The sequence below is a fragment of the Theobroma cacao genome, chromosome 10 (assembly GCF_053813885.1).
Source record: "Theobroma cacao isolate CCN51 chromosome 10, ASM5381388v1, whole genome shotgun sequence".
NCBI lineage: Eukaryota > Viridiplantae > Streptophyta > Magnoliopsida > Malvales > Malvaceae > Theobroma > Theobroma cacao.
Window position 1 is genome coordinate 3,050,300 of NC_142648.1, and position 277,364 is coordinate 3,327,663.

General features: G+C 34.2%; 37 protein-coding genes, 3 long non-coding RNA genes, 6 other non-coding genes and 6 pseudogenes across 57 annotated transcripts; 31 read left to right on the forward strand and 21 right to left on the reverse strand.

Annotated features, from left to right (window-relative positions):
- Positions 1-5,937: 5,937 nt before the first annotated feature.
- LOC18586225 (ankyrin repeat-containing protein BDA1-like) lies at positions 5,938-7,843 on the forward strand. Its single transcript, XM_018129258.2, has 2 exons — positions 5,938-6,742; positions 6,834-7,843. Exons 1-2 carry the CDS (start codon positions 6,146-6,148, stop codon positions 7,704-7,706), a joined length of 1,470 nt encoding a protein of 489 aa, XP_017984747.2. The 5' UTR covers positions 5,938-6,145; the 3' UTR covers positions 7,707-7,843.
- A 10,817-nt stretch (positions 7,844-18,660) lies between these two features.
- On the forward strand, positions 18,661-29,862 carry LOC18586224 (uncharacterized). Its single transcript, XM_018129262.2, has 7 exons — positions 18,661-19,844; positions 19,975-20,766; positions 22,079-22,279; positions 22,375-22,745; positions 22,875-22,953; positions 28,148-28,783; positions 29,236-29,862. Exons 1-7 carry the CDS (start codon positions 19,263-19,265, stop codon positions 29,845-29,847), a joined length of 3,273 nt encoding a protein of 1,090 aa, XP_017984751.2. The 5' UTR covers positions 18,661-19,262; the 3' UTR covers positions 29,848-29,862.
- An 885-nt stretch (positions 29,863-30,747) lies between these two features.
- LOC18586229 (uncharacterized) lies at positions 30,748-38,274 on the forward strand. Its single transcript, XM_007009467.3, has 5 exons — positions 30,748-31,293; positions 31,395-31,640; positions 34,852-35,430; positions 35,522-36,067; positions 38,035-38,274. Exons 1-5 carry the CDS (start codon positions 30,748-30,750, stop codon positions 38,272-38,274), a joined length of 2,157 nt encoding a protein of 718 aa, XP_007009529.3.
- Positions 38,275-39,390: 1,116 nt separating this feature from the next.
- Positions 39,391-40,489, forward strand: LOC108663807 (uncharacterized). The gene is made up of 2 exons (XR_016023230.1): positions 39,391-39,565; positions 39,791-40,489. It is a non-coding gene; the product is annotated as an uncharacterized LOC108663807 (long non-coding RNA).
- A 1,807-nt stretch (positions 40,490-42,296) lies between these two features.
- On the forward strand, positions 42,297-44,654 carry LOC108663806 (ankyrin repeat-containing protein BDA1-like). The gene is made up of 2 exons (XM_018129367.2): positions 42,297-43,024; positions 43,751-44,654. The coding sequence occupies exons 1-2, from the start codon at positions 42,449-42,451 to the stop codon at positions 44,354-44,356; spliced, it is 1,182 nt and encodes a 393-aa protein (XP_017984856.1). The 5' UTR covers positions 42,297-42,448; the 3' UTR covers positions 44,357-44,654.
- Positions 44,655-52,978: 8,324 nt separating this feature from the next.
- LOC18507147 (ankyrin repeat-containing protein BDA1-like) lies at positions 52,979-59,142 on the forward strand. The gene is made up of 4 exons (XM_088802523.1): positions 52,979-53,205; positions 56,155-56,565; positions 57,293-57,835; positions 58,816-59,142. Exons 1-4 carry the CDS (start codon positions 53,041-53,043, stop codon positions 59,140-59,142), a joined length of 1,446 nt encoding a protein of 481 aa, XP_088658649.1. The 5' UTR covers positions 52,979-53,040.
- A 2,620-nt stretch (positions 59,143-61,762) lies between these two features.
- On the forward strand, positions 61,763-63,200 carry LOC18586226 (ankyrin repeat-containing protein BDA1-like). Its single transcript, XM_018129369.2, has 2 exons — positions 61,763-62,485; positions 62,578-63,200. The coding sequence occupies exons 1-2, from the start codon at positions 61,892-61,894 to the stop codon at positions 63,163-63,165; spliced, it is 1,182 nt and encodes a 393-aa protein (XP_017984858.2). The 5' UTR covers positions 61,763-61,891; the 3' UTR covers positions 63,166-63,200.
- A 1,136-nt stretch (positions 63,201-64,336) lies between these two features.
- Positions 64,337-66,096, forward strand: LOC18586231 (ankyrin repeat-containing protein BDA1-like). The gene is made up of 2 exons (XM_007009469.3): positions 64,337-65,026; positions 65,120-66,096. Exons 1-2 carry the CDS (start codon positions 64,382-64,384, stop codon positions 65,843-65,845), a joined length of 1,371 nt encoding a protein of 456 aa, XP_007009531.3. The 5' UTR covers positions 64,337-64,381; the 3' UTR covers positions 65,846-66,096.
- A 2,572-nt stretch (positions 66,097-68,668) lies between these two features.
- Positions 68,669-70,299, forward strand: LOC18586232 (ankyrin repeat-containing protein BDA1-like). The gene is made up of 2 exons (XM_018129371.2): positions 68,669-69,352; positions 69,462-70,299. Exons 1-2 carry the CDS (start codon positions 68,717-68,719, stop codon positions 70,188-70,190), a joined length of 1,365 nt encoding a protein of 454 aa, XP_017984860.2. The 5' UTR covers positions 68,669-68,716; the 3' UTR covers positions 70,191-70,299.
- A 303-nt stretch (positions 70,300-70,602) lies between these two features.
- Positions 70,603-72,980, reverse strand: LOC18586233 (large ribosomal subunit protein uL23). Its single transcript, XM_007009471.3, has 4 exons — positions 72,911-72,980; positions 72,785-72,823; positions 71,372-71,735; positions 70,603-70,920 (listed from the first exon to the last, which is right to left on the reverse strand). The coding sequence occupies exons 2-4, from the start codon at positions 72,798-72,800 to the stop codon at positions 70,836-70,838; spliced, it is 465 nt and encodes a 154-aa protein (XP_007009533.1). The 5' UTR covers positions 72,801-72,823; positions 72,911-72,980; the 3' UTR covers positions 70,603-70,835.
- Positions 72,981-77,477: 4,497 nt separating this feature from the next.
- LOC18586234 (3-ketoacyl-CoA synthase 19 pseudogene) lies at positions 77,478-79,151 on the reverse strand (annotated as a pseudogene).
- Positions 79,152-83,019: 3,868 nt separating this feature from the next.
- LOC18586235 (uncharacterized) lies at positions 83,020-84,470 on the reverse strand (annotated as a pseudogene). Its single transcript, XR_016028831.1, has 2 exons — positions 83,728-84,470; positions 83,020-83,403 (listed from the first exon to the last, which is right to left on the reverse strand). The product of XR_016028831.1 is annotated as an uncharacterized LOC18586235 (transcript).
- A 4,436-nt stretch (positions 84,471-88,906) lies between these two features.
- Positions 88,907-89,022, reverse strand: LOC148760276 (U5 spliceosomal RNA). The gene has a single exon (XR_016023282.1). It is a non-coding gene; the product is annotated as a U5 spliceosomal RNA (small nuclear RNA).
- Positions 89,023-89,380: 358 nt separating this feature from the next.
- LOC18586237 (uncharacterized) lies at positions 89,381-90,509 on the reverse strand. The gene is made up of 2 exons (XM_018129007.2): positions 89,847-90,509; positions 89,381-89,745 (listed from the first exon to the last, which is right to left on the reverse strand). Exons 1-2 carry the CDS (start codon positions 90,507-90,509, stop codon positions 89,653-89,655), a joined length of 756 nt encoding a protein of 251 aa, XP_017984496.2. The 3' UTR covers positions 89,381-89,652.
- On the forward strand, positions 90,169-90,905 carry LOC148760277 (uncharacterized). Its single transcript, XR_016023232.1, has 2 exons — positions 90,169-90,246; positions 90,392-90,905. It is a non-coding gene; the product is annotated as an uncharacterized LOC148760277 (long non-coding RNA).
- Positions 90,906-93,003: 2,098 nt separating this feature from the next.
- Positions 93,004-94,223, reverse strand: LOC18586238 (uncharacterized). The gene is made up of 2 exons (XM_007009477.3): positions 93,504-94,223; positions 93,004-93,365 (listed from the first exon to the last, which is right to left on the reverse strand). The coding sequence occupies exons 1-2, from the start codon at positions 94,128-94,130 to the stop codon at positions 93,228-93,230; spliced, it is 765 nt and encodes a 254-aa protein (XP_007009539.3). The 5' UTR covers positions 94,131-94,223; the 3' UTR covers positions 93,004-93,227.
- A 1,237-nt stretch (positions 94,224-95,460) lies between these two features.
- On the reverse strand, positions 95,461-96,369 carry LOC148760278 (uncharacterized; annotated as a pseudogene).
- Positions 96,370-97,886: 1,517 nt separating this feature from the next.
- LOC18586239 (uncharacterized) lies at positions 97,887-98,457 on the reverse strand. The gene is made up of 2 exons (XM_088802767.1): positions 98,291-98,457; positions 97,887-98,139 (listed from the first exon to the last, which is right to left on the reverse strand). The coding sequence occupies exons 1-2, from the start codon at positions 98,414-98,416 to the stop codon at positions 98,053-98,055; spliced, it is 213 nt and encodes a 70-aa protein (XP_088658893.1). The 5' UTR covers positions 98,417-98,457; the 3' UTR covers positions 97,887-98,052.
- A 940-nt stretch (positions 98,458-99,397) lies between these two features.
- On the reverse strand, positions 99,398-99,516 carry LOC148760279 (U5 spliceosomal RNA). The gene has a single exon (XR_016023280.1). It is a non-coding gene; the product is annotated as a U5 spliceosomal RNA (small nuclear RNA).
- An 864-nt stretch (positions 99,517-100,380) lies between these two features.
- On the reverse strand, positions 100,381-105,956 carry MKP1 (mitogen-activated protein kinase phosphatase 1). Of its 2 annotated transcripts, XM_018129443.2 has the most exons (4): positions 105,805-105,956; positions 102,714-105,569; positions 101,900-102,082; positions 100,381-100,661 (listed from the first exon to the last, which is right to left on the reverse strand). In XM_018129443.2, exons 2-3 carry the CDS (start codon positions 105,204-105,206, stop codon positions 102,026-102,028), a joined length of 2,550 nt encoding a protein of 849 aa, XP_017984932.2. In that variant the 5' UTR covers positions 105,207-105,569; positions 105,805-105,956; the 3' UTR covers positions 100,381-100,661; positions 101,900-102,025. The 2 variants fall into 2 exon arrangements, with proteins under 2 accessions (XP_017984932.2, XP_088658624.1); XM_088802498.1 differs by lacking the exons at positions 100,381-100,661; positions 101,900-102,082 and having other exon boundaries at positions 102,951-103,061; positions 103,148-105,569.
- Positions 105,957-108,535: 2,579 nt separating this feature from the next.
- On the reverse strand, positions 108,536-115,681 carry HEXO1 (beta-hexosaminidase 1). Its single transcript, XM_018129436.2, has 15 exons — positions 115,185-115,681; positions 115,007-115,090; positions 114,451-114,486; positions 114,075-114,186; positions 113,904-113,974; positions 113,627-113,757; positions 113,269-113,285; positions 112,987-113,035; positions 112,494-112,594; positions 111,685-111,744; positions 111,000-111,033; positions 110,718-110,816; positions 110,312-110,371; positions 109,974-110,224; positions 108,536-108,953 (listed from the first exon to the last, which is right to left on the reverse strand). The coding sequence occupies exons 1-15, from the start codon at positions 115,542-115,544 to the stop codon at positions 108,778-108,780; spliced, it is 1,641 nt and encodes a 546-aa protein (XP_017984925.2). The 5' UTR covers positions 115,545-115,681; the 3' UTR covers positions 108,536-108,777.
- Positions 115,682-116,894: 1,213 nt separating this feature from the next.
- Positions 116,895-116,966, forward strand: TRNAH-GUG (transfer RNA histidin (anticodon GUG)). Its single transcript has one exon. It is a non-coding gene; the product is annotated as a tRNA-His (tRNA).
- A 2,742-nt stretch (positions 116,967-119,708) lies between these two features.
- MTP11 (Cation efflux family protein) lies at positions 119,709-124,772 on the forward strand. Of its 2 annotated transcripts, none has more exons than XM_007009483.3 (6): positions 119,709-120,163; positions 121,875-121,984; positions 122,078-122,323; positions 123,279-123,359; positions 123,480-123,713; positions 124,217-124,772. In XM_007009483.3, exons 1-6 carry the CDS (start codon positions 119,998-120,000, stop codon positions 124,565-124,567), a joined length of 1,188 nt encoding a protein of 395 aa, XP_007009545.1. In that variant the 5' UTR covers positions 119,709-119,997; the 3' UTR covers positions 124,568-124,772. The 2 variants fall into 2 exon arrangements, with proteins under 2 accessions (XP_007009545.1, XP_007009546.1); XM_007009484.3 differs by lacking the exon at positions 119,709-120,163 and adding an exon at positions 120,571-120,715.
- Positions 124,773-127,016: 2,244 nt separating this feature from the next.
- On the forward strand, positions 127,017-135,421 carry LOC18586243 (sulfate transporter 4.1, chloroplastic-like). Of its 3 annotated transcripts, XM_018129505.2 has the most exons (18): positions 127,427-127,568; positions 127,949-128,060; positions 128,738-128,786; positions 129,226-129,427; positions 130,017-130,185; positions 130,720-130,785; positions 130,908-131,015; positions 131,193-131,300; positions 131,396-131,461; positions 132,058-132,118; positions 132,265-132,392; positions 132,681-132,722; positions 132,935-133,051; positions 133,331-133,382; positions 133,997-134,135; positions 134,277-134,365; positions 134,626-134,702; positions 134,789-135,421. In XM_018129505.2, the coding sequence occupies exons 3-18, from the start codon at positions 128,741-128,743 to the stop codon at positions 135,104-135,106; spliced, it is 1,788 nt and encodes a 595-aa protein (XP_017984994.2). In that variant the 5' UTR covers positions 127,427-127,568; positions 127,949-128,060; positions 128,738-128,740; the 3' UTR covers positions 135,107-135,421. The 3 variants fall into 3 exon arrangements, with proteins under 3 accessions (XP_007009548.3, XP_088658676.1, XP_017984994.2); XM_007009486.3 differs by lacking the exon at positions 127,949-128,060 and having other exon boundaries at positions 127,017-127,568; XM_088802550.1 differs by lacking the exons at positions 127,949-128,060; positions 134,277-134,365; positions 134,626-134,702; positions 134,789-135,421 and having other exon boundaries at positions 127,082-127,568; positions 133,997-134,139.
- Positions 135,422-135,808: 387 nt separating this feature from the next.
- Positions 135,809-135,966, forward strand: LOC148760280 (U12 minor spliceosomal RNA). Its single transcript, XR_016023288.1, has one exon. It is a non-coding gene; the product is annotated as a U12 minor spliceosomal RNA (small nuclear RNA).
- Positions 135,967-141,358: 5,392 nt separating this feature from the next.
- On the forward strand, positions 141,359-143,151 carry LOC18586244 (uncharacterized). Of its 2 annotated transcripts, none has more exons than XM_088810630.1 (3): positions 141,359-141,532; positions 141,640-141,739; positions 142,440-143,151. In XM_088810630.1, the coding sequence occupies exons 1-3, from the start codon at positions 141,500-141,502 to the stop codon at positions 142,583-142,585; spliced, it is 279 nt and encodes a 92-aa protein (XP_088666756.1). In that variant the 5' UTR covers positions 141,359-141,499; the 3' UTR covers positions 142,586-143,151. The 2 variants fall into 2 exon arrangements, with proteins under 2 accessions (XP_088666756.1, XP_007009551.1); XM_007009489.3 differs by having other exon boundaries at positions 141,362-141,532; positions 141,634-141,739.
- Positions 143,152-143,974: 823 nt separating this feature from the next.
- On the reverse strand, positions 143,975-147,283 carry LOC18586245 (glutathione S-transferase DHAR2). Its single transcript, XM_007009491.3, has 6 exons — positions 147,128-147,283; positions 146,945-147,035; positions 146,492-146,635; positions 145,899-146,016; positions 145,671-145,811; positions 143,975-144,232 (listed from the first exon to the last, which is right to left on the reverse strand). Exons 1-6 carry the CDS (start codon positions 147,183-147,185, stop codon positions 144,146-144,148), a joined length of 639 nt encoding a protein of 212 aa, XP_007009553.2. The 5' UTR covers positions 147,186-147,283; the 3' UTR covers positions 143,975-144,145.
- Positions 147,284-149,119: 1,836 nt separating this feature from the next.
- LOC18586247 (uncharacterized) lies at positions 149,120-150,282 on the forward strand. The gene is made up of 3 exons (XM_007009493.3): positions 149,120-149,285; positions 149,391-149,496; positions 149,753-150,282. The coding sequence occupies exons 1-3, from the start codon at positions 149,253-149,255 to the stop codon at positions 149,896-149,898; spliced, it is 285 nt and encodes a 94-aa protein (XP_007009555.1). The 5' UTR covers positions 149,120-149,252; the 3' UTR covers positions 149,899-150,282.
- Positions 149,449-152,431, reverse strand: LOC18586248 (uncharacterized). Of its 2 annotated transcripts, XR_016028833.1 has the most exons (3): positions 152,105-152,431; positions 151,526-151,659; positions 149,449-149,535 (listed from the first exon to the last, which is right to left on the reverse strand). It is a non-coding gene; the product is annotated as an uncharacterized LOC18586248 (long non-coding RNA). The 2 variants fall into 2 exon arrangements; XR_016028832.1 differs by lacking the exon at positions 149,449-149,535 and having other exon boundaries at positions 151,450-151,659.
- A 1,390-nt stretch (positions 152,432-153,821) lies between these two features.
- Positions 153,822-154,943, forward strand: LOC18586249 (uncharacterized; annotated as a pseudogene).
- A 2,364-nt stretch (positions 154,944-157,307) lies between these two features.
- LOC18586250 (uncharacterized) lies at positions 157,308-162,569 on the forward strand. 3 transcript variants are annotated; one of them, XM_007009498.3, is made up of 5 exons: positions 157,309-157,644; positions 158,535-158,611; positions 158,761-160,817; positions 161,250-161,418; positions 161,504-162,569. In XM_007009498.3, the coding sequence occupies exons 3-5, from the start codon at positions 158,832-158,834 to the stop codon at positions 162,154-162,156; spliced, it is 2,808 nt and encodes a 935-aa protein (XP_007009560.3). In that variant the 5' UTR covers positions 157,309-157,644; positions 158,535-158,611; positions 158,761-158,831; the 3' UTR covers positions 162,157-162,569. The 3 variants fall into 3 exon arrangements, with proteins under 3 accessions (XP_017985045.2, XP_007009560.3, XP_017985046.2); XM_018129557.2 differs by lacking the exon at positions 157,309-157,644 and having other exon boundaries at positions 157,713-158,611; positions 158,761-160,518; positions 160,618-160,817; XM_018129556.2 differs by lacking the exon at positions 158,535-158,611 and having other exon boundaries at positions 157,308-157,644.
- A 1,007-nt stretch (positions 162,570-163,576) lies between these two features.
- LOC18586251 (dirigent protein 25-like) lies at positions 163,577-164,677 on the forward strand. The gene has a single exon (XM_007009500.3). It carries the CDS (start codon positions 163,630-163,632, stop codon positions 164,530-164,532), a length of 903 nt encoding a protein of 300 aa, XP_007009562.3. The 5' UTR covers positions 163,577-163,629; the 3' UTR covers positions 164,533-164,677.
- An 89-nt stretch (positions 164,678-164,766) lies between these two features.
- TRNAP-AGG (transfer RNA proline (anticodon AGG)) lies at positions 164,767-164,838 on the forward strand. The gene has a single exon. It is a non-coding gene; the product is annotated as a tRNA-Pro (tRNA).
- Positions 164,839-165,601: 763 nt separating this feature from the next.
- On the reverse strand, positions 165,602-166,994 carry LOC18586252 (dirigent protein 9-like). The gene has a single exon (XM_007009501.3). The coding sequence runs from the start codon at positions 166,893-166,895 to the stop codon at positions 165,741-165,743; it is 1,155 nt and encodes a 384-aa protein (XP_007009563.3). The 5' UTR covers positions 166,896-166,994; the 3' UTR covers positions 165,602-165,740.
- Positions 166,995-167,776: 782 nt separating this feature from the next.
- On the reverse strand, positions 167,777-169,099 carry LOC18586253 (dirigent protein 25-like). The gene is made up of 2 exons (XM_088802650.1): positions 168,845-169,099; positions 167,777-168,751 (listed from the first exon to the last, which is right to left on the reverse strand). Exons 1-2 carry the CDS (start codon positions 169,086-169,088, stop codon positions 168,378-168,380), a joined length of 618 nt encoding a protein of 205 aa, XP_088658776.1. The 5' UTR covers positions 169,089-169,099; the 3' UTR covers positions 167,777-168,377.
- A 661-nt stretch (positions 169,100-169,760) lies between these two features.
- Positions 169,761-174,837, forward strand: LOC18586254 (spliceosome-associated protein 130 A). Its single transcript, XM_007009503.3, has 4 exons — positions 169,761-172,887; positions 173,174-173,665; positions 174,072-174,234; positions 174,556-174,837. Exons 1-3 carry the CDS (start codon positions 169,873-169,875, stop codon positions 174,207-174,209), a joined length of 3,645 nt encoding a protein of 1,214 aa, XP_007009565.1. The 5' UTR covers positions 169,761-169,872; the 3' UTR covers positions 174,210-174,234; positions 174,556-174,837.
- A 329-nt stretch (positions 174,838-175,166) lies between these two features.
- PDF2 (prefoldin 2) lies at positions 175,167-177,193 on the forward strand. 2 transcript variants are annotated; one of them, XM_007009506.3, is made up of 2 exons: positions 175,167-175,325; positions 176,537-177,193. In XM_007009506.3, exons 1-2 carry the CDS (start codon positions 175,179-175,181, stop codon positions 176,981-176,983), a joined length of 594 nt encoding a protein of 197 aa, XP_007009568.1. In that variant the 5' UTR covers positions 175,167-175,178; the 3' UTR covers positions 176,984-177,193. The 2 variants fall into 2 exon arrangements, with proteins under 2 accessions (XP_007009568.1, XP_007009569.2); XM_007009507.3 differs by having other exon boundaries at positions 175,193-175,325; positions 176,527-177,193.
- Positions 177,194-177,453: 260 nt separating this feature from the next.
- Positions 177,454-179,402, reverse strand: LOC18586256 (caffeoylshikimate esterase-like). The gene is made up of 8 exons (XM_007009508.3): positions 179,394-179,402; positions 179,273-179,305; positions 179,065-179,191; positions 178,832-178,978; positions 178,619-178,749; positions 178,028-178,165; positions 177,831-177,929; positions 177,454-177,741 (listed from the first exon to the last, which is right to left on the reverse strand). Exons 1-8 carry the CDS (start codon positions 179,400-179,402, stop codon positions 177,454-177,456), a joined length of 972 nt encoding a protein of 323 aa, XP_007009570.1.
- A 2,467-nt stretch (positions 179,403-181,869) lies between these two features.
- LOC18586257 (ankyrin repeat-containing protein At5g02620-like) lies at positions 181,870-182,319 on the forward strand. Its single transcript, XM_088802524.1, has one exon. It carries the CDS (start codon positions 181,870-181,872, stop codon positions 182,317-182,319), a length of 450 nt encoding a protein of 149 aa, XP_088658650.1.
- A 6,469-nt stretch (positions 182,320-188,788) lies between these two features.
- Positions 188,789-192,117, reverse strand: LOC18586259 (caffeoylshikimate esterase-like). Its single transcript, XM_007009511.3, has 8 exons — positions 191,978-192,117; positions 191,783-191,815; positions 191,560-191,686; positions 191,240-191,386; positions 190,937-191,067; positions 189,684-189,821; positions 189,428-189,526; positions 188,789-189,314 (listed from the first exon to the last, which is right to left on the reverse strand). Exons 1-8 carry the CDS (start codon positions 191,978-191,980, stop codon positions 189,018-189,020), a joined length of 975 nt encoding a protein of 324 aa, XP_007009573.3. The 5' UTR covers positions 191,981-192,117; the 3' UTR covers positions 188,789-189,017.
- A 10,221-nt stretch (positions 192,118-202,338) lies between these two features.
- On the forward strand, positions 202,339-204,569 carry LOC18586260 (large ribosomal subunit protein uL29). The gene is made up of 4 exons (XM_007009512.3): positions 202,339-202,464; positions 202,608-202,743; positions 203,495-203,651; positions 204,256-204,569. The coding sequence occupies exons 1-4, from the start codon at positions 202,461-202,463 to the stop codon at positions 204,328-204,330; spliced, it is 372 nt and encodes a 123-aa protein (XP_007009574.1). The 5' UTR covers positions 202,339-202,460; the 3' UTR covers positions 204,331-204,569.
- A 4,510-nt stretch (positions 204,570-209,079) lies between these two features.
- EXO70H2 (exocyst subunit exo70 family protein H2) lies at positions 209,080-211,432 on the forward strand. Its single transcript, XM_007009513.3, has one exon. The coding sequence runs from the start codon at positions 209,331-209,333 to the stop codon at positions 211,248-211,250; it is 1,920 nt and encodes a 639-aa protein (XP_007009575.2). The 5' UTR covers positions 209,080-209,330; the 3' UTR covers positions 211,251-211,432.
- Positions 211,433-211,709: 277 nt separating this feature from the next.
- On the reverse strand, positions 211,710-214,763 carry LOC18586262 (Pectin lyase-like superfamily protein). The gene is made up of 5 exons (XM_007009515.3): positions 214,546-214,763; positions 214,110-214,449; positions 213,542-213,752; positions 213,365-213,433; positions 211,710-212,110 (listed from the first exon to the last, which is right to left on the reverse strand). Exons 1-5 carry the CDS (start codon positions 214,670-214,672, stop codon positions 211,892-211,894), a joined length of 966 nt encoding a protein of 321 aa, XP_007009577.3. The 5' UTR covers positions 214,673-214,763; the 3' UTR covers positions 211,710-211,891.
- Positions 214,764-218,995: 4,232 nt separating this feature from the next.
- Positions 218,996-220,991, forward strand: LOC18586263 (3-ketoacyl-CoA synthase 19 pseudogene; annotated as a pseudogene).
- Positions 220,992-223,408: 2,417 nt separating this feature from the next.
- LOC18586264 (3-ketoacyl-CoA synthase 19-like) lies at positions 223,409-225,123 on the forward strand. The gene has a single exon (XM_018128614.2). The coding sequence runs from the start codon at positions 223,443-223,445 to the stop codon at positions 224,823-224,825; it is 1,383 nt and encodes a 460-aa protein (XP_017984103.2). The 5' UTR covers positions 223,409-223,442; the 3' UTR covers positions 224,826-225,123.
- A 2,029-nt stretch (positions 225,124-227,152) lies between these two features.
- LOC148760281 (U5 spliceosomal RNA) lies at positions 227,153-227,268 on the forward strand. Its single transcript, XR_016023281.1, has one exon. It is a non-coding gene; the product is annotated as a U5 spliceosomal RNA (small nuclear RNA).
- A 2,795-nt stretch (positions 227,269-230,063) lies between these two features.
- On the forward strand, positions 230,064-234,859 carry ITN1 (Ankyrin repeat family protein). Its single transcript, XM_007009519.3, has 4 exons — positions 230,064-230,261; positions 230,802-231,539; positions 232,374-232,783; positions 233,374-234,859. Exons 1-4 carry the CDS (start codon positions 230,237-230,239, stop codon positions 234,202-234,204), a joined length of 2,004 nt encoding a protein of 667 aa, XP_007009581.3. The 5' UTR covers positions 230,064-230,236; the 3' UTR covers positions 234,205-234,859.
- A 3,980-nt stretch (positions 234,860-238,839) lies between these two features.
- Positions 238,840-240,295, reverse strand: MAKR4 (membrane-associated kinase regulator). The gene has a single exon (XM_007009521.3). It carries the CDS (start codon positions 240,133-240,135, stop codon positions 239,044-239,046), a length of 1,092 nt encoding a protein of 363 aa, XP_007009583.3. The 5' UTR covers positions 240,136-240,295; the 3' UTR covers positions 238,840-239,043.
- Positions 240,296-243,759: 3,464 nt separating this feature from the next.
- LOC18586267 (structural maintenance of chromosomes protein) lies at positions 243,760-253,259 on the reverse strand. Of its 2 annotated transcripts, none has more exons than XM_018129502.2 (18): positions 252,954-253,259; positions 252,084-252,305; positions 251,598-251,693; positions 250,534-250,586; positions 250,214-250,310; positions 250,020-250,093; positions 249,621-249,738; positions 248,426-248,536; positions 248,107-248,186; positions 247,315-247,381; positions 246,459-246,524; positions 245,782-245,889; positions 245,520-245,650; positions 245,257-245,323; positions 245,082-245,149; positions 244,914-245,007; positions 244,473-244,543; positions 243,760-244,353 (listed from the first exon to the last, which is right to left on the reverse strand). In XM_018129502.2, exons 1-18 carry the CDS (start codon positions 253,101-253,103, stop codon positions 243,999-244,001), a joined length of 2,028 nt encoding a protein of 675 aa, XP_017984991.2. In that variant the 5' UTR covers positions 253,104-253,259; the 3' UTR covers positions 243,760-243,998. The 2 variants fall into 2 exon arrangements, with proteins under 2 accessions (XP_017984991.2, XP_017984992.2); XM_018129503.2 differs by having other exon boundaries at positions 248,107-248,183; positions 252,954-253,257.
- A 3,950-nt stretch (positions 253,260-257,209) lies between these two features.
- On the forward strand, positions 257,210-261,702 carry LOC18586269 (chalcone--flavanone isomerase-like). The gene is made up of 4 exons (XM_018129717.2): positions 257,210-257,443; positions 257,552-257,710; positions 260,774-260,997; positions 261,136-261,702. Exons 1-4 carry the CDS (start codon positions 257,338-257,340, stop codon positions 261,340-261,342), a joined length of 696 nt encoding a protein of 231 aa, XP_017985206.2. The 5' UTR covers positions 257,210-257,337; the 3' UTR covers positions 261,343-261,702.
- Positions 261,703-265,457: 3,755 nt separating this feature from the next.
- Positions 265,458-267,628, forward strand: LOC108663591 (chalcone--flavanone isomerase-like; annotated as a pseudogene).
- A 423-nt stretch (positions 267,629-268,051) lies between these two features.
- On the reverse strand, positions 268,052-269,468 carry LOC18586270 (transcription factor bHLH167-like). The gene is made up of 3 exons (XM_007009528.3): positions 269,293-269,468; positions 268,832-269,152; positions 268,052-268,495 (listed from the first exon to the last, which is right to left on the reverse strand). The coding sequence occupies exons 1-3, from the start codon at positions 269,383-269,385 to the stop codon at positions 268,418-268,420; spliced, it is 492 nt and encodes a 163-aa protein (XP_007009590.1). The 5' UTR covers positions 269,386-269,468; the 3' UTR covers positions 268,052-268,417.
- Positions 269,469-277,364: the final 7,896 nt, after the last annotated feature.

Genomic DNA, 277,364 nt, shown 5'->3' on the forward strand with positions numbered 1-277,364 from the left:
TTTCTTTCTTTTTTTTTTCTATTGATTGGGTTAGATCTTGGGCAATTCTTTAGAGACAATTCTATAATTTCCCAACAAAATGGTATCAGAGCTTCAAGGTCTTAAGTCAATTTGAATCTCGCTATGACAACTTTGTCGACCAAGTATGAGATTGAAAAGTTTAATGGAAGAAACGATTTCAGCCTGTGGCATGTTAAAATGCGTGCATTGCTAGTGCAACAAGGACTGTTGAAGGCACTGAAGGGAAAAGAGCATCTTCCCTCGAATTTATCTGATGGTGAGAAAGATAACCTTATGGAAAAAGCACATATTGTTATTCTCTTAGTTTTATCTGATAAAGTGCTAAGAGAAGTCACGGATGAAGAATCTGCTGCTGCAGTGTGGCTTAAACTCGAAAGTATTTATATGATCAAATTCCTGACGAATCGGCTTTATATGAAGCAACGATTATATACTCTCAAGATGAGTGAAGGTATGTCCGTTAATATCACATTTATGAATTTGATAGAGTTATTCTTGATTTAAAGAATATCAATGTTAAAATTGAGAATAAAGACCTAGCCTAATTCTTTTATGGTCTTTGCCTCCATCGTATGAAAACTTCGTGGATACTATGTTATATGATCGAGACACTCTCACTTTCGAGGATGTAAGAGCATCTTTAAATTCCAAAGAATTGAAGAAGAAAGTTGGTGGTATCCAGAATGAAAATCAAGCAGAAGGTTTGGTTGTGAATAGAGGAAAAAATAGAGAGAAGGGTATAGACAGAAAAGGTAAATCTAAAGCAAAAGGGAAAACTTGCTAGAATTGTGGTCAGAAAGGGCACTTTCATCAAGACTATACCAAATTCAAGGATGATGAAAAGATCAACAAATCTGTGAATACTGCAAATGTGGTTGGAGATGACTTTGATACTTTTGAAGAAATTGATAATATTCTTGCAATTACCAACGATAACTTGATGGATATATGGATCTTGGATTTGGCTTGTTGCTTTCATATATGTCCTAGGCGTGATTCGTTTACAACTTATCAATCTGTTGATATGGGCACTGTACAATTAGGAGATGATTTCTCTCTCTCAATTGTTGGGATTGGCACAATTCGAATCAAGATGTTTGATGGTATGGTAAGAACACTTGAGGTAAAACATGTCCCTGACATGAAAAAAAATTTGATATCCTTGATTTTGTTAGATAAGAAGGGCTACAAATATAGTGGCCAAGATGGTGTCTTGAATGTATCTAAATGAGCCTTAACTATCATGAAGGGCAAGTTATCCGGTGACCTTTATTGTCTAATGAGAAACACGTTCATTGAAACTGTTTCTGTGGTCTCATCTAATGATCCTGAAGATGATGTAACACATTTATGGCATATGAGATTGGGTCATATGAGCAAGAGAGGGATTAAAAAACTGAGTAAGCGCAGTTTGCTGTGTGGTCAAAAGATTGAAAAGCTAGATTTCTATGAGCAACATATAGTGAAATTTAGCACTATAACTCATCAAACCAAGAGTGCAGTGAACTACATCCATTCATATTTGTGGGGTCCTTCTTCAGTGGCATCAAAAGGTGGATCATTATACATGTGGACCTTTATTGATTATTTTTCAGGAAAAGTGTGGACGTATCTTCTGAAGGCTATGAGTGAAGTGTTAACCACCTTTTTGCATTGGAAGGTATTGATCGAGAAGCAAACTAAGAAAAGGATCGAAAGCTTTCGAACAAACAAAAGTTTAGAATTTTGCAAAGGTGAGTTTGGTCTATTCTACAAGAATGAAAAAAATCGTTAGACATTGCATTGTCATTAAAACACCACATCAAAACGGTATCGTAGAATGGATGAAGAAAACACTTTTGGAGAGAGCAAAATATGTGTTCTCTAATATTGGCCTAACCAAATTATTAACCTTTCCCAGTTTACAATTCAAAAAGCTTTGCTTCCAACAATCTCTTAACCTTGAAGCACCAATCACTAAGAAGGAACTCAAAGCCACTGTCTGTAGTTGTGATGGTTTTAAAGCCCCAGGACCTAATGGTTTTAACTTCAACTTCATTAAGAGTAGTTGGACTTTTATCAAGAAAGATCTTTTCGACTTTATCTCTGACTTCATGTTCACTGGTAAATTGGAAAAAGGTTTTAACTCCTCTTTTATCGCATTGATTCCCAAAGTCTAGAGTCCTTCGTCACTCAGTGAATATCGGCCCACCAGTCTTGTTAATTCTCTCTACAAAATTCTCACCAAGCTTCTCGCCAATAGGCTTAAGGCAGTTATATCCTCGGTAGTCAGTGATAATCAAAGTGCCTTTATTAGCAGCTATCAAATCACTGACGGGATCATGCTAGCCAATGAAGTTATCCATAGTATGCGCAAAAATCTTCACAATGAGGGTGTATTGTTCTTAAACTCGACTTTGAGAAGGCTTTTGACCATGTGGATTGGGGGTACATTTCTCTTGTCATGCAGGCTACAGGCTTTGGTCATCAATGGTGTAGCTGGTTTTATGAGTGCATTTCAATGGTCTGAGTTTCCATTCTTGTCAATGGTTCAGCCACGCCCGAATTTCCCATGAAGCACGGCCTTCGACAAGGGGATCCACTCTCTCCTTTTTTGTTTATCATGGTAATGGAAACTCTTCATCTCTTTCTAGTAAAGGCTGAAGCGTTGAACTTTATCGGAGGCATCACCCTCACTTCTTTCAAAATTTTTATCTCTCACCTATAGTTCGCGGACGATACCATTCTGTTCTTGCGTCCTAATATTCAGGACGCAATCAACATTAGACGCATTCTGCAGTGCTTTGAGCTAGCCTCTGGTCTCCGTATTAACTTTCACAAATCTTGTGTTTATCTAGTGGGAATAACGTCTTTTATGGGTGAAGAATTCTCTACTGTTCTCCAGTGTCGGACAGGCTCTCTGCCCTTCACGTATCTTGGTATTCCCCTTGGTGCTAACCCAAGAAGCATCTCCACATGGGATCCTGTTGTTTCTAACTTTAAAAGGCAACTTGCATTTTGGCAAAGAAAGTATCTCTTTCTTGCTAGCAGGATCACACTAATCAATTCAGTCTTAAATTCACTACCTCTTTATTATATCTCTGTCTTTCACCCATCTAAAGGTGTCATACACAAGCTCAAGCAACTACGATGCTCCTTCTTATGGGGTGGATCTACGGATAAGCGCAAGATGTCCAAAGTCAATTGGTCCACTATTTGTAAGCCCAAAAGATTTGGTGGGTTAGGAATCTCTAGCCTTTCTCATAGGAATCTCGCCTTTCTAGCCAAATGGTGGTGGCGTTATGGAACTGATAAGGAAGCTTTATGAAGACGTTTGATTGTTGGTAAATACGGGATTGGTGACAGTCATTGGACTACTTTTGTTTCTAACATGTCGAGAATGTCATCGATTTGGAAAAGCATCATCAAGCTCCCATCCAATGAAGGGGTTCATAACCTGATTGGTTTTCATGCTTGGCACTGGATCATAGGGGATGGTACCACTATCCTCCTATGGCTTGATAAATGGCTTAAGGACCTGCCCCTTTCATCCAAGTATCCTCGCCTTTTCTCGTTGGCTACAGATAAGGACATTCGAGTCGCTAATGCCAAGTCTAATGGGTCCTGGTCTCTTATTTTCAGACAGGCATTTTTTTCTTGGGCAAAGTCAAACTATGAGGAACTTTTGCGTAAACTTTATTCTATTTTTCTTGTGCTGGGCAAGAAGGAGAAACTTGTATGGAAGCATGACTCTCAAGGGAACTTCTCCGTGAAAACTTTCTGTTCTAGGCTAAATACCTCTGATGATGATCATATGGTATGGTTTCAATCTTTATGGAATCTATCTATCCCTCCTAAACTTTAGTGCTTCCTATGGCTTGCAGTCCTTAACGCAATTCCTACAAAGACTTTTCTCTTCTCTCGTGGTGTTCATTTTAATTTTGATCAGCTGTAGTGCATTTGGTGCAGTCTTGATAAAAGGACTTGCTTGCACATCTTTCTCACATGCAACTTCAGTTGGCTTATCTGGGGTTTTGTTTTTCGATGGTGGGGTGTTGATTGGTGTGTCCCTTCCACCATTCCCAATTTTATTCAAGCTTGGTCCCTTTGTTCATTCGATGGTGATGTTTCTAAAAGATGGATGATCGTTTGTGGCGCTACTTTATGGTCATTATGGCTTGCACGTAATGAATCCGTCTTCAATTCCAAGATTTAGGATGGTCTCCAAATCATTTTTCTTATTAAGTTGCACTCTATGTTTTGGATTAAAGCATGTGAAGGCAATGATGCCATTGATGAAATTGGTTGGTGGTCTGATCCACAAAATTGCTCGTGTCAGAGAACCCCCTTCCACCTTCGACTTGGCATTTCATGGTCACCACCTCCCATTAACATGTTCAAATTTCATGTTGACGGCTCAACCAAAGGTCAGTTAGGACCTGCTGGTTGTGGTGGGGTTTTGCACAACTCGGACGATTTTGTGCTAGGATTGTTCTTTACTCCACTCGATTTACGTGACTCCAATTATGCGGAATTGATGGGTATCTTGCATGCTTTTCACCTCGTTTCTGTCTCCACTTACTCCTATTCCCATTTAATTGTTGAATTGTATTCAAGGGTTGCTCTATCCTGGATTAATTGTGTCGAACGAAGACCTTGGGATAAATGCACATCTTCAACGAAATCAACTCACTACTGCTTTCCGTCGGTAATGTGTCCTTCACTCATGTCTTTAGAGAAGGCACTTCATTCGTTGACTCCTTAGCCAGGTATGGTACTAATGTTTCTACTCCCTTCTCTGCTTAGTGGTGAACCTGTAAGTTGCTGTATGACTCTTATGCTGTAGTCTTTCTTTATGCTCCATTGTTAGTCTTATTTTTATGTTGCTTTGAGCTCCCTCTTTATGTTGATGTTCTCCTCTTTTTGATGCTTCTTGTTAGTCTTTTTGTCACAACAACTTGCCAACTGTTGCTTGTAGATGCTTGTACTTATTGGCCTTTTGGCTTGCATTCACTGTAGTCTAAGTGATCTTAATGAATATTTATTTTGGCTGAGCAAAAAAAAAAATTTAAGTGTTAACCTTTTAAGTCAAATCGATTTGGATTTAAATGAATTGTTTGAATTCGAATAATTTTGAGTTGGTTATTCGGGTTGTTTGGGTTCAAGTAGTTTTGAGTTCAGATCAATTTAAATTCAAATTATTTTGAATTCAAGTCCTTTTCAACTTTGCATCTTGCAAGTTCAGATTGTTGATTTTATTTTTGTCAAAATTAATTTTATCGGGTTTGAGTTTGAGGTCAAGATTAGCTATGCCAATTTTAGTTAAAATTGTTTGTAGTGCAAGGAAATATGTATTTTTTGGGAAAATTTAAGGAAAGAAATTTGAAATAAATACATTGTCTCCTCTAAAGTTTAATGCAAATAGTGCATTAAATGTAAAAACACATTCTAAAGTAATATTTTTAACTATCTTGTTTTTTTTAATGAAGATAGTTTTATTGGCCTCTCCAACCAGCATGCCATTGTAAGTCTCTAACCAAAGCGGAGAAGACTTGCTATGGCATAACTATTTCATGGTTAATTTGGGCAAAATATAGCCTGTGCAGTTACAAAATGATCCTACGACTCAAAAAACAACATGGGCATATACCCACAGATTTATAAAAACCGCTATCAATAATCAAAGCTCAACTAATCCAAGTACCTAACATTTGCCATCTATCTTTTCAACATAAATTTTAATCGATGCCTATTTAACAATTCCACTGGCCCTTGTAGCGAGGGCTTTTCACCTACCCCCTTTATATCTTTTAGTTTACAATTTTACAATTTACAAATTTAATTATTTAGAGATATTATTAATTTTTACAACGTAAAAGGGTTCTCATACCCCGAGGAATAGTTTAGTAAGAGCAATTTTGTTTTTCCTAAAAAAAATTGTAGGAGAAGAAGATGTTTGGTAACAACGACTTGCTGCCTCTTACCAACCTTGTTGCTGCCGTGATTAGGACCAAGAAGTCTTGTTGCTAGTTGTTGTATACATAGGAACAAGCCATTACCATTTCCTTCATATCCTTTCCACTCTAACTGCAATATATTGGTGATCAATTCCTGAATCTAACTAATTATTTCCATTCTCCACGATATGGATCCGAGGTTGAGGGAGGCTGCTCAAACAGGAGATTTTAACTACTTCTACTCACTAATCGAGGAAAACGCAAGCGTTTTGGAGGACATTGATACAGAGTCTTTTGCTGAGACTCCATTACATGTAGCGGCTTCTGCAGGGCAAATTGCTTTCGCCGTAGAGATGATGAATTTAAAGCCGTCGTTTGCGAGGACGCTGAACCAAGCTGGGCTTAGCCCCATGCACGTAGCTTTACAAAACGAAAAAACCCTTTTTGTACATCGACTCCTAGAGATGGATAAAGATCTCGTTCGCGTCAAAGGCAGGGAGGGTAAGACTCCTTTTCATTACGCTGCTGAACTAGGAGAGGAAAAACTTTTGAACGAGTTTCTTGAAGCTTGCCCTGAATGCATTCAAGATGTAACTGTTCATCGTGAAACTGCTCTGCACATCTCATTAAAACATAACAAGCTTAACGAGTTTAAATCCTTGGTGCGATGGATTCGAGAGAGCTGTCATAAGGATGCCAAAGTCTGGGAAGAACGAATCCTCAACTGGAAGGACGAACAAGGCAACACTGTTCTGCACATTGCAGCCATGGAATACCAACCAGAGGTTTGCTTTTACATTTATCAGACTCCCAATTGACTCGTAATCAAAAAAAAAAACTAACTAGTTATTAGTACATCTTCTATGATTTGCACAGGCCGTAGGACTGCTGGTAAAGTATCGTGACGTGGTTGATGTGAACGCCAAGAATTCGGAAGATTTGACAGCACTGGAATATATCTCAAAATGCGATGAAAACGATGAAAGCACTGAAAACCAAGAGCCAGTGCAAGATAGATCAGAGATTACTAAAATGTTGCAAGCTGCTACACGTCGAATGCATCCCTTCATGGCAATGCTCTATTTCGACGAGGAGTTAATGTTTTCTTATCTTAAAAGGATAATCACACATATTTCTCGGAGAAGGAAGAACATTTCAAATGACATGCGCAACGCATTGCTGGTAGTCATTACGCTGATTATAACAGCCACTTACCAATCCTCTTTAAGTCCACCTGGTGGTGTTTGGCAGGGAGATAACAGCAATAGTTCATCTAAATCAAACGATGCTAGCATAAATACCAGTAATAGTAGCACCCTTGGCGGAAAGCTGCACGATCCGGGGACAACCGTTATGCCAAAAAGTACTTTTTCTGTGTTCTGGACTTACAACACATTAACCCTATTGACAACCCTTGGGCTAACAGCATTTCTCCTCCCAGGTGGTTCTATTGCTATACTACTGCTCGTGCCACTTTCACTTTTGTGCTCGAGCTACATGCTCTCCATGAGCATCTTATCCCCGACTCCGTTTTGGTCAAAAGTGAATACAATTCTGTCAATAGTCTTTATTATGTTGCTGTTATTACCGTATCCTAGATTGTTCAACGAGAGACTGCGAGCCCAAATGAAGAGTGATATATCTACACGTGCGGTGCTAAAGTCGAAGAAATTTTATATCAAAATATTCTTTTGTTTGGTTGCTGCAATGTGCTTTACTGTAATCATGCTGCAAAATTGGTTACATTAGAAGTATTTAGGACCCCAACCCTTTCTGAAGTCTAATCTTAGCGTTGTGTTGTTTCTTATCTATTTAATAAAAGAAGTTGGTATTGTAATTCTTGACTCTTCTAAGTACTATAAATGCAAGTGTCTCTGCCTTTCTGATGTTTGTTGTTTTTTGATGCGTTTTCTCCTGCCGTCTTTTGGTTAGGGCAGGCTTGCTCTTCCGTTTTAAATGTTTGCTGCTGTGATAACTGCCACTTCTTTTTTGTGCAGTTAAACCTTTATGTATCATGATTTGTTATCTCGATTTTCATGTCAATGGGAATCTTAGGTAATTTCAACTTGAAATTAATATTGGCATATGGGATGTATGACTAATAAAATTCCCTTAAAAAGAAAAGTTGGTTTTGAGAATTAAAGTTTTCTTCTTGAGTGTAGCATTTTTTATTTGCCCAAAGTCTTTACTCGTAAAACCGTGGGGCAGGCTGAAACCCCAAAAGTCCACTGAAAACACTTTTGGGGTTGAAAACGGGACCCTTTTCTCCAGCAAACTTTACAATTATACCAACCCACCTAGCAAGGCTATTACTCTATTTAATTTAGTGTATTAATTGAGTACAAATTTGTACTCTATCATGTATTGACAAAACCTTAAGTAACGAAAATTAGAATATTATTTTACTGCTTATGGTATCATATTGCCAATCAATAAAGAAAATAGAGATAAATATTTCAAAACTTTCAGCATAGTTTACTGCAATGTTTAATGATAGCATTCTATTTTAATTAGGTGCAAGGTCAACATTTTCATCTAATTTTCGATGGGATATCACCAAACCATTACGCCCAACTTCAATGCCCCTAAACCATCCACTAGTGGTATCCTTGTTCATAAGAACACTTATGGCCTCCACAAGAATATTAAACTGCATCGCTGACAAAGAGCATCCTAGAAGCTGTGGGTTTGGCAACCACACAATCTCCTCAATGGCAATATTTACTTCAAATGCTTTAATCCAGGACAAGTATTGCATTTTAATCACAAGAAACTAGTTCCAATTTATCCCTGTTTTTCCATAAAATATATTGTAATTCCAAAAACTACTAACCGTCTCTTTTAGCAGCACCATTGATCATATTGTCTTGACTTGATAAAAGATTCAACGGAGTTTGGTATCTCGCATTGGAATCCCCACCACTCAAAAATACAGCTCCATATAATCCAAGAATAGTGGCACGAGATTGAAATATGAACACGGCCCTAATTCAAAGCCACATGAACATAAGTCATTATCATTTTCAAAGTAAATATCTGTAGCTCTCAAAAAGCTTGTGGCTGGAATGTAGTTTAGGAGAGCTAACCATAAATTTTGGAGAGGATAACGTTTTTCCAAACACATAAACCATACGTTTTTTTGTCTCCATAGTTGACTGGCTTCCCAAGACAGCTGTGGCTTTCTCTACAGAAAATGTTGTTATCGCATAAAGACATAAGCTTCAACTTCAGAGGTCGAAAAAACCTCTCATATTCAGATGGATACAGCAGAATTTAAGAGTGATATCATTTTCGTATAACATAATTAATATATTATAAGAGTAGAAAAACCCTATAATTTATGTATTAACTTATGTATTTATTGTTCTAGGTTGAAAAGTGAGTATGTTCATCTAATTATTCTCTATGGACGTTGTTATGATATTTAGTAGGATGCTGTTCAGGAATATCGTCAAATTTCTTTTTGAGCGATGACTAATTTTTTTTCTTTTTGTAAATGAGCAGGTTTTTTTTTTTTTTTTGCCCAGACTAGATATTATATACTCCAAACAATCTTTTGCAAATCAGCTAGAGACTTGCTGATGGAATATTGGCAACGGTAATAAAATTATTTTTACAATAATTGTCAACTCAACCAAACATAAATAGGAATACAGAAAAAGTAACTTGGTGGTGCATGTAGGGATTTAACAGTTATGACTTGCAAAAAAAAAAAAAGAATAACTTTGATTAACTTCGATCATAGTGGATTAGATCTGACAATTCGTGTTTTTGTATTTTAATTATGTTGTGTTAATATAGGGTATTAATGATTGTATCAGTAAATACAAACACGATATGAATAATTATTCATATCAGCATCTGAAACACATACATGATACGTTTAAAAACCAGGTAACGCAACACAACACGACTAACATATTTGTTAAATATGTTAAGATTTTTATACGACATAATATGATTAATAAACACGATTAAACGATTAACATATATAAAATTCATCATACTCAGGGGCAGACCTACCTTGTAACTAACAATGTCATCATTCCAAAAATTACTACTTAGTTATATTAGTTAAGCTAGAATTTTATATAATTAATGATACTAATGAACCTACTAATTTTTTTGCATTTTAATAAGAGAAGGTCAAAAACTCCAAGTCAAAGTAAATTTATCAAAAAGTAATTTATATACTAATATTTAAATACTAAAAGATAAAAAAAATTTCTTTCCATAATTTAAGATTTTATTAAAAAAGTTAAAACCTAAACTACTATCCCTCGTCCTCTCCCTCTCCAAAAATTCAAATCCTAGTTTTGAGACCTGTAGTGATGCTTCCTCTTCTCGATCCTTAACTGCGTTTTTCATTTTTTGAAAATAACTCATCTAGACTTCAATTGTAAGTAATTTTTAATTCAAATTAAGTTTTTAAATGCTTCATGTCTAAATATTTTTTGATTAATTTGATAATTTGGGACTCAAACAGAATTTAATTAATAGAAAATAGTATTGTATGTCAAATAATATCTTGAAATTATGATTCTTTGTTTTTTTATTTATTTTGTAGATATATTGTTTGATTATTTGATTTTTTGTATTTAATTTTATATGGTTTATTGATGCTTATACTTAGTTTTGATCAATGAATAAAAATTTGTCAAATTGTTAATTGTTGAACCTGATAATTTGCTATACAAGATCATATTTTATTTAATTCTAATGTTTTAGTTTATGTTAATGAGAAATGAGTAGTAACTTTTAACAGGTTTTTGGATAAATAAGTCATAAAAAGATAATTTAAAATACAAAAAATTATCTCACAAGACTAAGGTCATGGGCAACAATAATATAATTCTATTAATGATGATACTCAACAATCTTCTAAGCAAAATCGTGTTGAATTTAATCTAAGTATTGTCCTGGTAGATCTTGGAATGAGGAAACAAAATTTTAATTATTATTATTATTTTAGCTAAGACACTACTTAGCAAAATTTCTATGTCCACCCTTGATCATACTAATAACATCTAAAATCATTCATAATTTTCAACCATAATTAAATACATATCATTAACTACATCACAAATCATGAACAATTCCAAACACCCAAACCAAAATCGAAAACTCACTCGCCAATGTCGCATCATTCCGGTGTCAAAACCTTTTAAAATAATTGTTAAAAAATTATTTAAATAAGGCTAAAATAGTATTTGACTACTAATTTTAATGGGTTGACATACGTGTCACTTATACTCGTTTAAACATAATAACATGATTAACATAATTAATTAAACGTGTTAACCGTATCAACACAATTAAGACATAAAACATTATAAGGCTAAATCCAAACTTGTTTAACGCCATGTCTTCTAGTGTTGTGCCCAAAATTGCAAAATCTAGCATGGATCCAAGGTTGAGGGAGGTAGCTCAAACCGGAAATATATATGTTAATTTCTTAAGATTAAAAATTTTAATAATAACTATGTTATAAAGAAATAATAACAAAATATTAATAGTTTGGATATTGACCTCTTACAAAGAAATTAAAATCATAATTTTTTTTAAAAAATAACAGCATTTAAGTACCTAAATTTTAACTAACATTATATTATCAAATTTTTAATTGGAAAAATGAGAGATTTGAATTTAACTCTTTACATAAGGGATACATACACTTTCCATTAAATGTTCATATGTTATATCAATTTCTAATTATAAAAAAATTATGTTTTTTTAATTTTCTTGAAAATTAAATAAAAATAAAGAAAATAAGATGAAAAGAGTATTAGTTTAATTGGATTAAATCTATGCAATTAACAATAATCATGAAAATCATGTGTTATTATATTTCACAGTATATACTTTATTTGAAATCCAAATCCTCTCGTTTAAGTATTTAACTTTCCAAATATAACCTTAGAGAACATTGTTAGAAATTTGGCAAGCTAGCAAAATAAATATATTTGTAATTTATTAAATGAAAACATAATACTACTAAAATATAATCAAAATAACATAAGCTTAAAAACCTATCCATGATGTCATGTCTATCATCATCATCGGTGGTCATTCTATTGCTTCATTAACTCCATTGATTCTGCCAACGGTACGTAAGTTAGTCAATGTGGAATTTTCTTTTTTCAAATTTTCACTCACATCTTTTCTTCTATTCTTTTAACTTCTTTGTTAATGTTATTAATTTCATGATAATGATTGTCTCTTTTCCTAATGTTAAATGGAGCAAACTTATATAATTTAGTTATATAAGTGTAAGACAAAGTTAGATATTGACTTCATTATATCCATAATGTTATTGCCATTATTTCTCTTTACACACCAAGTGGTGGGAGCGAAATAAATCTAAAAAATAATGTTTATTAAAACGTTCATTTTTAAATCAATTTTATCGATTCTTTGAATTTCATCTAAATTCCATTTTCACACCAACAGTTTGGTATCTCCCATTAGAATCCCCACCACTCAAAAATGTGTTCCGTATAATCTAAGAATAGTGACATAAGATTAAAATAGGAACACAGTCCTCATTCAAATCACACCATGAACATAAGTCATTATCATTTTCAAAGTAAATATCTGTAGCTCTCAAGAAGCTTGTGGCTGCAATGCAATTTAGGAGAGCTAACCATTAAAGAAATTGAATTTTTGAGAGGATAACACATTTCCAAATAGATAAATCATACTTTTTTGTCTTCATAGTTGACTGACTTCCCAACCACTCATGAATTTAATGTTGATGTTGAAGAAAGTGCTAAGCAGATCTAGAAGCTCCATGAAGAAATTCGAGAGAAGATTATTCCTTAAACTGTTGGATACCAAAAGCAAGTCAACAAACACAAAAAGTTAGCTAATTTTAAAGAAGGAGATTTTGTGTGAATTCACTTAAGGAAAGAATGTTTTCCTAAGTGTCGTGCCAAATTATCTCCTCAAGTTGATGGACCATTTTAAGTCTTAGAACATATTAATAAGAATGCTTACAAGATTTGAGCTTCTTGGAGATTATAAAATTTCTTCTACCTTCGATATAGTTGATATCTCTCCTTACTATGAAAGACATGAAGAAGACATAGATTTTGAAAGCGATTCTTCTCCAATTTAGGGAGAATGATAAAAGAGTATGTTATTATTATATTATTATCCAGGTCCAACATAAGAATTATAGGATAAATTAAGAGTTTTAGTTTATTTAAGAATTATAGGATAAAATAATAATCCCACATAAGAAAATAAGAAAATTCTCTTTCTTAGGAATAGTTATATAAAGCCTTAATTGTTACGCATATTCAAGTTGAGATTAGATAAAAAAAATATTTTCTTGAATAAGTAGTGATTATTTTCTCTATATAGATTAAGAGGTTCTAATATCTTTAGTTTGGCTTAAGAGTTTAGCTATTTTTTACTTTAATGGGGTTTTTAAAAGTGAAAATTTGTCTATTTTTTTACCTTAATGGGGTTTTCAATGTTCATTGTTGTTCACTTAATGAATGACAACTAATTTGATGTCAACTGTTGCATTGCAGGGTCAGAGCTAGTCAATTTTTATTAAGGGGACCCAAAACGAAAAGAAATAAAAAGCTCAAAATTTTTAAAACTAATATGTTAAACTTTAGCAACAATCAAAATATTCATAATAGACAATAATTTTATATAACATGTAAATCTAAAGAATTAAAAAAAAGACTTATCATAGTCCTCTAGCTAAGTTTTGTTTGACGATGGCAATTTCTTTCTCAATATAAACAACTAAATTATCTACAAAAAACTCATCATCCATTTTATTCCGGAGTCTTGTCTTTCTCAATATAAATAATTAAAAAATTAATGCAGTGAACATCCAATATTCTTATTTTATTACTATTTAAACTTAAATTACTAAATATGAAACTATATTGTATTAAATATAAATAGTTAAATATGATATACAAGATTAATAATTTCCTCTTATATAATCAGGATTGTTTAAAAACTAAATACTTAAGATAATTTCCTTTCAACTAAAAATAAAATGTAAAGCACATTAAAAAGATATATTATCAAGATAATTTCTTCTTTTATAATTAAAATTAATAAAAAAATTACATATTAGTGAAATTTTAAGCAACAACCAATAATGCAATGCTAGAACTTATATATGAGAATCACATAATAATTTTTTAATTTTTAAAGACTAAAATCATTGAAAATAATATCTACATAACAGAAAAAAAGAATGTTGAGTTTTAGGTTGACTAGAATTCTAGATCTTATTTGATTAGGATTTTTTGTTTGTATACAATATTAAGTAGTTGTATGATTTTAAACTTTTTATTCCACATCGAATCCTAATCACATTCTACTTTGGACTTTTATACTATAAAAGTGAATTTCTAGGCTTTAGAATTAAAAGTAGTGCTTTGAGAGCTCTAGAGAGGGAACATTTTGTAACTCTATCTTTTACTCTAGGTAGAGCTAGAGTGGTTTGAGTGAATGTTCTTGGGAGGTTATTGAGGAAGAGTGTGCAAGGGATCTTGGGTTGTTTTGGAAAACCATAAAGGTCAATTTATTGTACTTTAAATTCTCAATAATAGAAGAACAGTTTCACTCCGTGGACGTAGACAAGAGGCCGAACCACGTAAATTCTTGTGTTTTTCTATTTGCTTATTTTCTCTGGATTTTATCTTTATTGATTCTTGGGCAATTTCCACAACAAACTGGTATCAAAGCTTCGGGTTCGGTAAATTCAAGATTCAACAAGGATGTCGAAAGTTACTAGTTCTACGAATTTTTCAATTGAGAAGTTTGATGGGAAGACTAGTTTCACGCAGTGGCAGAGAAGGATGAAAGATCTCCTTGTGCAGCAAGGTTTAATGCGCCCCTTATTAGGAAAGGAGGAAGGGCAACCAAATAACATGAAGGATGTTGAATGGGTAGAGTTAGAGCAAAGGTGTGTGAGCACTATTCGGCTTTGCATTGGAGATAATGTGTTTAATCATGTTATTGATGAGGATTATGCTCTAAGATTATGGGCAAAGTTAGAGAAAATTTACTTGGCGAAAAGTCTTTCTAACAAGTTGCAGCTTAGGCGAAAGTTGTATTACTTAAAGATGGAGGAGAATGGAGACCTCATGAAGCATATGAATGAATTCGATGGAATCATTGATCAGTTGAAGAAGGTTGATGTCAAGGTGGAGGAAGAGGAAAAGGCACTATTGTTCCTGGCTTCGCTTCCAGACTCCTATGAGGTATTTGTGGAATCTCTTATATGTGGAATGGATACAATAACGTTAGAACAAGCACAAGCAACGTTAATATCTCGTGAAGTCCGAAAGAAAAGTAAAGAAGGAGATAGAGATCCAAATGGCTTGGCATTAGTAATTGAGGCTAATAGGAGAAAGTCAACTAGTAAAGGATCTAAGGGTGGCAAGTCTAGATTCAACAATGTTCAATGCTTTAAATGCAAAGGGTATGGGCATATTAAAAGGGATTGTCCTACAAAAGGGGATGAAAGTAACGAGAACAAAAGTGAGTGTGCTTTCGTTGCTGAAGGTGATGATTGTGATGTCCTTACAATTTCAGAAAATATGGATGCAAATTATGATTGGTATTTAGATTCTGCTTCTACTACTCACATATATTATCAAAAGGATTGTTTTGATTTACTTCAAGAAGGGGTGGCTGGGAATTTGACTTTGGGTAATAAGTCAATAGTGAAGGTCATGGGTATTGGAGTGGTGAAAATCAAAATATTTGATGGGGTTATGCGCTCTTTGGGTGGTGTGGCCTATATCCCAAAGATGCATAAGAATCTAATATCATTGAGCCTGTTAGACTCCAAAGGGTATGGATATTTTGCTTGTGATGGAGTAGTAAAAGTCACACAAGGCGACATGATCCTGATGAGGGGAAATTTGCATAATGGCTTGTATCGTCTAGAATGTGAGGCCTCGAAAGGATGGGAACAGTGCACAGGGGATGGTAGCTACCAAAGTGAGATTTCATTTGCCGAGGAGGTGATGAAAGGTTCCCATGGTGTAGACGATGGTGAAAGGATGAAAACTCTTGCCAGTAGTGAATTGGAAGGGTCGTCGAGGTCCCTTTTCGAAGTCAATTAGTGCCATTGACTTGACAGCTACACAGGTGCATTGGCCGTTTTGTGGAATCAAGTGTTGGACCATGCTTGATTCGGTATGTGTAGTCGTGGTAATTATAAAGGCCAATGATTTAGAAAGTCTTGTGCTTGGAGAGTTGTTCAAGGTGTTGGAAAGTAGGTGGAGTTAGGAAGTTGCAATTAGGTGCGACTAGTGGAAGAGGTTTAAGGAGTTTGAATTCAAGTCAAAGGTGGACATTTGTTGAGTTTTAGGTTGACTAGAATTCTAGATCTTATTTGATTATGATTTTTTGTTTGTATACAATATTAAGTAGTTGTATGATTTTAAACTTTTTATTCCACATCGAATCCTAATCACATTCTACTTTGGACTTTTATACTATAAAAGTGAATTTCTAGGCTTTAGAATTAAAAGTAGTGCTTTGAGAGCTCTAGAGAGGGAACATCTTGTAACTCTATCTTTTGCTCTAGGTGGAGCTAGAGTGGTTTGAGTGAATGTTCTTGGGAGGTTATTGAGGAAGAGTGTGCAAGGGATCTTTGGTTGTTTTGGGGAACCATAAAGGTCAATTTATTGTACTTTAAATTCTCAATAATAGAAGAACAGTTTCACTCCGTGGACGTAGGCAAGAGGCCGAACCACGTAAATTCTTGTGTTTTTCTGTTTGCTTATTTTCTCTGGATTTTATCTTTGTTGATTCTTGGGCAATTTCCACAACAAAGAAGAACATAACAAGTAGTAACAAAAATGAAAAAAAGAAGAATATAATTTATGGTTCGTTGAAAATTGAAAAAGAAAATCAATAGAAACTTAGAATATATGAACAAATAGAATAGAATTGAAAAATATAAATTAAAAAATAAAAAAAAATTTACCTCATTGTAATTTTATAATGAAAGGACAAAAAAAGAGAGAGAGGGAAAAGGGCGTGGAGAAATTTAAAGAGTAAATTTGAATAAGGATGGTAGGATCATTTTATTGTCTTTTATTTTTCTTAATTATTTAATAAAAAATTATTTTAAAGAAGTCATTAAAAAAATATATAATATATAAAAATTTTTAAAATTTTTGGACCATAAGATAGGGACGCTGAACTTTATAACATGAACACAGTCCTCACTCAAAAGCTTGTGGCTGGAATGCAGTTTAGGAGAGGATAACATTTTCCAAATGGATAAACCTTACTTTTTTTTGTCTCCATAGTTGTTTTCGCATAAAGACATGAGCTTCAACTTCAAAGGTCGAAAAACCTCTCATATTCAGATGGAGAAAGCACAATTTAAGAGTCATTATTTTCATATAGCATATCTTGTATGTTATAATTGATGTAGTAATTGACAGCTCAACCAAACGTAAATAGGAACATGAAAAAAGTAGCTTGACGGTTGCATGCAGGGATTTAACAGGTATGACTTGCCCCAAAAAAGAATCACTTCGATCAGCGTGGACCCAAGGTTGAGGGAGGCAGCTCGAAACAGGAAATACATGTTAATTTCGAAAGATTAAACATTTTAATAATAACTTTGTTATAAATAAATATTAAAAGTTTGGATATTGACTTGATCTTACAAAGAAATTAAAATCATAATTTTTTTTAAAAAAAAGAATAAACAACATTTAATCACCAAAATTATATTAAAATATTAACTAACATTATATTATCATTTTTTCAATTGAGAAAATGAGGGATTTGAATTTCATTCTTTAAATAAGGGATATATACACCTTCCATTAAATGCTTGGATGTTACATCAATTTTTGAATATAATAATATTTTTTTTAATTTAAAATAAAATATGCTAAAATCAAAGATTTTTTAAAATTTTCTTGAAAACTAAATAAAAATAAAGAAAATAAGATGAAAAGAGTATTGGTTTAATTGGATTAAATCTATGCAATTAAAAATAACCATGAAAATCATGTGTTATCTATTACACAATGTATATATATATATACTTTGTTTGAAATCCAAATCCTCTCTTTCAAGTATTTAAATTTCCAAATGGAACTTAAAAGAACGTAGTTAGAAATTTGGCAAGCAAAATAAATATATGTTGTAATTTATTAAATAAATACATAATTATACTACTATATATAAGCAAAATAACATAAGCTCAAAAACTTATCCATGATGTCATGTCCTTCATCATCGTCAATGGTCATTCTCTTGCTTCATTAACTCCATTGAATCTGCCAACGGTACCTAAGTTAGTCAATGTGGCATTTTCTTTTTCCAAATTTTCACTTGCATCTTTTCTTCTATTCTATCAACGTCTTTGTTAATGTTATTAATTTCATGGTAATATTTGTCTCTTTTCCTTATGTTAAATGAAGCAGACTTATATATCAGTCATAATTTAGTTATATTTTCAAGTAAAATTAATCACAAATAATTTCAAATCACAAAAAAAATATGTGATTCAACTGCCATTTAATTAATTTTAATTTGGTGGATACCTACTTCTTTCTCAACCACAGAAAATATGTACTGCTACAAGTGGACTCAACCCTTCCAATTATTTTCCTGTAATTATTATTAAATCTTATCGATGGATGAAAGGTTGAGAAGTGCAACACAATCAGAAAATATAGATGTGATTATTAGATTATAAATTTTTTTTCTTATTCATAAAGTAATATGATAGAAAACACCTCTAATTCAAAAGATCCCTTGAAGATGGGAGACTCCGGGAGGGAAGAATCTTTCATCCTTATCAGTTTGAGTTTTGCCCAGGGCATTCAATGGAACTTTTGAATATTTTACAGCCACAAGTGCTATCCAGCCTCCAATATAAATTTTAAAACCAGAATAAAGTAAAGAGAGAGAGAGTTGTCATCTTAGAAGATTTTTTTATGTACGAGTACTTTTTTCCCACGAAAACTCCTTTATTCTGCCTTTTCTGTTTTTTAATCTTTCCTGATTCACTGAAATTGACTACACAGCACAAAGGTTTTTCCTTGTGAGTTCGTCAATTGCTGTGCACCATCTCTTTACTCTTTCAATTGCTGTTTTAGCTACATTCTAGTAAGACTAAGCCCTTACTACCTATCAATTTATCATTGTTCTAAGCCTTCTCATCGCACTTTGTTTACCGGAAGGATGGGAGGTGCTCAACTATTTATTTTTAAGTGAATTTCTTCCATGCTCTCTTAGTTACTCTTTTCTATTTTCCGCTTGTCATTGTCATTTCGCGCTCTTGACATGTATGAAAGTTTGAGTAGAGCTGCTCACGAAGGAAATATTGTTGAATTGTATGCATCAATCCGAAGAGATGGAGATGTTTTAAGGAAAATTGATGAGATGCAGTTCATTGACACTCCATTACACATAGCTGCAGCTGAAGGGTGCATTGATTTTGCAATGGAGATAATGATCTTAATGCCGTCATTCGCTAGGAAGCTAAACCAAGAAGGCTTTAGTCCCATTCACGTCGCAGTGGAAAAGGGGCATAAAGAGCTGGCGCTACATCTCATAGAAAATGATAAAAATCTTGTTCGTGTCAAAGGGAAGCAGGGTGAGACTCCTTTGCACTATGCAATACCTAGAGAACAAAATTTTGATCTCTTGGCCAGATTTCTTGAGGCTTGTCCTGAAAGCATCCGGGATATGACAACTACAAACCAAACTGCTTTGCATATTGCAACGAGACACGATAGATTGGAGGCTCTTGACCTCCTATGCCAGATGCTTAGGAGGAGTGACTATTGTGAGGATGTGGTGAACCAGAAAGACAGGAATGGTGACACTGTCTTGCACATAGCTGTGCGCAATAATCAACCCAAGGTCCGATCTCTTCTCCTCTAACTAATTTTACTTTTACGAAAAAAAAAGAATGCATTCTTTAATTTGGGATTGTATTTCTAGGTCAATTGATTTTGGCTTTTATTTATGTCTTAAACTCTCAATAAAACAGATGCTCAGAGTGTTATTAAAATGCAAGGCTGATACGCTTGCTACCAATCCTGCTGTTTTGACGGCACTGGACGTTGCGCACGAACTTAATAACAGAGAGAGCATTAATATTCTACGTGGTTGGTCAAATGCAGGAGGTTTAAACTTTCAATATAAAATGCGAAAGCAAATTTTCAAGCTTGTGACAAAGGCATCAGAAGTAATTTTTCAGGGTATGGACAATGTATCAAGCGAGGATCGGAATGCCTTACTAGTAGTTTTAGGATTGCTTCTAACAGCTACCTACCAAGCCAGTATTAGCCCGCCAGGTAGTGTTTGGCAGGGTGGTGTTTGCTCAAACTCCAATTCCACAGTACATGAAAAAATTCCGGGCACATGGATCCCATGGGATGTTAATTTCCTTCTTTTCTATATTCCAGCCTATACTGTCTTCATAGTAGCGTTCTTCCTAACATTGGGCCTCCTTAAACCTTTTCCCCATGGTTTCAGGACTGCCCTTCAAGTACTACTTGCATTTCTTGCTATATCTTTCGACGAAGCAGTATGTTTAATAGTACCAACGTCATTAGCATTTCGAGTTATGAGTATGTTTTCAGTGGTGCTTTTTATTTTAATGATGTTCATGTGTATTGCTTATCGGGTATCAAAACTTAGCGTTTTAATTTTAGGATGTTGGTTATCCCCTAGTGTGTTTAACATATTATACCAAGGAACCTTTAACTTTCATTACGTTTGGATTATAGTAGTTATAATGTCAGCATCCATGGTTTTACTTGTATTGTTTCTACTGTGGATGGATTAGGACGATGAGAACGTCGGTTGACATGGCAACCCCTCAGGATATATGGATGTTTTTGGTTGTAAAGTTTGCTCAAGTTGTTGTTTTGTGTGTTTTTTACGTGAGGAGAGCACTACGCGTACTGTTCTTGGTTGTATGTTGTTTCCAATTTTATATATCTATTTGTTGTACCATCAATAAATTCAATGCCTCTTATTTAAACCCTTCTCATCATTTCACTTTATCTTTTGTTCTATTTTCTTTTGCTTATAATTTGTGTTGATGTATTATTATTATTATGAAATTAATACTTTTATCTCAAATTTATTGACACGTACATAAATTAAAAAAAATTGACTTATTGTAAATTATTTTATATTTAGTATTGATAAACTATATAATTTTTAACATTAAGTATTTAGCTTATTGATTGATGTATAAATTATAGATACGCAAGATTCAATTTCTTTCACAAAAGCATATTATTGCTTAGTTACGTAAACAAATAAATAATCATTGTGTATGAGAATTTCTATGACAATGTTATTAATTTCATGTTATTAATCAAATATATGATTGATATATCATATTTTCACTCGCGTCTTTTCTTCTATTCTATCAACATCTTTGTTAATGTTATTAATTTCATGATAATGATTGTATTTTTTCCTAATGTTAAATGAAACAGACTGATATATCAGTCATAATTTAGTTATATTTTTAAGTAAATTAATCACAAATAATTTCAAATCATAAAAAAAATATGTGATTCAACTGCCATTTAATCAATTTTAATTTGGTGGACACCTACTTCTTTCTCAACCACAGAAAATATGTACTACTACAAGTAGACTAAACCCTTCCACTTATTTTCCTGTGATTATTATTAAATCTTGTCGATGGATGAAAGGTTGAGAAGTGCTGCACAATCAGAAAATATAAATGCTTTGTATGCATTAATCCAAGATGACGCAGATGTTTTACAACGCATCGATGAGATGGAGTTTGTTGATACTCCACTGCACATAGTTGCAACTGCAAGGGCACACTGATTTTGCAATGAAGATAACATAACTTTATAAACATTCATCGATAGTTTGACCAACATTACATATAAGCAACAACATAAAAAAAACTCGTATTATTGATGTATTTTCAAAATAAAAGATTGTCTCTTCATATGAAAAGTTATCTTAACTTAAAGATTATATCACATAGTGCGATTATTGGATTATAAGTGTATTTTTCATTCGAATAGTTTTGTCTTTTAGTGAAGAGTTTGAATACTCTCTTGAATGATTTCTTCAATTAATATTCATCTATTTATATCTTAGATTTGACTATTCGAAAAGAGACTGCTCTGCATATTGCAGCACAAAATGATAAGTTAGAAGCTTTCGAAATCATACTGCTCTGGATTCAGGGGAGTGGCCAATACGTCGACTTGGAGAAAAGAAGAATTCTAAACTTACAGGACAAGGGTGGAAACACTGTGTTGCACATAGCCGCATCAAAAAGGCAACACCAGGTACCATTTATCTCATTATCCTAAGAGAAAATAGAATTAAGTTTTCATTGTATTATATATTATTTGTCAATTAATTGTGGATTTTATGCAAGCAGATGATCAAACTGTTAATAGAAAGCAAGAAGGTTGATAGGAATACGGTTAATCAGACAGGTTTTACAGCTTTGCATGTCTTACAAGTACAAGCTCCAGTTGACAGCGAGAGTGTCAACACTCTGAATCGTGCTGAAGAGGAAGTACAAGCTCCCTCAAAGTTCCGTAGGGTGCGATACTTTGCCAAATTCGAACGTGAGATTGAGGAGATGAAACCTGATACGATCAATGCGTTGCTAGTCGTATTTGCACTGATTCTAGGGATGAGTTACCAAGCTGTTTTCAGCCCGCCAGGTGGTGTTTTGAAGGCCGATGCCGGTTCCAGTACTAAAGATGCGGGGAAAGCAGTCATCAGTCCTTCTGTGTTTGTTTTGTTCTATACTTAAAATAGTGCAGTTTTTATGATGGCGTGGGTCGTAACAGTTCTCCTCCTCAGGGTCGTTGGCAAGAGTATCGTGCCTATCGTGTACTTACTATACTTTTTGACGTGTGGTTGCTTCAGTGGTGCACTGGGTATCGTAGGGCGAGCGGCAAACCGTTGGATGATTTGGGTTGCTGCTAGCATCATTAGTGCGTTATTTGTTTTCTTTTTTGAAAGGCGAAGGAATTTTTACTAAGAAATGGTAAATAAATGAGAGGTTGTTTTGGCCAAAGCTAAGCTAAGAAGACACAGAGAAAGAAACAAGAAACAATAAGTCAGGAAGAAGGAAGAGAGATTGACCCATAAAAAGGTCATTGACTAAAATATCCCTAGTACGTAGAATCCTTGTTTTGGCTAATCCATTGACAATGGTGTTACTCTCAATATTTATGATTCAAGATATGTTTCAACAGGAAGAGTGGAAAGATAATTTGCAGTGGCTATCATAGAGGCCAAAGCGATTTACCGCTTAGGCTGCTGCTTCTCTATCATTGTTGTCTTATTTTATGGTGTATGTTTACTTCGTTCCAATACAATTGAGATGTGTAGATTTAATTTGTCTCTTAACTTTATAACAAGGCTTAGAGAGAGACAGATTGTAGCACATTGATTGAGAATATTACCTCTAGAACAAACAGTTGGTCAGCAAGGCATTTATCTGTCTTAAATAAGTTGGCATCGGAATGAAAATTTTAATATTAAACATATTGGAAAGGCAGTTGGGTTTTTTAATCGACCGAAATTTTATAATAATAGTCCTCCATAAATAGGAAATTCCTAAAAAGAAAATAAAAATTCTAGAAATTATTAAACAAGTATGTTGTAACATAGTGAATTCGAAAACTCAATCACTCAATGTAAGTAAGAGTCATCATCAATCTTCTTTTTTATTTAAATATGATTCGTTACTTAATTAAATCTATACTTTCTAATTAAAATTTAAATTCATTAAAAAGCATAATTTCTTATTCACAAATTCAAGAGTACGGTTCCCTACACCTCGTGACGCTTGTTCAAAGAACAATACCAATTAATCATGTATTATCTGATTTTTATCCTTGAAGAATAGTCCTTGAACTCAGATTTAATTTTATTTTCCTTAATTACCATGTATTCTCTTTTTTGTTTCTATTTTTTTTAGCTAAATAATCAAGTAAGCCCCCGAACTATACTAAGAAAGTCAATTTAGTCTTTATCTTTTTATTGCGTACAAATAAACCCCTAAACTTTTATTTTGAGTTAAATAAACCCCTCACACTAACTGTTAACTAACTTCCATTGATCAATGGTACAATTAGAAATTTTTTATACCACGTCATCTATCATGTGGCATGTTGACATGTCATCTTGATCACATCAATGCCACATGGCATCAAAAATTACTGACTAGGAATTGGGTTTTTTCCTTTTTACTCATCCAAATGTTTAAAAATTATGGATTAGGAATTTGAAAAAAAAAATTTAAAAAAACTAACTGCTTTAAACTGACTATTGTCATTTCTTAGTTGATTATTATCTTCTTGAAGCCATCCTTCCTTACAAAAAAAAAAAACTTTTACTTTTTTCAACATTCTCTAATTTCAACATACCTTATAATCATAATATCTTTTTCCTGTCTGCAATTCTTATTCCTCTTCTAAAAATCATTTTTTGGATAGTTTTAAGTTTTCAAAAATCATAAAAGATGTGGAGGTAGAATTTATTATTGTTAATAAATAAAATTCAACACCATCAAAATTCCCTTATAGATTCTAGGAAAGAGAAGAGAAGGATTTGACTTTCTTCGATTAGGGAACAATGTTGCGTGTTTTGGCTAGTTTTATTATTATAAATGTTATGTATCCTACCTTTACTCTTCCTCTTTTCAAAATAGATTTTGAATATTCTCAAATTTTTCTACACCAACTTCCAATTAAGCAACAATGGCTTTAATCAAATTGAAAAAATTGGATTAGGTTTTTTTATTAAGAAGAATAACTTCAATTAAGAAGGTGGTAATTAGTTAAAAAACATGGTAATTAATTTGAAACAATTAGTTTTTTTTTTATTTTTTGTTTCAAATCCTCAACTAATAATTTTTGAACATTTAAAAGATAAAAACCCAATTCATAATTAGTAATTTTTTATGTTACGTCATTTGTCATGTAACATTGACGCCATCAAGATGACACGTCAACATACCATGTGGTAGATGACGTGATATCAAAATTGCTAACTGTACTATTGATTAGCGAAAGTTAAACAACAGTTAGCGCGAAGGGTTTATTTAACTCAAAATAAAATTTCAGAGATTTATTTGAACACAATAAAATAATAGAGACTAAATTGACTTTCTTGATATGGTTTGAGGGTTTATTTGAATATTTAACCTTTCTTTTTTTATCTTATTTTTCTTTCTTAGTACCTGACTAAGAAGATGGGCTCTAAGAAAAGGGTATGGGACTTAGGCCCAATCCAAAGAAGAAAATTTTAAATTTTGAAAATTTTATAAAACAGCCCAATATAATTGAGGACAAAAGAAGATACAATTAGATCCAAAATGAGAATCCTTTTGAGCCCAAATAAATTAAAAGATGTGATCTAAATTAAAAAAATAAAATTAATTAGGTTTAAAGACAAATTAATTTAGTCCAAAAATGAACTAAAATTAAAAAATAATAACAAATTCACCTGGATAAAAGGGAGTGTCTACAAAGACAAAGACATTTCTATCAGGTTAGTTGTATATCCTTAATAACATTAAAAGTTATACAACACATAATTAAAAGTTAAGCACATGAGCATACAGGAGTCTATCGTTAAGAACAATTGTTATGTGACATTAATGAAAAGAAAGGACTCATTAATACACTCACATATCAATTTTGATTGCATTCTGAATTATGAGATATTATAATTGATGTGGTAAAAAGTGATGCATCTGATAATTTCTCTCCAACTTTACCTTTTTATTTAGCCCTTTCTGATTTTTTATGTTATTTTTAATATAAATAATGACTAAATAGACCACCAAGGAGTTTTATTACTTGCAAGTTCCTCAAGGATGAATACAACACCTTATAGCCTTGCCCCTATCAAGTATTAGATAATTGCGTAGTTTTAATTAATTAGATTTAACAATTTGTATTCATGTCTTTTAATAATATAAATATAATAACTGAAATATAAATATGACATGATTAATTAAACATGTCAAGATTCTAAATACGAATATGGATATCTTTATTAAACATGTAACACAACACGATACACCTAACACATTTATCAGATGACCTGGGTTAAATTTTACATGATATGACACAATTTAAAATCTATTTAAGCAATTAACATGATTAAAATTTTAAACACAATCAACACAAAAAACATGATTAAAAAAATGCATACAATTACAAATAAAATATAATTTTATTATTTAAATTTAAAACTAATAATCATGACAGCAATTATAACAAAACAATAATGCCCATCAAGTATTATAAAATCCACCACCATTATCATCAATCATAATACAAAAAAGTATTTATATGAGGGTTTAAAAAGGTCATAATTGAGCTATAAACATGTTGAGTAAATACATTTACACGATTAATTAAACAAGTATAAACAGATCACGGACTTTGTACTTGACTTCATCCTCACCTGCTCCAATAATTTCCTTTTTTAGCAAAAATAATGTTGGTGTGAAAAGGAAAGGAGGGGGGCTGCAAATTCATTTTCCTCTTCCATGTAATTAAGTCATGATTCTTTGCAAAAATATTATCAATGTTTGGATTGAATAATTAAGCAATTTCTTGATAAATAAGAATTGAAGCATATATGTTGATTCAAAATTAAATAAAGGGTGTCATTTTCGATTGTTAGAATTGTACATTCCAATTGAGCCCAAATAAATATACGTGGAAACTTTTTGCAGTGATGGAGAATTCAAACTCGATACTAAATTGGAAGCCTCAAGTTAAACATTGGAGTGTTCGCTTCATAATACCAATTGTAATTTGATGGTTTAATTAGACTTAATCTTTTTTGCTTTGCATTGTTCTCTGTGGACCTGGTGGTCTGCTTCGATTCTTTTCGATTGCTCTGGAGGGTTGTCCTTTTGTTTTTGCTGATGATTTCTGTTAGTTGATGACTCTTGCTTTTCTGGCTCCATGTCTCTCAAGCATTGACTGCTTTTTTTTATTTCTGTCGGTGTGTTATGTTTCTGTTGCTGTAGGGACGTGCTCTTTTTGTATCTTTCCCTGTTTGCCAATTGCTTCTCGTTGCCTGCAGCTTTTCTTTCCCTGAGTGGATTTTGGAAATCTGCTGCTCTTCTGACCTTTTTCTTTCTGATCAGACTCCTTCTGATCTTTATCTTTCAAAAAAAAGAAGATCATGGTGGGTCAGTTCCACATTCAAGCTTTTTCTTCGAGGACATTTTTTTTTCTTTTTGTGGAGTGTAGATGGGGACTAATGCCTTCCATATCTTTTCCTATTAGTTAAGCAAAACCTGTGTGAAGCAACTTTTACAAGCAAGATCATCTCGATCAAATTTCTTTTCAGGACATAATGTTCTGGATTATGCGATAGTACAAGAACAATAGCTAGACCAATTTAAGATTGTCTCTATGAATGTCGTGTTCTATCTATAATCACTTTGAATCATTCTCTTACTCAAAGCAAAGCAACCAATGAAGAGGTCATAAGAGTATGAAATATGTCCTCATGAAGGATTTTGATACATGTTTATAACTTATATATGCCATTATTTTCCCTCCAAATTGTTCAATTTTCCAAGTTTATGGCAACCCATGTAGGTGTAGATTATTAAGATGGATAGGTTTATGACCTCTATAGAAAATTGGACAAATTGTTATAAGGGAAAAAACGGTTTCTGAAGAAATAGAATAATCATATTTATCTGAACGAGGAAATTAAATTCAAATGTTGAATTGAAGAGAAATTGATGAGTAGATTGCAACAAGCTAACAATATAATGATTAAAAGAAGAACAGTACTGGAAGCATGACCAAAATTGAACCAGTGCTTGGTTTTTTGAGTTTAGCTATCTCTTCTCTCAATCTCTGTGTATTAGGAATAAACTCATTCTATTTTGTGTAGGCAAAAAGGAAAAAAGGAAAAAAAAATGGAGGGAGAGCTCAGAGATTCTCTCTCTCCCACGTTTTACACTAAAGTGGACGATAGATGCAAATTCAGGAGGGTTAACTAAGAATGAAGCGTGACTGACAAAAATCAACCATTTCCGAGGCCAATTGTTTGCTATATAAATGGAACCATTATCCTCTTTCCTTCTCACTCTTGTTTACTTCATTTTCTCTTTCTACTCTTATCTGCCACAAATCGACTAACCCTTTCAGTTATTTTCCAAAGATTATTATTTAATCTTATCGGTGGATGAAATTCCAATCTTATCATCGATGGATGAAAGTTTGAGAAGTGCAGCTCTGTCAGGAAATATAGATGCCTTGTACGCATTAATTGAAGAAGACGCGGATGTTTTACGACGCATCGATGAGATGGAGTTTGTTGATACTCCACTACACATCGCTGCAGCTGCAGGGCACACTGAGTTTGCAAGGGAGTTGATGAACTTAAAGCCATCATTCGCCAGGAAGCTCAACCAAAGCGGCTCTAGCCCCCTTCACCTAGCCTTGCAAAATAAACAAGAAAAGATGGTGGATGATCTCCTATCAATTGATAAAAATCTTGTTCGTGTCAAAGGGAGGGAGGGCTACACTCCTCTTCATCATGCAGCCAGAGAAGGAAATGATTCTCTTCTGACTAAATTTCTGGAGAAATGCCCCTCTTCTATCTTAGATGTGACTGTTCGGAATGAGACTGCTCTGCATATTGCAGCAAAATATAATAAGTTAGAAGCTTTAAAAGCCATACTGGAATGGCTTCCCATTTCATTCCACGGATCAATCATAAACTCGGAGGACAAGGATGGAAACACTGTGCTGCACATAGCCGCATCAAATAACCAAACCCAGGTACCATTTATCTCATCCTAAGAGAAAATAGAATTAATTTGACATTGCATTATATTGTTGGAATTTTAAGCTTTACAGATTTACAGAGAGAAAAGAAAAATAGAATAATGAACCAGTGGAGAGGGAGTGAATAAAACTTAGCGTGTTCATTCTGCTTTCAAAATCCCTTTCTAATAGAGAAACCCGATTAGAGGAAGGGGAAAAACAATTAAAACAAAACAGCCAATTGTCACAGGGACATGGCATTGCTATGCTTCCAACTACTCGGCTGGTACCTTGTACTGCCAGCCGATTACCAACCAACGCGTGGTGCCTATGGTAGAGACACGTGAGGTAGAGTACGTGATGTCTTCTTCTCCAAAGTTTAAACCAATTGACGCGAACCTCCGTCAACTTGCACAGATGGAACATATATATTATTTGTCAATTAACAGTGGATTTTATATATGCAGATGATCAAACTGTTAATACAAAGCAAGAGAGTTTTGAAGGGTAAGGTTAACCAGAGTGGTTCTACAGCTTTGCAAGTCTTAGAGGCACAAGCTCGAGATGACAGCAGAGAGAGTGTGAACATTCTGAAACGTGCCAAAGTTCCGGCCTATATTATTATAGAGAAGATGTTCTCTCCAAAAATTCGGGGTTATATCGAAATAATGACTGAAATTCGGGAGATGAAAACTGAAACGGTCAATACGTTGCTAGTCGTATTGTCACTGATTCTAACGATGACTTACCAAGCTGTTCTCAGCCCACCGATTGGTTCGTATTGGCGGAAATCACTCTTCAAGCATTTTCTGTTTATTTTGTTCTATAGCTTTAATTCCACAGCTTTTGTGATTGCTTTGATCTTAACATTTATGCTTGTCGCAGTCGTTGCCAAGAGAATCATAATCCTTCTGGTTCCTCTATACGTCATTATGGCTTGTTGCTACTCTGTTGCACATGCTATCATAGCTCCAAACCCCTATGTCTATTTTGGTGCTTCTGCTGTTTGCGGGATCATTCTTAGCTTTTCTATTTTTTACTATTTGGTACCTCCGTATCAAAAATTACGAGTATTATAAAATGGTGGCATCTGTGTTATGTGGCCATAGGTATGTTGGCATTTTCTTTTACTGCTTGTAATAATCGGAATTTGTAGCAGTTTTGATACTAATAAAATCTATTACTGACTGAGTAAAAATAAATAAATGTAATGATAGCATTATATTTTAATGAGGTTTAATTTTGTCATCTAATCTTTATTTTGATTCAAACTTGGTATAAATTTATATATTTATGAATAATAGACACTTTCATAATTTTTTTATTGTTAAATATTTTAATAGTATTATAAAAAGAATTGTAAGTGATATATTCTCGTTGACGATCCACAAAGTGTGCTCAAATGCACAAAGACGAGCATTGGTATTTTGTCCTTTGTGTCGATTGATCCCTTGAAGATGAGAAACGCTGGAAGGGAAGAAGTGCTAACGAGTTCAAGCAGAAGAAAATATATCCTAATCCTGATCAATTGATTTTTCTACTATCGTTTTATTGTTAGCTTACATTTTTTCTCAGCCATTAATTTATTGATGTGTTCAATAATGAATATGTGAGATGAGAAGACACAGCCAGAGCAATAATAATACCAACATTAAGCCCTCCCACCCCACATTAAGCCTTTCATTGATACTCCTGCACGAAGCTGCAGCGACAGGGCAAGTTGATTTTGCAGTGGAGATTGATGAACTTGAAGCCCTCGTTTGCCTCAAAGATTAATCCAGATGGTTTTACCCCATTGCACCTTGCTTTACAGAAGGCCAAACTCAGTTACTATATGAGCTCCTGAAAATCAACAAGGACCTGGTTCGAGTCAAGGGGAAAAACTTATGTCTCAAGATAGTGTCATTATTCTGGTTTATGCAGTGCTTTGAGGATGGCAGGGCGTGAAGGCGAATCTGATTCCATTTCATGCTAAAGGAATGGAGGATGGTTTCTTGAGGGACATCGATCAAATGGAGTTTGTTGATACTCCGTTACACGTAGCTGCAGCTGCAGGACGCGCTGAGTTTGCATTGGAGTTGTTGGACTTAAAGCCATCACTTGCTACGAAGCTGAACCAGGAAGGTTTGGGCCCCATGCACCTTGCGTTGCAGAATGAGCATGCAGAGACGGTGCTCTCACTCCTGAGATTCGATAAGAATCTCGTTCGCGTCGAAGGAAAGAACGGCTACACTCCTTTCCTTTACGCAGTAACGAAAGGAGACAGTCCTGTAATGAAAGGAGACCGTCCTGTTTTGAATGAATTTCTCAAGGATTGCCCTCAATGTTTCCATGATGTGACAAATCGAAATGAAACTGACCTGCATGTTGCAGTGCAGAACAACAGCTTCGAAGCTTTTCAAGTTCTAAAGCTCTGGCTTTGGAGACTTGATTGTTCTGTGAGGCAGATTAAAAGAATTCTGAACTTCAAGAACAGGGATGGCGACACTGCGTTGCACATAGCAGCATCCAAAAACCAACCAAAGGTATAATTTGATCCCACCCAATCTTTTCTTTTTTTAAATTGTATTTAACTGTTACGATCGTTTGTCAACTTGTATGTTACTTTATTTTTCAATGCATGCAGATTGTCAGGTTATTAACTGATTATGGGATAATGAACATGAAAGCTACCAATTCGAAGAATTTAACAGCTTTGGGTATCTTACAAGGCCAAAATCAAGAAGACAGCGGAAAATGCAAGGAAATTCTACTCTCTGCTAACCGTGCCATTTTCTTCGGAGCAATTGCTCTTATTCAGCTAATTAGTCAACTTAAATATAATATTAAAACCATGTCAGGTGACAAGAACAATGCTTTGCTAGTAGTAACAGTACTTATTCTAACAGCCACTTACCAAGCCGCCCTAAGTCCCCCCGGAGGTGTTTTTCAGGCTAACTCTGAACCCAAAAACACCACCTCCCAATTCCAAATCCCCCATAGTTTCCACAACATAAGTAGTTCCATAACGAACAAAATATTCAAAATGGATCGCTCTGCTGCGGGATCATCCGTACTGCATACAGCACCTTTTCTTTTCTTCTTTATTCCAAACATTATGGCTTTCGGTATTTCTTTCCTCCAAACATGTGTCGTCCTTATCAGTATCCTTCCTGCTGTCTTATCAAATGCTCTCGTCCTATCCCTGTCAATGCTAGTTGTTTGCCTTCTAATATCTTCAGTGCGTATCATATCGCCAAATTCACTGTCCGTCGTTGTTATGTATGAAACTGTCGACCTCCTTGTCGGATTACCTGTCCTGGTCATGTTCCTGACAATTTTTCTACGACTAGTCATAAGCCTAGTCATAAGCCGACTTTGGAGGATGGCTTGGAAAGAAAATTAATTTGTGCTTGTGTTAGTGGTTTTGGGTGGCCTATCTCTCCTGACGAGGCCCAAAGCTTTGTTTTCAGTTTATATTGGAGTATTTTTAGGTTATCTATTGGCTGTTCTTCCAATATGTTATAAACATATCCTTTATGATGGGTAATTGTTCTGCATAGGTGTAATTGTGATAGTTAATGAATATTTTATTCTTTAATTGAACCTTCATATTATTAGAGATCATGAAAAATGAGGCTAGCAAAAGTATTGAGACCAATAACTTCAACAATTATACTTTATTTTAAATTTTAGAGTAATTTTATACATAATTTGGGCTTGGTATCGGAGGTTCTTCAAATAAAGGTTCTTCACTGAACTTAAGGGCAGAGCATTAGCATTACTATCAGACAAATAATCTTTGATCAACAAGAACTAAGAAAATTACTCCATAAATTTTGATGGATAAGGAGCTGTGCAGCTGAATTAAGCATGATAATGAAATGTAAAATCCTAATCCAAATTCCCATGCAGAATTTAATTGTAAACATAATTCTTGATACATATAATGCCAAAATGAGAACAAGGTCCTAACATAGTGAATCACTCCTAACAAAACTGTTGAAAGAGTTGAAGACATCGCTTGACAGCCCAGATGTCTTAGATAATCCCAATCTTGTTTGCCACATCCAAGGCATCAAAATCTGGATTCAACCTAACATATGCCTTCTTAGTTCCATCAGGCCTGCGTAAGTTTATAAACAAGTTAACTCAAGATTCATAACAATTATGTATATGTTCAGTTTCAGACAATTGTCTAAAGCAAGAGTGTAACCACATAGCGGATATGACAAGCACACACAAATAGAAGTGAAAGAACCCAAAAGCTGTGATGCATCAAATTCCCACCCACATTCTAAATTGAAAAGTTTGAAATGGTTCACTAGATTGCAATACTCCTTCATTCTTCTCTAGTTATGAATATATGAATTTTATGCATCTACTTTTACTTAGAAATTCAGGTAAGAGTGCTCTCTTCTTCAAATCATATAATTATAACTTAGAATTGAAAAAAAAAAGAAATTGTGAAAAATAATATTCTTCATAAGCTCAATTCAAAATTATCATTTTTTATAATTTTAACTATTTTTGATTAATTTTTTGTATGACTTAACAATAATACCCTTTAAATAATTCTAAACAAATTAAAATGGTTTCAGTTTTCTCTCTCCCGCCATCCAGATAAAAATTTAAAAATTAAATTTTAATTTCTCTTTCTGCTCAAATATGTCTATTTTGTCATCTAATTCGTAAATATGACATCAAATTATTTCTTATTTTGTTTTATTTTTTTAGACAGTGGATTTTGAGATTTTCAAAAATGATGAACAGTAATTTTACTTTTTACAAATAATGATTTTATTCAAAAAAAATAACTAAAATATATTTGATAAATTTTATGGTGATTCACGGCTTGCCCCGTGCTTATCCTTTCTCCTTGTTTTTCTCTTCTTTTCATTCTTTCTTTCATCTCAATGCCCGGCCTCTCTTTCTTTAGCTTAAAGTGCTGTTCCATCACAAGAAGAAAAGAGATAGAAAATTTAAATATCATTTAATATGTCTTGTCCATTTCCTTTTTATCTTCTCGTCGGGTTTCGAACTCTCCAAGACCTCTCTGTTCCTTTTCCTTCTTCAAATGGACGCCCTTGGCTCTTACTAAAGCCTATTTCTCATGTTTTTGTAGTTTTTAATTTCTTTATTGCATTGCCACTCATGTAACCCGATCACATCTCATGTTTTTTTTTACCTATCTTGTCTTTTCTCTCATCTTTTATCTTATTTTACTTCTTTTTTTACTTTTCTTCATTTCCATCTGCTATCTCTCAATTTTTTTATTTCTTTATTTATTTTTTATATTATTTATTTATTTTATTTCCTTCAAATATTAAAATTTACATATACATCTTCAAACTTTTTTCTCTTATATTTTGACTCTTTTGACATATTTAAAAATTTTAATTTTTTCTATCTTTTTTTTTTACACATGTACAACCAGAATATCAAAATTTTATTTCAACACAATATCATCATAATATTAAAATATTTACTTACTCGTATTAACGTAATTAAATAAAATTATGCGATACAATTATCATTGTTTTCTCTCCAAAATTCTTCCTTACTTCTTTTCTCCCATTTAAATTAGTCATATACCTTTTATCCGAACTAATTTTGGTAGTTAATAAAATTTTAATATTTTAATATTATTTTATTAAATAAAATATTATTTTGTCCTAAAATTTTTCACTTATCTCCTTTTATTCCGAAACATCTTATTATATATCAATTCACTTTCAAATCATCTTTTAGCTTACTAATTCGTTCTTAATAAAAATATTATTATTTAATTATTATTTACGAGCATATAGAATATTTCACTCTTAAATATTCTTTTTACCTTTTATCACTCTTTAACATATAAATTCATATTAATTAACCCTTCATCTTACCGAGATGGTTCCCTTAACTATTATACAAAAATACGGGATGTTACAAACCATTTCTAAGGCCAATTGTTTTATAAACGGAACTATTCTCCTCTTTCCTTCTCACTCTTGTTTACTTTATTTTCTCTTTCTACTCTATATCTGCTATAAATAGACTAACCATTTCAGTTATTTTCTAAAGATTATTATTCAATCTTATCGATGGATGAAAGGTAGAGTGGTGCAGCTCTATCAGGAAATATAGATGCCTTGTATGATTTAATCAAAGATGATGCGGATGTTTTACGACGCATCGATGAGATGGAGTTCGTTGATACTCCACTGCACATAGCTGCAGCTGCAGGGCACACCGAGTTTGCAATGGAGTTGATGAACTTAAAGCCATCATTCGCTAGGAAGCTCAACCAATGCGGCTTTAGCCCCATTTACCTAGCCTTGCAAGAGAAACAAGAAAAGATGGTGGATGATCTCCTATCAATTGATAAAGATCTCGTTCGCGTCGAAGGGAGGGAGGGTTACACTCCTCTTCATCATGCAGTCAGAGAAGGAAATGTTCCGCTTCTGTCTAAATTTCTGGAGAATTGCCCCAATTCTATCTTTGATTTGACTATTCGAAAAGAGACTGCTCTGCATATTGCAGCACAAAATAATAATTTAGAAGCTTTCGAAGCCATACTGTTTTGGATTCACAAGACCCACGAATACGACTACATGGAGAAAAGAAGAATCCTAAACTTACAGGACAAGGATGGAAACACTGTGCTGCACATGGCCGCATCAAATAACCAAACCCAGGTACCATTTATCTCATCCAAAGCGAAAATAGAATTTATCGGCATTGTATTATTTATCATTTGTCAATTAATTGTGGATTTTATATAAGCAGATGATGAAACTGTTAATGGAAAGCAGGATGGTTAAGGGGGATAAGGTTAATCAAAGTGGTTTTACAGCTTTGCGTGTCTTACAAGAACAAGCTCGAGTTGACAGCGCAGAGAGTGTGAACATTCTGAAACCGCCTAAAGAGTACCGGATGGATTTTGGCCAAGTGTCATATGATATTTCGAAGATGAATCTTGATACAATCAATGCGTTGCTAGTCGTATTTGCTCTGATTGTAACGATGACTTACCAAGCTCTTCTCAGCCCGCCGGGTGGAATTGAAGCTGCGGGGAAGTCAGTCATCAAGCCTAACGTGTTTATTTTGTTCTATACTTTAAATATCGCAGCTTTTGGAATTGCGTGGTTTTCAGCAGTGTTCATCATCAAGACAGTTGCCAACAAAATCGCAGGTTATGTGGTTATACTGTTCTCATTGATCTGCTTGTGCTACATTGTTGCACATTTTATCATAGCGCCAACGCTACATGTCGGTGGGGTTGCTTTTGCTGCTGCTTTCATAATTGGCAGCATCCTTGCTATAATGGTTCATGTATCCATCGCATAAGAAATTAATTTCTTACTTTATAAATATTGAATTTAATATCCTTTTTATAATTTATATAAATCAAATTGTTTTGACACTTTAAAACTAAATGGAATTGTAGAAAGAAAGCACCAACACATCCTAGTAGTGGCAAGGTTCTTTATGCATCAGCCAAAGCTCCCAATTCACTTTTGGGTAGAGTCGGTGCTTATTGCCATTCATATCATTAATAGCATACCAACCAAGGTCCTCAAAAACAAGCCACCATATCAGTTACTGCACAAAAAGCGACCAGCCTATGACTACTTTAGAGTTTTTGGATGTTTGTGCTTTGTTTTCACACTAGCACATAACAGAAAAAAATTTGACAGGAGAGCCAATAAATGTATTTTTGCAGAATATTTAAACTAAGTAAAAATGTATAAAGTCTATGATCTGGATTCACAGAAAGTCATAACATCAAGGAATGTAGTTTTCAATGAGAATGTATTCCCTTTCAACATTTCACATCATGATTCACAATATTCTGCTTTTTATCAAACACATGGTATGCATTGTACTTCCATGAATGATTTTGACTTTGACCTAACAAGCTCTCCTTTACATGAGCACATATCAACTAAATTATATGTAAATGACCTCTCATCGAATGCAGAACATGCTAGCACATCAGAAAATGATAGCCATTCATATATTCTATCACCTATACATAGTATGCACATCGATGATCCTAAAACAGAAAACAATGTTGACCTTGTTAAACCAATCCAACCACTTAGGAGAAGCTCTAGACATAGACAGACTCCTAAATACCTGGATGCATACTACACTGAACTACCACTTCATACAAATTCAACCACACCATGCCCTATAACCAATTACCTATCATGTCAAAAACTGTCACCAACACATAGAGCCTTCACTATGTCCATGTCATATATCCATGAACCAAGTTCTTACCAAGAAGTTGTGAGCCATTCACATTAGAGAGATGCTATAGAAGTTTAGCTGAGGGCTTTGGAGGATAATCAAACATGGATTATAATACCATTGCCTTAAGACTCCCATACAATTGGATGCAAATGGGTATACAAAGTCAAGCTGGGAGTCAATGGAGATATAGAAAGATACAAAACTCGCCTGGTAGCTAAGGGATACAACCAAGTTGAAGGTTTTGATTATCAAGAAACCTTCGGTCCCATGGCAAAACAAACCACAATCAGAGTATTCCTTGCCTTAGCAACAGCAAACAAATGGACATTATCTCAACTTGACATAAACAATGCATTCTTGAATGGAGACTTGGAGGAGAAAATGTATATGGAACTCCTACAAGGATGATGTTGGATCAAAATTAGTTTGCAAGCTGCACAAGGATGTGTAGGAGAGGGGGGGGAGGGGGGGAACTTTTTATATTTAAATCCCTATTCCTATTCATTATTATTAGATTATAGATAACTTCTTTTCAAGAAAAAAAAAAAGGTTTCTGAAGCATGAAATTAAATTCAAATGTTGAATTGATGAAAACTTGACCAGGAGATGGCAACAAGACAATGATATGTTGAGGAGAACAAGAACATTGTAATCCTCACCTATGTTAAAGCAATGCTTAACTAATTTCTAAAGTTTTCATTTCAATCTATTTCTCTTGGTGATAAAACTCAATCTGAGGAAAGGAAAGATAGATGGGGATATAGAATCTCAGTCACGTTTTACACGCCAGTGTACAATAGACGCAAATTCTTGAGGGTCTTAACTAAGAATGAAGAAAAGCACCTTAATGCTTGACTGACAAATATCAACCATTTCCATGGCTAACGCTTTTAAATAGGGAACCATTCTCCTCTTTCTTTCTCACTCCCTGTCTACCACTTTAAACTCAAGCTAAACCCTTCCAAACTTCCCGGTTTTATACCATTATCATGACTGAAGAGAGTTTTAGCATCACAATTGGTCGTCCTTTTTCAATGCAGGAGAGGGTGAGGAATGCTGCTAAAGAAGGTGATGTTGAGGCGTTGTATGAGCTTATCCGGGAGAAGGCTGATTTTTTGAAGGACATCGATCAAATGGAGTTTGTTGATACTCCATTACACGTAGCTGCAGCTGCAGGACGCACTGGGTTTTGCATTGGAGTTGATGGACTTAAAGCCATCACTTGCTACGAAGCTGAACCACGACGGGTTGAGCCCCATGCGCCTTGCGTTGCAGAATGAGCATGCAGAGACGGTGCTCTCACTCCTGAGATTCGATAAGAATATCGTTCGTGTCAAAGGGAAGAACGGCTACACTCGTTTCCATTAATCAGCAATGAAAGGAGACCGACCGTCGGGTTTTGAATGAATTTCTCAAGGATTGCCCTCAATGTAATCATGATGTGACAAATAGAAATGAAAATGCCCTGCATCTTGCAGTGCGGAAAAACAATTTCGAAGCTTTACAAGTTCTAATGCTCTGGCTGTGGAGCTCTGATTGTAATATGAGGCAGATTAAAAGAATTCTGAACTTCAAGAACAGGGATGGCGACACTGTGTTGCACATAGCACCATCCAATAACCAACCAAAGGTATGAATTTGATCTCACCCAAGCTTTCTTTTTTTAAATTGTATTTAACTGTTACGAATTTACGATCGTTTGTCAACATGTATGTTACTTTATTTTTCAATGCATGCAGATTGTCAGGTTATTAACTTATTATGGGATAATGAACATGAAAGCTACCAATTCGAAGAATTTAACAGCTTTGGGTATCTTACAAGGCCAAAATCAAGAAGACAGCGGAAAGTGCAAGCAAATTTTACTCTCTGCTTACCGTGCCATTTTCGTCGGAGCAATTGCTCTTATTCAACGAATTAGTCAACTTAAATATAATATTAAAACCATGTCAGGTGACAAGAACAATGCTTTGCTGGTAGTAACAGTACTTATTCTAGCAGCCACTTGCCAAGCCAGAGACAATCAGGTCAATAATATCTACCTTCATTTGAAGAGAGTTCACTTGGTATTAACTTTTTAAAAGATATTGAAAAAAACACAACGAATAGAATCTTAAAATAAATCGATTTAGTGGAACGATTTTAAATGCTACCAGATTTTTGCATTAAGAATCCAATGAATTGCAATGATTGAATCTAATTCAATAATTAAGGACCTCTTTCCGAACCACCGTGAGTGATAAAAAATTTGAAGAGCCATCTCTCGCTTTCTTGACTTCACCTAAACCTAAAGTGTTGTCGTCACGTTGATGTTTTACTCTTATGAGCCGTCCATAAGTTTTGAATATAACATAGCCACGTTTGCTAACCCGCCTTGAATATATTTAAAACCAGATTCGAGTAGAGAGAGAGAGAGAGAGTTGTCATCATAGTGGTCTAAATTATTGAAAATTTTATAATATATACTACCGTTTTACCACGAAAACTCCTTTATTCTGGCTTTTCTGTTCGCGGTTGACTAAAATGGATTGACTAAACGGCACCGAGGCTTTTCCTTGTAAGTTCGTCAAGGTACTCCTCTGCATCCTCTTGATAGATGTTAATTCAGGGGCGTCTTAGCTAAGAATGAAGACAAGCACCTTAAAGCGTGATTGACAAAAATCAACCATTTCCAAGCCCAATTGTTAGATAAACGGAACCATTCTCCTCTTTCCTTCTCACTCTTGTTTACTTCATTTTCTCTTTCTACTCTATATCTGCTATAAATAGACTAACCCTTTCAGTTATTTTCCAAAGATTGTTATTCAATCTTATCGATGGATGAAAGGTTGATGCGTGCAGCTCAATCCGGAAATATAGATGCCTTGTATGATTTAATCCAAGATGACGCGGATGTTTTACGACGCATCGATGAGATGCAGTTCGTTGATACTCCACTGCACATAGCTGCAGCTGCAGGGCACACTGAGTTTGCAATGGAGTTGATGAACTTAAAGCCATCATTCGCTAGGAAGCTCAACCAATGCGGATTTAGCCCTCTTCACCTAGCCTTGCAAAATAAACAAGAAAAGATGGAGGATTATCTGGACCATATGAGGATTCAAAATGGACAAGACAACTCAGCTTGATATTCAAAACTCCTTGCTTACGTGCACATGTTTACATGCTGATACGGTTGTGGTTTGGTAATAAGATTTGGCATTGCAATTGTAGCTGCATCTGATGACAATTGCAAAACCAAACATCATAAAAATAGCAATAAAAAAATCTCAATCGCGGTGAGTTTTTTCTCAATCGCAATTGCAGCTTTGTGTAGTGTGAATATAAATGTAGCTTGTTGGTATCTAAGACGAGAGCTTAGCTGCTTGTGAAAGGTTTCTACCAGAAAAATAAGTTGGGTCTCAATAATTAATGGCTTGTTTGATCATGTCTTGCACTGTACTTTGTATTAAACTTTATTGAAATCAATCGAAAGAGTGAGTTTTAGTCTTAAAAGTTTTTTGGGGTTTCTGCTATTGAGTTCTTCAAGTGATAAGAATGGTATAGATTTTGATAGAACTTTTAGATTTGGGACTGTATCAAACAAAAGTTTATTCTCAGTGGCCCTCGACTCTACTTCAATCCAAAGGATCCCAAAACGCAATGATTAATTAATTAGAAGATGAAGATGAAGATGAAAATGAAAATGAAAAGCAGACAGGGTTGAAGTCATTCGTACAGGAGCGATGATTCCTGGCTATGGCTCGCATCATCTGTCAATGCTAACCACACCTTCTTCTTGATTCCTGATCAATACAAACTTCCACTGTCCTAAGCCCTAACCAAACCATGAAGTTTATCTTTTGTTCCCCACTCCGATTCTCTATGCATTTAAAAGCTAAGGCATCGTAGAAATGTTAGCAGTGCTGTAATAAGAGGCCAAATGGTTAAGAAATCAAACCAAGAGATTGGACCAATTGATAACAATTTTCTCAATAATATTGAAATTATTTTATTTGAGAGAGGCATTTACATAATTTATTTTAGTATATAATAATTAGATCACAGAGGTGGTGGAGTCATATTTGATGTTTATGTCGTGAAGTGAATTTCAACGTTAATATAAGCTCATGATATAAGGGATTGGTGTCGGGACCAAAAGATCAATGTTAAAAGCTGAGTAAATTATGGATAAGTAATCCATAACATTAAATGTATGTCAAGATATTTTAATTGATTTTTCTTCAACTGCTTTTTTGATAACACAATCTAATCAAAGCTCGATTTTTATGACAAATGCCGTCGTGCTACAGTAATAGCTACCATATGTTGGTCTTTCAGCATTAATCCTGCAGGGACATGAGGTGGTAACTATTCATTTTTATTTTAGTAAAAAAAATATAAAATATGAAATAATCCGGAAAAAAAATTCAAACCTAAATAATAAAGGCAATCATTCCAAACCCATAATGAATCCAATTTAACTCAACCGGTCTCGGCCCATTGCATCCCTATCCCTAGGCAACTCTTCCCGGTGGTACGTGCGGTCAACCGGTAGGCATGCTTCCCCTAAAATCAAGAAGCCCAATTAAAATGGGGCCGAGTGAAATAACCTGATACACTCAAGAGCTCACCCACCAACCACTTAAAATGCTAAAGTGATTTTTGCATTAAGAATCCAATGAATCTCAATCATTGAATCTAATTCAATAATTAAGGACCTCTTTCCCCTGATGAGTGATAAAAAATTTCAAGAGCCATCTCTCCCTTTCTTGACTTCACCGAATCCTAATTTGTCGTCACGTTGATTTTTAACTCTTATGAGCCGTCCATAAGTTTTGAATATTAATTACATAGCCGCAAGTGCTATCCACCTTGAATATATTTAAAACCAGATTCAAGTAGAAAGACAGAGTTGTCATCATAGTGATCTAAATTATCGAAAATTTTATAATATATACTACTGTTTTACCACGAAACTCCTTTATTCGGCCTTTTCTGTTTTTTAATCTTTCCCGGTTGACTAAACAGCACCGAGGCTTTTCCTTGTAAGTTCGTCAAGGTACTCCTCTGCATCCTCATGATAGATGTTAATTCAGGAGGGTCTTAACTAAGAATGAAGACAAGCACCTTAAAGCGTGATTGACAAAAATCAACCATTTCCAAGCCCAATTGTTACATAAACGGAACCATTTCCAAGCCCAATTTTTACATTTTAAAATATAGTCAGTAGAGAATTTTCGTCAAAACCGAGTATCGTTTACATTTTTGCTAGGAAGTTTCTTTAACAGAATACTCCTTGAGCCGTGAGCACTCCTTGTATATTATTATTCAACCCCAATTGCTATATAAACGGAACCATTCTCCTCTTTCCTTCTCACTCTTGTTTACTTCATTTTCTCTTTCTACTCTTATCTGCCACAAATCGACTAACCCTTCCAGTTATTTTCCAAAGATTATTATTCAATCTTATCGATGGATGAAAGGTTGAGGCATGCAGCTCAATCAGGAAATATAGATGCCTTGTATGATTTAATCGAAGATGACGCGGATGTTTTACGCCGCATCGATGAGATGGAGTTCGTTGATACTCCACTGCACATAGCTGCAGCTCAAGGGCACACTGAGTTTGCAATGGAGTTGATGAACTTAAAGCCATCATTCGCCAGGAAGCTCAACCAACGCGGCTTGAGCCCCATTCACCTAGCCTTGCAAAAGAAACAAGAAAAGATGGTGGATGATCTCCTATCAATTGATAAAGATCTTGTTCGTGTCAAAGGGAGGGAGGGTTACACTCCTCTTCATCATGCAGTCAGGGAAGGAAATGTTCCTCTTCTGTCTAAATTTCTGGAGCATTGCCCCAATTGTATCTTAGATTTGACTATTCGAAAAGAGACAGCTCTGCATATTGCAGCACAAAATAATCATTTAGAAGCTTTCAAAGCCATACTGAGACGGCTTCCCACTGTATACGAAGCAGCAATCCTAAACTTAGAGGACAAGGATGGAAACACTGTGTTGCACATAGCAGCATCAAATAACCAACACCAGGTACAATCTATCCCATCCTAAGAGAAAATAGAATTAATCTGGCGTTGTATTATATTGTTGAAATTTTAAGCTTTAGAGATTTACAGAGAGAACAAAGAACCAGTGGAGAGAGTGAATAAAACTTAGCATGCTCATTCCGCTTTCAAAATCCCTTTTTAATAGACAAACCCGATTTGTTCCTTTTAGTTTATGGTCTGTTTGTTTTTGCTTTGATGCTGTCACAACACAGAGGATAGAGGCATCCTTTCATCTTTGATCATTTTTTCTATCTCAATTTACTCTACTTATTTTCTGTTTCATGACGTGGGGACTTTTTTGACAAGAGTTATCTTGTTTTAGTCAGTTTAACAGACCGCATCATTGCTCTCCTTGAATAGCAGTTACTATCTTTTGTAATTATTTTTACTATCAATGAAATCTTTGATTGGCTGAGAAAAAAAAATAGATAAACCCGATTAGAGGAAGGGGAAAAACAATTAAAACAAAACAGCCAATTGTCACAGGAGACATGGCATTGCTTTGCTTCCCACTACTCGGCTGGTACCTTACCTCGTACTACCAGCCGATTACCAACCAACGCGTGGTGCCTATGGTAGAGACACGTGAGGTAGAGCACGTGATGTCTTCTTCTCCAAAGTTTAAACCAATTGACGCGAACCCCCGTTAACTTGCACAGATAGAACATATATATTATTTGTCAATTAATGGTGGGTTCTGTAAATGCAGATGATCAAACTGTTAATAAAAAGCCAGAAGATTGATTGGAATAAGGTTAATCAGAGTGGTTTTACAGCTTTGCATGTCTTGGAAGCACAAGCTGGAGATGACAGGAGAGAGAATGTGAACATGCTGAAACGTGCCAAAGTTCCACCCTCAATTTTTTTAGCGAAGATGGTTCTTCAAAGTCGGCGTTTTACCGAAATAATAACTGATATTCTGGAAATGAAAACTGATACGATCAATACGTTGCTAGTCGTATTGGCACTGATTCTATCGATGACTTACCAAGCTGTTCTCAGCCCACCGGCTGGTGCTCGAGATGCGGGGAAATCATTCATCAAGCATTTGGTGTTTTTTTCGTTCTATGCTTTTAATTCCGCAGCTTTCAGCCTTGCGTGGCTCTTAACACTTATGCTTGTCACTGTCGTTGCCAAGAGTATCATAATTCTTCTGTTGCTACTATACCTGATGATGGCTTGTTGCTACGCTGTTGCATATTATACCATATCTCCAAACCTGTATGTCAGTTTCGGTGCTGATGCTGTTGCTGTTGGTGCCATCATTGCTGTCTTATTTTATTGTTACTTTTATTTCCGTCCCAAAAATTTATAAAATGGATATGTTTGCTCTTAATTTTATAAGAAGGCTTACAGAGAGAAATCATAGCACATTGATTGAGGAGATTACCTCTTGAACAAATATTACAGTTGTTCAATCAAATTTGTTCAGCTTGCACATTTTAATATTCTAGTGTTGGATATGGGAAGCCGGTGTGAGGTGTTTTTTCCTTTGTTTCCACTCTGTTTATAGTTTTCTGGGCTGTTGGCATTTCCTTTCACTGCTTGTAATAATCAGACTTTGTATCAGTTTTGATACTAATAAAATCTCTTTTTGACTGAGTAATAATAAATACATGTAATGATAGCATTATATTTTAATGAGGTTTAATTTTTTTCATCTCATTTTTATTTTGATTCAAACTTGGTATAAAATTTATATATTTATAAATAATAGACACTTTCATAAGTTTTTTTTTTTATAGTTAAATATTTTAATATTATTACAAAAAGAATTGTAAGTGATATGTTCTCGTTGAGGATCCTCAAAGTATGCTAAAATGCATAGAGACAAGCATATGTACTTTGTCCTTTGTATCGATTGATCCCTTGAAGATGAGAGACGCTGGGAGGGAAGAAGTACTAATGAGTTCAAGCAGAAGAAAATTTATCCTAATCCTGATCAATTGATTTTTCTACCTTAGTTTTATTGTTAGCTTACATTTTTTTTCTCAGCCATCATTTAATTGATGTGTTCAATAATGAACATCTGAGATAAGAAGACAGAGCCAGAGCATTAATAATACAAACTTTAAGCCCTAAGCCCTCCCATCCATTAAGCTTTTCATTGATACTCCTGTGCAAAGCTGCAGCGGCAGGGCCAGTTGATTTTGCGGTGGAGATGATGAACTGGAAGCTATCGTTTGCCTCAACGATCAATCCAGATGGTTTTACCCCATTGCACCTTGCTTTGCAAAAAGGCCAAACTCAGTTTCTATATGAGCTCCTGAAAATCAACAATGACCTGGTTCGAGTCAAGGGGAAAAATTAAAGGTGCGACACTTCTGCATTACGCAGATGAACTGGAAGACATTGATCTTTTGGCTATGTTTCTTGTAGCTTGCCCTGAATGCATCAAAGATGTGACTGTTGGAGGTAAAACTGCTGTGCATATTGCGGCAGAAAACAACAATATTGAAGCTCTTGAAGTCCTGACACGTTGGCTACGAAGGACTCACAACAAAGATGGTGGATTCTGGGAAATTGAAGTCATGAACTGGAAAGACAAGGATGGCAACACACAGTGGCGGAGTCAGGTTTTTTTGTTTAGAAGGGCGAATAGTCAAAGATAATATAAAATAATTTATATGAAAAAAAATTATATAAAAATATACTAATAAATTCTAAAAATTATTAAAAGAATCAATCTTAAAAATTTAGTTAGAAGAATTAACTAGTATAATCATAAATAATTTAATAATGATCATAATCTCAATTTCTAGATAAAATTAACAACAAACAAAAATTAATAAATATAATAACAAAAATTTCAAAGAAAAGTAATTCATTAAAAAAATTAATGGTTATCAATAAACAATTCAATGAGAAGCAATTCCATAAATTTAATCACAAAAATTAAATATAATATCAATAAACAATTCAATGAGAAAGTAATATCGAATAAAAAACTTAATTGTTCACAAGAATATAAGCAAATAAAAAAAACACAAATACTTTGTAAGAAAACGATAAAACAATCTCTAAATAAATAAGTAATAACTAACATTAAGAACTTAATCAAATTCTAGCAATCAAAAAGGTGTAAAAAAGATTTTTTGTTTCTATAGTATTTAGTAAAAAGAAAAATGAACAGTAGGGAGTGATTGTGAAGTTTTAAAAAATTAAAGTTTGAGAATAATTCTATTACAATATATTTTATTTTAATTTTATTAAAATTGATTATTAACTAATTGTTATGGAACATCTCACCAAATAAAATATTATTGTAGGGACAAAATTATAAATTTAAAAAAAATGTTAAAAATTTTTAAAATTTTTGTAAGAGTGAAATTATTAAATTTTGAAATTGTAAGAGTGAAATTTTGAAATTTTGAAATTTTGAAATTATTAAATTATTAAATTGTAAGAGTTAAACCAATCCAACCACTTAGGAGAAGCTCTAGACATAGACAGACACCTAAATACCTGGATGCATACTACACTGAACTACCACTTCATACAAATTCAACCACACCATGCCCTATAACCAATTACCTATCATGTCAAAAACTGTCACCAACACATAGAGCCTTCACTATGTCCATGTCATATATCCATGAACCAAGTTCTTGCCAAGAAGTTGTGAGCCATTCACATTAGAGAGATGCTATAGAAGTTTAGCTGAGGGCTTTGGAGGATAATCAAACATGGATTATAATACCATTGCCTTAAGACTCCCATACAATTGAATGCAAATGGGTATACAAAGTCAAGCTGGGAGTCAATGGAGATATAGAAAGATACAAAACTCGCCTGGTAGCTAAGGGATACAACCATGTTGAAGGTTTTGATTATCAAGAAACCCTCGGTCCCATGGCAAAACAAACCACAATCAGAGTATTCCTTGCCTTAGCAACAGCAAACAAATGGACATTATCTCAACTTGACATAAACAATGCATTCTTGAATGGAGACTTGGAGGAGAAAATGTATATGGAACTCCTACAAGGATGATGTTGGATCAAAATTAGTTTGCAAGCTGCACAAGGATGTGTAGGAGGGGGGGGGGGGGGGGGGGGGGGAACTTTTTATATTTAAATCCCTATTCCTATTCATTATTTTTAGATTATAGATAACTTCTTTTCAAGAAAAAAAAAAAGGTTTCTGAAGCATGAAATTAAATTCAAATGTTGAATTGATGAAAACTTGACCAGGAGATGGCAACAAGACAATGATATGTTGAGGAGAACAAGAACATTGGAATCCTCACCTATGTTAAAGCAATGCTTAACTAATTTCTGAAGTTTTCATTTCAATCTATTTCTCTTGGTGATAAAACTCAATCTGAGGAAAGGAAAGATAGATGGGGATATAGAATCTCAGTCACGTTTTACACGCCAGTGTACAATAGACGCAAATTCTTGAGGGTCTTAACTAAGAATGAAGAAAAGCACCTTAATGCTTGACTGACAAATATCAACCATTTCCATGGCTAACGCTTTTAAATAGGGAACCATTCTCCTCTTTCTTTCTCACTCCCTGTCTACCACTTTAAACTCAAGCTAAACCCTTCCAAACTTCCCGGTTTTATACCATTATCATGACTGAAGAGAGTTTTAGCATCACAATTGGTCGTCCTTTCTCAATGCAGGAGAGAGTGAGGAATGCTGCTAAAGAAGGTCATGTTGAGGCGTTGTATGAGCTTATCCGGGAGAAGGTAGATTTTTTGAAGGACATCGATCAAATGGAGTTTGTTGATACTCCATTACACGTAGCTGCAGCTGCAGGACGCACTGGGTTTTGCATTGGAGTTGATGGACTTAAAGCCATCACTTGCTACGAAGCTGAACCACGACGGGTTGAGCGCCATGCGCCTTGCGTTGCAGTATGAGCATGCAGAGACGGTGCTCTCACTCCTGAGATTCGATAAGAATATCGTTCGTGTCAAAGGGAAGAACGGCTACACTCGTTTCCATTAATCAGCAATGAAAGGAGACCGACGTCGGGTTTTGAATGAATCTCTCAAGGATTGCCCTCAATGTAATCATGATGTGACAAATAGAAATGAAAATGCCCTGCATCTTGCAGTGCGGAAAAACAATTTCGAAGCTTTACAAGTTCTAATGCTCTGGCTGTGGAGCTCTGATTGTAATATGAGGCAGATTAAAAGAATTCTGATCTTCAAGAACAGGGATGGCGACACTGTGTTGCACATAGCACCATCCAATAACCAACCAAAGGTATGAATTTGATCTCACCCAAGCTTTCTTTTTTAAAATTGTATTTAACTGTTACGAATTTATGATCGTTTGTCAACATGTATGTAACTTTATTTTTCAATGCATGCAGATTGTCAGGTTTTTAACTGATTATGGGATAATGAACATGAAAGCTACCAATTCGAAGAATTTAACAGCTTTGGGTATCTTACAAGGCCAAAATCAAGAAGACAGCGGAAAGTGCAAGCAAATTCTACTCTCGCCTTACCGTGCCATTTTCGTCGGAGCAATTGCTCTTATTCAACGAATTAGTCAACTTAAATATAATATTAAAACCATGTCAGGTGACAAGAACAATGCTTTGCTGGTAGTAACAGTACTTATTCTAGCAGCCACTTGCCAAGCCAGAGACAAACAGGTCAATTGAAATACCCCATACTTTGATATAGTGATAAATAAAGTTGATCGAATGCAAATTGAGGTCAATTAAAATGTTTAAAAGTGATAAAAGACGAAAAGAGTAGTTTAGAATAAAATATTTCACAAGTGAGAAAATAACAATAAAATAATAATAATTTTATCAGAGGAGAATTTGTGAGATAAAAGGCAATTCAGAAGTCAAGTGAGGCATAATAAAGTATTTCAGGTACTAAGGAGACAAGATAAAATTTTTAAAATATTAATATTTAGCCGGATGTCGAAATCAGTCAAAAAGAAAGATCATATGGTTGATTCAAGTGGGGGAGAAGATGACAAGCCCGACTCTATAAAAATAATTGTCATGACATACATGTGATGGATAGCATGTTTGCATGCTAAGAGAGTCCCGAAAAAAATTTACAAAAGTCGGTATTATACTTAGACGTACAACAAAGTTGATTTAAGCCTCGAACTAGATCAAATAGAGAATTCACAATGAAATTAAGAATTTTAAAGTCCCAGAATGGTTTAATATGGTGATTCAGAGTTTGAGGATCAATTTGGAGTCAAACCGGAATTTTCGCTATCTAGGGGCAAAATGGTCATTTGCCACCTGGAGACAAAATGGAAATTTTTAGAAAAGCTTTTTGGCCCCATTTGACTTATTGGAGTAAGATTTGAGGTTTAGAAGTGAAAAATTTTAATTTCGGTATAATTTGGAGTAAAAGGGTAAAATGGTAATTTTGCCACACAGAATAAAAAATTTAATTTTTGAAAGGATTTTGATCAAATTTAATTATTTGGAGTGTGAAATGAGTATGAGGAGTGAAAATTATGCATTATGGCAAATTTTCAATTTTTGAGGTAAAAATGTAATTTTTGAAAAGTTCAGGGGTAAAAGTGTAATTTTGAAAAATTTACTCCACCAAAACTTTGAAAAAATCTGAAAATTTCACTTAAGACTTGGATAAGTCAAAGGGAATGCATGGTGGAAAAAGTAGGACAAATGGATGGCTAGAAAAAAAAATGAATTAATAAAATATTTAAAATATGAATAAAATAATATTATTTCATTAAACAATAAAAAGGCATAAAAAAATCAGCCCATAACCCATTCTTCTTCTTCAACATTCGGCCAAGCAAGAAACAAGAGAGAGAAAGGAGAAAATAAAACCCTAGCCAAGAAATTTAAAGGGAAAATAGGTGAAAATTCAAAAATCAAGAAAAAAAATGTAACATTTCTTAAATTTGTCTTGTGCTTTACCTTTCCCATGCATTTCCCATCATTTTTCATGGTTGAATCATGTGATTTGAGGATGATTTTAATTCTGGTCATATGGGTTTAGAGAGAGAAAGTTGTTAGATAAATTTGATTTTGAGCTATGTTAGTGTTTAGTGTTAGTTTAGCATGTTTATGAGTAAAACGACAAGAAAAATATTTATCTTCTCCATGAATTTCTCTAGGCCGAATCTAGCCAATGGTATGTGAGGATGAGGTTGACTTTATTTTAAGAGAATTGGGTGGAAAAATGATGAATTATGAGGTTGGAAATTAAATGGGAATTTTCGATGCAATAAATTGAAATTTTTACCCACTAGGGGTAAAAGCGTAATTTATAATTCGGACTGATAAATTGGACCAAATTCACAGTCATTGAGGTATTGTGGATATAATTGGATAATTGAAACTGAAATGGATGGAATTGGAGTCGAATTAGGGATTTTAGGACTTTACACCGTGTATAGGCGAGTTAGGTCAGACACCGCAATTAAGCGATTGTCTAGACATTTCAAATCCTATCTAGTGCATACGCATGGATAAGAGCCTGAAATAATTTATGATAAATTGACACAATTTATTGAATTTTGTATCATGGATTATGGATAGGTGGTGAGTCAATTGTTTCGGGTAAGAGACTGTACCCAAGGGCGGAAGATAGGAGTATTTCTACTCCTAATATTGTGAGTAAACTTATTATTGTCTTAATTATCTAGAGTAGTTTTATACAATTGTGTGATTTTATAGAAAATGAGTTTAAATGGTAAATTGTTATGTTTTAAGAGAAATTGTGATTTTATAAAATAATTTTATAAATTTTCTGGAAAATCGAATATTGGTTTTGAAAATAAAGTAATTGGAGACTGCTTGCTTGTGTTGTAAATTTATGGTTTTAAATTGAATGGCTTATGATAATATATGAGCATGAATTATTTATATTGTGTATTCAGCCTTGAGAGACTAGATTGCGATAAATTGTCATGCCATACTAGAATGAATTTTATTGAATTGGTGGAGTATATATTAATTATTTACTGCAGAGGGGGTTCCGTGGACCAGCCTATTAGAGGGGCATGGTAAATTCCATTATATTATTACCTCGAACGGAGAGGCGCGTAGGGTATCTCCTGGGGTAAAGCTTAGGGTTCACTTCACGCCAAACCACCACGTGAAGGGAAACTCAGCCAACGTCAAGGAACGGCTGTATTTTTCTCAAACTAAAAATATATTTTAAGTGTATACAAAATTTTAACAGCCTTGGCGGACTCTGTTGGATGCCCTGCGCAAGGTATCACTGAGTATGAGTTTTGGCACGAGCCAAAGTTTTAAGAAATTCATAAGCCAAGTTGATTACTCGATTTATATGGATTGATTTTATTTGGTTGAAATGAACTGAAAGGTAATGAAATTACAGTATGATGACTTGTTTTAATTGTCTCCATTTACTCGGCTTTATATACTTTTGATGGTATCTGTTTACTCACTGGGATTATAAAATCTCACCCCTTCTTCCTATACATTTTTCAGGCTCAGGACAATTTGTAGATAGTCGAGTAGGACAAGAACTAAGGTCGGAACTGCATTATAGAAAGTAAGAGTTCATAGTCTTACATCCTCTTGGTCAATTGGAGCTCACGTGTCATTGCAGATCAAAACTTATATTTTGGTTATCTGTATTTCTATTCATACAATTTTTATTTTACTTTCATGTACGAAAAATTATTTACGAATATTTCTATAAAAATTTATTTTATGAGAAAATAAAATATTTTATTTATTATTTTTGAATAGTACTAGTTGTCAACAATTTGCTTTCAAATGAACGTTTTAGATACTTAATTGTTTTTAAATCATTAAATATATATTTTCTGCTTACCTATTACATTTTTAGCAAGTTTTGAGATTTTTTGACGAAAAATTACGAAAATACCTTTGTGAGCCAGAAAATAATATTTTATTGTTCTTATTTGAAAATGACTCATGATTTTTTTGAAATGCGAGATTTAATAACTGTTGCTCACCGGGGAGATGCGGAAGATGATGCTAAGCCTTGCGAGGTTTCAATCGGCATTCGGGGTGAAGAATGTCTGTTGAGGCCTCGTGGCGGTTGTCATGGGCCCGATGGGGAGTTCCGGGTCGTGACAGTCAATAATATCTACCTTCATTTGAAGAGAGTTCACTTGGTATTAACTTTTCAAAATATATTGAAAAAAACACAACGAATAGAATCTTAAAATAAATCGATTTAGTGGAACGATTTTAAATGCTACCAGATTTTTGCATTAAGAATCCAATGAATTGCAATGATTGAATCTAATTCAATAATTAAGGACCTCTTTCCGAACCACCGTGAGTGATAAAAAATTTGAAGAGCCATCTCTCGCTTTCTTGACTTCACCTAAACCTAAAGTGTTGTCGTCACGTTGATGTTTTACTCTTATGAGCCGTCCATAAGTTTTGAATATAACATAGCCACGTTTGCTAACCCGCCTTGAATATATTTAAAACCAGATTCGAGTAGAGAGAGAGAGAGAGAGTTGTCATCATAGTGGTCTAAATTATTGAAAATTTCATAATATATACTACCGTTTTACCACGAAAACTCCTTTATTCTGGCTTTTCTGTTCCCGGTTGACTAAAATCGATTGACTAAACGGCACCGAGGCTTTTCCTTGTAAGTTCGTTAAGGTACTCCTCTGCATCCTCTTGATAGATGTTAATTCAGGAGGGTCTTAACTAAGAATGAAGACAAGCACCTTAAAGCGTGATCGACAAAAATCAACCATTTCCAAGCCCAATTGTTACATAAACGGAACCATTTCCAAGCCCAATTTTTACATTTAAAAATATAGTCCGTAAAGAATTTTCGTCAAAGCCGAGTATCATTTCCATTTTTGCTAGGAAGTTTCTTTAACAGAATACTCCTTGAGCCGTGAGCACTCCTTGTAGATTATTATTCAACCCCAATTGTTATATAAACGGAACCATAATCCTCTTTCCTTCTCACTCTTGTTTACTTCATTTTCTCTTTCTACTCTATATCTGCTATAAATAGACTAACCCTTTCAGTTATTTTCCAAAGATTATTATTCAATCTTATCGATGGATGAAAGGTTAAGGAGTGCAGCTCAATCCGGAAATATTGATGCCTTGTATGATTTAATCGAAGATGACGCGGATGTGTTACGACGCATCGATGAGATGGAGTTTGTTGATACTCCACTGCACATAGCTGCAGCTGCAGGACACACTGATTTTGCAATGGAGGTGATGAACTTAAAGCCATCATTCGCTAGGAACCTCAACCAAGGCGGCTTTAGCCCCCTTCACCTAGCCTCGCGATATCCAGAAACAGTGATGGTGGTGGATGATCTCCTATCAATTGATAAAGATCTTGTTCGTGTCAAAGGGAGAGAGGGTTACACTCCTCTTCATTATGCAGCCAGAGAAGGAGATGCTCCTCTTCTGCTTAAATTTCTGGAGCATTGTCCCAATTGTATCTTAGATTTGACCATTCGAAAACAGACTGCTCTGCATGTTGCAGCACAATATAATAAGTTAGAAGCTTTCAAAGCCATACTGTTCTGGATTCAAGGGAGTGACAAATACCTCGACTCTGAGAAAAGAAGAATTCTAAACTTACAGGACAAGGATGGAAACACTGTGTTGCACATAGCGGCGTGAGAAAACCAACTCGAGGTACCATTTATCTCATCCTAAGAGAAAATAGAATTAATTTGGCATTGTATATTACATTATTCGTTAATGAATTGTGGATTTTATATAAGCAGATGGTCAGACTGTTAACAGAAATCAAGAAGGTTGATAGGAAAAAGGTTAATCGGAGTGGTTTTACAGCTTTGGGTGTCTTAGAAGCACAAGCTCGAGTTGACAGAGAGATTGTCAACATTCTGATATGTGCTAAAGATCGACCCTCAATGATCCGTAGGGTGTCATACTTTACCAAATTCCAACGTGATATTGAGGAGATGAAACCTGATACGATCAATGCGTTGCTAGTCGTATTTGCACTGATAACAGCGATGAGTTACCAAGCTTTTCTCAGCCCACCGGGTGGTGTTTTTCAGGCCGATGCTGATTCCAATAGCACTGAACGTGCAGGGAAATCAGTCGTCAAACCTTATGCGTTTTTAATGTTCTATTCTTTAAATTGTGCAGTTTTTGCGCTTGCGTGGGACATAACAGTTGCCCTCCTCAGAGTAGCTGGCAAGAACATCCAGCGTATTGCGCACACACTATGCTTGGTGACTTGTTTTTGCTCCGGTGCTGCACTGGCTATCATAGGCCCAACGCGGGCCACTTTTATTACTTGGGCTGCTGCTTGGATCATTGAAGTGTTTTTTATTAAGTTATTTTGAAAGGCAAAGGGATTATTACTAAGGAATTGGTAAATAAGAGGTTGTTTAGGCCAAAGCTAAGAAGACAGAGAAAGAAACAATAAGTCAGGAAGAAGGAAGAGAGTTATTGATCCGTAAAAAGATCACTGACGAAAATTGCCCTAGTGCGTAGAATCCTTGTTTTGGCCAATCCATTGACAATGGTGTTACTCTCCCTGAGAATATGCTTGAAGGACAATCTAACAGTTCTTCACTTAAGACTCTCAGTTCGATTGTAAGATATGTTTCAACATGTTAGAGATAACGAATGTATTGGCTTAGCTTGCACTTATGTTATCTTTTACTTTAATATGTACTTTGCTTAGTTGTAATGGTTTTGAGGTAAAATATATCAGCTGACATGAGGTGTCTGTGTGCATGTTAAATGTTTTAACACCTGTCCTTAGTATAAACAAGTGTTAGCTTACTGATGCTTGTATATACTGTAAGTTTGCTTACTAATGAAATAACTTTCTCTTTATCCGCTGCCCTGTTTTCTTTCTTTTACAGTCCCCAGCATTGTTTTTATCGTTTGTCCTACTTTCATATCACAACATTCATCAAGAAAGAGTGGAGTGATAATTTGCACTGGCTATCATAGCTTAGGGTGATAATTTGCCGCTCAGGGTGCTTTATGCTGCTGCTTCTTCCATAGTTGCTGTCATATATTATTGTATTTGTTTATTTCGTTTCAAAAAAAATACAATGAAGACGTGTAGAATTAATAACAAATAGTCTCTTAACTTTATAACAAGGCTTAGATAGAGACAGATTAATGTAGCTTATTGATTGAGAATATAATTACCTTTGGAACAAATAGTTGGAGAGCAAGGTATGTATCTTATGCTGGCAGGTTACAGTTATTCAATCAATTTTGTTCAGATTGAAAATTTGAGTCATGGAATACGTACCATTAGACACCGTTAGGTGAAAGTATATAGGAATACAATGTATTTTCCTTCCAAGTATACACCCTAAGCAAAGGATATTTTAATATTAGTATAGATAGAGGGATATTTTAAAATGCCAATTAAATTAAACATAAGCCTAGGAAAGATTTTGATAGAGATTATCCACAACTTGTTATCATATTGGTCAAGCAGTTGGGTTTTTTGATAGACAAAAATTTTATGATAGTCCTCCATAAATAAGAAATTCCGAACGAAATCTTCTTTGGTCTTCAACTACTTCCAAATTCCTGTTTTAAAGTTCGATTAATCCCACAAGACCTGAAGTGGATCAGATAAAGAAAAGAGAAAGAGATCAATTGATACCGTTTCTGGAAATAAAGAAGGAAGAAAGGAATAAAGAACGAAAGCAAAAAAAGATGGAGGGAGAGCTCAGAGATTCCATCGCTCCCACGTTTCACAGTCTAGTGTACAATAGATGGGGAAATAGAATCTCAGTCACGTTTTACACTCAAAGTGTACGATAGATGCAAATTCAGGAGGGTCTTAACTAAGAATGAAGACAAGCACCTTAAAGCGTGACTGACAAAAAGCAACCATTTCCAAGGCCAATTGTTATATAAACGGAACCATTCTCCTCTTTCCTTCTCACTCTTGTTTACTTCATTTTCTCTTCCTAGTCTTTATCTGCTATAAATAGACTAACCCTTTCAGTTGTTTTCCAAAGATTATTATTCAATCTTATCGATGGATGAAAGGTTGAGGCATGCAGCTCAATCAGGAAATATAGATGCCTTGTATGATTTAATCGAAGATGACGCGGATTTTTACGCCGCATCGATGAGATGGAGTTCGTTGATACTCCACTGCACATAGCTGCAGCTCAAGGGCACACTGAGTTTGCAATGGAGTTGATGAACTTAAAGCCATCATTCGCCAGGAAGCTCAACCAACGCGGCTTGAGCCCCATTCACCTAGCCTTGCAAAAGAAACAAGAAAAGATGGTGGATGATCTCCTATCAATTGATAAAGATCTTGTTCGTGTCAAAGGGAGGGAGGGTTACACTCCTCTTCATCATGCAGTCAGGGAAGGAAATGTTCCTCTTCTGTCTAAATTTCTGGAGCATTGCCCCAATTGTATCTTAGATTTGACTATTCAAAAAGAGACAGCTCTGCATATTGCAGCACAAAATAATCATTTAGAAGCTTTCAAAGCCATACTGAGACGGCTTCCCACTGTATACGAAGCAGCAATCCTAAACTTAGAGGACAAGGATGGAAACACTGTGTTGCACATAGCCGCATCAAATAACCAACACCAGGTACAATCTATCTCATCCTAAGAGAAAATAGAATTAATCTGGCGTTGTATTATATTGTTGAAATTTTAAGCTTTAGAGATTTACAGAGAGAACAAAGAACCAGTGGAGAGAGTGAATAAAACTTAGCATGCTCATTCCGCTTTCAAAATCCCTTTTTAATAGACAAACCCGATTTGCTCCTTTTAGTTTATGGTCTGTTTGTTTTTGCTTTGATGCTGTCACAACACAGAGGATAGAGGCATCCTTTCATCTTTGATCATTTTTTCTATCTCAATTTACTCTACTTATTTTCTGTTTCATGACGTGGGGACTTTTTTGACAAGAGTTATCTTGTTTTAGTCAGTTTAACAGACCGCATCATTGCTCTCCTTGAATAGCAGTTACTATCTTTTGTAATTATTTTTACTATCAATGAAATCTTTGATTGGCTGAGAAAAAAAAAATAGACAAACCTGATTAGAGGAAGGGGAAAAACAATTAAAACAAAACAGCCAATTGTCACAGGAGACATGGCATTGCTTTGCTTCCCACTACTCGGCTGGTACCTTACCTCGTACTACCAGCCGATTACCAACCAACGCGTGGTGCCTATGGTAGAGACACGTGAGGTAGAGCACGTGATGTCTTCTTCTCCAAAGTTTAAACCAATTGACGCGAACCCCCGTTAACTTGCACAGATAGAACATATATATTATTTGTCAATTAATGGTGGGTTCTGTAAATGCAGATGATCAAACTGTTAATAAAAAGCCAGAAGATTGATTGGAATAAGGTTAATCAGAGTGGTTTTACAGCTTTGCATGTCTTGGAAGCACAAGCTGGAGATGACAGGAGAGAGAATGTGAACATGCTGAAACGTGCCAAAGTTCCACCCGCAATTTTTTTAGCGAAGATGGTTCTTCAAAGTCGGCGTTTTACCGAAATAATAACTGATATTCTGGAAATGAAAACTGATACGATCAATACGTTGCTAGTCGTATTGGCACTGATTCTATCGATGACTTACCAAGCTGTTCTCAGCCCACCGGCTGGTGCTCGAGATGCGGGGAAATCATTCATCAAGCATTTGGTGTTTTCTTCGTTCTATGCTTTTAATTCCGCAGCTTTCAGCCTTGCGTGGCTCTTAACACTTATGCTTGTCACTGTCGTTGCCAAGAGTATCATAATTCTTCTGTTGCTACTATACCTGATGATGGCTTGTTGCTACGCTGTTGCATATTATACCATATCTCCAAACCTGTATGTCAGTTTCGGTGCTGATGCTGTTGTTGTTGGTGCCATCATTGTTGTCTTATTTTATTATTACTTTTATTTCCGTCCCAAAATTTATAAAATGGATATGTTCACTCTCAATTTTATAAGAAGGCTTACCTAGAGAAATCATAGCACATTGATTGAGGAGATTACCTCTAGAACAAATATTACAGTTGTTCAATCAAATTTGTTCAGCTTGCACATTTTAATATTCTAGTGTTGGATATGGGAAGCCGGTGTGAGGTGTTTTTTCCTTTGTTTCCACTCTGTTTATAGTTTTCTGGGCTGTTGGCATTTCCTTTCACTGCTTGTAATAATCAGACTTTGTATCAGTTTTGATACTAATAAAATCTATTTTTGACTGAGTAATAATAAATACATGTTATGATAGCATTATATTTTAATGAGGTTTAATTTTTTCATCTCATTTTTATTTCGATTCAAACTTGGTATAAAATTTATATATTTATAAATAATAGACACTTTCATGAGTTTTTTTTTATAGTTAAATATTTTAATATTATTACAAAAAGAATTGTAAGTAATATATTCTCGTTGAGGATCCTCAAAGTATGCTCAAATGCATAGAGACAAGCATATGCATTTTGTCCTTTGTATCGATTGACCCCTTGAAGATGAGAGACGCTGGGAGGGAAGACGTACTAATGAGTTCGAGCAGAAGAAAATTTATCCTAATCCTGATCGATTGATTTTTCTACTATAGTTTATAGTTAGCTTACATTTTTTTCTCTCAGCCATCATTTAATTGATGTGTTCAATAATTAACATCTGAGATAAGAAGACAGAGCCAGAGCAATTATAATACAAACTTTAAGCCCTGAGCCCTCCCATCCATTAAGCTTTGCATTGATACTCCTACGCGAAGCCGCAGCGCCAGGGCAAGTTGATTTTGCGGTGGAGATGATGAACTGGAACCCATCGTTTGCCTCAACGATTAATCCAGATGGTTTTACCCCATTGCACCTTGCTTTGCAGAGAGGCCAAACTCAGTTACTATATGAGCTCCTGAAAATCAACAATGACCTGGTTCTAGTCAAGGGGAAAAAAGGTGCGACACTTCTGCATTACGCAGATGAACTGGGAGACATTGATCTTTTAGCTCTGTTTCTTGCAGCTTGCCCTGAATGCATCAAAGATGTGACTATTGGAGGTAAAACTGCTGTGCATATTGCGGCAGAAAACAACAATATTGAAGCTCTTGAAGTCCTGACACGTTGGCTACGAAGGACTCACAACAAAGATGGAGGATTCTGGGAAATTGAAGTCATGAACTGGAAAGACAAGGATGGCAACACACAGTGACACAGTCAGAATTTTTTGTTTCGAAGGGCGAATAGTCAAAGACAATATAAAGTAATTTAGATAAAAAAAATTCATATAAAAATATATTAATAAATTCTAAAAATTATTTAGAGAGTCAATCCTAATAATTACTTAAAAGAATTAACTAGCATAATCATGAATAATTTAATAATGATAATAATCCCAATTTCTAGAGAAAATTAACAAATATAATAACAAAAATCTCAATGAAAAATAATTTATTAAAAAATATTAATAGTTATCAATAAACAATTCAATGAAAAATAATTTCGTAAAATTAATTATTAAAATTAAATATAATATTGAAAAATTAATCACAAAAATTGAAGTCATGAACTGGAAAGACAAGGATGGCAACACAATATTGCACGTAGATGCATCCAACGAATAGAAATCTCCTGCCCCGTTGGTGCCCCTTCCATTTGATTGATGCTTTTGCCTCCGTGGACCTTGTACACCATCAGCTAAACAACAACACTATACAATTGAAGGTCACATAAGCCAGCATCAACTTACAAAATTCATACCATTCTCAACTTACGCAAGTATATTTGTAATTTATTAAATGAAAACATAATACTACTATATAATCGAAGTCAGGGTAGACAGCTTAATGTTATTAATTTCATGGTAACGATTCTCTCATTCCTAACATATTAATGTTAGCAACACCGTTGATCATATTGTCTTCAGACGACTTGGTAAAAGATTCAACGGAGTTTGGCACCTCCCATTGGAATCCCCACCACTCAAAAATTACAACTCCATATAATCCAAGAATAGTGGCATGAGATTGAAATGTGAGCACGGTCCTCATTCAAATCACACCATGTAGAAAAGTCATTATCATTTTCAAAGTAAACATCTGTAGCTCTCAAGAAGCTTGTGGCTGGAATGCAGTTTAGGAGACGTATCCATGGAAGACATCGAATTTTTGAGAGAGTAACGAATTTCCAAAAAGATAAACCTTACTTTTTGTTTTTTTTTGGTCTCCAAAGTTGACAAGACAGCTGTAGGCCTGTGGCTTCTCTAACAGAAACTGTTGCTCTCGTAAAAGTTTTAACTTGAAGAAGTTCAGATTAAAGACGTAAGCTTCAACTTGAAAGGTCGAAGAAAGACTCATATTCAGCTGGAGAAAGCACAATTTAAGTGTCATATTATTTTCTTATGACATAACTTTATATATTGTAACAGTAGAAAAACCCACCAATTTATGTATTAATTGTCAGCTCAACCAAACGTAAATAGGAACATGAAAAAAGTAGCTTGGTGGGTGCACGGAGGGATATAACAGCAATGGCTTGCCAAAAGAAAGAATCACTTTGGTTAGCTTGGATCCAAGGTTGAGGGAGGCAGCTCGAATAGGAAATATATGTTAATTTCTTAAGATTAAAAATTTCAATAATAACTTTGTTATAAAGTAATAATAAATAAATATTAAAAGTTTGGATATTGACCTCTTAAAAAGAAATTAAATTCATACTTTTTTTAAAAACAAAAACAATATTTAAGTACCAAAATTATAATAAAATAATAAATCTGTTATTATATTATCAATTTTTCATTTGAGAGAATAAGGGATTTGAATTTTAACTCTTTAAATAAGGAATGCATATACCTATCATTTACTTCTTTGTCGACTTTTCTTTTAATCTATCTACTTAATTGTTAATGTTATTAATTTCATGATAATGATAGTCTCTTTTCCCAATGCTAAATGAAGCACACTTATATATCAATCATAATTTAGTTTTTTTTTTTTGAAAATTAATTAAATTTTATTATCAAAAACCAGGAATAGGTTCCTTGGAGAACAGAAAAGTACATGATTTTAAGATGCTATGCCTTGATCAGCATATCATCTCAAAATCTTGTCATCTTATCTAAAGAAAGCCAGCTTGCAAAGAACCCCATAAAAACCCCTACCATCAATATACAAAAAACAAATCAAAAACAGCAAGTAGCCACAACAAGTATACCCCAAGCCTCCCTACGCAAAAATCATTCCTGATAGGAGAACCAGCAATCGTGCAATCTGATAAAAAACTCAAGGCCTCACATCATAGACCTTGATCCAAAAGCCAAACCACCTCAGCCCAAAAAAGTCAAAAAGCAACAGAGAGAAACGATCAAACCTGAAGCTTGAATTCTTCACGCAGCCATTCAAAGAAGAAGAATAAAAAAATGTCCAACCTTTTTACTATTCAAAGACATTTAATAAATCCTCCTTACGTCTGACCTCTTCATTCCAAAGACTGTCTGCGAATTGATTCTGTTCTCTGAAGATATGGTTGACTTCCCACCCTTTAATGTTCCTTAGCCTCCAAGGACATCCAGCTGGTCCATTAATTCATTTGACTGTATTTTTAGAATCTGACTCAATTATCAATTTGTGAGTCTGGCTCCATTTTGATGTTCCAAAGACCAAAAAAGATTCCCTAATTGCCCTGACCTCAGTCATAATTTAGTTATATTTTTAAGTAAATTAATCACAAATAATTTCAAATCACAGAAAAATATGTGGTTCAACTCCCATTTAATTTGGTGGATGCGTACTTCTTCCTCAACCACAGAAAATAAGAGCTCTGCGTGCTTCTTTAATATCAACCAAAATAAACTTGAAAACCAAACTCCAGATTTACTTCATTTTCTCTTTCTACTCTATAACTGCTACAAATAGACTAAACCCTTCCAATTATTTTCCTGTGATTATTATTAAATCTTATCGATGGATGAAAGGTTGAGAAGTGCAGCTCAATCGGGAAATATAGATGCCTTGTATGCATTAATCGAAGACGACGCGGATGTTTTGCGACGCATCGATGAGATGGAGTTTGTTGATACTCCACTGCACATAGCTGCAGCTGCAGGCAACACTGATTTTGCGATGGAGATGATGAACTTAAAGCCATCATTCGCTAGGAAGCTGAACAAACGCGGGTTTAGTCCCCTTCATCTAGCCTCGCAATATGCAAAAAAAAAGATGGTGGATGATCTCCTATCAGTTGATAAAGATCTTGTTCGTGTCAAAGGGAGGGAGGGTTACACTCCTCTTCATTGTGCAGCCAGAGAAGGAGATGTTCCTCTTCTGTCTAAATTTCTGGAGGAATGCCCCAATTGTATCTTTGATTTGACTATTCGAAAAGAGACTGCTCTGCATTTTGCAGCACAAAATAATAATTTCCAAGCTTTCAAAGCCATACTGGACAGGATTCAAGAGACAGACAAATACCACGACATTGAGAAAAGAAGAATGCTAAACTTACAGGACAAGGATGGAAACACTGTGTTGCACATAGCCGCATCAAATAACCAAACCCAGGTACCATTTATCTCATCCTAAGAGAAAATAGAATTAATTTGGCATTGTAATGTATTTTATTTGTCAATTAATTGTGGATTTTATATAAGCAGATGATCAAACTGTTAATAGAAAGCAAGAAGGTTGATAGCAATATGGTTAATCAGAGTGGTTTCACAGCTTTGCATGTCTTACAAGAACAACCTGTAGTTGACAGAGAGAGTGTGAACATTCTGATACGTGCTAAACATCCAGCCTCAAGGTTCCGTAGGGCGTCAAACTTCAACAAATTGACACGTGATATTGAGGAGATGAAACTTGATACGATCAATGCGTTGCTAGTCGTATTTGCACTGATTCTAGCGATGACTTACCAAGCTCTTCTCAGCCCGCCAGGTGGTGTTTTGCAGGCTGATGCTGGTTCCGATTCTGATCATGCAGGGAAATCAGTGATCAAGCCTGTTATGTTTATTATTTTCTATGTTTCAAATAGCGTAGCTTTTATAATGGCGTGGATCTTAACAATGGCCCTCCTCAGCGTCGTTGGCAAGAGGATCGTGTTTACTGTGTTCTCACTATACTTCTTGATGTGTTTGTGCTATGGTGCTGCACTGGGTGTCCTAGAACCAATAGCATTTAGCGGTTGGGGTTCTTGGATTGCTGCTGTCATCACTAATGTCTTGTTTTTTTATGTTTGGTAACAAGAAAGTAACTGCAAGAAAATTGTTTGTGTTAATTTTTTGTTATGTTAATTTTATAGAAAAATACTGCTCACCATCATTCAATTTTTAAAATTGTTTTTATTCTTATATTTTTTTGTCATAACATTATAATAATATCAGTATTCATCTATAAATATTATATATATAAATAATAAAATATTATATTATATATATAATAAAATAATTAAAAATTGATAAATAAGAGGAACAAGAATTGAAAATTAAATATAAAGGGTGTCTTTTTCAACTGTTAGAAATATTGGATATTCCAATTGAGCCCAAATAAATATGGGGAGACTTTTCCATTGCCATTGGTGAACTCAAAGAAATATTACTCATTTCAGAATTCAAACTCGATATTAAATTAGAAGCCTCAAGTTTACATTGGAGTGTTGTCTTCATAATGGTTTGATTGTAATTGTCATTTGATGGTTTAATTAGATCATAATGGTGGGTGGTCAGTTCAACCTTTAGGCTTTTTCCTTTTCTGGAGGTGGAGATGGGGACTAATGCCTTCCATATCTTTTTCCTATTAGTTAAGCAAAATCTGTGTGAAGCAACTTCTACAAGCAAGATCATCTCGATCAAACTTCTTCTCTGAACATAATAGTATGGATTATGCGATAGTACAAGAACAATAATTAGAGCGATTTAAGATTCTCAAAGCAAAATCGTGTTCTATGTATTATCGCTTCGAATAATTCTTTTACTCAAAGCAAAGCAACCATTGAAGAGGACAAAAAAGTATGGAAACATATCCTCAGAATAAACGTTCAACTGTATATAAGAATCCATCTCAATCAACTTTGATTGGCAGCAAGCATATATACTAAATTTCTAAGACTAAAAATGAAGGATTTTTTGAGTTTAGCAATCTTTTTTTTCTGAATCTCTCTTTCTGTTGGTAATAAATTCAGTCTATTTTGTCCAAGCAAAAATCAATAAGAAAAGGAGGGATGGAAGGGACAGATGGAATCTCTCTCACGCTTTACACTCAAGTGTACAGTAGAAGCAAATTAGGAGGGTTCTTGACTAAGAATGAAGATAAGCATCTTAAAGCGTGACTGGCACAAATCAACCATTTACAAGGCCACTTCTTATATAAACGGAACCACTCTCCTCTTTCTTCCTTACTCTTGTTTATCAATTCTAAACTCAACCTAAACACTTTCAAGCTTTTACCATCTCTTTGGCAATGGCAGAGAGTGCAATCATCTCAATACGTCCTTGCACAACATCGGAAGAGAAGGTGATGGATGCTGCTCGATCGGGTGATATTGGTACGTTGTATCAACTTATTGGGGAGGACGTAAATGTCTTTAAGCGGATGAATAAGAGGCGGTTCTTTGACACTCCACTACACATAGCTTCAGCTGCGGGAAAGACTGAGTTTGCGATGGAACTGATGTACCTAAACCCGTCATTTGCTACGAAGCTGAACAAAGATGGCTTGAGCCCCCTACACCTTGCTTTGCAAGAGGGGCAAACAGATTTGGCGCTTTCTCTGCTGACAATCAATAAAAATCTGGTTAGTGTCAAAGGGAAGATGGGTTACACTCCTATCCATTACCTAGCTATGAAAGAAACAGACCGTAATCGTTTGACTAAGTTTCTCAATGCTTGCCCTGAATGTATCCATCATGTGACAAGTCGAGATGAAACTGCTCTGCATGTTGCCGCAAGTAACAACAACATAAAAGCTCTTGAAGTTCTACTACGCTGGCTTAGGAAAACCAGTAACTGTAGCATGCTCCAAAAAGAAAGAGTCCTTAACCACCCGAACAGCGATGGCGATACCGTGTTGCACGCAGCAGTCTCCAACAAACCACCGGATCCCGAGGTCCATTCTAGTTTATTTACATTTTAGGTAAAACAGAATCTCTTTACTTTCCATCTCTGCAATGTAGTTTACTTTGTTTTTTTTTCAATGCAGATGGTCAGGCTATTAACAAGCTTTAGGATCAAAATGAAAGCTACAAATTCGAGAGGTTCAACGGCCCTGGATATCTTAAAATGCTGCCGAACTCAAGAAGACAATATCAATATCAAGAAGTGTGTGGACATTTTAGGCCATGATCAGTGTCTGAATGCTTGTCGCAAAGGACTATGGTATTTTCTTGAACTGCTTAGTCAATGGGGATACGAAATTAAACATATGTCAAATGACAGGGGCAATGCTTTGCTAGTAGTAACAGTGCTGATTCTAACAGCTACTTACCAAGCCACCCTAAGCCCTCCTGGTGGTGTTTTGTCACTTGATGCTGATACCAACAACAAAAATGTTTCAGCCTTGCAAATTTACTTTGATAACAAGAACACCACCCGAGTGGAAACCAAAGCAAATTACACTGCGGGATCATCAGTACTGCAGACAATACCTTTTCTGTGGTTCTTTATTCCAAACTTGGTGGCTTTCGCTATTTCTTTCCTCCTAACCTGTTTCGTACTTCTCACTCTCGTTAGTGGTCTCTTCTCGTTTACCCTCATCCTATCCCTGTCAATGTTACTATTTTGCCTCCTGGTATCTGCAGTGATGATCATATCGCCAAATCATCAATCCAGCAACATTCTTTTATTTTGTGTCTATATTATTGTGTACGTCACCTACTGTGCCATTGCACCAGTACTGATCCCCAAAATAAGGAGAATGTTTCGTTAAGAGTGCAAGTCGAGATGGATTACGAAAGCCATAGAGCTCTGTGGCTGATGCAAAGAGTGGTGTTGTCAATGTCTAGATCATATTTTCTAGGCTAATTGCTCCTGTTAGGTGTTTGGCTTGTGTCTTTATTTTTCAAGCTGCGGGTCGGTCTTCCTTTGATCTTTGTTTGGGAGTGTTGATTGTCAATCTGCCTTTGGTTGTATTACAGTCTTTAACGACTGTTTTCTTTAATAATAATAATAATGATGACTTTTTTTAATAATAATCCTAATCTTTTTCCTTTAAAATATACTCATTTTAAGATTTGAGGTTTAAAAAATATTTCATTTATTATTCAATTTCTTATTTCTTCCAAATCATGATGGACTCTGCGTTTTCAATTTTATTCATGTAAAAAAAATTGATGACAAAAGTTGAGGATTACTCTAAAGAAATTCCTCACACCTCAAGAATATTTTAAAATAAAATTACTTAATTTTTAAAGAGGTTTTATCGTGGGACTAATTTTGTATTTTACGAAATGGCTTTGATTTGATTTTTTTCACTTTTGATTTCTTGATTTTTATGTCTATTATCCTAATTTTTAACATAATCTTATTTTATTTCTTCAAAATTATTTCTTGAATTATACATTTGCATGTTTTATGTTAAGAAGTAAATGATAACCTTTACATAGAAATTTTTTTTAAGCTTCCCAATACTTTTGGTAGAATTTAGTAATTTTCTTTACTTGAAAACTTTAAGAAATTTGTCATTTATAATTTTTTTTAATTTCATAATTGGTTAGATTTTCACTTACCAAAAATGCAAATGATGCAAACAAGTATACTGTTTTTGCTCAGTGAAAAACAATATTAATTATTGCGAAAAAGCGACAAGTAAAATAATTATCATAATATATCTAATCCTCAAATGATAGTAAAGTTAAAGACATTAAATACGAATCTCATAACACCTAATTAAGTTAGGAGTAACACACAATTACCACTAAACATAAAACATCTTTGACCTGGCCACTCCATGCTATATTATCATAATTAATTGCAATTTTATTTTGAGCATAAGTGACCCAATTGAATTGATATATAGTAATATCAGCATTTTCCATTCCAATCAGGCTTGATTAAATCCAAATAATTTTTTCTTTTCTTTTCTTTGACAATTTGAGTCACGGGCATAGTCCTCTCTCTATGCATCTAAGATTCAAATTCGATATATACTTCCAAATTGAAACATCAAGTTAACGGTCATGATACATTTTTAAGAATGTCAAAATTAAATTTTGATGGGTTTTTATTAGATAAAATTATTAATTATTAATTTTGATATTTTTATAAAGATTAAAAATTACAATTTAAAACAATCACAATTGCAATGACAAAATTCCTATAATATTGCAATTGAAAACAAATTCAGTACACAATCGGAACTTTAATCACGACTATATCATATTTGGCATGACATTTGTGATCAAATGCGTATTTCAAACCGTAATAATAAAAAAGCTCCAAATAATAGAGTTCAATTCCACGATTTTCATGAAGAAAAAACTGTGCCCTTTATATGCCATTTCTTATTTGTTAAACAAAAACTGTGCGAATCAACTTCTTCAAGCAAATTAAAGGACATCAAATTCTTTTCTGAACATCATAGATTATGCGATATTACAAGACATTTAGTGTTCTATAACTTGTTCAAAGCGAGCAATTGCAGCGGGCGTGAGTCAGGTGTAAGTTCGAATCATTCCCTTTACTCAAAGCGAGCAGTTGCAGCGGGCGTGAGTCATGTGTGATACAAAGGGGGTGTATTATGTAAGTAAGCAAGATGGTCACTAAGGCTGAACATAAGTCTCCTGCATGTGTAATTAGAGACTTAATTCAGCATCATATGTTCCCGAAGCTTTGCTATGTTAATGAAACATTTTTCATGCTTTTCAAAAAAAAAAAGCGAACAATTCCAACCAATAAAGAGCTGATATAATAAAGTATGAAAAGATTGTAAGTCTCTAGAAATAAACCTTCAGTTAGAGATAAGAATCCATCACATTCATGATTGGGACCACGGCTAATTTATGCTCTATGGCAGTACTATCCATCTCAAACAAAAGAAAAAAATCTTGTTAAACTTTATTGAAAATTAATTTATACTAATTCAAGATTTAATATAATGGGAATTTAACACAAAAATGTACCTGATTCTTAATACATGATTTCATAGTGAAAATGAAACTGACTAGATTAACTATTGGGTTTCAATACATTAGGATCTTCTTCCTTCCTCCTCAATCTATTAACGTTATAATAGGGGAAAATCTTAATGTTTTTGTGTAGGAGGGGGTGGGGGAACTTTTTATTATTTGAGTCCCTATTCCTATTCATTATTATAAGATTATAGATCACTTCTTTTCAAAAAAAAATAATAAAGGGTTTCTGAAGCATGAAATTAGATTCAAATGTTGAATTGATGAAAACTTGACGAGGAGATGGCAACAAGACAATGATATGTTGAAGAGAACAAAAACATTGGAGTCCTCACCAATGTCCAAAGTTAAAGCAATGCTTAATTAATTTCTGAAGCTTTCATTTCAATCTATTTCTCTTGGTGATAAAACTCAATCTGAGGAAAGGAAAGATAGATGGGGAGATAGAATCTCAGTCACGTTTTACACGCCATTGTACAATAGACGCAAATTCATGAGGGTCTTAACTAAGAATGAAGAAAAGCACCTTAATGCGTGACTGACAATATCAACCATTTCCATGGCCAACGCTTTTAAATAGGGAACCATTCTCCTCTTTCTTTCTCACTCCCTGTCTACCACTTTAAACTAGAGCTAAACCCTTCCAAACTTCCCGGTTTTATACCATTATCATGACTGTAGAGAGTTCTAGCATCACAATTGGTCGTCCTTCCTCAATGCAGGAGAGGGTGAGGAATGCTGCTAATGAAGGTGATATTGAGGCGTTGTATGAGCTTATTCGGGAGAAGGCAGATTTCTTGAGGGACATCGATCAAATGGAGTTTGTTGATACTCCATTACACGTAGCTGCAGCTGCAGGACTCACTGAGTTTGCATTGGAGTTGTTGGACTTAAAGCCATCACTTGCTACGAAGCTGAACCAGGACGGTTTGAGCCCCATGCACCTTGCGTTGCAGAATAAGCATGCAGAGACAGTGCTCTCACTCCTGAGATTCGATAAGAATCTCGTTCGTGTCAAAGGGAAGAACGGCTACACTCCTTTCCATTACGCAGTAATGAACGGAGACCGTCCTGTTTTGAATGAATTTCTCAAGGATTGCCCTCAATGTATCCATGATGTGACAAATCGAAATGAAACTGGCCTGCACGTTGCAGTGCAGAACAACAGCTTCGAAGCTTTTCAAGTTCTAATGCTCTGGCTTTGGAGATCTGATTGTTCTGTGAGGGAGATTAAAAGAATTCTGAACTTCAAGAACAGGGATGGCGACACTGCGTTGCACATAGCAGCATCCAAAAACCAACCAAAGGTATGAATTTGATCTCACCCAATCTTTCTTTTTTTAAATTGTATTTAACTGTTACGAATTTACCATCGTTTGTTAAAATGTATGTTACTTTATTTTTCAATGCATGCAGATTGTCAGGTTATTAACTGAGTATGGGATAATGAACATGAAAGCTACCAATTCGAAGAATTTAACAGGCCAAAATCAACACGACAGAGGAAAGTGCAAGGAAATTCTACTTTCTGCTTACCGTGCCATTTTCGTCGGAGCAATTGCTCTTATTCAACTAATTAGTCAACTTAAATATAATATTAAAACCATGTCAGGTGACAACAACAATGCTGTGCTGGTAGTAACAGTACTTATTCTAACAGCCACTTACCAAGCCGCCCTAAGCCCCCCCGGAGGTGTTTTTCAGGCTAACTCTGAACCCAAAAACACCACCGCCCACTTGCAAATCCCCCATAGTTTCCACAACATAACTAGTTCCATAACGAACAAAATATTCAAAAAGCATCCCTCTGCTGCGGGATCATCCGTACTGAATACAGCACCTTTTCTTTTCTTCTTTATTCCAAACATTATGGCTTTCGGTATTTCTTTCCTTCTAACATGTGCCGTCCTTATCAGTATCCTTCCTGTTGTCTTATCAACTGCTCTCGTCCTATCCCTGTCAATGCTAGTTGTTTGCCTTCTAATATCTTCAGTGCGTATCATATCGCCAAATTCACTGTCCGTCGTTGTTATGTATGAAACTGTCGACCTCCTTGTCGGATTACCTGTCCTGGTCATGTTCCTGACAATTTTTCTACGACTAGTCATAAGCCGACTTTGGAGGATGGCTTGGAAAGAAAATTAATTTGTGTTTATGTTAGTGGTTTTGGGTGGCCTATCTTTATTGATATATTGCAGTATTTTAAGGTTATTTATTGGCTGTTCTTCCAATACGTTATAAACATATCCTTTATGATGGGTAATTGTTCTGCATAGGTGTAATTGTGATGGTTAATGAATATTTTATTCTTTAATTGAACCTTCACATTATTAGAGATCATGAGAAATGAGGCTAGCAAAAGTATTGAGTCCAATAACTTCAACAAATATACTTTATTTTAATTTTAGAGTAATTTTACACATAATTTGGGCTTGGTATCGGAGGGATAATTCAAATTTTGACATAAAGGTTCTTCACTGAACATAAGGGCAGAGCATTAGCATTACCATCAGACAAATAATCTTTGATCAATAATAAGAAAATTACTCCATAAATATTGATGGGTAAGCAGCTGCGCAGCTGAATTAAGCATGATAATGAAATGTTAAAACCATTCATAACAGCATATCAAGTGTGTAAATCCTAATCCAATTCCCATGCAGAATTTAATTGTAAACATAATTCTTGATACATATAATGCCAAAAAGCGAACAAGGCCCTAACATAGTGAATCAATCCAAACAAAACTGTTGAAAGAGTTGAAGACATCGCTTGACAGCCCAGATATCTTTAGATAATCCCAATCTTGTTTGCCACATCCAAGGCATCATAATCTGGAGTCAACCTAACATATGCCTTCTTAGTTCCATCAGGCCTGCATAAGTTTATAAACAAGTTAATTCAAGATTCATAACAATCATGTATATGTTTAGTTTCAGACAATTGTCTAAAGCATGAGTGTAACCACAAAGTGGATACGACAAGCACACACAAATAGAAGTGAAAGAACCCAAAAGCTGTGATGCATCAAATTCCCACCCAGATTCTAAGTTGAAAAGTTTGAAATGGTTCACTAGATTGCAATACTCCTTCATTCTTCTCTAGTTATGAATATATGAATTTTATACTTCTACTTTTACTTAGAAATTCAGGTAAGAGTGCTCTCTTCTTCAAATCATATAATTATAACTTAGAATTGAAAAATATTATAGGTGACCCACTAATCTTAAAAACAGGTAAGAATGCAATTCTCTTCATATTATATCCCAACTGATAATTTTATAGGTAAACGAACAAATTCACATGACTAACATAATGGAAATTACCTGATCAATGTATTCACTTTCTTCGTCTGAATGTCATACATCTTCTTCACTGCATCTTTAATCTTCTTCTTGTCAGCACGAATGTCAACAATGAAAACCAGTGTGTTGTTGTCCTCAATTTTTTTCATTGCAGACTCAGTAGTTAGGGGATACTTGAGGATTTGATACTGATCCAACTTATTTCTGGGTGGTGCACTAATGCGAGGATATTTTGGGTTCCTTTCTTTTTTCAGAGTCTTTGGCCGATGAAATGTAACTTTTGTCCGGATCTTCTTAGCCTTCTTCTTGAATGTTGTACCAGACTTCACAGCCTTGGCAGCCTTAACTGCTTGAGCCTTTGGATCAGTTTTTTTCTTGCTGTCGACTGCAAAAGGTCAAAAAAATTAAATTTACAGCAAAGCACCACAAAAATGACAGTCAATCCAACACAATAGCTCAGAACAATAAAACTCTCAGACTACATTGGGCACTTATATACAAGTTACATTACAAGACACTTACATACAAGTTACATTACAAGAACTTAGCCTGCAAGTAAGTGGCCATCTAATCACATTGACAGATTGGATACAGTTCAATCCACTAAAATTTTAACCTTAAAAATTCCTCCTCAAACCAATGATGGTAAGTAGACGACATTGGCTAATAATAGCAAAAGTAGGTTCAGATCTACTATGCTTACATCTTTGAGCAAATTATATCCAGCAGAACAAGATGTAAAAAGGAAGAACAAACTACAGAGCCATACTTTAAAGCAAAGACTCATCATTAGCAAAACTTTAGGAGCAAAAACAAGATGGATACTAATAGCAAAAGTAGGTTCAGGTCTACTATGCTTACATCTTTGAGCAAATTAAATCCAGCAGAACAAGATGTAAAAAGGAAGAACAAACTACAGAGCCATACTTTAAAGCAAAGACTCATCATTAGCAAAACTTTAGGAGCAAAAACAAGATGGATACTAATGATTCAACTCATCAAATTTCACTTTCATCCAACTAAAACACCAATCATTCAATTCCAAAATCAATTTGAATCAACATCCTCAATCCTATGTCACACCCCAAATGACCGCAAAACTTCAACCAAAGAACACAAAAGGGTAAAATCTTTTGCTTCCACAACAGATTTCAAAACAACCCTTTTCCTTATTTACCAACTCCAAATCATTTATACTTTAACATTTCCAACCCAACTTACACTATGTCCTCCAAATCAATTACTTCAGTAAAAATCTAAATTAAATAAGATTTATAAAGGAAACTGCTTTATATATTGATATATGTAATTTCTCAGTCAAAGATACAAACTTTGGCACGTTACATAACAAAAATCACCTTCTTTTAACACAAAAAAAAACCCTAAAATCTCAAAATTAAAAACTAAACAGAAAAAATTATAAAAAAAAATTACCTTTAGCTGGAGCCATTGCTGAATTCTTAGTTCAATTACCTGGGAAGAAAATTTTAAACTAATTTTAGATATGCAAATTACCGAATTAAAAGATACTTAATTTTTAAACTTGAGGGAAGTGGGTACCCCTTTTTAGCTGCGGCCGCTGGAGAGTTTAGGGTTTTCTTTCCCAAGTGAAGAAGAAGAAGAAGGGGAGGTTTTATAGATAAGTTGAAATTACCGATTTAACCTGGATTACAAATGGGCCTTCAAAGGACCGGATATGGGCCTGCTTGAGTAAGCCCATATAAGGATCAATTTCTGATTATTTAAGCCTAGAGTATGGCCTACTGGATTTATTTAGGCCCATTAATAATTTACTAATAAATATTTATATATGTATATGATCTGGAATTTATTTATATTATATTAATATTATGGTTTGATTAGATACTTTATTCATGTAAGCTATTCGTGTTAAAATTCAAATTAATATAGAAGATATCTACTATTTTATTGACCTTAATGGAATTTCAATTATTAAATATATACCATAAAAGACGTTAGTCACGATTAACATACAATATATATGTATATATATTATAATCATTATGAATAGGTTATTAAATTTAATGGTTGATTTGCTAAAGTATTAACGTTACTAAAAGTTATAGAAAAATGGTTATAAACCATGTGTTTTATTTCTTAATCAATGTTCAGTTGAGGACTGGTTGGTCCTAGTACTATCTATATAATTACTTTTTTAGAATTTATCATACATTTAAGGTGGTATTAGATTAATAAAAAATATTATTAAAACACGAAACTGGAAAATAAAAAATATTAAAGACTGGTTTAAGGCATGTATTTATGTCATTTTATTTAAAATTTTGTTTGCTTTCACCGACTATTTATTAGGTGTGCAAAAAGGGTTATAAACAATAAATTTTGAAGATACGATAAAATTCAGTCATTAATTATGTTTTGCACTAACGAAAAATTCAATCTGATATGCACTTGTCAACATATGACAACTTGACAAAATTATAAAACTCCTATAAAACGTTTTTGCTGCAAAATAATATATAAGCAATCTATAAAAATTTAAAGAACGTAGAGAAATTAAGGACCTTAAATTTCTCAATTAGTCCATTATGGGAAAACCAAAAAAATTTATTTAGACCAAAGTCTGTCTCTTTGTACAGACATAATCTTTTGAACAAACATAGCTGTTTAAACCAACTTAATTATTTGATGGCTTACCATAATTATATGGGTCCGAATATAATCCATGAAAATGACTTGAGGCCGGTGTATTAAATCGAGGGGCAAGTTTTTTCAATACAACCAACAGGAAAATGCAGAAGATTGTAATAGCCAGCTACCTAGGTCGAAATGTCAACAAGCATTCATGTAATGCAATGAATGGTTGCGTGGAGAACAAGTTCTCTTTGGCTGCACACAGCTAGTAATGCCAAAAGTAAGACTTTTTACATGCTTTGAATCAGCTTTTCAATCTGGGAGTTGAGACTCTGACTTGGTGTCACTGCCGACAATGCAAAATTCAGTGCTTAAACTGTAAAAAGTTTTTGGAGCGTGATAAGTGATGTGTGCCCAAGAATGAGAATGGCGACAAGTTGAAAGCCACAGGCCCTAGGTGGGTCACTGTTGTTTCTCCAGGTTGGTCGAGTTCATCTATCCAAACTGGCAAACTGGGAATATGTACAGGATGTTCTTTTCCATATACTTCTTACCCTCCAAATTTCTGCTCAATTCTTATTAGATTCACCATGGGTTCATGTTGGTATTTTCCTTTTTCCTCTTTTTAAGTAAGCATGGGTTCAGCTGCAAGAAATTACATCTGGGGGTTGAATCACATTGACATTATCACAGCCTTCAGGGGCAACCAAAATTAGATAAAAGATAGCAACTTCAGCTGAGGAGCACAGCCAAAGTTTGGTTAAAGTTGCACTAGCAATAAATATGGTCAAAACATTCAACAAGTTCTTGTATTTATGCATTTTGTTCAATTAAATCTCTATACTTAAAATCGAAATAATTTATTTTTTTTATTTTGAAAATTTTTTCAATTTAATCCCTTCTCTAACAGCATCTAATCTTTTCGTTAAAATAATAACATCAGCACTGACATCAACGATGAAGTGGTATATTTTGATAACGTGGCACCCACATGACAACATGGCATACCACGTGGCACCGATTTGGTGACATGACAAATCAAAAAATTTAAAAAAAAAAAAATTTATATCATGTCATAAGAATTAAATTGAATAAAAATATATAGTACAAGGACTAAATTGAAAGAAAATATTTAAAAAATATAAATCTTTTAAATAGATGGTAGATATACTTATTAATAAGTCAAATATTTAAATTTAAAATATTTATGATGTTAAAAAATATATATAAATATTTTCTTACTTGATTATTTAATTTTAAAATATATATGTTAATTTACTTTTTTTACAAAAAATTAAGTTTGAATTCTCTTCCTATAAAAAAATTTCAAAAAAAATTCATATTTAAATAAAATTTAGATGAATAACTTACATTATATTGAAATAAAATAATATAAAAGGACTAAATAAATTTTTTTCTTCTATTTATAATATTAAAAAATTTTAAATTTATTTGACTTAATTTTTAACTTGAACTGAACTCAAATCAGCAAACTAAGTTAATTTAGTTACAACTTTCATAATTTACAAATACCTAGTTTTTTGAAATTATGCAATTCTTACGTAATTTACTTTTTATTTAAATTTATTCGAAATTTCTTATAAAACGATTTTATTTACACTAAAATACCACAATCAAATTTTACTAAATTTAAATTTAAATTATTAATTTGGATCTACAAAAAATTTGTAAATAAAAAATAAAATGATACAAATATTTACAATTATATTCAATTCTATCAACTATAAATACAGTCTTAAATCTAGAAAATTTCAACTTAAAAAATATAATCTGAAATATTGAACAAAATGAAAAAATAAAAAATAAATAAAAAATTGAAAGGATGGAGCATATCAGATTTTATGGTTATAATAAGAGGTTTGTCATATTCAAATTAAACAACTCAGAATGAATAATTATTTTTATAATCATTACTAACTCCATATTTCCTTTCTTCATTTAAAAAAAAAAACGAAATCAACCTATTTTGCTCATTTGAGTTCAGCTTTAGTTAAAAATTAAGTCAAATAAATTTTAAATTTTTATACTATTATAAAAAAGAAAAAAATTTATTTAGTCTTTTTATATTATTTTATTTCAACATAATGCAAGCTATTTATCTAAATTTGACTTTATGTATAAAATTTTTTCAAAATTTTTTTATAAAAGAGAATTCAAACTTAATTTTTTGTAAAAAAGATAAATTAATGTACATATTTAGAATTAAATAATCAAGTAAAAAAATATTTATATATATTTTTTAATACTACAAATCTTTTAGACTTAAATATTTAACTTATTAATGAGTATATCTATCATCTACTTAAATATTTATATTTTTAAATATTTTTTTAATTTAATCCCTTAACATCTCAATTTTGTTCAATTTAATCCCTTTATTATATTTTTTTTCAATTCTATCCCTATGATATAGTAAAAAAAAATTTAGAAATTTTTAATTTACCACGTGGCACTAACATCAACATGTCAGTGCCACATCAGTATTACTATGTCATCATATTAATGCCACGTGGCACTATTACGTCATCGTATTAGTACCACGTGATATGTCACGTTATCATGTAGGTGTCACATTATCAAAATATGTCATGTCATTATTGATGTCAATGCTGATGTTATTATTTTAATAAAAAAATTAAATTCTATTAGGAGGAATGACTATATTGAAGAAATTTTTATAATCAAGTGATTAAATTATTTTAATTTTAAATGTAGAGATTAAATTAAATTAAATGCATATATATAAAGACTTATAGGGTGTTTTGACCAAATAGAAATAGTTGGTTCAAGTTGAACAATCAATTGAAAGCTGGTTCATGTTCGCTTTGTCTAGATGGACAAGGATATTTATTAGGCATCAAAGGTTGTGCTTATCCATAATAAATGCATCCTACTACCACAAAGTTTCTGGTTTTCCCTTTCAGCTATTCTTTCCTACTACCACATGATTGTTACAGTTCCTATCATGCTAAACCAAGTCTTTCAGCCATCCTGATTTTACTCTATATCTTGCACTGTGTTGTATATGTAAGAGGGAGACACAATCAAAGGTAGCAAGAACTAGGAAGAAAAGTTGGATGAGAGTTATAGCGGTCAGCTCTAAACCAATTCATTTACAATTTCACCCTAAAAGTTTCCGTTTCCTTCCATTTTTTATCTGTTAAATGTATTGAAGTAACAAATACGAGGATTATTATGCTTCTCGCAATTGAGTTATAAGTTTGGAGATATCTATATATATACTCACACTACATGAGTTCAGATTCATCAAAGAATAATAAATCTCTGATCTTCCACATAACATATATAGGGATGAAAGCCATCTTTTATCTATCTCAACACTGTTTTTTATTTAAACATTACCAAAAGACAGCAAACTTTTCGTTTTTCTTTAATTTGGGGAATACAGGGACCCACTAGCTGCTAGGTGTAAATGTTCTGACAATGATTTGGCAGAATAAATCGATCAACTTTAGAATAGTAGTGGAAAATCTAACATGAATCAAACATGAATTTATGATGCACCAGCATACCATTCAGATTTGCCTGGTGAAATGTCCTTACAACGTAATGGTAACTTCTTCTTAATTCCTGAAAGAAAAGATAAATTGCAGCTTATGGCTATGGGGATGCAGAAACCACATTTAAAAATCAGAATATGCAGACAGCTAGTTTCTAGTCAAGCCTGACAAAGTTTAGACACTCATCATTGATCCAGCTATACTTCTCTGTGAAAGGGTTGACCAGGTTTTTTCTGGGGTAACTATCTACGCAGTCTTCCCACACTCGAGTATCTTCCAAACCGTCCTTCATTACCTCCCACACACAATTGTTGCACATGAAACCAGCTCCAAGGCTAATCATCAGAATCCTGTCACCTTTCTTGAGCCTCTTCTTAGCCTCCATGTAACTCAAAACATACCATAGGCCTCCGGCTGATGTATTCCCGAATCGGTACAGTGCCATTCTAGTTGGCTCAAGATCATATTCGCTAAGCCGCAAACTCTTTCCAAGTCCATCGATCACTGCCCTTCCACCAGGATGGAGACAGAAGTGCTCAATCCCGGACTTGAGATTGAAATTGAAACTCAAAGCTCTTGCTGCATCAGGAGTTTGGCCTTTGATCCTTTTACTTCCAAGAAATGATATTGCATATCGAAGAAGTTCTGTCACTGGTAATATTTGGGGCACTAGAATTTCGAGATTCATGGTAAATGCTTTAGCAGCAGCTTTTGTCAAGCTTTTCGTTAGGAGAAATCCCTGGTACCCTTCCTCATCTTCAAGTTGCATGCAACATCCATATGCTTCATCGTCATAGCCAATATTGGTTCGCACGGCACATTTCAACTTGAAGATGGCTCGATCCTTTAAAGCTCTTTTGTTTGTCAAGAGAATGGAAGACCCCCCGGAACGAAACAGGCAATTAGATAACATCATGGACTTTTCTTTGCCACAATACCAATGTGAACCTATCGATTCAGTGCTCACAACAATTGCAAATTGATTCTTGTAAGTCTTGAACAAGCGCTGGACAAGGTCAATGGCTACCATACTTGCACTACATCCCATGCCAGAGAGGTTGAAGGACTTGATGTCATCCCTCATCTTGTATCTGTTTACAATTCGAGCCGTTAAGGAAGGTGATGGAGAAAACAACGACACATCGACAACGAGTATATCTATTTCGGATGGAGAAACTCCTGTTTTAGCGAAGAGACTGTCAAGAGTATCAAACATTATCTCATCCATCTCTGTATGTGCATCCTTTTCAGTAGGAGACTCCTCTCTACCATCAAGAACATTTCTCGGACCATAAGTTTCTTCACCAAGACCTGAACTGACAATGGTCTTTAAAAGAAACCTGTATTGTTCAAGACCAAGATTCTTGTTCCTCATGACAACTCTCACACAGGCTTCAGTGTCAAGCTTTCTGTCATCACTTGCCTTGTAACACTCATAACCCAACATATAGCAACATTGGTTTCTCTTCTGAAAAACCATATTACAAATATAGGAAATGAGGCTACAAAGAAATAGGAGACATATTGCCATTACAAGCTCCATTGACAGACACAGAGTGTGTTGGGAATGGGGAGTTTTCTCTGCTCTCTTTCTTCGTAGATAGAAACTGAGAGAAATACTATTTGGCATGATCTATATATGGTTGGATACATTCCTATTTATATACCTGGGTTGATCCTTGCTTCTTAATAAAGTTCTTTTTTAAATTATTTACGATACAACTTTTTGACTATAAAACACACGTACTTATCACTAAATTAAACACTCGAAAACCTAAAAAATTATCATCCATATATAATAAGCAGAGATACAAACTTGATCAAAATGATACAGCTACTTTGCATCTAATATTATAATTCTTATTCCTAGGTAGGGCAAGAAAGGGACTGTCCTTAATTGTCCCATTAATAACCGTGGACCTTTTTGTTTGTGACTTTGTTCACAGTGTTTCTTTACATGCAGAAGGAAAATTGTTGCTTAATCGTTGGAAAGGGAGGCTGGAAATGTCAAACATTATCCTATCCATGTTCACAGCATGATAAGTATGTCTTCCATTTTGACAAAACATAGTTAGCTGTTGGGGTTCAGATCTAAGTTTACATAAAAACGCTAGAAATATAGTTGTTGAGCTGAGTCTAGGTACATCTAATCTTGTCCTTCATGATCGAGATAAACATGATGATAAAATATCTAGAACTTTTGCATCTGAAGAGAACTGTATACGGATGATAATAGTAGGCTATTTTTGGACACTATTACAAGGATATTCAATCCGATTATACGAATTTGAATATTTTATATTCAGATTTTAGATAAGTTCAGATAAAAAATTTAATACTCATTTTAGATTCGAATAAAATTAGAATATTATTTTTTTAGATATTTAATATTTGAATCTAATTATATCTATTAAATAATTTCAAATATTAATATAATTATTACCATCATGATCCGGTATTTTTTTGACAAAATGTAAATTATTCCATGACATTCCAACTGCAAAATTTACCCTATCCTTTATAATTATAGGTATGTTGATATCATTTATCATTAATCATCCATTGAAAAAAATCACACACTCATTATGGATAATAAATGTAATTAACTATCACCGGTGATGGAGTCAATATTTCGCATTTTGGATAAAGATAATATTTATAAAATAATCATATCAAAAACTTAATATTTGTAAAGAAAAAAAAATAAAAATATATATTATAAAATTTTAAAATTTTTGGAAGACAAAGATCTTATTAGACCCATTCTCTCCGCCACCACCGACTATTACCTTAGAAGCCTAGATTAGGTTATGGAAACTTTGTCCACAATACAGCAAATAAGGTTTACACACATAAAATAAAATAAAGTTTTTAATTTGTTTGTTAGAGTTAAAATTGCTTTATTTGCTTCTGTCATGTGCTAATTATCTTTTGATAACATATTGCTTAGTCCCAGATTAAATCAAAATAAATATTTTGATTTATATAAAAAAACAAAGCTTGCTTCAATTTAACCCATTAATTAGCGTGGACTAAATTCGGTTTAGTTCATTTAATAACATATAAGCTTATAAATTAAGTAGACACATCATATCCTCATTCCAAGATTCCCCATCTCTGCCATCGTCATCTCAAACATCACTTCAACTCCTCTCACCAACATCGATTTGTCATCCTCTAATTATTCCTCTTGTTCAATTTTACTTTTCAAAATACAAATATTTTAATTTAATTTTTAAATAAAAATTATATTCACTTCCCACTAAATCAAATATTTCAAGTTTTAATTACCATTTATCTTTTTTAGATGATTTTGGACATTAATGACTTATAATGACTTATAACTAAATCATGTTAAAGTTTAAATTGGTTATGGTACATCATTTTCTATCTTTTATTGTTTTTATCATTAGTCAATTGTTATAATGACTCAACTAAATATGGTTAGGCCTCATATAATATGTCATATAGTCATCATCTACCTTCTAATTTTTAAGATATCAATTATTGGTTTTTTTTTTGGAAAAAAGTTAAAATTAAACATATATTAATCAGTAATAATAAATAAATATGTGACAATTTATAATAATTGAAATTAAAAATAAAATTAAAAATTATAATAAAAAATTTGGATTCGACTTTCGAGTATCATGTACTGCAACCACTTGTTCTTCTGTTAATTTAGATATCAATAAATCATATTGTGACCTCATTAACTTTATTAAAGTTTGGTCCCAGGTTGTCTTGTCAGTCGGTGGGTTCATTATAGTTTTCCATACCTAAACCTGTTCTACCTTCTAGAACTAATTAATAATAATTTAATATTCATGATGCTTAAGAGGTTTTAGTTCACGTCAATTTAAATTTTGAACTTATCAAAAACCCATATTCAAATCGATTTTATCGAATTATAACCAATTATATTTAAACCGATTAATTAACAAAAAAAATCAAAATTCTAATTTATTATATTAGTAATTATTTTTTTAATTCATCGACGAAGTAAGATGATAATAAAATATCAATTTTTAATTTTTTTTATTATTATATATAATTTAAAATATATAATATGATTATTTTTATAATTACTTTTTAATTATGTAAAATCTTAGATCTTGTTATTATTTATAATCTTAATTTTTTTTTCTTTTGGATACATATAATTCTTATCATTTTGTTCATTCTCCTGGTAGGTCTAATTTTTGTTCCAATTTTCTTTATTTAGAATAGTTGGATCGTACTTTCATAACTATCAATTTTAAATTGCACTTAGTGAAAAGTATAAGACGAAGAGATATGTGGCTCTCTGCTCATTGGTATCCTTTTCCAATGGCACATCCCTTTTGTAGACATGGTAATGGCAGGGTTATCTTGTGCTTGGTGGTGAGCCAATGGATGTGACATGCCGTACTTCTCTTCTATGGCTTCATCACTTCCGTTCTACCCAGCTCACTCCGTTTAGCTAAACCCACACACCTATCCATCAAAGTTCCTCCTAACTTTTCAGGCTTCCTCCTAACTTTTCAGGCTCTATTCAATAAACTGGTTCCGTTTTCCAGCCGCCCTTTCTGACTTTTTTATCCTCCATTGACAAGGCCTTCTCTTATAGCCAAGTTCCCCATGGTTCCAACTACTTTTTAAGATATTTTTGTGTAAATTCAGTTGCTTGTTATTTGATGACCCAAGTGTGTCCACAAACACATTAAGTTCGTCTCTAATCGCTCGTAAAGATACCCAAATGATAAATTAACTTTTATTTCATTTATTTAAAAAATTTATTAATTAAAACATCAATTATTATTTTATTTTATATAATACTCATATAATAAATGAAAATATTACGTAATTATATCAACTTACTAAATCATCATCTACTATAATATACCAACATGCTATAACAATATTATAAAATGATAATAAATAGTTTAATTATTAATAATTAATTATAAAAATATAAAAATTAAATTAAATGTAATAAAAAATAAAAATTTATTTAAAATTTTTTGAATAATTAAGAAATGAGAAAAAATATGCATGTAGGGAAGCGCATCATGCCCCTGATCTGGCTGCTTTGCATGATTAGGACATCATCACCCTTTCTAACAGGGATATCTAGTTCTTACCCAAAATCAGCTCCCCTCTGCTCATTAATCATTGTTGGCAGTCGTTCTTCCTATTTAAACTGCAACTGGAGCTTGAGTTTATTGACGGTTGAATTATGAACTTCATAGTGGAGTTTACAGGGACAAAAAGCTATTTCCTATTGCATGGTTTAAGGCCTCATTCAACTAGTACTTTCACTGGGGGCAAATACTAGTCGTTGGCTTTTGTAAAACTCGGCATCATGGTCCAAATGCTACTCCATGACCAGGAACACAGCTGCTCCATCAATGGTGGCCCCATAACTCAGAAGTAAGGTCAAGGAAGGCATGAGCGAGTCAAAAGACCATTTAAACTACTGAATTGAATCTGGAACAATTGAAGCATACAAGAATATAATGCTCAGGGATAAGATTAACAAGCAAAACATTAACTCATTCAAGTGCATTTCATCAGTCATCATCAGACATTTGACCAATAACATCCATACCAGAGCAAGCAACCTCATGGAATTGTAAATTATGAAATATTAATACTTATAAATTACTTTGCAGTTAAAACATCTGGGGACTGCTCCTTTAAGTGGAATCAATCACCTTAAAACAAAAATCGATAAAATACTATGTTGAATAACCTATAAGTTTGCTGACAAACTATACTCCAATGATGACCAGACTCTCAAAAGCCCTGCAAAAACTAGTTCCAATAAGAGATTTAAACTTCCTTTAACTCCTTCACAATGAAGACATGGGTTAGAGCGGCCTTTAACTGCAGAGAAGCCCTCAACATCTCCAGACCCTAAAGACACAAGAAAGAAACAAGGAAAAACCACTACAGGACTCAGGAGTCAGCACTAGCAGCAGAATCCATAGACATGGGTTAAAACTCATTGAATTTTTTGGAGGAACATCATCTTAAGGAGTGATAGGAGTAGCACAATATATTCCTCCAAAACCTTAATATATACTGCTTCAATACAAGCAGACCCACCAAGATTCAATACAGCTTAGGGATATGAAAAAGGAAATGGAGTTGAATGAATTGCTCCAATTCATTTTTAGGACCAAGTTACTAGCCTCTAAAAGTGAAAACTAAACAAATAACAAGGCCAAAAATCTTTACCTCGTTGATGCTGAACTCAAACCATTTTTTCCTCAAGAGCACTGAAATCCTTAACATTGCACTTATTTAGCATAGCAACACCAGAAATCATTGACATTGGTGTTATCGTTAAATCATCCATCACCATGTATGTAGCCAAGCCCTTCTCAATACTTCCCTCAGTAGTTGAACCCGCCATATCAGAATTCCTACCAACAAAAGTCACTTCACTAGGCATTGAAGACTTGCAGGGAGGACAAATTGCGTTTAAAATGTCTATCACGTAACGATGATTGTTTGCACATGTATAGAACTTTCTCTGTGCTGGATCCTGACTAGTGTCAGGCGACAGGGGAGGAACACTGGTTACAACATATGGCATATCAGGTTTCAAGAGAAAATTCTTATGTTGATTGGGCTGCACATAAGCTTCATTTAAGTTTTCCAGGCTCTGGTACACGTTGTCCATGCAGGCAACCATGTTTTGACTTTTGAGGAGCCTGATAAAGGTACCTACAGGCAAGGACAGGACGTAGGATAGGAAATCCACAAACTCCTTTCCAGCTTCAGCAAAGAGGACTTTATTGGCCCTTTTATCAATCAACAGCTTCAAGCTTAGCTTGGTTTCTGTCGTATCGTTACTGCTGAGAAACATAAAAGTTTCAGTTTGCTATTCCATCAAAAATATAGGCTTCATCTATATGGCAGAGAGAATGAACAGGCCAACAAAATATTTGGGCAAAAAAGAAAGAACCAAAGAGAAATAATACCTTTAGCGATACAGTTGATCCAATGAACTAATACGATGGAGAACAAGTAAATGAAATGTTACACTAGTCAAGTATAAGGCCTTCCTTGAGGATTCTCCTTTAACATTTACTCTTCAACTCAACTTGAATGAAGATAATGCTAGGTGTCACGATCTACACTAACCCCTGTGAGGTATTATCCACTTTGACCCGCTAACCTCACGATTTTACCTCACAATTTTCAGTATCACTCTATTACATAGTCAATGTGGGATTCATGGCTCTTCTCTATAGGACAATGACATTCATCCTTACTCCTCGTTGGGAGTTTCTCTTTGATGTGAGATTTTGTAGCTCTACTCGCTAGGAGCATTATCTCAACAATGTGGGATTCATGTCCATGTAAAAATCGTAACACCCTCTCCCACCTCAATAAAGGTCCACTGTCCTCAATGGTACATTACTAGTACTCAAAATCCGCTCCGATACCAATTGTTAAGAACCACACCGACCCGTGTGAGGTATTATCCACTTTGGCCTACTAACCTCACAGTTTTGTCCCATAAAAGACGCCTCACAGATTGAAATGGTGTGAATCTTTATATTTCTAATATCACTATAGTATATAGCTGATGTAGGATTCATGACTCCTCTCTTTAGGACTATGATATCCTCTTTTACTTCCCTTTGGGAGTTTCTCGTCGCGTGGGCATGAATCCCACATTGTTGAGATAATGCTCCCAGCGGGTAGAGTTGCAAAGTCCCACATCGAAGAGAAACTCTCAACGGGAAGTAAGGAAGGATGTTATGGTCCTAGAGAAAGAAGTCATGAATCCCACATCAGTTTTGTATTAGAGTGATATTGAAAATATATGAATTCACACCACTTTTAACCTATAAGGCGCTTTTATGGGATAAAATCTTGAGGCCAGCGGGCTAAAGCGAACAATATCTCACAGGGATTGGTATGAACCGTGACAATTGGTATCAAAGCGAACTTTTAGCGATGTGCCACTTCGGACAGTGGACCCTTATTAAAGTAGGGGAGGATGTCACGGTCCTCGCATGGAGGTGAATCCCACATCGTTGAGATAATGCTCCCAACAGGTTGAGTTATAAAGTCCCACATCGAAGAAAAACTCCTAACAAAGAGTAAGGGAGGATGTCATGGTCCTAAAGAATTATCTCGACGATGTAGGATTCACGTCCATGTGAAAATTGAAGTTCGCTCTGATAACAATTGTCATGATCCACACCAACTCTTATGTGGTATTGTTTGTTTTGGCCCTTTAAACTCACGGTTTTATCCCACAAAAGGCACCTCACAGGTTAAAGATGGTGTGAATTCTTATATGCCTAGTATCACTCTAGTACATAGTCAATGTGGGATTCATGGCTCCTCTTTCTAAGACCATGACATCCACCTTTACCCTTATTGGGAGTTTCTTTTCAATGTGGGACCTTGTGGCTCTATTCGCTATGAGTATTATCTTGATAATGTGGGATTTATATCTATGCAAGGACTATGACACTTGGGTTTGATTTGGTCTAGTAGTTGGGGTGCCAAAGCTCCATGTTCAAACCTGGCTCATGCTTTTTTAGGGGGTTTATCCTTAGTTTTCCAAAAAAGAATTTAGAAAATAAAAACAGAATATATATTAGAGTTGTAATTCCATGGCCTTTCCAATACTTTTGCAAAAGGCAAATGTACGAGGTTTCACTTGGAGACAAGTACATCATGTTGATGTCATCTCAACATTTGAAATATAAATTATAGTAGAATAAAGATGGGATCAAGATTAGGTGGTGTGAACTCTTATATTCCCAATATCACTCTAATACATAGCTGATGTGGGATTCATGGCTTCCTTCTTTAGGACCATGACATCATCTCTTACTCTTTGTCAAGAGTTTCTTTTCGTTGTGGGACTTTGTAACTCAACCCATTGGGAGCATTATCACAACGATGTGGGATTCACCTCCATGTGAGGACCGTGACATCCTCCCCTACTTCAATAAGGGTCCACTGTCTTGAGTGGCACATCGTTAGTACTCAAAGTTCGCTTTGATACCAATTGTCACGGTCCATACCAACCCCTGTGAGGTATTGTTTGCTTTAGCCCGCTGGCCTCATGGTTTTATCCCACAAAAGCGCCTTATAGGTTAAAGGTAGTGTGAATTCCTATATTTTCAATATCACTCTAATACATAGCTGATGTGGGATTCATGACTTCTCTCTCTAGGACCATGACATCCTTCCTTACTTCCCGTTGAGAGTTTTTCTTTGATGTGGGACTTTACAGCTCTACCCACTGGGAGCATTATCTCAACAATGTGGGATTTATGCCCACGCGATGAGAAACTTCCAAAGGGAAGTAAGGAAGGATATCATGGTCCTAAAGAGATGAGTCATGAATCCTACATCAACTATATACTATAGTGATATTAGAAATATAAAGGTTCACACCCCCTCAATTTGTGAGGCATCTTTTGTGGGATAAAATTGTGAGGCCAGTAGGCCAAAGTGGATAATACCTCACACGGGTCGGTGTGGACCGTGACAATTGGTATTAGAGCGGATTTTAAGTACTAGTAATGTACCACTGAGGACAGTGGACCTTTGTTGAGGTGGGAGAGGGTGTCACGGTCTTTGCATTGATATGAATCCCACATTGTTGAGATAATACTCCTAGCAGGTAAAACCATAAAATCTCACATCGAAGAGAAACTTCTAGCGGGGAGTAAGGGTGAATGTCATTGTCCTATAGAGGAGAGCCATGAATCCCACATTGGCTATGTAATAGAGTGATACTGAAAATTGTGAGGTAAAATCGTGAGGTTAGCGGGTCAAAATGAATAATACCTCATAGGGGTTAGTGTAGATCGTGACACTTAGCATTATCTTCATTCAAGTTGAGTTGAAGAGTAAATGTTAAAGGAGAATCCTCTGAAGGAAGGCCTTATACTTGACTAGTGTAACATTTCATTTACTTGTTCTCCATCAGGTTGAGTTACAAAGTCCCACGTCATTGAAGTGAGGGAGGATGTCACGATCTTCGTGTGAATGTGAATCCTACATCATCGAGATAATACTCCTAACGGATAGAGCCACAAAGTCCCACATCGAAGAAAAATGCTCTGCGGAAAGAAAGGTAAATGTCATGGTCCTGGGGAATAATGAATCCGACATTGGCTATCTACTAAAGTGATACTAGGCATATAAGGATTCACACCACTTTCAACTTGTGAGGCACAACTTGTGAGACAAAATCATGAAGCCAGCGTGCCAAAGCAGATAATACTTCACAGGGGTTTGTTTGGAGTCATTTGTGAGACAAAACCCTGAAGCCAACGAGCCAAAACAGATAATACTTCACAGAAGTTTGTATGGCGCTATTTGTGAGATAAAATCGTGAAGCCAGCAGGTCAAAGCAGATAATATTTCATAGGGGTTAAAGCTAATAATACTTCACAGGAATTTGTGTGGATCATGACACCAAGGCTCTTAACAAACTTATATTATTTGCAACAATTAACAACCTCATATATTGAAAATTCATATAGGCCTTGTATCCATTGAAAAAGAGATCCTAAAACCTTAACCAACTACAAATTTCAACCAAATATTCCAAAAATCGCTCTTGGTGCCATAAGATAAGGGAGACTTAAATGATGGAAAAATATTAAGAGGGTCATTTGACATAATTTTTCCAACCTTTTAAAGAAAACAACATGCTGCCCCCATAAAACATCAAAAACCCAACATTCTACATTATCTTCTTGGAAACAGACATTATAAAAATGAAAATTAATTTTTTATCCCCTCTTGTTGGGTACTATTTAAAAAATTTTTAAAAACAGCATTTTCAGTTAAAAAAAATTAAGAAGCAACTTTCATGTGTAGCATCCATCAAAGCATCTAGTATGACATCAAAAGCATAAACTTCGAAGAAAAATAGAAACCCAATGTTGTTGTATATCTTGGTTCTCCTATACAAGAAAGAAAATAAATAAATAAATAAACAATTAAGCCATTGTCCAAGCAACCCACAAAAAAAACAAAGCCAACTTCTTCGTTAGTGTCAATGCAATATATTTATACACACAGAAATAAACAGTAAGGAGTGAAAAAGATATATAAAAGGTCTGTTCTTCTTTTGCCTATTTGCTCTCTTTCTTCAGCCCCTTGAAGCAAAAGAAAAGCACCCTTTGTGTTAAAAGAAGAGAGGAGACAGGAAACATGGGAAAATTAATATCAGTTACTTATATATTAATATAGATATCAAAATGAGGATAAACTATATTAACCCATTAATTCAATTTAGTAAGCATTACTTAATATATCTTCTGATTGATGTGTTAACAATGGCAGCCGGGGCTTCTCCGGCCCATGGGTGAATCGTCTCTACGGTTAGTATGAATTAATCATTGAAACTAAGTATTGTTGGGCCGGCTCAGCAAAGAACCGCCCTCCAAAAATAGGCGTATGCCGCTAGAGAGTAGCAAGCACACGGTATTCTTTAGTAAAAGGCGAAAGAATAGTTCGCTCTGTGCTCACCGCACGGCTCCGTGCCTTTCCTTCTTCCGTTGGCACTTTCCTTTATGTAAGTCGGTTAGGGTGCGATTGTCTTTTGTTAGAGATGTGGATTTCGCTCTTACCAAGCCAGCTGTGTCTAATGAAATCAACTGTTTCTAGCTCTACTCCATGTTTGTGCAAAATCATTCCTTGTTCTAGTCCACAGGCTAACTCCTTCACATTTCAATATTGAAATTTCAAGCTGTATATCCCTGAGAATCCCAGCCTCTATGGGTTTTCTCTTCTCTCTGTTGAATGAATTACTCCCCCAATATCACCCTGATGCAGCAATTTTCCATCAAGAAAATGCCTCTACCATAACATATCAGCTCTGCATCACCCCTGTAAATTTTGTCTGTGTCACATTCGAATCCATCATTTCTTAAAGTTGGAACTTGGGGTTTGTCCCAATCACGCCTTAGAGGCGGATGTGTACAGTACAATTATGAAAGTGAAAAGAGGATTAGACATGGTAAGGTGTCTTCTTACATACATTATATATAACTCATCACTTTCCAATTTCATATTATGTGAATAGTCCAAATCATACTTCAGAATGATTCAAAGCAAACAAGTAAATTAGAATATAGGAAGACAGCATTTAACATCTGGTGCAAATTACTAATAGGCATGTGAGACATTTCCCTTCTTCCCAAAGAAGACATCAGTGAGCACAGTCTTGGACTGCAACGATGCCTTAAGCAATTGCACAGCCTGAAAGAGAATAAGCAAATAAAAATATCAATATCTGTAACCACTATCAATCTCTAGTTTACTTGGAAAATGTGAAATAGTGGGAGAAAAGGTCTACTTACCTCATCCATGCCCATTTTGACGGTTTTCTCTTCAAGGGCCCCAATATCTTTGACATTGAACCTGTTGAGCAAAGCTATACTAGAAATAGTTGACATTGGCTTCACCATAAGATCATCCATGACCATGTATGTAACCACCCCTTTGACAAATCCTCCCTCACCTTCAGATGATGAAGTCGAAGTCGAAGACGAAGACGAAGAAGTAAAAGAAGATTTTTTCTCTGTCGCAACAATTTGAACCTGGCAAGTCATTTTGCGTCTACACTGAGGACAAATAGCGGTCGGTTCCTCTGCAATATTCCAGCCGCAGCCATGGTTACATCTGTAAAAACATTTTTGCTTTGAATCTTCTGATGACTCAATATCAGGCAGCAAGTGAGGCAAGTTTGTTGCAGCAGAGGTAAAAACTTTAGGCTTCAACAGGGCGTCCTTGTCCTGAAATGGTTGCATATAAACATCACTCAACTTTTCAATGCTTTCATAAAGTTTTCCAAGGGAACACACCATGCCTTCCTTGTTAAGGAGTCTAACAACGGTGCCAACAGGTAATGACATTATGTTGAAGAGGAAATCAACGAAGTCTTTGCCAGCTTCCGCAAACAAAACTCTTCGGCCTCTCACGTCTACTAGAAGCTTCAAGCTTACTTCGGTTGTGGCTGCCATGGATAGAGACTGTAGTTCCAAGCTTAAATCTGTAGCTTCAGTGAATAGATCCCCTAAATTGCTGATGATGTCAGGGATGTTGGCTATCCTTCGTGCCTAGACTGCTTCCCTCAATATTTTCTGTTTTCTCTCCATAGCATTGTCCTTTTTGAGTTGTGGAGAATATCTAGGCTTAAATAGATAAAGGGTTGCTTCAGATTTAAAGACCTAGAGAAGGTTTTAAAAGTTGGGTGAATGAATATTTACGAGCATAACCGGAAGACGTTTTACCATGTTCAACAACAACTTTCACCACCATGTGCTCTTCCACCTTATACAGTTACCAGCCATTCAACTTTACGGGAAAAGAAAATAAAGAAAGAAAAAGGTTATGGTGAATTGTTTTCCACCTCTTCATATTTGACTTTTGAATGAAAAATATGCGACATGGAAAGAAAAGAAGGATTGTCTAGTGCATTCTTTTCCTGGACTCTTTATCTCCCATTTTTCTTTCTTGTTTCCAAGTACGACTATTTATCTCCCATTCATGCCTTAACCAGACTGTTAATTACCTCCAACGTAAGGAAAGCCAAGTGTTGCTTTAGACCCAAGATTGAAGTTAAGAAGATTCCAGTTACACAGTTTAAAGCATGGTCAATCGATTTGTTTGAACTGAGACCAATGCGCGTTCCTAACGACAACAAATTAATTATAAGAATCTTAGAAACTGTCTATAAATGAGAATCGACAGCATTTCCTAACCCCCAAATGCAATTTCAAGAGTGCTACCAACATCAATTTGCCACGTACTTCCCTAGGAAAACATCAGAAAGCACCGCCTTGGACTGCATCCAAGCCTTCAGCAGTTTCACTCCCTTTCGCACAAGGCAAGTTTATAGCAAAGGGCCATAGAGAAGTGGAATGGCCAAAGCATATAAGATCAATTTTGTTCATTTCCAAGGACCTTGTGAATAGTCCTAATTTATAACTGGCCTCGAACAAAAATGCAGCTGGCATGAGAGTCCCAACCCCAATTAATTAGTACCCTTTGCAAGTCATTTCCTGTAGGTTTAGGTTTATTTTGGTGGCTGCCATGGACAGTACTTGCAAAATGGTAAAGGTTTTTGATCACTGCCTCGATTGCTTTCATTTACTTATCAGCGACTCTGAATATGGATGAATAATGCTTCACTGGGGAGGAGAGGATTAGCTGATTAGTATCTTTATATGTTTGTCTTATATGAGATTAAAAGTTCGGTAAAAAAACTGCTGAAAATATGATCATCTGAAACCATAAAAAATCGATGGAGTTTAACCATTTAAGCAGAAATATTAAGATCATGATCACTATAAAATATAAGATCTCTTAAGTTTTTTACATAAGAATTGGTCCTTTTCTTAAAACCCGGTGAACAACTTTAATTTTTTCCCTATTAGTAAAACATTACTTGTATGAATTGTTAGGGAGTTTTTATTGAGATATTGAGCTTGCATGAATGATGAACTACCACAATGCATGTGCAGATAGCTTGTGGAGTTTGGTTTTGTGTGTTCCAGGCAGTTTTGCTGACATATCAGTAGCATGTGAGTGCCATGCAGTGCAGCCAATGCATGCATGGATTAGATTTCCAGCTTCTGCTCTTAGTTCGTGTATAGAAGAAGAAAGTTAATGTACTAGGTTAGCATTAGCAGCTTTGTAATGAATTGAAGTTAATGAAGCTCTCTTAGTTCCCTTTTCTGAGTTTTCTTCAGTTTTAATGCTTCTGTTCTTCATGCTTTATATCCTCAGCCCTGGTTGGTATTTTTCATGTTTAATACACTGAGTTTTTAGCTTAAACACAGAAGCTTTTAGATAAATTTTGATATAAAAACTCATTAAATGAAAAAAAAAAAAACAAAAAACAACTCATAAAAGAAAAATATTACCATGTGCTATTCTACCTTCATCAATTGGTTAATTCATGAATGAATGCCCTTTAACTTTACAAAAAGAAAAAGACTAGTTCTATAAAGCATTCCTATAATTCACTCTTTTGCAAAGGGGAGGGGAGGTTCTGAAAGAATGCTATTTCCAATTTTCTTAATGTTTACAAGTAACTATACCTCTTCTGCGTGCTACCTTCAGTATCGGGTAACCAAAACATTGCTTAGACTTCAGGTTAGAGTATAATTTAAGGTTTGAGGATATAAAAGAGGATCCCAGTTGTACAATTTGGACTGACATGCTCGAAAGTTCAATGTACAAATTAAATACTTTAGGTGAAGAACAGAGAACCCATATTTAATATCAATTGAAGAGCATAATATCATTTGTCGCCTAATGATTAAATTTCAAGAACACCAGACCACTTCTCAATCTGATACTGTATAATTTCCAGGTTTCAATGTTTAAAATAAAATTTGAGGCTTTGGAAACAGGTACCTGTTAAAACTTTAAAGGCTTCAAAGATGATCAATCAGTCAGTGATTTGGGCTGTCAGGTTTGAATCAGGCATGATAAATGCTATATTAAGTAAGCCATAAAACAACTTATATTTCAGATCAAGACTCCACACTCATGCAGTAAGCCAAAAGCTTTTAGTAGATAGGTTCAGACTTTGCAGGTCTATAAAACCACACCATTATTACATAACAAAAGGCTCAAAGCAATCTTTATACAAACTGCTAAGGTTTGAATAAGAAACCAATGAGCATCACCTGCTACACTGAGACTCTTGAAACTGTATGCAAGACAGAAAATCATTCATGTGCATTTCCTAGATCACGAATGTAAACTGCAAGAGGATTAGTAACCTCTCTTTGCCCCACCTTCTTCCCAAGGAACACATCAGTGAGCACGCTCTTGGACTGCATAGATGCCTTCAGCAATTTCACACCCTATTGCAGAAAGCAAGTTTAGAGCCAATGTTATCAAATTTGGGCAGTAAAAGTTTTCGAAATTACTATGACAATAATCAAACGAAAGAAAAACATGTAAGAGAGTTTATTGGCAAGAGTAATGGGGTAATTTCTTACCTCATCCATTCCAAAATCAATCGCTTTCTCTTCAAGAACCCCTACATCCTTGACACTGAACTTGTTGAGTAAAGTGATACAAGAAATAGTTGACATAGGCCTAACTACCAGATCATCCATTATCATATAAGTAACAACCCCTTTGACATAACCTCCTTCGTCAGAGGATGATGCAGCTCGCTCTGGTGGATTAACAAAGGTTGCCTTGTGGCTCATAACAGAATCGCAGGTAGGACAAATGGATTTCGAATCATTTGCAATATAGGTTCGACAGGTACTGTAACCACCGTTACACCTATAAAGGTTAATGGTGGATGTTGACGATTGCAAGTTTGGCAACAAGCGAGGTACATTTGCGGTATAGTTGGAAACCATAGGCTTCAAAAGCGTGTCTTTGTTTGCTGTTGGCTGTATGTAAGTTTCACTCAGACTTTCTAGGCTTACGTAAAGGTTTCCAAGGCACCCCACTATGTCTTGTTTAGTGAGAAGCCCCGTGACAGCGCCAACAGGCAAAGACAGAATGCTGAACAGAAAATCAACAAAATCTTTCCCCGCTTCAGCAAACAAAACTCTCTGGTCTGTAGACTCTACCAGAAGCTTCAAGCTAACAGTGCCGGTGGGAGCCATCGCAGGAAAACTGTTGTAAGAAGAAGTAGGGCTCTCAGAAATCTTTACCACAATTAAATTTTGCAGAGTCTAAGCTTTATATTGAAAGTAATCAAGGACCAATGAATGTTGGAACTGGAAAACCAAATACTTGCCTACTTTTATTCATTTGGTCTGGAACAGACAGAGCTGACGTGAGTTATAAGGATTCTTTCCACTACTTGTAAGTCTCCTATATTCTATTTTAACATGACAGGTGGTAAAACCAAACCTTGAAGTGTTTACCATTTTGAGTTCTAACAAAATCGTTGGGATCTTTGTGTCAAATCAAACTTTGACAATCATTATGAAAGGGAAGATCATAAAACCGAATACAAGCTTATATTTCTTGATATCTTACATCAATTACTTGGAAAGATCAGGTCTATTACTTACTCCTGCACCAATTAAACTAAAGGACCTTAAGGATTAACAGAAATAGGAAAAAAACCTCTACCTCGAATGAATGCTCTTTAACTATAGAAAAAGAAAAAGAGCTGCTATACTACTCCTGATTGTGTAATTCACTCTTTTGCACCTCTTTAAGCTGTAAGAAATCTTGAATGAATGTGGGTCGCTGTCTACTGAAAGTAGTCTCTGTTTCAGGTATGGAAAACAGGGGTCAACAAAGAGTGAAGAACACACACAGGTTTCCCTTCATACTTCACTAATATATACATCAGCATAATTAACACATACTTTCAAAATACATCGCCCTTGTTAGAGTGGTTAAACAAGTGTAAAACATAGTTTAAGTGAAGACATGCAAAGCTCCACATTGTGATCTTCAAAGTATAGCAAAACCCCAGTTACATGCATGAAGTGCAGGTGGAGTTCCACGTGGCATTTGTTCCACTTGGTTCACGCAAGCATTAGATTCAACACGTTTAGAAGTTCCAGCTTGAACAGACTGCAACCTTCAAAATCTTTAAATGCAAGAATTTTTAGATCAAAAAATTAGAGAGCATAATCTTAAACCAAAGAACTAATGTTGAAACTTTTGATGCTAAGAAACAGGTAACTGGTAAAAGGCTTCAAAGATGATTATATATATCTTGAATTCGCTTGATGAATGCTTATTGAGTGAACTATGAAACAGCTAATACTTGAGATCAAGGTTCCACACTCCAGTAAGCCAAAAGAAATTTCAGTAAATAGGTTCAGATTTTAGTCAACAAGTACTCCAAAACCAGACAAAGATAGATTGAAACTTCCTCCATTACAGAACACAAGGCTCAAAGCATGTCTGTATGAACTGCCACTAAACTTTAAAGATAGACCAACATGCATCTACTCCATATCAAAAGCAAACTTACTTCGCCACCTTCTTCCCAAGGAACACAGCAGTAAGCACAGTCTTGGACTACATTGATGCCTTCAGCAACTTCACCCCCTATTGCACAAAGCAAGTTAAAAGCAGATGGTTTTCTAGAAAGGCAGATGTGATTAAGAATGTAAAAGTCACACAAAAAAAAATTCTTTTTTCCAGTGCAAAAATTGAATAAAAACTTTGGGACTACAAAATTCTTTGTATTTAACCATAATTACAATCTACAAGGACAGAAAAATGTAGTACATGTGCAATTGCAAGAGAAAGGGCATCCTTTACCTCATCCATTCCCATATCAATGACTTTCTCTTCAAGAACCGCTACATCCTTGACATTGAACTTGTTGAGCGAAGTGATACTAGAAATAGTTGACGTAGGTCTCACAGTCAGATCATCCATGATCATATAAGTTACAACTCCCTTGACATATCCTCTCTCAGCAGAGGATGAATCCGTGTTGTTCGGCTTAACAAAGACTTGCCTTCTGGTTCATTTCATTGTCGCAGGCAGGACAAATGGAATTCGGATCATTTGCAAAATAAATGCGGCAGCTGTTGGTTTGATGATAGCTACACCTATAAAGGATGCATTTTGATTCATGTCCGGCAACAAGAGAGGTACATTAGCAGCAATGTTGAAAACCATAGGCTTCAAAAGGGTGTCTTTGTTTGCTGTTGGCTGCATGTAGTTATCAGCCAAATTTTCAATGCTGTCATAGAGATCACCTAGACACCCCACCATTCCTTGTTTATTTAGAAGCCTTATGACAGTGCCAAGAGGCAATGACAGAATGTTGAAGAGAAAATCAACATCTTTGCCAGCTTCAGCAAACAGAGCTCTGTGGGATTCCTGGTCTACAAGAAGCTTCAGGCTAACAGTAGTGGCAGCCATGACAGGAACAGTACTATTGATAATTTGAAAGTGGGACCTTCAGAGTTCTTCAGTACAGCTACTGCCTCGTTCAACTTTGCAGTCTATGCATTATACAGAGGTTTATTGTCATAGAGAAGTGGAATGTCGGAAGCATATGCCATAAATTTTGTTCATTTTCAAGAACCTTGTGTCTTCCTAATTACCTTCTTTTGACTGGCCTCGAATCAAATGGAGCTGGCATGACAGTCGCAAACCTCAATTAATACCCTTTGGAAATCTGTTATACCATATGCCTTCATAATCCAACGTTCAAAACCTGAAACTGATAACTAAAAGACACCTTCTCTTCTCAACATTCCTATGGTAACAATTACTGAGCTGAGAATTTCCGGTAGTTACTTGTACCAACTACATTACTAGAATCAAATCGAAAATTGATGAATTCCAATTATCCAATGTTCTAGTAATTATTACCATATATGCTCTGATCTTTTATTCTCTTGTGAATAAAATGGTTTATTATGATTTCCCCTTCTTCCCCTCCATGGGATTTGATGTATGCCCGGGTCTTATATTCTCTAGAATGAGTTCAAAAGAAAAAGATTACTCAAGTATTCCTACAGTTCACATTTTTTATCCTCTTTTGAGTTGCAGGTCTAGAAATAATGATTTTTCAGTTTTCTTTTGTATGATTTCAGGTACTATATTCAATGCAAACCTTGATGACAGTGTTAACTCCAATATCACGGGAAAAAATTGGATTGCTTTGTTAGGCCCAAGATTAACAAGAGTTGAAAACAGGTTCTAGTTATACAATTCGACTGACATGCTTGGAAGCTCAATTTATTTACAAATTTAAGAAGACAAAATCAAAAAGATGTGAATGCCCATTATTCAAATGATCTGTTGGGGTGCATAAACACTTGCAGCTCATTGATACATTTTATACTCCAGACTCCTGTTTTCAATGTTTACAACCCATCTTGCAAATTAGATTTTAGATTTGCTTGATGAATTCTCAACCGACCGAACAGCAAAACAACTTGTATTTGAGAATAATGTTCCACATTCCTGTAAGCCAAAATGATTTCAGTGAATAGGTTCAACTTCAGAGGTCACTAAAAGACCAGAAAAAGATTGTTGAATGTTCCTCCATTAATTTATCTTCATGCTCATGGCTAAGCTAGGATAATGAAATCAATCCAGCATTTCTTAAACCCCTAGTTACTGCCTGTTAAATTTTGCAGACTCTTTCTGCTTTGGATAATGTTCATTGGCAGTAACCAAGGGCCATAGAGAAGTGGAATGGCCAAAGCAATTATGATAGCTCTGTTCATTTTCAAGGGACTTGTGACTTTCCCATGGTCCATATACAACTCACCTCGAACAAAATGGACTCTGGAATCAATTCCAAACCCGGCACTGATAACTAAAACTCCCCCTTCTTGAGAATCGTTCCATATTCAACTATTAACTAGATTTGAAGTTACAAATTTAAATAGAAAAAGAGTAATAGAATCAAGTTTCAGGGCCAATTAAATAAACTTTATAAACTAAGAATTTAGGCAGTAAAAGTTTCCGAAATTACAATGCCTGTAATCAAACAAAAGGAACACAGCAGTAGTACTCTTTAAACTTTATAAACCAAAGTGCATCCATTCCTACTCTAGTACTCTTTATTAAACTGTCTGCAAATCAAAATCAAAATGACTTCGCCACCATCTTCTCAAGGAACACATCAGTAAGCACAGCCTTGGACTGCATCGATGCCTTCAGCAATTTCACCCCCTATTGCACAAAGCAAGTTTAAAGCAGATGTTATTATGTATGAAAGAGTCGTGTATTTAGCAAGAATTCTTTGTTTTTAACAATAATTATAAACTACAAGGACAGAAAAATGTTGTACTTGCAGAATGGCAAGACAAAGGTGTTCCTTTACCTCATCCATTCCCATATCAATCACTCTCTCTTCAAGAACCCCTACATCCTTGATTTTGAACTTGTTGAGCAAAGTAATACTAGAAATAGTTGACATAGGTCTCACAATCAGATCGTCCATGATCATGTAAGTTACAACTTCCTTGACAACCCTCCAACAGCAGAGGATGAAGCCGTGTTTTTCGGATAAACCAAAGTTGCACTCTGGTTCATAACATGGTTGCAGTTAGGACAATGGAATTCGGATCATTTGCCACATAAGGTCTGCAGTTGCTGCTATAATAATAGCTACATCTACAAAGGTTGCTGGATTTTGATGATTTCATGTTTGGTAACAAGAGAGGTACATTAGCAGCATTGTTGGAAACAATAGGCTTCATAAGGGTGCCTTTGTTTGCTGTTGGCTGCATGTAGTTTACATCCAAATTTTCAATGCTGTCATAAAGATTACCTAGGCACCCCACCATTCCTTTTTTAGTTAGAAGCCTTATGACAGTGCCAACAGGCAATCACAGAATGTTGAAGAGGAAATCAACAAAATCTTTGCCAGACTCAGCAAACAGAACTCTGCGAGATTTCGGGTCTACCAGAAGCTTCAAGCTAACAGTGGCTGTAGCCATGACAGAAACTGTAGGATTGTTAATTTGAAAGCAGGACCTTCAGAGTTATTCAATATAGTTACTGCCTTCATACTCCGCATTCTGTGCTTAATATACAAATTAATTGCCATAGAGAAGTGGAATGGCCAAAGCATATGCTATAAATTTTGTTCATATATATTTTTGGTTCTTCAAACTTCAATGTTCAAAACCTGGAACTGATAACTAAAAGACACCTTTCCTTCAAATTTAACAGCATGCTCATAGCTAAAGCTATGCTCCCTATGCTTTGTACACAGCTCATGGGCAGTAACCAAGGGCCATAGAGAAGTGGAATGGCTAAAGCATGATAACTCTGTTCATTTTCGAGGGACTTGTGACTTCCCCATAGTCCGTATACAACTCACCTCGAACAAAATGGAGCTGAATTGAGCTTCAACCCTCTCTTGCTATACTGATAACAAAAAGCCCGAACGCATGAAATAAACCTTATAAACTAGGAATTGATGGGGCAGTTCATGGAGGAACCGCCTTCCAAAAATAGGCGTATGCCGCTCAGAGCGGCGAGCACACGGTATTCTTTAGTAAAAGGCGAAAGAATAGTTCGCTCTGTGCTCACCGCACGGCTCCGTACCCTCGATGGATTGTTTACGCTTAAATTTATTTAAGTCGGTTGGAGTGCGCTTGCTTTCTCTTAGAAGTGTGGGAGTCTGATGGTCTCTAGTCTCCACTCTTAAAAGCCCTTCACCTCTTTCCTAGCTCATCTTCCTGCCAAGCCACACACTTTTATATCACATTTCATCTTATATTTCATGCTTTATCTTATACAATATTAGCACCTTTGAACTCTATAGCATGTCCTTTTCTCCCTTTTTGAGGCATTTTTTCCTGAAATTATCATTTCCATGATGGATTTTATATGTTGAAAAGGGTAGTTGAAAACCTTGTAGGTTGGCTTGTCCAAGCTCTGTACCAGACCAAGTTTAAAAAGAACATGCAATAAGGAGGCTCAGGGCCAATTCCGAACCTCAATTATATCAAACATTAGTGGCCTGAACATTATCTTTGGATCAAAATCAGCAAGCACTTGTAATTTGTAAACACACCAGCAATGCAAATGCAACAGCAGCAGCAGAAGAGAAATGCAAATGCAATCAGTTCCTCTTATAAAGCCCCAATTTCTAACTTTTGACAACAAGATTCTTTATGTTTCCATGCATTCAAAGAGATGGGAAATTGAAATTCCAGATCATCCCTTTGAAGATGAGTCTAGAAACCCAGAGTTTGGTATTTACTGGAATAACTTTTCAGAGGAATAGTATTTCATGTTCTTAGGGAAGCAGGTTTCACTGAAACTAGCTCATTCTGCCCTTCATGAAACCTAACCAAGGAATTTAGGCTCTGGCAATCTTGCAGCAAAATTGAATTACATAGGCTGATGAAAAATACCAAACATGCAGAGAAAAAAGAGATCCAGTTGTGGAGTCCAGCATTTGCCTTAGAAAGTTCCTGCTAGAACCTTGCCCTAGCAGAAAGTTTTAAATTGAACAGTGATGAAAATTAGAATAAAATGAAAAGGGAAGTAGCCCACAGAAGGGAAATACAAGGGTATCTATTTTGTAGCTGCAACTAGCCTTCAGAATCTGTTTCTAGTAAAACTGAAATATACAATAACAGTCTGTGAAACAAATGATTATCGGTTACGATGCTGTTATGGTGCTGTACAAGTACAACCAGGTGAATTGCCACAGGGTCTTTCCCAAAAGCAGTTACCTGCAAACATTTAAACATACACTGTAAAACAAGCTCTACATTACAAAGATGAGGAAAACATGAAAGAGTAAATTTGCTGATAGCAGCATGCAAGTAAAGTTTTCAATATTTTAACAGCTCATTGTACAAATGACTAAACTAAGATGAACCAGCTGCAACAAAATCTGGTTTCTTTTCGCTCAGCCCAAACAAAAGGTAAGAAAAAAAAAACCAGATTTTGGCCATCCTAGATGAACCTCCAAATGCAGAAAAATCCGCACGTGCTTCCCCAACATAGGATTGAACTAAAACCTTGACAATGATAGTGGTCAAATGGCACTGAGCCACAATGGGCATGAATCTCCACTTTTCAATGCCCACCACCAAAAGATGCAAACCTGTGACCTTTTGTCCACCAAACCACAAGGGAAAAAAAATATTTACTGCTAGGTCACCAAGGTCCAGACTTACAGCGTCATTAAGCTTCAGCATACATTGTGTAAATATCTCAACTTCACACCTAAAAGCGCTCCAAGTTACAAGTTTTTGCATCTATGGTGAATTTTTAAACCCTCTTAGTCCCCCCACCTCTAAAGCATAGATTCGTAGCCAATAGTTATGACTGACATCTTGCTCACAATCTCTTCCTTCACTATAAGTTTAGTTTAGTTAATGAACTAAAAACTGGCCTGGAAGTGAACTTTTTAAGGACACCTTCTAGCTGAATGGCACCAAAGTAAAGAGAAATATGGACAACATATGGACGATGGTATAAAAGTCTAGCACAGCTAAATAAAAACAGTTATACATAGGTCTTCTTCATACTGTCATGCCAATAATGGGAGGGATATGCAAAAATCTAGCTCTCAAGTGAACATTGGAATTTGAAAATGATGGGAAAGGATAAAAAACAGAACAATTTTTCCTGTGATAACAAATTGTAACTAACCAGCAGGTAATCTGAAGATACTAAACTACATTTTTCAAAAACAATATTTTGATATTCCATCAGAAGAAACTATCCATTGATCAATTGTGAACTACAATATCATAAGAAAAACAAATGTTGCAGAATATCTGCAAACAATTTAACCTAGTTCAAATAAGATATGTAGTGTCTTAAAATACTTGCATGCAGCGGATGGCTTGAGGGTGGTGCATAGAAGCAACTAAACCTACTACATTACCCAGATATAGCATAAAATCTGGCTCAAATTACATAAAGCCAGTGAGAAATGACAGGAAAAAAGGACAATTACCTCATTGGTTTTGCCATGTGAATTACCCTTGATGCCTAAAATTCCAGAGCAAAAATAAACCATTTGAAAAAAATGGGAAGATGATCTATAAACTATTGGCTTGCAGATCTCTCCTTAATTGCAGAGCTACAACATCCTCAGCAATGCAAGAAATTCTGTTGGTTCTTCATCTTCTTTAACAATCTGTTCACAATCAATATTAAAGGTACAGATTAGAAGATTATAAGGCACTACAGTTGTTTTGCATCTCTTCTGCAGGCTGAATACAAGAGAACATAGCAGCAAATCGAGTTCAATCTTATAAATTTCTTTTATAGACCCACTAGATTCCACATGCACCATAATATACAAGGCAAACAAAATCCCATGACTTGTTACTATAAACATGCAGCCAATACTAGAGAGTTAACTCAGCATTCCACCTCTACAAAAGCATCCAGAGCAAGACAACTAGGGTTTGAGCAAATCAAGCATAAAAATAAACAAATAAAGATTTTGTAAAATATAAGAAGTAAGGCATGATTTCCCTACACATCTGGCATGCACTTGATAGCCTTCCAGCTTCATATTTATAAAATATTACTCTCATCTGTTCCCTCACACAAAAGCTGCCAGTCGGTTCCTCTTTTATCAAAAACAAGATATTACTATAAATTAGATATACAGTTATTTGTCCTTCAATCTTCTCCTAGGATTCATAATCTTAATTCAGAAGAAAACAAGTCACAAAATTTTTAACATAAATGTGTACTTAAACATGTAAACAACATGGGGCAACAATATAATGTTAAAAACTTCAAACATTAATCTGTACCTTAACTGGGGTGTCCTTCGGCAGACCCATTTGAGTTAGAACATGATAACAAACTTGGTTCCAGTCAATCTCTTCTCTATCCCCTAGCACTCTGCTGCTAAACTGAATCAAGCTTTTGTCATGATGAAAAGACCTTCCTACCCAAAAATATAGAATCCTATCTTCACTTTTGCCTACAGCTGTAGTTGGAGAAAAAATTGCAAAAGCAGATTTTGAATCTAGATCACTTCTATTAAATTTTGTCATCCTCTCTATGCTGGGCCAGCGACATATTAAAGGTTGAATTACACCAAGGCATGCTGGGATTCTTTCCTCCATTCTATTTGGGACAGCAGATCCAAAACCATCCTGGGAAGGATAATTTCTCCAAGGTTCAAAACAACTATTAACAAAAGTAGATTGCTTATCACGTGAGTCAGCATTAGCTATTCTACCTGGAGATATCTTCAAATTGGAACCTTGAATCAAACGATCCCCGCCATTTCTAACACCACGCTTGGAATCAAAGACAATTTCAATATCTGACTCACATGATGAGTTAGTGTTTTCATTTATCCTGACCCCATCTTGCTTGACTAGAAAACATGGTGGATCATTTGTTACTCTTACGTTATCACTCATTACTGGCAACTTGAGAGACTTTGACAAACTGCCTCGGCGTTCTGCAAGGGAAGGTGAAACCTTTTTTTGGGGTGAAGATGCAGTCTGCGAACAAGGCTGGGAAGTAAGATTGACACTGACAACTTCTGAGCTATTAGATTTGGGGCGAGAAGAAGTTTGGGATGGGACGAGAGACAAGTTAGATAAGTTAGACAAAGTTGAAGAAACCGGAAGCGAACGTGAAATGGCTGAAGGTGAGTCCAGAGAGGATTCCGAAAAGTACTTTGAACAAGTACTTGAATCAGAAGATATAGAATCAGGAGATAGATAAGGAGGTGAGGAAGATGAAGATGATGAGGATGATGTCGATGACGGTGATGACGCGTGAACAATCATCATGGAATCTGAGTAAACCCTGGAGAGCAATATCTTTGGCGCTGAGACAAACTCCTTCATTATGCCAGACGCAAACTTACGTCTAAGCATGCTCCAACTGCTTTCTCTTGCAGGTAGGTGGGTTTCATGTTCATTCTCCGATGAAGCAAATGGAGGGACAAAACCTCCCTTAATAGCCTTCTGGAAAATCTCAAAATCAACATTATAAGCATCCACTTTCCTCTCACCACAAATCTTAACAGCAGACTCCCCTACCTCAACTTTGTTTCCAGGTTTATCCATCAAAGGTAAAAGGTTTGAGAAAGCATCCCAAAAATAAGCTTGTTCTTCTCCTTCCTTTATCATTATTATAGGCCCCTGCACTCTCTCATACCGAACAATCTGACAAACGGCACCTCGTGCATCCCTTTCCATGATAGATTCACAGTTTTTACCAATCCAAATATATATTGCAGAAGGTATCTGAACAATAAATGCACCTCTAGAATCCAGCACAGAAGGAGACGGATCATTCAGCATTTTAGGGACTAGGTGCAAAGGATCATATGGTGAGTGAGGTGCAATTCTATACATCCTCAATAAAGAACTGGGGCTCAATGGGAATGCATGGACCCTCTTTTGGCACTGTAACAACTGGCAAGCAAAACCCATATTTGGATCTGCAATTCCTCTTGCAGCCTTTACATACTGAAAGGCATCATCGAAACTCTGTCCCTCTCTCCACATAAGATATGCTATGACCAATGATGTGGACCTTGATACACCCTGGCAGCAATGAACAAAAACCCTTCCACCCTGTTCCCTAACATCCTCAAAATAATCAAAAACATCATAAAGTATGCTAGTAATATCCTCTGATGGACTATCTTGCAGCCACAGAGTCCTGTAAACAAAATCAGCCTTGAAATACTCCGGACAAACAAAGCCAACACAATTTAAAACATGAGTAATCCCATTCTGTTTAAGTATTTCCCTGTCCCTCGCAACAGCATCTCCACCTAGATATATATGCTCTGCCACTTTTGAGCATTCTTTATCAAAGAAAGCAATCTTATCCCTCTTCAAAAGCCCACCATTCTTATCATTGTTCCGCTGAATTGACGATAAGTCAAGCTTTAACCTCTCACCACTCTTGTTCCCACTTGGGGTCGGTGGCTGTGGCCACTCACCAATATCATCAGAACCAGCCTTCGGCCACTCATCCAAACTCCTTCGCGCAATTGACAACGGCTGCAAAGGTGGCAAACACGACCTGGCCTTACAATTCTGTTGCGAGCGCGGGGTTAAAGGAGGAGGCGGAAACCGGCGAGTTTGTCCATTATTAGTACCATCATTACCATTAGGATCTGCTCCTAGATCTTTCTCCTCAGTTTCAGGAATTTGACCACTTGTTTGAGAAGAGGACCATGAAGCCGAACGCCAAAACATTTTCCGAGAGCCAGAAAGCTGGCATGATGGAGCCCTAGGATTAACAGGAGCATCCTCTTTTCCCACCATACCCACTTCACAATATCACCTTTACTAAAATTGTAAAACAAATACGAAGCTCCAACAGAACCCTACTACTTATTCACTATGATGCCACCATTATAAATACCATAATAAACTCATGAAACAAATATAACCCAAATCCAAAACCTTAAAAAAAACCCTAACCTTTTACCATTTTCACCACGCCTTCTTCCAATAACTCAATATAAATCTTAAGACCAAACCTAGAAACATTGAAAAAACTCCAACTTGGCAATGAAAAAACCTTACTTGGAATAAACAGTGGACGTGATAGAAGTAGAACTAACCCCAAAATAAGAAGAAATCAAAAACCCATGACAGATCAACCATGAGGAACTAGTAAAGTCACTGCAAATACAAAAATTAAAAGGAAATCAAAAACCCATCTCAGAGAAATAAGAGTACAGGAATAGAAAAAAAAGAAGCCCAGAGTTCAATACAAAGCAAATTAATTAAAACGAAACGAAACCCAAACTGTAAATATATCTGGGTGACTTTAGAAAAAAATTAAAGAAAAAAACGAAAAAAGAAATATGGATGAAAGAATTAAGAGAAAGAGAGAAAAGAGAGATTTGGGACTTACATGGGAGGAAGAGGAAGAAGCCATGGAAAGAGTGAAGCTGAAGAGAGAGAGGGAAAAATAATAAAATGAAAAGAAGGGGAAAAGAAAGGAGGGGTGAGGAAGGGTGGTAGCAGTCTTTTTCAATAATTTTCTCTTCTTTATTTATTTGACTGTGAGAGGGAGAAAGACGGACAGTGAAAGTGAGCTCTTTTTTTTGGCGTTTGAAACATGTGAGTCACCCATCTACACAATTTATGAACTTTTCCCTCGAAAACTCAAGCTTTTCAGATAAAAAAAAAAAATCTCTCCAAGAACTCGTTTTTATGGGAAAATGAAAGATTATTTCATTGCATAACCCAACTATTAAACTCAAAAAGAAAACAAGTTTTCAACTTTATCATTAATTCATTATATGCAATTAAGCCATGAAAATTTTGGGTTAGTTCAATCAATCCATTTTAATTACAATCCTTCTCTATAATTATTACCTAAACTTAAACGATTTGGGCAGTTAAGGACATCAAATATTTGATAAAAATTGGTTTATGGCCCAAAATGAAATCTGAAGGTTTTTCCATGCATTAATCCCTTCTCTCTCTCTCTTTGTCAGAGCCATATGCATGATGCCATTTGGAATATAATAGAAATTACTACCATTTATGTCTTGGATTCAAAATCTTCAATGGGCCTTTGGGTATGTCTTGGTTTTGAAAGTTCAAAAAAAAAATTTTCTTTTGTCCTCTCAAGATAAGCTAAAAAAGCATAAATACATTGTACTTTGCAAGTTATTTATGGTGAGAATAAATGTCTTTCAACTAATCTAGCTCAATGGCTAACACATTAAATTAAAGGAGGGAAGGAAGACAGAAAGAAAGGAGAAACAGAATTACAGTCAAGAAAAGGGGTCTGAATTTTCAGTCTTTGGTATATTTAATTGAGGCAAATTGTTCATATTCAAAGTGGAGAGAATTTTTTTATTTAGATTTTGCTACATTTTGGCAAAAAAATAAAATGAGTCATCCACTTGCATTTTAACTTTTTAAGATCAAAAACAATAGGAGTAAGCAATATATCTATAATTTAGTCAGATATGTATAATATTCGGGTAATAACAAATACCCAAATTTTGATACCAATTTTTTTTTTCATTTTGTGCTCATTAAAGGGAAAAAAAACAATTAGGAATTGGTTTGACACTGTGCATGAACCTCCAAAAGAAAACTGATTTAGACAGCAAACTTTTTAGAACTTTAGTGATATTAAATCCAATTATTCATGAGTTCCCCACCACAATGAAAATTTTCACTAAGTCCCTCTGCAAATAATCATGTGGTTGGACCCCAAATATCCTGTTAGGAAGTCTCATGGAAGAGGAAGAGATTGTGGAACTCTTCTGCTCACCCTTTCCGTGGATCCAGTTTGGCATTAAAAAGAAGAAAGGAAATGCAAGAGTTGCCTTAAACATCTTATTACAGTGGAAGGGAGAACCTTAAACTTGGGTTTACTTCAGAATCTAGTAATCGAATGTAAAACCAAAAGGGTCAACTGTAAGTACATGTGAAATTCAAAAAGAAGATTGACAGAACATAGACTTAAAAGTTAAAAAAAAAAAAAAAGTCTTCTTGTCATCATTCTTCATTGTTTTTTTTTTCAGGTTTATCTTGGATTGCTTTACAAGTAATTCAAGGTAGAAATTGGAATTGGCAATTCAACCTTATAACCAGTTTTTATTATGGTATCCTATGTTGGGTTTCTAAAGAAACCGATTTCGATAAGAAGAGAATCAATCAAAGAGAGGGTATTCAAAGTTTTTGGTTTTTCTGCTAGAATATGCAAGTTTGAGCTGACAAGCACGCATTTTGTTTTGCATGATTTGGTTTTGACCTATCAGGCTTCTTTTTGGTGCTGTTATGGGAGTCGGTAAAATATCATTTTCACATTTTCTGGCAGAAACTATGGAAAGCCAAAGTTGCTGATGCAATCAGGGTAATACGAGAAGGTTGAAGCCTACCTGCTGCAGCCTGCTTTAAGACATATTTTAGAAAGTTTGGCCTTTGATTTACTCAAATAGGTGGTAGTAAATCCTTGGAAATGTTCACTTTCCCTTCACAGTTCTTATCATGACTTCCCCTTTGAATCATCAATTCCTGACAGGAAGTTAGTCAAGCAACTTGGATAGTTTTTCTTCTCTCATTACCCTAACCAGATTGAAGGCAGAGACGTGTAAACCAGTTCATGGAATATGCTTATGAAACTGGGACTTTATTGCTTGTTTCAAGTTACTTTTCGTTTTTTCTCAAGCAAAGGCCTCTTGGGGTCCTAATTTCTTTAGTCAACAGCCAGACCATGGAATTCAAAGAAAATACTAACTTCAACCAATGAGAATTATAAAGCAAAGTCTAGGTCTTTATCATCTTTCATTGCCTTGGCAGGTTTTTCTAAATTATTGAACAAGTTGCTAAATAGAGAGCCACTGTTGTCATTGAGTCCAACAGATTCCTAAGTTCCTCTTGCAAGTTATTTGACGTTGAGGACCGAACATTTCCCCCAAGTCAAAAAACTGGTAGGCATTTATTCTACAAGCTGTTGAAAAGTTGCACCATGCAATTTAGAAATCCTGACAAGGGTAAAGAATTCCAACAGTGGCAGGGGAAATGCAAGTCTGCAAGAGGAGACTAATCGAAGGTGAAGAAATTGATCTGCATTTGAAGCTTGAAAGTTGTGAAAATGTCGAAGGAGTTCATGCTCAAAGTATAGAAAGGTCTACCATCGACCGTGCCTTATCATGGAGGTAATAACTAGTCAAACATAGAGGGAATGCAGTGGCAGAAACCAGTTTATAAATTAAAATTTAGAGTGATAATCCCAACACCAAATAAACACCAGTAGATTTTTTTTTAAAGTGCTAAAGGGGACAATTTAAGCTTTGGAATGCATGTTATCATATCAGCTTCAGATGAAATTTAGTAACCTGACAAGCAACAAACAGATGAATTATTGCTCATAGCACGACCCAGGACCATTTGGAGGACTTCGAGCATATTTATTTGTGGCTGGAGCAGCTTGAACCCCACGCCGATTCAGTAAGCATCTGAAGTACTGGTACCTAGGCAATGCAGTTAAAGTAATATTTCGTGCAGATACAGGCTCCCTCTTGCTCCACAAGCGCTCTATACGAAAATGGAAGCAATGGCATCATTAAAAAAAGGAACTGATAATGGAAATGCATTTCTGTTATAAGATACAAATAAGTCATCGAGTTGTACCAATGAAAGTGACTTCAATTATTAAATCCAACAGGATAAGTGGTAACACGCAATTGATTTGCTTGCCCTAAATGCTTAACTCCATCTAACACATTTTTACCTAAAAATGAAAAAAAATAATCCATGTCGATGTCGAATAGAGCCAACTACTAGAAGCTAACAAAGTGATTTGCTTACCTAATATGCATATTTAGGTACCCATTAATCATTACGAGGGCCAAATCTGGTTAACAGACAGTAATTCAAGCAATTCGGTTACTCTCTCTTACACCTTTATATTTCCTTTTATCTCATCCCTTGTCTCAGATAATTATGCTGTGGGCTCCATTATCATTTTTCCCAGTTAAAAGCATTCACAAGCACAACAAAAAGAGAGCAGATAGAGAATCAAAAGCCATAATACAAAATGATTAGGACACATAAAAGAAGGGCATTATGACATTCCAAATAGTTGAAATGATTTCTTTCAATCCACAAAACATAAAATCAAACATTTTTACCTAGGCAAATGATTAGAAAAGGCACTGCCTTGAAAAGTCATCTCACTTCCATCCCAAAACATTTGTTTCAAATAGGACAAAGGTGACATACTCATTGCAATTCTGAGTGAACCTCTTCCATGAAATTATTTAACTTTCTCAGTGGGTCCTTACAAACCCCAAGTAAGGTAATCACTTATTTATTGGATCCTGTGTAAGGCATCTATTATAACTATGTTCCTATTGTCTTCTTTATACAACATTTTCTTCTTATTTTAGCGTTTTGCGTTGGGATGGAGTATTTTCTGGAGAAAAAGAGGACCTTATCTTTAAAAAAATAAAGCATAACTTGAGCATCTAATGTTAATAAGGTAACAATGATGTCAAACAAACACTGATACTTTGGTTTTAATGTAGCAGAACTTTATAAAAGCGTGTAACATACCTGCTGCAGCAGCAGCTCGAGGCCATATTGTTTGCTGAACATTTGATGTATCAGCCATCTCACACCACATACAAACTTCTCCTCCAAGAACAAGGTTTTGCTCGGATACATTATTTATTCCTTCCAGTGGCTCAGCATTGTAAACTTGATCCCAAGGAACATCGAGATGGTCAAGATACCAAACACCTTGATTGCTGAAAATGCATCTGAATCCTTTTGCAACGGCCTTTGGACAAACCCCAGGGCCCAACCTACCACAATAGATAAATTTATCAATGCTTGGAATAATAAGTAACACCTCATGCATGCAAAACTTCAATTAAAAGTTTAAAACTCACCAGTTATGCACCACAGTTTGTGGATTAAGATTTGATGCAAAAGCATTGAATGTTTCTTCCCTGAGATGAGAATATTCAGATTCTTCAGATATTAAAATATTCTAAGAAAAAGATCAATACAGAATGTTTACAGAAAATGAAACAGCAATGCAAAATAATCTTTGGATGGCTGATTTTGCTATTTACTTTTGCAGGCTTGTAGAAATAAAACTTGGTTTCATCTCATGCACCTTTTAAATTTTAGGCAATTTATATTGCTGACATCCCACGATTTTTAAGAAATTCTATTGAGAACTTAGAGAGAATAAGTGGGGCTAGATCCAATAACTTTTCATGCAGGAGAGTCCAAACGCAAAGCCATGCTTAGAACATTAATAGCAATTGTAGAGCACGGACAAAGACATACCAATTGACAGGTGTCCAGCCTTTTGAGATTGCCATTTCTTGGGCCTTGAGTACAAAATATTGATATGCATCCTTAGCAGTCATATTACGATTGTTGAGCCTGCAATTGTCTTGATTAGATTAATGGTTTATGGGACAGGTTGTATAAAAAAGTTACTTCTTAATCCCCGGCATGACAACGTTGAATGGCTAAATTACTATATCCTATGTAGCAGTTACTTAGAGATCATGAATCATCAAATAATTAGTAAATGTTGATCAACAAGAAGAGTGAGGCATGTACCACTGTTTTATGTGTGGAGTAGAGGTCCAGCAATCTGTAAAAACAATTAGTGCTGGAATTAATAAACTTCAGAAGGGCAGAACAAAAGGCATAAGTGAGCATGAAAAAAACACCGGAAAGAGTTGAAATAGAAGCCTGAAAATTTTTCTAACCAAATAAGTCCGCATCACAAATTCAGCTGTTCATTTAAGCTTTTAAACTAAAAATAAAAGTTGATGACAGATTTAAAAGCCTTAACTCAGCGGCCTATACTTCCTTGAATAAGATACAGATATGTTGTCAATTTCTAAAATGCCTTATCATAGATGAGAAGATAGATAGAACCAGATTTATAGTGAAAATGTAACGAATCTATCCATCTAATAGTTTAAAGAAAAAGATCAACTTTAAAATTTTAATGACTTTATAAGCACACAGTTTCAACTTATGGGGTTTTGAGAAGCCTCAAAAGATGAGCTTGTTTACTTTGTCCTCTCATCTAAAAGTTGCATCAGGCTTCTATCATTGCATAATACCCTTTCATTCATGCATATGCACATATATAACGATCCTAAGCAGGTAGCATTCAAAATCAATAAGAGAAACTAAGTGAAAAAATTTGCTTTCAATCCGAGCACATAGTTGCATCATTTTAATGAAGGATGACAGAAACGTCTGTTAGCAAGAAGAAAGCCACTCCACCAACCTGTATTAACCTCATCACCACCCAAGTGGAAGAGCTCAAATGGGAATATTTTTCTGATATCTGTAAAAGACAAATTTTAATTATAAGTTCACACAAGAGAGAAACGATATATGGCAAATGGCTCATAAAAAGTGATTGTTACTTGTTAGAGCATCTGTGCAGGATATGTATCCATAAGTAGGTTACTACTTGCAGTGAATAGTAAACCTTGGCTCAAACTCATACTATTCCACTGCCAAGAAAATAAAAATAATCGGTTCCCTTCAGCTTTTGCATTATAGGGCTTCTTTTGGCAATTATTTCGAAAAGAAAGAACTTAGCCCAAAAAAACAATGTAAATATAGTTATATTGGGGATAAAATGTTTCAGATTTTCAACGATCGCATCCATTCAATAATCAAGATTCTGCATGAAGTGTTCTCATATGTAGGATGCAACAGTTCTTTTATCTGCTTTTTACCAAAATTAAAGCCAAAAGAAGCTTGCATGCTCAAAATTTTAACCAATGCAAAATTTTTCAAATATATGTAAAATTTCTTATACCCTGGCAAAGATCCTTAAAATTCAACCAAAGACTACAATTCTAAAAGTTGGGAAACTGAAAACCCAGGGGTATATGGCTACAGGTAAATCAACCAAACTGACAATCAACTGACCTGCTCTGTTAAGATTTTCGAGCATAAATATCAAGTGCAACAGCCATGATGCTTAACATTAGCATGTTGATAAGATTATTGCTAATCCACAAAACTCACACGGTTGCAGAAAATGACTAATACTACCATGGGAAGGTTTTAGTGGAGCTTAACCTGACAGAATGCCAGAAATCAAATCAAAAGTAAAATTTTTTGAAACATCAAGTGGTTCTCTGCAGGAAGAAGTCGGCCAAAGATCAGGATACCCAGCTCCCCTGCACAAGAAACAAGTCATTTTAAATCCAGGGTTGATGGATTAAGAAGCCAATTAAGAAATAAGTAAACTAAACAAGAAACACAAAGCCCATATGCAAATTGAGATAATAAAAATTCCACCTTTTTTCTAAAAAACAAAAAAAGTAAAAACCAAGCATCTTTCATATTTTGTACCGTTCAAGATCAAGATACAATTGAATATGTTTTTAAACAAGCCTAGAAACTATGTCCTTCTCATTTGCAGGATTAAAAAAAATCCAGATGATTTCAACTGCCATATGATAAATTTTACAAATAGAAATACTCAAAAAAACAATCATATCCTAAAGTCCCTCAATAGAATGATATCAGATCAGCCTAAGACAATAATTGGCATTATAAAGCATCTTACCATGACTCCGCATGACCAGGGACATCTACTTCTGCCATAACATGAATGCCTGCCATACACCATGGAAAATAATAAGAAAAGAATATGCCAGTATAGACAGCTTGAGTTAATTGTATTAAGAAATTGCACTATGCTTTTACTATCAAGTTACATGATATAACTATAAATTAAAATTTAAAAGAAAGAAAGAGGTGTTGGGGGCAGAGTCAATCCAGTGATCCCTAGAAAATGGCTAAAGATGTTTTATTTAAACTGTCAATAAACTTGAAAGATCAATCTCACCTCTCATTTTGGCGAAGCTTCACATGAGTGCATGAAAATAAGAAACAGAAAGCACATGATTAGGGCATGCCTGAGCAAGAAGCATGAAATCGAAAACTTTTCCAAAACGGAAAAAGAAGCAAGAAGAGGCAACAAAGAGTGAGATCTATTCAGCCATGCATTTTGGTAGACATAAAATCAGAACACTAAATTGACAATTTTGGATAACAATACAGCAGATGATAATTTCATTTGTGGAAGCATTCTGCTTAGTTTTTCTTACTTTAGAAATATAAATACATAAAATACTCAAAAAAAGTGCTTAGAAGTTCTATAGCATAGAAGGCATCTCAGGATTTATAAATTTTATGTATCTTACCTAACAATTTCACTTGCATCCTCAACCGTATAGCGTTCCCATTTTGTATAAGAACCTTTCCATAAATCTGGATACGTAGGTACTTCTAGAGGAAACGACTGCTCATCTATGATGTGCCAATGAAGGACATTCTACTGAATGCAATACTCATTATCAGAATGACATGTAAAAGGACTGGAGAAATAAAGATGGTACAATAATTTATGACTGCTCAAACGAATTCCAACTGTGAAATACAGGACTGACAAAAAGAGTAAAGCTAGTAGCATTTTCTTACAAGTTTAGCATAAGACATAGATTCAATTATCTGCTTAATGACGTCAATTGGTAAATAGTGCCTTGATGTATCTGTAACAGATTGCATATACAATGGTAACAAGTTAATATTCCATAAATTTTATTTAAGAAGAAAAAGGCTCTTTGTGTTGCAAACAAAAGTAAGGCTTACCAAGCAAAAGCCCACGATATGCAAACCTTGGCTTATCTTGGATGTACCATGGTGCTTTGTATACTTGCACTGATTTAGTCCCATAATCGAAAGCACACAATTGGCTGAATGTCTGGGACATTGTAAAAGAGAAGAATGAGGGAAGAGACATATAAGAATTCAATCCAAAGTATCAGAACCATGCGCATTAAAGAGCAAATAACTCCAAGATATTTATTTAATAAAAGATAATATACAATCACCAAAATATGTGTATTTGTATAAAGATGTATGAGGAAAGGAAGAGATATTTCACCCAAACACCCTCAAGATTACATACACCAACAGTGTACCATGTAACTAGTTCAGTATACAAGTAAATGATTTGCCTGCTTACCTCCAACCCTCTTAATGCACCATAAACAGTATTTGCCTGCCAAAAAATAAGAAGACAGATAGATAAGTGAATATCAGTAATCATAACACATTCAATTAATTCAAATTGACTCAAATTCAGAAATAATCCTCATATTACATGTAGTTCAATAAAGATAAATTTTACACTCGAAAATTTGAAAAATCATAACTACGTAGATTATTATCCCAGCATTCTAACGAAGACCCTCAATAGGCCGAGCATGTCCATAGTGGAAATACAAAACTTGTTATTTAATCATTTCATGAGGTTAACTCGAATCAATTATTAATCTAGCTACGCATATTTGATCACATATCCACACATAGGAATGCCAATAAACTAATCTACTAAACACTCCACCAAAGACACTACTAAGCAGTAAACACCAACCAGAAAGCTAGCAAAATCTGAAAACAAAAAGGCAGGCTTTGTAGTATAACAAATGAATTTGCAATAGCCATGAAAACCAGTCCACAACTACAAACAAATTCCCAGCACGTCCTCCATCTGATCATCAATAAGTCTCAAACTTTACCTCAATTGTAGCCTCCCCAACAATAGACTTCCCATCATTCTTTGCCACTGACAAAGTATAACTCTCATCCACACCCAATTGAAGCTGAAATAATCAAACCAAAACAATCAACAATATAAAATAAAATAAAATCTTTTAATTGAATTTAAAAAAACAAAAACCCTAGTTTCAGACTAACCTCTTCACTGTCTGAATTCACAATGATCCTCAATTCACTGATATCATAAACAGATCTTATCCCTATCCACTTCTCAAAAATTGAAACCCCAGAAACATGTTTAAATACGATCTTCTTATATCTCTCAAATCCTTCCCTCAAAATCTTCAAGTCCCCTCCTTTCCCCAAGACAGACAGAGACAGAGTTGGGTCCACAGTCAAAGTTTCATTGCCAGATTTAAACTCAGATGGCAAAGGCCAAATATAAGTCAATGACTCATCCAACTCAAACCCAGAATTCAACACTACAAGCTGACAAACACAAAATGAAAATATAAAGAAACTGAATTTGGAAAGGGGTTTTTGAGTAAAAGGTAACATCTTTGTTTAAGGGGTGGAAAGATTGGTTTTTTTTTCTTTATGTTTGAGTTATTGGGAGTGTAATTTTAGGAGTAGGGTTCAAGGGGTTGTTGGTGGAGGGGTTGACAAAGAAGGGAAGACGTGAATGATAATTGATAGGCTTGTGGGACAGGAGGAGGGGACAAGTGTCTGCAACCGTGGAGTGCAGTGAAAGTGGAGTTTTCAAGTGTTTCACTGTTTCATTTGTTTTTTTGTTTTTCTGTTTTTATAGTTGCTGGTTCTGAGATCAGATTTTCTTTTTTTCTGTTTGTTTTTATTTTCATTTACTTTTGGCTGATTGCTCGTTGTGTTTGTTTCTTTGTGAAGTAAAACAAAATCATTTTACTTTTTAACTTTTCTTTTTAAAAAGTAATTAAAGAAAAGAGCAATCAAATGAACCATTTATTTAAATTCCTTCTAATCAAAAAGAATTTTTTGAATAATAAACAAGGCCATTGAAAGGAAAATATTTTTACTATTTTTCCAAAAAAAAGTTTTAATTTTGGACATTATTGTTTTTGTCACTTGTGCCATTCTAAGAGAGATGAAAAATAATGATCTTAACATGTTTTTTTTTTTAAAGATACAATTATCTTACATATCCTCCGAACTCTATCCAAAGTCAAATATAAGGTATTTATATCTTGTATAATCACTTCAAATACCCGTATTTACTCAACTAAAAAATAACTATTATCATTATATATATATATATATATATATAGGGGAAAACTAAAGCATTACATAAATCTAAATCAAAACTACTTCTAAAACTTCTGTTAGAAGATAAAGATGAAATCTAGGCAGAGCGGATATAAATATATGTAAACCTAAATTAAAGCTTTCATGGTGTGTTATTTTTCAATCAACACATTAATTGATTTCACGATAAACGTGAAAAATAAAATATTTTCAATTTTTCAAAAGTAATTCCTTATTTTTCGTATCCAGTGACCATTAAGATCAATTTTTTTTTTAAAAAAAAAGGTAGCCATTAGGATCCAAGTGTAGAGCAGCATCTGTACTGTAAATTTTTTGAATGGCAAGTAACGGGTCTAATTCAACTTGTATTCTTCTATATTCTTTATTCCAACACAGTAATAAACCCTGATAAATGGCCCATAATTAAGCCGTAAAAGGGAAAGATATGCCGAGTTTAATTGTGAATCCATATGCAAGACTCAATTGTGACATCATGTCTCACTTAATTGTGAATATTTTCGTAAAGCAAAGGCATCCACGGATCCACCTTGATTCGATCCAACCAGCAAATCTAAAAGAAAATTTCTTTAACGAAGAAAAATATACTAATTTGTCTGACACCAGCAACTCGTGGCTGTAGTTTAGTGGTAAGAATTCCACGTTGTGGCCGTGGAGACCTGGGCTCGAATCCCAGCAGCCACATTCGTCCTGCTTTTTGGTCTTTTAAGTCATCCTTAGAAACGACGCCGTAATACCTGTTGGCCTATTGGTCATTCTTAGAAATGTTGGTTTCTTTTCTTTTAATCTAAAAAAATAATACTAAAATCAAGTTAGTTCGTTAGACATTCACAATTGTACATTTTACGAAATTTTGTTCTGTTTCATAATTTTGAAGAATATTAAGTTATAAACCCGATTTAAATTTTATTAAATAAAATCTATTGATTCTACAAATTTAGCTATTTTTTTCACCTATTTAGAGGACTTTGCTAAATAGGCCGAATATTAATACACACGTAAATATCATGTGATTATAAATAATAACATTTATGAGTATTAAGAGTTTCTAAACTTTGACCGATTTAATTTTTCCTTTATTTACAATATATTTTCTCTCTAAACCTCGCGACTGATATATGTTTTTTTGTTAAAATAAATTAAATAATATAAATTATTAAGTGGATAAACCTTGAAATATAGAAAGTATTTTACTATTTTTCTCTATTAAAAAGGAAACATCCTGCATGAAATGAATGCTATATCTCATAGCTTTATTAAATAATAATAAAAAGTAGTATGACTTGAACCAAGGGAATCTTTTCTTTCCCAATTGCTGCTGAATAAATTAAATAATGGAAATCTTTGCCTATCAAATACCAACATTAAAGATTTATTTATATATATAGCAATGTTAAATCTTCCCAAAGGATGAACCCAACAAAATCAAGAATATGATACCATTCTTTTGCCTTAATATGCAACTTAGCAATATATTATATATATATTTTTTGGTGTTACAAAAACTATCAAGCTTTTAAGCATTATGGTTCAAATCCAACTACAAATTTTGGGTATAAATATATTCTCTTATAAATTATTGATTTAATGGAGTCATGTCTCATGTGTGGAAATAAAAATAATAATAATAAAAAAGTTGTTTTCTTCGTTAATAAAAACTTTGAGATAAAATCTTTTCATCACACTCATGTTTTTTCAAGTGGATGCCTCACCTACCACATTGGCGTTTGTTAACGAAAACTTTAAAGATACCCTTTTTCGTAAAAGTACTATTATAAATCCTCATCCAATGCGTCCAAAATTAGATTAAGTTATCTAATTTATCGTATTTGTATATATATCATCTTTATTCATGTTCTTAAAAATATCTATTAATATATATATATATATATTGGGTTTTTGCCATATGCTATGACCATGTAAAGCTTTGAAAGTGATATAAAAGGATCAAGAGCATGGTATTATGGAAGATTGAGGAAGCAAATGAAAAAGAAATAGGTATAGGAATCAAGTACTTGTCTCCAAAAGAGAACATGGAATCACAGTAGGTGATAGAATTTTGTTTGTGTTTTATTCTTTGGTGTCTTTGCTTTAATTCCATGGAGTATTGAAGGTAAGGTGCTTAAAAAAAGTTAATTCGATATCCATAGATATATGGCCATCTAATCAGTAAAAAAAGAAAAAGAGAATGCATAATGTTTAAAAATATCTTTAAATTATTTTAAAAATTTTAAATAAATTTTTATTTTTTATTACGTTCAATCAAGTTATTATGTTTTTATTTTAAATCAAATAAGTATTTAAATTAATTAATTATCATTAGTCAAAATATCATTTATCATTTTATATCTAAATTTTTCTAATATGACATTAATGTGGAAGGTAAAAAAATCACGTAATCATGTTATTAAACTAAATTAGTATGTCATGTTATCATCAATTATGACATATTAACATGTCACATCATCATCATCATCATCAATTATGATATATTAACATGCCACATCATGTTATACAGGAGAAAATGATAAATAACTTTTTGCTTAAGTCAATCATTAGTTACAAAAATATTTTAGACTCAAAGTAAAAGTATTAAAATTTGACTGAACGTTATAAAAATATAAAGATTTAATTAAATTTTTTAAAATAATTTAAAAGTGTTTTAAGATATTATATTAAAAAAAAAAAAAATTACTATATACGGTAACGTAATATATAATGTTATAAAAGTTCAAAGGTAATTCTAGTTTAGTCAAATTTTCTTTTCTCGATTCATTAATTAGTAATCATTTACTAGGTGAATATAAATAAAAAAAATTACTTACCATATACTTTATATATATTAAAAAAGGATGTTAAATTAAGTAAGTGTAATCAATGGTGATCAACCCCCACTAGTCAAAGTAGGTGTGCCAAAAGAGCACAGGTCTTAACAATGTCATTTTTCTTCCATTGCTTAGTCAACACAAACACAAACACAAACACTTTCTCATCTCAATAAAATTAAATAAAAAATTAAAAATAAATGTGACAAGGATGAAATTGTAGTGGTCACTAAACCCATTGGTCCATTTAGTCTTTGAAAAATATTCTTTTGCCATAAATCTCACATTCAATTAAAAAAAACTTAGCTAAAACAAGACATTAATTCTTTAATTAACCCCACAGTAGGGCCCACCAAGAATCCAACTGTAAAAAATCTTTGATTTGTAAACGTGTCACTTTCTCATTGGCCTTATCATGGACCTTTCTACCAACAGTCACTTGACAGCTCATGACATCACGAGAATTTCGAGCTCCTCACGCCATTGTCCCATCATTTCGGTGGATAAACCTTTCCGCTATCGCGGCCGACCCGACGGGTTTCATCAGAAGATGACGAAGAATCGCGCGGCTCAGATCATTCGTCCCCTAGATTCACGCATGATATCAGATGATACTTACCTCTGATCCCATCTAGACCGCCCACGTGTCGTTCAAAATTCCATCACCATAAAGCCCAACCCTTTATATACCTTCCCTTCGCTCTCCCACCCAACTTTCTTGGCCTCACAAAGCTCAGCTTGCTAACCGACGTCCAATGATTATCACATCCCCAAAATACCCTCGTATCTCCTTCAAATTTCCAACTTCTACTTTCCGCTAAATTGGAAAAGATAAAAATAAAAACCAAGTACACTAACGAATCTCAAAGCTTTGGAGGGTGACTGGGAAAATGGGAGAGCCGGAGGCGCGTGAGAGCGACGAAGAGCTGTGCCTGTTGTCACATCAGAGCAATGGTGACCGGTCATGGCGGCTGAACTTCGATGGTTTCCAGTTATCTCCTGAACACAAAGACAAAAAGCCTCCTCGGAGCCTCCATGATTGCCTTGGGGTTTCGGGTAATTTCAACCACTTCTTATTTTTTTCATTGAAGTTAGTAAGGTTGGTTATAGTTTATTAATAGTCTCCATGGTCGTTGGTTATCTGGGATTTTATTTATTATTTTTAATTACCAATATTCTATCTTTTTATGCTTGGTTATGAATTTACTAAGTTAGGTATTTTTTTTTCACTTTTTATTAAATTTTTTTTTTGGTTCTTCAGTTTTGTTGGGTATCTAGGATTTTATTTATGTAGCTTTAGTTAGCAATATTCGATCCTTTGTTAGGCTTGGTTAGAAGTTACTCAAATGGGTATCTTTTTTTAAAAGAAACTTGTTAATGAAAGTTTACCTTTTTATATTTATTCTCTGTGAATGGCTACTATGAGTTTGAGTTATTCTTTAGTGTTTTTGAGCATCAAATACTTCAATAAATTTGAGAAGGGAATGGTTCATTGTGAGTGAAAACCTTGTGCTTTTTTTTTTTGGTCTTTTAAATTTGAGCTCTAGCTTGGGTTATGAAGCAAAAGAGTGATTAAAGCTAGCTGAGTGTTTATCTTGGTTTGAGGAGGTATGGAATTCTTGTTTTTGATGCTGTTTTTATTGTGGCTTGTGCTTTATAGTTTGAGGTTTTGCAAGGAAATCACGGTGAAAAGGTTGCTAATTTTCTTGATCAAGTGAAATTCTGCAGTTCAGTTTTCTTTACTTTGACGTTGATGTTATCTGAATTCTTGCTGTTTATTTTGTTTTCTCCTGTTCGAAGTTTGCTTTAATTTGAGGTTTTGCAAGGAAAGTTTGGTAAAAGTTTGCTAGTTTTCTTGATCAAGTGAAAGTGAAGTTTGGAAGTTAGGTTCTACTTTCTTTATTAAAGAAAAAAACATGGCCTGTGTGTGTGGGTGTTAATATGGATGACTTGTTTGTAGATTTGCTTAATAATTCGTGACACAGTCTCTTATCTTCTTGATGGCTGGAATCTACACATTGATTTTTTTTTTCACAATTTTTGTTGAACCGTATGCATCAACAGGTGCCTGTACAGCTACCAAGGGATACAATATTATCCTAATCAACCGACTTTATCAAGAAAGATTACTTTTTTTAGGCCAAGAGGTTGATAGTGAGATCTCGAATCAACTTATTGGTCTTATAGTATATCTCTGTATAGAGAATGATACCATAGAGCTGTATTTGTTTATAAACTCTCCTGATGCATGGGTAATACAAGTGTATATATTGAAGTTATGAGATGTTGCCACTGAAAAAAAGAAGTTATGAGATGTCTAGGAGTTTGCTTTTGTCATGTTAGCTCTACTTTGGAAGTGCATCTACTCCGGAAAGAATAAAGATCTTAGCTCTTTAGGAGTAAGCGTAAAACATGTATATGGGTTTAATATCATGTTTGAAATTATTAAGTGTTCTTTGCAGATTTTTTTTTGGTTATTTTTGCATTGTCTTATGTTATGCATAAGTTATTTTTAACTAACATGTTCTTTACTTTTTTGTATATAATAGTTTTGCCGTGAGGAGAAAACCAAGCGAGTGGACAAAATTCTTTAGATGGAATCGAAGATTTTATGCGTAGCTTAGTTTGTAGTCTAAGCATCTACTAAGAAATGCTCTTTGGTGGTTGTGCTACAGATGCTGAATTATTGTTTAATTGACACACTGCTTGCCAATGAACAAAATGAGCTACGAGAATGCATCTTAATAGTTGTCTTTGATCGTTTCAGGTCCAGAAGATAACGTGGCTGAATACTATCAGCAGCAGGTAGAAATGCTTGAGGGTTTCAATGAAATGGATGCCTTGGCTGAGCGTGGCTTTATTCCTGGAATGTCAAAGGTTTGAATGACTGTGATCCCTTCTGTTCTCTCTATGTAATAAGATAGTGTACTTGAAAAAGCATTTGACTGAAGTTGTTGCTGTGATTGGCAGGAAGAGCGGGAAAAGTTGGCTAGGAGTGAGACATTAGCCATTAGAATTTCCAATATTGCAAACATGGTTCTTTTTGCTGCGAAAGTTTATGCTTCAGTCCGAAGTGGCTCATTAGCTATAATTGCATCCACATTAGACTCTCTCCTTGATCTTCTTTCTGGCTTCATCCTCTGGTTTACTGCATTTTCCATGTCAACACCAAACCCATATCAGTACCCAATTGGAAAGAAAAGAATGCAGCCACTGGTCAGTTTTCTTGATGCTTCTTCTTCTTGTAATCTAATTCCTTGATCAATGAAGTAGAGTTTCCAAGTTAACGGCATATGGCTTATGTAATTTTATTGTTCATTTTTATCATTTGGCCCACTGATATTTTCTTTAATATCAATTATTTGAGAAGGAATGCATTCTGCATGTTCTAAGGATGGCTTTTAACCTTCGAGTTTTTTTCTATTAAACAGACATTAATTAATTCATATGATTGCCTATCTCAAGTCACCATTTATATGAGTTCTTTATGAGCAAGTTTTTAGTAACTTAGCAAGACTAATCTTAAAAGGCGAGGGTCATACCACATCTACTGGTTCTTAAGCAGCATTTGATCTTAATTTACATTTCGAAAGCGAACTCTTAATAATCCATTACTCAAAAAGTAAATTGAGAGGTTACCATCTCCTGTATTATACTGGCAAGAAGCTGGAGCATCAGCATAGTGGTTGTCTTTTAACATATTTAAACAAGTTTCAGGCTTTGGATTTAGTTGATTTTCTGAAGGCATGCAAGAGTCTCATCTTATAATTAATTCTAGAACTTAGTTGTTCATGTTGCTTCTCTGATAAGGGATAACACCATGTTGATATAATGGATGTTTTGATAATGCCTCTGTAACACAGATATGGAGACATGAACCTTGCCTCAAGGGGATGCTCTAATACAGCATAGACTGAAAGGCTAGTGATTAGATAGGAAACTGTGAAAAACGAATGCATGTAGGTATACAGATAAACATGCATCATTGTATTTGCATGTGTGCAGTTCCATATCAATGCTTCGGCTAGTATGCAGCCATGGAAGTGTGAGAATTGGTTGGTGTATCTCTTCATTCTCAATATAAAGTTTGAAAGTGTTATAGATGCATTATTGTTATGAACTGTTGAAAATGTATTATACTCAAAACTTAAAACTGGTAAATTTTATGCAGGGTATCCTTGTTTTTGCCTCTGTCATGGCAACTCTTGGACTGCAGATAATCCTGGAGTCAGTGCAAACAATGATATCGGATGTGAGTCAACTTGATTATGCATTAAAGTTCCCTTCTCCATTCAATAGATCTTTTATTATATTAGAGGATGACTGCTTATGTCTTTGGAATGATAGTGATATCTTTCTTTGTTTTGCTCAGGAGGATGAATTCAACCTGACGAAAGAGCAAGAGAGATGGGTTGTTGTCATTATGCTTGGAGTGACCGTGGTAAAGCTTCTCCTGGTGTTTTATTGCCGTACATTTACGAATGAAATTGTCAAAGCTTATGCCCAGGATCACTTCTTTGATGTTATAACAAACATCATTGGCCTTGTTGCTGCACTTCTTGCTAATTACATTGATGATTGGATAGACCCTGTTGGAGCTATCATTGTATGTAAAATCTTCTCTCCCTTCCCTGATCCTTTTTTTTTTCAACTCTTTTTAGTTTTTTGGTGTTGGTCTTTATTGTGCTTGCTGGTGGCATGATTCAATGAAGAAAATAATGTTTTTGTGGTTGTCACTAGAACGGCTAACATTCATTACAATATTATGGCTTGGATTTTACAAAAGTGTTATGTGTCCTGTACAGATCAAGTTATAGGCAATCATGTTTAAGATTAGTTGAGCACATGGTTTCTAGAGATCTTGAACTGTTCTCTTATGATTAATGTGGACTGCAAATGCTGAACTACCGCTTTGAACATCTGTCATCTGTTTAAATGCTTTAAAAGACTATGGCAGGTAAGATTGTCATGATATCTACGTTCGCAGAATTCGATGCTTCATAGATTGTGGGGACTCAACAAGTTTTGTTCTGATTATTAAATTTGCAAATCACATTTAACTTAACAAAGTGACCATGTACTTATGAGATAAGCTTTGAACTATTGCAGCTGGCTTTGTACACTATACGCACATGGTCAATGACAGTGTTGGAGAATGTGAACTCATTAGTCGGAAGATCAGCTGCCCCTGAGTATCTTCAGAAACTGACCTATCTCTGTTGGAACCACCACAAGGCCATAAGACATATCGACACAGTCCGAGCTTACACCTTTGGGTCCCACTACTTTGTGGAGGTTGACATTGTTCTCCCAGCAAACATGCCCTTGCAGGAAGCTCATGATATCGGAGAATCCTTGCAAGAAAAGCTCGAGCTACTGCCTGAGATTGAGCGTGCCTTTGTTCATCTCGATTATGAATACACTCACAAACCTGAACACGCACAGGCACATGCTTTGTAGGCAGAAGCTAGAGAGTCTGATGGTCTGTCTGTAATGCTATATTTTTGTTGGTTATTTTTGTTTCTACCAACGAATTCTACAACTTGTGCATGCTTGGGAAAATTGAGCTATATAAAATTAATGTAAACTGATGGTAAATATTGGTAAAACCCAGATGTTTACGAATTGTAAGCTCCTCCATTAATGCTCAGGTAGGTTTCTTTAACTCTTTGGTGAGATCAGTTTTGTAGACAAGGTAAAGGTGAGGATTGATTTAGCCATGGAGTTGGATGTATGGCTTTGGGTCTTCAAATATTCACGTGGAGAAATGTGGAAATCATATCCTTAAGAGTCATTGAAAAGTACCTAACTCGGTGCAAGTGTCACGAATTCGCGTTTGTAACTCAAAAGACATTGCAATTAAGATCAAAATCTATGCTGTTCATAACATTTTCTTTTACTCAATTGTGTAATTCATTACACTAGCTATCACTCTCATAGAAGAAAGAGATTCACATTACTTTGGATTTACATCGATTTTGATATCTTTTATGAAGAGTTTCTTGTTATCGAAAATGTAGATAAATCCTGATATCAAATTATTATGGAATTATGTTTTCAATATAAAAGATATGCTTATCAATCAAAGGAAGTCCATTACTTGGCACTTATAAGTGCAACACTTATCCTGTCTCTTAAGTATACATTAAACATAACATGTACTTACAAATACAAAGATAATAATATAATTTAAATTGTTTATCCTTGTTTGATTTTTTTATTAAATTAACTCATCTTTGATAGTTGTGTTTTTAAATATCATATAAATCTAAATTTTCCAAAATATTATTTAAAAATCAACAATTATGATGCATATTAATACTTATTTTATTCCCATATAATATTTACCTCATTATTTTGTGATAAAAGAGAATGTATAAATGGATAAACACTATTAATTTATCTTCATTCAATAATTTTGAATCATAAAATCATTTGAAAAATGATAAAAAAAAGGGGCATAAATTTACAAATTAGGTAAGTGACACCTTTAATTATCTCCACCAATTCACTTGTTTCAATTAAAATTTCAAAAATTGCCTTTAGCTAATATGATGACACGTGCAATTATCATACAATTGAATTTATAACAAGAAAGTCAACAAAATCCGATCCGATTTGAATATTATATATAGACGAATTTAGATAAAAATTTAATGATCTGTCACGGATCCTTCCTCCATTACTCAACTCCAAATTAAAAAAAAAGAAAAAAGAAAATGCGAAAAGAGAGAAAGAAAATAATAATGATTTTGGGGCCAGGTAATATTTGTCTTTTTGTCACTTCACTTCGAACTTGCCCCAAAATGAAGTCCATATTCATTTTCTTGTATCTTATCTCTAATATTAGTTTATATTCATTCCCAAATTTTTATCATAATCTTTTGCTGCAGAGTCATGGTTGCTACACTAAATTATGACTCGTGAATCATGAAACAAAAATGTGAAGGAAAGAAATAACTGATAGCACTAATATATACTTTCATCATCAATATTCGTTTTTCCAATGCAAAAAAATTAAATAAAATAATAATAAAAATAAAAGAAAATTGTTTTAAGAACAACAGACTTAGTATTACGAGAATCCGTGTTTTTAATATAAATGATATATCTGATAAAAGTTTATATTTATATACTTAAACTTACTTTATCTCTTATTGATATGAAATTTATAATATTATATCTCATCTAATTATATAATATTTTCGTTGCAAGTTAAACTTTTATTCATAAAAAATAAAAACTTTTATATTTATCCAATTTTATTTTAATTTTTATAATTTTTTATAAAAATCTTACAAAATTTAAAATTACAAAATTTATCACTTATCACGATTCACATTTTAACTTATAAAACATGGGCCTGTAACACTTAGAGCCTAGCTATAGGTTCGCGAGTGGCCAATTTTGCCAATGGGAAAATTTCTATGTAAGTTGTAGAAAGATGGTGTCAATGTTCAAGTAAAAATTAAAGTTGTGGGCCTTTTGTTTTGCATTTTTTTAATCAAATTAACATTGAAATTTGTCGTTGTATGATATGCCAACTAGATCCAACACCATAATTTTGTAAGCTGTTTAGATTTCAATTGAATAAAAAATAAAACCCTTGACCTCGACATAAAGATTTATCTTATTCTCACCAAGCATTATAATTAAACATCTTGATTTTAATATTAATTTAATCAAATAGTAAATTTTTACGATTACGACACAAGAACTTGGATCATTCATTAGTTACCTATGTCACAATTAAATCTTAACTTAATCATGGTAATTAACAAAAACAAAAACAATAAATTTCCAAGTGTTCAAATCGAAAAAACCTTTGTAAAATGGTAAACGCCCACCATTCTATTCCTTCACGTATCTTGCTCTTCCCCTTTAGGCATATTCTTCACGTCCAATCCGGGCCGACGGGCCCCGGCTCTACTTTTTTCCCTCTGATTATAGCAGACTGGCCCACGTTCACAACTTCCCCTGCGCCACGAACCTCCACTGGTCATGCCCGCAGCCCCACGCGCTCATTAAAAGGCCACCCCCTCCACCTCTCTTTCTGTGTGCACCCCCGGCTTCCGTTTCTCAATTCTACGATGCACCGTTGGTTCGCATGGAGATAAGCTACGCATCTCCGAGTGCCGGCGACTTAACTTACTCGTCTTTCACCTCTTCCGGATCTTCCATGCCGAACCGACCCGTTAAAATCATCCCGCTCCAGCATCCCGATACGACGTCGTATGGGAGCTCGGGAGGTGGTTCTTCTTCTTCTTCTTCTTCTTCGTCGTCGTTTTGGTCTAATTCTTTGTTTTCCGGATGGGGGTCGAAGATCAGGCAGATGACGATTGTTGATTGGATCGGGATGTGTTTTCCTTGTTTCCGTTGGATTCGGACGTACAGATGGCGGGAGTATTTACAGGTTGATCTCATGGCTGGGACTACCGTTGGTATCATGCTCGTTCCGCAGGTGATTCCTTCCTCCGCCTTCCCAAAAATGAAAAACAAAAAAAATAACTGGAAAAAAGAAGAAAGAAATGATCTTGTAAACGTTTTTCTTTGTTTTGTTACTGTGAAAATGAAAAGGAAAATGAAAGAAACGATAAGAAAAACGGAATTGCAACTGTTAATATGCCGTCGTTTATGGTACCGTCAACTTAGCTTATTAACGAACTTTTCTTAAATAAAAAAAAAATCGGGTTAACGAACTTTTAAATTTATTTTCCGGTTCAGTTTCTTTTGATGACCGGTTCAGTTTCAGAAAGCGAAACCTTGCATTTATGATTTCGAGAGACATTTGTTATTATTACTACTAATTAATTTTATTTTTTAATATTTTAAACTACGCAGAAGTTTTACCCTGTTTGGTTGCTGAGAAAACATGGAAAACGAAAACCAATAGAAAAAGAAAAAGGAAAATAAGAAGAAGCTTAAGGCTTTGGTAAATTCAGTTAAAGCGCACGTGAGCCATCATTTACTTTTTGTTGGAATTTTTAGTTTAACTTTTTTCCTATATTTTCTTGGCAACCAATCAGATTTCTTAAGTTTTCGTTTTCCCTTCAGTTTCCGTCATTTTCTAGGCAACCAAAAGGACTTTTTCTCCGCTTATAATTGCAGAGCTTTTTATTTTATCTATGCTTTCGCATGCACGTATGGCTCTTAAATTGACCTTTCGGTTAAATGAAAAAACATTACTGTTTCTGATAATGGGATTGGATTTGGATGATTGGACTGATTTGATTTCTAAGTAAATGATCTATGGATGCGAAAGTTAAATCCAAAGTATAAAATTGCCGGTTATTTATTTCCAGATTAGGTAAAAGGAAAAGGAAAAGATTTACTTCAATCAAAGTGAAAGGATCAGATTCTGCTTTAGTTTGATTTGTCAGTGCTCATTGTTTTCGCTAATGCCATAAGCATTGGATTCTAATTTCATGATTTTGGCAGTTTCTTACTTAAAAATGATTCTGAAGTTCCTGGAACTGATAGGGAATCAAATTTTGTGCTACAAAAAATGGCCTTTTGTTTTTGAATTCATGGACCCACCTTTTCTTTTTGATTTATTCACTGTTTGTTAAAGTTATGTAGTATATGAATTTATGACTTGGGGATTTGACTTTTTCTTGTATATGTCACCAGGCAATGTCATATGCAAAATTAGCTGGGCTTGAACCAATATATGGGCTATGTAAGTGACTATCAAATCAAATTCTTTTAGATTCGTTTTATATTAAAGAAGCTTGTTATGAAATAAAGGAATATAGTTACAGCTCAACTTCACATATAATTGAGTCTTTTTCTGGGTAAAAGAGTACATAATTTTGTAGAAAGGATGAAGTTTTTAAACTGGTGATCTTAAATTTATATCATAGAATGTTGATTCCATGTGGTATTCAAACAGAGATATGCATCTTCAATGTATGATGAATTCCTAAATCTAAAACTTCATTGTTGCCATTGTGGAATATGACCCTGTCTTTGGCTATTTTTCACTCTTTGGCAGTGTCATATGACCGCTGATAATTGTCTTCTTAAACATTGTCACTTAAATTGCAGTTTATTATTTGTTTTTACTAATCCTGTTTATTTTGCATCTTGTTGACTTGGAATGTTACGTGGCAAGGCAGACTCTGGATTTGTGCCAATATTTATCTATGCTATATTTGGGTCATCTCGGCAGCTGGCAATTGGTCCAGTAGCATTGGTTTCCCTCCTGGTCTCCAATGTTTTAAGTGGGATTGCTGATTCATCAGATGCCTTATACACAGAACTTGCTATATTGTTGGCGCTGATGGTTGGAATCCTGGAATGCATAATGGGACTATTGAGGTAGCACTGATCTTGTTTGTCATCTAAGATTTGGTTTTGCATGTGCTCGTGACTGATAATTTGTGTATCATGCCATTATATGTGTGTATTCTTCCCAGCCATCTCAAGTAGTTATCTCAAGTATATGCTCTTCTTAGAAAAATGATCACCAACCATCAGCAGGTTGAAATGTTGAGAGTTCTAATTTTATGCTTGAGAACATAAAATGCCATTGGCAAATATTCTACTATTTTACAGTTTTCAAACATAATTGAAGGGTAAAATTAGAGTCATCGTAGACTTAACTTTAAAGAGTATTATAGCTTTGTTCTTATATAGACAAGGTCAAGATGAATTACCGCATTTTAATCACCTATTTAGCATGTAGCTTATCCTTTTTCCTTAAGGATGGCAGAAATGGGGAAAGAGGGCTTATGCAATTTGTTGACTTCAAACTTACCTACTTTTTTCTTTAACTTCAATGAGGTATTGATGCTCAACTAAAAAAAGTGCTACGATCTAGAACTTCTGCATTATATACATTCATTTTTTCCATTCCTTTTGCCTCTAAACAGGAAATTATTCATCTACTTTTTCCTCCCTTTTCCAGGCTTGGATGGCTTATCCGTTTCATTAGTCATTCGGTGATTTCTGGCTTCACAACAGCTTCAGCCATTGTAATTGCTTTATCTCAAGCAAAGTATTTTTTGGGGTATGATATTGAACGAAGCAGCGAGATTGTGCCAATAATCAAGAGCATAATATCTGGAGCTGATGAGGTAGCCTTTGCATGCCCAAGTGGTGTTTAATTTACTGTAATATATCCGTATGTTGATAAATTGATTAAAGAAGGCATTAACCTTGATTCCGAACTTCAAAAAGTTGCATATATTATTTTTGTTTAAGTAATAAAATTTTGGCTACTTCTAAGATGTACCTTGCAGTGGAAAAAGCTTTGAACTCTTGTCAACTGTGTCCTTACATGTTAGACATCATTGGTTTTTCTCTTTGAATTTGAATGGTGAAATGGTTGGCCCCTGCGGTGGTGACATTACCATTAGGTTTTTTCCCCCCTGGATAGATGAACTCTAGGAATCTTAAGTAGAACAGGGTTTTGGCTTTGATCCTTCTTGTTTGCTGAACCGTTTGTTAATCTTCGTATGCTCTCCATGTTGGTTGCATTGTATATATTGATTATTGTGATCGGTGAAACATCCATGTACTTTCCTTCATTTTCAGTAAGTGTGTTTTGCTTTCTGCCTACAACTCATGCATTCCTTTCTTTAACACAGGTGGTGTTTTTCGTTTTGTAGTTCTCATGGCCACCTTTTGTAATGGGATCTATAATTCTTATAATACTCCAGACCATGAAGCATTTGGTACCAACTCTTTGCCTCTCTCTCTTTCTCCTTGCCCCCTTCCCAAATCCCCTTCTATCTTTCTCTTAAACATTTTTTATTTATTTATTTTGTTGGCAATGAATTTGATGTTTCCTGTGTAGGGAAAATCAAGGAAGCACCTGAGGTTCCTGCGAGCAATGGGTCCCCTGACAGCAGTTGTTCTGGGAACAACTTTTGTGAAGATATATCATCCATCATCTATTACTTTGGTGAGAATGTTGTAAATACTTGCTTCAAATTATTGGATATTAAATCAGGCAACATAGTCACAGGAACACCATAACTTATTTTAATTAGTTTAGTTAAATGATACTAAAAGCTTATGTTTATATGACAAAAGACATTCTCATAATCAGAGCTGATAAACAATGTTCTATGTTGATTAGGTAGGAGATATACCTCAGGGCCTTCCCAGCTTTTCCATCCCTAGAAGCTTTAAGTATGCAAAGTCCTTAATTCCAACTACACTTCTCATTACTGGTGTCGCCATCTTGGTAAGGAATTATATGAATCATTCTGCTAATATGGAATATATGCTTTCAATTAGAGTTGTGACTGCTAATGGTAATAGTTCATATTTGAATCTTAGGAATCTGTGGGAATTGCCAAAGCATTGGCAGCGAAAAATGGTTATGAGCTGGACTCAAATCAAGAGGTATAGATTGTGAAAATGTAGCACTACTGCCTCTATTCTTGTTGTCATAATAATTAATCCTTTTCTCCATTAAGACAGGATTTTCTTCTCTATATTATACCACTCTTGCATGCTAATGTGCCTGTAGGTGCCAGGAATACCCTGCACAAGATCAGACCATTTGGGTCTATACTACATAAGCTGGTGTTGATTTTCTGGCTTTTTTATTAGTCATTGGTTTCTACTTTTAGAACAAATGAACCACCGGTTTTCAACGTCTCAACTCTCTCTCTGTCTATCTCTTCCTCTTCTGGTGTAAATGTTCTGTCAACATTCAAATTTGAATATGTTCCTTGCTGTAGCTTCACATTTAAGAACATTTTTTAAAAATTTGAACTAATGCAGTTAATGAATGTAATGGTTGTTAGTATACATGATGGTTTGTATACTGCAATATTTTAACATTTGTGAGGACTAAAAGTTTATTAGGTGTCTCAACTGCATAGCTCACTGCTTAATTTTATTTTCACTTAGGAAAGTTAGTGCTAGGAAACTGTTGTGTTTGCCATATTTCACCGAATGAAGCCTGTAATGAATTTTTCCTTCTCTGTCAACAGTTGTTTGGTCTTGGTGTTGCCAATATCTTTGGTTCATTCTTTTCAGCATACCCCACAACAGGTGAGAGTTCTTCCTGGCCCTGTTCTTGATTCAGTGCTTGACTGTTTCTGTTGCTTCTTTTCAATTTTATTCTTAACAATTTGTTTACCAAAAAAATATTTGTTGCAAACTCAAGTTAACTGAATTTTGTTCTATATGTTTTGTAGGTTCCTTCTCCAGGTCAGCTGTGAATCATGAGAGCGGAGCGAAATCTGGCTTATCTGGAATTGTAACAGGAATCATAATGGGTTGTGCTCTTTTGTTCTTGACTCCATTATTTGAATACATACCCCAAGTAAGCTCTCAAGTTTGTGCATTTGATTTTGTTCTTGACTCCATTACTGGGAATGCTGCATAAGCAAGAACTTTTCTCTCGGATCAATTATTACCATGTTTGCACTCTGCCATTATGTCTTTTTCTTCTCACTATGTGAATTTAGTTTGTGGGATCTGTGGACTCAAATTTTGGATTTCCTTGTTTGTTGTGTATAGCTCAATTTCATTTTAGTATCATTGCAAGTATCTTTAAGAGGTATTATTATGAATACTAAGCATGGTTATGTGCACTTCATCACCTTTGCAGTGTGCTCTGGCTGCTATAGTAATCTCTGCTGTTATAAGCCTGGTAAGTAAGAGACAAGCCTGTGTTAGAACATTGTTCAAACTAGATTATGCTGCATTTATGCTTCAACGAATATGGGACCATACAATTTACTGTTTGCAAATCTCAAATCAACTAGAGAAAAAAAAAGAAGAAGAGATATTGCATAAAGTATTTGATATGTTTTATCAGATCTTACATTGAAATTTGTTTCTTCCGCATTTTAATGATTTCAGGTAGATTATGAAGAGGCAATTTTCTTATGGCGTGTAGATAAGAAAGATTTTCTTCTTTGGACCATTACAAGTACTACGACATTGTTCCTTGGAATTGAGATTGGTGTCCTTGTTGGGGTAAGTACTTTCGAATCAGCTGCATTAACATGCATGGGTTTCTTATGCCAATCAACATTATGTTTTTTCAGCATTTTTATTTTTACATACTACTAGTATGCATCTGCAGATTATATGTGGAATTTTGCTTAAATTCTTTATCCTCATACTCATTATTATTGTCTTTTTTTTTTACAAAAAAACAATCTATCAGCCCTTATTTTAAGTCCAAAGGTTGAATTTTGCTCATGACCTGAGTCTCATATGAGGTGTAATTATAATTTGATTTTGACATTTCAGGTTGGTGTTTCACTTGCCTTTGTCATCCATGAATCGGCAAATCCTCATATTGGTAAGTGGACATCACCTACACCATGTCTTTTATTGTCATGTGCTATGTGCATATTGCATTTTTTCCTAGCATTTCAATTCCCACTTTATCTGAACTTAAGATGATCTGAGATTGTTTCTGTTATCATTGATAATGACAATTTACTTCATTATCTCTTTAACAATACCTACTTAGATTATCTATCAGGATCAACTTCAATATTCCTTGTCACCTTTCCAAATCTGCACAGTTACATAAGCTGTTGTGAAATTTTAATTCTGCCTTTCTTTTCCATTTGTCCACTGGCACTTCAAGCTGCACATTGTGGACTTCAGTAATAGTTATTTCAGATTTACACTGCCTTTTGCTTGAGACTACAAACAATTGAAGTTCTGAACACTTGTTCACCGAATACATATGCTAGTAGCTCAACATGGGTAAAATATCTGTAGTGTGGGTATTATTTAAATAAAAAAAGTCTCCTTATTTACTCTGTTTGGTACTGAAAATTGATGCTAGTACTTGAACATGGTATAGCTTTGTCATTAATCACATTTGGGTTGATATTTAAATTATTCACGATATGCTTGTTCCTTAATCTGCCAATTATATAACAAAGTGGAAATATATTGCAGCTGTCTTGGGGCGTCTTCCTGGCACCACTGTTTACAGGAATATTCAGCAGTATCCTGAAGCATATACTTACAATGGAATTGTGATTGTTCGTATTGATGCGCCTATCTATTTTGCAAACATAAGTTACATAAAAGACAGGTGAAGATTCATGCTTTCCTCAATTAATAAACTGGCTTTGGTACCTTGCATCGTTGAATTCTTTTGCCAAAATTTTTTACTTAAACATACTTTTGACTTCAATTTGAGAATTTAAATTTATAATGTTGATATATCTGTCAGGTTACGAGAGTATGAAGTTGTGGTTGATAAATCAACAAGACGTGGTCCAGAAGTTGAAAGAATTTATTTTGTGATTTTGGAGATGGCACGTAAGTCTTATTTATACCATGATCAGTGCTCATCATCTCCTAAGATGATCATTTTGTGCCCAATGCCTAATTAATTTCAGAAAGAGGCATTGCTTATGGTTTCATAGTATTAAATATATCTAGTCAAATTGGGTGATTTGGGGTTACTGAAGTGTGTAGAGATGCTACAGAACTTTTGCTTTCTTCTCCTGCATTAAACGAGAATTTGTCAGCACAGTGCAGATTCTGATAAGCCAAATGTTCCTTTGATTCTACTGCAGCTGTCACATACATCGACTCTAGTGCTGTCCAAGCTCTGAAAGACTTGCACCATGAATACAAATCACGGGATATCCAGGTTGAGTACTATTATTGATTAAGTCTGAATGTTTTAGGCACACTATGAGCTTTAAGTAAAACTTCTAAGATGTCAATCTTTTGCAGATAGCCATCTCCAATCCAAACCGGGAAGTCCTGTTGACCTTATCAAAATCCAGAGCGGTAGAGTTGATTGGTAAAGAGTGGTACTTTGTGAGAGTGCACGATGCAGTCCAAGTTTGCCTCCAGCATGTTCAGAGCATAAAAGAAGCTTCCAAGACATCAGATCCATCACCTGAGGAAAAACCAAGTTTCTTCCAGAGATTTCTTAAACAGAGAGGGGAGGATGTATTAGTCGCAAGCCTAGAGTCGGGTAGTAACAGTCCTTCGGATTCAACGCACAGTGACCCCCAACTGGAGCCGTTGTTGTTCCGAAAGCCTTGAGACTTGCCTGCTCCTGAAGCAAATAGTATGGCAATGCCATTTTTTAACAAGGCATTTCCGACACAGGTACTGTTATTCAATTGTTCCATTTGTAAAGGTCGATTGTTTATTTCAAATGTACTGGAAAAAGGAGAGAAAATAAAAACAAAAATGGGAAAAGGGGTTTGATTGATCCCTTGCAGATAGGTTTGTTTGTTGTAAAAGGTAATGCAATCAAGTAAAGATTAGGAGTAAGGACTTCAATTCTTGCATGCATTGCCTTCCGAACCAGATTGTACCATTAATCTATTTATCTTATTTGTTAGCTATGTCAAACTGCTTGATTCTATCATTACAACTGCATTTTTTAACTTGATATATCAAATTTTTTACTCGAGAAAAAAAAAAAAACATGATTCGAACCTGTTTTTTAACAATAAATACATACATTATCATTGAATCAAATATTCGTTTGAATACGAAACCCATTTTCAATTTCCTACGCAATTTTCTTTGCACTACAAAAGATTTCGATTGCAAATGACAGGTTGAGAGGATTGAAAGGGATTATAAGTACATTTGTTAGTTGGTGTTGTTTGTATCCCACATCGAGAGAAGTAGTATTTTTGTTACATGGTGTTGTATCTATCCCACATCGAAACAGAGTAGCCAAGCCAGGCCAGTTTGCCTCGATAAATACGACCCAAGGTGCAGCGAAACAACTCGCCTTAAACTAATGAGTAAGGAAAACAAAGCGAGCGGTGGGAACCGCTTGCAGCGCTCAACCTCAAAGGTGCGCAAGAATTTGTGGAGGGGTGATAGGCTGGCCGAGCGCTGACGCTGCGCTTACTTTGTGCAGAACTCGCTCGAGCGGGCCTCCCAGTCCAACCCCTTAATATATATTTCAAATTACTATCCCGTATTTAATAACGGAAAATTTCCCCTACCTTATATAGTGTAAGTAAAAATTTTTCTTAAAAATGTATAATTAGGTTAGATAGTCTGCAATATCTGAGAGTTATGGAATATTTAATTAGGTTAGATATCTGGCAATATCTGAGAGTTATGGAATATTTATTTAAACTGGAAAAATCCCGAAGGTGTTTGTTATATTTAACCGATTATAAGATTATCACGAATGTTCAAACTTCAATCAATTATAGGGTATCACCGATTATAAGATATTGAATCGGTTATTCACGAATATCCAAACTTTAATCGATTATAAGATATTAAGTCGGTTATCTATGAATATCCGAACTCGAATAATAGCTATCTGATTACATGCTTATGAATCTTTTTTGAATTGTGGTATGGGTTTTGTTTAAGTTGGAGAGTTGTGCTCCATCTTGTCAACAAAGTCTTCACAGAAATTTGCTTGGGAAAAAAAGTTGGTATCTCAATTAAAGATGGTGTAATTCATAATAGTAATAATTTGTACTATGGAATTGCTATCACATATCTAATCTCTAGCACCATTCCAGGATCTAGATAGATTCTAAGGAAAACAACTTCCCCATCAGAGTTGACACTGATTACAACTAAGGAATCAATAAGAAATTTTTGTATTATATCTAATTTGGCATTTTAACTTGGAAATAATTTGGGTTTCTACAGTCAGTTTGTTTTTTTCTTATTCTCTTCTTTCTATCCAAAACATTTTAATCAATGGAAAACTTTCTCTTCTATATATTTCTACCAGTCTCTATCAATGTGAATTGCTGTTATTACATTTTAATTTCTTGCTGATGTTTCAGATAAAATCTCAATTTGATATTGTGAAAAATTAAAAGTGAATAAAAAAACTTGTTTTTTATTCTGTTTTATTTTATTTTTTAATGAATTGCATAGTTTAATCTATTTATGTGCTGATATTACATTTTAATGAAGGAGAAAAAGAGATAAATGGTAAGGAATATTTTGAATGGAATATCATTTTCTCTAATAAAGGATTAAAGGTGAATTAATTAATTTCTACTATTCTTTTTCCATCTTTGATCAAGGGAAATAATCAGATTGCAAACTCAAAACCAATTCTTTTTTCTATTTTGAACATGGTTTCACATTTTCTTGCCTGGCTTACAAGTTGGAGAATTCTGCTCCATCTTACCAACAAAAGCCATTTGCTTTAGTTAAAATGGGCAAAAGGTTGCTATCTCAAATTAAAGATCACATTATTCATAGTACTAATAATTTGTACTATGGAATTGCCATCACATATTTAATCTCTAGCACCATCCCAGGACCTAGCTAGACCCTTTCTTGACACTTTGTTTGCATCTGCCCTGAGGAATCAATAGGAAATTAAAATTATATATATTAATGAATGACTGATTTGATACAAGGCAAATAGACAATGCTTGATTTGAGTCAAATTCACTTACTAAGAAACCACTCTTGGTCATTGTCTGCATCTTACAACCTGGTTGAGCTGTTTATTATTTGGATTATAAGGGGAATGGTTGGAAAAGGGGAATGGATCCTTTGATTTTCAATAGTTCTAACATATGGGTAAAAACTCTGAAGGTTTTTCTTTGAATTGGATCCTTTGATTTCTTTTCATAAATATGGACAAAGACTTCCTCGAGTTTGACACTTTTGTTTGCAACTGACTTGAGGAAATCAATAGTAAAATTTTTGTTCATCTTTGCCATTTTTTCACTTGGAAATAATTTGGCTGCTCCTTTTGTACAAAATTCTTTGCAACTTTCCTGTGGAAGGGTAATTTAGCAGTTCCATTTAGAGTTATAGGACAAGAGTGACAACCTATGATCTTCAGCTGTTGCAAGAAAAATGAACAACCCAACCAGTAAAAGGGTTACTTCACCCTATCTATATATATTTTGTTGTCTTCAACTTTTTGCCCTTATTTCTGGTATTTTGTTTCCCAATTCTTATCTTAAGTTGACATCATACGTTACATATATAATTTTGGATTCCACAATGAGAGATCGATTCAAGTTGTAAACCCCTCATTTCCTTTCCCTTTGAACTCGCATCCAATTGTAAGAATCATGCAATATCATTTTCCTTATCCCTTACTATTGTTTCTAATGTTATCTTTTGGATTTTATGGGCACCAGGTGCAGTTGTTTCTCTTCCTTTGGGTGGTAAATCTCTAACTTGAAAGAGAGCCATTTGCCTGTTGGAAACTGAACATAATTAATACTTCTGCATGCTGTAGGGGATTGGATAAGCTGCTCAGCTCATCCAGTAAATGTGGATCATATGTAATTTCTCCCACCTTGTTTTATCTCTCAATTTGTGATCACATGCAGATGAAAGACCAACCAGCTGCTGTCCTTCACAAACTATACACTTTAAATTATAGTCTGTGTCCCCTTCTCTCTCTCTCTCTTTGAATTGGAAAGGGTAATATCCGAATTTAATTTTTTGAACAAAGGATTCAAATGTCATGGTTGAGTCAAATGTTCGAATTTCCCTCTATGTTTCGTATGTTTGTATGTGACGATCGAGATATGTATATATTCACCAATACATATATAAAAGTATTACATTTTAATATTATATATATACACGTGTACATGTATATATGTATATATATAAAGATGCTTGAAATAAAGTCAAGTTATATAAAAAAACTGTAGAGTAGACATTCTAGTGAAACATTGAAAAGTTTTGTCATTTTAAGCAATTTAACTATGTTAATGTTTTCATCTTATTTTGCTAATGATTAATGCTTAGGTCAGACTTAAGCTTGTTGATGTAGGTTCAAACCCTACTTTGGAAACATAATTAAATAAAACCAATGACAATAAATTATTTATTTCGATAATATATAGTAGGTCATCAAACAGAATCAATGTAATAAATTATGATTTCAATTATTTTTTCCATAGGTGATCGGTTTGTAAAAAAAAAAACAATATTTTAAAGATATATTCAAAAGCCCGAAAACAATTGATTAGGTACGAAGGATATGATTTTTGTTGATACAAAGAAAATTCATAGCTTTGTCTAAATAGTTACCCTCTACTGTTGAATAGGATATCTCTCCTTTACCAATTGTTATGGATAAAAAGGTCGTACAAGGAAAATTCAATGGGAGTGGTAATTGCTTTGGGTTCTTGATTCTGAACCAATGAAGGAGGGACACGTCATGGAGCTCAATCTGAAATGATATCAAAATCATGGCTATGTTGGGTTGAGTTTGACATTGGGGGCAGAAAACAAAGGCTGAAAATAGCAGCATCATTGGTTGCGTATGCACCTCCATCCTTACCATGAGCTACACATGCTGTCGATCTACATTTTGTAATTATTGGATCCCTCCCTTTACCGGACCACTCATGACAATGGCCTTGATTAGACTACAGTTTTTCCTTTTTCTGCTTCTCCAAAATCAAAACAAATATACATATATATGCATACGTGTAGATAACCCCTGCACCTGGTTCTTGAATGGACGCATGTAGGGATGTGTTCTGAAGAAAATATCTCAGGGGGAAGGGAAAGGGTCTCATTTTGTTTCAGTTTTTAGTTTATTTTGTCATGGAAAACTGCCCAATGAATTATTGTTCTTCATGGTAGAGGGGAATATGATGAGGAAGTAGAGGGAACAAGACAAAGCTGTCAGTAATACCAGAACAGGACAGGGTTTCTGATACGCCAAAAGGTGAAACTTTTGAACTGAATGCTCTCTCTCTCTCTTTCTTTCCTACTATCCTGTTTTGAGTCTAGAATTCTTCTACAAGGTTGGCCATGATTAATTTTGAGTTGGATTTCCTAGGTGATCATCTGACATATATGGCTAGGCTGATGCAATTATATACATGGTTAAACTTCACCTTGCCCGGCTAGCTTGCATGTAGGAGGATATTACAGGATCGAATGTTTATTCTTGCGTCCTTTTACCGATCAAGTTACACAGTTTAAATGGAATACATTGATTTGGTCCTGGCGAAATAACCATGGAAGGTAATCCGAGTGTTACAACAGAAGGAATAAAGCTATCAATCGAAAGTAATTATAATAAGATCCTGAAATTTGTAGGGGCCGCCGGCCTAGTTCTGGCACTGAAAAGCTCAACCAGCGACTGAAGGTGATTGTGAGAGCAATTGGATGCATTTTGTGCCCTTTAGAGCAAGTACCTGAAAGAAGCCAAGCTTTCAATTGTTCTTTCGTCAACAGAATTGGTGCAAAGCCACATCACAGCGTGGGCAGTTTTTGTATGCTTCTGAAAACTGAAGAAAATTAAAAGCTAAGCTGCAAAGCTAAGCAACAAAAGAACAAAGTTTAAAAAAAAAACAGAGAAGTCTGAGAAGTCAAAAAAAAAAAAAAGACAAAGAATTTCAGAGAATGTGAAATTGAAAATTTCTTACCGGGAATAAGTAAGTATTTCATTTCATTTTCAATATTTATATTCTAACAATTCAAAAACATTTCCTGATAAATCGGATCACAGCAACAAACTACACACAGACCAATGATCCCTCAACGGTAAAAAATTGAAACAGAAAACCATGGCTGTTAAGCCTTAAAACAGACTCAAAAACAACACCTAAATGAAGCGTATAGGACTTAACTAAACTTAGCTAAAGATAAAGAAACGACATGAGCAACATCGTTTTGAGTACACCAACTTAAAACATAAAAGAGTAAAACGACACACTTTGGAAACTTATAATTGCTTATGAATAAACGTCATCGTTTTCCACTAAAAAGCTGAAGCTCTTCTCTTGTTCTTCACATGCTATCACTGTCAGAGTATGAATTACCTTTCAACAAAAACCACAAAAAAATCATGCTAGATGTTTGATTAAATTAAAAAGGGTTGGCTCAATCGATCAGTACATTCGACTGTTTCCATGTAAATGATACTACTACCATTAATGGTCCCCTTTGTTGATAGCTAAGTTTCAATGCACGATACCTGCAAAATACAACAGGAACAAGGACCCAGCTACATATAGCTGGAAAGACATGGAAAATGAAAAACAGGCCTTTGATACTTTCAGCAGGGGGAGGGTTTGAGTTGTGAGAGGTTGTAGCCAAAGGGAGTGGATCATTCAGGGAACTGCTCAAGGATTTCAACTGGGTGTAGTTGGGTTTGTCTGTTTGGAGGAATTGTAGAGGGGTTAGGACCCACTTATCACGTGGAGGGGGATTGCCTAATTGCAAATCCTAGAAGACAAAGAAATGGTCATTTACAAATCTCCTCTAATCTCCTCCTAGCCAATTATCATCTATCTCCCACGTGGGGCTGCTGGACCCATCCTCCACATTTTGGTTTGCCCTATATTTTATTCTTTTGTGCACCCCCCGAGTTTGCTGCATCCTATTTGCACCAGGATCACTTCCTTGACTCATCAATTACTTTCCCCATTCTCTCTTTTGAGTTTCACAAGAAAAAAGAAGCAAGAGTTTGGTTCAGGATCAAGGGTATCATAAATCATGGGGGATTCTTCACAATCATATATTCGCCTGGTGATTCTATACTACAATCTGATATACTATTTGTTAAAATTACAATACATAGTTACATATTGTTTTTCATTTTGTTGGTGTTGATGCTGTAATTGTTACAGGTGCAGCATCTGATTGAGAAGTGTTTGATCTTCAAAATGACAAAAGAAGAGTGCATGGTAGCACTCTCCAAGCATGCAAACATCAAACCTGTCATCACTTCTACTGGTTCGCTCTATTTCTTTTCCTACTCTTTTCTTTTTCAATCCTGCATGCACCAAAAGAGAAGAAAATCACACATGCATACAGAAAACACACGCACGAAAGAGCTGTTGGATGATTTGAAATGAACCTGAGTAGTCAACAAAAACTCTCAAACATGATTTGCCAGTTTTGGCTTTGCTTATATTATCTCTAATATACTTCTGATGCAGCTATAGCCAGCCATACGAAGAACCTGTCAATCCGTATAGAATTCTGCTTTAGATGGGGTCTGTTTTTTCCTTCTCATATCTTGACCTATCGACCTAACGAAAAGTCAACCTCTGATCTGATAGAGCCAGTAAGTTATACTATAAGTGAACCTGGCAACCCAAGTAGGGTTCTGCTTTAGCCTTAGCTATCTCATACCATGATCAGCTGAGACAACCTGTGATCAAGTCAAGCCTGAGAATTTAGCCTTCTTGTCAAATCCAAGCATCCTCTGCTTAAGCTTGGCTCTTTCGGACATTTCATGATCCGGAACCAAATGCTAGAACACCAAGTTAACTATTCAGGGCCTCATCTCTGTCTAAAATTTCAACATCGCTTTACAGAATTATAGCTCCCAATCCCTTTCTCAGCTTGACTTTATTGGGTTTTCTTTTCTCTTGGTTTTTACGTGAAGAATAGCATACATGATTATGCTTATATGGTAATTGTGTTACAGTTTGGAATGAACTTGAAAAGGAAAACAAGGAATTCTTTGAAGCCTATGCACAATCCCAGAGCAAACAAGACCGAATGTCCGAGGAAGAGACAAGTCAAATGATCCAGAAGATGATCTCGGATTCCCCTAAAGACCCCGACGAATAACATTGCCCCTCGAAAACGATCTTTCGTTGGTGTTCTGGTTGGTAGTTAGCCCTCGCCTACACCCCTAAACTCCTCTACACATCCAGCCAAACACTACAAAGCACAAAATTTAATTGAGAGTCCTTCCAACCTTTGAAAGTGGTCCTATTCCACATGTTCAATACGGAAGATCACGGCGCATTATCAGGGTCCCCTTTCAAATGAAATTTAGACTACCCTAAAATTGAATAACCAATAATTACATACTATGTCATCATGTTGTGTCAACGTCTTTAGGAAAAAATTTCGAAAAACTGCACAAAAGGGTATTTTTGTAATTTCATTATCTTTGACGCATTTACTCTACTTACTGTATATGTACCTATATGCTGAATGATGATTGGATCATTATGTGCGTATATATATATATATATGTGTGTGTGTGTGTGTGTGTGTGTGTGTGTGTGTGTGTGTGTGTGTGGCTGAAGATTGTATGAATCTTTTCCTCTATGCAAATAGAAGGGATTGCTTTGGTTTCTTATGTTAAAGAAAAGGCAGGTGGCAACATCTGGAATCTCTGTCTTCCAGTGTTTCAGCACAAAATTTTTTTGGCTTTGCTTTGTCTGATAGCATATGTGGCTGGTTCTGGCTTTCGTATGTTACCATTATTGTAGAGTAAAATAAAAAACAGTGGGGACTTCTTAGTCCTTGCATCCTGGTCACAGTCATGAATTTTTTTAAGTATGCGAAGGTGATGTTTACGGTCCTGATAGAAGCCAGTGGTCTGGAATCATCCAGTGCTTATCAGGGTATTCAACTTAATGTTTCTTCTGGTATTAAATGAATGGAAAGTTCAGTGATTAACACTTAAAACAGGGGCAGGGGTGTGCAGTTTGCAGCTAACAATGATTATATGATCATGCTAAGTACCTTGAAACAACTTTGGACCACACTTGGAAGGCAAATACTCTGCTCCCACCCTGGGTTATCTGTATTCTTTCATCTGTTGTTGTGCTAGTAGTCTAGTTGTTTTCTGATATCTGCTGGAGGGTCAGTTTTTCTCTCTTAATTCATGTTGAAGACTGTCCTTCAGTTTCTCTATCTGTTTAAGATAAATTCATAACTTCCAGTCTAGCCAACTACAACTTCTCTCCACGAACAATCTATCTATACTTGACCTAACGGTTTGCCATCCGTCCATCAGAACTCAGAAAAGTGTTCAAGAATAAAACAAGTCAGTGTGAGCAAGAGATTCTTGCCCAGTTTTAAGATCTGCCTTGTAGGGGTTTGTGACCTGATCTATTCCATCATTACATCATCTTTTCGGAAAATATCTCCCAAGAACAAGCACACAACTCCCGTACGCACTCAGAGAGAGAGAAAGAGAGAGAAGAATTGACACTAACACAATTTTAACATCAGACCAAAGTTTAATAATTAATAGCAAATACCATGGATACGATAATTATAGATCAAAACATTTATTCACAAGTGAAGCAGCCAGTGTTCATCTGGTTTTAACATAACGTCTTACCCACTTACATACTCCAGATTTTAAAAAGCTTATAGTTTTGAACGAGTTCATGCATTGACCTTAGGCGCCCATCCAGTGATCACGAATTCCTTGGCAACACTTGTTTTCACAAAGGACTCTTGAGAGAAAATCAACTGCAATGCAAGATAAAGGAAATATATTTGACCATTAGTCAAAAAATAAATAAATTTTCTTCTATCCAGAGTCAATATTAGCATGAACACATGCCAGCATAAACACATTTAAAGATACACAATTAGAAACAAAGAAGATATTCATTAACGATAAAAGGGTCAGGACAAATATCACCCCAATTCATTGAGCATTCATCAATTAAAACCATTATGTTAAGCCAAAAATTTAAAAGGACTAGGATTCTCAAACTCAGATAAAAGAGCCGCTTCATTCCTACCATCTAGGATTACAGTTTTAGCCTCATCATGAAATGCTTACCTAGTTACATATTTTGTGCCTTATGACAGAGGCAATACCAATTCAGCATGATTACATAGCCATAATCAATGATGACTATTTCGAACTTGCAAGCAATATGCTTGATTGCATATAAGTGGAAAAGCCATTTCAGGTAATCAAGAGAACTAAACTAAAGCTAGAATCTGAGCCAGACAGTCAGTCATATACAAGTGTATTTCTAGAACAAGGCACCTCTTGCAAAAATCAACTGCAGGGGCCATTAAAGTTGAGAGATGCTAAATAAGGGGATAAAATAGGACCTAGCTAAAGGACACCAAGCCCAAAAATGAAGGGCTTTTTGCTTCCGTTTTTTGGGGCACCCCTGCTCTGCCTTTTTATGGTGTATTGGGGAGGTATGCTCTCTTTTTGCCTTAGTGCATATCTACCAATACCCCCTTCTGATGTATTTGTTTTTGCCACCTTACTGGTGGGAACCCTTTCATTTCCCCCCAGGTTTAATGAAAGCTGCCCTTTAATTTTCAAAAAAAAAAAAAAATCATGATGATCCTTAAATACAAGCATGACATAGCTTTCATTATTCATGTCACGACATAAGCCTGATAAACATACCTGCTTTTACAAAGAAGGCAGCAGAAGTTCTTTCTGATTCTTTTAGAGGAGGTGGGGGCGTGGGCCTAAGGGTTCATGATAGAAAACCTTGATGTTGGGAATCCCTCAGAATCATGAATTCACATTCTAAAGTATCATCATTGGCATTTATGTTCTGTTATATCGAGCCAGCATTATGTTCTTTTGAAATGTATATAGTCACTGAGGTATATCATGCCACATTCTGTTGTAGCTACCTCCTAACCTACAGCATTACTCCTAATTATGTGTGTTATAATACAATAAAGCTTCAAATCACTAAATTGATCCAGATAGGATTGTAACTAATGTGACACAAGAAATACAAAGACCAGTGAAAACCAACAAAGTAAGCATCCTGAGAAGAAGGTTGTAATACTTGATGGAACGTGCATGCCAAAGACGGTCCCTTATTGAACAGTTAAAATCACTAATTTTTTTTTTTTTTTTTTTTTAAAAAGCAGTAAATCATGCAAAAATATGTTGATTGATGGTTCAGTAGCTGCATACCTTCAAGTAACCGTGGACACAAGTCAAGCTTTCCGGAATAGTCCACTTCTTGAAATGGCCAAGAGCAATCTCAAGATGATAGAGCTTTGGCCCCAAACTTAAATCAATAGCAGTGATCTTTTCCCCAGCAATAAATGGTCCCTGATGCACATGGTAAAATATATGAAATAAAACCATGAATCTACACACAAAAGCGCTTCAAATATATAATATATTACTATCACTTACCTGACCCTTAAGATGCTCGTCCAATGCCTTTAGTTCATTAAGCAAAGCCTGCTCAGATCCATCGTTTGCATCCCTGCTCTTCAAAAATGTGATGAAAGTTCCAAATATTTTTGATCCTCTGCAGTCACACAGTGAATAATCAGTTGAGATTTTTCAAGAACAAAGTGCTTAGTAAACGTTTCTAAAAAAAAAAAAACTCCTATCAATAAAACCATTCCCTGTTTTTAAAATCAAAGATTGACAAATCTTCCTGACAACACAAGATAAGCAAAATATGACAAAGAGAATCAACTCTATCTTTATATTTTCAAGATAACTATTCAAATGGAATCAGTCACAAAGCAAAAACTAATCACAAAATTCAGAGGGCAGAAGACAACCAAAACGATCAAACGTTTTCAGGATTAACTCAGATAATAAGAGTAGCAAGAAGTATAACAAACATATATTATAAAATCAAAAGAAAACAGTATAGGATTAGTATAACTTCTCAGCAGAAACACAAACGCATAAAACTGTTAACAAAAACACAGTACACTAAGTAATTTAGAGATAACTCATATGAAAGAAAAGGGAAGACGAGCGCAGCATACACAGAGGCAAATTCAGGTGGTGTTTTCAGAGAAGGCTCAGGGTACTTCTCTTCAAGAATTCCAACAATCACGTCAGAGTCAGGCACCCATTTGTCATCAAACTTCACCACCGGTACCTTTCCTTCTGGACTTATCTCCAAGAACCTATCAAAATCAAATCAAATAAAAAAATCACAAACTTCAAAACCCATTTGCTTAAACATTCCAAACAACCCATCACCTCAACCAAAAAACCCAAAAGTTCACACCTTTTACAATCAAAATCACAAATTTACAGCCACCCATCGGCCCAAACACTCCAAACTACCAATCACCACAAACAAAAAACCCCAAAGTTCACAAATTTAGAGCAACACATTTGCATTGAACAGTCCAAACAACCCAGCACCACAAAAAGACCTCACAGTTCACACTTTATATAAAAGTTTACATCTTTTATTATCTGATATATACCATTGAGGTTTGTCACTGAGATTGACGAGGTGCATCTTGTAAGGAACTTTCTTTTCCTCCAAAGTAAGAACAACCCTTTGGCAAAATGGACCTGAAAAACGCAAAACAAAGTAACAAAAGTTCAATTCAAATTAAAAACCCAGAAACAAGACCACCCAAGAAAAATAGAAAACCATGACATACAGTCTCCAAGAACATCAGGGGCACCAGCAGCAGCCTTGACACAAATCTCCAAAGCCATTTTTCCTGGAGAGAGATTTGGCAAATTTGGTTACTAAAATTCCTGTGGAAGGAAGGAGAGATTTAAAGGAATACAGTAAGCAAATGGCAAGTTGGAAGTTGTACTTGAGCTTGGTATGGTAGTATGTGCCTCCAAATTGTTGTCAGTGTGATATACGGACCTGATCAAAAGATCATGGTCGACAGCCCATCTTATTTAATTCGGATTGGGACCAACAACGGTATATTCTAGCTTTCTGAAAAAGTCAAAAAGCTACCTATTATGCCTCCACAAAGTTCCCCCCTTTATTCATTCACGTACTCATTAACATGGTCATGATTTTTGCTAAGTTCAAGGTCGACATTGGTTTTCCCCAAGCAACGTGGCCAATGAAAGGCTTCATATAAGTAATACTTTCTCAGATAGAAAGCATACAAATGAGGTAGGTGGATCAGATCATCTGAATTATTTACTTATATATATATATATATATATATATTTACACACACTATGTTAGGATTACAAATATTTACTCCATGTCCCAATCTCATTGAAAACTATTCATGGGGAAAGGTCCAATCCATTGCAACAAAAATCTGGTCCATGAAGGAAAATGGGTTCTCTAATTTCTGATCGTCATCTTCCTCCTGGAGGAGAATCACTTCTTTTGTCACTCTGACAAAGAAACCAAAAGCATTCATTTCATGACTTTTGCTAGAGTGGGATTCATGTATCATTGTCTTTGCATCTCCCTTTCTCTCCTTTCTAAAATGTCACCAACTTTTTATTGGATGATTGATTGTGTCTCTTAGCATTTTTAAGTCTTATTCATTTTTTATTATTAATAGATTCACAAAGTGATTAAATTAAATATAATAAATAAATTATATTCAAACATTCAATTCATTAATTGATGTATAATCTCTGCATTTAAGTAACAGATTTGAATCCCTTTGTCCAATTTCAAAAAATATATATAATTAATAAATTAAAATACGTATATGTGCCTTTATTTTTTTTCAAATTTATCCTCGAGATTCCAAATTTAATTGAGATAAGATTTTTTAAAAATTCGAACCTATTTGGTCCAAGTATAAGTTATTATTTTATTAAATAAGATTAAATTTAAATTTTAATATATAAAAATAATAAGAATATTTTTATAATAAAACATGTATATATAAAGATAAATGAAAAGATTGGAGCTTATCTTTAAAACAGTCAAGTCAGATTAAGTCCAGATTGAGCCCACTTTGATCAACCCAACAACACATGTAGCCCATTTAACATGCCTATGTGTATATATAAGTTTTCTTTTTTTTTTTTTACTTAAAGGAAAAGGATTTAAATTCTGTTCTTTATGTAAAAAGATTATAAAAAGATTATGCATAAATTAATAAGTCAAATGTTTAAGTTATATATATATATATATAAAAGATTACTCATATACTTTTTAAGTGGAGTGCTCATGAATAATTTCTTATTTTGATTTTTGTTTTGGAGTTTGCTCTTTACAAATTTGGGATTGGATTTATTAAGAATTTGATTGACCTTTAATTTTTTTATTAATAATTTAGAAATTACGATTTTATTTTTTTATAATTTTCAATTTACGACCGGTTAAATCTTTTGAGTTTAAATATGCATTTTTATATCTACGAGTAATTTTAAAAATTACCGATTTCTCGTTTTTTTTTAAAAAAACTTTATGACTTTTTTACTTAACTAATTAAGTGAGTCAAAATTTTTATTAATATAGAAAAGATAAATATTTAGAGATGAAATGAGTGATAGTATAAGAAAAAAAAAGTATGAAATACAAATAAATGGTAGAAGACAAAGAAAGGGTCATATTTACAAAGCATACCTCATCCCCTCTCAGCCAATTATCATCAATCTCCCACGTGGGACTTCTAGACATATCTCCCCCCACGTCCCCCTCATGGTTTGCCTAATATTTCATTCTCTTGTGCACCCCCAAAGATTTCTGCATCATGTTTGCTCCAGGATCACTTCCTTAATTCACCACTTACTATCCCCATTCTCTCTTTTCAGTTTCACAAACAACAAGAGTTTGGCTCAGGATTCATGGGGGATTCTTCATCATCCTATATTCACATGGTGATTTTATACTATAATAATCTGATATGATATTTGTTAAAATTACATTATATTGATATATGTTGTTTTTCCATTTTGTTGGTGATGATGTTGTAATTGTTGCAGGTGCAGCATCTGATCGAGAAGTGTTTGATCTTCAAGATGACCAAAGAAGAGTGCATGGAAGCACTCTCCAAGCATGCAAGCATCGAACCTGTCATCACTTCTACTGGTTCGTTTTATTCCTTTTCCAACTCTTTCTTTTCCAATCCTGCATGCACACAGAGAGAAAAACCCGCATGAACCTGTCAACCCAAGTAGGGTTCTGCTTTAGCTTTAGCATTCTCATGCCATGATCAGCAGGGACAACCTTCAATCAAGTCAAGCCTGAGACAGACAACCTTTCTTACACCATGTTGGTTTTTACGTTAAGAATATCATACATGATCATGCTTATATGTAACACGAAATATGTTAATTGTGTACAGTTTGGAATGAACTTGAAAAGGAAAACAAGGAATTCTTTGAAGCCTATGCACAATCCCAAAGCAAACAAGATCGAATGTCAGAGGAAGAGACAAGTCAAATGATCCAGAAGATGATCTCGGATTCCCCTAAAGACCATGATGACTAACACTTCCATCTTAAAGGTTATCCCCTCGTTGTTCTGGTTGGTAGCTGGCCCTCTCCTCCACCAGCCGCCCTCCTTAAACTCCTTTCGAATCTAGCCAAACCATGTAGTGTTTTTATTGAGAGTCCTTTTGGACCACTCTTGAGGTGGTCCTATTGCACATGTTTACTAGGGAAGACCATGGAGTATTATCATGGTCCCCATTTCCAAATAAAATCTAGACGACCCTAAAGTGAATAACCAATAATTAGATGCCATGTCATCATGGCATAATCAATAATTACATGTTCATGTAAGCAATTTGAGGAAAAATATGAAGGAGAGTAGTCTATATCTGTATATATATATACAAGATAAATATATACAAATGATAGCTATGGTTTTCTATGATGAAAGAAAACAGAGGTGACAACATCTGGAATCTGTGCCATCCTTTGTTTCTGCATAAAATTTTGGCTTTGCTTGTCCTACAGTATATATGGATGCTTCTGGCTTTCTTATGTTACCATTAATGTTGATTAATAGAGGAAAAGAAAAAAGGTGGGGAATGAAGAGTAGCGACTCCTTAGTCATTGCATCCGGATCACAATCATGAATTTTTAAAGGTATGTGAAGGCAGTCTTTATGGTCTGAAGTCATTGAGCTCTTCTAAGGGTTTCACTTCAATGTTTCTTCTGGCATTAAATGCATGGAAACACTTAAGCAGGGGCAGGGGGTATGCATTTTGCATCTAACAATAATCAAACGTCATCATGTATTTGTATCTGGTTGGGAATCAACTAGAAATGATGGATACGAAAATCAACACCTTTCAATGCCATGCAAGGATTAAATATGTTTTGGTTCAATGGCCAGTTAAATAGTCAGTTTTTGTTTCTAAGAAACTTTATGGATTTGAGATATTAGTGGAGAAACAAAGTTAACATCCTTCAAGCACAACTGAGAACCACAATCCCAATACAATAATAAGCAACAATGAAAATAGCCCACTTACTTCCCTAAAAGAAATGGAAGACATGTCCAACATCAATAGTACTTATGCTATAATTGTACCAGCAAGATTCTCAATTTGGACAACCGTAGGAAGGCAAAGACTCTGCGCCTGCCCTATGTTGTGCTAGCACTGTAATTCTTTTCTGATATTTGATGGAGGTCAGTTTTTCTCTCTAAATTCATGTTGAAAATTTTCCTTCTAATTTTCTATCTGTTTAAGATAACTCTATAACCTCCAATCTGAGCCGACTATAACTTTTTTCCTCAAACAATCTAATACTTTACCTAATGGTGTGCCGTTCTCCCTCAGAACTCAGAAAAGAGTTCAAGAAAAAAACATGTCAAAGAACACAATAGATTCTTGCCCAGTTTTAAGATTTGCCTTGTAGAGGCCTGTGAGGTAATCTATTCCATGATTCTGTCATCATCTTTTCAGAAAAATATCTCCACCAGCAAGCCCATATGTACACACAGGAAGAGAGAGAGAGAGAGAGAGGAATTGACACTACCTACAGTTCAGCATCAGATCAAAATTTACTAATTAACAGCAACCACCATGGATACTATAATGATAGATTCAAACATTTATTAGTACGTGAAGCAACCAACATTCATCTGGTTTTACATGAAGTCTTACCCACTTACATACTCTAGAGTTTGAAAACCTTATAGTTTTGAACTAACTCATGCATTGACCTTATGCGCCCATCCCACAATCGCGTGTTCCTTGGCAGCCTGAGTTTTCACAAAGGACTCTCGATAGAAAATCAACTGCAATAAAGATTAATAATCAGTTGAGAGGTTTCAATGAACAACTCCTATCAACAAAACCACTCCATTTCTTTTTTTAAATCAAAGATTGACAAATTTTCCTGACAGTGCAAGATAAGCAAAATACGACAAAGAGAATCAACTCTATTCTTTATGTTTTCAAGGTAACCATTCTCATGGAATCAATTACAAAGCAAAAATAATCACAACATTTCAGGTGGCAGAAGACAACCAAAATAATCAAATGTTTTCAGGATTAACTCAGATAATAAAAGTAGCAAGAAGTACAATAAGCATGTATTATAAACTCAAAAGAAAACAGTATAGTATTAATATAACTTTCAGTAAATAGACAAACTTATAGTATTGTTAGCAAGAACACTGTGCAAAAGGTGGCTGAGAGATAAATCAAATGAAAGAAAAGGGAAGACGAGAGGCAGCATACACAGGCAAATTGAGGTAGTGTTGTTAAGAGAAGGCTCAGGGTACTTCTCTTCAAGAATACCAACAATCACGTCAGAGCCAGGTACTCATTTCTCATCAAACTTCACCACTGGTACCTACCTTCCTTCTGCACTTATCTCCAAAAACCTATCAAAATCAAATCAAATAAAGAATCACAAACTTCAAGACCCATATGCTTATACACTCCAATCAACCCATCACCACAATCAAAAAAGCCCCAAAGTTCACACTTTTACAATCGAAATCACAAATTTACAGCAACTCATTTGCCCAAACACTACAAACTAACAATCACCACAAACAAACCCCCCCCCCCCCCCCCCCCCCCCCCCCCCCTACAAAAAAAGTACATAATTTTACAATCAAAATCACAAATTTAGAGCACCACATTTGCATTGAACACTCCAAACAATCCATCACCACAGAAAAATAAAAATAAAAAAACCTGACAGTTCACATTTTTACACAAAAGTTTACATAATTTATTATCTGATATATACCATTGAGGCTTATTACTGAGATTGACGAGGTGCAACTTGTCAGGAACCCACTTTTCATCTAAAGTAAGAAGAACCCTTTGGCAGAGTGGGCCTGAAGAACATAAAACAAAGCAACAACCTTTCAATTCAAATTCAAAACCCAGAAACAAAATCACCCAAAAAAAGAAAACAAGCATAACATACAGCCTCCAAGAACATCAGGGGCATCAGCGGCATTCTTGACACATATCTCCAAATCCATTTATTTGTCTAGAAAGATTTGACAATTTTGGTTACTAAAATTCCTGTGGAATGAAGGAGAGCTCTAAAGAAAGACAGCAAGTAAACGGCAAATTGGAAGCAGTAATTGAGCTTGGTTTGGTAGCAAATAACTCCAAATTTCTGCAATGTGGTATGGACCTGATCAAAGGTCAGCCCATCTTATTTAACTTGGATTGGGACCAGCAAAATCGTTATTTTAAAAAAAAATTGGAACTTTCATGCACATGCATACACCTACAAAAAATTTAGTTCGTATCTATTTTTTAAAATAAAAAAACACTATCACATTTTTACTTAATTTATTTTATTTTATTTACTTATTCAATAATTCAATTTCGTTACTGATAAAATAAGTATTACAAGCTTCACATCTGTTAGTTAAGAGCTATTGTAATACAAAACAACACATAATCACCATACAAATAGATATGATAAAAGTCCATAAGAAATTTGTTGCACACCCTAGAGCCAATAATAGAACTGTTACAATGAAAGCAACTACTACCGAGTATAAAATAAATCCGAGCCATCCACCTTCAACTTTGTCAAAGAATTCGTAAAAAAATTTACTTTCCTAAATGTATGAGTATTAATCACTTTTTTCATATTTATGCGTAATCTATCAATCTAAAAAAAATCTTTCGATATTTTTAAGACATTAAGGATTCGAGGGAATGACTAATATAAAAAAGAAAGTTTTGGAGTACAAATAAGTCCTAAAGACAAAGACCAATTATCATCTGTCTCCCACATGGGACTTCTGGACTCGTTCACCCCTATCATCCTATTGGCTTGCCCTATATTTAATTCTCAGTTTGCTGCATCATATTTGCACCAGGATCACTTCCTTAATTCGTCATTTACTTTCCCCATTCTCTTTTTTGAGTTTCACAAAAACACAATAAGAAGAGTTTGGTTCAGAAGCAAGGACAAATCATGGGGGATTCTTAGTCATCATATATTCACATGGTGATCTTATACTATAATTTGATGTGCTGTTTGTTAAAATTACAATATATTGATATATATTGTTTTGCATTTTATTGGAGTTGATGTTGTAATTATTGCAGGTGCAGCATCTGATTGAGAAGTGTTTGATCTCCAACATGACGAAAGAAGAGTGCATGGAAGCACTCTCCAAGCATGCAAGCATCCAACCTGTCATCACTTTTACTGGTTCGTTGTATTCCTTTCCCAACTCTTTATTGTTCAATCCTGCTTGCACCAAAAAAAGAAATCACATATATTTGAAACAAACCTGAGTAGTCAACAGAAACTCTCAAACATGATTTGCAGATTTTGACTTTGCTTATATTATGATCTCCAGTAAGCTTCTAATGCAGCTATAGCTGGCCAAACAAAGAACCTGTCAAATTTGTATAGAATTCTGCTTGTGCTGGAGGTTTTTTTTCTTCTCATATCTTGACCAATTGACTCGACAGCAAGTCAACCTCTGATCTGATATAGCCTAGTAAGTTAGAATATAAGTGAACCTGTGAACCCAAGTAGGGTTCTGCATGCTTTATCCTTAGCTTTCTCATACCATGATCAGCTGGGACAACCTTTGATCAAGTCAAGCCTGAGTATATTTATAGCCAGGTGAAATCTTGTCAAATCTAAGCATTTTCAGCCTAAGCTCGGCTCTTTTCAATATTTCATGATCCTGAATCACTTTTGATCAGCCGAATATTAGAACACCAAGCAAACTATTCTGGGTCTCATCTCTTCTCTAACATTTCATCGTCCCTTCACAGAGTTATAGCTTCCAGGTGTTTCCTATTCCTTTCTCAAGAAATAAGCTCAGCTTGAATTCGTTGGAGGCTTTTCTTTTTCAATGTTGGTTTTTACGTGAAGAATAGTAAACATTATCATGATTATATGTAACACGAACTACGTTCATCATTATGTACAGTATGGAATGAACTTGAAACGGTAATCAAGGATTTCTTTGAAGCCTATGCACAATCCCAAAGCAAACAAGACCGAATGTCGGAGGCAGAGACAAGTCAAATGATCCAGAAGACGATCTTGGATTCCCCTTAAGACCCTGACGACTAACATTTTCATCTTAAACGCTGTCTCCTGGGTGTTCTGGTTGGTCCCAAGCCTCTCCTCCACCCCTCCCCCCCCGGGCCCTCCCTAAACTCCCTTCAAACAAGCCAACCACTACAAGCTCAGAATTCAAGCCATAGTGTTTTTTCTGAGAGTCCAAAGGTGGTCCTATTGCACATGTTCAGTACGGAAGATCAAGGAGTATTAACATGGTTCACGTTCCCAAATAAAATCTAGATTACCCTAAATTGAATAACCAATGATTACATGCCATGTCATGGTCGAATAATCAATAATTACATGCCGATGTCGGCACCCGAGGACAAATATGAAACGATATTCTTGTAATCTCATAATCTTCCTCATCGCGGTTACTTTACTGTGTTGAATGAGTTGCTGAAGATTGTATCTGTCTTTTCTTGTATAAATACAAGAGTTGATATGTTGAAAGAAAAAACAGAGGCAGCAACATCTCGAATCTCTGTGTCATCCTTAATTTGTTCCTGCATGAAATGTCGGCTTTGTTTGTCTGATAGTATATGTGGCTGCATCTGGCTTTCTTATGTTACCATTATTTGTTGATTAATAAATAGAGTAAAACAAAAAAGTGGGGGACTCCATAGCCCTTGGCAGCCTGGTCACAGTCATGAATATAATTTTTTTAAAGCAGTTGAAGGTGGTGTTTGTGGTCCCGTAGAAGCCAGACTAGCCAATGGTCTGATATCATCGAGTGCTCCTCCGGGTTGAGCTTCAATGTTTCTTCTGGCAGTCAATGCATGGAAAGTTTAGCGACTAGCACTTAAAACAGGGGCAGGGAATGCAGTTTCAAGCACAACTGAGAACCACTATCTCAGTACTAAGCAAAGGACGTGGCCCACTTGTGTCCCTAGAAGAAAAGGAAGACATGTTCAAGGTTAATACAATAGCACATATGCCATAACGGTGCCAGCATGGTTAGAAACTTGGACCACCCTAGGAAGGCCAAGACTCCGCGCCCACCCTATATGTCCTGCTAGTGGTCTAGTTCTGATTTCTGATGAGGGTCAATTTTTCTGTCTATACTTTTGACCTAATGGTTTCCTGTCACTCCCATGGAACTCAGAAAAGAGTTCAAGAATAAAACAAAGTCAGTGAAAGCAAGAGATTCAAGCCTAGTTTTAACACATGCCTTGTAGGAGCTCGTGAGCTAAATCTATTCCATGATTCCATCATCCCACCAACAAGCAAAACAAGAAGGTGGGAGTATTTGGGAGATTATTCATTAAACTGTATATGTTATTATTGTATTAAATAAATTATATATTTTAACATATATAAATTGAAAGATTAATATAAAATATTTTTACATTATTTTTAATAGTAGATAAGGTACAAACTTAACTTTGAAAAGATCAAATCCGATTAGGTTAAACTTGAACACGTATATCCCATTTAATCTCGTTTAACTTTATACCTTAAATCTTAAATTATGAAAATATTAATAAAATTGATGATGGGCATTTTAGGTGGGATGCTCATGAATAATTTGTTACTTTGCTTTTTATTTTGGAGTGTGGCCTTTACAAATTTGTGATTGTATTTAAACTATAGTGTAGAAAATATATATTTTTTTAAAGTAAAACTTTCATGGATTAAGAATTTACATATATATATATATATTATTAAAGACAAAAATAGAAATACTAGAGGTTTTAATTCCAATGCAAAAGGAATAATTTTAGAACCACACAATATAGCAATCATACTTCATATGCAATTTGCAAATGTAATCATAGCGTTCGCCGATGCCACCAATCATTTTTCAGCTTCCAATATTCTTCATTCATATTCGGGGGAGTTCTAACTTCTAAGGTGTAAATAATAAATTTTATTCCTAACATCGGGTGAAAATAATAGATCTATTTTTTGCAATTACATATATATTATTTAAAATATTTAATTTGAATCTCCCTTTTTTCTCAAAAAAATTAAAATCAAAATTTTTGTCTCAAAGTTTGTAAAAATAAAAAAATAAATATAGTAATATATATATATATATAATATAAGTTTGAAATACAAATAATATTTACAATTTTATTTCTACTACTATTTGTCATCATGTATAGGAGAGAGAAAAATGGGTCAAGTTGGAGTGGAAATAGCAATTCCATCTCATTACACGTAAGGAGAACTGTTTCTGTCGTGGCGCGAAACACGCGAGAAAGGACAGTTAAAGGTTTCGCGCGTAGTTTCGAAACGTCAAACCAACGGCATAACACGTCCCTACCAAAACCCACCTGTCTCTACTTGCCACTTTCTTTTTTCCTTCTTCCTCATAACATCGAATTATCGTCTCCCATTTTTCTTCCGAATCTAAAAACCCCCAGTTCTTTACTTATTTCGATCTTCAATTCAATCTCGAAAACCCCATTTCGTAGAATTTTAGTATTTCTTTTTTCATGAACCGACCATTTAAAAAATTTTTTTTGGTTGCATGTGACGTTTGGTTTTGACCAACCAACTTGTTCAACATGTCGGCTTGTCTTTCTCTTCCTTGATTTATAAGCAAGACAAAATAATTTGATCCCTTTTGTTATCATATTCTTTTAATTAAATTAATTTAATAAACACTCTGAAATGAAGTGATTTAGATGGAAATTTTGTTGGCCATCTGAACTCGAAAGTCAACAGCCACATCTTCTTCCAAACAACTTCTCTTAGAAAAAAGGTTAGCTCTTTTATTTTCTTTTTCAAGTTTTCTTCCTCTTTTTTCTGGGTTTTCTTTTCTCTTTCTTGGTTTTTTGTTTTCTGGGTTTTTCCATGCTTTGGTTAAGCTTTTGATGTTTGCTTCTGCTTTTGTTAAAGTTGGATTCTTTTGGTTTCTTTTCTAAGTGCCAATTTTCATTTTTTTTCCTTTCAAAATGATCTTTTTTGTTTGTTTCAATGAGTTAATAGAGGGCTATATGATTCTTGTTCAGTTGTTCTTTGATTGTAATTGATTGATTTGTATGATGGTTTGTTGGGGGAGGGGTTTTTAATATTAAAATTGTCTCTTTTTAATGATGGGGGGAGGGGGGATTTGTTTCATTTACTAATTGCACTTTATACTTTGTTCCCGTGTTGGGTTCTAATCATTACTTTGCCTAAAGAATAATTTTAATGATTTTGTTTCTTCCATGTTTATTGCTCTGAGCTCTACTTTGTTTGCATTTATGAGTCGTCTAGAAGCTTTAATTTTTGGCTTTATTTGATACTCATATGACTGTTGTAAGGTGAATTCCTTTGCTGCTTTAATCTTTTGTTTTCTAATAAAATTTTACATATTTAAGCTTTATTTCATTGACCAAGAAGATGTTTGTTTTCCTTTTCTACCATTCAAAGATGTTTTACAGTAAGGGTTTTTTATGGAAAAGAAAAATTCTTAGTATTTTCCTTTTTTGTAGAGTACATGCTTTCTATGATTGGTTTAGGGTGAGCATCCAATTTAGATGCTGCATATTTGGAAAGCTGCTATTTAAGTTTCTTTGCCTTTTCAGATTTTAGTTTGTTTTGTTTCCTTTCAGTCTTTTGGCATATGCTCTTTTGCATGTTTATTGAATATTAATATGGAATTTCCAGGACGCAGGGGGTTTTCAGATTGAGTGTTTGGAGTTTTACTGTAGTTGTTGCTGTGGCAGCAGTATACGATATATATGGTAATTGAATAAAAAAGTATATCCTTCTTGCTTTTGAGGAGGTGTAAATTTTTGATAGTTGCTTAGTTTGCTTATTTTTGTAGTAAATGGATGGCAATCTTTCAATTTCAGGTATATCCATTAAATTCTTTTTCTTTTCTTTGATGCAGACTGCAGATGGATTTTTGCATCCCGTGGAATGCTATTGATTTAAGGGTGTTTATTTCAGCTGCATGAAGAAATGTCAATGAACATGGAATGTAAGCCTGCTACACCAAGTGTTATTGCAAAATTAATGGGCCTTGATGAACTTCCAACTCAGCAACCTGTCAAGAAGCAGAAACGACAAAGAGTGCTTTCAGAGAATTATCTTCGTAAAGTTGCTTCTATAGGTGTTTGGGAGAAGCGGTCGTTTGATGAACGCCATTCGTATAGGTTCAGCATTGAAGAACAAAAGGAGTTCAAGGATGTATATGAAGTAATAGAGTCATTAGAGAGAGACAAGGAAAGTGATTTGTTTGCTGAAAAGGGAAGAGCTGATTTAAGATCGTCAGAGGAAAAAATTCCTATTTTAAGTGGAAGTCATGCAGATGCAGATTGTGTTCCAGTGGGTGTCAAGCTTCAACATTTGAAAGAAGTTCATTCTGGACAGTATGGGCCAGGATTTGTGGATTCTAGAATGGATTATTTTGAAAATCATTTTCAGAATCCAGATTATTTGACCACCAAGCCTTTCTATGATCAGGAAGGTGTCTCTTCTCACTTGCTTTCAGGGCATGTAAGAATCTCAGAGCCAGCATATTCTTTGGACTCTGAAAATACTGATATATACAGGGAAGTCCGGAATAGAACTGATCAAGGAAATGCTAAATTGCGTCAGCAACTTGAGAATCATCTTGTAAAAGATTTCCAAAGGAAATATGGACCTGATAGTATGTTTCCTGGATGTCGTCTGGAATCAAACAACGAAAAACATCCTTCCTTTAGAAAAGTTGTTGTTTTGAAACCAAAGCCTGGAAAGGTAGAGGATGCTTCTAATTGTCTCTCTTCTCCTAGTTCTAGTGAAGGTTCTTATTCAGGCAATAGGAAAGACAAAGGTTTCCTCAGTCATGGAAAAGGAAATTCACATACTCAAGTTAAAGAGAGGAAGAATTTGTCCAATGATGTGAAATCCACAGGGCATAGATCTATCCCTTCCTGTGGATCTGAAAAGGAAATCACCAGAAAAACAAGGCATAAGACAAGTGACATTCCTTTGCAGCCACCAAGGTCAGGATTCAGTGGTGTTCACAGTCTTGCAAAAGAGCCAGAGTTAATGATGGTTTCTTCCCCAAATTACTCTGATTTGAACAACTGGTATAAGCCCTCATGCAACTACTTAGATGGATCATATGTGGCTCAGGAAGCAAAGAAGCAAATCTCAGAAAGATGGAGGATGAATAAAGAGTTTCGGGAGAATGGACTTACTTTTGGGGGTAGGGGCAGAAGCAGAACTCTTGGTGAAATGCTTGCATTGCCTGACTATGATAAATATGCGAACTTTCGTACTCCATTAGGCATTAGCAGTAGAGATGGTTGGAAAAAAATGGGTGTTGGAGACTTAATAAAGTCCAGATCTCCGGCATATTTTACATCTGTTGGAAGTCCTAAAACCAGGACCAGTCACAAAGCTTTCCATGATGATTTGTGTATGACCATGAGGCCAATGTTTTCTCTTAATTGGTCAAGACTGAAGTCAAGTAAGCAGGGTTCCAGTGGGAAAGATGATCTGGAACGAAGAAACTCAGGATCCAACTGCAAGAAGTCTCAATCTAGTCCATACCTAAAGTCAGAAAAGAATCACTTGCTTGAAGACAAATATGTTATCCATTATATGTTCAAGAACAAACTTGAGAAGCAGGATCGTGCTGAACAACATTCTATAGTTCGTAAGTCATTAAAACACGATGTTGATTGCTCTGATTCTGAAAATGAAATTACCCCAATTGATCAATGTAATGACATCAAGGATGGAAATATGTCTCCAGAAGGTTCTGTGGTACCTGAGTCACCAATGTGTACTGTTGCGTCCCCAAGCATGGCATCTGATATGGTGGTTGCTATAGAAAATGTGTCTGTCAGCAAGTGTACTGAGAATCATAAACAGCCACAGTTTGAACCAATAGGCTGCACCATGTCAGAGAAAGATTATGATTCTTCTTTTATCCCTGACGCTTCAAGTAAACAGGTTTGATGTTTTTTTTCCTTTTAAGTATCTGATTAGTTTGATAGTTGCTAGTATTATGTAATACTCAAACCTTAGATGATATCTTCAATCAAAGCTATATGGAAGCTGATATGTTCTAGAGCCTGATTGTTTCTCAAGTAAAAAGGTGGATGTCCTTTATAATCAATGTAAATGTTACATGCACATTTTGTTATGACATCACATTTTCTTCTTAACTTTGAATCATTCCACTACCAAAAGAGTAGCATGTTATACACTTTAGAAGTAAAGTAGTTGTTTTAGTACCTGTGCACATTCTTTTGTACAAAATATTCAAATAATTTTCTTTGGATTTGTTTGTTCTTCTAATTGTTCGGCTGCAATTTTGAGGTATACTCTTTGGCTCCAAAAATTAAATTTCCTTCCTCAATTTCTTTCACTGTAATCTTGCAGGAAGATATGTTAATGGAAATATCTGAAGAGTGTGGGACAGACCCTGACTCTCTTGTGAACTTGGAGAGAGCTTATCAGCCCAGTCCAGTTTCAGTTTTGGAAGCACCATTTGCAGAAGAGGTTTTATCCAACTCTGAATGCTTTCACAGTGTCAGTGCTAGCTTACATGGTACTAAGACAGAAGGATTTCTTGACCTCTTGATTCTCTTGCCCACTTTTAATCAATTTAATTTTTTTTTCTTGTTTATTAATAGATGTGAGGCGACAACTTGAATTTCTAAAATCAGAGTCATATGAAGGATACTCAGAAGGACCTGGAATGGTTGTGTCAAGTGATGATGATGATGATGATGCAGGAGAAGAGTCCCTGAAGAACTGTGAAGTCAATGAAGATTCAACAAAGTTGTTTGGAGTTGAAGAGAGTAGGGATTTCTCCTATATGGTTGATGTCTTGACAGAGGCAGGTTTCCATAGTAGAAACCAGAATATAGGCTTTGACGGACGGCACTCTCCAGAAATCCCTATAAGCCCTTCAATTTTTGATGCATTAGAGAAGAAGTATGATGAACAAATAGCTTGGAAGAGGTCAGCAAGGAGGCTACTGTTTGACCGCATAAATTCAGGTTTGATGGAAATTCTCCAGCCATGCTTCGGAGAACCCATATGGGCAAAACCTGTCGCAAGAAGGCTTAGCTTTAGGCAGAACTTGAAGGAGATTAAGGAAGAGCTGTATATGTTGTTGGTTAGCCAGGAAAAGGAAGCAAGAAAGGACTCATCTGAGAAAGTATTGGGAAAGGATGATGGATGGTTATTCTTAGGATATGATATTGAGGTAATTGGTAGAGAAATAGAGAATTCATTGATAGATGAGCTGGCAGCAGAGATTGTTAGCCTGGAGAGTTTTTGAAAGATAGTTTTCCCCACATTTTTTTTCCTCCTGGTTTTGGCAGATATTTACATGCATCATCAAAACCACAAGTGAGAGATTTTTTTTTTTTTTGATTATTGGGCATTTGTATTTTGCATTGGCATGTCAGTGAGAAAGAGAGAGAGGTGTATATAGGAAAATTTTTTATTTAGTGAGGTTTGAATTCCATCGGTCATGTTAGTGTATTGAAATTCAAAAATACATTACATGGTTCATTCTTGGCATTGGTGTGGAAGTCAAGATGAGTGGATACATATGTTGAGGTGATGGCAGATAGTATTAGCATTGCCATGCCTGTTGTTGTATACCTGTAATGCCAGTTTCTGAAAGGAGACCACGTTTGTTCCAAAAAAAAAAAAAAGAAATAAAAGAGAAAGGAGATTGGATGTTAATGCTATGTTCTTTTCCTTAAAAAATTGGACTTCTTTCTCTTTTTGGTAATCAGTTATCAAATTTTTCCTTTTTTTATTTTTATGCATCACCCTGACTTGTTTCAAAAGTTAAGGGAACCTGTATGCAGTGTTGTAATCTGTATATACATTATATAAAGCATACAAGGATTTGGAAAACCATTAATGGGGAAGACAGATTGAAGAACAAGAAAACCACATAAAGATTTGGAATAGTGTCCTGCAAGTTGATGCAGGCACATATTCAATAGTTTCACTTGACCTTTGCAGGCAGGAAAATGTTTATCTAAGATGACCCCATCCCCATCCCCATGTAGATTACATAAAAGAATCTCTCTTTGTTGTGGCCCAAAAGAAAAAAAGGTACAGAGAAGAGATGGAAGAAAAGACTGAGATGCACCACCAACCACCACCCCCCCCCCCCCTCCGCCCCACAGCAGACTTGTATTATCTATCTCCTGATCTTCTTAGTCACCAGATGATGATATTTCTATAGTAAGAATTTAAGACTTGGAGGTGTGGGGCAGCGCAGTAGGAGCCTCTCCCCACCACATTGGCCCCCTTGAGAGACATTGGACCCGTAGGTCTTAATAACTATGAAGACCCACCAAGTAAAGAATCATATTCTCTCATTTGGTCCATAACCAATGGGATCAAACATGGTTGACTACTTTTAGGTATGACTAATTCTTCTTAATGGCCTAATTTTTATTTGGGTGCTTATGTTTGCAGTTGAAAGCCTTTCTGGTACAAATGGGAAAGGTTCCATAAACTTACTTAGGTGAGCTAAACCATAGGCCACTATTCCAAATATTCCTCCTCATCCACTTTCTATAAACATGAAACAGAACAGTTGAGATCCTAAACTAAATATTACTATATTTGTAGTAGAAAGACTTCAACAACTCCATCTCTAGAGCGCCTGCCCCAAAACTCAACCTATATATAAATACACTTACATATCCTCCCATCCATCAAGGAAAATACTAAAGCAAATCTTCCTGAACTTGTAGCTGCAGCTTTCCCGTGCCAGAAAAATCAGATGGAAACCTACAAACTCATTTCTCTACTTCTCACCTTCACAATTGCATTCTCCACTTCAGCAAGAATGCTTGATGAGCAACCCTCGAATCTGTCCAACGCGGTTGTGACACCTGTCACTAATGTACCACCATTACCTATCTCACCAGGCACACAGTCTAATCCTAATGTGGCTGCAGCCACTGGTCCAAATGTTGCTGTCAACCCAAACCCTTACCCTGACCACACCCTAACCTTCTTCATGCATGACATCCTAGGCGGGTCAAACCCCACTGCTCTAGCCGTGACTGGTGTAGTCAGCAACCCGGCACTCAATGGTCAGCTCCCCTTTGCCAAACCAAATGGTGCAAACCTCCCAGTGAACAATGGAATAAACCAAAATAGTGGTAACACCGGTCTTATAAACAACAACAACGTTCCATTGCTCACTGGCCTTGGTGGCAACACACAAGCTGTGTTGCAAAACAATGGCAACAATTTGGTCAATGGGGCATTGAACTTCCCAGTCACAGCTGGAGGCCAACTTCCTTCAGGGTCTACACTCCAGAAGCTCATGTTTGGAACCATGACTGTCATTGACGATGAACTGACAGTAGGGCATGAGCTAGGCTCTGGCTTCCTCGGCAAGGCACAAGGGTTCTATGTGGCTAGTTCTATTGATGGAACCAGTCAAACAATGGCATTTACAGCTATGTTCGAGAGTGGGCACTATGCTGACACCCTTAGCTTCTTTGGGGTTCATCGTACCGGTGTATCAGAGTCTCATTTGGCTATCATGGGCGGCACTGGAAAGTATGTTAATGCCAAGGGATTTGCCATAGTTAAGACTATACCAGGGGCTAATCAGCAGGAGACTGATGGCTTTGAGACAGTGCTAGAGTTCACTGTTTATGTTACCTATTAGATGTGATTTGAGAGTTCAAATTTGTGGAATTTTAAGTTAAGGTGTCTAGAAAAGAAGTGAAATTTGATGTGAATTGACTGGAAAGTTGTTCTGTTGTGAATTTGGAAAAAGAAAAGAATGGAAAATGTACAATTTATTTGTCTAATCCTGTGTAAACTTAAAGAATGGACTTCAATCTGTATCCGAGAAAAGTTTGTGAGACCTGTTTACTAACTACAAAGATTACAACAAATTGGGCATTTGGTCTAGTGGTATGATTCTCGCTTAGGGTGCGAGAGGTCCCGAGTTCAATTCTCGGAATGCCCCTAACAACCGTTCAAAGGGTTTTCTATCTGCTAAAAAGCACACTGGTTTTTGTCAGTTTCCACTCATTCCCAGTTGAGTCCTCTCCAGGCTTTCTTTTTATTCCTTAAAAAAAATAAATGAACTTGCATTTTGCTCAACAATGAGATGCTTCTGTTATCATATTATTGCTTTGAATTAATAATCGCAGCAGCTACAATCATAGACCAACATGTTACTTCAAGGGAGAGCTGCATATGAAGCTAGTGAGAAATTATAAGTATAAATCAGAAAGAAAGTGATGATATATGATTGAACTTGAGACATGGAAACTGATTTATCTGATTCGTATCCCAAGGGAAAAAGGGCGGACAAGAAGGAAAAACCAACTTTAAACTGAATAAAATATTAATCCTCTTTTCTACCTAATAGTCAAAGTATAAAAATTTGACCCCTCCTAAGAATTGATTGGTTTCTTGTAACTTGTACTTGTGGATAACCGACTCTAGTGAAAATGCAGCAGTTAAGAATTCAAGAAATATATGCACCTATAGCTCTTGTGTTATACTACTGATTCATTAAGATTAGTTAGCTTATTATATTGCCATGATTTCTCAAAGGATAATTGGTTTATCAGAAATACTTAGAGTCTACTTTTGGTTCTTACTTAAGATTTCAGCTCAAATATTAGTTTAACAGTTATAATTAACTATATTCATTGCAACCCAAAGGTTAAAAAAGAGAGAGATTGGATTGGACTATCACAAGTTCACAACACAAACCAATATACAGAAATAGAAAGTATCATTGAAGTTTCAATATCAACTGCTTCAAAGACACATGAAAATCCACACTTAAAATTGTCCCACCACACTATAAATCAGATTGCTAAACCATGAAACCACCCAGCCACAAGATGATCATGATCAGTCAATGAGGTAGACATTGAAGTGCAGGATTGTATCCACACCATCTGTTATGTGCTGATCTTCCTGGTGAAGAGTCTCAACCGTGGCATACCCTCTGGCATTCTCATACTTCCCAGTCCCACCAACAACTGCAATCTGTGACGCCGGTGACACGGTCCTATGAACACCAAAGAAACTAATGGCATCCTCAAGTTCATGACCATGTTCACCACCATGCAATAAAACAGTCAAGGCAATGGTTTGGCTACTACCATCCAAGGAGCTAGCTAAGTAAAATCCTTGCGCTCTGCCTAGCACAGCTGACCCCAACTCATGGGCTTCGGTCAGTTCATCATCTATGACGGTTATGGAGCCAAACATGAGCCTTTGAAGAGAGCCAGGTGGGAGCTGTCCAGCTGTGACGAAAGGTTGGCTGTCGCCATTGAGAACATTGTTATTGTTGCCACTGTTTTGTAGAATAGCATTGGTTTGGGCACCAGTTAGGCCTGTTAGGAAAGGGACATTGTTGGGGTTGATGAGGTTGTTAATGTTTTTGAGGTCGTTAATATTGTTACCATTTAGAAGTGGGGCAGCGCCTTGGACTGGGAAAAGGTCATTGTTGGTCTTCGAGAAAGGGATGCCACTGACTTCTGAGTTGGCAATGATCCCAGTTACCACCCTGGCTGATGGGTGGGATCCACCTAAGATGTCATGCATAAAAAAGGATAATACAGGGTCATGTGAGCCAGGTGTTGCCACCGTGGCACTTGCAGCCGCTGCAGCTCCTGCCCCGGTTGTCGCTGATGTGGCTGCAGGAACAGCTATTGGTGCCACACCTCCAGCAGCAGGTGCTGCAGGAGTAGCTACTGGTGCCTCATCTTCAGCAGGGGCAGCCGCGGCGGCAGGAGCTTCAGGAAGTTGTGGACCAGTATCATCATCATCCTCCGAGCCACTTGGGGTGGTAGCACGGACTTGGCCACTTGGCAAAGTGTTAGGAGGGACAGTTGTCGCTACGGGGTTCGATGGCTGAGGTATGTCATCGACAACTTGGGGTTGTGCTTCCACCTCATCAAGAACTCTTGCTGAGTTGGCGCATGTGAAGATGATGGCCAGGAATAAGAAGTAGATGGTGGCCTTGAGTGTTTTGCATAAGAGTATGGGAGTTTTAGCCATTTGGGGGTTGTCAAGAACTTAAGATTGTTTTAGCAAAGAGAAGACCAAGGTGTTTCAGAGATTTTCTCCTTTTCCTATATATGACTTGATGGAGAACCGGAGGCCTCCAAGGTTATATATAGTTTAAAGAGTCTATGATAAGAAAGTGGATTTGATGATATGGAGTAGTTCGAAAAGCCCTTTTTGTGTGGTGTGCTTTGGTTGGAAAAACCTAATTCACATATGATTCTGTTGAGCATGATGATAGCTGTTGACTAAAAAAGAACAAAAGTGTTTAGGTTGAATGGAGCAAGCATGTTTCCTCCAAACAATGACATTTTTTGCTTTCAGGTTATGGAAAACACACCATCTCTAAAAGAAACTGAGGCTCTTGGGAAACTTAAAAGATTAAAAGTATCAAAATTCATGACTTTTTGACATTTTGCTCTCAGGTTATGGAAACCATGCCTGGCTGAGGCATTCTGTTGAGCTTCTTAGGGAATTCAAAGTATCAAAATAAACAAATCTTGATTCCTTTTCCCCTTTAAAATCCCTTATTCATTTGCTTTTCCATCTAGTTGAGGTGATCATGAGTTCTATAATATATCTATTTTTGTAGGTCTATGAAATGAGAGACCTTTAAGGAATTATGCAGTGCAGATTTCCTGGTTACTTAATGCCTATAATAAGGTGAGGAAAGAGAGCCAAATGACCCATCTCCCAAATTTATTCCATCAAGATTCAATAACATTGCTGCTACAAATTCAATACCAAATGAAGTCTTACTTAGATAGAAAGTGCATGTTGCAGTTCTTGGACTCTATTCTTAGTGTGTCTGATAAAAGAAAACCCAACAGTCTCCAATGAATGTTTTCATTTCTTTCAAATTGCAAACGGTTGCATAAAAAGTTCACAATTGAGGAATTGGATCTCAAATTTGCTTGAAAAATACAGATGCTCATTTGACAGCTTCCAGAAAAAGATGTGAAAGTCATTAGCTTCTCAGCTGGTAAAGACAGTCTGCAGCTTCGATGCAAGTATAGCTAACCTAGCTGTAAGCTCTGCTTATTTCAGATCCTACATGGCTGATAAATTTCTGCTTAATTTCATTTCACTATGCCAAATCTCAAGCTGAAGATTGCTTCCTCTGCTATTTCAAAGTGAAACCAGTGACCCAACCTTCAATAGATTCTACAAATTTGTCAGTAATTTCATGTTTAACAAACTGTGGAGGTATAGATGGCACAAATCCGTATGCAACTCAATGAGTTGATTGAGAAAGTTCTCGCATAACTGAAAGCATAAGAAAGTAAGAAACTACATAAGAAGTCCTTGATTTCATACCCTTGTACACAGAAATATACTCAAATTTTGTTTGAACTGAAGTGCCCAACTGTGCCAATAATAAATCCTAATATTCCTAGAAAATGTTTGATCTTACATTTGTAGACTATGGAAATATAATCTTATGAATATATTGGTAAGCAGGCTAACAAGGTCTTATTAAATGAGATAAACATTGAACGAAAGAAGCTTGTTGACTCCTTGCTTCTCTGCTGCAGCATTAGACCTCAAATCTACAGCCTTAACTGTTGCATAACCATTTGCACCAACATATTTCCCAATGCCACCAATTACAGCAATATGAGACTCTGCTACATCTCTCCGGTGCAACCCGAAAAATCTTAAGCCATCCTTAAACTTGCTATTGGCAAAAAATGTTGTCAGAGCCATCATATGACTAGGTCCACCTTCTGAGCTTGCAACATATACCCCCTGTGCTTTCCCAACTGGTGATCCATTTACTGTACCATCCAATAAGTTCTCATCAATTGTCATCACTGCTCCGAATTCCAGTTCCTGAAGAGTAGCTCTAGCTGGAAAATACAACCCAATATCGGAAATATCAAGTGTTTGAGTTGACAATCCGGTTCCTGGAACCGGAGGATTAGTTTCAGGAATTGGGATACCTGCATTAGGAGGAAAAAAGCCTAGTGGCTTGGAAAATGGAAGCTGACTAGTGACTTTAGCAGTTGCAGGTTGAGTAACATTGAGCACATCTTGCATCAGGAAAGAGATTCTATGATGCTTGCGGTGATGATGATGGCTTGAAGTTGGCTTGCCAAGAGTTCTAGCTGAGGTTGATCTGTTGACCATGGTAAGTAAGAAGAAAACCAACAAAATCATGGCTGTCAAGAAAAAAGGCTTGGCCATGTCTGAAATGATGGTTGATGCTCTTGCTCCAAGTAACCAAAACATTGTTCATTTATAACTTGCTAGGAGAGTCTAGTTGGAGTAGTTAACATGGTGTTTGGTAGTAGCCCATAGGAGAGATTAGATACCCTTTCCTTTTCAAGAATTTGCCAGTTCCACCATGGGACTTGAGCCATTTGGAAACACACTTTATCCCACCATTAGACCATTCTTTTTCTTTAATTAATAGGTTGATAATCTATAATAAAATAAGAATATAAATCAAATCTTCTTTAAAAAAAATTATAATTTAGCTTTTAACTTGAATAAAACAAACAAATACGATTAAATGGTACAAGAAAAATAAATATATAATATACATATTAAACTTGAAAATCGACGTCATTCACATGTTAATCTTGATAACATTAAAATCGTTGTGTATTTATATAATATAAGATCAAATTATATCAATAGAACAATTAATGATTATTATACTTTTGTATAATTTTTTATAAAATTAATATTTCCAAGAATTAACGGTCAAAATGTAATATATATGTAAAATTGTGAACATGTGACCCCAATATATTAGGCCCAAATGAAGCCCAATAGGTCAGAAACCATAAAAATATTCAGGCAGCCCATGGCCCAAAAATGGGTCTCATCAGCTTCTGAAGAGGACGAAAATGCACCGTTCTCATTTCTCAGTTCAGTCTCTCTAAAGCTTCGAAGGAGCCTCTTTTGAAAAACCCAAAACCCCTCCAAATCTCAAAAACCCTGAAAACCCTAGCCCTAACTGACCATGTATCTCTACAACTTAACTCTCCAACAGGCCACCGGCATCGTTTCCGCCATAAACGGCAACTTCTCCGGCGGAAAAATCCAAGAAATCGTCGTCGCCCGTGGCAAGATCCTTTCCCTACTCCGCCCCGACGATCTCGGTAAGCTCCAAACACTTCATTCCGTCGAAATATTCGGGTCCATACGTTCCCTAGCTCAATTTCGCCTGACCGGAGCCCAAAAAGACTACATAGTAGTCGGGTCTGATTCGGGTCGGATTGTAATCCTCGAATACAACAAAGAAAAGAACGTCTTTGATAAAATTCACCAAGAAACTTTTGGGAAATCCGGGTGTCGCCGGATTGTCCCAGGTCAATACTTAGCTGTTGACCCGAAAGGAAGAGCTGTAATGATTGGTGCTTGCGAGAAACAGAAATTAGTTTATGTTTTGAATAGAGATACTGCTGCTAGGTTAACCATTTCGTCGCCTTTAGAAGCTCATAAGTCGCACACGATAGTTTACTCCATTTGTGGTGTTGATTGTGGTTTCGATAACCCTATATTCGCTGCCATTGAGTTGGATTACTTGGAAGCCGATCAGGATTCCACAGGGCTGGCTGCTGGTGAGGCACAGAAGCATTTGACGTTTTATGAACTTGATTTAGGGCTTAACCATGTGTCTAGGAAGTGGTCGGAACAGGTTGACAATGGGGCGAATATGTTGGTCACTGTTCCTGGTGGTGGTGATGGGCCGAGTGGGGTTTTGGTTTGTGCTGAGAATTTTGTTATTTATAAGAATCAGGGACATCCGGATGTTAGGGCAGTGATTCCTAGACGGGCTGATTTGCCAGCGGAACGTGGGGTTTTGATTGTTTCTGCGGCTACACATAAGCAGAAGTCTATGTTTTTCTTTCTTTTGCAGACAGAGTATGGGGATATTTTTAAGGTTACATTGGATTATGGAAATGATGGTGTGACGGAGTTGAAGATTAAATATTTTGATTCAATTCCAGTCACATCTTCAATGTGTGTCTTGAAAACTGGTTTTTTGTTTGCGGCTTCGGAGTTTGGAAATCATGGTTTGTATCAGTTTCAGGCTATTGGGGATGAACCTGATGTTGAGTCTTCGTCTTCTACATTGATGGAAACAGAAGAAGGTTTCCAGCCAGTGTTTTTCCAGCCTAGAGGGCTTAAGAATCTAGTTAGGATTGATCAAGCTGAGAGCCTGATGCCAATAATGGACATGAAAATTGCTAATCTCTTTGAGGAAGAAACACCTCAGATTTTTTCACTCTGTGGACGTGGTCCTCGTTCATCTTTGAGAATACTAAGGCCTGGTTTAGCAATCAGTGAGATGGCTGTCTCGCAGCTTCCTGGTGTCCCAAGTGCTGTGTGGACAGTGAAAAAGAATGTTAATGATGCCTTTGATGCGTACATTGTCGTGTCATTTGCCAATGCAACCCTTGTTCTTTCCATTGGTGAAACAGTTGAAGAAGTTAGTGATAGTGGGTTTCTTGATACTACTCCTTCTCTTGCTGTTTCCTTGATTGGTGATGATTCGCTTATGCAAGTTCACCCAAATGGTATTAGGCATATAAGGGAAGATGGACGTATTAATGAGTGGAGAACTCCGGGGAAAAGAACAATTGTTAAGGTTGGCTCAAATGGCCTTCAAGTGGTTATTGCATTGAGTGGAGGGGAGCTTATATACTTTGAGGTGGATATGACTGGGCAACTGATGGAAGTGGAGAAGCATGAAATGTCTGGAGATGTGGCTTGTCTGGACATTGCCCCTGTACCTGAAGGAAGACAGAGGTCTCGTTTTCTTGCAGTTGGTTCATATGATAATACAATCCGTATATTGTCTTTAGATCCTGATGATTGTATGCAGATTCTGAGTGTGCAGAGTGTGTCTTCACCTCCTGAGTCTCTCCTTTTCCTTGAGGTTAAGGCATCTGTTGGTGGGGAGGATGGTGCTGATCACCCTGCCAGTCTTTTCCTTAATGCTGGTCTGCAAAATGGAGTGCTGTTTCGGACAGTAGTGGATATGGTTACAGGGCAGCTTTCTGATTCCCGTTCACGATTCTTAGGGCTGAGAGCCCCAAAGTTGTTCTCTATCAAAGTGAGGGGCCGACCTGCAATGCTTTGCTTGTCTAGTCGACCGTGGCTTGGTTATATTCACCAAGGACATTTTCTGCTAACACCCCTCTCTTATGAGACACTTGAATTTGCTGCCTCATTTTCATCTGATCAGTGTGCTGAAGGTGTCGTTGCTGTTGCTGGGGATGCATTGAGGGTTTTCACCATCGAGCGTCTGGGAGAAACCTTTAATGAGACTGCTATTCCTTTGAGGTATACTCCTAGGAAGTTTGTTCTGCAACCCAAGCGGAAACTGTTGGTAATTATTGAGAGTGACCAAGGATCATATACTGCTGAAGAGCGTGAAGTTGCAAGAAAGGAGTGCTTTGAGGCTGCTGGGATGGGAGAAAATGGTAATGGTAATGTGGACCAAATGGAAAATGGTGGTGATGATGAGGACAAAGAGGATCCCCTCTCTGATGAGCAGTATGGTTACCCGAAGGCGGAGTCGGACAAGTGGGTTTCTTGCATTAGAGTTCTTGATCCAAGGACAGCTACAACAACATGTCTTTTGGAGCTTCAGGACAATGAAGCTGCTTTCAGTGTATGCACTGTGAATTTTCATGATAAAGAGTACGGAACTCTCTTGGCTGTTGGCACAGCCAAGGGTCTGCAGTTTTGGCCCAAAAGAAGCTTAGTTACTGGATTTATTCATATTTATAGGTTTCTGGAAGATGGCAGATCGCTTGAGCTCCTGCACAAGACACAAGTGGAAGGTGTTCCTCTTGCTTTGTGCCAGTTTCAGGGAAGATTACTTGCTGGGATAGGATCTGTGCTCCGATTATATGACTTGGGGAAAAAGAGACTGCTTAGAAAATGTGAGAATAAGCTTTTCCCTAACACTATTGTCTGCATCCACACTTATCGTGATCGAATATATGTTGGGGACATCCAAGAGGTATGTTATCTGAATTTTTCTGGATACTCGTGTCTTTAGCTCCTTGTTTTTTAAATATATATTTTAGTACTTGTATGCATGTGTTTGGATGCTTGTATGTGAGTTTTGTAAAATTGATAAACCAATTCCTTTTAGGATATGGCTAAAAGCAAGAAAATTGTGGGTTGAATTTTAATGCTCCCTGTTTACTTAAATTATAGTCCACTTTGATTTTATATGTACCTCTATTTTGCTTTAATTTTTCAGTAATTATCTGGTTGAAAATTTATATGGTCTTTTGTTGCAGTCATTCCATTTTTGCAAGTACAGGAGGGATGAAAATCAACTGTATATATTTGCTGATGATGTTGTTCCACGATGGCTTACTGCATCATACCATATAGATTTTGACACCATGGCTGGTGCAGACAAGTTTGGTAATGTCTATTTTGTGCGGCTACCCCAAGATGTATCAGATGAGATAGAAGAAGATCCAACTGGTGGAAAGATAAAATGGGAACAAGGGAGGCTCAATGGAGCTCCTAACAAGGTAGAGGAGATAGTTCAGTTCCATATTGGCGATGTGGTAACTTCCTTGCAGAAGGCATCTCTGATACCAGGTGGTGGAGAATGTGTCCTTTATGGAACGGTAATGGGGAGCTTGGGGGCATTGCTTCCATTCACTTCCCGTGATGATGTTGACTTCTTTTCCCACCTAGAGATGCATATGAGACAGGAACACCCTCCCTTGTGCGGACGAGATCATATGGCTTATAGATCTGCGTATTTTCCTGTAAAGGTAACCTCTTACTTCCTTATAAAGTTCAATGAATTGTTTAATTATGAAGTCATGTTCTCAGAGATGGCTGCAGGATGTAGTTAATTATTTATTTGAAAGATTTTTTCGACATCAATTCCTGGTGCTATTAAAAATTAGTCTTTTCAAAAATGTTACTTTAGTTTGGAAGATTGAGAACTATGTTTGTCTCTATCCTTTTTATCATATTTTATTATAACATTGTCATTATCATCATTATGTTTTGTTAGTATTTTCTCTATCTCATTCTCATCCCATCAAAAGGAAGAATTGGTTTGTTTGAAAAATGATGTTGACAAAGTTGATTTTTGTTGTGTGAATAATTACCATTCCACTGTGGCTACCCATATATTACTCTTGGTTTTGAAAGTTTGAAATGATTTTGCAGGACGTGATTGATGGGGATCTGTGTGAGCAGTTTCCTACCCTGCCTATGGATTTGCAGAGAAAAATTGCAGACGAGTTGGATCGAACTCCTGGGGAGATACTGAAGAAACTTGAAGAAGTCCGAAACAAGATTATTTGAGATAGCTGATAGCATCAAGTCTAAGGTGGCTCCCTTCCCTCTCCTTGTTTCGCTTTCTGTGTTCCTTTGGGTTTGTATTTATATAGTTGATGAATATTATTATTGTTTCTATAACTTTATTTGGATACTCAAACCAATTGCAATGCTTAAATTATCATTGCTTGAGTATATTCATCAACAACTCAAACCAATTGCAGTAGTCAAAAGCATAATTAGGCTATTTAATCAGCATCTTGAGTATTTCCATTTGTATTTCTTATATCCAAATCACATTACATTGTAAGGCACCAAACGCCTCCAAAGGGATTTGATCATCACTCAAGAATACATTGTCCTTTGCATATAGGTTGTTTTACCTGGATTTATCAGCCCGGATCACCAGTTGCGAGTTGTGGTTAAGACAGCTAAAGCATGTCAGACAGACTCCCAAGGCAGATGAGGAGATATTGCAAGTTGTTCAAGTTGAAAGCACGAGGCATGGATGGAAGTATTGTATAAGTCTAAGTTTTGAAACAAACTAGTTGTATTAGAGGCCAAAAATCAGAGATTGACATTTGCTGCTGTTGTAATTAATCAGATCCTCTTGTGCATTTGTATGTTCATTAGTAGATAGGGATTGATTTTTCCATGCTCTCTCCTTTCCCCTCTTCCCTTTGAGGTAAGAGGTATTGTTTATATCAAGCCTTTATTTTTTTTATTTATGTCAATCAAGTCCTTCACTTAGCATATGATCAAATAAACTTAATTTAGATAAACAATATTGACATGACTATCGATGTGATTTATTTCGACTTTAAGTGACTAATTGGACCGTTCGTCATATCAATATTTTCCATCCAAATTGAATTCGTTTAATACGAAATAATACATTGAGGTCTCAATTGATACAAATAAAAAAATAACAGTTAAAGTAAAAATATTACCATAAGTGGAGGTCAAACTCAAAATGGCCCAATAAACTTAAAATCTATGAGACCCAGCCCAAGCCATCTGTTCCCTTCCCACTTCCAAGTTCCAAGCCGAAGTTTTTGTGCAGCCGACTTTACCCTTCTTCTCTGTTCAAAAATCCAGCATTTCGTGTCTACTCCTACTCCGATTTGCGACACCCAGACCCAGGTCTGCCTCTCCCTCCTCCGTCCTTTTCTTTTCTTAGATGGGTATCTGTTGAATCTATAATTAAGTTGAAAAATTGACTTTAAGTCGATGGTTAGTAGGAACTATTCAGTTAAGTAACCTTGTAGTAGATGTGTGGTTTGAATGATGAAATTTATCTGTATTTAGTTTATTTAATGCTTGCTATATCGGCTTGATCATGTATTTTTAATTGATTTATTGATATATTCTTGAAGATATTTTAGGGTTTGTTTTTTATGTTCTAGGCTTAGACAGACTTTCATTCCCTATTTTTTTTTTTTTATAGAATTATCATGTGGCGGTATTTGTACTGCACTATAGCTCGAACTTAGGATCGCTACCCAAATCTCACCTCACCCTTCACCACTTGAGGTGAAGCCCAAGTGACATCCGAATCCATGCTCTTACAACTGACGGCCTCTGCCCATACACCTGTGTTAACATTGAGTTTTCGCTTTCCTAATCACTGGACGTCTGAGGGCTTTTTTTCGTATTGTATTTCCTTTTCCATAATAGTAGTAGTATCATTTGCGGAGATGAGTTTTCTTCTCCTTTGCGATAATGTGCAAATGGTTGGCTTATACATAGAACAATTTGATCAACTGTACATGAATTTTGTTAACTGTTTTCACATTAAGGTCCTCGGCTGGCAAATAAGCTTGGTTTGGGGATTTGGGTTTCACTTTGAAATAGATTTTCTACCATTCCAGTTCATTTAGAAGTAAATTTTCATGGTTTATGTTTTCAAAGATTGCTACAAGTATTGTTAATTATGTTGGTTGCTCAAATATTCCTACTTGGGCATTGGTGTTGCCATGTGAGGATCACTTTATTGCTTATTTGCTTAGGCCCTGTATGGGGAGTCGGGGCTTCAGTGCAGTGGAAGGCCCCCCCCCCCCCCCCCCCCCCCGCCCCCCCATTATTGCCTTTTTACTTAGGCCCCGTTTGGGGAATCAGGGCTTCAGTGCAGTGGGAAGGCATCCCACCGTGCCAAAACACCTTAGTATCCTTTTTACACTGTGGATACTGTACCTGTAAGGCTTAAAATAAATCTTTCTATTATTAAAATTAAACTATTGGTCTCGAAGAATTATTGCTCTTTCTAGAATCTGTTGTGTTTGTATCTCCCATTACGGATTTCGTGCTGCTTCTTTTCTTTCCAATGTTGATATCAGGATTCCAGTTATTTGCAGAGAATAATGGCCAGCAAATCTGAGAGTAAGGAACCTGTAAATGAGCAAATAGTTGCAAATACGTATGGAGCTATGAGATCTGAACTAAATCAAATTTATTCGAAGATCACTGAATTGGAGATGGAAGTGAGTGAGCATTCACTAGTTATAAATGCCATTCAACCGCTTGACCAATCAAGAAGGTGTTACCGAATGATTGGAGGTGTGCTGGTGGAGAGAACCATCAAAGAGGTTCTCCCGGCTGTGCAGCGAAACAAAGAAGGGCTTGAGGAGGTAATCACTCGGCTTAATGAGGCCTTGGAGAAGAAGAAGAAGGAAATTGCTGATTTTGAGGCAAAATACAAAATTAGGATAAAGAAGTCTGATAGTGACGTGAAAGATGAAAGCAGCAAGAAGGAAGGCTCTGCTCAAGGAGTTCTTGTTGGCCCTGCAAGTTCAAGTGGGTGATAGGTCTACTCTTTCTGTTTCCTTCCTCATATTCTTAAACTTTGTCCAGTTATTGCTAAGATGTACCCAAATCTTACCAGATGAAACTTTGTTCAGTTATTGCTAAGATGTACCAGGTTTTAGAGAATCAGATGTTTTGTTGATCAGGATAACATTTTGTAACAAATTGTGTTAAATTTGTGATTATGTTTTGATCTTTGCTTATTGGAATGCCCTGGATTGGATTTTTTGTGGCAAATTGGGCAATTCGAGAAATTCTATCATGTTCTCACCAATGGCTAGTTTAAAGGTGAGATTGTCACAATGTAACTTGATACCAGGAAATGAACCTACAAGCAAAATATGCCATTAAAGCTGTACAAAAATAAAAATTGCAGCTCTTCAGGCCTTTAAAAATGAGAAAAACAGTGTTGGTCGGCATGGTCATTTCACAGTTTATGGGCAGCCAAATTCTGGTTATCAAGCTTCAATTAAAGTTTATTGATCTTCGTCACATACAAACGATCATTTTCAAGCTTCCTCTCCATCTCCAACCTTGAATCTCCGAGGCTAGTTCTCTCTTCTAACCATCTGACAATGTCCAAAAACACGATATCGATGTTTTCCAACGGTTCTCCATAGAGAAGACCATGCCACATTCCAGGGTACAACTTCAGGGTCTTGTCTGTGCTTGAAGCGACATTGTAAAGTTGTTTGCTAACTTGTTGATCAGTCACTTTATCATCTTCCCCATGGAGAACTATGAATGGAAGTTTAACCTAATTCACACAATTGACAAAGAAATGAGCTGAAACACAATAAGCCTAACAAAAAATAAGAGAAAACAGAGATGAAGTTATTTACAAACCTCGTCTAGCCTTTTCTCAATGTCCAAGCTAACTCTCAAAAGCTCAAAGGCAGTTTTCATTCGAAGTGGGCCTTTGTAGCAATATGGGTTCTTCCTAATCTGCTTACAAAGAAAAACATCAATACTTAGTTTAATAGACTTCGTTTTACACACGAAAATACATCCAAGACACATTTTCGAATGTAACGAATATATACCTCTTCTCTTATTTCTGGCTCTTTGAATGCAACTTCAACAATGTCTCTGTGTATTGGTGATTTCCAAGTTGGAGCCAACCAGCAAATCCCTCTGAGAAGAAAAGTGACTGGTGGAGATGGCTTCATATTATCTGCAATCTGTTATGCATAAAAAAAAAATTAAGAAAAAAAAATCTATGTCAAGAGATAGTGAGACCCTTTTTTTATCTTTTAATTGTACCCTTAATTATTTATTAGTTAAAATAACATGAATCAAGATTTCTCTAAACTTTGCTGATGTCAAGTTAGGTGATGTAAGTCAACTAAATTCATTATAGATTCAAGATTATTGAGCATTTGAATTAAAAAAATAAAACATGCATAGAATTATGCAAGATATATACCTCCATTCACAAGAAAAGAATGGAACGTAAAAGAATTTTACATGCACAAGATCCGAATTTGTAGGATCAAGATCATATCAAACATGTTTTTCCAACACTAAAGCGCAAGAATCAAGGATAAAGAAAATACGATATTGACGAAAATGATAATCATATGCACCAGCGCCCGCACACACACACACACACACATATATATATATATATATACCTTACACATGGGTGCAACCAAGATGGTGCCGTCCCAGAAGGCTGGCATCTTTCGGTGTAGAAGAAGAGCCAGGGCTCCTCCCATGGACTCCCCTAGCAAATATCTCATCTTCCCTTTATTCTCTTCCTTCTCTGAATTATGAAGAAGATGAATTGTAAGTTTATGTATGAAATTGAATGGAATTATAAGGGGACAAAAAAAATGTAAACTCACCACATATATTTGTGAAATGATCACTGCAATCATTGATTATATCATCAAAGTTCTGTATATATGCTTCCAATCCAGCTGATTTTCCATGGCCTTGGTAATCCATGCCATAGACTGCATAGCCTTCTTTCACAAGCCTCGTTGCAGTACCTAAATTTAACCATTAAAACCCATTGTCAGCTTTCGATCAAGCATGGATTTTGAGGTGTAAAATGAATACTATATAGACTACTTACTGCTCATGGTGATGCTGCATTCCATGGCATAACCATGGCAAATGAAGATCAAAGCTTTGGGTTCTTTGTCCACCGGAATCCATTTGCAAGTGAAAAGTTTCAATCCTCGAGAATTTGTAATGAATGTCTGCAAATTGATATGAAAATATTATAGCCTAAAAAATGATATCATATAATCATAATGCAAACTATATAAACTTATGCTCACCTCATCATAATTAACATTCTCATCTGGATGTGTCTGTAAACATTTATTAAGCAAGATAAAATAAAATTACAGAGAAAAATCAAAACAAAGAATGCATGTGCACAAAAGGGAAGAAACATACCAATGCCATGAAGGTGATGATAGACAAATCTGTCTCCTGGGAGGGGTGTAGGAGTAATGAAAGTAGCGTATAGAATCTTAGAGCAAATTGCTTCCTCTTGTACAGAAGAAAGAAACTTAAAGCAATTGCTCTTGAGGTTAATTGTTAGACACAAAAGAAACTTGAATCTATATAGAAAAGGAAAAGCAGATGATGTTGTAACAAGAAACCATAAGATACAAAGCTTAAAAACTGAAATTCACTTCTTTGGTAAAGATAAGAACTTAAAATCTAGATTTTTTTTTCGATATTAAATTTAAATTCGAAACAAATAATAATAGATAAAAAAATTTCGAGTTACAAAAATGAAGTTAAAAGAAGGTTTAAAGGATTAATTATGATCTCCAACTTACATTTTAGTTGCCTATATATAGGAAGATTGTTAGCATTGCCAGATATGATAGTTGCCATCTCCCCACTTGCGAGGGAGAGAGACCCCAAGCCCTTAAGACTTGCCTAGGGAAACAACTTAGCAAAGGGTGAGATATGTGAACCTAACTTTAACCCTTTAAATTATCAAGGGGGTTAAAAGATTGTTCATCTTTATAAAAATAGTATTTTAATATAAGAAAATATAATCATCAACTACATAATGCATAGTATTTTAAAGAAAGAGTCAAAGAAGATGATGCATAGTATTATTATTATTATTATTATTATTTGTTAAGTTCTTGGCTGTCTTGCTTAGTTCATGCCTCTCCAATTTGCTCTTGCTATATTTGACTTAGGTGACTTGTATATTTATAGTGTATATAGTTAATTATTTTGGAATCCGAAATTTAGAATACTTTTTTTTTAAACACAAGAAAAATATATGTATGTAAATACAATAACATTGTGCTCATATATAAAGAATTTGATAAAATCGATTCATAAATAATTATTTCATAAATTTTTTGAATAAGTCTATTTCGACATTCAATTATGTTGTAAAACAGTAATTATTGAAATGATATGATTAAAAAAACTATAATAACGAAGCAAGTTTTTAATCTCCACTGTTTAATATTATTTTTACAAATCAAACAAAATTTTTAAAACTCCAACCTGAACTCGAACTTGAACTTGAACCTAATTTAAATCATTTATGGGGTTGATGGGAATCTTGGGCCAGATTGTAGCCTATGCAAAAGCCCAGTAGCGGTCAGCTGGTAAGTTATTTGGACCTCAGCTTGCTTGATGGGTGCTTAGGATTTGTAGGGAGTTGAATTTGGAATAGCAAATTCTCACAATGAGAAGGAAATTGGCTACTGCTATTCCTGAATTTGGAATAGCTATTCCTATCAAGAGTTGTCCCTTCACATTGACAAAAATAAGAGAAACTTTAATATAATTGCAAAGATTTTGTAAGACAAATTTTCACTTTGTATAGCTTGATTTGATACCTAGAGAGTAAGATGTCACACTTATCAGGCAAATGCCAACATGCTGTAAATAAAGCCTTAATGTGATCCACCAGATAAATATGGTCCTAATACCTAAATGGGGGCTCAAGAAAACCATTGGGGATGCTTTATCATAGTTCTAGGATTGAATTTTCCAAATCGAACAGCTCACTGTGCACAAACGGTGAAGATTCTCCCCTAATACCTAATGAGGGCTCAAGAAAACCATGGGGATGCTTTGTTACAGTTCTAGGGATTGAATTTTCCAAATCAAACAGGTCACTGTGTACAAACACTGAAGACTCTTCCCTAAAAATCTAAAGCTGAGAAGTAAAACAATAATGGAAAAGGGAGACATTTGACAATGAACTCTTCCTCTTTTTCCTATCCTGGATTGTTGACTTTTCTTCTATTCTATCAATTTCTTTGTTAATGTTGTTAATTTGATGGTAATGATTCTCTCTTTTTCCTAATGTTCATTGAAGCAGACTTATGTGTCAGTCCTCATTGCTTTCTGCATTCTCCAACCGCCATAACTATTTTTTTAAAATAAGATCACAAATAATTTCAAATCACAGAAAATTATGTAGTTCCACTGCCATTTAATTCATTTTATCATTTTTCTTTTCAGAGTTAAGAAAGAGAGCGTTACAATGGTATCATCCTGCCTGCTGGAATTGTTGTTTGTGCTCATTGTATTATCATTTTTTCTGAGTTTAGGAGCAGCATCATATATGAATCATCCTCAGTCCACAAAACTTATCAGAAACCTTGACTAGAACTGTATTTTTTCTCTGATAGGTTGGCGTTTCCAGGTGCTGTCTGGGTGATTATTCTGACTACCCAGTCCACTAATAGGGACTGTGAAGCTCTTGTAAGCTTCTCCCTCGACCACAGAAAAATATGAGCTCTGCCTGCCTATATTTATCAACCAATGTACAAATGAAAACCAAACTCCAGATTTACTTCATTTTCTCTTTCTGCTCTAAAGCTGCTACTAGTAGACTAAACCCTTTCAATTATTTTCCTGTGATTATTATTAAATCTTATCGATGGATGAAAGGTTGAGGAGTGCAGCTCAATCAGGAAATATAGATGACTTGTATGTATTAATTCAAGATGACGCGGATGTTTTACGACGCATAGATGAGATGGAGTTTGTTGATACTCCACTACACATAGCTTCAGCTGCAGGACACACTGATTTTGCCATGGAGTTGATGAACTTAAAGCCATCATTCGCTAGGAAGCTTAACCAAGGCGGTTTTAGCCCCCTTCACCTAGCCTCGCAATGTCCAGAAACAGAGATGGTGGTGGATTATCTCCTATCAATTGATAAAGATCTTGTTCGTGTCAAAGGGAGGGAGGGTTACACTCCTCTTCATCATGCAGCCAGAGAAGGAAATGTTCCTCTTCTGTCTAAATTTCTGGAGTATTGCCCCAATTGTATCTTAGATTTGACTATTCGAAAAGAGACTGCTCTGCATATTGCAGCACAATAAAATAACTTAGAAGCTTTCGAAGCCATAATGGACTGGATTCAGAGGACTGACAAATACTACGACTTTGAGAAAAGAAGTACCCTAAACTTACAGGACAAGGATGGAATCACTGTGTTGCACATAGCCGTATCAAATAACCAACGCGAGGTGCCATTTATCTCACCTTAAGAGAAAATGGAATTAATTTGGCATAGTATTATAAATCATTTGTCAATTAATTGTGGATTTTATATAAGCAGATGATCAAACGGTTAACAGAAAGCAAGAAGGTTGATAGGAATAGGGTTAATCAGAGTGGTTTTACAGCTTTGGTTGTCTTAGAAGTACAAGCTCCCGTTGACAGAGAGAGTGTCAACATTCTAAAACGTGCTAAAGATCCACCATTAAGGTTCCGTAGGGTGTCATACCTTGCCAAATTCGGACGTGATATTGAGGAGATGAAACCTGATGCGATCAATGCGTTGCTAGTCGTATTTGCACTGATTCTATTGCTTGTTTTGCTGCTTGCATCGTTGAAATGTTGTTTATTAGGTTCTATTGAAAGGCAAAAGAATTATTACTAAGAAAAATTGGTTAATAAGAGGTTGTTTTGGCCAAAGCTAAGATTACACAGAGAAAGAACACCAGATGATAGAACTATACATACAGTATCCATCCCCGGTCAGACAACTCAGAATATTCACACAAAAAGAACACGTGAGAGCTATAAACAGACAGAACATGTTCCCCTGTTTCCACTTCTTGCATAACCTTAACTTGTAGCTTACTCGTAAACAACCATCTCTGCACAAACACATAGCACCTTCAGCTCAAATCACAAAAGCTTCTTTGATTGCCAAAATCTCTGCCATATATTAGCATCCAGTTGATCGCGAAAAGACAGCCTTTATGTTGCCATGTCCATCTCCTAAAATGCCTCCTGTACCGGTATCACCGGGACATCCCCTCGCTGCTGCTTTTGTTCTCTTTTGTTTCCTGTGAGTTTGGTGTTTGGTCCCTTGTTCTGGGACTCTCTGTTTCAAAGGTTCAGTGTTTACAGACCCTTCTTGTACCTTCTTTTGATATGTTTTTTCCTCTACTTGAGGCCTACGCAGCAACTAGGAGTTTTGTTCCTTGTAAGTTCGAATGAAGATAACACCTTATTGTCGATGTCTTATCAAGTACTAGATAATTTCATAATATAAATTAGACCTAATAATGCAAGTAAATATGAATACTATGCAATTGATTAACCGTGTCAAAATTTTAAACGTAAACAAAAATATATTTATTAAACATGTAATACAACACGTTTAATATATTTATTAAATAAATCAAATTAAATTTTATAAAAATAATACTTTAATATAAAAATAAATAATCATAAAGTACACAATGCATAGTAAAAGAAGATAAATAGAGAATTCGAGCCTTGATTTCATTTTTTTTTTCCAAGTTCTTGGCTGTGTTGCTTAGTTCATGCCTCTCCAATTTGCCTTGTTACACTTGACTTAGGTCATTAGTATATTTACAATATAGATAGTTAATTATTTTGGAATCTGAAATTTAAAATACATTTTTCTTGAACATTAGAAAAATATATATGTAAATAAACAATATCGTGGTCACATACATACAAAAAATTCGATAAAGTCAATCCATAAATAATTTTGTAAACTTTTAAAATAAGTCTATTTCGATATCTAATTGTAATTTTTAAAAAATATGATTCAAAAATTATCATAACAAATCAAGTTTTTAAATTCTACTATTTAACATTATATTTGTAAAGTTCGAACAAACTTTTTAAAATTCGATCTCAAACCCGAACTCGAACCTAACTCAGGACATGTAAAGGGTTGATAAGAAATTTTGGGCCAGATTTAAGAGCATGTTTGGCTTGACTTTTTCTTAACTTAAAAACTATTATAAAGTTCTGATAAAAAATAATAACTTTTAAAATTAAGTTAAAGTTGTTTGATAAATTTACTTTTTATAAGCTCTCTTTTATAGATAAGCTGTTTGGGAAAATAATTTATATAAACTCTAATTTTGGTTAAAATGACCAAAAAGGGTATTTAATAAATAATTTTCTATTAATCACAAATTTTTTTGTTCAAAATAGAAAAACTTAACTTTATTTTTTATCTATTTAAAATAAATTTTTGAAAATATAAAAAGTATTTTTATAGAACAAAAGTTTATAATTAATAATAAATCATAAAAAAAGAGTTTTACAAATAATTCATAGGTAACACATAATTCATAAATAACTCATAAATTAACGATTTCTATTTTCCATCAATGCAGTAGCTATTTGGTTGCGAACTTTGCCCATGTAACTATCATTCAATGCTCTTCTAGAAATATATGAACCCATTTCTTCATCATTACTTCTTTCTTCTTAACTTTCAAGAATATAATTAGGATAACGATCACATTTGTCAAACTCATAATCTATAACACCACACTGTCTAATGTAGTTATGAAGTGCCGATGTTGCAACAATAATCTTTTCCCGTTTTATCAACGGAAATGGCTTCATATCATGTAGAATATGCCACCTATTCTTTCAAACTCCAATTGTTCGTTGAATGACATTTTTTAACAAAGAATGTGCATGGTTGAATGTTTCTTCTACACTTTCTGGCTGACTGCAACCTTTAAAATTAGGAATGTGATATCTTTCACCTTTATAAAGTGATAGATACCCTTTCATATTAGGATAACTAACATCCACTACATAATATTTATCTAAGAAAAAAGTTAAAGCTTTAGGTATTAGTTCATTATAAAAATTCAAGAGATAAATATATAGAATGTCAAACTTTAAACATAAAAATTATAAGTTGTACCTTCTGGAGGGTGAGGGAACACGTTTTTCATTTCTTCAAGCACAGTTGAAAAGATACGGGTGTCATGTGTAGTGCTAGGCCAACCAACAACCACAAAAGTGAATAGCATATCAAAATTACACACAAACATGACATTGTGTGTTGGATATCCCTTTCGACCAATAAAACGAATTTGATCATTTGCAGGAGGAATAGTAGGAACATGTGATCCATCTATAGCACCAATGCACCCTTAAAAATAAGGCCAATATCTACAATTATTTTTAATTTTAGATGGAACTTCTGCAAATTGAAAATCTAAAGCCTTGACAATTTCATTGGCCTGTAAACATAAGCTATCTAACACTTCACCAAACTTCCTACTTACAGTGTCTTTCGATTTTTCAAATTTATTTTGGACATTACGATTTGTTTCGTTGTGTGCACAAGTCCAAAGAAACATAGCAACCGCCTCCAATGCTATCATATGTTTAGATAGATGTAACCATCCCTTATTTATCAATGTATCTGTAAGTTGTAATACAACATGTGATTCCATCCTAAACACTCTATAACTTTCACTTGGAGTTTGTAAAGTTTTACGTACCCAATTTCATCCATCAGAATAATTGAATCTGTTTTCTTGTTTCATTAAGTATTTCATGTGATATACAATTGCTATAGCAGCTCCTCCATACATGTTTTGATAAAACCTTGTACATTTTCTTCTCTTTACAACTTGTATTGATGCTTTGACTTCATTAGAAGACATCTGTTTAATAATATCAAAATACATAAGTAGAAATCCAAGTATATCAATTAAAAAAAATAAATATTATTCGAAACAAATTAAATAGTACAAATAACAATTCAAATAAATACAACATGGATAATGGTAAATTCTTTCAAACACCAATTTAATTAAACAGAACAAGTAACACAAATACAAAAAGAAAGTAGTTTCGAGTTCAACATCAACCTAAAATAAACAAATCAAATCCTATACTAATCAACTAGTCCCACCCCAATTTTTTGATAAATTATGCTCATATTGAATTCAGTTTAGCTTATCACTTAAATCTTGCAAAGAAATAAAAATGAGTATTTTTTTCCTTTTTAATCAATTGTAGTGCAAAATTAAATTCATCTGCACTCAATTTCTCCTCATTTTGTAGAGATTTCATTACTCGAACACACTCTGGAATACTATATTGTCTTGTGGCTTGTGATGACATTGAAATTTTAGCACTTTCAGCTGCATTATGACTTTCTGCTGCCTCGCACAATCGTTCCAAAGTTCTTTGCAAGCTTGTTGCAATCCCAGTTTTTGCCTTACCCTTTGCCACTTTTTTTCTCATTTCTTCTGCTAGATCTGGCATTATCTTCAATTTGTATACCCATCGCTGGTGTCCATGCATTTTGACTAGTGGCTACTGTATCCCCAAATATAAATTCCAATTCATCAGCATGTTCCAACCCTTGATATCGAAATTTGGTATATTTTGGATTGACCTACACAAACATCAAAGAGAAAGAAACTTTTAAACAAGGTACATATGCAAAATAATTTATAGTAGATGAAACATATAAAATTTAAAATACTTACTTTTATTTTGGCTTCCCACCCATGTGGCATCAACTTCAATGGTTCCCGTCTCATGGTTCCAACCCAAACCTATTTCTTTGCCCTTCAATTGTTTCCATAAAGCCTATTCATTCCTTAGACTATTCAGTCTATTTTTCAATTGCTTTTGGGTATAGTTTTTATTAGCATGAGTGTTAAATTCTTGTACTACAACATTCCATCTTTTAGTTCAAAATGAAATTCTTGGATTTCCACACTTACAAATCTTATTCGTACAAACTTGAAGTAAGATTTTAGTAGTGACCAAATCCCACTTTGCATTATATTTTGGCTTATCTAAAATTTCAAAATTAAGTGGAGGCATTTCTTGACTAGCCATAAATTGCAATACGACATGTAAAGCAATAAATATTGTGTCATCACTCAAACAATAAGACACCCAAATTTATGATGCAATCAACAAAATTTAGAAAATGAATGTTGCTATTTTTAGCTTACTGTTTTAATAAAATTAGAATAATAATGTCTAATTCATATCATATCATAGTTTGTAAATTTTTTCTATTCCTCAAGAACTGCCCTGAACATTTTCATCTCAGTTATTTGGACACTTTTTTTATTTTTGGATAATTGTGATTTCAGTTTTCCAAAATAAGCAGCAGGAAAGAAATGCTACTAGCTAGGACAACAAAGCTGGCTTTGCCTGCAATGAAACAAGGCAAACTATCCAGCAAACTACAAAGTAGTTTGAACGAGTGTGAGGACTAATATTTCCTTGTTTAATCACCAATTCTGACATGGCACTTCATTGATTGATATGGCAGCCAACTTAGACAAGCTATCTAATATTCTTGCTTGAACATCAGCTAGCTGAAATAAAAGTAAACAAAATAATCTCTATAAGAAATATGGTTTTAGAGCTTGTTCAGTGTGGAGCTGATTGTTGAAAGTTGCAGATCTTACTGCCTTATTTCAGCTTCTGTACTCGTTTATATGGTTAAGGTACTGCTTAGTATTTGCTCATTTTGTTTCTCTAACGTACACCAATAACGAGTTAGTGAAAAGAAGTAAGGCTGGCAGGAAGTTTGGGTTTATTAGATTTGAAAGGTTATGGGAAGCACAACGAGCCATCTATAGTCTGGACGATGCATGGGTGTTGGGTTGTATATTAGAGGTCAATATAGCAAAATATGATGCAAAGGGACAAAGCAAAAGGAATGGAAGAAGGTTGGGTGGAAGACAACAGACTGAGAGAGGGAAATAGAAAGAGATAATACAAAGGCAAAAGTAAGCAACAAAGTCATGGAAGAAGTGACACAGACCAGCCATTTGGAGGGAGGAACACAGGAAGAGAAAAAGAATGCAAAGGAGTCGTTAACCTGGAGGGAATGGAGAGATTGAAGAGCAAGTGTTGTGGCCAAAGCAGTGTATCAGATACCATCTGAGATGTTAGAAAAATATTTTGAAGACGAAGGGGAGGAAAGAGTGATGAGTAGTAATATAGCAGAAAAGGACAAGGGAGAGAAGGAAAGAATCGTCAATGGTTCACTAACAGCTAGTGATTTGAGGCATAAGACCGGGTTAATAAGAGCTAAAGCTGAAGAATACTGGTAGATAGGGTGATTTATGGGTATAGGAGGGTAGGGGAGGCAGTGAGGAGAAAATTGTGGAAAAGTTCAGTGAAATAAAGAAGGTTAAAAACACAATAGCAGCAAAAAGGTAAGAGGTTCAGGTTAATGGAGGTTCTTTGTTTCCATGATTCTTGATTAATGGTGCTTTGGATAATGGGTTTAGGGATGATTAAAATTAGTGCATGCGTGTGTTTTGTGGTAGTGTTTCTGTTGGTCATTATTACAAGTGATCAAACATTGCTGGCCACTCATTCAATAGTGACATTTTCTTGTTGCGTGCCTATAGTTTGATTTGGACCTCAGCTTGTTTGGTGGGTGCTTAGGATTTGTATAAAGTTGAACTCGGAATAGCTAATTCCCACAACGAGAAGGAAATTGGCAACTGCTGTTCCTGAATTTGGAATAGCTATTGCTATCAAGAATTGCCCATTCACATTGAAAAAAAAAAAAAAGAGAAACTTGAATTTAATTGCAAAGATTTTTGTAAGACAAAGTTTCACTTTGTGTAGCTTGATTTGATACCTAGCAAGGAAGATGCCACACTTATCAGGCGCACATCTAACATTTTCTCCACTAATTGAATCTATAAATATGACACAAAAATTATTATTTCCCTTTACAATTTTACATCAGCTAAACAGGTTTTGAGCAACAAATGCTTTTCAGCGCCTAACTACTGATCTGTTCCTTGTTTTCTGACATCGACAACTCATCATTTTGATGCTTCAATTCCCTCTCCAGCCTTGAGTTTCCTGACTCAGTTCTCTGATTCAACCAGTTGATGATATCTGCAAACACAATCTCAATGTTTTCTGGTGTCTCCCCATAAAGCAGGCCATGCCACATCCCTGGGTACAGCTTGAAAGTCTTGTCTGAGCTGGCTGCTACATCATACAGCTGCTGACTAACAGCTTTATCTGTTACCTTGTCATCTCCTCCATGGAGAACTATAAATGGTAATGAAACCTGATAAATAATCAAAAGAAAACCAACCAAAGCGTTGAGTTAATTTCTGGGTTAATAAGGAACAATAAAAAAAAAGAAAAAAAATTTAAGGTAACAATTAATTAACAAATTACCTCATTAAGTCTTTGTTCAAGCTCCATGCTGGTCTTTAGAAGTTCATTGCCTGTTTTCAAACGAGGACGTCCTTTGTAGCAATATGGGTTTGCTCTAATCTGTTAATTAATTAAGTTATTGCCATTAATACACCAACTTGGAATTCTATTTGAAAGTTTCGAATTCAAATCTTGAAAACAAACCATAATTGTTGAAAAGTGAAACTGAGTGTATATACAAATTGACTATTATCTATAGGAGGAGAAATTAAAATACCTGTTCTCTTATCTCAGGCCTTCTAAAAGCAGCATCAATGACATCTTTACTTGGAATTATTTTCCAGGTTGGAATAAAATTGCAAAGCTTTGTCAAAACACTTATGACCAGTGGATGTGGCTTCATTTCATCTGCAATCTGTGGATAAATAAATAGAATAATGTTAAGATTCCTTTGGTTTGAAATAATCTTTAGATCTGATCCTAAATCAGATAACAATTTTTTTTTTTTTTTGGAAGGGGGAGTCTGATCTAGACCCTGATATGTAATTGCCAGAAGTTTAAGCAAAAATCAGCACAATAATCAAAGTCCTATGGGATAGTTTATTCCATTGTAACAGCTGTTCAAACTTTGAACAATCTGTCTATGGATTCCAAACTACAGAAAAAAGTAAATGAAACACATGATCTAGAAGAAATGTGTAATTAGGTATGTAATTGGCTGCATAATTCATCCTCAGTGGAGGCTATGTGGTCCCTAATGTAAGGTAAGGTTTGACATTGTGAATGTCCTAACTTTAAAGTCAGCAAGCCTTTAATATGACAAAGGAAAGGCCTTTTACAACTAGTTCAACTAAATAGATAAGGACTCTTCTCTATACTCCTTATGTTTAACTTCATTTAACTACAGAAAAGAAGAAAAAATCTGCTAATTGAACCTAGGAGTAATTAAGAATTTCCAAGAATTAATGAAACCATATGATCCACCAGATAAATATGGTCCTAATTACCTAAATGAGGGGTCAAGAAAACCATTAGGGATGGCTTTATTAGAGTTCTAGGATTGAATTCTCCAAGCCAAACAGCTCACTGTGTACATTCAGTGAAGATTCTCCCCTAAAAATCTAAAGCTGGATAGTAAAACAGTAATGGGAAAGTGAGATTTTTGACAATTAACTCTTCCTCATTTTTCCTGCCCCGGATTGTTGACTTTTCTGGAGAAAGAATACCACAGACAAGTTCACCTATCAGAAATTTCTGTTAGTCCAATCTGATAATAACAATTCCCCCACTTATGATTGCCAAAATTTTGGGTCAACACAAATTTTCTTTTATTTATTTATTATTTTTTTCTTTTTCGAAAAGGGTATGAAGGTCTTTAGATGCTAATTTGCAAATGTGCATAATTCAGAGGGCTAGCTAGCAAGCTTCCAAATGTGGTTCCCACGTTAGAGGGAGTTAAATAGGACAAAGCCAAAGAAAGGATCACGGTTTGCCAAGGGAATAGATAGATAAAAAGAATGGGAACAGTACCTTACACATGGGTGCCACCAAGACTGCCCCATCCCAATATTCTGGCTTCTTCATATGCACCAGCAGCAGCACTGCTCCCCCCATGGATTCCCCTAACAAAAATCTCATCTTCTTTTTGTTCTCTTTTTTCTCTGAAAATTCAATGGAGAAAAACACAAGAAAAATAAGTCGCAATTGAGAAAACTTTGAAGTTTGGATTTGATCAATTCTGGCTGGGCATTGGAAACTCTTCTGTCATGTATTCAAATATTATGGATATCAAAAGGGGTAGTAAATTAAATAAGGGAAAAATCCAACCCTTACCACATATTTGTGTGAAAAAATTGGAGCAATCATCTACAACATTGTCAAAGCTGGTGACATAGCCCTGCAGGCCCGATGACTTTCCATGTCCTTCATAATCTATTCCATAAACTGCAAATCCTGCTTTCACCAACCTAATTGCGGTACCTGGATTATAATCATAATCAGGTTTATCAGAATTGATCAGATAATCAATTCTTTTCTGTTTCTTTTCCTATTACTTTGCATATATATGTATATATATATATATATATATATATATATAGAGAGAGAGAGAGAGAGAGAGAGAGAGAAGCACATAAAGAACAGAATATACGTACTGTTCATGGAGATGCTGCATTCCATGGCGTAACCATGGCAGATGAAGATTAAACCCTTCGGTTCTTCGTTCATTGGAATCCATTTGCATGTGAAAAGCTTTAGTCCTCGAGAGTTTATGATATATTCCTGCAAGATTATTTGAAAACCAGTTCAGTAAATATAAATAAATAAATAAACAGATTGAGAAACTGATACAACCCCAGAACCAGAAGCCAGACTAACCTCCTCATATCGAACAGTCCCGTTTTCAAGATCCTACAGACATAAAAAAAAAAAAAAAAAAAAAAACAGACAGAAAGTCAGAGAACAGAACAGAAAGTAATAGCAAAACATTAAACTGATGGTCACGTAAAAACAAGAGACACAAAAAAGAACAAAAAAAAGAAGAAAAGATAGGAAGAAGAAACCAAAACAAACCATGTTTTCTTTGTGTTGTAAAGTAGGACTGGCAGGCTTGGAGACTTCAATAGATAAAAGAGAAGAGGGTATCAAGCAGAAGAGAGAGACAGAAAGTTATGGCTCAGCTTAGTTACCAAAAACTAAGGAAGAGAAAAGATATTGGGAAGTGATGTGATCAAGGTATACAAAGGACGCGTGTCGTTTGAAGATAAGTATATAGCCTTAAGAGAGAATGAATGAAAGGAAAAACAAGTATAGAGTTTTGATGGAGTTGAAAGAGGTTTGGGAGTCTTAGTTATTTATATACATAGATACAGAGATGTGGATATATATATATATGTACACAACTGTTATTGGGGTTTTGGGCAAGTTGCTTGACTTCTACCCCACTTGGGATTAAAGGGTTTGAATCTCTCAAAATATATACGTGTATAATTAAACTTATAATTAATTAAGTTTAAGGGGAAGTTCACATGAATTTTGGGATTCAATCTTTATATATTTTATTTTTCATAAGATGAGGTTAGAGGCTTATCAGTAATGCTTTGATGTGACTTTGGTGTAACATGATTTCTTCAAAAGTAAGAAATTGGATCCAAAATATGTTACTTAAAAAGAAAATAAAATAAAAGTAATTACAAGGAATGAATGGGAGGACTTAACATAACATCATAGGAAAAAAAATGATGTAATCCAATTAATTAATTAGTGAAGAGTTGTCATTGTTATTATTATTATTATTATTTTTCCCATATGTATTAGTGGTCACTTGTTTACAAGATTGCTGATTTCATACGGATTTCCAATTTGCATCTTTTCTTCCATATATTTATTGTTTTCTATTCATTTTCCTGTGTCTTTCCTTTTTTTTTATTCTTATTTCTTGATTTGCTTGATTCTTTAAGTGGATGATCCTCTATCTATTGTATGTGACCTAAGGTGAGGTCACCTCTGAAAACAAACTCTCTCTTAGCAGATCAAAACAATAAAAATCAAAAAGATTTTACAATACAGGATTTGAATTTACAAACTATCAATTCTGCAAATCAAATACTGCACTCTACAACTATCATACCATGTCTCTGCACTAATATATCCAATACCCAAATTTTCTTTTTTCTTTTTCCATAGATTTTTTCCCAAAACAAAAAATTATTAGTACAACTTCATTAGTGCCTGTCCAATTTAGTTTTAATACAAAAGCTTGTGTTATTAGAGGGAGCAGGGCCAAGCAAGTGGGGGTATCATTAATTTCAAAGTGTATAAAAGGAGAACTTTTATAGGAAGTTAGAGAGGAATAGAAGGGGATGAATCCTTTAAAGACCAAATCATCCAAAGTGCTCAATGCATATATATCCTATCCCAAAGTGTCAAATTGGAACAAGCCGTGGACATAAGCAGCATTGGGACGGCAGCTTTGACCAAAGCAAACTTTCACAAAGTCTCAAATGGATGCTCCCCTGACCCTTTTAGAACTTTCTGCCTCGGCATTTTTCGATAATGTTTTTCATAACAATCGTCCATTTATTAATTAAGATTTAATTATAATATATTTTTTTTGAAAAAAAGAAATAAATTTTATTGATTACTAACAATTAAATAACATAACCAAAGATCTCAAATCATAAGGAAAGGTGCCATAGGTTGTCGTATAACCTAACTAGGCCTCATATCTACGTTCAAATTAATATAGAAACAACACCTAACTAGTTCTCATATCTACGTCCAAATTAATATAGAAACAACACCAAGCAAAAAAGAAAATTACTAATTAGCCATGGCACAAGCTTCTCTTACCCTAATAATTTCTTTGCTGCTGCCTTTTGAAGGGTTGTAGAAGCTTTGGTCTACTTTGTAAACTGCCATGGCTAAATCTGGGATTTTTTATAGCTAAAGAAACTATGACATTGAATGAATATATAAACATATAAATTCTTCAGTGAGAGTTATAATACAACACTATTACCTAATTAGATTACAACACCTGATTAAAGAGTTATATTATAATACTGTTGCTTAATTAGAATTAAATTATGAATATATATAATTTTTTTTGGAAATTTTTAATTGGATAAAGCTTCTTGGATGACTAAAATTGACGAGAGAGCAAACAGAGCCTACCTATAAATGATTTATGCAAAAATGGATCATTTTAGTAACATATATGCATATAAAATAACATATAGGAGTATTTTCCAAAACACCACAAACCCATCATAGGATCAACAGAGATTCATTATAGCAACCATGTGAGATCTTAGCACATATGTATCATTATTCACTTGTTTATAACAATGCTGATTTCACACTGATTTCCAATTTGCATCCTCTTGTTGACCTTCTCTTCCATATATTTATTGCTTTCCTTTGATTTTCCTCTTTCTTTCCTTTGTTTTTTTTTTTATTCTTATTTCTTGATTTACTTGATTCTTTTAGTGAATGAATTTACCTCTATCTATTGTATGAGACCTAAGGTCAGGTCACCTTTGAAAACAAACTTTCTCTTAGGAGATCAAAACTATAATAATCGAAAAGATTTTTACAAGTAAGATTAGAAGGTTGTCTCGTACGTCAATCAAATATATTTAAAAATTAATATGATAAATAATAAAAATATACCATAATATGTCATAACATGTGTCTATACTAACATTGCAAACTCTTAGACTCTGACCTCCCGACCGGTAGAAATCGATCCAAAAAAGCTAAGCTGAGCTCCTCCACAAGGAATGGAGCAGTGCCTGCTGGTCCATCTCTGAGCACAAATCATAACATTGCTGAGCCACCTTACCCCATTTGATACCCGCCGACTTCACTCAATACCCAAATTTTCATTTTTCTTTTTTCATAAACTTTTTCCCAAAAAAAAAATTAGTAGTTCAAGTTATTTGGTGTCTGTACCCCGATGTAGTTTTAATGCAAAAACTAGTGTTATTGGAGGAGGCAGGCCAAGCAAGTGGGGGAATCATTAATTTCACAGTGTCCAAAGGAAAACTTTTGTAGGCGGTGAGAGGAATAGAATGGGATGAGTCCTTTAAAGGCCAAATCATCCAAAGAGTTCAATGCATATGTATCATATCCTCCATTTTGTGGTTTGCAATTTGATTAGAAATTGGAAGAAGCCGCGGGCATAAGCAGTATTTGGACGGCAGCTTTGACCAAGCAAACTTTCAACAAAGTCTCAAAGGTGAATCAAGTGATTTGATCCTCATACTTAAAAAGTTAAATGGATCAAATATTTTAAAAAAATTGATCAAACATAAAGAAATATCAAACTAATCAAATATGGAATTGGTTTAATCGATTTGGTTTTAAACCAATGGATCAAATTTTATCACTTTTTTTTTTTATAAATTATAATATTAAAATTTATAAATTTCATTCATAATTATAAAATATACAAATTGTGTACAAATTAAATATATGAATATATAATATATTACTTTATTATCTGCATGAAATTAATGGTACAACTTATAGGTTATAATGTTTTAATTTTTATATCAAAGTTTATATAAATAATAACTAATTGTAAACAATATGTTATAAAAATTAAAGCAATAACTAATAAAATTATTAAGTGTAATCATATAAATAAAGTCTACTATAAATTGCAACATACTTATGTAGTAATTAAATATATGTATATATATAATGTATTACTTTATTATGTATATATGAAATTAATGACACAACTTATATGCTATAATGTTTTATATCAAAGTTTGTATAAATAATAAATAATTATAAACAATATGTTATAAAAACTAAGGTGATAATTAATAAAGTTATTAAGTGTAATCATATAAGTAAAGTTTATTATAAGTTATAATAATGCTTATGTATAAATTAACTATATGTATATATATGAAGTTTATACAATTATATATATTCATAACATTTTATATTACAAAATATTATTAAGGTGTAATAATTATAACATATTAATATGTAGGATATTTACTATCATATATTACAATATTAACATATAAGTTATATCATTTAAAATATATCTTATAATTTCATATTAATATAGATTTATAAATAAATAAATACATATAATTAAAATTAAATTGCTATAATTATGATTTGTATATGTACATATAATAAACTAATATATTTTAAGTATATTATCAATTCTTCTTAACATATATAAAAAATTATATATATTAATATATAAAAATATAAAAAAAAATTAGACGGTCTTATAGGTGGATTGGTCTAAAAATTTTAAAATCGAGAACCGACCAAAAAATCATTTAGACCAAACGTTTTGGACTAATTGATCAAATGGATCAATTAAACCGAACTATTTTACTCAAATCGTATTTGATTTGAGTGAGTAATCAATTTGGTTTGGTTTTGCTCACACCTATTTAGAATTTTCTGCTCAGCTTTTTCCAATATTCATTTCATCACAATCGTCCATTCATTAATTAACATTTAATTACGATATAATTATTAAAATTTTAAGATACTTGGTCCATTTTTAAGATTTAATTATATCGTACAATTATTAGATTTTAAAAATTCTTGATCCACTTTGAAAATTTAGGTATTGTACTCCAACTAACTAACTAACTAGTAATCTAATACTATTATATTATAACTATATAAATTTGTACAATTATCTTAATAAAATTAAAAATATATAATTGTCACAAATTATTCTCTTCACTTAAGTATGCAATATTTCGTGTAACGATTAAATAGACGCTTCCACATAAGCCAATCAATAACTTAATTATATTTAGGTAAACACTAATAATAGCAAGAAATTAGTTTAGGAAAACGTAACATCGAAATCATAAAGTATAATGATTGCCATGTATGCAATCATTTGAGCCAAGAAAAGAAAATGTTTTATTAGCATCGAGATAAGTACAAACGAATCAAGATGCATCATTGTTGGGTCATAGAGGCAACTCTAAATGGTTTGCTACAAACATATCTTTACCAATGAGGCAACCTAATAATTTATCAACTACTCACTTTCTATAAAGAGTTAATGAGATTTTACAAGTATATCATCAAGAATCGTTATAAGACATGAGATGGGGATATTCCTTCCCTAAAGAGTTTCCTTTTAAAGACTTAATAAGCGTTTCTAAATACATCACCAAGTGCTATTACAATGTTAGAAAAGGAGACATCTTGGCTGAAGGTACAAAAGATTTAGAGTCTGTTTGGCTTGACTTTTTTCTAACTTAAAAGCTATTATGAAACTCTTATAAAAAATAATAACTTTTAAAATTAAGTTAAAGTTATTTGATAAATTTTTTTTATAAGTTATAATTTTTGCTAAAATTATCATAAAAGGTATTTTTTTAAGAGGGTAATATTGTAATTATTTTTAACAAATGAGGATATTTTTATATAAAAATAAAAATTTTCTTGTATTTTTTAAAAAAAAGAAGAAAAAGCTCCTCATTTGAGCTTTTTTTTAAGCTCTTTTTTTAAAAATTTTGTTCTTAAAAAAAATTACTTTTTTTAAGAGCTTTTCAAAATATTATGTTTGGTCTAATTTTTACTTTTAAAAAGTAGATAAGTTGAAAAAAAGTTAAACCAAACATGCACTTAATTTCCTAAATAGTTCTACCTTGTTATAGTCCTATACAAAACTAACTCATGAGCCTGATGATATCAAAGTGTCACTCAGACGTAATGCCACGTTCAATTTATAGGAAAAAATCCCAAAACAAGTCAAGTTTGGGAAGAAGCATAAGTTTGATAAAAAGTGAAATATTTTTTCCAATGTGTAAATTATTTTCTTAATTTTTGCATCAAAAAAATTAATGGGACCGTTACATGCCGACCTGTAAAAATCTTAAATGAAAATATATTATTATATCTTATTTCTGTTCTCTGTTTTTTCCTAATGTAGCCCTTTTGCTGTCTTTTCAAGCTTGAGAAGGGAAAAAAAGTAAAAAAGGAAGACACCCGAATCACATTTTTTGCCCTTTGGACACGGTTTAAGTACTTTTAAATTCAACACGAGTTTCTTCAGCTCATTTGTGCAAAGCATTAAAGCATTAATACTTTTTTATATTAATACACACAGTATAGGAAACATGTGGCATTTTTTTTTTCCTGGTATAAGATTTAAATAGAGTTTCACAAGTTAAAAAGATTATAGAAATTTGATTAAATTGAAATTAAAATTGAAAATAAAAATCAATAGAATGATAGATTTCGTTAAATAATCGATATTGAGTAATTGTTACTATTATTATTTTTATATATATAGAATTATATATATTATCATTATCATTCACATATATGAGACTCAATCATTAATTATAAGACTGAACAACAGTTTAAGATCACTCTAGGATCAATGGGTTTGGTTTGATTTTAAGGTGATTTTGTGACTTGAAGTGAATTAAAGGATTGGACCACAAAACCAAATTTTGTTTCGATTTTAAACTAAATGCAAAATAAATTAAATATTTGTAAATTGTAAGACTTGAATCCATAAAAAGAATGTCTTTTTAAAGAACTTGATCGTTAACTGAAAATAATTACATACTTGAAATGTTTATATTCATTATAAATAATAAATGAATAACTAAAGAAATTTACCAACAACACTAAACAAAATGCTAAAACTTTGAAACTAGTAAAATCTAACAATAGATGAATTACAATGAAAATTATAACCTGATTGTATTGTCACATTCATGAATTTGGTATATTGTTTGATTGCAATTTATACTTATGATAATGATGTATTTTTATATTAATTATTTAATTTTCTAGAAAATTATAAGATTTAGAGTAGACATTAAATTGCATTCAATCGTAAGGTTGATCACAAGATCAGTATTATCAAAGCATAAATCAATTTGGGGTTCAAAGCTTTTAAAATAAATGATTCGTGATCCCGACTTTAGAACCACTCGATCAAACAGATGCTCACCCTTAACCTGTTAAAAACTCTATGTCATACACACACACACACACACACGAATACATTGGATACTAAAGTAATCCGAAGGGCTCGAATTCATTCAATCTATTTTTCATAATAAAAAATTGAAATGAAAGAATTGTGAAAAGGAGAGAACCATAGAGAGCACAGACAGGATGAAGCATACTCCCATCCCATCTCAATCTTATCTATATGATAAGGTCTAACATGTATTGGGAATCAGTTTGTTTGTATTCAGATGACCTCTCTGGTATCTTTGAATGTACAGATTCAACAACTATCACATGTTTAACAAGGCAAAACCCAAGAGGAAAAAGTTAAAATGAGACATCCAGAGGCTTTGCCTTAAGCAGCCTTGTCCTACAATGTTCAGAACTCGTACAATAATTCCATGTGCTTATACAGCTCTGCAGCAGGCATAATGGACCAGCAATGTGGTTTCCTTCACAGCAGTTTTGTAGCACATGATAAAATTTACTGATTGGATTTTAGAGATAGGTATAAAAGCTGATGAACATCAAAATCTAAAATAATTGAAAGGGCCTGCAAAGAATATTGGACAGTTTATTATTATTTTTTTTCCTTTTCTTTAATGTGAACTTGTATTGGTTTCATTGATCAATCATGTTTTCCTTTTGTCTGTTAAAGAAAAACATATCTTTAGTGCCATCTTATTTTTTTTTTGTCCTTTACAAGATACCCAGACAAGTAAGATTTTATCTTAAAAATCTCAATTATCGGATGAAATTTGTATAGTATAACTTAATATTATGTGTATTTAACAAATATAAATCTTATTTTTACTTATCTCTTCTAAAACACTATGTCGGTCCAATTTACATGTCAGGATTTTGTTAATATTATAACCCTGGAATTTTATTAGGGTTCGAATCCAAATTTCTGCTTAGAATGGGAAATATTGAACTCCTTCACTCCCACCTACATGGAAATTCAATCTGTCCATAGCTTCTATATATAATATCTACATGTCTCTTGATGATTAATACATTCATTTAAGTAAGATGGGGACTACATCTATACTTTAAGTAACATTGTAAATGTTAAATTCCAGATCCTAAGGCTTGATTGCTCTTTTTGCTCCTTCAATTCGTGTAATCTAAGCCAAGACTTTAGAACTTTCCTTTCAATATTAAATGATTTGTTCCTAGGGCTAACTTAAATTCAATGTTAAAAATCATCGATAAATCAAAAATAATGACGGGATAAAAAACTATTTGAACTTGATATTTTGAGATAGAAGAAAATTATCCTTTATAATGTTATCTGAAATTTATTATACATAATTATATAAAGAAGAATCGAAGAATTATTTATAGGGAAAAAATTACTATTGAAATGAAAGCAAATGTAAATGGGAAATTATAATTTATTTCACAAACAAAGATTGCCATTGAATATATCCAAAATTATAATGGAGATGAAGGTAATTAGGAGTTACAAGCCAATGGTTAAAGTAATAAAAATACATGAATCATCCTATATATATAGCAACCCAAGCAAAAGTTTGTGCCTCTCTCTTCCAATAAACCGCTAGAGAAAGTCATAGAAACCAGGACATAGAGGGCTTGGCAATTGCTTAATTGGCTCTGGGTGGGGGGAACCTTTCTAATTAAAATTTTTGTTGGCCGGTGACTTGTCCTAAAGCCTAGTCGAGGTAGTGGGAAAACTATCAAGATTAGAAAAAAAATTGCTTTCTATTTAATCAATGAAGCTTAAGTTATATAATTAATCAGGTATCTTACTATTAAATTATGAACTTTTCAATTTGAAAAGAGAATAAAGCTTATGAAAGCGATGAATTTGATGAAGAATATAAACTAGTAATTACAGGTTCAGAACTTCGCATGAAGAGTAGTTAAAAAGGTAATCATATAAAGTTATGATTAAATGATCTCAAATTTTATACATGCAATAATAAAAAAAATTAAAAACTCAAGAGTGACAGCCACATCATCTTCCCTCCACCACGAATAAACCACACTGCTATCTTTGTACCCAAAAAATTTTAAAAATTCTTTCAAATAGAGAGAATTTCATGAAGAGAATATATTATAAAGGAATTAGTTAAGTGGAAGCAAGAAAATATTAAACAATACTAATTTTAAAAAAATCAAATAATTGTAAAGGAAAGCTTGGTCAAAAAGAGTTACAACAGTATTATTATAATGACTCATAACTAAAGTATGCAAATGCAAGCAAAGGGTAAATGATACAATCACTTTCTTTCATTTAATTATTTAAAGAAACAGATTTAGTCAAAACTTATTAATGGAAGAGATATCAATAATGAAATATTATAATGACTCATAACTAAACCATTTTAGACCTCTAATACTATATTATAAAGTCACTTTCTTTCCTTGTTGCATTATTTAAATGTAAGATAGATATCATTTTCATGACATCATTTTCTTGAAGACAAGTGGGGAAAGAGTTGTCTATTAACCCCCTTTTAAAAATAGGTGGTTAGCTAACAAAATGAATTTTTAAACTTATCTTAAAAAGAGAAAAATTAATAATAAAAACACTATTATTAGTCATACTTCTAAATTAATTTTAACGATATTTCAAAACTATTACATATATATATATATATATATATATTCACGAGTATATCTCAATGATTAATTAGTGACATAGCTACTTGGATCATCACATGATGAGTAGCTTGTCCTTGATATTGTTCATGATTTTTTTTTTTTTTTGCTTTATTCTTAAGGGTGTTGTGACCGACATCTATAATTTAAAAATGTAACATTCAATTTTTTTTTACAAAAAAAAAATCCATGCAAGATAGCATTTGATTCTATATCATATATTATAAGCATCAAATTATTTTTCAACTAATATTATGGGTATCTTTAAAAAATATAAAAAAAATTATTACGAATCTCTTTATATTTATGTATGTATCACCTTTTTTAGTAAAACATTTCTTGAAGTTATCATTAAATCAAATTATCCAAAATTGATTGCTAAAATGAAAAATGAAATATCAAAGCTTTTCTAAGAAAGGAAATCAATAAAGCTAAGAAAAACATAAATTCTCATTGTTTTTATTAAAAAAATGAAAAATTCGTACTTAATTTTTTGATTAAAAATGCATAGCATAGATTTATGTTTTCAATTCAAAAAATATATTTATAAAATAAAAAAAAATATTACAATTTATTTCATATTTTATTGATGTAAGATTCGTGACATCTACACTTACAATTACAAACACTAAAATACTTCGATAAAACAAAACTAACTCGTCCTAACCCGACTCATGGATCAATTTTTGATCATTTTGGATCCAATTTTAAAGCCTATACAAGCCCAATAAAGCCAACTAAACAACCGAATTTAACCCAATTTTTTAAAATCAGATTAAGCCCAAAAGAAATGAAGCCCAATTTAACAACCTAATTTCTTAAAACCATTAAAAATCAAGCCCAATAGGCTTCATACATGAAATGACAAAAACCCTTTACTTTTAGGGTTTCATAAAAAGAACAGCGAGGAAACCGCCGTTGCAGTCCCAGCAGAAGAACAGCGAAAGGAGCAATGGGTAACTAGTCCAAAACCCTTAGAAATGCTGGTTTTTTTACATGTTCTCGTGATTTCTAAGGAAACCAGGATTGGGTTTTTCATGTTTCTAATTTTTGTTTCATGTTTTGTTTGGAAATTCCAATAAAAACAAAAATTTAACAGCGAGAATCAAGGTCCATGAGTTGAGACAGAAATCAAAAACTGAGCTTTTGGCTCAGTTGAAAGATCTCAAGGCTGAACTTGCTCTTCTTCGCGTTGCTAAAGTTACCGGTGGCGCACCTAACAAGCTTTCCAAGATGTACCTCTCTCTCTCTCTCTCTCTCTCTCTCTCTCTCTCTCTCTCCCTCCCTTTTTCTATTTATCTTTTGTTTTGTTATGAGTTAGCTATGGATCTTACGTTTATGTTTAATTGGGTGTGGAATTTTTTTTTTTTTAGATTATTTGTAGAAAAGGGTATTCATTTATTTCAACCAAGGTTTTGCTTGTTTGATTGCTGCATTTGTTACTTGCTTTTTGCTTCGTAAAAAGTTGCTATGCAGGGAAAGTAAATGCTAGAAAGAAAAAAGTATAATTGATTAATAATGAATAAATGGATGAAATGAAAGATTTCTTCTGACATAATTGTGAAAATTTGTTTTGATAAAAAAGTTACTTGATAGTTTTTGAAGGATTCAAAATAAGAAATTAATTTTCATGAATAACAAACTACATTATATGTAACAATTAAGTTTCAATTGATGTTTATTTTAGCTGTTTGCTCGGTTTTTTTTACTTAAATATGATCATTTAGCTACTTTTTAAGAAGCAAGAAGAAAGTAGCGAAAGCGAACTTGAAATGGCTTGATGGCAAGTTAGGCTTTTTAAGAGCAAGTTAGGACATATGAATATGTGGGTTTGCAAATTTACATTTGCAGTGCTTTTATATGAGTTTCATTTATGGCTTCTTACTTGAGAAGATTAGCCCTAATTGATGTGGTTTATCAATGTTCTGGTTCTGGATTCACTGTTTTTGGTATGTTGTTCTGAGTCTGGTGTTGGTATGGATGCAGAAAGGTGGTGAGGCTGTCAATTGCTCAGGTGTTGACAGTAATCTCACAGAAGCAGAAGGCCGCACTGAGGGAGGCATATAAGAATAAGAAGTTCTTGCCCCTTGATCTGCGTCCTAAGAAGACCAGAGCCATTAGGAGAAGGCTTACCAAGCACCAGGTAATAACATCCTTTTGGTTATGCTTGCGATATTGCATGGTTAATAGGTATCTGTTCATTTCTTCTTGTCAGTTTTGGGTTATCAAAATTGTCTGCATTATTGAAAATTCAAGTTCATATAGAATTGAAAACTGCTTGAATTTTGATCTCCATTCCTCCATTTTTCGTATTTAAAAGATGAGATACATTCCACACGTTGCGGAGACGCTGAGTAATGGCACTTGAGTTGGTTATGACAGGCCTGATTATAGTTTATTCTTATCAATTATAATCGTTTTTTTTCTAGCTTTTTTTTATCAAGTTAAAACTAAAATTGCACTTTTTCTGCTGACATGCTCCTATCCATCTTTGTGAATGTGTAGAACTTGAATGACATATGTTCCGTTGGGCCAATCATCCTTAAAATTTGGCCCAATGGATGCTGTGTATGCCCTGATTAAGAATATTAATTCCTCTTGTACGACTTTCATCTCATTAATTCTTCGGCTGTTGGGACCCTCAGATAATACATAGTCTTCAGTGAACTTATAGTGTTTTTTAGTTTATTCATTATTTGGATACCTTGTCCTGTTGTACCTGAACATCAGTTTTTGCTTGCCACCAGGCATCATTGAAGACTGAACGGGAGAAGAAGAGGGAGATGTACTTCCCAATGAGGAAGTATGCCATTAAGGTGTAGGCTAGGATCTTTCAGATAGGATTCTATTTACAAATCCATTTACCGTTCTACTTTCTAGTGTCATATTTGTGAAACCTGAGTTTTGATTTTGTTCAATTTCTTGTTTATCAACTTTTCCTTTTGTGCAAAACCAAGATGCCTATCTTTTAGATGGGAGTAGTAATTAAATGAGGGATTTTTGGTTTTGTTGATGGGGTGATTTTGATTAAGGAATGAAAACCCATTAGCTTGAAGTTTCATTTCTTGTTCAAACTTTAAATCAAACAAAGCATGCCATGAACTCTGTTGACTTGTTATCCATCACCATTCCATCTTGACTTGCACAGCTCCCCTGGACTCTGTTGAACAGGGGAAGACATTTAATATTTCTTTATCTGCAGAGAATTTTTCTTGAATTAGACCACTTCTTATTAAGTTAAAAAAAGGGATAAAATGGAATATATATATATATATTTATATATTTTCATGTAGGTATGAAAAAACAATGTTTGGTTGGTCTTTGATAATGAAATGTTCTATTATTGCAATATTTTCATGATGTCCTACATACCAAAACGGTTGTCCTTTTACTAATTAATCATGACTTATTCTATTTATTTTAAATAACATCTTTTAATGCCATTAAAATATCTTTGATGTTATTTTTCCTACAGACTATCTATTTTTAATAATTATCAGCAGATTCTTATTTGTGCAGTAAATAACTGTTTATACAATCAAAACGGTATAGTATATGCTTACAGGTGCAATGGGTTTGAATGAATCCTCATTCCAAATCAATGAAAAATATTATGTTAAATTAATTAGTCACTAATCAAAATCCTAAACTAGTTCTAATTAAAAATTAATCACACAAGAATATCTAGCTGAACTTTGTTCTTTCTGATTTGACCATTTCTTTTGTCAATTTTATGTTTTGTGGCAAGTTTTGGTTCACAAAATAAAATAAAAAATAACTATTAGGTAGTCTGGTTTATAAAAAGGAATTATCATTATATACTATTTCAATATTTGATTCGATAAAAATAATTTTTAAAAAATAAAAATATATATTTTATTATAATTTATGAATTTTATTTTGAAATATTTAATTTTAATGTCTACTTTTCTAAAGAAAAATAGTTATATGCTCCGTATTTTGGTTATAGAATTCCCATGCATGGTTTCATGCTAGAATTAATTTTCCATTTAAAGAAAACCCATGTATTTATTCTCTTTTTTTCTAGAACTTGACCCAAATAAATAAGTAAATAGATAATAAAGAGAAGCAGCAGCTAGTTTAACATCATTGTCAAAGTCTTTACCAAATGTATGAGAATTCAGGTTCATTAGCCCTCAAAATAAAAGACAAAAGATGTAGACTTCACCCCTCCCATTCATCCTAGTCATTACGCAATTGACAACAAATTATATTGCCAAATCCATTGAGGTTGAGTCTTAAGGGTATGAGAAATGTTTTTCGATATTAATTTTTTTACGAATTGATCATATAGTTTTTAAATTTTGCATGCGATGTTATAAATATTGTCACATTGTATTTTGAAAACTCCATCGATAATGTATAAAATGATTATCTATTTCTCTTAAATTTTATCGTTTTTATTTTGTTATTTGTAAAGTATATAATTATTGATCTCTTTATCATAGTTAAAAAAGACAAATTAATTAAACATAAAATTTTCAAAATATAATGCCATTGATCTCTCAGATATTTATAAAAAATGAGAAAACAAGTGGTAAACCTTGCATTCTCAGCCTTATCTCAATGATCCATACTATCAATTACTTTCCCCAAAATCATTGATTACCATATATTGGGGAAATATTCATGCAAGAATTTTCAATTCATTGAATGGGAATTGAATTTTCCCCAAAATTCTAGATGTTTTGTTCAAGTTTTCATACAATTAATCATGAGTAAGGCAATTGGATTTAAGGCAATAATTACATTTTTTTTAAAACGAAGTTTAATTGGGTATGATGATCATGATTAATTATGTGAAAAGACTCAATACTAAACTTTATTATAGCTTTCACTAAGCTTGTGTACTACCAATATAAAAAATATAAACATAACCCTTTATTTAATTAAGGTTTTGACTTCAAATTTCTTTCTTTCAATTTTAAATATTTGATAAAACGAAAGAATTGGTGTCTTTTTTTTTTTAATAAATAATAACTGGTGCCCTTGACTCAGTCTGAGAACCCAAACACCATTTTTTTTTTTTGCATTTATCTGATATATATTTGGAAATTATATAAATTATTTAATTGAATTTGGGTGATTCAAGTTTCAAAAGCTTTGAATAAATATAGCATTATACTCTTGGTCAAAGTTTGCTGCTTTTTATTTTAGGAACTTTAATATAAGAACTTTCTGGATTGACAGAGTCCAATTATTAAATCTATGAGCAACATATATGTACATTATTGTTTATTAGATATGTGAGGGAGAATATCTCTTTAGAAGGTACTAATTTTATTTTCCTTTAATAAAAAATTGAAGTATAGAAAGTAACTTCACCGATTTATATAATATGTAACAACCTTCCTTGTATATAACCGTAAATGCAAAATTATATAATTCACAGTTACAATATGATAAACAATAAAACAAAAAAAACGAAACAAACAAAGAAAGGATAAAGGGTTTATTAAGAGTTATTGGTCGAAAAAAGATATTGAAACAAAATTATTCAATGAAAAGAATTTACGGGTTGAATTTAATGACGAATATTCAATCTAAACTCAATTGATAATAAAAGAAATCTTTATTATACATATGTGTTTAGGATACTCATAAAAAATTAATTAATGTAAGATCTATCGTTAATTCAAATTTAATTAACCAAAGTGAGACTTTATTATTATCTCAAATTTAACATATATGGGATACTCTCCAAATTCAATCAAACGGTACATAATTTAAATAAATCATTACTTTTATCTTGTAATTTTTTTGAATTCATGATTTGAAACTGAAACACGTAAATTGAAATCTCAAATTCTAATTTACCAAAATATCTTATGAAAATTTCATTCTAATTTACTAATTTTTATAAAAAAAATATTGAAAATAGAAAACAAAATATGAAAGGTATGAGAAAATCAAAGCCGAAAATTCTTACTTGATCAGGACATGTTGTGTCCCCAACAACCTTAGTGCAGTTCGTGTGGGGTGTAAGGAGCCACGTTCCCTTTGTCCCACTGCAAAAAGAATTCTCTGCCTTTCTTAATTTGAAGCCCTCATTTTGTTGCAAGTTTTCAAAGAAAAAGTCAACCGCAGTTAGAGGCTAATTTTATCACTCACAAAATTGAAGCAATCTCATGGAAAATGACTACATAATCTTGTCCTCACATTTAAATAATATCAAAATTGAGCAAGATATTTGTGAGAAAGTCAATGTAAAGTTGAAACAATAAACCACCAAACATGGGAATTAATACTTTGGCCTTTAAAATGGTCCCCTTTTTGTCCTGCATTAATGTTGGGTTTTCCTTATAATATTTAAATCAAGATAAAAAATAATAATAAAAATTACAAATTTTAAGTTTGAAATAAGAATTATAATTTGGTATAATATTTAAAAAGTTCTTAAATTATTTTAAAAAAATTAAATAAGTTGTCATTTTTTTATTATATACAATCAAGTTTCTAAATTTTTATTTTAAATCAATTAAACTCTTATATTTTTATTTTGAACCATATTGACCTTTAAATTAATAGTTAATTTAGTCAAAATGCTACTTGTAATTTCTCATCACGTAATGTTGACATGATATACTAAAATGTCATAATTAATGATAATGACATTTATCACTCTCTACGTCAACATAATATCAGTGTCACGTGAATATAAAATAACAAGTAATATTTTGATTAATAAAAATTAATCAATTATTAATTATAAAAACTTATTTGATTCAAAATAAAAATATATGAACTTGATTAAATGTAAAAAAAAATAAATTATTTAAATATTTTTAACTAATTAAAAGACAGATATACGTCATTTAGATATTTTATGATTACATAATAATGTTGGGAAAAATTGCTTGTGAGAAAAAGGAAAGGATACATGATCGGTAGGTAACGGATTTGAAGTATGGTAGGTGGTCTAGTTGGTCAAACCCATTGGTTTTGGAAGGCCGGGACGGGAACAGGGACAGGGACAGGGGCAGACCCTTTGCAGGGTTATACACCATGAGTGTCTTTCCTGGTAGCTTCTTAATAAACCATAGCTTTGTTCCTTCTTCAACCAAGTCTACCAATAAATCACAAGAATTTAATGCGGGGGAGAATTAATAGCTAGTTATTTACAAAAATGTGTTTGAAAAACTCTAAGGATTAAACGATTTAATTTCCTAAGTTGTGGAAGTACTCGAAATTTAATTATGGAGTGAGAAAAAAAGGAAGTGTTCCAAAGGAAACATGTGTAGTCTAGATGGGGCAATTAATGTTTTGCCCAAGTAAGAATGCAGAGGAAGACAATGTTATGTCCATGTGTGCTGGAAATTTTGGACAATAATCAAAAGCTGTCTAGTTCTTAGCTTCTTGGGTTGTAATCATGGTGTAAGACTTGCTGTGTTAGTTTATAGTTAAATAGACTGAATTGCTTGAAAAAAAGGACAGGAGCCATCCGAGAAAAATGTTTCCTTAATTCCTGACCATGTTTTCGATTTTTTAAAAAAAATTCCATAAATTCTTGTATTTTCTTTCTATGGATTTAACTGATCAAGCCTTTCCTCCTGGATGTTACTAGCAAAGTCTGCATACCAAAGCACTGTTGTTGAGACCGATAAGACTGTAGGCTCCCAATTGAGTCAGTCAATGATTGCTTTGGTCTAAACATGGTTGAGAAACTACCTCCCTCAATAGGGAACTAGCGGCTCCTTGTCCTCTATATAGTCACCCTCGCAAGGCAGAAGCATCAAAGCAATACCAACTAACAGCGAAGCTCTCTCTCCCTCTCTATCTTCGCTGTACCCTTGAAGGCAAAATGGTGCTAGCAGAGACATCAAAGAACAACTGTCTCATTCCAAGGACAGGATTGTCACCTCTCTTTTTCTCATCCTCTAAAGGACTCACTTCTTCTTCATCATCTCCTCCAATCTCTCCTACAGTTTCTTCCCCTGGTCACACCTTCTCTGAGTTCATGATGGAAGAAAACATCGAAAATGCAGAATCAATCATCACCAAATGGGATGTGAACTCTTCATCATTGACCCAAGTTACCTCTCTCTTTCACCAAAACAGGAAAGAAGCCAGAGAGTACCTCAAGTGTGTTGGAGACCTGCGTCGATCCATGCATTTCCTAGTCTCTCAGAAGTCAGCATCTTATAAGCTCGTGCTTGCTCAAAAGCTCATGCAAATGGCCATGAAAAGGCTTGAAAAGGAGTTTTATCAGATTTTGTCATCGAACCGTGAGCAGCTTGATCCAGAATCAGTTTCAAGCCTGTCCTCCGATGGGTCAGGCAGTTTTTATGTCGAGCATGAGCTTGTATCTGAAGATGAGGCTGAGTTGAAAAAGGCTGGTGAGTCAATCACTGAGGTGGAGAGAGTCTCAGCATTGGTAATGTCGGATTTGAAGGCAATAGCTGAGTGTATGACCAGCTGTGGTTATGGTAAAGAGTGTATAAAGATATACAAATTGTTCAGAAAATCAATAGTTGATCGAGGGCTATATCTACTTGGGATTGAAAGATTCAAGTCTTCTCAAATCAATAAAATGCATTGGGAAGCACTAGAGCATACAATAAAGAACTGGCTGAATGCAGTGAAGATTGCTGTGAGAACACTGTTTACTGGAGAAAAAATTCTCTGCGATCATGTGTTTGCTGCATCCGAGACTATCAGAGAGGCTTGCTTTGCTGAAATAACCATGGAAGGAGCAATAAATCTGTTCAGGTTTCCTGAACTCATTGCAAAGAGCAAGAAAGAACCAGAGAGAATTTTCTGGCTACTGGAATTCCATGAAGCAATCTCTGAACTCTGGCCAGAGATAGAAACAATATTCAATTCTGCATTGACCTCAGCAATTAAGTTGCAGGCCCTTTCATCACTGCACAGAGCTGGTGACTCGGTTTCTGCTATCCTGTTTAACTTCAGATCATCAATCCAGAAGGACTCATCAAAAACTCTGGTTGCTGGTGGAGGGATTCACCCACTTACTCGATCTGCAATGAGTTACATATCTTCCCTGGCAGATTATGGTAGAGTACTCTCTGATATTGTTGCTGACCATCCACCACCAGGAAATTCACCAAGTTCAGAATCGTACTTTGAGAATCCAACCTCCATTGATGGTCCAACATCAGCAGGGTCGGTCCATCTTGCTTGGCTTATATTGGTGCTTCTATGCAAGCTTGACAGGAAAGCTGAGCTCTATAAGGATGTCTCTCTGAGATACCTTTTCCTAGCAAACAATCTTCAGTTCATCATTGATCGGGTTCACACAACTAACTTGAAGTATCTCCTAGGCGACAAATGGGCATCTATGCATACCAAGAAGATTAAACAATATGCTTTGCGCTATGAATCATTGGCCTGGAATAAGGTATTCTCATCTTTACCTGAGGGGACTTCTTCAGTACTATCACCTGAAGCAGTCAAGGACTGTTTTAGGAGGTTTAATGCTGCATTCGATGAAGCATATATGAAACAGACCTTGTGGCTTGTACCAGATGGGAAATTAAGGGATGAACTGAAGGTGTCAATAGCAAGGAAACTGACACCAGCATATAGAGAATTCTATGAAACACAACTGGTGGCATTGAGTGGGGAGGAAAACTTGGAGGTTTTAGTAAGGATTGCGCCTGATGACCTGGGAAATTACTTGTCAGATCTGTTCCATGGAACTCCATGTTCATCAAATTCTTTGTCATCATCATCTCATTCACGAGGATGCCTTCCCAGGTGAAGGCTATAGCTCATGGTTACAATATGAACCGTGATCCGATGGCTGTTATACAAAGTTTGATAGGATCTCTTTCCTTCCTAATGCTGTTCTAAAGTTTTTATAGGAAGTTAAAAGGAGTCAGCTAGTTCTGTCTGCAAATTCTGCATGGAAAATATAAAATAAAATATTGACTTTGCTTTTAATTCTCTGTGTTTGAAGGTATGAAATTTCTTAACTTTAGCCTTGCAAAGTTAAATATATACTTAAAAAATGAAAGTATACTCAGAATAAACTTTGCATGAAATTATTAAGTTTTTTTAGGCAAAGAATTCCCTATTTGCTTTTCAAAAAAAAAAAAGAATTCCCTATTTGTTTATTTAATTCTAGTTCTGAAAATTCTCTACCTTTGGTTGCATTAATGTTAAATTCAATAGATTGCGAACATGGCAAATTAAATAATACAAACAACATAGTCTCAAGTTTTCAGACCAAGGTTAAACAACATTTTTATATATATCCTGGTTCTCGGATTGTTAAATCAAAGGAAGAAAACATAGGGGAGAAATAAAAAAAGGAAACTGAGATACATTTAGAGCCTGTACCTAGAATCATATAACCTAGATTCATAAAGAAGAAAATGAGGAGCCTCTCAATACCATCATCTATGGTGGCCGAGGAATGGGTTGCCAACCTGTACATATTTGAAGGACATGTTTCAAAGAATCTGAGGGTGCTTCCATTGTCCATGTTTGATAAAATTCACTAGGATGGAATAAACTGTCTTGACCTATGCCCGTTAATAAGCATGGTTGTGCACCATCCAGAAACAAGTCTCCTTCGGATCTTATTAAGCCAGACCTTGGCTCTTCCCTATCCGCTGCCTATGTATCCAGCCAGAAGCAGCATTCCAAACAAATCAAGTTAGCTGACAGCAATCTTGTCCTTTTCAAACTAATTGCAACATAATCCAAAAACAAAAGCAAAAATGCAAAATGGAAGGAGAAAAGACTTCACTTGAAAAGCTACCATATTTCAACACATATTTTAATCCAACCATATAAAGGACCAATGTACAACTCCGTACTTTGGTATAAATCACAGGCAACAGGAAAATGAAGCACAGAGAGCCGTGAGATGCCTAACATCTTTCCTAGCAGTGTAGCAGATGATTTAGCAGTCAACGTCACAGAATGACCACTTAGTTCATAATCAAGAAGATAAAACATTTTTTTCCATTTTTAATAGTTATATTGGGAAAGGGGAAATATGAATGTGAGACATTCTAAATGGAGGAAGAGACTGGTTATCAGTAGGCTATGCCTTGGTCAAAAATATAACTCAGTTTTTGCTGTTTGCTTCAGGCTACACATTCTAAACAGCTGATAGTGATGGAAACAGACACTGATATCCAAAAAAGCTCAGGTAGGAAGCGTCACCTCAACAATAAGATGGCTTGCAAGCAAAAAGATACTTACCACTTACCATGTTGACCTCTGTTGTACAAGAGGCTTTTTTATTATATTCTGTGACCAGCAGCACTCCCCATTTGCAAGGGGATAACAGCACAAAGAAACAGAGCAAAGTAATATATCTAACCTCATAAGCTCACTAATATAAAGTAGGAACTAGCATAATCCCTTAAATAAATGTGATTTGTTATCCAAATTGGGATGTCCCACTAGGCATTTGACTCAAACGAGGTGCTTAGCATCCAAAGAGGATGCAACTTAAGCAGAAACTTTACTAGTAAGGATTCTCGTTACTCTATCCTGCTTCTGTAATTTAGAACTACTAATGCAGCACTTATTAGTAAGAGATAGGAGATTTGAGGTACTGCTTCTCAAAATTTGCATAACTATAATGTCTTGAGGACTAGCAGATAGCAAAAAAAGAAACCTTGTAGTCGTTAGTTTAATCCTTATGAAGTGAAAATAAATATCACCATATTAGGATGGATCTGAAAGAGAGACAGATGAATGAACCGATGAACTAGCAGGGTTATTTGTAAGATTGTTGAATAAACTTCAACAGATGAATTCTTAGTACTGATAGTGAAACAGCCAAAGAGATTCTCATAGAACAATTGAAAATTTCACAGTAACCACCATATTGCTTTTTTTAGCAAAAGATGTTACCTTCTCTGTATAAAATTCAAAAGTTTTTTTCTTCATTCCAGCTTCATAGATGTTGCATTGAGAATATATCTGATTAACAAAAAACATACACAATCAAAACAGAAATATCCATAGTTTGTATATGAAAGATGAAATTATCCATATGCTTAATAATTTTTTAGGGAAAGAAACCTTTACCTGAGCTTCTACACTTGCACACACAGCATAAATGTCCCAGTTTCTGGTGTAGTTGTTGTACAAATGAACCTTTCCGAATCTAACACGAGGATGCCTTTGCCGAGTTCTGTCAAAAAAGCAATGGTGAATAGTCACCCGAATGCATCTATCCCAAACATGAGAAGGGTCTGCTCCAATAAGCATTGTCTTGTCATGTTGAGCAAAGTAACATCTGCAGACCAAAATGGCAGAAACAAAATTAAAAACCCAGAATTCAATGTCTCTGATTATTACCAAGTATTGCAGAGAATCCCTTAGGGGCCAAAAATTGAATAAACTAAAAGACAAACCCAACCAAAACTCAGAGTTCAAACATCAAATACAATCTCATTTCAATGATTATTACCCAGTTCAGGATAAGATCATTTCCACGAATGCCTTAGGGGCCAAAAATGCAGAAACAAAAACAAACCCATCAAAACCCGGAATTCAACCATCACATTCAATGTCATCTTCAATGATAATTATAACCCATTCCAACCCAACACCATCTCAACCAATAATTAGATAGAAAACAATAAAAACCTACCTAGAGACAGTGATGTCAGTGCTTCCTCTAGTAATATCAATCAACCCATCATCATAGTCTTTAAAGCTACACCTATCAATCCAAATATGTTTAGAATTGGGTTTTATTTGAATACCATCAACATCATGTCCTCTTCCTCCTTCAAACTCCATGTTACAAATGATCACATTTTCACATTCCTTTAACCTCAAGCCTTTTCCTGTCAGCTTAACCCTTTCACCTCGTCCATCTATTGTCTTGTAAGAACCCACGCTTAAGTACGATGATAGTTGGATCACTCCCGACACTTCGAACACGATCCAACCCGGTCCCGGTCTCCGGCAGGCTTCTCGGAGAGAACCTGGACCGTCATCTACCAAAGGAAATTATATTAAAAAAATGAAATTTAATGTAATTTGTAAGAAAATAAACAAAGTAAGTATGGGAGAAAACGGACCGGATAATGAGGTGACGCAAAAGAGAGGACCGTGTAGACCGCCGATGGCGAACCGGCCGAAGCCCTCCGCCTGACCGGCGATTGCTCTTAGGGTACTGTCCGCATCGGCGTACGGAAGCGACTCCATCCTCTTCTTTTCGTTTTGCTCAACGTAGTCGTTTTGAGGGATATGGGGTCTCCGAGACGCTTTGAAAAGTTGTTAATTTCCGTTATTAAGGGCGCGTTTGGTGGAAAATTTTGTGGCGGGGGTTGAATGAGGCCGTGTTTGGATTCTTAGATAGGTAAAATAAAAAAGACAAAATTAGGATTTACAAATTTTATTTTTAAGAGTATTCGGTTCAAGTAGAAGTATTCATGAACAGACCGAACCAACATAAAAATCTCATCCTATCTAATTTCATAATAAGTCAATCTAATAGAATAAAATCGTAAATTCGCAATTTATGTCTCATTTAGTATCGCTTTTATAATTTAATGTCACATGTATTATAAATTTTTGTTTACAAACATTAATTGTAGTGCCATTTAGTTGTTATTATTTCTACCACCATTGGGTATTAAATTCAATTTTAATTTTGATAAAGATTAAAACCCAAACCCAATTTTAATTTTAATTACATGCATCGTCAAAATGTTTTCCTTACGTAAATTATCACTTTTTTAATTATTTATGAAGTATTAAAACGATTTTGAAAGAAGTTAAAATTTTAATCATATAAGGATATATAATTGCAAAAATACTATTGAAATCAAAATTACACCTATTACTATTATCATTTTTCAAGAATTCTAATTTTTATATATATATATATATATATAGTATTGATTTTTCTCAATTAATGTCGCACTTATTATGGCAGACACATGTTAGATTAACTTAGACAAAAATATAGCTTAAATGGAGGTAATTAATAAATATAAGTCGACAAAAGAAAATGGACAAGGAAAAGAAATGCGATCATCTTTACATAACCGTGTTATTTGATATATAAGAACATTTTTTAGAGATTTATTGAACGTGATAAAAATAAAATAATTTTTTAAAATAATTTAAGAATTTTTTAAAATATATTATCTCATTAATATAATAATTAAATAGATGTGATAACATTCTAATCTTGTTCTTAGAATTTAAATTAGATTGATGCCAAGTGGTTGGGAGTTAATACTTCATGTTCTTAAAAGAATTGTAGGATTTGGTGAAGTTCGTTAATGAGGGAAAGTTAGTCCCTTTATTTAACACAAATACTTTAATTAATTTGATTGTAATGTTAATTAACATCAATAAATTGGATTGTTGAATCCGAGAGGAAATGAATAGTTTTGGATTTAACATATCAATTAATCGATATTAGCAATGAATGAATTCCTTTTCCTACAAGGCGAAGCCGTCAAAGGTAGATGTAGTCCCATCAATAATAACGAGAATCCCCAGACTACTAATGACTGCTCACAAACGGCTTATGAAAGATAATAAATATATGGATTTTTTAAAATATTTTAGTAATAGTTTAATTGTCAAATATTTGAATAATTTAATATTTTTGTATGTAGTAAAAAATAAGTTTTTATATTTTTTATTTTGAGTCAAATAGTATGATTAATGATTAATTAATTATCGTCAGTTAAAATGATATTTGTCATTTTTATATCCAGTAAGCATTGACATGAGAGTAAAAATTGTTAGAAAACAGAACTAAAAAATCAAGATATGGCTTTAGGATCGTGTATCTATATCACTTTCATTAAAATTTTATTTGCCCCACTTATAACGTACATAAGAGTTACTAACGTATAAAACCTCGAAGATATAATGAAATCTAATGATTGACTGTGTTTTGCTATGATGAATTCAATCTATTGGCATTCATTAATATATGACAAGATTATTTAACTTTTATAAGATTTATCTACATCAAAATGATAGGAAAAATTTGGAAAATGTTTAAAAAGGAATGAGATATTGCTGTTTTTTGTTTTTTGTGTTTCTTTTGTCCAAAAAGAAAGTCTATTTACAGTCAAAGATCCTCTTCTCAATAGATACAAAGGTCTGTTTTTAATAGACACAATTGTCTATGTTTCAACAAACATAATTGTTGCTTTCCAATATAATTGTTTAAACAAATATAACTCTTGAATAATCATAATTGTTAAAGTATTTTTTTCTTTTCATTCTTTTATTATTATTTTTGCAAATGTTCAACAAAAATACCACGATAATGTCATTAACACGTCACATCATTATTTATCATGATATATCAATATGTTAAGTTTACATCACGTAACAAAAAAAGACGAATGATATTCAAAAGTTAGTTGTAGAATTTATTTAGTTTAAAATAAAAATATAAAAACTTGATGTAATAAAATAATAAAAATTTATTTAAAATTTTTAAATAGTTAAAAAATATTTTTTAAGCATTGTAACATTTTTTGTCTTTTTATGTTAAATACCGAACATTTTGACAACCAATGACAGATCAATTTGCATGGAAAAAACCACCCACATAAACATACATATTAATTACGGCTTTTAACCAAAAAAAAAAAAAAAGGCAAAGGAAAACGTGGTCCTTGGCTGTTTAGCTGTCTTTAATTAATAAAAACAATAAATAGTGACAAATAATTCCATATTTATTGGGAAGCAATTAGGGTTGGCAATTTGCAGCATTATTGGTATACGATAATAATTACAAAAAAACTTTACTTTGGGTTAACTTAATTATGTATTAGTTAATCGCTCAACCAGTACATCAACCAGTTCACATGATTTTTCATCATTGATAGTGAATGAATAACCAAACGTTTATCATTTAATTGCACTTAATTTAATAATTAAGTTTATTTTACATAAAATCATCCGTAAAATAAATAACTTGCATGGTCCACATGTTATATTCTGAGATACTTAATATAATTAATTAAGTTTGATCCATCAGGAAGTTATCACAGGATGCTAATTGAGAAAAAAAAAACTATAGTATATTAGGTGAAAAAAGTTAAAACTACAAAAAGTATAGATAAAATTTACCAAAAATAGATTTGGTTATTATTATATTTATAAATATATCAAATAATATTTTTTTTCCTAAACAAGGGGTTGGTTACAGTAAATTATAATATGTCATGATTGTATGATTAAAATATTATAATATGGTAATTTCGTAAATGAAAGTAAATAAGATCACATCAGCATCTTGGAGCAGTGACGAAACTTAATGGCATGCCTGCTGAGAAGAAACTTAATGGTATGTCTGCCGAGAAGAAACTTAATGGCTTCCCCCACTTGCGCATCTTGATGGGTCATATAAAGTAGCCAGAGTTTGTTCCCAACAGCGACGTGAGAGGTAGTTGAAATTTGAGATTCTAATTTGATTTCGCAAAATAAAGGAAACGAGTATTAATGATTTACAAGAAATAAATAACAAGATACTGAAATATTTTATAAAAATTTTTTTCAAGAAAAATGTTTTACGAGTCAACAAAAAATAAGCTTATAAATTTATTTCGGTTTACCGTAACCACCAATAGAGTGACGGAAGGAATAGAGGATTCGTACGAGATTCGTCTTATAAAAAATTGTAAAATTTTATAATTTTGTTTTTATAATAAATTTTTAGTTTGATGAGATGCCTCAATAACAATTATAGATTAAAGTAAATATTTGACAACTAATTTTAATAAATTTATAGAATAAAGTAAAACTTATTGTATTAGAATTATTTTTCAAATCTCACTATCTAAGACCCCACTATCGACCTACTTCCAGTTCGTCCCTCAAACGCGAAATCCTAACTCTGCGGATGAAAACAACAGGCTAAAACCAGAGCAGAGAAATCCATGTGCTAGGAACTTACTTAGGCTCCATCCATGAGTGTGGACAGATCTATAGCTATGGATATGCCTGCAAAGAATATCCATAAGAAAATATCTACTTTAATTCTTCTGTTTCTCTTTTGCTAAACTGTGTGAACAGCTACTTGTAAGTCTAAGTCTACCTTCCCTAATGTTCAGCTTCATTCTGATTATTAAAAACAGCTGTAACATGATGTAATAAGTCCAACAGAACTCATTAAATTTGCAGTTTGGTTGAACTTAGACTATCCTGCACTAGTTGTATCAGTACTATTGACCTCTTGCATACTTTCTTTTTCTTTATATATTTATCTAAGTTATTTGGTAAAATTACTTACATAGAAAAGAATAATATCAGTCTTCAATTCATATTTTACTTCTCCTTGGGTTGGATTAGCTCATACCCAATATTAGAAGGAAGTTTCCTAGTAATTATTAATACAATTGGTTACAGCCATTTGATTATGGAGTTAAAAGTCAAGGGACACAATGAACATCAATATCATTGAAATTGGTTCATTCACATATAGTTGTATAACCATGGGTTGTCAAATATTGTCCTAAACTTAATTTCTAGAAGGAGTTTTCAGTTTTTCCTTGATTCTTTTCTCTCCATCCAATCACCCCATTTTTCTAGTTGCATTGCCCATGTGCTGCTCTCTTAATGTAACTGCTATCTCCTACTCTACCAAAACCTAGTTAATGCTCATACCATTCCCATGCAAGGAGTTGTTGAGGATGTTCAAGCCTTATTTGAAAAGTCCATCTTCCTCACCTAAATAGATAAAAGAAGATCAAATCCAAACAGCAAATTAGGATTTCTTTTTAAGCGTAAAGAAGAAAGATGGAAACTGAAGTGCTATAAATAGAGGGAAGGGTTTCCATACATCAAGGTCACATAGTACTTGTACAAGCTCCAAATTAAAGAAGAGGAGAAAACTTTCCTTCTCTTTTCTCTTTTTTCAATGGAGCTCTTCATGACTATATGTCTTATATTTCTTTACTGCATCGTGTTCTTCATTTGTAAGTTGTTTTTGCAAATGAGAAACCAGTACTGCTACATCTTGGCCTATGAGTGTTACAAGGCTCCTGAGGACAGGAAGCTTGACACTGAAACCTGTGGGAAGCTCATCATGAGGAACAAAAATCTTGGTCTGGAACAGTACAGGTTTCTTCTACAAGCTATGGTCAATGCAGGCATTGGTGAAGAAACTTACGGCCCAAGAAATGTCATTGCTGGCACAGAAGAATCTCCAACCCTTTCAGATGCACTTTCAGAGATTGATGATATAGTCTTTGGCACTCTTGACAAACTCTTTGCTAAAACAGGAGTTTCTCCATCAGAGATTGATATTCTTGTTGTCACTGTCTCAATGATCACTTCAGCACCCTCTTTACCGGCTCGAGTGATCAACCGTTACAAGATGAGGGAAGATATTAAGGTCTTCAACCTCTCTGGAATGGGTTGTAGTGCAAGTGTTATAGCTGTTGATCTTGTCCAGAATTTGTTCAAGACATACAAGAATGCGTTTGCAGTTATTGTGAGTTCAGAATCCTTGAGTCCAAATTGGTATCGTGGCAAAGAGAGATCCATGATGCTCCCCAATATCCTGTTCCGATTGGGAGGGTGTTCCTTACTCTTGACAAACAAAAGAGCTCTAAAGCATCAGGCCATGCTGAAGCTAAAACATTCGGTTCGAATCCATGCTGGCTCGAGTGATGAAGCATATGAAAGCTGCACCAGAATCGAAGACGCACAAGGCTACTGTGGTTTCTTCCTTACTAAAAACCTGCCAAAGGCTGCTGCTAAAGCTGTAACCATGAATCTCCGAGTTCTAGTACCCAAAATGTTACCGCTAAGGGAACTTGTTCGCTATGCAGTAGTATCTTATTGGAGAAGTAAGAGCAAAACCTCAGCTCCTGAAGCAGCAGGAGCAGCTTTGAATCTTAAGTCTGGCGTTGAGCACTTCTGTATTCATCCTGGTGGAAGGGCAGTAATTGATGCAATGGGCCGAAGCTTAGGGCTCAACGAATATGATCTTGAGCCAACTCGAATGGCACTTCACCGATTTGGCAACACTTCAGCTGCTGGACTCTGGTATGTCTTAAGTTACACGGAAGCTAAAAAGAGGCTGAAGAAAGGTGACAGAATTTTAATGATCAGTCTTGGAGCAGGTTTCAAGTGTAACAACTGCGTATGGGAGGTAATGAGGGACTTGGAGGATGTCAATGTCTGGGAAGACTGCATAGGTCTCTATCCTGTAAAATCCACAGCCAACACTTCTTTCCTGGAGAAATACGGTTGGGTGAATGAGCCCAGGCATGACAAATAGATATCGAGGCAGCAAACCAGGATTCTTGGTTTGGAATCTATAAATCAGAAAGAGATATGGGCCAGCCAATCATCATTTGCCAATTGCAAGCTCTAGTTCAAAGATTGTCTATGATCCTTTTGCTCATTTATGAGCTGATCTTTCTGATCAACTTAATTGATTATGTATTATTAAACACCAGTTTACCCATGTCCAGGAAAACCAGCATATGTTTGAAATGTCCATTCTCCAAGACGAGGATGTGAACTATTCTTCAAATTGTTGATTCTACAGCTTTACCCTTTTCTTTTTTGGAAAATATTAATTGAAATAACAGCACTACAGCACTACTGTTGGGATATAATTGTTAAAATTAAACGAGACAAGTAAACTTGCCATCGGAGGCAAGTCATTTAAGAGGGCCAAAAGTTACATATGGCTAGTTAAGGATATCAGCGCCTTGGGGGCTGTGGCACTCAGCTGCAGTAGCTTCTTTGTCCTTTGCCAAGATTTTAAATATCCAATTCAAAGCATAATATTTTCCTCTTGCCTGCTTAAGATCATTACTTCTATATGCAAAATGTTCTTCTTTAGCAGAAACTTTAACCCTTTCTGTGCTCTACAAAATATTTTAAAACCTTAAAGTTTCTTACTTACCATCACTTTGGTCTATGGGATGCTAAAAACTGATAACCGCCTATCCAGTTCATGTAAAATACATCTATTAGATGCACTAAAAGTTTGAGGATCAGAAAATCCGGCTTCTCCTTAGAATCTGCTTGGATGGTTTTTGTTAATAATGTTATGTTTCTCATCTGAATATCACTGGGAAGGAAATTGTAGTTACTTTTCCTTTGTGTTCAAGGAAAGTCTAGTTAACAAAAATTTGCTAAGGTTTTCAAAGTTTAAGTGGGAAAGTGCTATATCAGGTTTTTAAAGCCTCACAAACACCAAACTGACAAAATTAGTGGCTAAGAAGAAAGAACTGGTTACGCCTCCAAAACTATGGGCACATGAAGGAAGTTTCTCAATGTGTCAGTTAGAGTACTGGTTTCTTTTCTGAACCTGCAACTTGATTAGCTCCAGCTTCCATAGCAGTAACAGAAATGAAAGAAGTTTAAAACTTTCAACCACTGATTCATTATTATCATTAAAGGCACCAGGCTCTATGCCTTCACTGTTACACACTTACCCTAGATAGGATGACTTCTTTTCTTTTTGTATTGTGAAAATGGATGGAAAAAGAGGGCTCCTACAGTTATGAAGTGGTTAAAGACCATGATATGAACAGATAAGGATCAGTTCCAGCTATTAATCTCTTTAATTCAGTATCTTTCAAGTATGTTAAAGGATATTTTTGGCCAGTGCTTTTTTCAATAGAGTTTTTGCTTAAAGATAAAAAATATCCATAAATTTCTCATAAAACCAACCCTCTTTAATAAATTTACAGCCTAATCACAACAAAAAATTTTACTAGCCAGCAAAAATAATATCATGTGAATAAGATCTGATTCTGTTGCCATTTATTTTACCAGCGAAAAATTGTTTCTGGCCTTTGAATAATCGATCTTGATTAATTCCCCAAGCTTCCAATCTCCCCTTCCATCTAACTACTATGAATTGACAGATAAACAAAAGTTTTCCATTTGTCATTTTCATTTCTTTTGCTTCCATCTTGGTAGAAATCTGGAAAACCCAAAAAAAAGAGATGGAATCTAATTCTTGGTTGTGTTTGCTTCAATGAAAGGTACACCTGCTGCAGCTGCAGCACTCCAACATCAAGCAGAAACCAGTGTGGAAAAGGTCAATGACATTGTTGAAGACTGGAAAAAAACAAGATAGCAAATACAAAACGGTTAAATACATTGTCTACTAAACTACATGAGCCAGGCATTGAAATGAACCAGACTTCACCAATCTGACCTGTCATGGAATGTAGCATCCTATGTATGTTCAAGCAGTCCATTAACTAAAAGAAAGTAAGATACCAGATATTCACCTTAGTTGCTGTACAAAGTGTAATTAAGTAGAATCACTATGTCATATCATGCAGATAGACAATTTCTTTTCTTTATGTGACTTGATTTCTACTGATCTTTAGCTACCATTTTCCTTCATCCTTTTTACCAACGTTATGCAAAATTTATGTGCAAGACTGTTCTGTTACAAGCCATGTGGTGGACATAATTGTAAGGTGCGAAAATGAATTGAGCTAGTAATTGTGAAATAATGGCTGTTTTTAACACTCTTATAGTCAAGTCATCTTGATAGTGGACATGGTTATTGGTACCATCTCATGCAACCTGATGGCCTCATTTATGAAAGGAAAATAGGAATTAGTCATTGGTTTCCTAGATGAGTTTGATAGTCAATAACGCTGCTCTCGACATTTAATTCTTAGTCTTCCATTTCACAGAAAAATAAACGAAAAAGAAAAGAAGAAATCGATGCTCATCAAGGTTTTCACCTCCCAATTAAACTGAGGTCTGCCCTACTAACAAGCTACAGCTGTACCAATAGATGGGGGTTGTTGAAAATGTTATTGCTTTTAAATGTTGAAAGAGCAAGTTAAATAAAAATTTCAAGATAATATCTCATGATCTGGTTTGAGGGTGTAAAGTGGATGGCAAAGGATCAAAAGAGTACTATAAATAAACAGCATGTATCATTTCCACAAACAGAGCCTCATAGAAATATATAGTTTCCTCTCTCCTCTCTGTGTCTCACTCAATGGAGCTTTTCATAACAATATGTTTTTCGTTGTTTTTCTGCATAATCTCCTACTTCTATAAGAGGGTTTTTCAAATGAGAAACCAATGCTGCTACATGTTAGCGTATGAGTGTTACAAGGCTAGTGGCGACAGAAAGCTTGACACTGAAGCCTGTGTAAGAGTTGTCATGAGGAACAAGAATCTTGGTCTAGACCAGTATAGGTTTCTCTTACAGACCATGGTCAATTCAGGTCTTGGTGAAGAAACTTATGGCCCAAGAAATGTCCTTGCCGGCAGAGAAGAAACTCCCACTCTAGAGGATGCACACTTAGAGATGGATGAGATTATGTTTGACACACTTGACAAGCTCTTTGCCAAGACTGGAGTCTCTCCATCCGAGATAGATATACTCGTTGTGGATGTGTCACTGTTTTCTCCAGCACCCTCCTTAACAGCTCGAATTGTGAACCGATACAAGATGAGGGATAACATTAAAGCCTTCAGTCTCTCCGGAATGGGTTGTAGTGCAAGCATGGTAGCTGTAGACCTCGTGCAGCACTTGTTCAAGACACACAAGAATGCATTCGCAATCGTTGTGAGTACAGAAACAATAGGTCCACATTGGTACTGTGGCAAAGAAAAATCCATGATGCTGTCTAACTGCCTGTTTCGATCTGGAGGGTGTTCGGTGCTCTTGACGAACAAAAGATCTCTGAAGCGTCAAGCTCTGATGAAATTAAGCCATTCAGTACGAACCAATATGGGCGCAAATGATGAAGCATATGGATGCTGCATGCAAATTGAAGATGAGCAAGGGTACCAGGGTTTTCTTCTCACAAGAAGCCTAACAAAAGCTGCTGCTAAAGCTTTTACCTTGAATCTTAAAGTTTTGGTACCCAAAATCTTACCAATAAGTGAACTACTTCGGTTTGCTATAGTATCTCTCTGCAAAAGTAAGAGAAAAAGCTCAACTCCTGAATCAGCAAGAGCAGGTTTGAATCTCAAGACTGGTATTGAGCATTTCTGTATTCATCCTGGTGGAAGGGCAGTGATTGATGGTCTTGGAATGAGTTTAGGGCTCAGTGAATATGATCTTGAGCCATCTAGAATGGCACTTCACCGGTTTGGAAACACATCAGCTGGCGGCCTGTGGTATGTTTTAGGTTATATGGAAGCCAAGAAGAGGCTCAAGAAAGGTGACAGGATCCTGATGATCAGCCTTGGAGCAGGTTTCATGTGCAACAACTGTGTTTGGGAGGTAACAAAGGACTTGGAAGACTCTAACGTATGGGAAGACTCTTTAGATCGTTACCCCGTCTCCAGGGAAAACCTGGTAAACCCTTTTGCAGAGAAGTATAGCTGGATCAATGATGAGTGTTTGAACTTTGTTAGGATTGACTAGAAAAATCAATCTTTCCTGCATTTTCGGATTTCTATATTTATGTTTTAAACTCCTCCCATTTGTTGCATTAGGTTTCATTCTTGAATAAGAAGTTGCCATTGTCTAGAACATATCACCAGGACAAGTGTAACCCATTTCACATTTCTACCATATTAGTGCTATCATAAAGTTTCTGTATTTATTTTTCAATTACATTAATGTTGTGATAAAGTTTATGTTTGCATTTCATCTAGCATATTGTTGTTGTTGCTTGTATTCTAGTTCTAGAACAAAAAGAAAGAAAGTTCTACTATAAAAACATTCTGTCCGAAGATTTCTTCCTCCATTAAAATCTAACCTAACATTCATAAAAGAAAAAAAAAAAACAGAAAGAAAAGTTGGAATAGCACCTATGTGATCACAGGAAAGAGAAACAGATTGGAGACAAGGAAAAAACTCTTGATTCATGTTGGCCACATGACCTGCTCTCCTCCTGTTTGATTCAAGAGTCAAGACCTTTTCGCATCCACTATGAGGTCCTCTCTCTGATGCACAATAAATTCTCGACATTAAAGTGGACCAGCTGCCCAGTTAGGTTGCTTAAATTTTTCGGTTCAAGTTGGTAGCTCTACACCTGAAAACCTACCGTGCGGCACTGAGTAAAGATTAATTTAATTTAAATTATTGCCAAAAGTTAGTAGACAATAGCCAGTCCAAGCCTGGGCGTGATGCACCAATGTCTGGAGAAAACAAACCTCATTAATTGTGCCTAGTACCCTTAATGAGGATAGGACCCTATACCTACTTCAGCCTAAAAGAGAGGAGGAAACGTTGCATTCCCTCCTTTTCAACCCTCTGCCCTCTTAATGATTCTAAACTACTCAAATACGTACGAGCAGAAATTCTGAGGACAAGTGGAGATATATAGGAGAACCACTTCTGCAAACACGATTTACCTCAATGAAATAGGCCTCTGGACTTTCATTTTTAACCATTAAACCAATTTGAAAGCTTTAATTTGCCAGGCTAGCCAAGCCATCCTAACATGTCATCAATCAACTGAGCACAAACAAGGGCTTCACCATACTCCATTGAGCTGCAGAAACTACCAAGCTATATTGAATTGAGAAGTAGTACGGATAAACATTTATGACAGCAATAACCAAAGACATGATAGACAAGTGACTCTTGCCCGTTGGTGATTGCCTTCAAGCCCCTCAATGATGAAAGCTGCAAGAGATATATAGGCACACACTTTTCTATTTAAAAGTGAACGCTAGCAAGCATGGCGCCGTGCAGTGAGCACAGTGGGAACTAATGCTTTCACCTTGACTAAAATAATTTGTTAATTAGGGTGTGACAACCAACATTTCCACCTCAAACATACATTTGCGAATATGATGAAACAGTTTGTCTGCCTACCAAAACTACATTAATAATGATGTTTTTCTGTTTTTGTTTCAATACCCATGCTTAAGGCATTTTGTTAATCCTACTCGAATAGGGGAAGTCTTCTGAGGGAATATTGGATTGATATACCAGCATCTATTAGGGGGTATATCTTCCAATATTTTCTGGTTTTTGAATGTGTTTGCTGATGTTTCCCTGGAAAGAAATGCTTCATTCCTGATTGTCCATGAAAGTTCGTGAATGCCTTGCAAAAAAAAAAAGTCATGATGTTTTAATCTGATTTCTCTTGATTCAGATGGTTCTAAAGAAGCAAAAACTGGCCACATACTGCAAGAAGTGGGATGGGTTTTATTTCAGCTTTGGTCCACAGATAGAGTTGTTGTCTTAATCATTGAACCAAACTCACCAAATTGAATTTAATTCGATATTCAATGGACTCATAGCTCAAGGAAAGTAGATGAAAATATGCGTGTTCATCTTAGGAAATTGGAGTATTACTGGATTTATGTGATACTTTTAGTGGAGTAAACTCTTCAATGGAGCAGCAAATGCCATTGAAAATGCCTAGGAATGAGTAGATACATTGGGATAGAGCTCTAAAAGTTAGAGTCAATGTGAAGAAAGTGTGTGAGCTAGTAGTACTAGGAGTGGTGAGTTGCACAATGAAAGCAAGTAATCTTGGTTTTCAACATCCATTTTCATGAAAAAAATACTTCAATGAAAGGAAAAAGGCTCTTAGAATAGAACTAAAATGTGCTGATTTTGCATTAGATCAAGCTTGAAAAATGAGAGGAAAATGTGATGGAGAGAGATGTGTGAGGCTTGGCAGCAGAGTGAGCGGGGAAGATGTGGCAACATCCCACATTCCAAAACAAATCCCAACGGCATCCCGGCAAACACTTTAAAAACAAAGCTCAAAGCCGAGAAGAAAGGCACGGAGCCGTGCGATAAGCACAGAGCGAACTATTCTTTCGCCTTTTACTAAAGAATACCGTGTGCTTGTCCCTTACAGCGGCATACGCCTATTTTTGGAGGGCTGTTCCTTCGGGAAACTGCCCCATTAATTCTTAGTTATAAAGTTCTTTGCTTCTTAACTCTCAGTTACAAGGTTTTTTATTTTAACTTTTCAAGTTTGGGCTAAGGAGTACCAAAAGAATGAACGTGTCAAGCTTGGGCTAAGGAAAATGACTAGGAGAATAAGGCCCATACAAGAAGAAAGAAAGAAAATTTTAACATTTCTTATATTATTCATAAAATTTAAATAAATTTTTACTTTTTAATCTTACTTTGGATTAATATACTTTTTTATTGATTAATTATATTAATTAAAATGTTAGTTGTTGGTTTTATACACAGAGATCATGTTATTATGTACATCTATCATGATATGTCAACGTATTACGTCAATATTAAATAATATAAAATAAAAATAAGTAAATAATATTTTGATTAATTATACTTAATCAAATATTAGTATCATGATCTCAACGAAGTACCGTGAATCTCAATGAGAATATTACACCTAATGAAGAGCCATGGATTCCATATAAAAAAAGGATGTCATAAGTTCCAACAGGAGTTATGAATTATATATCAACTATATACTTGTCTCAATCAAAATGGATAATACCTCATAAATTGGTATAAATCATGACAATTACTTAATAAGGTTTATTTGATTTGAAATAAAAATATAAAAATTTGATTAAATATAATAAAAGAATAAAAAATTATTTAAAATTTTTTAAATAATTAAAGGTTTTTTTTTCAATATTATAACATTTTATTATAAAGAGGAGGCAAGATGCTTAGATTGCATGAATCTCCATCACAATAATGCTCATTCCATTTTGGCATGTCCTTACATTGTCCATGATAGTGAGAGGCACAACAGGAAGGATGCCAAAAGGAAAGCCAAATATTGGAAAAAGTAAATATAAGCACCAAAATTTTTCATGTCTTTGCCTAATTAGACTATGGGATTAGGCCACAAATATGCAAAGTCATCCAATAATGTTTTAATATATTTTCCAATATTAGCAAGTTTTATGTTGTTTAATAATTTCTTTAATTTATTTTTCAGGTGTCTATATGTGAATTTATCATGAGTGAAAAATATTAATTTGGCATAAAATGTAATTCTTTTTGAGGAAAAGGGAAGGAATTTTTATAAGAAAAAAACAATTGTTAATTTTTATTTTGTACATTTATGATTAAGTGACAATGTATAAAATCTATATACACTAACAGTACATCATCTATAAACTAATAACATAAATATGTTATATACAATGAACATTGTGCATTAAAATTAATCTTAATTAAAAAAATTTATACAGAAAAATATCTTTAGATTAAATTTAAAATTATTTAGTATAAAAAATTGATTAAATCTTAACCAATAAAGTATCATCCTCTCTGCTTTTAGATTATTAGGAAAACAAACCCTCTCTTTAATTTGCTTCTATGTTAACAAAAGAAAAATACTATTTTATCTTCTTTTTTTTTTGTGTTTAATTAGTGTCAAATTTTCTCATATATGTATGTTAGAGTTATAATTTGTTATAATTTTATTAGTGATTAACTAGTAATTTGTTGGATTGGACACTTATACAGCAATAATATTAATAATAATCAAACAAAAATATCTTCCCTTAACAAAAATCTATTAAAAAAAGTAGTGTATTATTATTTTGTTTTCAAGTGCTCTGTTTGGTAATTTGAAATTAATTTTATGAAAGAATTTTTGTGAGAAACACTTTACTAACAAACCTAATTTTTTTATTATTTGAATAAATTGTGAAAAATATATTTTGTATTTCTATCACTCTATAAAAAGTATTTTTCATCCTAATTCATTTTCAACAAATTTTCACTATGACATTATAAAAATGTCAATATTTATCAATTATGCAAGAAATTTATTTTTTTAGAGTCATAAAAAAGGAAAAATAGGAAAAGATGAAAGCTCTGCTTGAGAAATGATTTTATATTTTTAGAAGACGTAAAGCAATTTTCCTAAATCAACATATTTAACATTGTTAGATTTGAAAATTTTGTGATTTTCGAACCAAAATAGTAAAAATAAAAATTATTTTTTTCAATTGGATTAGATCAATGATTTGACTGAACCGAATACAATTTGAGCAAAATGATTAGATTCGATTGGTCTATTGGGTCTATTGGTTCAAAAAATTTAATCCAAATGATTTATTTGATTAGTTTTCAATCTTTAAATTTTTAAACTGAATCGATCAAAAAATCAAACTAATATTATATATATTTAAATTTAAAAAATATATAAAATTTTTAAATTTAATTTGATAATTTATGTGAAAAGACATAATTATGTAAATGAAAAAACATTTTTTATGTTTATATTGTTTGTATATTTTATAATTATGAATTAAATTTATAAATTTTAATATTATAATTTGTAAAAAATAAAAATAACAAAATTTTAATTTTGTATCTAAAATAAACCGATCAAACTAATTCAATATTTAATCAATTCAATTTTTTTTTAAAATTTAATTTGTTTTAATTAATTTTATAAAAATCTTTAATTTATTTTATTTTTCATTATGACAGACCAAACTATGGGCAGAGTAAACAGTGCTTATATGTACAATCACATTCCCATTGACAGCAAAGTCAATTTAAACAACCAGAGTCCACAGGCTTGAAAATTTGGGAGTAAGAAAGTGAAAGATTCCTGACCTGGAAATTAAAGACACCCAAAAATTAAATTAGAAAATAAAAAATTCTAATCCAATGCCTAATATTTCTTTCTTTTATTTTCTATAAAAAAAAAAAGAAAAAAGACAAAGAAATTTCCAAACACCTTCCTCCGCCAACCCCTGCTCTCGGACCTTTTTCTTTTTTACTCATTTCTCTGCACCTTCTCCCCTGTTCGCTTGTCTTTTACCTTTTGTTTTATTTATAAAATATTAGTCTCCTCATCACTCTCTATTTTCATTCCCTGCTTTGCTTCTCTCTGTTCTTCTTCTTCTTCTTCAACCATGGCCTCATCTCCAATCCAAGAAGGTAACGTTGTTGACTCTCGTTTGACCCATCTTTAAATTTTCATCATCCTTTGTCTTTCATTTTTTTTGTTCTAATAAAGGTTGTTCGTTTAGCTTTAAAGTTCACCTTTTAATTCTGGGTATTGATTCTTTCTTCAAAACACTTACTGGGTTCTTTTAAGAAATAGGAAATCAACTTAATTCAGCTCAAAAAAGGGGTTTTTTTTCATTTTTAATTTTTTAATTGAATTTTAGCTTAATTTTACTGTCTTAAAGAATATTGAATTTTATGGAGCTTAGAGAATTTAGTGTGAGCTATCAAATTTATATCTTCATCCATCTTAGTGAAATTAGAAAAAATAGATGAGTTGTTAAGGTGAAGCAAGGGGAGATGGCATCATTTTTTGTGATCGATTGATTGATAGGAGCTGAGAAAAGAAACTTTTTTCTAGCTTTGTCGGTTGGTGGGGTTAGTTGTATCATTTCTATGAAGGATTGTTGAAGATGAAAGAAAATTGTGATTAGTTGCATGATTATTTTGATTAACTGATTGATTGTTTAGGTGGAGCGAGGGATTTGGAGAAAGGACTAGCGACTCCGCAGCTGAGTCAGAATACCCTCATGGAAGCTTCACCCACACCATCACCATCCTCAACAGCAACACCCACAGCCCTGATCCTGTCGAATTCTGGCAAGCGTATTGATAGGATGAGCAGTAGCCTCACCAGTTCCAGTTCTTGTATCACGGAACATTCAGCAACACCATCGCCCTCCTCTTTTGCAACGGCACCAGCTCTGGTTCTATGCAATTCTGCCAAGCGTATTGACAGGATGTCCAGTAGCCTCACCAGTTCCAGTTCTGGTACTGCAGAAACACCGTCACCATCCTCTACGACAACAGCCCCAGCTCTGGTCCTGTCAAATTCTGGCAAGCGGATTGATCAAGCAGGCAAAAAGAAATATGTGAAACAGGTAACAGGACGCCATAATGACACTGAGCTGCACTTGGCAGCACAGCGTGGTGATCTGGCGGCTGTAAAGCAGATTCTTGCTGACATTGATTCACAGATGATGAAGACTGCGAGTGGGGAAGATTTTGATTTGGAAGTCTCAGAGATACAGGCAAGTGTGGTAAATGAGGTGAATGAGTTGGGAGAGACAGCCTTGTTTAGTGCTGCAGACAAAGGGCATCTTGATGTTGTCAAGGAGTTGTTAAAATACTCAAATAAAGAGACGCTTACTCAGAAGACTAAAGCTGGGTTTGATCCCTTGCATATTGCTGCGAGCCAAGGGCACTATGGTAATAATCTTGAGCTTTTGGTTATATGATTTTGCATGTAGTGTTGTTTGATTTGAATTGGTTGATTGAGTTCTTTAATTGTACGTGGGCAGTTGTGATCTGAGTTCTTGCAAAGAAGACGTTTAGTAAAAGTACTAGTTCAAGTGGGTGTCAAAGACTGTTGAATAATTTTGATAATTAAGCCATGTTTGATAGTTTGGGAAATGTAGGAAGAAGGAAGGAGGAAGTTTAGAACCAAAAGAAATGAACTATTTTTACTTCACTGGCTATGGTTAATTTCATCTACAATGTATGTCATAGTCAATTCAATTCCTTTTAGGTAGGTTTTTTTTTTTAATAAGTAATAAAAAAAGTTAAGATCATTTGGAAACAGAAGTTGTTAAAAGCAAAGGACTACATATGTTCTCCTGAACCATTGTATGTTCTTATATGACAAGTGCTGGCCTACGGTACTTTTGGAACAATATAATTTCAATATAACAGCAATATTATCGATTATGAACATGCTTGCAAAATGTTTAGGGCATGAAAGTTGCGCCTTAGTATTTAACTCCCTCTAGACAGTCTACCACCTTTCACTATGCTTGTTATTATGACATTTATTTTATATACTATAAACATCTTGTCAGTACATTTTCCTCTTTCAACTGTCAGGACAATCTTTCATCATAGTGTTCTTGTATGATATGGATTATAGCTGGTGAAGGAATAAGTTCCTTAGCTATTGGTTTGCGTTTGTACAGGCTACCAGTTGTGGAATTTATGGTCCTATTTCAATTGTGTTCTATAGATACTAAGCTGGAACAGTCACACTGGTTCTTTGTTTCCTTGCAGCTATTGTCCAAGTGCTCTTAGATCATGACCCTGGTCTATGCCAAACGTTAGGGCCATCAAATGCAACCCCTCTTATCTCTGCAGCTACCAAAGGGCATACTGAAGTAGTTAATGAGCTGTTGTCAAGGGATGGTAGCTTGCTAGAGAGTACCAGATCAAATGGGAAAAATGCACTGCATCTAGCTGCTCGACAGGGGCATGTAGATATTGTAAAAGCTTTGCTCAGCAAAGATCCACAGTTAGCAAGAAGAACTGACAAGAAAGGGCAGACCGCATTGCACATGGCGGTAAAAGGACAGAACTGTGAGGTGGTGAAGTTGCTTCTTGAGGCAGATGCTGCTATTGTAATGCTTCCAGACAAGTTTGGTAACACAGCATTACATGTAGCCACAAGAAAAAAGAGAGCAGAGGTATAACTATTCGCTCACTTCCTTTTCATTTCTCGCTTTAGATGTAGAAGTATATGTCTCATTGATGCTGCATACTTTTTTATTGTTATACATCCTCTGAAAATGTCAATATTTTACCATCATTTAAGTGGTCAGTGGCATATTATTTAGCAACGCAAGTTTATTTTCATTAAGACCTTTCCACACTTCTGCACAGCAGTAGCATCCTTGAAAGAGTTTGACTAACATGTATGGCATATCAAAAAGACAAGGTTGAATGTCGAGAGATAGATGAGGTTGTCATGTATATATCTATTCAACCGAATATTTCAGTTCTAAACATCAATTTATTTAGTAAATGGTTTATGTAAGGCTTGTTTTGATACTAATTTAGATTACTGTGAGTAGTAGACTGTCATGTGTCCCGACTTTATGATGTATTAGTTTAGGCTTTCTATATTATATCACTCCTCCTTATGTATCTGTCTACACATTATACGATGAGTTTTTTTTTATGTTCACATGTACCGCCAATCTCCTGTATTTAGTGTTTTTCCTTACAATTTTTACCATACAGTTTCATGTTATTGAATATTCCCATTTCCTTGCAGATAGTAAACGAGTTGTTGTCCCTTCCTGACTCAAATGTTAATGCACTCAACAGAGACCATAAAACAGCCCTTGACATAGCTGAGGGGCTTCCTCTCTCTGCAGAATCCTCAGATATAAAGAGCTGCCTTTCTCGCTATGGTGCCCTCAGAGCTAACGAACTGAATCAGCCAAGAGATGAGTTGAGGCAGACAGTGACTCAAATTAAGAAAGATGTCCATACCCAGCTTGAACAAACCAAAAGAACCAACAAAAATGTGCATAATATTTCAAAGGAACTTAGGAAACTCCATCGAGAAGGAATCAACAATGCCACCAATTCAGTAACTGTGGTGGCTGTTCTATTTGCAACTGTTGCCTTTGCAGCTATATTTACTGTGCCTGGAGGAGATGAAGATAGTGGAGTTGCTGTGGTTGTAAGGTCCCCTTCTTTCAAAATCTTCTTCATCTTCAATGCCATTGCTCTCTTCACTTCTTTGGCTGTTGTGGTTGTTCAAATTACATTGGTTAGAGGTGAAACGAAAGCAGAGAAACAGGTAGTGGAAGTGATTAACAAATTGATGTGGTTGGCTTCTGTCTGTACTTCAGTTGCTTTTATGGCCTCCTCTTATATAGTGGTTGGCCGGAGACATAAGTGGGCAGCAATTTTGGTTACAGTTGTAGGGGGTCTGATAATGGCTGGGGTTCTTGGCACCATGACTTACTATGTGGTGAAATCCAAGAGGACTAGAAGGAAGAGGGGAAAGAATTCAAGGAGGAGTGGATCCAACTCTTGGCATCATTCTGACTTTACTAATTCAGAAGTAGAAGTTGATAGGATTTTTGCCCTCTGATATGTGAATCTATAGCTTCTGAAAAAGGGGAAGGAAGATGAATGTTAGGAGTTACAAAACGGAGTCCCATTATGCCAATTGGATTTAAATAAGAATAATATCTTTTTGTCCTGTCTGGTAGTTGGGTACATACACACCCTACCTTTCATTACCATGGCTTGCAAGGTATGAACAATTTGTACTACTAATTCGAGGAAGGCTTTTTAGCTAAGAAGGAAGGAATTGTGAGGAATATGGCAATTTGTTGTTGTATGTCCTACGAGTTTGTCGATTCAGTATATTAGTAGATCTAAAGGCATGGATTATGGTGCATAAGCTGATGGCCACGTTACCAAATGGCAGTGCTTTGATCATGCTTCTTATTCTTTTCATGCAAGAAATGGAAAAGTCATGATTCCCTGGAGCTAATCCTCATAAAACGTTTTCAGTTTTCATCTGCTGATATTGCTCTGCCAGCATTGTCCGAAAATCAGCCCGGTTGGATGGATTCAACACATGTTTAAACTCTTTAGTAGTATCAACTCTATTAAAGGCCTAGCCTTGAAAAATGTATGAATGATAAACTTTTGTTGTGATTAAATTGTGTTGCTACAATACATGGTTGCTGTACTCTCGATTAATGTTTCCAGAAATTGAACAAGAACATTCAGAACTACCCTCTTCCAACACGTTTCTTGCTTTGGACTAGGATGCTCGATTCTGGACACTCCTTTGTAATTGTTTTCCAGTCAACATGTCCTATCACACTCCTAGTGATAGTCTTGAGGTTTTGGCATAAGTCTAGCTTGACTCCTGTGATAGTCTTCATGCAGGACGCCTGGTGGGTAAATGGAGCATTTTTTCCGGCATTTTTTTCTATTCGGATGAAGGGAAAGAATCTTGTGGGTAAGCCCCAACAATGGGTTCATTCATTGGATACAAAAAAGACACTGTTGCACGTGTCAAAAGGCCTACACACCAAACAACTTTTGTCAGTTGAAAATGGTTAGAAGAGAGAAATTTGTCGTTTAGCTGGAGAAGATTGAATAATTAAGACATGCAAATAATTGCAAGACACACTATGTGTCTCATAGAATAAGAGAACCATTTGTCTTAACATAATTAAATAATAATTGTATGTATTTCTAAAAATAAAAATAAAAAACCCCTTTTTTTTTCATCAAATTTAAAAGAAAATATACAGTTAAATACTAAAGAGAGAATCTTTTGATTGAAGTTGGAGTGATGAAAATATTAGATTGAATTTCCTTAAAGAGTGTAAATGAACCAAATCGAATCAAACCGAACCGAATCAATATTAGGTTATTAATAATAAAACCATTTCTTCAAGGTCACAATAGAAAAAGACCAATGTTTACCTAACTTTGCACAACTTTGCACATGGAGAACCACGTATGCTGTTGGCTTGTAAGGATGAAGACAGACTTTATTTATAGGAAAGACTTTCCACTTTATCATTAGTGACCACTTTGTGGCTACATAAAATTTTATTTTACGATTATAATTTTTTAAAGAGTTATAGCTGACTTTAATATATGTAATAATATCTAGTTTGTAATGATGTAAATATTAAATTATGTTTTAAATTTTATTAAAAGATATTAAAGTTTAAAAATAATAACTTCAAAAGAGTTAAACATGTTTTTATTTTAGTCATTTTCATTGAATTTGTTCTTAAACTTTTTATCAAATTTGCTCGTAAACTGAGTTTACTTAATATGCCAACTCGGTTTCCTAAACTTAAAATATTATTTCGACTCAATCGTTAAGTTTTATAAACAAATATAAGCGAATTTTAATCAAATTTATTCACAAGTTAGTTCACCAAAGATTGTAATTCATTTAATTGAATTGTGTTAAAAAGAAGAGACCTACCATTAATGCTTCACATTCACTATGTTTCCTAAAAAACTCATGCGGTATTATCCCTTCAAAGCCAAGTCAAAGGAATATTAATTGAAGCGAAAGGATTAGATCAAACCCATTGTATGTGAATGAGTTCATGTTCACATATTTTTGGATAAGATCATTATGTTAAGGCTAAGTATAGTGTAGAGAGAACAGGAAAGAAGTTTTCCCCACATTAGGAGAGAATTAAGTGACAAAGAAGATGTTCAATCAGCAATTAATGGGTTCATCTTCAAGTTGTTTGAAGCTATTTGGTCTAGGAGGAATCTTTATTTTAATACTCAAGTACTGGGAAAAAGGGCAATCAGGAGCAGTAACAATGTTTGCATATATTGAATTTCTTCATAGTTTTAGAATTTTGTTGCTGATATGATCTGACAGTTAGCACTTAGCACTTAAAGCAATTGTTAATTGAAGGAGGGTGAAGCCATGACCGGATTTCATGGACTGGAATGGACACCACTTCATTCTCTGGTTTGTCACATAGCTTCTATGGTCTTGTTAAAAGGTTACCGATTCCCATCAGGCCTTTATTATAGAATTTTGAAACATGGGATCATAAGATGTCTTCCGTTAATTACATAAATTCATGCATATATACCTTATTTTATGTTAAAAATGCATGAGAATGGGCATCAAGAATTGATAAAAACTCTTTCTCTAAGCCTCAGTTTTTTAGTCTATGAATGGCTGACTACCACTCTATGAACAGTTAAATTTGTGTGATTAGATGTTCTTTCCATTAATATCTGACTACCACTATCACTTTTCAAGGTGCAGATTCATTTTGCACTTCGTATAACTTTTCAAACCAAGGACAGTGTTTTTCCCTCAAGAGCTTTTCTTTCCTCTGAACAGTGCTCCCTCAAGGCTCAAGGTGAACTATTGCGGGTAAATATCATTGGGAAACAACTTTTTGAGAAACTTTAATTAACAAGGGCTTAGCTCTTACAGGTGCAAAGCTGTAGTGCTCTTCTCTGGCATCAAAAAAGAGACAAATACTTTACATGCTGAACCTATGAGATTAATTCTTAATTATGAGATGATATAACTTTATATCAATAACTATGTACCTTGCTTTACAATCTGACAGGCAAGATTGGTATTTGAGCTGATAGCTTTCCCCATGTCCTAACTTATTATGCAATCTTTTAGACCTCTAGAAAATTTTAGTGACAGACAAACAAACCAATGTGATTAAGCATTGCAGCAAATGTTCCATCCTGCCTTTCCTTTCTTTCTCCTAGACGTCCATGGAAGTTGGGTGGGAGAAGCTTTCTTGTTACATGCTTATCAAAAACCCCTTAGTGCTCAGCAACATCAAAGTAGCCTTTTTATTTGCTTTTCTTTGGCTCTAATCCTGTCAAAAGTCTGGCTGACATGTTCTCTTAGTTTAAGGTTTGGTAGCCCACTAAGGCAATGGGAAGAAGAGAAAAGCAGCGACCTGAAAGCCTGCTTGTCTGCACTTGAAGATTTTCACTCCCATATATTTTATTGTTGGATTGTCCTTCCTTTTCTCAACTTTGATGGGTTGCATTGCAAGTTTATCAGTGTGTGTACATGGTGTTGATCCCAACTCTTTTCATATATTATATTGTTTTTTAGGCTCTTGAAGAAAAACATTAGTCATTTAGATCAAGGAATTTCCTTTTTCTCATCAACATATTTAATGCAGGCAGGTGTCTCCTGATTGTTCCAAAGAGGCAGACAGGTAGGTTTTGCAACCACAGTCATGATAAGTTCTGTTATCTGATGATTGGCTGGAACTGAAATAATATTTTACCTTTGCCTAATTTATGATTACTTTGCAATATTATATACTTCAGGAAAACCATGGCGGCTTGTAGAATTGATGGGAACTGAGATTTATCTACAATTTACAAGTAAGCAAATGGAAATGATGGCATTTTGAATGTGATTGTCAGAAGATTAATTTTCTGTTTACTTTTTCTTGTCACAATTTGAAAATAAAGGTGAAACTGTGGAACTTACATGGACAACCTGTTAAATTCTATCTAGGATTCTGGTTACACCCTGAAATCCAGGACCCATGTTTTGTTCTTTATTATACTCTTTTACTAAATAACCATTAAGGAATTTGTCTGTTTATGGAAGCCTCATCATGGACAGAACCTTTCTACTAACTGAATGGTTGAAAAGACAGTAGAATTTCTCATTATGATCAGTTTGAATCCAAATCTGCACTACTTTTTATTGCATAGGTGAATAGAGCCTAAAATTTACATAGTATTACCAGATTCTGAAGTTGTACGGTGCATTGATGCAGTAGTTTTTTTTTTCTTTTTTATAATTGGAGGAAGGGGATTCGAACTCTACTTTCTAGATAGAAGGATAATGCATCAATCAATGAGCCAAATGCTTGGGTGCATGCAAAAGCTGTTTGATAGGGCTGCATTATTTTGAAGCCAAAAAAGACAAATAAAATGATATTATCTTGATCTATTATGATGTACCATATTCCTGTTTAATGATGTTTCAACATCATATCTGAGTTTTTTATCTAATTGAAACTTGGGATATCAAATCTGCAAAGTGAAACAAATGTAGGCAAAGAGGACAGCTATCCTTACTCGATCCTGATTGTTAATCTTGGGCAAGTTTGGTATAGAAATGAGAGATATAAACTGAGATTGTTGAATTCTCTGGTACTTGCAATAAGTTGATGCAAAGAGATATGTGTATATTTGTTCATTTTGAGGAATTCACTTGATCATTGCAAGAAACTTCCGTAGATCTTTATGGTCTTAACGGATCAAGACAATTTTTCAGCCTTTACAAATCTTGTTCTGATTCAAAGCATAGCCCCTATCAAAATTAAGAGATAGAAAAATAGAGGGAAATAGATAAGCATCAGAAACATAACTAAAATTTATATCCGGTCATGGAATTCTCTCTCTATCTGTCTCTCTCTCAGCCCCTGCAAAGGTCTGGCCTCTCTTGATCTTCGCAAACTGCAATACTTGAAGCTGACAATGAGTAGAACCCCACTTCACTGACAGTCTTTCTTGACCTCATCAACTGCTGAGACTGTTTGCAATGTGCAATTGCTCCCTGAATTGGATTCTCAATCTCTGCATTCACACTGCTGCTTCTTTTCAGAAACTGCAAATACTGAAAACCATTTGAGGCATTTGAGCTGCAAGATGAAGAAGAGCCAGATGATGATGAAGAGGATGAAGACTTGTTTGTTGAATGTCGTTTGATAGCCAGAGAAAACGATCTCCTATGGCGATTGGCATTGTCCACTGTTATTTTTTCGTTGTCAAAACTCCTCATGACCGCAGTTGAGGTTTGATACTTGTCGTGCTGGATTTGTCCAAATGGATTTTTCTTTGTTGCCTTCATGTCTCTATCCAATCTTTCCTTTGCTTTTGAAACTGACCCTTCATCAGCAACTTTTGCAGCTGCACAGGACTCATCTGAGCAACCAGATTTTCCAAACAAAGATTTAAGATAAGCCCTGGAAGCCTTCAGTTTTGAGCCGATGGAAGACTGCTTGATCAGCTTAAGCTTTTTGGTCCAAGACTTCTTCTGGTTTTCACCAATGAAGCCACTTGCTTCTGTTGAGTAGTCAAAGAAATACTCTTCCGGATTCAGCTCCCTACTAACTCGACAGGACTCAGAAGGTGAGATATTGCAGGATTCAAATGGAGTGCTTGTTGTAGTTGGTGTTGTGACAGTAGTGGCTAATGGGGTGCTATAGAACTCTTCAAAGTTATCTTTTCTGTCTTCATAAACAGCGTTTGAATTTCGCAGTAATTTTTCTACCATTTGTAGGCGTGGAGGGAGGTGAAGTGGAAGGAGCTTCCCCTTGTAAAAGAGCTCATCAGCTGGGGAAGTTGTGGGCTCTCTTTCCATAGAGACTGAAGACATTTGGAACTCAAACTCTCTTGGGCGCGGAGGAGAGTTTATGGACTGGCAGAAGAAGTTGGAATATGAGCTGACTTCCATGTCAATGTATTCATCATCTTCAAGGTCATTTGATAGGAGTCTTACTGCCATTTTCCAGGTATTCAAGGCTACTCTTATGGTAGACTCTCTCTCTCTCTCTCTCTCTCTCTCTCTCTCTCTCTCTCTGTAATCTTTAGTTTAGTGGGGAGCTGAGCTTTGATAGAAGAGGGAGTGGAGTGCACTCTTTAAATTGTTGATGCTGCCAAGTTATAGCAACAAATAACTGTGGGGTATTTCTTCTGAATGTTTGAAAATCTATCATATGCTTCCAAATATAAAATTCAAAACATTATGGAAGTTCTTCCAATGGGCCATCCCCTTACTGATGTCTCTTCTTTTTCTTTCTTTCTTGAACTTAATATTTTGGTGGCTAATTCCTCACTGCTTTTCCATTAAAATAAACATAAAAACCTAACACATTGTTGGAATCCCTTCTTTTGACACTTTATATTCAGAACACAATAACAATCATTAATGATCTCCAATCTGAATTGTTAGTTTTATCATCTTTTTATCATGGTGGCTCAGGTTACTTGTAAAGCACTGTAGCTTACATCATTAAGACTTAATTATTTGTTGGGACCATAAAAAAGCTGGTTTTCATTATCCTTAATTATCACAGAAGGTAAAACTATGATTAATATCCTGAAAAAATATTCTTAGTCTGATGATCTGCTATCATTATTTAGATCTGATCATTCTGATTACTCCATATGTGCTTTCTTGTGTATGCAGAAATCATATCAATGAATACACCACCACCAATTTTGTTCTGATATGATGCAGAAGAACTGGATAAAATATTTTGATGTGGATCATGAAATATCTCACTGGGAAGTCAGTCCACATCCTGGTAACACTTTCTCTAAAACAATTAGATATTTTTGGAATCTCTTTAGCCAAGTTTCAAATTTGAAAGCAGCCCACATTTCAAAACCTGGTTTCCAGGCATTCTATCATCACCAGGATATTTTTATTGAACAACTTCTGTCTGTATCCCTGCACCTATAGCCGATAAAAACAAGAACCTAGAGTATAAATATAAGTACTGATCAAAGAGCTAAAGAATCACTTTCCATTACTTGTAATTTTTTTGTACAAACCTTTTACTGGATTCCAGGGTTTGTTTTTCACTTTTCAATGACTGTTTCCTAGTATAAAAAAATGACCCATAGATTCCCTTACGTGTGCAGTCGAGTTCCTTAATTTGATATGTTCCATCTTCACCCTTTGCTCATACTTTATATATATTTGTTAATCTGTCTTCTTTTCAGTTATTCTTTATTACTCAACAATGACATATAAAGAGAGTTAAAGAAAAGAGAAGACAATGAAAGGAGAAGCATTAGTTGTTGACTTCAACTAAGAAAACAACACATGATCCGACAGTTGATGGTGGTGGTGGAATGAAGGGAGGAAAATGTGGATGAAATTCCTGTGAAGCTCGAGACACTCTTTTGTTTTTTGCTTTGTCTTCCCTTTTAATACACTCCCCTCGTTTGAAGCTATAAATATTCTCTCTCTCTTTTTTGATTTTAATAAACTATAACAAATATCCCCAAAGGGATCCTTCCCTTTTCACCCAAATTGTTATATAAATCAGTTTTTGTTTAGAGTGGTTGTATATATGTTCATGATTTTATGTAATTGAACTACTGTTTCTTGCCTTAATTAGGTAGTGTTTCTCAAGTCTTTCTTGGCCATATTCAAAGCACCATCATGTGTCATGTTATGAATCATGGAGTGTTTATTCATTGGATTAAGAATAGGCCGGTACAAAACACAAGTGTAGCTTACTTCAGTCATTATTCAAGTACAAAGTTGTCTATTATCTTTTGTTCTCTTTTTCTTATTGTGCAAGTGTTACAGTCCATATTCTTACTCCACGAGTGTTACAGTTCACACTAACCTGTAAAGTACTATCCGTTTTGACTTATTGAACTTTAATGTTTTGTCTCACAAAAGGGACTTCACATGTTAGAGATAGTTTGAACACTTATATATATTCAGTCATACTCTAATACACACTTCAACTATAGCTCACTCTCTTCCATGATAGGTCGCTAATACCCAGAATCAGTTTTGATGTCAAATGTTATGATCAACGTCAACTTGTAAAGTATCGTCCATTTTTACCAATTAATTTTCATTATTTTATCACACAAAAAGCATCTCATGAGTAAAAATGTAAACACTTAAATACGTAATCGATATGAGATTCATAACTCTTCTTTTAAGACCTTGACAGCAGGCATCTCCATGTTCGTGAACTTTGTTTCCCTCTTTCTTTTTCCCCTTTTTGCTGGGCAAAGAAAACTGCGTTCCATACAAGCAACAAGAAGGGTATTGCTATGTTGATATGGGACATAATTATGATGAACTCTCCTTGTTTAAGGCCTAGTGTCGTTGACAGGGCAGGGTCACAGAATAAAGTTACAGAAAGGAACCAAAACACACAAAGATAACAACAATTTTGAGTCCTTTTCATTTCATAAAAATCAAAACAAGATAACCAAACAACACTGCCTGATGGATTTGGTCAGGTTGATTCTGATACTATAACATGAGGAGTTCATTACAAGTATGAGAGTAAACTTTCAGGACTGTATTATCCTACATTGAGATGTAGCAGAACCAGGTGGCCAACATGGTTTCTTTTTAAAACCACCGTAGAATTTTGAATTTGATAGTGAACTTAGCAGACATGGTGTGGTTCAGCTATGTGAAACAAACAAGGAAAAAGTATATGAGAAAGGATAGCCATAGATTTATTAGTCGGAATGACCCACCACCACCCAGAAAATCAGGATTGGAGGGTGCTCTGATTGGTTTAGGTATTGACAAGTAGAGCCTCTTCGAGGTCGACCGGAGGGACACCGTTGCCGGGTATCCCACCAGCACCAGCAAAAGCAGGAAAACTCTGCAACAGCAACGACACGGTTGCTAGCCAAAAAAATAAAAACCTTTTGGAAGAGATTTTGGGGTTGGAAAACTTTCATCCCACTAGCTTCTGTACCCTCGTGTTGAAAGCATTGGAGGCCCCTGGAAAATGATGGTGCCGTTCTAAAGATAAGACAAATTCGAATTTCTATATCAGGAAACCTTTTCAATACAGCCAATCTTCTTCTCGTGGGGTTCACCATTCACCACAGCCCCCTTGGTTCATCCATTGTTCTTCGACCAAGTCACTGATCTTTTACGGCAATATATAATAATCATTTCTTTTTTCTTCCTTTTTTTTGGTAATGAATATCTTTATCGATCATCCACTTTGAATCGAAGAAGCATATGTTGTGGCCATGCTAAGTGTCACGGTTCAAATCAAGTTTAGTGGACAGTATATCTTACATGTTGGTATTATTTTCTCAGATTCGTGGTTAATCTAAACTGTGATAGCTGATACTTGTACTATCATGATCTATACTAAATTGCAAAATATTATTTTATCTAAAAAATTATACTTTATAAGTAAAAAAATGATATAAATGTTTAAATAATTAATCTCACTTTAAACTTAAATTAATACATAACTGATGTGAGACTCATAATTTTCCTTTTAGAAGACTATGACACCAAAAAAGACTCAACCTATTGCATCAGCTCTAACCCTGGCCATCACACCTACAAGTTCTTCAGGTTTGAGAAATTATCGATTAACCCGTAAACTGTTAAGGATTCACAAAGGATACTGATTCAGTCGTTTTATAAATTCCATATTACAGGTTGAAAGTATTTACAGATGAATGAACAAATCGAAACCCCATCCAACGTTACAGAAGTTACAACGAAAAAGCTTGTTTCTAAAATGCAGCTTTTTTGGCAGGTAGATATCGATACAATGTCATACTAGTACACAGGCTTGCTTATATGTTTGACTGAGCATTATAGTTTCCACAAGGTTAAGTTTATCCGATCTATTTGCCTGATGCAGAATCACCAGATCTCAACTCCCTTTCAAGTTCATCAAACTCCCAACCACCTATTTCCTCTGCTGAGTAGTCTTGGCCAACCTTCCCAAACTCCGACTCCAGCTTTGCTAGTTCTGCTGCAGGGTCTAGCACCGGCAGTGTTTCAGGATTCTTCTTCGTATCAGGTTTGGGTTGTTTTGATTCCAGAGCTGGGCGTGGAGATAGAGTTTCCTGAGGCGTCTCAATAGGAGTATCAGCCTTTGGAATCTCCATTTCTAAAGTTGGCCTTTCAATAGCTTCAAATTCCGCTCTTAACTTCTCAATGTCATCAAATAGCTCTTTAACTTTGGGATCATCCTTCCTGGATAGGGGATGGGAAGGTGACCATAAAAACCTCATTCACAGGGAACTGAAGAAAAGGCAAGGGATGGGAGTGCAAAACGAAAGGTTGAAGTTGCATGCAAAATGTATTTATCTCACCTTGAAATTGTCCCATGCTGAGCATAGAACTGCTCTTTCATGTTATCCACCACACTGAAGGTTGTTATAATCTGAAACAAGGAACCAGTCAACAGATGGCTCTACAGCCGAGCACCTTTGCACCAATTTTTTAAAGACCAACTAAGTACGCTGTAACATCTAGATTTATGAATCTCTTAATGATAAACTTTGGAATCAGAAAAGGTAGGGTTTAAAATGAAAAATGCTTTAATACAAGTGGAAAAAAAAAAACTTAGGAATAGGTGTTTTAATTGCTGCAAAACCCTGCTAAATTAAAGAATGAGAGAAGGAAAAAAGGTAAGGAGGGAGAAAATCTGCATCCGCAGGGCCTAAGCTTTAGATGACAGCTACTCATGACATGCGAAACTAAATATCTCTGAGTCGGCACCTTTTGAAGAATAAAAGTAAAGACATTTGTACCTTGGCTTCATAATCCAAATATTCCTCCTCAAGATGTTTCCTCGGGTTTAATTCTGTGGATCCCTCATTGCTCGGGCTATATGAAATCTCTGATCTGTCTTGTCAGGCAAAAGGAATAAGAAATTGCTATAAAATAACTAATAATTATTTATACAAAAAGTACAGTACCTCTCACTCAACTTCTTCAGGTTCTCCACAAATTTCCCGATACGACTAATAGAAGGGCCCAGCTCTTTCTGCAAAAGAGTACAAGATTCCAATAAAAATATGTGATTAAGGTGAGACTTAATCATAAGTTCTGTTCTCAAACTAAATATTTCTTTTAACAGAATGTATTTAATACCTCGTAAGCTGAGAGAAGAGTAATGGCCAAGTTCACAAAATAATCCTCATGTTGCTCCAATTCCTCGCTGGAAAATGCAAACAAGTAAACCACAAAGTCAACAAATCCAGTATTGTAAGCATTAAATTTATAGAATTAAGAGCAGAATTCATAAGATTTTCTTTCTTCAATGCAGAGAATTGAAAAACATATTCAATAAAGGATAATACTTAAAAACATAATTGTCCTACTCAACAGAAGAAAAGAAATATTAGATTACATACTCGACTTTTTTGTTCTTAGTTTCTGCATATGAGGATTGGAGAAGCCAAGTATCTTCCAAGAAATTAATCCACGTATGGATAACTTCTGCTTCTACTCTAGAGGCAGAAATGGATTTTGACAGTTCCTCTTCCTGTTAACAAATCACAGAGAATTCTCAGACATCTGAACCATAAGTTCGCCATAAAATTATCAAGATGCAGTAATTTATAAACATTATAGCTTTATAAAATTTATATAGAAATTAGGAAAAAGAATCCTCACCTTTGTTTTCAAATGGGCAACAATCTGATTGTTAGCTTCATCAAATTGATCTCTTTCTTCCCTAACATTGCGTAGACGCGCATTAGCAGCAGCCAATGAGATATTAACCTACAACATATGACACAAAAATGGTAATGGGACAGAATCCACATTTGTAAACAAAAAGTCATAAAACGAAGATAGAACTTTCTATAGCATGAATACAAAGGAGGTTTACACCTAAAGGTTTCTCAAGCCGCATGTTTGCACAGTTATATGAGAAGGCTCTACTACTTCATAATTGGAAAATAATATGCATTCCTTACTAATCAAGTGCAGAAAATGAAACTTACAACAGAATTTAAGTAGTACAATGAAATAAAATATACATAAAAAATATTCTTATATCTTCCACAGTAACCTGATTACAAGCTAAGTAACTTTTAACCTCACCACTCAGCCCACACCCACACCCACCCAAAAAAGAAAAGAAAAAACATGCAAAAGATCTGCTTCATTAAAGTATACAGTGACCACCAATAACAACAATAAATATAAAAATACTGAATAAAAGAAACAAAAATTATAAAGTAAAAAGTAAAAAAGAGGGAACAATATATAGGTAATCTAAATCAAACATGTATAAACTTTCCAACAGCTAATAAACCACAACTAGAAAGAGAGTGAAGTAGAAAGACCTTTTTCAGTTCTGCTTCAAGTTCATCTCTTTGTTTCTCAAGCTCTGAAATCTCAGCTACTATTTCCTGGATATTGTTCATTAGAAGAAAATTTCACATTTCCCATCCAAAACAAATAAAAACAACAAAAACTACATTCTGAATTGCACACACCATGCATCGCTTTCATTGTTTCCATGAAAAACTTGCATGTTTTATGAATGGCAACAAAAGCTCAGTCAAGAATTAAATAAATAAACCGTAAAGATTAATTCTCTATTTTACAGTGTATGCATTTCTTTTGTTATAAATGGATACCCATTGGGCCTCACTCCTTCGGCTACACAAGTAGAGGTAGCCTTTTCCCATCCCCTAAACCTCCATTCTAAAGATGCAAACCTAAGACCTCAAGTTGGAATCTCATGTTCTAACCATTTGCAATGTCGCCCAGGGACTTTTAAAACAGCATATGACACCATCTAATCAATGCTATGTTACTGCTGTGCAGCACAATGATGCATGAAATCACGAAAAGAAACAGAACTATTCATTCATATGCCAATTTCAGAGAAAATCATCCAGGAAATAATTTGTTATGCTAAACACCAAAAATCCACCAATATCATCAACTAGTTCAAGACACTGAATATGCAGAAGATAGGACTTGGAGGTATAGCAAAAATCTTCTGCAGCAGGCCTTTTTGAAGTAGTCATGATTTTGACAACGCATTAATTATAGACAGTAAGAAAACACCTAGCTATCAGAGTTTAGAAACAACTTGTAGCAATCATATAACCCAAAATTGCAAGACACTAAATTTTTCTTCTTTAATTTCGCATTGCAGACAAAGAGAACATATCAGCACTAGTAAACAACCTTCTCTCTTCCATCAGCTTCACTTGCTTTGGCCACACGAACAGTTAAGGCCTCCTCCTTCTGAAGTCTGCCAATAATAAAACCAATGACAAGTCTTACATAACAAATACCTTTTATACGTAAATATTTAGATTATTTTAATAAACTCAGAATTAGTTATATAGAGGCTTCAGATTGCTTTATATCTTGCTTTGATGTTCTGTCTTTAAGGATTTCATCCAGATACCTCTGAACTACAAGTAGCAATATTCCAGACAAGCACCAAGCAATCACCAGAGACAGGTTAAGATATCTTGAAACCACTTTTGCCAATTAGCTTGGCAACCCAAGGCTAAACTTTTCATCATGAATGATAAACAAAAGTAACATGAAGGAAATTTTGGTGGAAGGTGCATTCACAACTCATAAGAAATAAAAAGCCCAAACCAAACAGTTCAGCATACATTTTTTAAAGCGACCATGAATTATGGCCTCAGATAGAGAATCCAACTTGTTTTCTGAACAATGCTTCGTACTTTCTCGGAAAATTCAAATAGGAGCTATCTAAAAAAGGTACTAGTGCTTTTTACTATTTAGCACCTAAATTAAATGACTGCAATTTTGCTTGTCATAAAACAGAAGTACTAATGAGATAAATGTAAAAAAAAAAAAAAGCTGGTTAACACTGTCACTGACGCTTTATAATAACACAATGTATCACATAAAAAAGCAGACGTTAATTTTTATCTCGAGTAACAGCATTGATAAAACAAAAATATTATTCAGAACAACTCTAAAAGATTCTTAGCATACCTGTGATCTGAAATGCGTTTCTCAGCTTTTGCACTGGAGTTGGCAAGAGACTCTGATAAGACCTTCAACTTATCAACCTGCTTAAATAAGCAATATTATGCAATTAAGTTCAAAATAAAGGCCCCAAGAAATGCTGCATTTGCTAAAATGGACACTATCCTCTTTTTAAACTTTTAGCTTGAATGAGAAAAAGGTGATATATACTAAATGAAACATTTAGATATTTGAAGCAAACTTTAACAAAAGCAGGATGAATATACATAATCATGCTTATTAAACATAACAAAGGAAACAATCAAATAGCAAGAAAAGTTCATACCTTTTGAGCATGAATCTCAGGAGAGTCTCCATTGTTGAGAGACTTCTTCTTCAGCAAAATTCCTTCCAATGTGGAACAGATTCGTATTTGAGCAAGTGCTTCTTTCAGAGCCTACCAAAAGGATAGGGTGGTCAACTTTCATAGTTTCTTTCTGGGGAAAATTTTTTTGGAAGTTTAATATCTTTTTGGGGGGAAATATAGCCATGGTACAAATCACTAGATATAGACAAGTAGCTTGCGAATTAAAAAATGAGTAGATTCAGCAAATCAGACTTCTTTTCATTTTTCTTTGGGGAGGAGTAGGCCATGTCAACTTGATTTCAAACTGTGGACAAGAGCCCCTCTAATTAGATATCATAAAGATGTAGATGGTTATCAACTAACAGCCAAGGAGGCTTCATGATGTGGTGACTGGCATACTTAAGCCTTTTCTCACTCTATATGTTATGGCTCTTCGCAGACCTTCAAATTTTCTTATCTTGAGTATCAGCCTAAGCTGGATTAACGTTTTCTATATATGAATTTATCAAGATGCATCAAAATGGGAGAGCTAATCAGATGAAAGCCATCAGAATAAAGACTTTTTTGCAAAAGCAATTAGTCTCACACAATAAATAAGAGTATGATCATGCACATACGAAGTAGGAACTTGCAATTAAACAGATTTGACACCAGAATAAGGACAAGCGATAGAAATGAAAAAAAACAAGAGTAAAAGGAGAATAGTCTTGAAAATACCAAAAAATATCAATTTGTGGTGAAGGAATACCATATAATATTTTTATTTCTGTAACATCTCCCAGTTTTTATACTTCATTTTCATGCAGCTATGCCTAGTGACAACGGTTTATTTGATTGTGACTTTTTAAAGGGTTATACACATGATCAACCACAAAGCAAAAGGACATAATTAGCATCAAGCAATTGCAAGATAAAAGAGCAACCATACATACATATATATATATATGTATGTATTTTTGCTCTTCTATCTTGCAATACACACACACACACACACACACACACACACACGATAATTCTTTTGTCTCAGAGGTAACAACTTAACATGAATTCCAAAAATTGCTTCCTTGAAGTTACACTAGATTTTTCTACTCAATATATAACACTCTATAGCATCTAAACTACCACAAAAAAATAAGAGAATGTTACCATAACTCAAACCAAGCTCACTGCTCACCTCAATAGTCGCTGCAGTAGTCTTTTCAAATGCATTATCATGACCCTCTTTTGGCAGTTTCTGGGAAGCACTCAATTGATCAAGTTTTTTCTTCAGATCAGAAGCTTCAATATCCATTCTGTCATTTGAAGGCAGATCAAAGAAAAAAAAGATCGAAAGTAAAGTGTATTCAGGATATTAGAAGGGGTTAAAACTAATTTGAAGAGAAGAAAAATAAAATAATGTATAATTATGAAAGAAAAAACCGTTTCAGGGCCAAAAACACACAACATTTTATCATTGTCACAAACATGAGCTGATAACTCAAAGCCAAAGTACAGAAAACAAGACAGGAAAGACTATAACATTATAAAATTGGGCTAAAAGACAAGAAAGGGAAGCTCTTTGTTCTTAAACAACCTTACAAGATCAGCATTGATTTTCAACCCCGTTATGGCACCTTGTGCAAATTGAAGCAGTTCCTCCCGCTTCACCTGTATAATCCAACATTTGAAAAGATTGGGGAAAAAAAAGATAAGAAAAAAATGGAAGTTAAAACATGAATCTTTGTAAATGAACTGCATTGTGAATGTAGCATAGGTTTGAATAGTTACCAGCACTTCATCTTGGTAGCTAGAAAAAGCAGTAGCTAGATCCTGTACACTGCTCACTATTGCATTGTGAACTTCTTTTCCTCCAGTGAGGCAGAGCCTGCAGGTAGTATTATATAATTAAAGCAATTTTCCAAATCCAATTTAAGTTTCAGGCTAAATATTCGTGATCATAAATTATTTTCTGGCTTCATCAAACAAAATCTACAACATGCAGAAACTGAAATCATTCCGCAAAGCAATTCATTAAAAAACCTGGCAAACCCAAAATGTTGTTCATCCAGTCTATAATAAAGCAAAAGTCATAAAGTGAGAGGACTTGCCCAAACATCTCCAGGAGCAGAGAAATTTCTTCATCATTTGGTGCTTCAAGAATCTGAATAATAAAAAAGATTTAACCTGCGTTAACCTCCATGATCAGAAATTCCAAAAACATAAAAATTCATTAGAACTACTTAGTGGCATTTTTTTAAGAAACAAGAAGCTCTCACTGTCATAACATTAACTCATTAAGGCTAGCAAATAATGACAAGAAGATCTCCAAATCCTGATCATGATTAGATAAAATTTCAGAAAATTAGACATCCATGATACTCCAGCAGAAAAAGTATCAATATCTACAACAACTTATATGTACTCAAATTAGATAAAACACAACAAACTCAGATCTTTCTAATAACCTTCTTAAGAAATAATTCAATCACTAAAAATTTCTACCTAACAATATTAATACCTAAATAATAGAACTATGACATACTGCCATATTAAGGTCAGTAAATGTGAGCTACAAAGATTCTTATTTGTATCATTTTATTTATTTCCTCATTGTCACTATCCCATTTTATATAGTCAAAACTAGGTTGTTATGATAGCGCAAGGCATAACTGGCCTTGAAACACACTCATAACTCACCAACCTTAATAGGAATTCAATGATCTTGAACAAAATTTAAAGGGTAATGCTCCCCTTATTCCATCGCACTCTGGACCAAGGGAAATTTCCAGTAAAGACATTATAACCCTGGGTCTCCGAAGCTCAGGTACTAGGGTAGTCATCTGTTTATATTTGGACCATCGATCACTCAGTTATCAATAGGCAATGTCAAAAACTTAACCAGGTTCCTGATAAAATGTTAATTTCTTTTTGTTTAAATAATCTATCTTGATTGTTCATTTTATCATTTTTTGAGAGCAAGATTTATATACAGAATTATCACACCTGAAATGTTGACTTTTCTAAACCCTTTAATTGCCTAATCCTCTACAAAATTAGCGAAGCATGGCAAGAAATGTTCACAAAGGCATATGATGTTCAACATTCTAAACTAACTTGACAAATTCTGATCAAAAAGCAAATATGAAAAACTGACCAAGATACCAAATCATACCATAGATATTGTGATGCCCTCTAAAGCCTGGCTTTGAAGAAAAACCTCTCGGAAAGTCATTGGTGCACCCCCAATATCAGAGTCATAATACAAGACCTATCCGTCATTAAAAAATAAATAAAAAACGAGAGTTAAGATACAAAAAACTTCTTTATGAGATGTAGCAACTTTTTAACACTTCAAGTTGTTTCAGAAAAAACAATCAACAGGATTAGTTTCAAGATCCAACAAACAACAATACACTTATAACAATAATATGTGGATATGCTGATAAGGTATCTTAACATTTTTCACCTAACTTATGCAAACAATATATAATTTGATATCAGACTACTAGGAAAAAGTCGACCTACCTTATTCACTTATTAAGTGGACATCAACAAATTCATACATTTTACAACTCAATAACTAAAGAAAGGCATGAATAAGTAACACATAAGGCACTACATACAATTTGGTAATCATTACCATACAGGAATAGCTCACCATAGACTGTCTTTTTGGGTTCTCCTTTGCTTCTTCAGAAGCAATAATTTGCTCAAGGCTCTTCTCACTGCCTTCAGATGAACCTCCAGATAACTTCTCAATTTCTTTCAGTGCAACCAACCATCTTCTCAGCACCATAACTCTCTCCGAACCCCTACAAGAGATTGCTGCTTCCTCCAATCTTTTTATGGTTTGCTTTACACTCTTGAGACTCCGAGACCCCTGCACAAATGTGCAACTTAAGCAAGTCCAATGGGAATATTATAAGAAACGTACAACAGAAAAAAGAACTGCTAAAACCAAACAGAAGAAAAATTTTATTAATTCAAATTAAGAAGATGGAATGATAGCTGATTTTTATATGATAACTGACTAGATCATAAAGCTGTAATTTACTACTATTCTACATGTCACATTTTGACATTAGATCAAACTTTTCTCTTCCTAGCACCATTACTTGAAAGGAAAATCACCAAAGCCACTTAAAGTTACAAAAAGACACCCTAATAGACCAATTTGTTAATTTTGAATAAATGCCTTTTTTTTTTTCTTTTGCAATTATTACATACTTCATTATTCTCTAATTGAACAACCAAAAAACACAAACAATTGAAAACCAAAATGAAAACACTAAAAGTTAACAAACATGAAATTAAAATATAATAAATAGTTTCCAAAATAAAGTACTAAAAAATTCCAAATAAAATTTAAAAAAAAAAAAAACAAATTTTCAACCTGCAATTTCAAACCTTCCAAACTAACTAAAATTCAGCCTCAAATTCCAATCCAACCTATACACCTCAACACGCAAATAGGACAATTTTTAAATGTATATATATATATATACATGAAGAAAGAGAAATAATTTACAACGCGATCCTGAAAGAGTTTGGCTCCTTCAGCGACAGCTTGACCGGCGTGATGAACAACGGTATCGGCATAGTTCTTGATGTTTCGAGTGAGGTTATTCTTGTTCCCAACCTCCACCGCTTTGTTCACCGCCGTTCTCAGCCACGACATGTCGTTCCTTTTTCTCCTGTCACCGCCCGATCGATCAATGCAATTATGTTAAATAAATTTTCCCTTTTCTTTTCAGGAATTGTAGGGTTTTTGTAGGTCGAGGAAGAGAGAGAAACGAGGAAAAATATTTTTTATTATTTTTAGTTGTATGATGAAGGAGAAGATGAAGAAGACGAAGTTCGGATGTGGACTTTTTTAGGGCGATGTGACGTCGTTTTGGACCACACAACCTACCGGTCTTGTCCTGTCTTCAATACTCCGTTAGATATTTTTTGGCTTTATTTTTTCTCTCTGGAAATAATAAATACGTAAGATTTTATTTTTTATTTTTTTATCAATTTATAATTTTGGGAAAAGAGAATTGAGTCTAGTTTTTTGTATAAATATTTTAATTTTCATTGTGAAGAGTGTAAACTTCGATATTATTTTTTTATACTTCATACAAAAGTCGATAAGAACTAAATTAAAAAATTATTCTTTTTCATTTTATACATGTCACTCTTTTCTTCTTAAAATTCTAATTCAAAAAGAAAATGTGCAAGTTAAATTTTTATTTTTCGTTTTACGATGAATTACTGAAAATTTCATCCATTCTAAAAAAATTCTTGAATCGATATTGTTAAGTTTAAAAAATTGTGTCAATTTATATTATATAATTAATTGATCCAAAATAATATTTTAAACAATATTTTTCGTTCTTTTTAATCAATTTTGAGTTTTGGAAAAAGAGAATGAAAATTATTTTTTTTGGAAACTTTTTTAAATTTTATTTTTAAGGATGTAAATTTTAATATTATTTTTATATATTCCGTGTCACGGACTAGAATTTAATCCCAATCTTGTACAGTCTTAAACTTATAAATTATGGTAAAAAATTTATATTTATATTCTCAAACTTTATCCCATCTTTTATTGACGTGGGATGTATGACATTCTACCCCATTCATGTATCTCTTATGACGGTCTCAAATCAATAAATATTAAGATCTACTCTAATATCACTTGTCATGAGTCAAAACTTAAACTCAATCCCGCACAAGTTTAAGTTTTGAAAATAAAACTTAAGTAAGCTTATATCACGAGCTCATATTCTCAATTCAAAATATATACTTGATCAATGATGAAAAACTCACATTTATATTTTCAAGACTCATTCATCTCTTATTGATGTGAAATACGTGATATTTCATATGAAAGTTGATATAAATTAAATAAGAAAAATTACTCTTTTTCATTTTATATATTTCACTATTTCGATTCGAAAATAAAAGAAAACATTCAACTTAAAATTGTACTTTTCATTTTTCGATGAATATTTGAAATTTCCATCCATTTTAAGGAAATTCATTAACCATATTGTTACTTTTCGAGAATATCATATAATTAATTGATTCAAATTAATATATTAAAACACTATTTTGTATTTTATTTTATCAATCAAAATAAAAGAAAATTGAAATAAAAAATTCATATACGTTATGGAATTGGGCTTTTATTGTAGCCAGAAGCAATTTAATAGAATTGGTCTAGATTCTACGCCCAAATTAAAATTAAGGCCCGTTTAGATTAGGATAAAAGCCCAAAATCTGGTTTAAGTAAATTTTGGGCCAAGATCCAATTAAGATGTGGATTCATCTAATCATGAAGTTGGGCTTGAGCTTACTTTCTTTTTTTTTTTTTCGAGTATTTTATTTTGTTTTGAAATAATGCTCGAAAAAAATCTCAAACTATTTAAAAAAATAAAATAAATATTTATTCTTTTATTACGTTTAATCAAATTCGTGTATTTATATTTTAAGTCAAAGAAACCTTCATAACTATTAATTGACTAATCGTCATTAATTAAAATATTAATTATCATTTTATATTCATATAACATCCACATGACGTTAATGTAAAAAGTAAAAATATTACATGGTTGTATGTATCATCATGCTACACTTGTATCACATGTCATTATCAATTATATGAATGTTGCTTCCATATTACATGTTAATAACCAAATGCCATTACTATGATGCTCAAAATATAGATTTCCCATTCTCTATTAAATAGTAATAATAATAACAATTATCAATTTCCATATACTTGTATCCAAGATTGAAGGTAAGATTGAAACGACCAAAAAGCCCCGTTTTCGTCCAAAGAGCCAAGGCATCAAGTTCGGAATGATGGATGGCACTCCATGAAACACCATTCGAGACTCACCAACAAATATGAATACATTTTCATTTTTATTTCCATTATTATCAATTACAACTTATAAACACACCATATTGTGGTCAATTATGATATGTTAACATGTTACGTTAGTATCATATAACATAAAAGGATAAATAATATTTTGACTAAGTCAACTATTAATCATATTTAAAACAAAAACATAAAGGCTTGTTTGGTTCAAATTAAAAACATAAGATTTTAATTGAATGTAATAAAAGAATAAAAACTTATTTAAAATTGAAATTCTCAAAAAAAAAATTAAAGAGCTTTTCAAATTTGAAACATCTTTTTAGAAGTATAATTAGATCCACTGTCAATTATTTGTCTTTATTGTTTTATTACGTTTAATCAATTTTTTATATTTTTATTTTAAATCAAATCAATTTTTATAACTAATAATTAATTAATTATTATTATTAATAAAAATATTACTTGTCACTTTATATCATACTGATGTGATATGTTGATATGTTATAGTAGATAATTACTTTATATAACATAATAACATAATCATGCCTTCTTTCCGTTCTTTCTCTTTTTCTCTTACCAAAGACAATATAGAGGTAGTTGATGAAATTTAGCCATCAATTTTCTTTTCGTAGGGACCTCCCATTACCTAAACAAGAAAGGAAAAAGACCATTGAATATCAGACAAAATGTTTGACTGGAAAAAAAATACGAACTATATAAAATTTAAATTAAATTAATTACCTTCAATGTCATAATATCTGGTCGGACCATATTGAAACCGAAAATATATTTTCATGCAAATTCCAAACAAACTCTTCCTTAAATGGGCAGCAAATACCTAACATGAAGATTATCGAAAGAGGAGCTTTATTAACAAGACAATTAACATATTAAGTAATATTATGTTTAATATATTGAAAGTCATCACATAATTGTTGATTATTATATTTAATATAAAAATATTATTATAAAATGAAAAATTAACTAAGCATGTCAATGGGTAAGATAATCTTACTCAAATTTGTGATAGGTAATAGTATTACTACTTGAACTATATTATCATATATCTTAATCTTATTTAATCAATTCGAATAATGTAAAGCCGTAAATTTATTTCGAAACTTCTCTCAGAACTTGGGATTTGGGAAATTTGTTCCAAGGTTTTTGGCTTTTAGCTTCTTATGCACCAACTATTGACTTTTGTCATTTTTAGAATTTAGTTTTTTTATATTGTTATTGACTTTTGCAAAAATTGGAGTTGAAAACTTCAAACTTGCAAGAGTGTCATTCTCAATTGGGGGTAGCTATATATATAAACTTTCATTAGAAGCAAGATTTTTATTCCTTTTTTGTTATTAAAATATTATAATTTCAAATTTATATTTTATTTGCTTTTTAGTTGTTAAAAATTACCAAAAAATGAAAAATAAACAAAGATTTAATTTGCAAAATGTGCATAGGTAAGGAGCAAGCAAATTCGATAGCATAGAATATTTTATTCATTAGTTGATACATAATCTTTTTATTTAAAAAGTAAAATTTAAATTCCCGTTCCTTCCAAATCTAAAAAAAAAAAGCAAATTCGATATTATAAAATAACAAAATAATTTAAAGATTTTATTAATAAATATCTTTAATGTATTTTTTGTGATTATTTGAATATATTAATATTTTTTAATAATATTGAATTTGTTACATTAATTATCAATTATGGTATTTAATATAAAATATTATTATTAATAATATTTTATTTTAGTTTAATCTTAAAAAGTGCCTTTGAAACGCTCCTCATGACGAGATTTTGTTTCCTACTTCGGTTACACCTAATCTTCCTCTTTTGCTTGCACGTGATCTCTAAAGTCAAGTCACGTGCCCCTATCTACCACTACCACTGTCAACTAATCCACTACCGACCTCTCTTTTTCCCAATAATTACACAGCTACCACGTTCCCTCCACTCCACTATAAAACTCACCGTTTCATTCCTATTTCCTCACCGGAAAAGAAGAAGAAAGAGAAGGGTCTATTCAACTGTCGCAATATGTCTACGTCACCGTGCGTCGCCGGAATCCAGGTGGAGAACGTTACTTTCCCTCCAAATGTCAAGCCCCCGGGTTCCACCAAAACTCTGTTCCTTGGTGGCGCAGGTTAGTAATCTGCGCATCCTTTCTCGCATTCTTTCTGAAATCCGTTCGAATTCGACCGCTTTTTTTTTTTTTTGGTTTTTGTTAATGGTTAGTGCTAACATGCGCCAGGGGAGAGAGGATTGGAAATCCAAGGAAAGTTCGTTAAATTCACAGCGATCGGAGTTTACTTGGAAGATATCGCCGTGGAGTCCCTCGCAGTTAAGTGGAAGGGTAAGAGTGCCGAGGTGTTAACGGAATCCGTTGAGTTTTTCAGGGACATCGTTACAGGTAATTTAAGGTTCTGTTTTTTTTTTTTGAAAAAGTATTTTTCTTTCTTTCCAATTTTTTAAGAAACAAACAGAGCCTAACTATTTCATAGGTATTAATTTTTTGGTAATTTTCCAATCATTTGGGCGTGATTCCAATCATGGGGGGATTATGCATTTGTCTTGAACAATTTTCCGGGAAAAAAATCTGGGTATTTATTGTAGTTGAATTCCATTATTTTAAGTCATAATATTTTGGATTATAAAAAATTTGGATTTCATATTTTGATTATTTTAGATTCGAGTGATATTGAAGTTCGGATTATTTTAGCTTTCAATCAAGTTTTAGTTTCGATTATTTTGGATTTTTCAAGCAATTTGATTGGATTAAATTACTGATTTTTCTAAAACAGAATATTTTAAATATCTACTAAACTATTCAAAAAAAATTATTTATTTTATTACGTTTCATATATTTTTATATGAATCAAATTAATAGGCTTTTATAATTACTCTGAACGTTACTTGTTATTTTATGCCTATGTAGTGTTGATATGAGGTTGCAATGTGAAAAATATAAAGTGATTATGTTATCATGTCACATTATTTTCTATTATGATATGTCAATATTATGTGGCATTGATTAAAAATAATTGTCGTAACGTGTGGATCTGGGAATCCGACCGTCAGATGCGATGAAAACTCTAAAAAATTAAGAAAAATTAGGAGTCGTCACTAATCTTTTTTATTAGGTGCGATTGACCACCTATTGACTCGATTCTAATCGATGAAGCCTTAAATTAATTTTAAGCCTACAAAAAAAAACCCTAAACTGGTCTAGATTTTTCTAGATCTAAGTTCGGGAGTACGGTTACGCTCGGGGAAGGATTAACACCTCCGGGACACCCGTTCCATGAACGGTACCATTTTTAAATTATCCTATTAGGTTTTAATTTTTAATTTCACTATATTTTTTTAATTATTATTTTCTTATTTATATCCTATTTAACTTAAAATGGAATGCAAGATGAGATGCATGTCGTGAGATAAAAATGTCGGACGAGTAACCTTTTATTGATGATGTTCTCCCGAATCCGCCTATCATACTGGTGGGATCTGGGGTGTTCTCTCACCTAAGAAATTATTCGAGAAATTCACCTTCGCAAATTCTACGAATAAATCCCGTCATCGGGGGTACGTTTTCTTTTAAAATAATATTTTCGTGCATAATGAACCCAATTCGGGCAAAAGCCTTTTATTAAAGACGTTTCTCGAGCCCTCCCATCATACTGGTGGGACCTGAGAATATCTTTTCACCTAGGGGACTTTTCGAGGAATACCCGCCTTCGCAAGATCCTCGGGAGATCTCATCATCGGGGCTTAAACTCGAAAATAAAAATATTTGTATGCAATGATACGCATGATGTAACATATATATATGTTATGCTAATGCAATTATCTATTTTTTTTGTTATTTTGTTATTTAATTATTATTTTCATTTTATTATATTTTTTATTTTTTATTCTCCTATATTTTATTTTTTTATATTTTAAGTTTCTCCTATATATTCCTTAATATTTCTTATCTTATCATTTTTTACATAATATTTATTAATCTATATCTTATACCATTAGATATATAATACTTGATTTTAAATCATTTAGTGTTTTGGGTTTTCCTCATTAATAGTTTTTATTATTTGTTTATTTATTTAATGTCATGGATATTACCTTTTTCACAAATTTATTAGATACATATCTGAATTATTATCATTATTGTTTTATTTTATTTATTTTTCTTTTTTATCTATTATTTGTTTATTTATTATTTTTTTGATGATTTTGTGTTGTTAATTTTTTATTTTTATAAAAAATTTTGGGATCTCGAAATCTTGGCCCTTCCATCGTACTGGTGGAGCCTTAATTCGAATTCCGAACCTAAGGAAAATTGGCCCGGGATTGCGACTTCTCACGTCCCGACCAATTATCCCATCCTCGGTATATTATATTTGTAATTAATATCATGGTATTTTTTTTAAAGAGTTAAATTTTCTAAGATTGATTCTCATAACTATTTTATTGTAATTATTTTAATACTTAATCTAATATCTTCTAATTTTTTAATTTAATCTATCTATACTTTTTAGCCTATCATTTATTTGTTTCATTCATTTTTATATTCATTATTTATCTCCATCTACATTTCTCTAGAAACACATCCCAATTTGCAATTCATTTTATATATATATATATATACTTCACTTACCTTGGCTAAAATTCTTTTAATAAATATTATCTTATATTTAAATCTCCTTACTTATATTTTTTTATTAATATTTATATATATTTATAATCTTTTATTTTTATCATCTTCTTAATCCTAAAAATAATATATAAAAATTTTAAAAATATTATACTAAAATAATATAATCCTAATCCTACATAATTATTAATCAATAATCCTAAAGACCAACAAGATGAACTAGACCAAATCACAACAGTTCTGAAGAAAATGATAAGGAATTTACCTTTATGGGCTAAATTGACCCAACTACCTAGCCTGCTCCAGTCCAATCTGCTATTCTAAAGTCGGTAGATCTCTTCCAAAACGCATCGTTTCAGTGCCTTGTTCAGCAGCCCTTGATGTGCCCAAAACGACGTCGTTTGGAGAGAATAAAAGCGGATTTTGGGTGAGTTACCAGCCCTTGTCCGCACCCTGCCAGTCGTACCCCTCTCTCCTTTTCTCTTTTTTTTTTTTTTTTTTTTTGTTTGTTGTTTATCTTTTGTTTATTATTATTTTATTATATACATATTTTTTTATCATATATTTATTTATTATTTTTTAAAACACCAAAATATGGTGTCTACAATAATTAATTAATTTTTAATCATAAAAGCTTAATTTAGTATGATAGAAAAATAATAATTTATTTAAATTTATCTGAATAATTCAGTAATTTTGTAGATATATTAACCGCAAGTCATGTCAAATTTAGATATTTTTGTAATGATCTATGTCATGGTACAATTTATTATTTATTATTTATAATCAAATTAACCTTGACATATTGGTTAACATTCATAGGTGCCTTTGAGAAGTTCATACGGGTGACAACAATCCTGCCATTAACGGGTCAGCAATACTCTGAAAAAGTGTCAGAGAATTGTGTTGCCATTTGGAAATCTCTTGGACTTTACACTGACGCAGAAGCAAAAGCCATTGAAAAGTTCCTTGAGGTGTTCAAGGATGAAAACTTCCCACCTGGCTCCTCCATTCTTTTCACACTGTCAGCCCATGGTTCATTAACAGTAAGATGCAAAACCATTTCAAAAGATTGAAACTGTCATTTGGTTTTGATTTACTAGTGATTAATTTTGATTGAGAATATGTGAATTGCCATAAGATAGATCGTAACTTTGGTCCTATTCCGTTGTCTGAAACAACAGATCAGCTTTTCCAAGGATAGTTCTGTGCCAGAAGTTGGGACAGCAGTGATAGAGAATAAACTACTTGCAAATGCAGTGCTGGAGTCTATCGTTGGCAAGGATGGTGTTTCTCCTGTAGCAAGGAAAAGCATGGCATCAAGATTATCGGCATTGTTCGATGACACTGTTGAGAAGGCGGCCCAGAATGGGAAACCGGAGTGTCAGTAGTTTCCTGTCTCTCAGACCAGCTGATATGTAATTTCTTCTTCGACCGTGAGTGTGCTTAGAAAATAAAATAGATTTATAACATACAGAGTCAAATATTCCACGAATCATCTGGGGTATCTCTGTTTGAAGGAAATGATTCTAGATGTGCCAAATAACTAAAGTTTATGTATTTTTCAGAACTGGAGTTCGACCAAATTTGAGTTTTCACATTTTGTACTTGATTAACTTTATTGGCCATAGTTCTATTTGTCAATTGCCAGGATATGGTTAGATTTAAAGCTGAACTAGAGTATGCCATGCGATGCACTCATGTAATATATGCAAAATAATGTTTATTGAAATATATAAATATTTTAATAATCATATGGTGATCACTTTACATAAACATTTATAAAGTTATTTGTCAACTGTAATGTGTTCGGAAAAGGTCAAAAGTTATTCAATTGTTTAAGCGGTAATCTATTTTGTATTGGGTTGAAAATGTTTTATACTTAATTTTGTATTTTTTGATTGGTGATTCTTTTCCACGACTGGTTGCTGCTGGCTTTTGAGGTGTTGAGTCTGGAAACAACTCTCTTCGTGATGGTGGAAGTTGCTTTTGAGAGCAATCAAATATGATCTGAGGCGGTGTGACGTGATTTGTTGTAGTAGCATATGAGGGGAGATAATGTTGGTCTTAAATTTGATTGCAATCAAAGAGTTTAAAATTGATAACCAAAGGCCACAAACTCCATTTCGCTAATGTCATCTTGAATAATGGTTTGTATGCAATACCTAAAATATCATGAGTAGTTGTATGCATATATTATCATAATGCAGTAACTATATATCTAATGAATTAAAAGAAGGAAAAAGAAATTTATCTTTAATGTGCATGCTTAAACTAAAGTACAGTGAGAAATTGATGCATATATATAATAGCGAGTGAAATTTGTAATTAAAATATTTATTAAACTTTTACTTTATAGTAGAATATATTCTGCAAATGCCATTTCTAATCTATTTCAAGTGGAGTTGGACTAATTGCAGTGATAGAATTGTCGGATACGATTATCATTATAAAAGTTCAATAATTAAGTTTGAGAAAAGTTTAGATTGAGGTCAATTAAAGGTTTTTATGTTGTATTTGCAAATTTTGTTTACGATATAAGGAAATCAAATCTACTAAGCATGATTTGGTGAATCAGTGTCTTTCTTATTGAAATTAAGTATGATGAACTCAAAGAAATGTTAAGGTATATTTTGATTAACAAACAATAATTATAATTATAATTTTTTTTTTATAATGTATAGAGAGCCTTCCTTGAGTTGAGGTGCAAATAGTAAGCAAAATCATGGCACAATCAAACCGAAAAAGAAAAACCCAAACAATAGATTGAATGATAGCACCATCGAAATATGAACAATCGAAGAAAATGCAAACCCAACTCCAACACAATAAAAGGAGTGAAGAAGAAAAGATTGTACAAAAAATGAAAAAGAAAAAGAAACCAACTGAAGATAAAGTCACAAAAACCATGACAATCAAAAAAATGGAAATGCCAAAAAAAAAAGTAAGCTAATAACATAAAAACCAACAAAACCCAAAGAATCAAACAACATCCAAAAAACAAAAACATCAACTGCAAAACTGAGAACAAAACCAATAATAGAATAACAACAAAAGAAAAGAAAGGAAAAGGCACAACATATAATTTTTTGATAACAGCCAGATAAAAAAACATTACATGCGCAACTTAAAAACTTAAAAACAAAAGCATCGATAGAGAGGACATAGACAAAAACTACGAAAGAATAAATAAAAAAAAAATCAAACCTGGAAAATATAGTGAAACAAAAGTCAAAAGAACTTGTAAGAAAAAAAATCAAACCATGAGCACGTGAAAGGGAAAAATCGAAAGAAAAATATAACTTGAAAAACCAAAACATAAAGCAAATTAACATAATCAAACCAAAGTAACATAAAAACCACGGATCAAAACAAAAGAAAAAATAAAAATCACAAAACAAAGAAAGATTCATACAACAGCGAAACTGAAATGCTAAAAAAAAAAAATATAAATCACAAATCAAAATAAAAAAAAAAGAAACAAAAAAAAAAAACAATAGTTGAACAAATCAAAGACTAAACAAAACAAAGAAAAAAGCACCAAAACAAACAAAAAAGCTAAGAAAAATAAAAAAAAAATGAAAATAGCAGTAAAAAAAGAGGACAAAAAGATGAAAAACATGGGGAAAGTAAAAGAAGAGAAAGGGCAGAGAAACTTAGGGGAGAAGCCAAAATTTAGAAGCCAAAGAATAGAGAAAGTGAAAGAAGAGAGGGAGGAGAAACTTAAGAAAAGGAAAAAATGATTAAAAAGCCATGCCCATTTCAATAAAAAAAAAAATTGACAGAGGTTTCAATTGAATGACATGGCCACATGTTTCTCAATTAAGCCAACACGTAGTAGCCAATTGACCCTTTTCAACATAACTCAATAACAACTCTCAGTCAAGTAAAAATTAGAACATCACGTGTCACCTTCAATTGCTCTTAATTGTCCCCTCCCCGGGACAACTTATAATTATAATAGTTTTTGAGGTTGGAGTAAGGGAGAAGGATGGCTCTAGTCATCTTGATGGATGTACGTATGTGTACGTATATATATATACATGTATGTATGTATACCCTAGCCATGTATATCAACGAGTTCAGTAAAGTAAAAGTTGCTGAATGCTGGTTAGAGCTTCCTCAAAATGTGCAAAATCTGCTCATATTCTTTTTAGTATTCTTCTTAAGGTGCAGAAGAAGAAGAATCACAATCCAACAAAAGTCTTCGCATTAGTGGGAGCAGAAAGAAACCAACTACAGGACATACACCTTTTCGGTGTCAATGTACAACGACCTAATTTCTAGGTTAATTTCCTTCTCTTGGCATATGTAAGAAAGAAATTATTATTTATACTTTCTTAAGATGATTAGAAGTCAAGATTCCGATGAAATTATCACCTTTTTCCAATCTCTCCTAGCTAGCTATCAAGCCTTGCTTTCTATAAGCAGCTAGCTATATATCAAGTCCGCCTAATAGTAATGGCTTCAACCACATCAATAAAACAAAGCTAAACACCATCATTTTCTTCTAACCTCTCCCTAGTTTTTCCAACAAGCTTGACTAATAGCAATGACTTCAGTCACATCAACAGAATAAGTCTAAACATTGAAATTTACTTTCATCACTAAGTTTTCTATTAGAACACAGAATTGGAAAATAATGAAATTTTTTCAAGATTGTGTAGCAATGTCATTGTCCCTAAAAGTTTTATTTGTCGTCACTGATAGTGTGCAAAAACATTACAGGTGATAAACTTTGAGGATACAATAAAGTCCAGTGATTGATTACATTTTGTATTGACAAAATCAATTTATTGAGTATCCATCGGTGTATAGCAAAATTATCAAATTTTTATAAAATTTTTCTATAGTAAAATGATATTGAAAAAATTTGGAGAATATTGAGAAAGAAATGAGAGATTGTTATTTGTTGTTTATGTATATTGAGGATAGTTCATATATAGACATAGGTGATTTGTTGTTTGTTTCCAACCATCACTATTGTTCTTTATATCCTTCTCTTATTATTATTAAAAATGTCCAACACTTGTTAGATGAGACTTTGCAAATTGCAAATTAAAATATTACGACGTAAAACATAAAAATTTAAAATTATGTAATAAAATATAATTTTTTTTCATATAATATCGAAAAATACCCTTTCCCCTCTTTTTTTTTCAAAAAAGGAATATAATAATAACTTTTTAAATTAATAAAGAAAAAAAACATTTTAATCTTTTTATAATCTTTGTTAATGATATTTATACTTTTGGAGCTAAGTTTATATTTCAAAAAATAATGGACTCATCTGAAATTTCGATTAAAACTTTAAGGTGTGGGGGTATTTTTCCCAAACATTAATGAATTTATGATTATTATATTTTTAAGTTCAAATCCCAAATTCACACACAATTACTATACATATAGGTCTACAAAAATTCATGCAAAATCTCATCATATTTGCCCCCAAAGCAACGAAAACAAACCCACATCATCTCCATTTTTGTTCGTTGCTTTTACCATCATGTCTTCGCTGCCTTCTGTAAACCCAAGTTGACGTTGATAACATTGTGTTTCCACCGTCTGCTAAACCTCTTGCCTCCTCCACCATCCTGTTTCTTGGTGGTGCAGGTTTTTGGTTTTTATCTTAGACTATCTTTCTCGAGGTTTCATTATCAAATAGATGTTTTTGCTAATGCCAGATTACGTAGCTGTTAGAGGTTTGTACATCAATGGCAACTTCAAGAAATTTACATCCATAGGGGTGTATTTGGAGCCTAATACCGTGCCATTACTTGCTGCTAAGTGGAGGGGAAAGAGTGCCCAAGAGTCGATGGATTCGGTCGAATTCTTCAGAGACATCGTCACAGGTATGCTTTTGATATTATCCCTTTTAAATGCTTAATTATTTTGAAACTTTCTTGACATGATGTGAAATATATTCTTAAATTATTTTTAAAAATTTTAAATAAATTTTTATTTTTCAATTGCATTCAATAAGAACTTATACTTTTATTTTATATTAAATAAACTCTTATAAATTGTGGTTAACTGATTGTCATTAATCAAAATAACACTTGTCATTTATGTCATATGGTATAGATGTGGCACTAATATGGAGGGTGAAAAATACCATGACTATGTTATCATTTCTCATTAACATGTTACTTCAGTACCATGTGGTATAAAATAATAAGTAGTATTTTTTTAAAATCAACCATTAAAATAAATATATAAAAACTTATTCGATTCAAAATAAAAGTATGTCTTGATTAAACGTAATAAAAGATAAGAGTTTGTTTGAATTTTTTAAATAGTGTAGAGACTTTTTTAGATTTTATGTCAAAAATAAAATAGTATATTTCATTATTTATATAATATAAATTTGAGATGTTTAAGGATCAAACTACTCGTTTAAGTGTATGGATTTGTCACGCAATGTGTTGGGTTTGGGCAAAATTTTAAGTCCAAGATCAATTTGGTCTGATTTGATTATTTTAATAATAAAATAATAACTAATTTGGTGGACCAGTTGGGCTTGACTTTAAAATGGAAATTCCAATAAATTCAATACAATCTAGGAACACTTCTAATATGAACTAATAACAATTTATTACGTACAAGCAAAAGAATAAACATTTTTTCTTATTTTAAATAGTATACTATTTAAATCTTTTCTGACCTTCCATTTTATAGGTCCTTTTGAGAAATTCATGCAAGTAACATTTATCTCTCCATTAACAAGGTGGTGGAGAATTGTTTGGCCTATTGGACCTTTAGCGGTGGGTACACTGATGCAGAAGCCAAAGCCAATGAAGAATTCCTTGACATCTTCAAGAAAGAAACCTTCCCCCCTGGTTCCTCCATCTTCTTTCACAAATTCATCAAATCGATCATATACAGTTAGTACAAATTTTTCGATTCTGATTTTTAAATTTTTTAATATTAATATAAAATTATCCATTGAATCATTTCGAACCTTTCTTCAAACTTTGAACTTAAAATCTTTAAAATAAAAGTTTTAATTAAAAAGTGAATTACATCAGAGTTCCATAATTTTTATATAATAATTTATTTTCATTCGTGATTTTTAAAACTTAACTTTTGGATCTACGACTTTTTAAAAGTATTTTAAATTTCATAACTTTTTTCATCAACCGCATTGAAAATTTGATGAAATGTGTTACGTCAACACCATGTGGACATTCATATAGCAAAAATATGTGAGTTTGAACACTTTGACAGTCATGCGGCAAAAAAAAAGTGGACACGCTTGATGTTTCGGATTGGAATCTATGCCATGAGAACATCCGCATAGCACGGATATAACATATTTTGTTAATTTTTAACAGTGATTTGACAAAATAAGTAAATTTATATCAATTTTAAAAATCGTAAACTTAAAAATTAAATTTTAAAGATTATAAGTGAAAATGTAATATTGTATAAAAATTAAAAATGATTGCTTTTTTTTAATTCCTTAATGAAAATAAGAAATATAGTTTTAAAAAATTATGAAAATAAAAATCTAATTATTAATCTCTACATATCACTTTTTCCAAAGATGTGTGCATACCCAAAGTTGGAAATACAATGATAGAAAATAAGCAACTATCCGAGACAGTTTTAGAAACTACTGTTGGTAAGAATGGTGTCTTTCCTGCTGCAAGGTGGAGCTTGGCTTCGAGGTTATAAGAATTAATGCTGAAAGAGAGTGATGATCAATCAAAACGGTGTAGAAGGCAAAGAGGATTGAGCACAAGGCAAAAACCAGCAGCATTCATGGCGCTTTATATTTGACTAGAAATATATGGCAAAGCTTGATTCTAAATTTATGCCATTGATTCAGTCAATAACACATTACCTGCTGGATATATCAATCACTATATAACATCGGCAGCACCCTCAATTTCTTCACTCAGAAACAAACATTGAAGCCGGTCTCAGGCATCTATATATACTAACCCAAAGGTTGGTTCATACACCAGTGACTCAGCCAATGCGGTTGGAAGGGTTCTTAATCCAAATTCTATTCCATGGAAGTTGGGTATAATGATGTTGCGTGTTGAGCATGTTTGTTTTCAGATTAAGAGGTGGCAAATCCAGCCAGGGTAAAGAGACAAATCGAACAAAGAGAATTTGCTTTTCACTGTATGGTGCTCAGTTCAAGAGAGTTTGAAGCAAAATACATCATCAATCATAACTTCGGGATAACTCCAATTTTCATGCTGTTCCTAAGATATAACAATCTAGTTCACTTTGTCTTTAACCATACATTAGTTTGCTTGCACATAACTTTGCCAAATAAATTTCACCTCTCTTTACCAAAGTAATGTGAGCATAAATCAAATAGTATAGGTCATAGTTGAAATCACTTGTACTAATGATACATATCAGGTAAAGGTGATGATTTAGTCGTAACATAGTAATAAAAAAGATAGATCAATTTAGTTTCATTTTTCGCAGAAAATACTCCAACAACAGCTACATGCACTCTTCAATCAGAGTCTTCAATCTCTCACCCAGTCTCGAACTTTCAATACCGATCCTAGAACAAATAGCCTGTAAAAAGAATTGATAGTGTGAATTTAGCACTAAAAGGCATGCATGAAATAGAACACTTATTGTGTTGATCATCAAGCATTCACGAATATAATGAAGATTTTGAAACAGAAACGAAAAGTTGATTGTCTTAAGGGGGTAATTAACTTTGAGTAAAAGATGCATAAATTAAAGTTGCCGAAACCCTAATTCATCATGTACCACTGTGTTTCAACAGGGTTAAACTATGAAGCAGAGCAATGAAGTTGACATACCATTCAAAAGTTCAATTCACCACTACCCATGGGAGGAAAATGCATGCTGAAGCTTTTGGTTCAAGAACCCTAAATCCTTTACCTTACAATGAATTGAAAGGATGTTCATAGTCCCGCCTGCATTATTATATGTAACACCTATAACTGCAGCTCCTTCTTCCTCAATGACACTGATAATCTCACTTGGTGTAAACTCCACGTTGGACCCTGTAATCAAATTTACTGTCATAGTAGAATTAGAATCTATTATATCTAGAACTGGGCATATCGTTTCGCTTGTCACTCTACACACTGCTTTACTCTCCCCTTCCAGTTGCATCTTCCTTTTCTTGAGTTCCTCCAGCTGTCTTTGCAATTGCTTTGCATATATGGTGGCTAGCTGCACCATGTCTGGAATCGACATCTACAAGAATCCATGCATATTTCCATTTAGTTAATGCAAAATCCATATGCATGTCATGCTAGAGCAAAGATAAGGACATCAATGGTTAGAAAACAAAGAGAGGGAGACAATAGAAAGAAAGAGAGAGATGATCAAGTTACCTTGGTTGGCTGAGGAGGAAGGAGACGAAAGAGCCTGGATAAGAGATTGCTCATGTTCGATCTTCGTTCTCTTTCTATGGAATTTCGATCCATTTCTTCCCGATAATGAGCTATCCGACGATACAGGACTTGCTATTTCTTTAGGTCTTGTATTAATTTGTACTCAATGCAAGCACGTAAAACGCGGAACATGAAGTCATCAGATCATGACTATTTATACAAAAAGCGTTTCTGTTTACTTATAGAAAACAACTGCATGTGCAGCAATGGAGAATTAAGTGCATGCCAAATTTCAAACTTATTCGGCTTTGCAAGTTTGGGTTTACATTAATTATTTTAACTTACTATTAAATGTGTACATATATATATAAACAAAGAAAATGAAAGAAAAGTTGTCAAGGGTCCATTAGTTCCAGAAAGGCGGACAAAAAGCGTCTACAAAGGTGTTTGTTTTCTTGTATAAGGGTCAATGGGTAGTTAAGGCTTAAAAGGCGGCCGACCGCTTTTGTTGAAGGTAAATAGCAACGAGTAGCTTTTCAAAAAATAAATAGCAATGAGCATATATATTTGGGAAGGCATTTTCACATTTAATAATTTTTTAACCTAAATGAAAATTGGACTGTATAATGAAAAGAAATATTTTTCGTCCCGTAAGTCACGTATCTTTTATCCTAAACTTGTAATTCAAAATTAATCTCGAGTTCTAATCTCTAGGATATTTATTCTTTTGGGAACATATTATTGTGAGTTTTTTCACTTAATCATAAAAGTTTTAATTGGAAAGTTAATTACATCATACATCCGCAATCCTTATATAATATTTTATTTTCATTCGTGATTTTAACTTTTGGATCTATGATATTTTAAAAATATTTTAAATTTTATAACTTATTTCATCAACCGCAATGAAAATTTGATGAAATATGTTATGTCAATGTCGTGTGAATGTTCATAGCAAAAATATGTGAGTTTGAACACCTTGACATTCACGCGACAAAAAAAAATTGGACACACTTGACGTTTTGGATTAGAATCTATGCCATGTGAATGTCCATGTAGCATGAATATGACATATCCTATTAATTTTTATCAGTGATTTGATAAAATAGATAGATTTAGATCAATTTTAAATATTATAAATTTAAAAATTAAATTTTAAAAATCACAAATGAAAATAAAATATTGTATAAAAATTACAAATGATTGATATTTTTTTTTTAAAGGTGAGTTTATTAATTTCAGAATTAGAATGCCACGTGAAGTCTCAAAGTTGTGCAAAAGTCTCAAAGACCAAAGACTTTCATGACATCACAACCGATCTGGGAAAAGCTTGTACAAAAGTCTCAAAGTTGCCATTTACATGCACTAGTGGCTGATAAAAAAGAAACAACAAAGTTCACAAAAGCTCTGACCACAAAGCATCGCACATGCCTTTACACAATATAGAGGGCAAGACCTATCATGAAAACAAGCGTTGACTGAAGGACCTATCATAATTTCCTAAGCTTCAAGAGAGCAAAATTAAAAGTCTAGAGCAACCAAAAACCACACTTTGAGGACACCGAAAAACCCAAGGCCAAGGAACACATGAGGATCAGCGGGATGGAGCAACCGCCCTGGGTGACGAAACCAGCAATGGCGGAAGAGGGAGACACTGAAGAACAAGCATTAAACACTGAAATTAAACCTTTCCCGAGAGTAGTTCAACCAAGAAAATGATTGATGTTTTTTCATTTCTTAAATGAAATTAAAATAAAAATTTTAATTAAAAAATAAATTGCATTAAACATTTAAAATTAAAAAATATTTTAAACTCATTGCTTATTTCATCAACCGCAATTAAAATTTAATAAAATGTGTTACGTCAGCATCGCGTAGATGTTCATGTAGTAAAATTATGTGTCCATTCACACCATACATCATAATAAACTTGAACATTACCTTCATAAAGTTTGCATATATCAAATCATAAAATTAACTTAGAAAAAGCATATGGGATTTCAGGGGCCCCATAGGCCACACAGGTGTGACAGTGATCATCATCATCATGTTCATCATCATCCCCTTTGAGAAACGCGTCTTTTTAACCCTCTCTGCTACTTAAAGAAAGCCATTGACTAAAAAAAAAGAGGAAAAGAAATTGAAATTAAAATAAAAATAAAAAATTCATGCACACACAAACTTTCTGATATAGGTAGTGCTTCCCATTCGTTTCTCCTTTTCTCTCTCTTTCTTTTTTTTTTTTTTAATTTTATTTTATATATATTTTTTATTTTATATTTTAGTTTATTTTATTATAATTTAATTTTTTATTTATTTATAATTTTTTAGGTGTCTACAATAACCGCAGCATGATTCAAAAAAATTAAAAATATATAGTTTTCATATGAAGCTAATTTTATTTATATTGTTTATAATCAATTCCCTTGAATACCAGGTTGTTTGGGTCTTCATAGTAAATTGCTTTTTTTTTTTTGAAATTTTGTTCATCTTACTAAGAGATCATTAAGGTTATTAGTAGTTGTGTTGTACCACATCAAGGTGATACTATTGTTTCTTGGGCTTTAAATTTTAAGCTGCTTGAAGAAAATTGAATAACATATGAAGTTCTTATTTACTTTCTTCAGTACATCCATGGATTGGCTGCTCATGGAGTTTATTACCTACATCAACTAGGACTTACGCTTCAGGATGATGAATTTTTTTTTCTTTCTCTTGGTAACAAGTTTGGGTTCTATTTTTTGATTCTATAACTGTAGACACATAAATTTAAAAAAATATATAATAATAAATAAATATAAATATAAATAAAATAAAATAAAATAAATAAATAAAATAAAAAAATAAAATAAAATAAAAATCGGGATGGCTGGGCGTACGCCCAGCCATCCCGTCGCCGTCCCATCCCCCACCCACTACGCGGGATGGGGGGTTCTGGCCACCAACTCCAGGGGTGCCAGAACCCCCTCGTCGGGTTGTCCAAAAAATTGGACAACCCGGCTCTTTAAAACCCTGCAACCTGCAAAAAGAAAAGGAGACAGCAGTTAGCCACAACAAAAAAGAGAAACAAAAAGAAAAAAATCAAAAAAAATCAAAAAGAAAAAAATCTGATCGGGGTTTCAATCGGGGATTTGCTCCGGTTTGAGGGAAAGAGACCGGTGAGTGGTGAAGGAAAAGGGATCTGTGGAGTGCCGGTCACCGGCGGGAGAAAGCCTCCCGAACCCATTTGGGACGTCGTCGACCGAAGGAAAAGGGGGTGCCCGATCCGTCGATCGGAAGGGAAGAAGTGCGAGGAAGCCGGTGAGAGATTTGGGGGAGAGAAGACGGGACGTCGGCGCCGGCAAAGAAGGGAGATTTCTTCTAGAGAGAAGGGAGAGGGCGCCGCTCCTAGAGAGAGAAAGTGAGGGCTGAAAGTGAAGAGAGAAAGAGAGAAAAGGGGATTAAATACCTAGGGTTCGTGGGCAAAACGGCGTCGTTTCAGAGAGGCAAGCAGAAGCTGGAAGGACCAGGCAAAACGACGTCGTTTTGAGCGGCTTCGCAGGCATCAAAACGGTGCGTTTTGGACTTCACCTTGCGGGCTTCCAGAAACAGGCCGGGGTGCTGGATTTGGGCTCCCACGGGCCGTCGAGTTGGGCCAATCGCAGCCCAACAAGGTATAACCCTTGTTGTTGTGTTTTGCTTGGGTCTAGCCCATTTTTAATTTAAATGCATTTATTTTTTTTTAGGGAATAAATATTTATATAATATGGGTACTTATATTTAATATTAAAAATCAAAAAATAAAATAAATAATAATAATAGTAATTTATGATGCAAATATATATATATATATATTATATTATATTAAGATAAAAAAAATAAAAAATATAAAAATTAAAAATTAAAAGATAATAATAAAATAGAAAAATAAATAAATAATAATAATAAATAATATAATTGGAAGAAAATATTTGAGTATTACCGCCAAAAAGGGGGCAAAGAGTTGCCTCTTTCGGGCGGATGTTTTCCGGGTACGAAATTCAAGACGGATTTTCACCGAAGCGTCGGGATAAATCTGAACTCTAAATTTCAAAACCCATTAAGTCAAATAGTCATTATTAGAAAATAATATATGTAGAAAGATTTTGTTAATTCAAATAAATATTACTAAACAAAGTTAAATTAATCATTTAAAGGTTAATTAATTAATTATTTAGATAAGCTTTGTAAACAAGTAAAAATTGACCAACAACAAACATGGATTTAAATAACCAAAAAATAAAGTATATATAAAAATAATAAATAAATAATAATAAATAATAAATAATAAATAAATAACCAAAAATTTTTTAAACAATCAATAAACGCGTGCATATAGATACCATCATTTTACACTGTCATTGCATGCCACTCATATTTTGCAAATGGCGCGAGAATCCCGATGATGGAATTTTCCTGAGGAGCTCGTAGAGACGAGTTCTTCCGGGGATATCTCTAGGTGAGGAAAATTTCGAGACTTCACCAAAGCGTTGGGATAGTCTTCGAATAATTTTCCAATAAAAGATTACCGACTCCATCATTTAAAATAAACAAGTCACGACATCATTCTACGCTTGCATCATATGCATACGTAAAACCAAGTGAAAAACTCAGTTTGACAATTCAATAAAATTTAATTAATAAAAATAGGGATTAAACTAAGAAATGCTATATTAAGATAACTTAAGATTAAATGGTACCGTTCGTAGAACGGGCGTCACGGAGGTGCTAACCCTTCTCCGTGCGTAACCGCACTCCCGAACCCATCTCTAAAAAACGTGACCAGTTCTCGTTCTTTTGACGGACCTAAAATTAATTTAGGGCTTCGTCGATTAAGAATCGAGTTAATAGGTGACCAATCACACCTAGATAAAAAAGATTGGTGGCGACTCCCACACCTTTGAGATATTAATTTTCGCCCGCGTCTAGCGGACGGGTTCTCGGACCCGCACGTCACGACAATAACCTTTTACCTGAAATTACAGTAAGGTTTACTAATATTATGTTCTTTTTCTAATTTAGGAACTTGGTCTGAACAAAATTTATATCAGTGAGACTTTGTTCACATTCATCTTTGTTTCTTGTCTTTTGGTAAGTTTGTTTAATTCTTTTTTCAAATTTCTATACTAGTATGTGCATTGTTAATAACTTAATACATCTTCAGGATTCTTCTATTTCATACATTATTTCTTACTTATATTATGGAACTAAATAAGTTACATTCAAGCCATCAGCTTATGGATTATTGCCTTTAACTTCACTATTTTTATACTTTCTGAAGTTTATGAGCCTGATAGTCAGTACAATGAAGCTAATACAAAAGTTTAGTTGTTGTTTAGTTGTAGAATATGGTATTTGTTTCTTGCAGTGGACTTTTCATCCCTTTGTTTTCTAGAAGAAAATAATATACACTGTTCTTATATAGTGTAGGAGTTTTACTTATTTAGTTCTAAGTACCATTCTATGTTTTTTTTTTATGTTTTAAGATGCTTACATATTTTCTTTAGAATGAAAAGAGCTTACTTCCCTGGGTATAAGGCTAATTCAAATCATTAAGGTTCAAAATCTTATTACAATTTTTTGGGTCAAGCCTTTTAAGGTGGTTTTATAATGGAACAGTTGAAAATAACAATAGATTTCATATGCCTTTGTGTGTGTATTTTTTTTTTTGGCTTTCCAGACCTAATTTTTGCTGGCAATATAAAATTCTAATTGGCATAATTCTTAAGTAATTGGAATTTCTTTTTATAGTGATATTATTATCTTTTCCTTGGACATTGTTAATTGGGATAATTAGGGATTTCATATGAAAATCCTATATATTCATGTTATATGAGTTTTTCTTCTTTTTCTGATTATTGATTGGTTTAGAATTAAAATGATAAACCCATTTTGGTTGTTAAGTGTTATTTATCATATTAATATCATTCAAGACTAGTTTTTATTTTTCTTTTACTATTTCAGGTGCACTATGAATTTTATATTACTTACCACAATACAATCATGCACCCAAAAATTCTAAATGCGGTTAAAAATGCAAAAGAATTTTATGAAAACCTTGACATCATGGTGACAGGCCATTCACTGGGAGGGGTTATGGCTTCTTTTTGCGCACTTGATCTAACAGTGATAAATATTTTGCAGGAAAATGCTATGTATAGTTGAAACATTCACCAACAGCTTTACATGATAATGCATTTACCATTACATATCTATTCCATAAACTTCTCAACAAACGACTAATATATCAATTCCACTAACTTCTCAATAATCGAATAACAAAAATATTAACTATATCGACAGCAACGCACGAGCAATCACCTAGTAAAAAAAATACTAATTATGTCCCAGAAATATATGAGCACCACACCTGCCTCGGGACAGTCTCTGTATGTAGTACACATAATATATCTTTTTCCATGTCACCCATTTTTGGGTACAAAGTATATATTTTGGCTCTCATGTTCCCTAAGCACTGCAATTGGGAAGAAGAGCACATGGTGGCCACTAGAAGAGGACAAAATTCACCAACTGATTAAGGCACATTTCACAGCTGTTCTTCTGTAGTACATCGATGAATTTTATGATTGTTATATTTCGAAGTTGAAATCCCAACAACTTCCACCGACAATTGCTTTTGATTCATTGCCGCCAAAGCAACAAATCAAACCCTCATCATCTCCATTTTTGTTTCATTGCTTTTGCCAGCATGTCTTCGCCGCCTTCTGCAACCCAAGTTGACGTTGATAACATTGTGTTTCCACCATCTGCCAAACCTCCTGCCTCCTCCACCGTCCTGTTCCTTGGTTTTGGCTTTTATCTTATAATGCCTTTCTTGCTTTTGGGACACAGCAAAATGTGGATATCGAGGTTTGCTAATGCCAGGATATATACGCTGGTGTTAGAGGTTTGTACATCGATGCCAACTTCAAGAAATTTACAGCCATAGGGGTGTATTTGGGGCCTAACGCCGTGCCATTACTTGCTGCTAAGTGGAGGGGAAAGAGTGCTCAGGAGTTGATGGATTCCGTCGAGTTCTTCAGGGACATCGTCGCAGGTATATATACGTTCCATATTCCAATGTAGGTGTGGAAGGTGTGACACGATACCAAAGTATAATAACCTATTATATTATAATATAAATTAGAGATGTTCGAGGATCAAGTCACTCATTTAAATTAATCAATTGATCTTGTTAGGGTTTAACAAAATTTTAAATCTAAGATCCATTCGACTTGATCCAATTAATTTAGTTTGTTAAATATCTTTGTATTGAGTTTTAATTATAAAATATATTTAAAAATATTAAAATCATATAATAATTAATTTGGTGATTGAGTCTGACTTGACCTTAAAATAGAAAATTCGATAAATTCAATTTGATCTATGAGTACTTATAATACGAATTAATAACAATTTGTTGCATAAAAGAGAAGGAAAAATAAACATTTTTTTTATCTTAAATACTATACTATTTAAATGTTCTTTACCTTCCATTTTATAAGTCCTTTTGAGAAATTCACACAAGTAACATTTATCTCTCCATTGACGACCGTTCAACACGTTGACAAGGTTGGTGGAGAATTGTTTGGCCTTTTGGACCTCCATCGGTGGGTACACTGATGTAGAAGCCTAAGCCATTGAAGAATTCCTTGACATCTTCATGAAAGAAACCTTCCCTCTTGTTCCTCCATCTTCTTCACACATTCGTCAAATGGATCATATACAGTTCGTCTAATTCTTTCGACTCTAATTTTTTTTAATTTGTTAATATTAATATAAAATTATCCATGAGCCAATTTTAAATCTTTCTTCAAAGTTTGAACTTAATATCTTTAAAATAAAAGTTTTAATTGGAAAGTGAATTACATCATACGTCCACAATCCTTATATAATATTTTTTTTTCATTCGTGATTTTAACTTTTGGATCAATGATATTTTAAAAGTATTTTAAATTTTATAACTTATTTCATCAATCGCAATGAAAATTTGATGAAATATGTTATGTCAATGTCGTGTGAATGTTCATAGCAAAAATATGTGAGTCTGAACA

What these genes read in the sequence shown, in the direction of transcription:
- PDF2 (XM_007009506.3), top strand. Translation starts at nt 175,179, where the DNA reads ATGAGACCCAGCCCAAGCCATCTGTTCCCTTCCCACTTCCAAGTTCCA. An exon ending in TTTGCGACACCCAGACCCAG is followed by an intron (nt 175,326 to 176,536) that starts GTCTGCCTCTCC and finishes AGTTATTTGCAG; the next exon opens with AGAATAATGGCCAGCAAATC.
- LOC18586250 (XM_018129556.2), top strand. Translation starts at nt 158,832, where the DNA reads ATGTCAATGAACATGGAATGTAAGCCTGCTACACCAAGTGTTATTGCA. An exon ending in CTGACGCTTCAAGTAAACAG is followed by an intron (nt 160,818 to 161,249) that starts GTTTGATGTTTT and finishes GTAATCTTGCAG; the next exon opens with GAAGATATGTTAATGGAAAT. An exon ending in TGTCAGTGCTAGCTTACATG is followed by an intron (nt 161,419 to 161,503) that starts GTACTAAGACAG and finishes GTTTATTAATAG; the next exon opens with ATGTGAGGCGACAACTTGAA.
- LOC18586264 (XM_018128614.2), top strand. Translation starts at nt 223,443, where the DNA reads ATGGAGCTTTTCATAACAATATGTTTTTCGTTGTTTTTCTGCATAATC.
- LOC18586232 (XM_018129371.2), top strand. Translation starts at nt 68,717, where the DNA reads ATGACTGTAGAGAGTTCTAGCATCACAATTGGTCGTCCTTCCTCAATG. An exon ending in CATCCAAAAACCAACCAAAG is followed by an intron (nt 69,353 to 69,461) that starts GTATGAATTTGA and finishes CAATGCATGCAG; the next exon opens with ATTGTCAGGTTATTAACTGA.
- ITN1 (XM_007009519.3), top strand. Translation starts at nt 230,237, where the DNA reads ATGGCCTCATCTCCAATCCAAGAAG. An exon ending in CTCATCTCCAATCCAAGAAG is followed by an intron (nt 230,262 to 230,801) that starts GTAACGTTGTTG and finishes TTGATTGTTTAG; the next exon opens with GTGGAGCGAGGGATTTGGAG. An exon ending in CAAGAAAAAAGAGAGCAGAG is followed by an intron (nt 232,784 to 233,373) that starts GTATAACTATTC and finishes ATTTCCTTGCAG; the next exon opens with ATAGTAAACGAGTTGTTGTC.
- LOC18586253 (XM_088802650.1), bottom strand. Translation starts at nt 169,088, where the DNA reads ATGGCCAAGCCTTTTTTCTTGACAGCCATGATTTTGTTGGTTTTCTTC. An exon ending in CTTTTTTCCTCCTAATGCAG is followed by an intron (nt 168,752 to 168,844) that starts GTATCCCAATTC and finishes TGTATTTTCCAG; the next exon opens with CTAGAGCTACTCTTCAGGAA.
- LOC18586254 (XM_007009503.3), top strand. Translation starts at nt 169,873, where the DNA reads ATGTATCTCTACAACTTAACTCTCCAACAGGCCACCGGCATCGTTTCC. An exon ending in ATGTTGGGGACATCCAAGAG is followed by an intron (nt 172,888 to 173,173) that starts GTATGTTATCTG and finishes CTTTTGTTGCAG; the next exon opens with TCATTCCATTTTTGCAAGTA. An exon ending in CTGCGTATTTTCCTGTAAAG is followed by an intron (nt 173,666 to 174,071) that starts GTAACCTCTTAC and finishes ATGATTTTGCAG; the next exon opens with GACGTGATTGATGGGGATCT.
- HEXO1 (XM_018129436.2), bottom strand. Translation starts at nt 115,544, where the DNA reads ATGTTACCTTTTACTCAAAAACCCCTTTCCAAATTCAGTTTCTTTATA. An exon ending in CCTGGTCATGCGGAGTCATG is followed by an intron (nt 112,595 to 112,986) that starts GTAAGATGCTTT and finishes TTTCTTGTGCAG; the next exon opens with GGGAGCTGGGTATCCTGATC. An exon ending in GGCTGGACACCTGTCAATTG is followed by an intron (nt 110,372 to 110,717) that starts GTATGTCTTTGT and finishes TTCTCATCTCAG; the next exon opens with GGAAGAAACATTCAATGCTT.
- LOC18586260 (XM_007009512.3), top strand. An exon ending in CCTAACAAGCTTTCCAAGAT is followed by an intron (nt 202,744 to 203,494) that starts GTACCTCTCTCT and finishes GTATGGATGCAG; the next exon opens with AAAGGTGGTGAGGCTGTCAA. An exon ending in GAAGGCTTACCAAGCACCAG is followed by an intron (nt 203,652 to 204,255) that starts GTAATAACATCC and finishes GCTTGCCACCAG; the next exon opens with GCATCATTGAAGACTGAACG.
- LOC18586269 (XM_018129717.2), top strand. Translation starts at nt 257,338, where the DNA reads ATGTCTACGTCACCGTGCGTCGCCGGAATCCAGGTGGAGAACGTTACT. An exon ending in TTTCAGGGACATCGTTACAG is followed by an intron (nt 257,711 to 260,773) that starts GTAATTTAAGGT and finishes TAACATTCATAG; the next exon opens with GTGCCTTTGAGAAGTTCATA. An exon ending in CAGCCCATGGTTCATTAACA is followed by an intron (nt 260,998 to 261,135) that starts GTAAGATGCAAA and finishes CTGAAACAACAG; the next exon opens with ATCAGCTTTTCCAAGGATAG.
- LOC18586256 (XM_007009508.3), bottom strand. An exon ending in AGAATGTTAATTATGATGAG is followed by an intron (nt 179,192 to 179,272) that starts GTGAGCATAAGT and finishes ATCAATTTGCAG; the next exon opens with ACATTCATTACAAATTCTCG. An exon ending in TCATTTCACAAATATATGTG is followed by an intron (nt 178,750 to 178,831) that starts GTGAGTTTACAT and finishes TTCATAATTCAG; the next exon opens with AGAAGGAAGAGAATAAAGGG.
- LOC18586229 (XM_007009467.3), top strand. Translation starts at nt 30,748, where the DNA reads ATGGAGGATGGTTTCTTGAGGGACATCGATCAAATGGAGTTTGTTGAT. An exon ending in ATGCTTTGCTAGTAGTAACA is followed by an intron (nt 31,641 to 34,851) that starts GTACTTATTCTA and finishes GATGAAAGGTAG; the next exon opens with AGTGGTGCAGCTCTATCAGG. An exon ending in TCCTTGCTATAATGGTTCAT is followed by an intron (nt 36,068 to 38,034) that starts GTATCCATCGCA and finishes TTTTCAATGCAG; the next exon opens with GAGAGGGTGAGGAATGCTGC.
- LOC18586243 (XM_007009486.3), top strand. Translation starts at nt 127,215, where the DNA reads ATGGAGATAAGCTACGCATCTCCGAGTGCCGGCGACTTAACTTACTCG. An exon ending in ATCCATCATCTATTACTTTG is followed by an intron (nt 131,016 to 131,192) that starts GTGAGAATGTTG and finishes TATGTTGATTAG; the next exon opens with GTAGGAGATATACCTCAGGG. An exon ending in AGATTGGTGTCCTTGTTGGG is followed by an intron (nt 133,052 to 133,330) that starts GTAAGTACTTTC and finishes TTGACATTTCAG; the next exon opens with GTTGGTGTTTCACTTGCCTT.
- LOC18586259 (XM_007009511.3), bottom strand. An exon ending in GGACTGTTCGATATGAGGAG is followed by an intron (nt 191,687 to 191,782) that starts GTTAGTCTGGCT and finishes ATAATCTTGCAG; the next exon opens with GAATATATCATAAACTCTCG. An exon ending in GGCCTGAGATAAGAGAACAG is followed by an intron (nt 189,527 to 189,683) that starts GTATTTTAATTT and finishes ATTAATTAACAG; the next exon opens with ATTAGAGCAAACCCATATTG.
- LOC18586239 (XM_088802767.1), bottom strand. Translation starts at nt 98,416, where the DNA reads ATGATCATGGACGATCTGATTGTGAGACCTATGTCAACTATTTCTAGT. An exon ending in TTGATATGGGAATGGATGAG is followed by an intron (nt 98,140 to 98,290) that starts GTAAAGGAACAC and finishes TTTGTGCAATAG; the next exon opens with GGGGTGAAATTGCTGAAGGC.
- MKP1 (XM_018129443.2), bottom strand. Translation starts at nt 105,206, where the DNA reads ATGGTGGGAAAAGAGGATGCTCCTGTTAATCCTAGGGCTCCATCATGC. An exon ending in CGAAGGACACCCCAGTTAAG is followed by an intron (nt 102,083 to 102,713) that starts GTACAGATTAAT and finishes GATTGTGAACAG; the next exon opens with ATTGTTAAAGAAGATGAAGA.
- LOC18586237 (XM_018129007.2), bottom strand. Translation starts at nt 90,509, where the DNA reads ATGGCAGCCACAACCGAAGTAAGCTTGAAGCTTCTAGTAGACGTGAGA. An exon ending in TCAAAATGGGCATGGATGAG is followed by an intron (nt 89,746 to 89,846) that starts GTAAGTAGACCT and finishes ATTCTCTTTCAG; the next exon opens with GCTGTGCAATTGCTTAAGGC.
- LOC18586247 (XM_007009493.3), top strand. Translation starts at nt 149,253, where the DNA reads ATGGGGGATTCTTCATCATCCTATATTCACATG. An exon ending in CATCATCCTATATTCACATG is followed by an intron (nt 149,286 to 149,390) that starts GTGATTTTATAC and finishes TAATTGTTGCAG; the next exon opens with GTGCAGCATCTGATCGAGAA. An exon ending in ACCTGTCATCACTTCTACTG is followed by an intron (nt 149,497 to 149,752) that starts GTTCGTTTTATT and finishes AATTGTGTACAG; the next exon opens with TTTGGAATGAACTTGAAAAG.
- LOC18586238 (XM_007009477.3), bottom strand. Translation starts at nt 94,130, where the DNA reads ATGGCTCCCACCGGCACTGTTAGCTTGAAGCTTCTGGTAGAGTCTACA. An exon ending in TTGATTTTGGAATGGATGAG is followed by an intron (nt 93,366 to 93,503) that starts GTAAGAAATTAC and finishes TTTCTGCAATAG; the next exon opens with GGTGTGAAATTGCTGAAGGC.
- LOC18586244 (XM_007009489.3), top strand. Translation starts at nt 141,500, where the DNA reads ATGGGGGATTCTTCACAATCATATATTCGCCTG. An exon ending in CACAATCATATATTCGCCTG is followed by an intron (nt 141,533 to 141,633) that starts GTGATTCTATAC and finishes TAATTGTTACAG; the next exon opens with GTGCAGCATCTGATTGAGAA. An exon ending in ACCTGTCATCACTTCTACTG is followed by an intron (nt 141,740 to 142,439) that starts GTTCGCTCTATT and finishes ATTGTGTTACAG; the next exon opens with TTTGGAATGAACTTGAAAAG.
- LOC18507147 (XM_088802523.1), top strand. Translation starts at nt 53,041, where the DNA reads ATGGATGAAAGGTTAAGGAGTGCAGCTCAATCCGGAAATATTGATGCC. An exon ending in ACACTGATTTTGCAATGGAG is followed by an intron (nt 53,206 to 56,154) that starts GTGATGAACTTA and finishes TTTGCAATGGAG; the next exon opens with TTGATGAACTTAAAGCCATC. An exon ending in CATCAAATAACCAACACCAG is followed by an intron (nt 56,566 to 57,292) that starts GTACAATCTATC and finishes CTGTAAATGCAG; the next exon opens with ATGATCAAACTGTTAATAAA.
- LOC18586226 (XM_018129369.2), top strand. Translation starts at nt 61,892, where the DNA reads ATGGATGAAAGGTTGAGAAGTGCAGCTCAATCGGGAAATATAGATGCC. An exon ending in CATCAAATAACCAAACCCAG is followed by an intron (nt 62,486 to 62,577) that starts GTACCATTTATC and finishes TTATATAAGCAG; the next exon opens with ATGATCAAACTGTTAATAGA.
- LOC18586245 (XM_007009491.3), bottom strand. Translation starts at nt 147,185, where the DNA reads ATGGCTTTGGAGATTTGTGTCAAGGCTGCTGCTGGTGCCCCTGATGTT. An exon ending in CCACCTGAATTTGCCTCTGT is followed by an intron (nt 146,017 to 146,491) that starts GTATGCTGCGCT and finishes GTGTGACTGCAG; the next exon opens with AGGATCAAAAATATTTGGAA. An exon ending in ACGAGCATCTTAAGGGTCAG is followed by an intron (nt 145,812 to 145,898) that starts GTAAGTGATAGT and finishes CATGTGCATCAG; the next exon opens with GGACCATTTATTGCTGGGGA.
- LOC18586257 (XM_088802524.1), top strand. Translation starts at nt 181,870, where the DNA reads ATGGATGAAAGGTTGAGGAGTGCAGCTCAATCAGGAAATATAGATGAC.
- LOC108663806 (XM_018129367.2), top strand. Translation starts at nt 42,449, where the DNA reads ATGGATGAAAGGTTGAGGCATGCAGCTCAATCAGGAAATATAGATGCC. An exon ending in CATCAAATAACCAACACCAG is followed by an intron (nt 43,025 to 43,750) that starts GTACAATCTATC and finishes CTGTAAATGCAG; the next exon opens with ATGATCAAACTGTTAATAAA.
- LOC18586251 (XM_007009500.3), top strand. Translation starts at nt 163,630, where the DNA reads ATGGAAACCTACAAACTCATTTCTCTACTTCTCACCTTCACAATTGCA.
- MTP11 (XM_007009483.3), top strand. Translation starts at nt 119,998, where the DNA reads ATGGGAGAGCCGGAGGCGCGTGAGAGCGACGAAGAGCTGTGCCTGTTG. An exon ending in TGATTGCCTTGGGGTTTCGG is followed by an intron (nt 120,164 to 121,874) that starts GTAATTTCAACC and finishes TGATCGTTTCAG; the next exon opens with GTCCAGAAGATAACGTGGCT. An exon ending in ACCCTGTTGGAGCTATCATT is followed by an intron (nt 123,714 to 124,216) that starts GTATGTAAAATC and finishes GAACTATTGCAG; the next exon opens with CTGGCTTTGTACACTATACG.
- MAKR4 (XM_007009521.3), bottom strand. Translation starts at nt 240,135, where the DNA reads ATGGCAGTAAGACTCCTATCAAATGACCTTGAAGATGATGAATACATT.
- LOC18586262 (XM_007009515.3), bottom strand. Translation starts at nt 214,672, where the DNA reads ATGGAGTCGCTTCCGTACGCCGATGCGGACAGTACCCTAAGAGCAATC. An exon ending in TTGCGTCACCTCATTATCCG is followed by an intron (nt 214,450 to 214,545) that starts GTCCGTTTTCTC and finishes ATGACGGTCCAG; the next exon opens with GTTCTCTCCGAGAAGCCTGC. An exon ending in GTGCAAGTGTAGAAGCTCAG is followed by an intron (nt 213,434 to 213,541) that starts GTAAAGGTTTCT and finishes TTTGTTAATCAG; the next exon opens with ATATATTCTCAATGCAACAT.
- LOC18586233 (XM_007009471.3), bottom strand. An exon ending in AAAGTGAATACATTGATCAG is followed by an intron (nt 70,921 to 71,371) that starts GTAATTTCCATT and finishes AAACTTATGCAG; the next exon opens with GCCTGATGGAACTAAGAAGG.
- LOC18586225 (XM_018129258.2), top strand. Translation starts at nt 6,146, where the DNA reads ATGGATCCGAGGTTGAGGGAGGCTGCTCAAACAGGAGATTTTAACTAC. An exon ending in CCATGGAATACCAACCAGAG is followed by an intron (nt 6,743 to 6,833) that starts GTTTGCTTTTAC and finishes TGATTTGCACAG; the next exon opens with GCCGTAGGACTGCTGGTAAA.
- EXO70H2 (XM_007009513.3), top strand. Translation starts at nt 209,331, where the DNA reads ATGGTGCTAGCAGAGACATCAAAGAACAACTGTCTCATTCCAAGGACA.
- LOC18586252 (XM_007009501.3), bottom strand. Translation starts at nt 166,895, where the DNA reads ATGGCTAAAACTCCCATACTCTTATGCAAAACACTCAAGGCCACCATC.
- LOC18586231 (XM_007009469.3), top strand. Translation starts at nt 64,382, where the DNA reads ATGGCAGAGAGTGCAATCATCTCAATACGTCCTTGCACAACATCGGAA. An exon ending in ACAAACCACCGGATCCCGAG is followed by an intron (nt 65,027 to 65,119) that starts GTCCATTCTAGT and finishes TTTTCAATGCAG; the next exon opens with ATGGTCAGGCTATTAACAAG.
- LOC18586267 (XM_018129502.2), bottom strand. Translation starts at nt 253,103, where the DNA reads ATGTCGTGGCTGAGAACGGCGGTGAACAAAGCGGTGGAGGTTGGGAAC. An exon ending in AACTCTTTCAGGATCGCGTT is followed by an intron (nt 252,306 to 252,953) that starts GTAAATTATTTC and finishes ACATTTGTGCAG; the next exon opens with GGGTCTCGGAGTCTCAAGAG. An exon ending in CTGCTCCTGGAGATGTTTGG is followed by an intron (nt 250,311 to 250,533) that starts GCAAGTCCTCTC and finishes TACTACCTGCAG; the next exon opens with GCTCTGCCTCACTGGAGGAA.
- LOC18586270 (XM_007009528.3), bottom strand. Translation starts at nt 269,385, where the DNA reads ATGGATCGAAATTCCATAGAAAGAGAACGAAGATCGAACATGAGCAAT. An exon ending in TTCCTCCTCAGCCAACCAAG is followed by an intron (nt 269,153 to 269,292) that starts GTAACTTGATCA and finishes GGATTCTTGTAG; the next exon opens with ATGTCGATTCCAGACATGGT. An exon ending in TCCTTTCAATTCATTGTAAG is followed by an intron (nt 268,496 to 268,831) that starts GTAAAGGATTTA and finishes TTCTTTTTACAG; the next exon opens with GCTATTTGTTCTAGGATCGG.
- LOC18586224 (XM_018129262.2), top strand. Translation starts at nt 19,263, where the DNA reads ATGTATGAAAGTTTGAGTAGAGCTGCTCACGAAGGAAATATTGTTGAA. An exon ending in AGTCCTTCTGTGTTTGTTTT is followed by an intron (nt 22,746 to 22,874) that starts GTTCTATACTTA and finishes TGGTTGCTTCAG; the next exon opens with TGGTGCACTGGGTATCGTAG. An exon ending in CATCAAATAACCAAACCCAG is followed by an intron (nt 28,784 to 29,235) that starts GTACCATTTATC and finishes TTATATATGCAG; the next exon opens with ATGATCAAACTGTTAATACA.